Source organism: Esox lucius, chromosome 3 (assembly GCF_011004845.1).
Source record: "Esox lucius isolate fEsoLuc1 chromosome 3, fEsoLuc1.pri, whole genome shotgun sequence".
Lineage (NCBI taxonomy): Eukaryota > Metazoa > Chordata > Actinopteri > Esociformes > Esocidae > Esox > Esox lucius.
Window position 1 is genome coordinate 25,559,413 of NC_047571.1, and position 287,461 is coordinate 25,846,873.

Consider the following 287,461-nt stretch of genomic DNA (forward strand, 5'->3'; position numbering starts at 1 on the left):
ATTTTCATTTTGTTAAAGAAATAATTTAAAAAAAGTCAAATGAATACGGCTACCACTACTCTGCAGACATGAAACAAACATAAATTCATGTTTATAAACAAGCAAAACACATTAAATGGTGATGGACATGTATTCTAAAGATCAGTGAGACATAATTAATTAAAAATGTATTACTTTCGTAAAAGTTCTGAATCACAGGAACGTTAGTGTTAACATTATCCCAATGAGATTTTTACAATAGACCCATGCAGCTTTTATATTTACCATGCGTCAAGTCTTTGAGAGGTACATACAGTACCTTTTTACTTTGCGACATGCTAAATAAAAGCCTTGTCTGGGACATGCTTATCATCCATCATAATCTATAAATCAGAACAAGCACAACAAATTAAAATAGATTTTTTTATGAAAATGTCCCAAAACATACAAATGAAATAAAATAAAAAGATAAGCATTGAATGGATTTGAAGATGATAAATGTCTTTCCTTGGTTTCCAGAGAGCTTCTTAAAGATTTTTCATACTAGTCAGTGGAGCCCAAAATGTATAATTGATGTGGTTTAACGGATAGGTGTCACCATAAAGAGATTCAAACCATTAATCAGCTACAACATTTTCTGTGGAAAGTAACCCATAACCAGACACAGAATGTCAGTTACATTTCAGTTTAACCACTTGATTCCCACAAGAAGCCTGTTGGGTCCTCACATGCTACAGACTCGGGTGGGGAATAGAACTGTCCATCTGAAAGCGGCCCTGGATGCATAAAGCAGGCCCTCTCTGGGGTTTAGGATGGGAGACTTTCTTATTCACTGTTCTCATCGTCAGCCTCCTGAGGTAGGACCTTGAAGTCCAGGAGCCACGTCTCTATCCAGGCCAGGATGAAAGAGATGATGGGCAGCAGGTACCCAAATGCCCCCTGGGACAGGAGCTGAAACAAACACAACAAATATTATTACATTAAATCTAACTTACATTACTGCTAACACACAAGTCAAATATTTAGCTTCTTGCATACTGTATGCTATTATAAAAAATTCTCACACTATAAATAGATCAATTGAATAATTACTCTATCTCAGCCATTGCATTCAAATAATGAATCTAATTATAGATTGAATCTATTTTCAACACATAACTTGAATAAAGTGACTGTTGCAACCTGAAAAGCGGTTATGACAGCAGTGGTTTACTGTAATGGAAAGATGTAGTCAGTGCACAACTCAACAGACAAAAGATTAACGTTGTTTTTGTCAAAACTGCTCAAGCTCTGTCTTTCACATTTGTAATAACAGATTTTTTTTTATTCAAACCTTGTTTAAGATATACATTTTAAGTAGATTTCATTCAGGTTGGAGATTAGGCGATTCAGGAACACACATCTTGGAAATTGTGGTTATAGTTGTTGTGTCTACGACCCACAGTAGAAAAATAACTCATAAAAAAAATTATATTTTTCAAACTAAAATCTTTTATTATCATTATCAATTACAACCAGTGATGCGCTGCCATGTAATTGTTCATGTACATTCAATTCATCGTTTGACTAGACTGCACCGTGAACAAGTAACACAACATCCAGACTTGTCCTGTTGAGCAACAGCACCACCTAGTGTAGGAATGTGGGACAGCACAGTTCCATGACAGATCCATCTTGTCATGAGTTAAATATTGAAATCCCTAGGATGGTTTCTTCTTTCATTCTTCTCTTCTGACCTCTAAGTCCTAGAAAATGGACTTATGTTGTCTTTGTACTGTAATATTGTCTATTAAATACAGGGATTAAATGATTTGCACATCATTACATTCGGTTTTCCAACATTTTTGGAAACAGGATTGTATATGAAATGGCATGTACATTTATATAAACAATTCCAATAATATTACCATATTTGTATATTTTAGCAAAACTTTTGAGTACTAGCTGTAATGGGTTAAAAAGGTTTTGTTCTCAGTCATAAATGATTCCAGATGAAAGCCTGAGGCCATACATGTTTTATGAGGGGACACACATGCACAAAAGATTGTAAATCAGGACAATCCTTGAGCTGCGAATCTCAATCCAACCCCTCTGTCCTACGTACTCAGTCTGCCCTCCATGACCACATGTTGCTGATGAAACGGCCAAAGGATGACTGCCAAAGATTGGATAGTGGTTCAATAAACCCATCAACTATTTATGACACACCCTTGACTTCAATTATGCAAATCACAGGTATCATAAGGTATTTTATTTTGTAGTATTAATAGAAATGCACATGTCATAGAATTAAGCACACGTGAAAATGCATAGAAATGCAATGTGGTGGTGTCGTATGGGATTCTAATTTCATGGAGGCTGCATGGTGGGACGCTTGTTGGTCTAATTATCACCTACACCCTTGATTATTTTCACTCCCTAAACTTTGGGATAAATGTGCAAAGGGTAGAGACATGTTGAAATGGAAGGTAGAGTGGAGGGGGCAGGGTTTCATTTGGTATTCAAAGGAAACCTTTGTGCACCACAGGAAGTGACATAATTAAGGTTTTTGACAACTTACCCCAGAAAGTGTTGTCATCTTCATAATCAACTATAAGTAATATATTTCACTAAAGATGTGTAAATATAAAATATGACATACTATCTCATTTATATTAATGTTGTTGGTCAAAACGTGTTGATGAAATCAGTCCAACACAGACCTCTAACTGAGGGCTCTCTTATAGAGTCAGTTGAAGCTCCGCCTCTGTGTTTAGTTTTATATAGAATTAGTAGCTCTGATATCCTCACCTCTTAAACATATAATTCACCAAACATGGACTGTGGTATAATAATATACTCTCTTTTTCTGGGTAAGTGCTTCATCCAACCTGTATCCAAATATTTGAATGTAGTAACTCTACTGTGAGTTTTTTAGTGATCCATTTCTGTTTTCAGTGTCTGTTTCAGGACAGAATCTGTTCCAAGACCAGATATCGGAGACTAGGAGAAAAGGACAAAGGGTCGCCTTCAAATGTAAAGTTACTGGTGAATGTAGAGGCAACTATGTCCACTGGTACCAGAGGAAAGAGAGTGGACCCTTCACTTGGATTCTATTCATTCAGGATAACAATGTCATGCTTGATAACAATTTTCCTCAGAAAGCAGATTTCTCAGCTTCTTTGGAGTCTGACACATATGAGCTGAAGATCCAGTCAGTTAAAGAGTCCCATTCTGCCACCTACTACTGTGCCTGTTATGATAACTCTGGAACCCACAGTGAAAACGGATACACACAGTCTGTACTAAAACTGTGTTTGAGTCAAGTTGTGAATTCATGAGAAAAAGGTTCACCACAAGAAGTGACATCACAGGAGGAATGTCTGAGACAACATACTGTACTACAGCTGGTGTTTCACCTGTCATCTCCATAATCACTTGAACCAAACCATTTTCACTGATAATCTCTTATTCACATTCATACGGTTCATTTATATGGTTCTGTGTTACAGCTTTTACCCAATTCTTAACACATACTGTAATGTATTGTTCTATAACTTCATTTGTAACTTACTGTAACACTTGTCGTGGTGTAGTGTTGGTTAGGAACCAGGCGCAGGCAGTAATCTCGTTTGTGGGTTTAATACTCAACAAACAAACCAAACACGAACGGAAAACAATACTAATGACTGAATGAAATAAAAGTGCGCAACATGCGTCTTAGCAATAAACATTCAAACAGTACATTAAACAACACTCACCGATTAACTAACAAACAGCAACAATGACAGCGACAGCAACAATGATCCACAATGTGGGGAGCAGAGGGGAAACATATACACATACAAACGAGCTAGATTGGGACCTGGAGTGGAAGATGGGAAACATGTGACAGTCCGGGATGTGTTCGTGAGAATATGGGAACTTGTGGAAATATGGCACGGTGGCGCTGCTGCTCACCGCACCATGACAGTACCCCCCCCCCAAAGAGCCGACGGAGGGTCGGTAGCCGGAAGAGCCGACGGAGGGTCGGTAGCCGGAAGAGCCGACGGAGGGTCGGTAGCCGGAAGAGCCGACGGAGGGTCGGTAGCCGGAAGAGCCGAAGGAGGGTCGGTAGCCGGAAGAGCCGAAGGAGGGTCGGTAGCCGGAAGAGCCGAAGGAGGGTCGGTAGCCGGAAGAGCCGAAGGAGGGTCGGTAGCCGGAAGAGCCGACGGAGGGTCGGTAGCCGGAAGAGCCGACGGAGGGTCGGTAGCCGGAAGAGCCGACGGAGGGTCGGTAGCCGGAAGAGCCGAAGGAGGGTCGGTAGCCGGAAGAGCCGACGGAGGGTCGGTAGCCGGAAGAGCCGACGGAGGGTCGGTAGCCGGAAGAGCCGACGGAGGGTCGGTGGCCGGAAGAGCCGAAGGAGGGTCGGTAGCCGGAAGAGCCGAAGGAGGGTCGGTAGCCGGGAGAGCCGACGGAGGGTCGGTGGCCGGCGGAGGGTCAGAGGCCGGGAGAGCCGACGGAGGGTCAGAGGCCGGGAGAGCCGACGGAGGGTCAGAGGCCGGGAGAGCCGACGGAGGGTCGGTGGCCGGCGGAGGGTCAGAGGCCGGGAGAGCCGATGGAGGGTCGGTGGCCGGCGGAGGGTCGGTAGCCGGAAGAGCCGACGGAGGGTCGGTAGCCGGAAGAGCCGACGGAGGGTCGGTAGCCGGAAGAGCCGACGGAGGGTCGGTAGCCGGAAGAGCCGAAGGAGGGTCGGTAGCCGGAAGAGCCGAAGGAGGGTCGGTAGCCGGGAGAGCCGACGGAGGGTCGGTGGCCGACGGAGGGTCAGAGGCCGGGAGAGCCGACGGAGGGTCAGAGGCCGGGAGAGCCGACGGAGGGTCAGAGGCCGGGAGAGCCGACGGAGGGTCGGTGGCCGGCGGAGGGTCGGTAGCCGGAAGAGCCGACGGAGGGTCGGTAGCCGGAAGCGCCGACGGAGGGTCGGTAGCCGGAAGAGCCGACGGAGGGTCGGTAGCCGGAAGAGCCGACGGAGGGTCGGTAGCCGGAAGAGCCGAAGGAGGGTCGGTAGCCGGAAGAGCCGACGGAGGGTCGGTAGCCGGAAGAGCCGACGGAGGGTCGGTAGCCGGAAGAGCCGACGGAGGGTCGGTGGCCGGAAGAGCCGAAGGAGGGTCGGTAGCCGGAAGAGCCGACGGAGGGTCGGTAGCCGGGAGAGCCGACGGAGGGTCGGTGGCCGGCGGAGGGTCAGAGGCCGGGAGAGCCGACGGAGGGTCAGAGGCCGGGAGAGCCGACGGAGGGTCAGAGGCCGGGAGAGCCGACGGAGGGTCGGTGGCCGGCGGAGGGTCAGAGGCCGGGAGAGCCGATGGAGGGTCGGTGGCCGGCGGAGGGTCGGTAGCCGGAAGAGCCGACGGAGGGTCGGTAGCCGGAAGAGCCGACGGAGGGTCGGTAGCCGGAAGAGCCGACGGAGGGTCGGTAGCCGGAAGAGCCGACGGAGGGTCGGTAGCCGGAAGAGCCGACGGAGGGTCGGTGGCCGGCGGAGGGTCAGAGGCCGGGAGAGCCGACGGAGGGTCGGTGGCCGGCGGAGGGTCAGAGGCCGGGAGAGCCGACGGAGGGTCGGTGGCCGGCGGAGGGTCAGAGGCCGGGAGAGCCGACGGAGGGTCAGAGGCCGGGAGAGCCGACGGAGGGTCGGTGGCCGGCGGAGGGTCAGAGGCCGGGAGAGCCGACGGAGGGTCGGTGGCCGGCGGAGGGTCGGTAGCCGGAAGAGCCGACGGAGGGTCGGTAGCCGGAAGAGCCGACGGAGGGTCGGTAGCCGGAAGAGCCGACGGAGGGTCGGTAGCCGGAAGAGCCGACGGAGGGTCGGTAGCCGGAAGAGCCGAAGGAGGGTCGGTAGCCGGAAGAGCCGAAGGAGGGTCGGTAGCCGGAAGAGCCGAAGGAGGGTCGGTAGCCGGAAGAGCCGAAGGAGGGTCGGTAGCCGGAAGAGCCGACGGAGGGTCGGTAGCCGGAAGAGCCGACGGAGGGTCGGTAGCCGGAAGAGCCGACGGAGGGTCGGTAGCCGGGAGAGCCGACGGAGGGTCGGTGGCCGGCGGAGGGTCAGAGGCCGGGAGAGCCGACGGAGGGTCAGAGGCCGGGAGAGCCGACGGAGGGTCAGAGGCCGGGAGAGCCGACGGAGGGTCGGTGGCCGGCGGAGGGTCAGAGGCCGGGAGAGCCGACGGAGGGTCGGTGGCCGGCGGAGGGTCGGTAGCCGGAAGAGCCGACGGAGGGTCGGTAGCCGGAAGCGCCGACGGAGGGTCGGTAGCCGGAAGAGCCGACGGAGGGTCGGTAGCCGGAAGAGCCGACGGAGGGTCGGTAGCCGGAAGAGCCGACGGAGGGTCGGTAGCCGGAAGAGCCGACGGAGGGTCGGTAGCCGGAAGAGCCGACGGAGGGTCGGTAGCCGGAAGAGCCGACGGAGGGTCGGTAGCCGGAAGAGCCGAAGGAGGGTCGGTAGCCGGAAGAGCCGAAGGAGGGTCGGTAGCCGGAAGAGCCGACGGAGGGTCGGTAGCCGGAAGAGCCGACGGAGGGTCGGTAGCCGGAAGAGCCGACGGAGGGTCGGTAGCCGGAAGAGCCGACGGAGGGTCGGTGGCCGGAAGAGCCGAAGGAGGGTCGGTAGCCGGAAGAGCCGACGGAGGGTCGGTAGCCGGGAGAGCCGACGGAGGGTCGGTGGCCGGCGGAGGGTCAGAGGCCGGGAGAGCCGACGGAGGGTCAGAGGCCGGGAGAGCCGACGGAGGGTCAGAGGCCGGGAGAGCCGACGGAGGGTCGGTGGCCGGCGGAGGGTCAGAGGCCGGGAGAGCCGATGGAGGGTCGGTGGCCGGCGGAGGGTCGGTAGCCGGAAGAGCCGACGGAGGGTCGGTAGCCGGAAGAGCCGACGGAGGGTCGGTAGCCGGAAGAGCCGACGGAGGGTCGGTAGCCGGAAGAGCCGACGGAGGGTCGGTAGCCGGAAGAGCCGACAGAGGGTCGGTAGCCGGAAGAGCCGACGGAGGGTCGGTAGCCGGAAGCGCCGACGGAGGGTCGGTAGCCGGAAGAGCCGACGGAGGGTCGGTAGCCGGAAGCGCCGACGGAGGGTCGGTAGCCGGAAGAGCCGACGGAGGGTCGGTAGCCGGAAGAGCCGACGGAGGGTCGGTAGCCGGAAGAGCCGACGGAGGGTCGGTAGCCGGAAGAGCCGACGGAGGGTCGGTAGCCGGAAGAGCCGACGGAGGGTCGGTAGCCGAAAGAGTCGACGGAGGGTCGGTAGCCGGAAGAGCCGAAGGAGGGTCGGTAGCCGGAAGAGCCGAAGGAGGGTCGGTAGCCGGAAGAGCCGACGGAGGGTCGGTAGCCGGAAGAGCCGAAGGAGGGTCGGTAGCCGGAAGAGCCGAAGGAGGGTCGGTAGCCGGAAGAGCCGAAGGAGGCGCCGGGGCGGCCGGGACAGGAGAGGGCGGTGGCAGCCAAACCCCGGCAAGCTCAGGCGGTGCAGGCCACTCCTCCTCGGCCTCAGGCGGTGCAGGCCACTCCTCCTCGGCCTCAGGCGGTGCAGGCCACTCCTCCTCGGCCTCAGGCGGTGCAGGCCACTCCTCCTCGGCCTCAGGCGGTGCAGGCCACTCCTCCTCGGCCTCAGGCGGTGCAGGCCACTCCTCCTCGGCCTCAGGCGGTGCAGGCTGCTGCCACTGGCAGGAAGGAGGCGCTGGCTGCTGCTCCAATGCAGCAGGGGGCGCTGACTGCCGCTGCTGGCTGGTAGGAGGCGCTGGCTGCTGCTCCAAAGCAGCAGTGGGCAATCGGCGCCGTGGCGCAGGGACAGGGGCGGCGGAAGGCCACGGAGCAGGAAGCGGTGTGCGCCTAATTGCCAGCCTACAGCCTGGCCAGCCTGCACGGGGTCGAGGAGGCACCGGACATAGAGGGGGCGCCGTCGGGACTTCCCCCATGCACCCACTCAGGCCCCCCCCCTAAAATTTTCCTGGGGGGACCTCGGACCAAGCGTTGGGCACCTCGCCCTCTTCTTCCTCCGGCCTCGCCTGCGTCCTGTCCTTCCTGCCTCCTGCATGTCCTGCAGGAGACCCTTCACCAGCTCCCCTTGCTCTTTGGTGAGGGGCTTGACCACTCCATACTGGTCCATGCCCCACAGCGGCACCCCAAACCCGTCTTGGGGCAACCCCCAACACTGCTCCCCAAGGGGATCCTCCTCCACTCTCTCATAGACCGCTTCGTCGTCATCTGAGGAGAGGGAGTCAGACCCCCAATCGCCCCTCCAGGTATATACCCTCTCTGGAGGGACTGCCTGCTGGTTCCAGGTTTGGTGGATCATTCTGTAACACTTGTCGTGGCTTCCCCCCCTTTAACAGACTATTGTTCCCCAGCTTTTACTATATACGTACAGTATATAGTCTGTGCTTTTTGTAAAGGGCTTCTAAAATCATTATTTAGAACATTATTTAGAAGACAACTGAAAATGCCTCATTCTAGGTACAGTAGATAAAATACTCATGTTAATATAAATTACTGTTTTCCTTTTCCACAGGTTATTAGTCAGAAGGAATATATATAAATAAGATTTCTTATGTATGTTCTGTCAAAGAAAAATTATTGTGGTGCTGTGAAAATTTTTAATAAAAACAGAATGCAAAGATGTGCAAATCATTTGAACCCTATATTCATTGAAAATAGTACAAAGTCAACATATCAAATGTTGAAATTGAAAATGTTTATTGTTCCTTGAAAAATATGCCCACTTTGAATTTGATCCCAGCAACACGTTCCAAAAAAGGCTGAAAATCTCACACGGCACTGCATTAAAAACAAATTCAAAATGGGCATGTATTTTTACAAAAGCAATAACTTTTCTCAGTTTCAACATTTGATATGTTGTCTTTGTACTGTACTATTGTCTTTTAAATACAGGGATTAAATGATTTGCACATCATTACATTCTGTTTTCCAACTTTTTTGGAAACAGGGTTGTATATGAAATGGCATGTTCCTTTACATAAACAATTCCAATAATATTACCATATTTGTATATTTTAGCAAAACTTTTGAGTACTAGCTGTAATGGGTTAAAAAGGTTTTGTTCTCAGTCATAAATGATTCCAGATGAAAGCCTGAGGGCATACATTTTTTATGAGGGGACATACATGCACAAAATAATGTAATTTTGTAGTCACAGAGACACACATTATATTCATAATTTTATTTAACCAGACAAAGCAGTTAAAAACACATCTTTTCCAAATGTTCTTGCTATCAGGACAATCCTTGAGCAGTGAATCTCAATCCAACCCCTCTGTCCTACGTACTCAGTCTGCCCTCCATGATCACATGTTGCTAATGAAACTGCCAAAGGATGACTGCCAAAGATTGGATAGTGGTTTAATAAACCCATCAACTATTTATGACACACTGTTGACTTCAATTATGCAAATCACAGGTATCATTTTGAGGTATCATAAGGTATTTTATTTTGTAGTATTAATAGAAATGCACATGTCATAGAATTAAGCACACGTGAAAATGCATAGAAATGCAATGTGGTGGTGTCGTATGGGATTCTAATTTCATGGAGGCTGCATGGTGGGACGCTTGTTGGTCTAATTATCACCTACACCCTTGATTATTTTCACTCCCTAAACTTTGGGATAAATGTGTAAAGGGTAGAGACGTTGAAATGGAGGGTAGAGTGGAGGGGGCAGGGTTTCATTTGGTATTCAAAGGAAACCTTTGTGCACCACAGGAAGTGACATAATTAAGTTTTCTGACAACTTACCCCAGAAAGTGTTGTCATCTTCATAATCAACTATAAGTAATATATTTCACTAAAGATGTGTAAATATAAAATATGACATACTATCTCATTTATATTAATGTTGTTGGTCAAAACATGTTGATGAAATCAGTCCAACACAGACCTCTAACTGAAGTCTCTCATAGCGTCAGTTGAAGCTCCGCCTCTGTGTTCAGTGTTATATAGGATTAGTAGCTCTGATATCCTCACCTCTTAAACATATAATTCACCAAACATGGACTGTGGTATAATAATATACTCTCTTTTTCTGGGTAAGTGCTTCATCCAACCTGTATGCAAATATTAAAAATATATATGTAGTAACTCTACTGTGAGTTTTTTAGTGATCCATTTCTGTTTTAAGTGTCTGTTTCAGGACAGAATCTGTACCAAGACCAGATATCGGAGACTAGGAGAAAAGGACAAAGGGTCGCCTTCAAATGTAAAGTTACTGGTGAATGTGGAGGCAACTTGGTCCACTGGTACCAGAGGAAAGAGGGTGGACCCTTCACTTGGATTCTATTCATTCAGGATAACAATGTCATGCTTGATAACAATTTTCCTCAGATAGCAGATTTCTCCGCTTCTTTGGAGTCTGGCACATATGAGCTGAAGATCCAGTCAGTTAAAGAGTCCCATTCTGCCACCTACTACTGTGCCTGTTATAAAAGTGGAACCCACAGTGAAAACTGATACACACAGTCTGTACTAAAACTGTGTTTGAGTCAAGTTGTGAATTCATGAGAAAAAATCACCACAAGAAGTGACATCATAGGAGGAATGTTTGAGACAACATACTGTACTACAGCTGGTGTTTCACCTGCCATCTTTATAATCACTTGAACCAAACCATTTTCACTGATAATCTCTTATTCACATTCATATGGTTCATTTATATAGTTCTGTGTTACAGCTTTTACCCAATTCTTAACACATACTGTAATGTATTGTTCTATAACTTTATTTGTAACTTACATCGATCAGTCATAACATTATGACCACTGAAAGGTGAAGTGAATAAGACTGATCATCAAGGCCGGGTGTCTCTGTAAAGCACTTAGTGACAACTGCTGTTGTAAAAAGGGCTTTATAAATACATTTGATTGATTGATTGATTGTTATCATGGCACCTGTCAGTGGGTGGGATATATTAGGCAGCAACTGAACATTCTGTCCTCACAGTTCATGTGTTAGAAGCAGGAAAAATGGGTAAGCATAAGGATCTGAGCGACTTTGACAAGGCCCAAATTGTGAATGCTAGACGATTGGGTCAGAGCATCTCTAAAACTTGTGATGGCAATTCCATCGATCGACAGTCTTAAAGGAGTAATTCTCTTGGCACAATTTAACCATTTATTATTATTTGCAAATAAGAGAGACACGTCAAATGCTTACAAACATAATCGTCCGAGGAGTCTCTAACTCAATACAGGTCATTCAACTGTATTTATTACAGTTAAAAGGGTGTGGTAAGTTGTTGCCCATCTGTCTTGTGTCACATAGGTTTTTACCCAAAGGGAGGGCTGTCCCCCCACCTTATCCTTCTCAACTCCTGAGGAGTCACAATGTCTGGACAGTCAACAGATAGACACTAAAGGATTATACAGATTTACTGATTTACGAGTAACCCTCTAATCCGCTGGTGCCGGTCAAGGATGTCCCCTAGGCAAACATCAGATCCCTCTCGGCATCTTTAACTAGTAACCCATTTTTACATGGATAGGACGACCAAGTATACATACAATAATTTCCACAACAAACTGCAAAAGTTGTCCAAGGAAGGAAAAGCGGTGAACCGGCAACTGGGTCATGGGTGGCCAAGGCTCACTGATGCACATGAGGAGCAAACACTGGCCCATGTGGTCCGATCCAACAGACGAGCTACTGTAGCTCAAATTGCTGAGAAAGATTTACCAGTCAATCTACGTTCCTACTCTCACGTATGGTCATGAGCTTTGGGTCATGACCAAAAGGACAAGATCCCGGATACAGGCGGCCGAAATGAGCTTTCTCCGCAGGGTGGCCGGGCGATCCCTTAGAGATAGGGTGAGAAGCTCGGTCACCCGGGAGGAACTCAGAGTAGAGCCGCTGCTCCTCCACATTGAGAGGGGTCAGCTGAGGTGGCTTGGGTATCTGTTTCGGATGCCTCCGGTACGCCTTCCCGGGAAGGTGTTCCGGTCCCGTCCCACCGGGAGGAGACCCCGGGGAAGACCTAGGACACGCTGGAGGGACTATGTCTCCCGGCTGGCCTGGGAACGCCTCGGTGTCCCCCCGGAAGAGCTGGAGGAAGTGTCTGGGGAGAGGGAAGTCTGGGCATCCCTGCTTAGACTGCTGCCCCCGCGACCTGGCCCCGGATAAGCGGAAGATGATGGATGGATGGATGGATGCTTTGAATGTTTCTTCGTCCTCATTATGTAGTTTTAGTTAGGCGTTGTCCTAACCAACTTTGGGACCTCCCAGAGCCAGGTGCATTCAACAATCATATGAAACACCTTCATTGCAGACAAATGGACTCCAACTAATTATTTGACTTCAAAAGACAATTGGTTGCCCCACAACTCATTCAGGTGTGTCATAGCAAAAGGGGTGAACACTTACGCAATCAATAGTTTATTGTTTTACATTTGTAATTAACTTACAAATCTTTGCAGATATTATGTATTGTTCACTCTGACCCATGGCGTTCACTAGCTCATTGACTTCATTGATGATGTATCTGCTGTTGGAAGCAGTTGGTGGAATTCTGAAGTGCAAAGAAACATCTTGTCTGCTGAAGCTAAGCAAATGCCTCCGAACTCCGAATAGACTTTGTTAAATCATACAGCACGTTGTTCAGGGCCAAAAAAGTAATAGGTTGTAGACATGCCAAATCAATCTCCATATTTAAATACAACTGAACCTTGATTTGCTGAAGCTGTGACTTAAAGCAAAAGGACAGCAAAAACAAATGAGAACTGGTGATGGCTGCATTAGAGGCCTTGCAGAGCATCTTCAGAGAAGATACTCATCATCCAGTGGGGTCAGTGGGTCACAGACTTCAGGCAACTAAATAGTAAATCAAAGTGCTTATTTTGGACATCATAAAAATCTGTCCCAATATGTTTCAAATTAATATGTACACAAAAACTATCAAATAAAAGTAGAGAATGTATGCATTAACCCCACAGTGGGTAAAATGTTTGTGTGCAGATGTTCACAATTGCAAACGTGCATTCATGTGCCTGGGGTTCCTGCATTTTACCCACTGTGGGGTTCCAGCAAAACATCAGACTACTGCAGATTTAGTGTTCATGTGAAAAGCTATGGATATCTTGATTTTTATCAGTACCCTTTTTGAGAAATTGACATTTATTTTTCAACAATGTTTTGAAGCAATTAAAAACATTAATAACACAAATAACTATAACAAGGACGCGTGTGGAAGACCTGTGGAAGCCGGCCTTCTAGTCACGTCGCTCCTCCTCCCACTGCACTGTCCATTCCCTCATTAGGTTGCCTATATTAGTTCCTGTGTTTTTGGGTGTCTTTGTGTGGTATTGTTCTATGTTCAGTGTTGTTCTGGATTTGCCCGTGCGCGGTTGTTTATTACGTGCCATCTAAAAGAAGAACACAATACCATTACGTTGACTACCTCCCTGCATTTGACTCCTTTTTTTGAGAAGCCACATTGTTACAATAACAGAAAAGGTTGACACGTCCTTCGAATTTGGGTTATGTTCAGACCGTGTACCGAACCCTGCCTGCCCGCGTCTCAGCTCTGCGATTATTGCCATTAAACTAAACCTACACCTGCATCGATCTCCCTGAGTCTGCTTCTGGGTCTCACTCCGAGTCTTGTCATTTACTCCTGGGTTAATTGGCTCTCCCTTCACATTCAAAGCTAGACTCATTGATTCCGACTAAATTATTCTTAATTAACGTCTAGATAAATGCAATCTCATTACTTAAAATCTGCTACTCTGTAAGTAATCTGTGCTTCAGTAAGCCCTTTTAGCTATAACTCCCCTTTTAAAGTAAACTAGATGATATGTGACCACTGCACCTGTTCAATCATTCTCATCCGTGTCCCAACTGCATGATTTGTGATTTTATGTTTATTTTTGTCTATTTGTATTCGTAAAAAAAAAAAAAAAAGAGATGGTTCTCAAGTGGTTATTAAATAACGCTTCAATAAAAAATACTGTAAAATCTTTATGTTGATTATGTGAATATCACAAAAACCATGTGAAAGTACATTCAGGTGCTCTACCATTCAAATAACACAAGACCAATCAACACACAATGCAGACTCCTTTTTGACATGGGAGTTTTCACTGTGTACAATGTAAAGATATTTGGCACCGGGACAAGACTTTATGTGACAGGTAAGAGTTTTTGGCAGATAAAGCAATAGTTTTTATTAGTTATTATTTACGAATAATCTCTCTGATCTGTTTCTAAATTTATTGTAAAATCAGGATTATTTAATGATGTGCTGTTTATGATCATAAACTGTGCCACTGATGATTCACAGAAAGGTTTTAAATGTGTTTGGAGAGTTAAATGTGCGGTAACAATTTAAACTAATGTCATACATGCCAAGGTTCCAACTCAAAGAGATTAATACAAGATAAAAAGTTAATTGATAAAGGATGGTTGAAATTAAACTAAGAACCTTAGTGAAAACAAAAACAAGCTCATTTTGAGATTCTTGCCCTTGTTACTAAAACCAAGAGATGCTTCAATGGTTTGGGTTGGAATTTCATATAACATTTAAAAAGGGTTAAAACATAACTCAGGATTTGACCTGGTTTTATGACAACTGATTCAATTATCATATAGACAAGTGCTAGAACATTTTGGATTTCTGTAATTTCATATTGACAAAATATAGCTAGACAAATACAAATACTACAGGACATCACAATTCGATAATTAGTTGTAAATATTGTTACTGATGGTTGATATTGTTTTATGAAATTAATAATTTACTTTGTTAGACAGTAAAGCTGGTGATAAAACAAATGCTTATTAATTTGTATTTCTTCTAAAAACCAGACCAGGAAGTCCAAAAACCCATTGTGTCGATCTACCCACTGTCTAACCCTGAACCAAAGGGAAACACCACCCTGCTGTGTTTGGCTAAGGACATGTTTCCAGACGTAGTCAAAATCTCATGGAAGATGAGGAATGAGAATGGCACAGCAGAAGAGATGCCTCAAGAAGAGAAGGAACAGCTGGAACAGATAGAACAGATGGATGAAGGACAGACGACCAGTATGATCATCATTGATGGAGAGAAGGCCGATGTTAATAAATACATCTGTTGGGTGGAGCATGAAGTATGCAATATACCTGACACAAGAACAGAAACAGGTACACAAATATAAAGTATTTAACTGTTTGTTGGTATTTGTTTTATATAAATTTTCCCGCCTAAAGTAGTGTTACTGGGATGTTAAACAGGGACGTTAATCTCCCCCACCCAACATTTACAAAATGTTAAATATTTATGTCATTTTGATCAAGCTTGCTCTTGCAAATAAGTACTATTATAATTTTTGTTAAAACGAATATATTTTTAGCTAATTTGTTTAAGACATTGTTGAACATAATATGATGCACAATCATTATACCCCAACCAAAGCATTCAGTTCTGCCACCAACAGTCTTTTAATAATATAATGATAAATAATAATACCTTTATTAGTATTGCACTTACACAAAGTGCTTTACACACAATAAAAATGAAAATACATTAAAATTATAAATTATAAAAACAAGGTAAAGGAAATAAAAAGAATAAACAGAATATAAAATCACTGTGAGAAAATATTTGTAAAAGCCATCTCATAAAAATTAGTTTTTAGGTAAGATTTAAAAGAATGCACTGATGTAGCATCTCTGATATTCTGTGGTAGGCTGTTCCAGAATCTAGGGGTCCGTATAGCAAAGGCCCGGTTCCCATTAGTTTTCAGTCTAGACTCTGGGACAGCCAGAAGTCCTTTTTCAGCTGATCTGAGAGCCCTAACGTTGCAGCATGTCACTAATGTAATCAGGTGCCAGACCATGTAGTGCCCTAAAAGTGATAAGTAGAATTTTAAAATCTACTCTAAAATTCACCCGTAACCAATGCAGAGCAGCCAACACTGGGGTTATATGAGACCTTGATTCAGTCTTTGTAAGAAGTCTGGCAGTTGAATTCTGTACAACTTGACCTATTGTTGAGGCATGTAAACAAAGCATTACAGTAGTCTAGGTGAGATTAAATGAAAGCATGTATGATTTTCTCAGTGTCATCAAAAGATAAAACCAATCTTATTTTAGCAATGTTTCTTAGTTGGTAAAAGCATGATCGCACCAGTGGTTTTGTGTTACTGGATCAAAGAAAACTCCCAGATTGCAGGCCACAGGCACAATATTTTTTGTTAAGATCCTAAGCCCAACCAAACCTCAACTGAAATAGATGGGGGGCCAATAATTAAAAGTTTTATCAGTGTTCAATGGAAGAATCGTATTGGACATCCAGTTTGTAACTTCTTCAAGGCAATTATGCAGAACACACAACTTGCTCAAATCATTTAACTTAACCGACAAATACAACTGCGTATCATCTGCATGACAATGAAATGAACCTAATACTATTTAATGGAAGCATATAGAGAGAAAAAAGGATTGGCCCCAGGAAGGAACCCAGCGGAATACCACATATGACAAGAACAGAGGAAGACGTATAATTGTTAATGGACACTACAAATGCTCTATTTGACAAACATGAACCTATCTAGTGCAATCTAAGTCTTAAAATGTTGCAATCCAGTGGTGGAACCAGTTTCCCCATGATGCTAAGACAGCAAAGTCCTCCATTTTCTGAAAATCCTAAAAAAAAAACTCCTTCCAGTCCTGGGAGAACTGTCATTCCAGTCCTGTGAGAACTGTCATTCCAGTCCTGGGAGAACTGTCCTTCCAGTCCTGGGAGAACTGTCCTTCCAGTCCTGGGAGAACTGTCCTTCCATCGTCAGAAACAGTTTTCCATGAATAATTCTTAACCAAACTGACTGAGCAGTTAAGACAAAACAATTATACCAAAAGTGTCAAATGTGAGCAATTGCAGTAATATTGGTTAGGAATAATTTGTATGAAAATATTTGAGCTTATTTAAATGTGCCACTGCAAGGGCTGTGAAGACCTTTACAATAAAGACTTATTTTTAGGTGTCTTACTCATTTTATAATTTTTCCTTCCCAGAATCCATCGACGCCATGTGTCGTCTGAACCTGGCTTTTCTGGCTTATACGTTGATGATAGCTAAGAGCCTGGTGTACTGCTGCGGGTTTGGTCTCCTGCTTCAACTCAGGAACATGGGAAGTAGACATCTGTTTAAGTTGTCAATTTGTTACAAGTGAAATCAAGAACAATTTGTTACAAGTGAAATCAAGAACAATATTTTAGATCCATGTTAGTGTATCTAAAATAGAAGTCTCATGTTGTTTTCATGTGATTTAATGCCAACATTAAAAAAAAACTATTATCCTTGTAATGGGACGGGAACACAAATATAATACATCCCATTAAAGTAGTAGCCCACATTTCAACTGTATATCTTTAAAAACAATTCCTGCCATTAATTGTCGATATTATGCTTTCAATAAAAAAAAAATGCTAATTCCTACTAAGCAAAGAAATTGTTGAGTGTCTGCTAAATGAATAAAAGAAAATAGTCCATTAATTAATTTGTTATTGTTCTGGTTTTTTTGTGTTGTTTGTTAAATTAATATGGCTTGTAGTTCATTGATAATGAAGAGTTGTAGATTGGTTTAATAATTACTGGTACAGTACCAAAATAGGTTAGAGTAGGACAACCTATTTTGGCAGAGTATTGTAAAGATTGTATAGTATTGTAAAGATAATATGATCATAAAAAATTAAAGGCTACTAAAAAATATTTTGTCAGGTCACCTATTTTAAACTACACTGTTTGCTCAAAGCTACATTTTCCGACACAGGTGTTACACCACACTCAATAGCGGTTGGAATATGTGGTTTTTATTTGGTTTTATTATGAAAGATGAAATAGTAGTTATTGGAAACAAGGTTAAACATTTAATGAGTTGGTTATTCAAAGCTGCTGGGAGTTTGTTTCTTACACCCTATTCTCTTTCTGGTGATTTCTTGCCACCAAATTCCATAAAAAGACAGCAATGGGCAAATTATAATGTTGCCGTAGCTTATAGTTCTATTATTAGTATTCTAGGCCTATGGAAAATAAGCATTTTTTTTCCTTTAATGCACAATTCTTACATCGAAAACACTCAATTACACACAAAGTTGATGAGGAGCAAAACATTTTTTTTTACAACAATAACCATTAATGCAGTCTCCACAAAAAAGGGGGACGTTGTCTTTACACATTTAAATCTTGCAATAGCGCTGAACTTCGGCAATTAAGGTCAAGATTCTACCCGACTAGACTTTTTAGATTATAGTCATTTATAAAAATGGGTTATGTGAGACCACGTCAGAGAACGCAGACAACTTGTAATCACTTCAGCCCAGCACCTCCTCATCTAACTTCTTGACTTGTAGGATTGTTTGAGACCTGCTCTCCGGACAGGGGAAAAAACTGCACAATCAAATCATTTCAGAACAAACTGTGAACAAACCGTTTCTAGACACGTGTTGGTCATTCTCACCAGGGTCATAACCTGACCGCAGTCTGGTGTCTTAACCTTGGATGGCCACTGGCATGCTGGAAAAGTCTGCTCCTCACAGATAAGTACTGGTTTGTACAGGACATTAACTCATTGAAATTAAAATCATTGATATTGCTGCATCCTGCGTTGATATCTTTTTATTCAGTGTTCCTGTCTTCTTCAAAAACATTGTCCAGTGATTTTAATGGTTGTATGATTACATTCCCGTGATGAAAAAAGAAATGTCTGTCATAAAAATAAAAAAAATTCTTAAATGAGTTCTCTATGGAATGCCTTTGGACATACAGATTACTGATTGATCAGATCTTGTTACATATTAACAATACAAATAATAAACATGAAATATATACGACATATAGTTGTGTTGGTTATGTAGACTATTCAACATTTTCCTCCATGACAGACAGCATTCCAAAGTTGATCACGATTTAAAAAATGTTTTCCATCAACTGGATGTTATCCAGCAATTGACATTGAAGTGACATCCAAAATGGTTCAACAGCCTACAGACACATTTAAAATGTCCCATGCTGACCTCTAAGTCATTAATGCACTGGTTTTGGAGCCATGGAGTTTCAGCAAGATTTAAAAATCCTTCAAAACCAAGTTTGCAAGGACCTGCTGTGAAGTAACAGATTGTAGTTGGATGCATTCACACGCTACGAACTCGTTGAGGAACGCTCACTGGCTAATGGCCAACAATCTTTGTCAACCACAAACCGCTGTATGGTCTTGGCCACCGTGTTGCAGCTCAGTTTCAGAGTCTTGGAAATCTTCTTATAGCCTAGGCCATCTTTATGTAGAGCAATAATTATTTTTTTCAGATCTTCAGAGAGTTCTTTGCCTGAGGTGCCATGTTGAACTTCCAATGAACAGTATGAGGGAGTGTGAGAGCGATAACACCAAATTTAACACACCTGCTCCCCATTCACACCTGAGACAGTATGCACACAGTCAAGGAAAAAAGTGAACAATTGTCTTGTTTAAAACTCTGGGCTTCAGTGAGGAGATTAAGGGATATGAGGCAGTGTACAGGATGAACAGGCTGAGGAACGTGGGTTCTCTGAGCAGGAATACAGAACATGCAGTGGTTGTAAGGCAAAGTCTTCCTCCACGGTTAGAAGCGGCAGCTGTGGCGAGAGACTGGGAAACTTTGGGTGCCGTCACTCAAAGCCGTGACCTTCAAACGGGTTCCACCTTTAGAACACCCCAATGGAAATACATTAACTTTCTGTCATCAATATATAAAAAATTGTCAGAAACAAATGTACAGCTAACACTACCTTCCAGGCTGAACATTAAACTGGTACTAAAAGGAAGCAGCATTTAACACAGTCAACAAAAATATGAATATAAACCAAAGTTGACTGTGTTCTCGTTTTCACACAAATAAATTATCTTTAACAAGGTGGAACTTGACATTTAAGTCATTTAGTAAACACTCTTATGCAGAGACACAGCTAGTGCATACAGTAAGATAACTAGGTGGTCCAACCACACAACTTATTACATTACATTTGTTAACATTGTTTAACATGGCTGGAGGGATGCATAGTACACTAGACTATAAGCAGGTGTTTTTAGTACACTAACAGCTGAACAGTGTTTTCACACTTGCTAAATAGTTGTCATGAGGAAAGTGAAGAGTGGCCTTTTGCTCTGGACATTGTCCCCGACCCGATGCAACACATTTCCCAGCATCTGTGAACTCAAAAGACAGATAACTTTTTTGAGAGGTACAGATAGTACCTTTTTACTTTGAAACTGCTGAGCCTACTCCAGGTCACGTTTATCATCCAGCAGCTCATCATCAGAATCTATAAAAAAGAACAAGCACAAAAAAACAAATACCAAGCAGACACATAAAATGAAAAAAAAAGATATGCGTATACTGGATTAAAACATGTTAAATATCTTGTCTTGGTTTCCAGGGAGCTTCTCAAAATGTCAGAGCAGTCAGTAGAGTCAGAAATGCATAGTTTATGTGGTCTAACAGACACCAATACACTGTCACCATAAAGAGATTAAAACGAATAATCGGCTACAACATTTACTGCGGAAAGTAACCCATAACAAGACACAGAATGTCAGTTAGATTTCAGTTGAAACATTTGATTCCAACAAGAAGCCTTTTGGGTCCTCACATGCTACAGACTCGGGTGGGGAGTAAAATTGCCCATCTGAAAGCAGTCCTGGGTGCACAAAGGAGGCCCTCTCTGGGGCGTCCATTACAGAACAATATCCTAAAGTGATTAAAACACATAGATGACACAGTAAGCATCACTGTATGATGTAGTAAGACCAATGTAAACCCAAAGATACACTGATGAAAAGTGGTACACTTAATGTAAGTGGTAAAGAAGATCAGGAAGCACAATTGCTGGCTTGTTTGTCATCAAACACAATGGTTTGGTGTTAATGGTTAATAAACAAATTAAACTTTCACAATGAAGGGGACATTAATGGGAATGTAGGAGGGGAGGGAAGACTTTCTGACTCACTGTTCTCAATGTCAGCCTCCAGAGGCAGGACCTTGAAGTCCAGGAGCCACGTCTCTATCCAGGCCAGGATGAAAGAGATGATGGGCAGCAGGTACCCAAATGTCCCCTGGGACAGGAGCTGAAACAAACAATATTAAATTAAATCTAACTTACTTTACTGCAAACACACGGTTATTGTTTTATGTGTCCACTATCCACAATAGATCAGAAAAATAATTCATAAAAACAGATTATATACATATTTATATATATATATATATTTACTATAATCAATATTAACTCATAAAGCACAGCCATGCAAATAGTCTACATTCAATTCATCGTTTGAGTAGACAGGCACAGTGAACACAACACAAGACCTACACTTGTCCTCTTATTAAAAGGCAACAGCATCACCTAGTGGATAAATAGGATTTTGGGACATTAACCAGTTCACCTACCGCTATGGCCCAACAGTGGCGTAGTTTACACACAGCATAGGCCAAGATCAAGCCTGCAAACCGTAATACAGCCAGGAGCTACAGGGACAAGTGGTTGGGGGGAGTGGGTTTGAGAAAGAAGGAGAATCAGTCGTTCTCATTATTTCTCATTTTAGCCTGATCTAGATAACAGATGACTAATGTAGCTGGACTGAGCCAAACTCCTGAGGAAGACATCAATGGTCTTACAAAAATGTCAAAGAAGGAGGCGTGGTAGTCATAGTGTAAAACCTCCTTGTCAATCATAGAGTCAACAAACAGGTGCAGGGCAGATCAGACTGTGGTGATTCCATACTGGTGGAAAATGTGGTAAAGACATTTAGATGATTCTCAGAGGCGTTGACAGAACTTACTGGAAATGAAGCGGCTTAACCACAGATTGATTTACAGTTTTTATTTTGGGTTACATGCAGCAGGATGTTTTTCACACTTGCTAATAAACATGGTGGTGGCATAATTGCTGTTTGATCAGTGACAGATAAGTGGTTTCCAGTCATGTTGGATTATCTACTCTTCAACAAGAGTCTTTTGGTATATGTTTCCGTATTTTAATTATTGGTAAACATGCCCTTATTGCCTCAAATTTAACCCTAGATTCTACTTAACGAAGCAGTCAAGAAGCAGTTTTTTAGCAATGTTTATGTCAGTGGATATGTGACATGGTCATGGTGTGCTCTTTGCAATAAACAGCATGTCATTACTTATAGTAACTTAAGTGAATAATAAACATTTAATGGTTTGAAAATGATTTTAATTCATAACAAACTGAACATCAGTAATAGCAGATCCTACAGCCAAAACATTTTAATATCAAAAATACCTTTATTCAGCTTGATTTCTGAAAATATGATACATAATAGCACTGTTCTTCATTGCAGGCTCCCTGGTGACCTTCGGTGTAGTCCCATAATACAGTACAACGTAGTCCTTAACTACTGTAAAAAAACTACAAAAAATTAATAACTAAGAGACTATCCAGGGCTCTTTACATTACAGTAATTCATTTCACATTAGGAATCTACTTTTAAATAAATAAAAATATAGTTATGTGTACAGTTTCTGTTAATTCTTTGTTATAGTTCCCTTAAAGTATTACAGTATATTACAGTATTAATCATCTCAAGTGTTCATACTGACACCATTTCAATTGATAAGCTAGTAACGCGATCGCCAGGTATTTGTTTACTTAGCTATCTATTACTAGGGCCTATCCTGCCTTCCACAAATTAGCAACTAGCTTATCAATGTATGAGACAGGTCAATCTTACCGTAGTCGTTAGTGGTACAATCGCGCAACATGGAGTTCTATCACATAACTGCTGTTCTTTTTCTTGTAATGCAAGCAAAGTACAAAGAAAGAATAAAAACAACAGGCATAACTGCCAGAGGTTAGGGTATACTTAGAGGTCAGGGTGGATTGCTGAACTTTGTAATGAGCTGGTACAGAGTTTGACATTGTCGTTTGTCTGCTATTTCTGGATGGCAAAGTATCAGCATGTTGAAAAGGTTTTGAATCTGAATTTTGAAACAGAATTTTTGAACTGAATCGGAATTTTTTAACTAAATCTGAATGCATCTGAAAACCTTAAAGCAATAATAACCATATTCGAACTGAATATTGAATTTGTTTGAACAAATTTATTGAACATATTGAATGTGAATTCTGTAATCATTGTAAAATGAATTTTAAAACTGGATGCAATATTCAACCAATTTAATTAGAAAATAAATGTTCTGTTTTGCAAAATGCCACAGTGTTCTGTCATGACAAAAAAATAAATACTTTAATATGAGAAATGTCAAATACAGACAAAAAGTCTGTAGGGTTTTGCGGACTCTTCCCAGTCTTAATTTAGATTGGTAGGCTTATGTAGTCTTATGTAGGCTTATGTAGTCTTTTATCTGTCTCACATCATTGTTTATTACATTATTTAAAACCACAGCTAAGTGGATTTATGTCAGATGTTGCTTTTGAGTCAAAAGGTTAACTAAAAGGAATCAGCAATAATTCTACAACATAATTGTATTTAAAGCAGTCTTGCTTCTAGAAATAGACCCAGATCAGGGATGGGTAACTATTTTTACGGCCTCCAAAACAGTTTCCGAAATAATTAAGAAATTAAAGACAACTGTTAGTAGGAAATAAAATAATCTGGGAAGTTCTTTGTCAACAACAAGAAGTGACACTCAGTGTTTGAAGAGTTGTCACGCGCCCCGAGTGATTGTTTCACTTCAGATCTTCCTCTTCAAATGAACACAGTATTTAGGTTCAACGGAGAACCCTTTGCATGTCTCTAGGCTCTGTTTTCATTATTTACTCATTATATTTAAGTAAATGTCCATCAACAAAATATTTGTTTATCTACTCACCAGGGGAGTCATTAAGCAACTGAAAATGCCTGCAGGAAAATTGTGTACCAACTCACTTTTAATATATGATTGATTCCCCTTTTAATCTTAATAATCAATTCAAGCCATAATTCAGTAATGATCTGTAAAATCTACCTAATGTGTGGTGAAATATTATCTTTTTATTAACTTTATTAGTTACTTACTGATGTTGCTGGTGGAAACATGATTAAGGAATAAGTCCAATACCGACCTCTAACTGAAGGCTCTCATAGCGTCAGTTGAAGCTCCGCCTCTGTGTTCAGTTTTATATAGGATTAGTAGCTCTGATATCCTCACCTCTTAAACATATAATTCACCAAACATGGACTGTGGTATAATAATATACTCTCTTTTTCTGGGTAAGTGCTTCATCCAACCTATATGCAAAAATGTAAATGGAGTAACCCTACTGTGAGTATTTTAGTGATCCATTTCTGTTTTCAGCGTCTGTTTCAGGACAGAATCTGTACCAGGACCAGATATCAGAGACCAGGAAGGAGGGACAGAGTGTCTCATTCAAATGCAGATTTACTGGATGTAGCACAGTCCACTGGTATCAGTGTAGAGAGGGTGAACCCTTCACCTGGATTCTTTCGGTTCATGATCAAGTTACCTCAGACACCACTCATCCTCAAAGAGCGGATTTCACTGCTACGAAGCAGTCTGACTTTACTAATCTGAATATCCAGTCAGTTCATGTTTCCCATTCTGCCACCTACTACTGTACCTGTTATCAAAGTGGATCCCACAGTGAGAACAGATACACACAGCCTGTACTAAAACTCTGTGGTTTTAAGCAAGATGTGAATTATTTACAGGAAGTGACAATCAGAGAACTGTTTGAGATAACACACCCCAGCTAATATTACCTCACATCCACCTAGTCAACCATATAACCAATCAAACCTTATTATTTGCAACTAAATAGTAAATAAAAGTGCTGGGAGTCTACTCACTGGCAGTTACATTAAGCCTCTTAGCCACAACCGCTTTGCCGATCGGTGCCAACCACCTACTCTTCTCCTGCCCACTGGACAGTGTTTATGGCTATCCACGCACGATATCAAACTCAGTCTCCCCTGCAAAAACCTCATGCTATCCTTCATCGGCCCTTTTAAAATCCTACATCGTCTCAACCCAGTCACCTAAAGGCTCAAACTACCACGCCATTATCGCATTTACTCCTCCTTCCATGTGTACTTACTAAAACCGGGGGGGGGGGGGGTACTGTAAGGTCCAGTCAGAGACCACGTGCTACTCTCGCACAACCTTCAATCACACACACAAACTCCATCTCCTGAACATCACTCATGCCCTAGATCCCAATCACCAGAATACTAGTCACCTTCCCATTACGTCTCACTATTTAGTTCTCCCTCAGTTCATCACTCTTTGTGAGGTATTGTTTGCATTCTGTAACACACTGTACTAAGACTGCTGTTTGCTTAGCAACTTATATTATACTTCTCAGTCTACCCATGTTTTGACCAGTTTCATCTGAAACCAGCGAGTTTTATGATTCCTGCCCAGACCTTCTGTTCTTCTGCCAGTGTATGTTTGGATACCTGTGTAGGACCACTAAGTCTTCTAAGTCTTCATCCATTTGTCATTCTTGGTGCTGAATAAAAACTACAACTGCGCTCGACTGTGAATCAGTGTCACCTGTTTTTTGTGCTAATGAAAGTGACAACATGTATACTGGAGAGGCAAGACAACCCCCACAAAGGGAATGGTTTTGCAGGTGGTGGCCACAGACAATTGTTCTCTCATTATCCTTCCTGACAGATTCTTCTCGAGTTTTGTGTTTTCCTGGTTTCCTTGTCACTACAGGTAGCATGAGGCAGTACCTGCAGCCCATTCAGGTTTCACAGGCAGTCCAGCTCCTCCAGGATGGTGCATCCATACATGCACTTGCAAAAAGGTTACAGTTACATCAACCCAGCAGCATGACTGGTATCTGCTCCTTTGTGTGAGAACAGGAGGAGCACTGCCAGAGCCCTACAAAATGACCACCAGCAGGTGACAGTGGTTTGCATGTTTCTGACCAAACTAAGACCTTTCACCTCTGCTTAGGATATGAATGCCTGATGAAGACCTGAACATCATACTCCTATTCGATCAATGAATTTGCCACAAGTGGACTCCCAAGATCTGAGCTGACACATGACATATTTCACTACTTGGACTTGGACTTCACTTGGACTACGCCATTGGTTTTTACTAAGGGCAATGTGGTGTCAGGAATGTGTACCCTATATTGGAATGAATTAGCATTAGCCATAAGGTATCTTCGTAAATACATGTGCATTAAATTGGATAAAGGAATTTCAACATCCACCACGGTACACCATCTTCCAAACAAGAACCCAGACCACACTGGCTCCAACACTTCTTCCAAACCAGAAACCAGAACACACTGGCTCCATCACTTCTTCCAAACCAGAACCCAGACCACACTGGCTCCAACACTTCTTCCAAACCAGAAACCAGAACACACTGGCTCCATCACTTCTTCCAAACCAGAACCCAGACCACACTGGCTCCAACACTTCTTCCAAACCAGAAACCAGAACACACTGGCTCCATCACTTCTTCCAAACCAGAACCCAGACCACACTGGCTCCATCACTTCTTCCAAACCAGAACCCAGAACACACTGGCTCCATCACTTCTTCCAAACCAGAACCCAGAACACACTGGCTCCATCACTTCTTCCAAACCAGAAACCAGACCAATATGCCTTCATCACTTCTTCCAAACCAGACCCCAGACCACACAGGCTCCATCACTTCTTCTAAACCAGACCCCCGACCAATGTGGCTCCATCTCCCGATTAGGAACATCATATGCATTACCACTGCAACCATCAGCTGCTGCCATAACAACAGACTTTCACTGTGGTCCACCACTGCTGCAAACTGAACTGTTCTAACCGGATAATTTGACAATGAGCCAGATACAGTGAGGGGCGTTGTGTATTTCAATAACCCAATGTGTTTGTTTGAAAGATTTGACAGTAACATTGATATTTGGCTTGACTGCTCACTCTCATTCAATACCTACATCGCCCACCGGCAGTCTGAAGTTAAATCCAATATTGGTTTCCTGTTCCACAACAATCTTTTACAAACTTGTAAAAAAGACCATTCTCCCAATCCTCAGCTCATCCTGCCACCAAGATGTAATTTATCTCTGCCATCCACTTTGAAATCTCGGCCCCTTCAACACAGTGAACTTTACACCCCAGTTAACTGTCTCTCCCTCAACACTTGACAGCAGACGCACTGGTATCAACTTATTTACGTATAAGTAACTTTTAGACAAATGCCATCTGACTTCTTAACATTTGCTACTTTATTAGTAACTTGCGCTCCATTAAGACCCTTTAGCTCAAACTCCCCTTACTTCTTCTAAAATAAATTCAATATGTTGATATTTGACCCGCTGCACCTGCTGAATCAACTACTCGTCTGTACACGTCCCAACTGCATTTATTGTAATTTGATGTTCATTATTGTCTATGCATACAGACAGAGTGCACAATTTATTCCCAAATTACAGGGATCAGGCAAAAAGAGTGAACAGGTTAAACAAGCATGGTCGAGAACTCAGGTGTTCAGGTCGAAGGCAAAAGTACAAGACAGCAGACAAGCAGGGTAATCCAGGAAACAGGCAGAATGGCCCAAGAGGCTGGTCACAGGGACAAAAATACAGGATGAAGGAGAGAAAAACAATGAGCAAAAACACAGTACACATAGGATGATAACGATTTCAAACAACAGGCTTCACATGTATGCAAAACAATACCACACAAAGAGTGGCGAACCAAGGGAGAACCAAATAGTGAGAGGTAATGGGAAACAGGTGACTGGTATCCAGTTGATTGGGATCTGGGGTGTGAGCAACGTTCAGTAGAGGGAGGTTGTGTGTGTGTTTGTGTGTGTAGGTGCCTATATTTACTACAGACTGTAAAATCATTATGTTGATCATGTGAATAGCACAGAAACCATGTGAAAGTACATTCAGGTGCTCTACCATTCAGTAGACACAAGACCGATCAACACTCAATGTAGACTGGTTTTTGACATGAGAGTTTTCACTGTGAGCTGGGTGAGAGTATTTGGCTCTGGGACAAGACTTTATGTGACAGGTAAGAATCAATATCTCAGATTTCTGGCAGATAAAGTGATAGTTGTAATTTGTAATTATTTTAAATAATCCCTCTGTTTTCCAATGTATTGCAAAATGAGGATTGTTTTACAAAGTTGCGCTGTTTGGGATCATGGCCTGTAAAACTGATTATTCTAATAAGATGTTTTTTGTATGTGTTTGGAAAAACTTCATACATCCCAAGGTTCTAACTCAACTTTAGTTCCTCACAAAGATTATTAAATAATATAGAAAAAATATATTAAATTAAGGATTCTTAACAACTATTTTTGTGAATTCCCCTTGATAATACTGAAACTAAAAGATATTTCAATGGTTTGGGAAGGAATTACTTTTCATGTGGCCTTAACATTTAAAAACAAAACAACTCAGGATTAGACCTGGTTTTATAACTGATTCAGTTAGCAGAAAGAAAAAAAATAGACATGAGCTGGTACGTATTTCGATTCTGTAATTGTTAACTTTATATCAACAAAATAAAGTTTGGTGTAAAACAAATACAAATAGACATCACAAACACATTTTTTCTCCTAAAAACCAGACCAGGAAGTCCAAAAACCCATCGTGACGATCTACCCACTGTCTAACCCTGAGCCAAAAGGAAACACCACCCTGCTATGTTTGGCTAAGGACATGTTCCCAGACTTAGTCAAGATCTCATGGAAGATGAGGAATGAGAATGGCACAGCAGAAGAGATGCCTCAAGAAGAGAAGAAACAGCTGGAACAGATGGATGAAGGACAGACGACCAGTATGATCATCATTGATGGAGAGAAGGCCAATGTTAATAAATACATCTGTTGGGTGGAGCATGAAGTATGCAATAAGCCTGACACAAAAACAGAAACAGTAACAGGTACACAAATATAAAGTATTTAACTGTTTGTTGGTATTTTTCTTATGTAAATATACATCTTAAAGTACTATAACTGGGATGTTAAATTAAGACGTTAGTCTCCACCATCCAGTATTTAGAAAAGTTTAAAAATGTATTACATTTTGATCAAACCCAGGCCCCTTTAGACTCTGTGTTAATTCTTTTGACACTACAAATCAACTATGTGATATGAAGCTTTACAGATTGCTCTTGCAAATTAGTTATATTATAATTTTTGTTATAAGAACAATGGATTTTTAGCAAATTTGTTTAAGACATTGTTGAACATAATATTATGCACAATCATTCCACCCCAACCAAAGCATTCAGTTCTGCCGCCACCAGTCTTTCTGCCACCTCAGCTCAATGGAGGGGAGCTCCCTCTCAACCCAGTCAAAGTTCTCTGTCTCAGCATCCCAGTGGTGGAACCAGCTTCCCCATGATACTAAGACAGCAAAGTCCTCCATTTTCCTAAATCAAAACCCCTTTACAAAGAATCTTAAAGCAATAGCCCTTTAAAAATCTTGAAAGGTGATATTCTGTTAAATCATATCAACGTAGTGTGGTTGATTCATCCTATTAGGATCTATGTACAGAACATAAATATGGAGGAGGAGAAACCCACCTCAAATATCTCTAACAGACCATTTAGGTAAAACAATGTCAAAACACTGAGCCGTCACTTGAAATCAGACAGGCTGTAAAGTCATTTACAATAAAGACCTATTTTTAGGTGCCTTCATCATTTTACAATTTTTCTTCCCCAGAATCCATCAACACCATATATAATCTGAACCTGGCCTCGCTGGCTTATACAGTGATGATAGTGAAGAGCCTGGTGTTCTGCTGTGGGTTTGCTCTCCTGCTTCAACTGAGGAACATGGGAAGTAGACCTTGCGGCCTCACATTCAATTAACACCTACTGGGTCTGAGTTGTCCACTAATTCCAGGTAAAATCAAGAATAATTTGAACTATGTCAATGGAGTTGAAATGAAAGATCCATATTTTTTCTTGGGACTTACAAGTCAACACAGGATTACAAAAACTGCAGAATAATATAATTCAAACATAATCATTTGGAGTTGTAGTGGGAAGCATCGGTGTAGGTTTGTTTGTATATTGGAGGGGGGGGGGGGGTCAATAAATCCCAGGATATTCACTCTTTTCCACGGGGGGATATTGACCTGTCTGTGATATTGGGGGGGGGGGGGGGGGTCATGACCCCTCTGTCCCCTTCTCATTCTATGCCCCTGGTGTGATGGGAGTAAAAATCATCCCATTGAAGTAGCCCATATTTCAGCTGTATTGCTTTTAAATGCCAAAAACATTTTAGTCATAGATTTTCTATTTATTGTTTGTATTGTGCTTTTAATAAAAAAAAACTGATTATTGCTACTGAGTAAACAAATTATTTGTAGTGTCAGCTAAATTAATAAATGTGATTTGTCCATTAAATCATTATTGTTCAGTTTTTTTACATTAATATGGCTTGTAGTTCATTGTTTATGAAGATTAGTGATTGCTTTAATACTTACTGTAGCAGTACAAAAATAGGTTAGAGTAGGACTAAATATTTGGCAGAGTATTATAAAGCTTGTAAAGTTCCATGAGAAAAATATGACCATAAAAGAAATTAAAGGCTACTGAAAAATTATTGTTTTTATTGTCAGGTCACCTATTTTAAAGCTGCATTTTCCGACACAGGTGTTACACCACACTCAACACTGGTTGAAAGATGTGGTTTATCTGTTTGGATTTCTTGTGAAAGGTAAAATAGTGGTTACTGGAAACAAGGTTCAATATTTAATGAGTTGGTTATTCAAAGCTGCTGGGTGTTTAATAGTTTTTTCACCCTTTTCTTCACTTTCTGGTGATTTCTTGCCACCAAATCCCTTAAATGACAGTGATGGGCCAATGATAATGTTGCTATAGCTTGTAGTTCTATTATTAGAATTCCAGGCCTATGGAAAAATAAGATTTGTATTCCTTTAATGCACTGTTCCCACCTCGAAACAAAGTTCTAATTACACACAAAGTTGGTGAAATGAGGAAAGGAATATTTTTAACAATAACCATTAAAGCAGTCTCCACAAAAAAAGGGGTACATTGCCTGTAAATATTGAAAACATGCATTAGCGATGAACTAGGGACAATTAAGGTCAAAATTCCACCCAACTGGACTTTTTATATTATAGAAATGTATAAATGCATGCATTGTATGCATATTCCATGCATTGAATGCATTAAAATGCTTTGTTTGAGACCAAGTCAGAAAACATAGACAACGTGACCACCTCAGCACCTCCACATCTAACTTATTGAGGGATCGTTTGAGACCAGCTACTCAGACGGCGGAAAAAACTGCACAATCAAATCATTTCTGAACTGTAAACAAACCGTTTCTAGACGTGTGCTGGTCATTCTCACCAGGGTCATAACCTGACCGCAGTCTGGTGCCTTAACCTTGGATGGCCACTGGCATGCTGGAAAAGTCTGCTCCTCACAGATAAGTACTGGTTTGCACAGGGCATTAACTCAGTAATCATTGAAATTGCTGCATCCTGCATTGACATCTTTTTATTCAGTGTTCCTGTCTCCTTCAAAAATGGCTGCTGATCAAACAAACATTCCAACATTGTCCAGTGATTTTAATGGTTGTATGATTACATTCCTGTGATGAAAAAAGAAATGTCTGTCATAAAATTATAAACATTGCTTAATTGAGTTCTCTAAGGCATGCTTTTGGACATACAGATTACTGATTGATCTTGTTACATAACTAAATAACAATCATAAAAAGCATACGACATATAGTTGGGTTGGTTATGTAGACTATTCAACATTTTCCCCCCTGACAGATGGCATTCCAAAGGAGACCAGTCTTTAAAAAATATGTTCTATTGATTTGATGTTATCCAGCAATTGATGTTGAAGTGACATCTGTGATAGTTCAACAGCCTATAGCCAAACTTTAAATAAACACATTGCCCATGCTGACCTCTGTCATTAATGCACTGGTTGTGGAGCCATGGAGTTTCAGCAAGAGTTAACAATATAATGCTTTCACAGGCTTTGAACTCACTGAGAAACACTCACTGGCTAATGGCCAACAAGCTGTCATCCACATACAGAAAGTGCAAGAATCATGCTTATTAACAAATGGTAGTGTTTAAAACCCATATTAATAGATTGCTATGAATGTTTTGTTGTCTAAATGCTGAAAATGCCTTTATGTGGTGGCGTCATATATATATATTAGCATGTGGAAGAAGTCTGATCTCAGGCAAGACATGGAGAGGTTCCAACTAATTAGTTAGAGGGGATTTCAGGTGGATTTTGAAATACCTCTCACTTGGTTACAAATACAGATACAGCAAATCAGGATTTAGTTTATATCTGAAACAACATGTCTTAAAAAACATTAACAGTATGCACACAGTCAAGGAAAAAAGTGAACAATTGTCTTGTTTAAAACTCTGGGCTTCAGTGAGGAGATTAAGGGATATGAGGCAGTGTACAGGATGAACAGGCTGAGGAACGTGGGTTCTCTGTGCAGGAATACAGAACATGCAGTGGTTGTAAGGCAAAGTCTTCCTCCACGGTTAGAAGCGGCAGCTGTGGCGAGAGACTGGGAAACTTTGGGTGCCGTCACTCAAAGCCGTGACCTTCAAACGGGTTCCACCTTTAGAACACCCCAATGGAAATACATTAACTTTCTGTCATCAAGATTTTAAACATTGTCAAAAACAAATGTACAGCTAACACGACCTTCCAGGATGAACATTAAACTGGTACTAAAAGGAAGCAGCATTTAACACAGTCAACTAAAATATTAATATACAGTGGGGAGAACAAGTATTTGATACACTGACGATTTTGCAGGTTTTCCCACTTACAAAGCATGTAGACGTCTGTAATTTTTTATCATTGGTACTCTTCAACTGAGTGACGGAATCGAAAACAAAAATCCAGAAAATCACATTGTATGAATGAATTTACATTTTGTTGCATAAGTATTTGATCCATCAAAAAAGCAGAACTTAATATTTGGTACAGAAACCTCTGTTTGCAATTACAGAGATCATATGTCTCCTGTAGATCTTGACCAGGTTTGCACACACTGCAAGGATTTTGGCCCACTTACAGACCTTCTCCAGATCCTTCAGGTTACGGGGCTGTCGCTGGGCAATACGGACTTCCAGCTCCCTCCAAAGATTTTCTATTGGGTTCAGGTCTGGAGACTGGCTAGGCCACTCCAGGACCTTGAGATGCTTCTTATTGAGCCACTCCTTAGTTGCCTTGGATGTGGGTTGTAAAAGTGCTTTACAGAGACACCCGGCCTTAAACCCCAAGGAACAAACAACAGTAGTGTTGGATTCCTCTTCTGGATCATCCAGATGGTCATTGGCAAACTTCAGACGGGCCTGGACATGCGCTGGCTTGAGCAGGGGGACCTTGCGTGCGCTGCAAGATTTTAATCCATGACGGCGTAGTGTGTTACTAATGGTTTTCTTTAAGACTGGGGTCCCAGCTCTCTTCAGGTCATTGATCAGGTCCTGCCGTGTAGTTCTGGGCTGATCCCTCACCTTCCTCACGATCATTGATGCCCCACCAGGTGAGATCTTGCATGGAGCCCCAGACCGAGGGAGATTGACCATCATCTTGAACTTCTTTCATTTTCTAATAATTGCGCCAACAGTTGTTGCCTTCTCACCAAGCTGTTTGCCTATTGTCCTGTAGCCCTTCCCAGCTACAATTTTATCCCTGATGTCCTCACACAGCTCTCTGGTCTTGGCCATTGTGGAGAGGTTGGAGTCTGTTTGAATGACTGTGTGGACAGATGTCTTTTATACAGGTAACGAGTTCAAACAGGTTGCAGTTAATACAGGTAATGAGTGGAGAACAGGAGGCCTTCTTAAAGAAAAACAAACAGGTCTGTGAGAGCCGGAATTCTTGCTGGTTGGTAGGTGATCAAATACTTATGCCATGCAATAAAATGCTAATTAGTTATTATTCTACATGCTTTGTAAGTAGGAAAACCTGCAAAATCAGCAGTGTATCAAATACTTGTTCTCCCCACTGTAAAACAGAATTGAATGTGTTCACGTTTTCACACAAATAAATGATCTTTAAAAACATGAAACTTGACATTTTAGTCATTTAGCAGACACTCTTATGCAGAGCCACAGCTAATACATACATTAAGATAAGTTGTGTGGTTGGTCCACCTAGTTATTACATTACATTTGTTACATTCGTTAACACAGCTAGTGCATACAGTAAGATAACTAGGTGGTCCAACCACACAACTTATTACATTACATTTGTTAACATTGTTTAACATGGCTGGAGGGATGCATAGTTCACTAGACTATAAGCAGGTGTTTTAGTACACTAACAGCTGAACAGCGTTTTCACACTTGCTAAATTGTCGTCATGGGGAAAGTGGAGAGTTGTCTTTTGCTCTGCACATTGTCCCCAGCCCGATGCAACACATTTTCCAACAACTGTGAAATCAAAAGACAGAACTGTTTGGAGAGGTACAGATAGTACCTTTTTACTTTGAAGCTGCTAAATAAAAGCCTTCTCTGGGTCATGTTTATCATCCAGTAGCTCATCATCAGAATCTATAAAAAAGAACAAGCACAAAAAACTATCATATATTATCTAAGAAAATACAAATACAAAGCAGACACAAACTGTAATAAAAAGATATGCGTAGACTGGATTAGAACATGATAAATATCTTGGTGTCATTGCAGTCAGTAGAGTCAAAAATGTATAATATGTGGTCTAACATATGTACAGTTTAGCCCAAAAGTATTCATACCCGTGCCGGATTCTGACCTACAGTGAATGTTTATTTGACCAATAGATATCTTCTGGCTTGAAATTACATAAACAAGAGACAAAACACAATAAGACATTGTGCTGGATATACAAATGAATAACGTAAAATTTTTACGAAAAAAGCCATGTCCAACCTTATCCATACCTCTTGAAATTGTTGCAAATTTTTTTAGAAAAGGCATGTTTCTATAACATTTACAATGGTCTTGTAATTCCCACCATGAGAGAGCATTTTAATCCCCTATAAATTGAGACCAGCTGAACAGAAGTAGTTCTCTAATCAGTTACTAGTCAACTGCAAGTCATGACTAAAGACAAATAGTTAAGTTATTCATTTTTATTAATTGCTGAGCCTACTAGAATTACTTCTCGCACACAATCTCTTCTTCATTGGATACTTGTTTCACACCCAAATAGACTTTTAAGGTCAGGTGTGATGTCTGATTGCTTTAGTAATCATTCGATTATATTCTGTGTATGGAAAATTACCTAAATTGCCACCAAAATTAATTAATATCAGACAATATAAAAAATTGAATTTAGATTTATTCAGTCATGATCTGATTTCTATTAATTGGAATAGATATATTTAATTCCTAATGTACAAAATGCTTGGGATTTTTTTATACTGAGTTTATAAATGTTGTAGACAAGCATGCACCTTGGAAAATTGTTAGAGTTAAGGGCAATCATCTTCCTTGGATTAATTCAGAACTTAGTCTCTTTAGGCAAAGGGACAAAGCTTGGGCAACATTTCGTCAGACAAGAAGTAATGCTGATTGGGAAGTCTATAGACATTTGAGAAATTTGAGCAAGACTAAAACTCGAAATGCTAAATCTAATTATTATAAAAAATGTCTTTCTTTTCATTATAAAAATCCTAAACAATTCTGGAATAAAATTAAAGACATTATTAATACATAAAATAAACATTCAGTTAATCAAATTAGAGTTGCTAATAATACAATACTTCATGACTCTTTATCTATTGCGCAATAATTGAATCAGCATTTTTCTTCAGTTTGGTCTACTTTAGTATCTGCCTCTTACTTGAATAATGATATTTGTAATGAGACTGTATCATGTGCTAGTTCATTTTCATTTGAGAAGATTGCTCCAATTGATGTTCAGTGTGCTATTGATGAATTAAAAGTAACTAGTGGTGAAGGAGTAGATGGAATTGAAAATAGGTATCTTAAATTAACTTCACACATTCTTATGAATCCACTAGCTGATTTGTTTAATCTTTCTTTGTCTACATGTGAGTTGCCGGTGATCTGGAAATGTGCACGCATTACTCCACTTTATAAGGGAGGCGATAGACTCGATCTCAATAACTATAGACCAATATCTATTAAATGTTCTATATCTAAAGTTTTAGAAAAATTGATTTATAAAACAACTTTCAAATTATGTATGTATTAACAATATTCTATCATCATCTCAATCTGGTTTTAGGTCTAATCATTCCACAACTACGGCATTACCTAAGTCTACAAATTCTAATAATAAAATCCAGCACAATGTCTTACCATATTTTGTCACTTGTTCATGTCATTTCCAGACAGAAGAAACCTATTGGTCAAATAAAAATTCACTACAGCTAAAAATGTAGCATGGGTATGAATACTTTTGGGCTTAACTGTATACACTGACACCATAAAGAGATTAAAACCATTAATCAACTATAAAAGTTCTGCGGAAAATAACCCATAACCAGAAACAGAATGTCAGTTAGATTTCAGTTGAAACATTTGATTCCCACCAAAAGCCTGTTGGGTCCTCACCTGCTACAGACTCTGGTGGGGAGTAAAACTGCCCATCTGAAAGCGGTCCTGGGTGCACAAAGGAGGCCCTCTCTGGGGCGTCCATTATAGAACGATATCCTAAAGTGATTAAAACACATAGATGACACAGGAAGCATCACTGTATGACATAGTAAGACCAATGTATACCTTGTTTGGCGTCAAACACAATGGTTTGGTGTTAATGGTTAATAAACAAATTAAACATTCACAGTGAAGGGGACATTAATGGGAATGTAGGAGGGGAGGGAAGACTTTCTGACTCACTGTTCTCATCGTCAGCCTCCTGAGGTAGGACCTTGAAGTCCAGGAGCCATGTCTCTATCCAGGCCAGGATGAAAGAGATGATGGGCAGCAAGTACCCAAATGCCCCCTGGGACAGGAGCTGAAACAAACACAACAAATAATATGAAATTAAATCTAACTTACATTACTGCAAACACACAAGTCAAATATTTAACTTTTGGCATACTGTATGCTATTATAAAAAAGCTGACATACACTACCAACATCAGACTTCACAGTAATTTTCATATTATATTCTCAATTTAAAAATATATATCTAACATATTTACATCCTTCAAATAAGTTAGATACAATTTTGTACTCTGTCAGTCGTATTCAAATTATGAAATGTATTTAAAGATTTCATCTATTTTCAACATACTGTTATAAACACATACCTTTGATATAATGACTTTTGCAATTAGGAAAGCACTTGTGGCTGCAGTCGTTAACTGTAATGGAAACATTTAATCACTAGTGAAAATCGACACATTTTAAAACGCATTCAAATGATTTCTAAACTACCGGCACCAAATGTTCTAAGTGAATTAAAATGTATATTACTCTTCCCAAGATGAGGATGTATTGAATGTTTTCGCAGGGGCAGTACGTTCTTGGTGGAAGCACCCATGACAGCCATTACAGTGGTGTAACATTTTAAATCATATTTTACCAAGTCTGTTCTACCAACTCTACAGGCAACAAATGTACTTCGCTATCATCAAAATTGCTCAAGCTCAAGCACATTACATTTGGAATCCCTGATGAACGGTAATATTCAAACCTTGTTTCAGATATACATTTTAAGCAGATTTCAGGACGGAGACTAGACTATTCAGGAAAACACAACACATCTTGGAAACCCTCCGGTTCTTGTTTTATGTTTTCACTATCCACAGTAAATCAGGACAATATTAACCCGTAAAGCGTAGCCATGCAACCACTTTGCATTTGATTCATTGTTTGAACAGACAGGCAGTGATCACAACGCAAGACCTAGACTTGTCTTTTAATTAAAAGGCCACAGCATCACCTAGTGGATAAATAGGATTTTGGGTCATAGCCCAGTTCACCTACCGCTATGGCCCACCAGTGGCGTAGTTTACACACAGCATAGGCCAAGATCAAGCCTGCAAACCGTAGCACAGCCAGGAGCTACAGGGGCAAGAGGTTGGGGAGAGTGGGTTTGAGAAAGAAGGAGAATCAGTTGTTCTCATTATTTCTAATTTTAGCTTGATCTAGATTACAGATTAGCAATGTAGCTGGACTGAGCCAAACTCCTGAGGAAGACATCAATGGTCTTACAAAAATGTCAAAGAAGGAGGCATGGTAGTCATAGTGTAAAACCTCCTTGTCAAGCTGTTTCTCGATTCCTCCATTCACCTGCCAAGACAAAAATAATGGAATGGGTTTTACAGATTAAATCTTGCAAAATACTTAAATCTGCAGTCAATACATGAAGTTACATTGACATATTTCTTAAACTAATTCTTAAAACAACAAACTATTTGAATGTTTCCCGCTTAAAGATATACAGTAGTGTTTCAGCAGAGGCCAAACATCCCCAAAGTAAGAATACCATTTTAATGTATCAGTGTGCAGTTAAAACAGAAGTTGACAACTAGCACAATTTCCAAATAGCATTATTATAATGACAGGAAGTCTATGGTATGTGCAAGCATGCTAGCATATACCATAGCCTTCAAGTAATAGTGAAGTCAGCATTTTTTTTTGTAGTGAAACACTGTCAAGCAAAGGTGCTAATAAACACCCTGTCTAACCCTTTAACATCCTGTGACTTAAATTCTTTATGTTCATTATGTTGCTTTTAATGAGTCTATAAACTGCATTGCTATGGGCAATGTAAGTGATCAATGGGTCAAAGCGGTCAGACACCGAGAGAAACTACGACATGAAAAATAAAAGCCAGACTAAGGCTAAGACCAGACCAGTTCACTTATAGGGGAAATGTTAGCATTTGTATGTGCATGTGTGTCTCTTACAAAGGGTCACACTGAAGAAATTGGTTGTCCTGGTTAAAAACACTTCCTCCTACCGGGCCCTTTCTCACCAAAGACACCCTTATAGAATACCAAGATCCTGTTCCTCAACACACACCAAATTTAAGAAACAGGTTGAACGATTCAAAACTTTGTGATACAGGGTGGTCAATGATTATATTGGTTACTTTGCCTACTTCTAGTAAAAGGAATGACCTAGTGCCTGGCGCCCCACCAAAAAGGTTTTGTGGCAGTGATGACTGAGAAGGTCATGACAGACAGGGTTAACTAGAGGCTATTAAATAGAAAGATCCCTTAAAGTACTATTTCCCAGTAAACCACTAGCTCAGTTCCTCCACTCCCAGTCCATTGTACTAGTTAGGGGGAACACATGAATATTCTTATATTGTATCTATTCTTCCCCTGTCAAAAGTCAGACTATTATGATTGCTGAAATCTACGAGCCCTAACAATAACCCTGTAACAGAACCCCACTCAAACTGGGAAACTTAACAAGAGCAAGTGTTATCTTACCAGAGTCAAAAAGACCTCTAAAAACTTGTTTCAGGAAGTTAATGACAACTGTATCTTAACGTTATGCAGGTCTTCAATAACATATCTACAGTAGAGGATGAACTAAATGATCGGTGTGTATAAACTACTGGTCACAAGACAAATGCTTGAACAAAGGTTAAAACCAGTCCTGTGATTTGCTGATTAGATTTAGTCCTGACCTTAATCAAGCCAGGACACTCAATTGAGGAAAAGGTCACTGAGTAAACCATCCACAAAATAGATAGAGAAAACATGGTCCACTATTCCACATTATGCCAGACATTACCAGTAAGAAAAGTGCTTGACAATGATTAAAATAATGATCCAAAATCAAATGTTCATGCCACAGGAGGCAATAATTTGAGCTTTATCAAAATGTCAATAAAACAGGGCAGGGGCTGATAATGTGACAGCATAGTACAACTGTCATGTCTCAACTGGAGAATGCAATTACTAGCGGCTTCCATTTGATCATCACCGAATCGAGACCGAAAAACGCGACCTGCGCAAGTTCAATTATCAGGAGTCCGCATTCACTTTCATCGCACTTGGACAGACATCTTACATTGAGTTCAATGATCCACAGCAAGGTGATGAAGAGGAGGTCAAAGGTGACAAAGAGGCAGAAGGTCCTCCTGACGTCGGAGATGCACTTTTTCTCGCTGGCCTCGTAGGACTCGACGCGGGCCGAGAGAGGCGTGCTGTTTATGCCCCGCAGAGTTGCTCTCGAATCCACGCTGCTACCACTTATGCTCTCCATAATCGGCGGCCACACCCTTCTCTCTGGGCTGGCTCCACCACTGACCAAGTGTCAGTTAGCGGGTTGCGTCTCCAGTCACAGCCAACGACAGTAATGACTGAAAGGCCTTGGCTACGGCCTGCACCTGACGAGTGTGGCCACGTCTGCGGCTTGCAGCTAATGGCTCTGCCCACTTGTCAAGCCTATTTTACGACATACAGTTACTCTCAGGGTGGATGGATGCTGGCTGCATCCCGGGCTCTGCTGGAAGAGAGAGAAAAGGCCCAGGACATTAAGTTTATATTTCACACTGGTTTACAGTGAATGCACTGTCCTTTACATTACTGTAGTATATCAGCCCATGTATAAGGATATTTGAAATTAAAGGAATACATTTATCCCAGGCTATTATTGAAAACATCCTCATTAACTTTCCTCTCGCAAGAAGCACTTACGGTACTTTGTAAGTCACACCCATCCTAACATACTAGGCCAACCTAAGAGAGTTTTCTTGACCAATTACTGAAAGTAGGCTAATGCACAACAAAATCCTGTGGTAAAGATCAGTGAAGCCCAGTTATTTGGCAGAGGTCATCTGTACTCCCATAGTATCTTAGTAAAGGCTATTCTGGAGGACAAATACAACAGAGGTGTTCCAGTGGATTCTCATTGCTCGACCCTCCCGCCAGAACACTTGCACAGCCTCCACGGTCATTTCCATTTAACTCTTCGCTTCCTACACATTGACTAGTATGTATCAATAACAGTAATAACGTTTAAGTAGAAGTTGTCTTGTGTTGTCGCCTACCGCCAGGGGAGTTCCAAAAGTGAAACTAATCTTCAAAAGGTCAGCAAAAGTACACAGTGGGTTTTATATTAACCCCTGCAACACCAAATAAAACATTTGCTTGAGGCCAGGGGAAATGCGGTGCAAAATACTGTGTGATTATTTAGACAGTATTTTTAATATCTATTCACGCTTAATGATTAGACAGCTTTGGATGAATCCAGTGTTAATGTTTTGATTGACTAAACTACAATAGCGAAATGTCAAATTCTAGCACATTTGTAACTATTGTTGCCATTGCAAGATTCTGACTTGAATTCAATACCTTAGCAGAATTTAAAATTAGCTTCTCACACAATTGTTTTCTGGAATATTAAATGTTTGGATTTACTGAAAATTATTAGAGCTAAAACGGTGAGAACAGGTACAAGAGGTAAGCTATGCCATAGTTCCTAGTTGTTTATGGGTCATTCTAACATTGTGGTGATATCTGGGCTTTGGTACTGCATACACATTCTTAAAATGTCCCTTAGCATGACAAAAACATTGAGAAAAACATCACTTAAGTACATCTATTTGTATGCAATGAACAAACTACTACGCGCCCAGATGGCGTTTCCCTTATGTGACGCTCCACCCTCGTATGACTTAGTAACACTTTCTGACATGAGACAATGTTCGGGGTTAGCGATTGAATGCTTTAGGTATTCTGATATGTATTATTTTAATTGCGTACAGTTTAAGAAAAGTACCACAAATATTGTATAGACACAAATTAAACAAAAAAGACTGCTATTAAAACAAATGTTGTTGACAGTCCAATGTGTGTGCCTCAGCTTGATGTCATTTATAGGCTAAGTGTTAAAACCACTGACTACGGTACAAGCCAATAACGACTTGGTCACCAGTGGCAGTGGCAAATTGTTTTCGGAATAAATAGTTGCACTTCATCTATAACAAATATATCAACATATCTCATAATAATGTCTCAAATTACAATTCACATTGTGCAGATTAGTGTTACAAATATAGATTCGTATAATTCGTTAAACTGCTTTTATTCTGCAGCGAATGTAACACGAAAACAATTGCAGACCGCTACAAAAAAACAAGTAGATTACTGTACATTTGTGCCTACAGTACATCGTTCACTTTTTGGCAGCTCGGTGCGCAGATAGCGTAGACTTCATGTAACAACTGATACAAGCTAATATTTTACACTGAAAATAGTAATGATTTAGTTATCTAAATGAACAGCGATTATGAAAGTATGTAAATTACCTGTCGGCTAAGAATTTAGTAAACCAGTTAGCTATTACTGTAACGTTATCAGCAAGCGATTGACAACTAGACTACATACTCTGGCTATAATTTCGACAATCCGTGCAATGAAATGAGTTGCAGTGCAATTGTACTCTTACCTTTAATTTTATATCTAACTACTACCGCACTGTCTTAACACTCGGCTTTCTTTAGCAAATTATGCGGAAGGCATGAAGCTATTAATCGGAAACGACCTGAATACAAAATACTTGTTTCCATCGGACAGGAAATGGCAAAAATATCTGGTCAGCTGATGGGATATGTAGTCTTTTTTGTCTCTGTATACGAGCGCCCCATATTATGAGACACCAAAATTATTAACGTGATGTACAATAGTCATGGTTCAGTAGTTGGTTGCATATCATTCACATGCAATAATTGTCTAGTCTGCAATTCACAGACATAACCAGACACGGGTACATTTCCTGGTGACGCTCTGCCAAGCCTGTTCAGGCCTGCTGTTGTCAGATTTAGTTCCTGCTTTTTTCTGGGAATTTTTGCATTCCTAAACGCATGCTCAAATGGATTTGACAGTGACAATGGACAGTAATTGACACCAAAAAACCTCATTAGAAGCTATGGCAGTGTGTTTGGGGCCATTGTCCTGCTGCGTGTTGAAGTGTTATCCATCGGAATGTGGCTGTATCTAAGAGAAAACTCTTCAGAATGTATTCCTTTTCTTTTGTATTATGTAAAACTTAAAATTGAGTGCATTTTTTGCTGCATACAGACTGCCAATAAGTTAATTGATATAATAAATGTGTTATTTAATACCCAATACAACACCGGGAAAAGACGAATATGACAAATGCTCATATTTACGCTTTTATTCACCTGTCAGAAGAAAAAGGTTTATAGACTCAAGAGCTTGCATACTAAAGAGATGAACATTAATAATCATTGGCTGAAAAATGAATGCATGCACGCACACGCACACACACAAAGGAAGTGCAACATGTAATAATGGTAGTGCTTTGTTATGTTCTGAAGAACCTTACTGCTTAATTGAAAACAAATGATGTAAACCATACATCCTTCCTGGCTAATTAATAAAGCTTTGCTTTAGTGTCACACAAATCTATTATTTTCACTTATTTTTGATGAAATATATCTACCTCCAACTGACTAACATCCTACTTTGTCCAAATTATATAAACTATTTTATATCTGAAGTGAAACCATGCCTAATGTGATCAATTGCCAAAGCAGAATTTTCCCACAGGAGATTATGTTAGAATTATACTTAAACCTGGATTGACTATTTCTCTTTCAAGGCTCATTTTCCCTCATACCCACAAAACATCTATGAGCAGCAATGCTAATTTAGGATTAAGGTCCCTCACTTATTTATGAGGGGACGATCTGGCAAGACAAAAAGCAAAACGCATCCGAGATATGAATTCCTACTCTGAGACACTTTCAGAGACCTGATGTAATACATGGGGTCAAAGTTGGAGGCCTTAGCAATCATAGTCCATCCACTCTGGGCGAGCGGATTGGCAGCTACTAGGTGGGGTGAACACTTCTGGGTCACTGATCCCAAGCTGAAGGTCAAAGAAGCGTGTTGAGGTAGTTACACTGCTGTTTCTGGTGTAGGTCTCCTGTACAGGGTAGCAGTCCTTCACTGTGTAGACCCCAACCCATGCTTCATCTGGTGTAGCAGGTAGAGGCACAGACACACACACAAATTGGATGTTCACTTAACTTCATGATAACATTTACAGAATAGCATTGCAAAACTGGCAAATGCTTCTACATTTTCCCAGCAAACCTAAATATTATGGAAGTGGGGGCCCCATGCCCTATAATACTTACTTTTGCGGGCTGGTTTCCTATCTGACCATTCCTGCACTTCAATCATGTCTCCAGGACCACCAATAAAGTACTGGTCCTCATAGGTGGAGTTTATTGGGATGTCAAAGGGGTCCCAGGCTTGGGTCAAGGTGATCTTAGAACATTGCTTAGTCTTCTGTTCAATCTGGAACAGAACTTGACTCTTGAACAGGTAGATGAACTCAAAGTATCTGGAAAGCGTGAGCAAAACCATGGAAATTAACAAAGATTGTAATTATGGAAGAATATTCAAATAGTTTATGCTGGAAATAGTATGCTTTTTGACTGTAAGGTTAACATTGGATGCATTACTGATTGATCATTCACAATTATTAAGAAATTAAGATTATTGTTAAAGGTATATTTGTAAAAGGAAAAACAACATAGATCAATATTCTGCTGGCTATTGGTATGAGAGTTGAACTTCTCCCATTAGGTTTGTATTAATGCAGAATCACTTGGTCTGGACATAAAAGTCAGATCATAAGGAACACGGCATATGACTATGTTTATATACAATCTATGAAATATTTACATATGATGTTAGTAAATGTTAAATATCAGGCAAACAGTGTAGGTTTGGTTACATTTGGGTTATGTCATGGTAGAGAGACAGAAAATAAAGACTTTTCTTGAATAAAATAATTGTCAGGAAGCCTGCTTACTTCTGGCATGGTGTATGTCGTTTATTCTGTTGAAGAAGCCGTATTCTCTGGTTCTGCGCATCATACGACACCATGGCCCGTGTATTCCGCCCAGTGTTGTGATCGTATTCGACGGATCTGCCTTCCCATTGCAAGGGCGCAAGACAGGGTTTAGACGGTGGTGCAAAAGCTGGCTTCGGGTGGCTTAAAGCCGGTAACACCGCTCCCAATGCAAATACGAAAACAAGTGTTAAAAGAGGGGTCATCGTGGAGATTCGGATTTCATTCAAGTCAAAAAGTTTAGAACCCTTTATTCGCTTTATGGACGCAATCCAAAAGCACCGTTACTTCAAAATAAAAAGGCCCTTTTGCCCCCCCCCCCCCTCAATAGCAGCGCACGCAGTCGCATATGCATCCAGATCCTTCCAATGGAAATATATGCATGCAAATTCGAGGAACATTAGGCTAAATCAATAACGTGAAATTAAATACATGAATATTAGTCATATCTCAAAATAAGATGATTTAGCATTTTTAAATGTGGATGACATTTTGAATGAAAATATTCAATGGGTTGAGATATTCTTTTGTCTTGTTCTTGACACGACGTTTTTAAATCCAACCAACTAGGACGACAAAAGTTCGATCAATCTAAATGCCTACGTAGAAACAAACCACTGCACAATCTACGTGTTTACTATGAAGTCTGAAATCCACAGCAGACAATGTCGCACATTAAGTTAATTGCATACGGAGACGCGTTATTATATAACAAAACTGTGATAAATAATATTTTCCAGTGTAGGCTAAATAACTAGCATTAGGTCAAATCTGGCATATTGTTCTTGGAAGCCTAAAACAGCTACGCGCGTGTTTTTGCTTTATCATCCCTGTCACAAGGGGGCATGCTTGTAATTTATTTTATTTTTCAATCAGCAGCAGCAGATCCCCGGATGTTTGCCTGAATAATGACGTGACTATTCAAGATGGCGAAAATGCAGCATGGTAACGCGTCCTCAAAGAAAGTAAATTGTGCAAAGATAACGAAAGAGTTTCAATTACATCTCGACTCAAGCGACGATGATGGCCCAGAAGAGGTGACATTCGAAGATTCAAAGACATCCGCTCTACGGAGCATGAAAGAAGCGTTGGAGACAACCAAAAGGTAGCCTAGATGCAAGGTATTCTTGCTAAGTAATGCTAACGAGTTCCTCATGGGACTAGCCTCAAAGACATTGACAACTTAGGAACAGTCTTGTGTTCTTAATGTTTACCCTGAGGTTTTAATTTGTTCACAGAGAAAAGGAGTTGCTCAAAGAAAAGCGAAGAAAGAGACAGGAACTCTTTCAAAAACAAAAAGTGGGTCAGCTAAATGTTTTGAAGATGCTGTTGGGGTAGCACTGTCATGTTGTCTTTGCCACCATTTAGTTTGTTTGTTGTTCCCTGCTTACATTGAGTGTTTAAGATCTACTGGAAGTGTATTAAGATTTACTTACTTTTACAATACGAGCCGTTACGAGCTCAAGATTTTAGGGTTTTGGTAAACATCTCACATCTTCTTTAGAAAAGGAGACTCCTCCCTGCTGATATTCTAGAAGAGATTGAAACGGCTCCATTCAAGTAAGTTCATATAGGCCTATATCCCGATACAGATACAATTATGCTTAATATATTCACATGGATATAAAACTAGTTGTTCCTCTCTCTTTAGGAAACAGAATCTACAAGCAGCTCAAGGTAGATATGTTTTCTTTATTACATCAGTTTGTACCTAGTTGTCTAACCTACAATTTATTGAAATTATAATTTTAAGCAACATGTCTTTTGTATTTAGACTCTGTTGTAGGCAACGATGAAGAGGGAAGCTGTTCAGATGGAAGTGAAGAAGATGAGACAGAGACCAAGAAAGGCCTCAAGGGTGATGTACGCAGGTGAGAGGGAACTGTGCTTGGTCCCTTTACCTGTACTGACCCAGGCAACCTAATTCGGATATATTCCCTAATGGAGGTTTGTGGACAGTTAGCTGTGTGGGAGGATCCCTTCAGATGGTTGATTGTATTGTGGGAGGGGTCTATGATGATGTTTTAAATCTAATTACTTTAGTTTGTCGTATTTAAGGAATCCATTCATAATTTAGGCATCTTAAGTGTCACTTGGTGTTACCTAGAAGCTACACTTCAGCTATCCAGCGTTTAGCTTTGCCATCAGCTGTCAACCGTTATGGAACGCCCCCCTTTGGAATATATAACCGCATCTATACTCACGTTGAGTCACGTCCAATGGCAGCGTCCAAGCATCACAACACGCCGAGGCTCATTCTGTCTTGTGAACTGGAATGGATAGAGTTTAGGTTTTTGTATGTCCCAAGTCACCCCTTGTGTAAAGAAATTACCATGCAGGAGCAACAGAATAATTGTGAAAAACCTAACCAACGATATTTTACTTGCCCATTATAAAATAACATGCCTCACCTGCTCTTCTCCCCTTTCGAAAAAACGTGCACTGTGAAGCAGGTAAAACGTCCGGTTGACACGACGCTGATGGCAATGCAGCGTGACACAATATATCTGGCCCTTAGTCGACAGGACCGGAGAAGAATCATACCACTAGTGAATTATTCTAATTCCCAGCTACAATGAATGACCCGTCAAGAAACTTGGCTTTTCAAAGAATGTCAAACTCCATAAAAAAAAAAAGACAAACATATCTAACCCCTTTTGTTCCAGACTGAAGGGGAACTACAGTGTAATGAGGGTAGCCACCCAATCTGCGACCAAGTCTCAGCAGCAGACAGCCATGGATTTCATACAGTCCAGATTGTACGGCCCGGGAAGTCAGAGGACGACAAGTACGAACGTTGCGTCGGTTGCTTGTATTACACACGTAATAGCTTTGTTCAAATATTGGATTACAATAGGTGTCCTCAACAACACAGACAGGCCTCAGTCATGAGGCTTTGAATGTTGAATATACCAGTTTCAGCTTTTGTCTCTCTTCCCTACAGCTAATCAACTTCTCTCTCTTCAAAATAAGAGAGGCCAAAATAAAAGTGCGGCTGTGCAGTTTGTCAATGAGAAATGGGGTAAGTGTCCACAACATTTCCTGTCAAATGTCTTTGTCTCGAAAGGCTCCAGTAATGTGATCGTTTTGAAATTAGAAAGGGCTTTGAGGGAGTCACAAGTTGCATAGGGCACTTTTATATGTGCAAGTTTTGTAACAAAGGGTTTTATCTGGGTAAAAATTGCTCACCCGTGATGTCATATCTTTACAGGCACAGAGAGGAAAGCAAAAGCAGAACAAATGACGAAGCGATGGATTCACAAGCAGAAGGTTCCCTCCAACTGAGTGGGGCGCAGGCTGGAGTGGACACCTCTCAGATATGACTCCTCTTTACTCTTCCCGATCTCAAAGATCTGGATAGGTTGAAGAAGAACCAGTTTATAGATTAAATGTCTTTGATTTGGATGAGCATGGGTTCCAAGGCTTTGGTTACATCTACCCAGACTGTTCCGGAGCCATGGCATGTGCTAACTCTGTTAATAAAAGGCAGAGGGCATTGAGCAATTTATTAGATTGGAGATATTAAGAAGCGGATAAGGATCTGTTACTACTTCCTGGTGGCGGTAAAAACAATCTCTGAATCAAATGAGACCAGACTGATGTGATAAATGCAGCCCAAGTGGATATTGTCTTAATTCCAGATCTTTGTGCCATTTTGTCAGTTCCTACAACCTTATTCCATGTTTAGTGCCCTCCTTTTTACCCGGGCTCTGGTGAAAAGTAGTGAACGATATTTAAAATATGGCAGTATGTAGCCCAGCAGTCAGAACATCTGACCAGGAACTTATTTTGTTCCATTAAATCCCAGAGCTGACAAGATATGGATGCTGACTATCATATTAGACTGATCTTCTGCAACAAGATTAACTTTGTAGAAACCGAACAGATTTCTACAAAGTAGAGATATGGTGTACATTTTGGTGGCTGGTCAGAACTCGAGGCCTGATTGCCCAGACTGATTAAACCTAGACCAGTCTAAAACAAAATGTAACGGGAGAATATTTTTAGTCCAGGACTAGGTGTCTGGGAGTGCAGGCTTCGGTAGATTGTTCCATTAAAATGTAAGACTTCATTGTGTGATGCTGTGTGCTTGGGTGTTAGTGTCAGTCTCAGGACTGGAGAACATTCAGACAAGCACTGTTAGTTGGTATTTAATATAAATCATTTCACCCTCAAACAATTGCACATTTTTTTTTTTCTTCAAACTGATACAAATGTTAATCACTCAGTAGTGGACAACTTCTTGACACCTTTAACACCATGGGTCATTGGCTAAAAGACGGCTAAATTTAATTACCACCACCAAATATTACTATGGCATGCACAGGTTACCCTTACTCGCCCAAAAGGACAACACACAGACTAGCAAGATTCTAGGATATGAGGTCAAACCAAGATACAGTATAGATGGCTCAGTTCAGTCATCAGTGGAAATGTCAGCTAGAAATACCTAATGTGTTAGCGTTTACTTTAAGCCCTAGCATTCTGGTGCCCTAGTCTCACAGTAGGAGTGCTCATCTAGGATCAGGTCTCCCTGCTTACATGTTCTTATTGTGATTTGAAAGCTGATCCGTAATCAAAACTCCTACTCTGATGATTTATACGGACATGGTTCTGGATCCTCTGCGGCTGCAAGCACAAAAACACAGTCTAAAACACAGCTGCAATGTCGCCTTCCTAGATATTGGTTTCTTTATTGTAAATGTGGTAACCACAGTGCATTTGACAATACTGTTATTTTTATTTTTGCCATGGGGACTACTAAAGGCCAGAAGGGGATCCCGTAACCAGGAACAAGGAAAGAGCTAGACCAGGATTCAATCAAAGGCGTGTTCTAGGCAAAGCACATTGCACTGGTGACAATTTGCATATTAAAGGCTATTTTCCCGACCCTAGCCGAGATCAGATTCACAGGAAGTGCTGCCGACGTTGACCCAAGCGTAGTGTAATGCACCTGTCTACAAAGTGCTAGCCTTTGATTAAAGCCTGTTTCTATTGGGATGGATGTGGTTGACAAGTGTTCTACTAAACTCAAAAATAGCCTAAGGGCTTTTCATACCTGAAAAGATGCATGTTTGAGATATTGCACAGAGTATAGGTTCATTAAAGCTAAGTGATAGGTTAGACGCTGCTTTAGGTGCGCTCTCAAACACACACCATTATACCCCAAGACTTGTGTCACTGGGTGTGATTCGCTAAAAGCTATGAAAACTATAGGGGGGGCCAGAGGTTAACCTTAAGACCCCCCCAACATGACATGCTCTTGACCTAGTTAGCCTATTGCCACCACACGCTGCTATGGTTAACACTAGGCTAGCCCCAAAATAGGGCAACACATCCTGGGAGGCTAACATACATCAAGAAAGTTCAGGTGCTAGCTTGCTGCCGGTTCAACACAAAGCAAATCCGCTAACCAGGTCTGAGTTTATCAAAGTCTGAAAAGCCCTTCATTGCAGTAGAGACACATTCAATTAGAACTAAGTCAAAATCAAGGAGAAAGGTTTTTTGGCTCCTGAGTTCTTTGTGGGTAAAGGACACGCGATAACATGAAGACATTAGGAAATAAGAACAGATAACATTGCATCAAGCCTGCTGTGCAGTTGGGGAACAGGTTGGGTACTGGGGTAGCCATGGAAAGCGTTAACTTCTCAACCACAGTGTAATAACATTGACACAAGTCTCCACTAACTCCACACAAAGTGTGAAGCTTAGAAGGTCTTTTTTTTTTTTTGTTTCCTTTCTTTTGGTAGCTAAATATTTTACTCTATTGATATTTTTTTTGTTTCATAGAAATGTTAACATGTAGACAAGCTGACACTTTTCACTAGTAAGGATTAATGGGATTGGGTCCTTTATTATTCGGTGAAATTCACTCTTGCCGACGCTCAACAAATATACTGTGTATGCAAGAATAATAAGAATAATAATTTTCACCATGCCTTGTAAACCAGGGAACAGAAACAAACTGCCTAGACTCCCTTCCTCCCTAACAACCCCCCCCACCCCACCCCACCCCTCACCAAAATAAACTACTTTTTAAAAGAAAACAAGACAAGTCCGGACTGTGGATTCTCTTACTGGCTTCTTCAAGTCTCAAGTCCCCATGCGTCACCAGCCACGGATGTCCAGGGTCTTTGTCATCTTTTGCGCCGCGCGAGTCGGATCCTCGAGGTGGGACGGGCTAGCGCACTCCGCTAACCCGGTGCAGAACTAGACTAGAACGGTCAGAATACTCGCAGTGACATCGGCCCGTCTGGCGCAGGACGTCGTGTTGGCGCACATCGTTGGTCGGGGGTTTAAAGTGTACAAACTGGGTTACGAAAGGTAGACTGTCGACAGGCTGCCCACCGCGGGTCACTAACGTTGCGGTCACTGGAAAGCTGCTTGTTCTTCAGGTCAGTGTGGTGCACCTTTGCACAGTTGCCTAGTTTGGGATCGTGGATATGAAATACCCTGCAGGGTTCGCCACAGTCAGGGTGGAGGATGTATCAGTTGGCTAGTCTTTGCCCCCCCACCTCCCCCCCCATCAACTAAAATAATGTGGGCAGGCTTGCATGACTCCCATCACAGTTTGTGACGCTAGGGAGAAGTCCCGATTCTCCACTCTTTTCCAAAGGGTGCACACGTTCACTCCCGCCCATTGGATTACAAAGGAATGGACTGCTGTAAGGAATATGGTGGGAACACCAACCGGCCATTCTTGCACCAATCCAATTATTTCAAATGCATGTGGAGGAGGAGTGAACAAGTGCTAGTTTCCAGAGAAGGGTGGAGTACCTGAACACGGCCCGGGGCTCAGCCTTGGGAGTTTGTCAGGGGGGAGGGTGGGGTGGGAGGGGGGGGCGCCATGTGCCCGGCCTGTGGCTAATGCAGGTAATCATCCACAGCAGCGAAGGCGCACGAGCCGCTTCCGGAGCGTGCCATGATGGACAGGCACTGGGCGGCCTGTCCCACCGCCTGAGCCAGAGGGGGCTGCTTGGGCAGGTTGTGAGTCTCTGAGGGTAGAGAAGAGAAGCGCACTGAGTGACACCTTCATATCCAGTTCATTTCTTACAGTTCAAGCAACGAAATAGGACTCCGTCCCTGAGAGGTACGTCGTTTGGGAACATGTCTTTTGTTTACTTCAGAGCGGCTTAGAACAGAGCGGACAGAACTAGGAGGAGTCCTAACGGGGGGAGAAAGAACATCAACGACACTGTTCTGGTCTACATTGATCATAGAAAATACGTCCTTGATTAATTTCAAACATTACTTACCTTTAGATTAGAAACATTACAAGCCTAAAATGTCAGACTGCTGTAGCCACCACTAGAATGGTAGATGGCATTATTCTAATCAAAACGCTCCCAGACTTGCAGAGACGCTCCCAGACACATAATGCCAAATGATCACACATCTTTTTAAATAGAGATTAAATTTGGTTTTAGCCTTAAGTTTCCACAACTGATCTATACAGTTTCTCATGTTTCCCTCTCATCCCTTTGCAGCAGGTGAACAATATGATGAGCAATATATTTCAAACCTTTATGTCGCTAAACATATCAAAATCAGCACTTCAGTAAGGTGTTTACATTGCATAGTCCATGGCAAAACCCAGCCCTAGAATTGATGGTCTTTTCTCACCAGTGGTAATATACCTACCTAATATTGCACTGTTAAGTGTGGAACACACTGGTTCCCTCTGAATCGAGTCCAGCTGGTAGCCCACTGGGCTGGTCCATGGGTCAGAGTAGGCCAGCAGACTGAATGCATCCTGGAGAGGGGTAGAATTTGAAAAGAAGAAATGAAATAGAGTAAAGATAGGAGGAGGCTTGAAAGAAGACATGGCAGGACATTGAAGTGAAAAGAAATAAGATTAAAAAGGAGGAGTAAGAGACTATATGGTTCCTAGTTGACATTCCAGTGGTCAAACGGACACCAGCCAAGCTAGGGACACCACGTACAATTTAGTTGCACCTGAATGTTAATTGATTGAGATACAGCCAATATTAGCCAAATATGAATTCTAGCTAACGCTGAAGCACGTTATGGCATATAAAAAAAAAATGATTCACAGTAAATGCTAAATGTTTTTTTTAATTAAAAATAGGTGGAAAATTGTTCTTTTAAGACTGTGCTTCTAGCCAAACCAGGTCAAATGGTCTGACCTACTGCATATTGCCAATTTTTCTTCCTACAGCAGACTGCATCTGATATTCCTAAACCAGGTTATTCTAATGTTACCTATTCAGTGCCTCCAAAAACAAGGTAGCACAGAACAAGGGGACAGCAAGGACAGCTTGCTGTCATAACAATTCCAGCCATGTTTCAGATTTTCGGACATAGATGGGCTAGAAACTACCCGTTTTTACTGTGGTGAAGGTGCAACATTAGTCAGTACGAAAAAGCTTCATTACAACATTTCTGAGTGATTATTTTATAAGGAACCCAGTGCTCCCAAAATAATGCTCCCCAATCAGAGCTAAGCGGTGGTGGTGTTACGATGAGACAAATCCTCCTCAGTGATGTTGATAATGTAGGTGGTTCTGAGATAACCCTGGTGCTGGATTGTTAGACCAGAAGGTTGGCTCAATAACTTTACAAAGACTCACAAGTGGAAGGGCTATTCATCTAATGTGGTACCTTGAGCATCTTCTTGTTGACAGAGTTCTTCCCACACTCACGGCGTAGGTGCTCACTCATGCTCTGGAGCTCCCGACCAAAGCGGATCATTCTCTCGACAGCTGCCTGGCTTCCTCCGCACAGCTGTTTCTTGGATTGGGTAGACTCCACCTCTGTGGGACAGAGCCCGTTAACAGAGGTCGTCACGCCGGGGGGGGGGAGCGTACATTCACCCGTGGAAGAAAAATCGTTTTGAAAGAGCCAGACATATTTCAGTCAGGCTGAAAAGGTTCCTTGACATTCAAATATGTATATTTTATAAAGAAACAATGTGGGGAATCTATTAAACTGTTGATATATATCCATTGATATGTAAAAGAAAACTTAAAACACCTCATGATTAACCAGTAGCGAAAAAGAGGATGCATTCATGACTCTGTTAGTTAAAACACTGATTATAGCTTCATGTCACTCACCCATGTCCGCCTCACAGTCCTCAGGCTGGCCTGCGTGTTTAGAGGTACCATTGAGGAAGCCATTAGAAGAGGACTCGGTCAGTCCATTGGTGAAGTGATCTACCTCCATGTCCACATCAGTACTGGGAGGAAGATACAAACAGGTCGCACATTAATTAGTTGCCACTGCATTCTCCGCAAGGGGTCCCATGATAAGGTCACACAAATTGGTCACCCAATTTGTCAAAGATGAACACGGTATCAAAAGATGAACACTGTACCGTTTCCTCCATAACCCAACTGTATTTCTGAAACCACTAAACGTCTCTACCGTCGGTATACATTTGCAGGATCATGATGACTGTGCTTTTCCTGACAGGAGATGAAGGCCTGTAATGTGTTTTGGTTTATTGTACATTCATTGAAGAGCCATACAGATTTTTTTTCCTTCTTAATTGTTTTTATGGATCGGATACATTTTAGCAGCAACCTCCACCAATGGCAATAATAAACTTGGTACATAAGTTCCCTAAATATTCTCTGTCCATGACATGTCCACACTGCAAGTGGCGGACGTGAAACGGGTCACCAGACAACGGTAACATTTGCCCAGTCTCCGATATTCAGTACATAATAGCCCTTTCACGTTCAGTACCTGGTGCTGGGCTGCTGCAGGCTGTGGCCACCATTTAGGGTACTGAGCTCAGGCGCAGGGAGGGTGGGGCCCGAGGGGCAGGGCTTGTGACTGTGGGGGGAGGGGTGTACCTTACTGGAGGTCACCCCATTACAGCAGCCACCGTCGAACCCTGGGGAGCAACCAGGAGTTGTGACAATAACAACAACAACAACAACGTCAGATTAACACAAGGAGGACGGCTGGCCAAGTCAAGCGCACTTCCCGATTAGCGCGGATCATATTCATTAAGGCCTTCGACGGTTTGCAGCAACAAAAAAATACCAGACACGTGCATTAACACGAAGGTGTAGTGACTGTACATTAACATCTTGGGGTGTGTGACTGTACCTGTGAGGTAGGCCTGGGAGCCACTGGCTTTGTGACTGGGGCTGCTGAAGGTGCGGGGTGAGCCTGGATAACTGTCCTGGGACTTGGGGCTGCGTCCTCCCAGGCAGCGCACCTCACTGTCTGTCCCGTTCACCATCTCGATGAACTGTCTAACCCTGCGTGTGTGTGTGTGTGTGTGTGTGTGTGTGTGTGTGGGAGGTTTACAAAGCTTAGGACAAGCCATTACAATCAAACTCAAAGCACATGCATCAACCTTTGCAGAAATGTTAACGCCAAGTTGTAACGTCCTGAACTTCCCCGCAGGGTTTAAAGCTGCCCATCGCCGGACGCGACTCACTTCAGCATGAATAGGAGGTCAGGGTTCCTCTCCAGGAGGCTGGGGTACAGCTGTTGAGTTGTCTCAATGGCTTCCCCCATCCTGCCTGACAACACCAGCTTCTGGATCTCTGCAGGCACAGCCCATTCACAGATTATTAGGATATTTCACACATCTCCAAGGACCAGAGAGTCAATGTGAAAAAACATGAAAAAAACAAGTCACCCTAGACCCAATTCCCCCATAACATCTAGGCTAGCATTTCCTAAAAATATGGGTTGATTTTAATAGTGGGTTACTTTGTCGGTTTTTGATGGAGGCCAGCTCCTCGTGCACAGCCTGGTCAGTGGATTTGGCGAAGGCTTCGGCTGTGGCACAGTAACTATGGTGGACCAGGTAAGACGCCACCATTCTGTGGAGACCGATGGGAGAAACCAAACTCAGGGAGAATAATAAACACTCCAGGCAATGCAATGGACGGTTCTGTTTAGCAGAAACTTTTAAGATGCTTTAGGGTGAACGGTGGCTTGTGTTTGGGAAGCAGAAGCACTAGGTTTGATGCTAGAGGTACTGGCTAAGCAAGCAGCATGACAAATACTTTACATATTATTAGGAACGTTTGGAAATTGGTTACAAAATAATTTAATAACGTTTATATTAGGAGCAATTAATAAGGCAGTTACATCGGTAGACAATCCGAGGTGTAGTTTTACGTTTCCATTGGTGAAAAGCTACATGGGAGGGGACTCACTTCTGGATCATGGATTGCCACTCTCCCTCTCTGTCCCCTATGGGGAATCTATCAATCTGGGCCTGGATCTTGGTCCTCCATTCACGCATGTAGTCATCGATGTCAAACACAAAGGGGTGCTGGCCGAAGTTTGCATCAACCACCTCCCCTGGGGTCTGCAGCCCCACGGTGGGGTACAGGTTGGGCTGAGGAGAGTCAACATGGATCAGGACAACACATTCTGACTCTCAATGTGGATGGTTGAAACATACTTGATAATATTAACACATTTCTCCTCTTAAATCCACTGCGATCACATAATACCCTCAGATGACACAAAGGTCCCAATATCCTAGAACGCTAAAATTATATTTCACAAGCAAGAGATGTCAAGCAGCAGAGTTACCAGGTATCAGAGGTGTATTTACGGAAATCATTTCGCATTGCGTAATGTTTCGCGATGGGGAGCAATTAAGAATACACCCAGTACAGGGCAGTCTCTAAGCTAACGCACCTTTGTTTGCCTGACACAGTTGTGGTTAAAAGCATTTCACATTCCAGTTGGTTCAGGATATTGGAATGCTATTATATTGTTGTACTTTTATATTGGCACACACCAATCGGCATTCTGAAATGAAAAGCTTGTGTTTGCTTTTGTCCACACTAGATCTGAGACAGCCGATGCAGTTTGAGTCGCAAGGGGACTGGTGAAAACTGGTTCACTAAGCACTCGGTGGCAAAATATTTCACAACAGAAAATTTAAATCTGCATTAATTGGACGTAAATCTAGCACTCTCCCAGTGTCAGGTATTTTTTCCCCCCCTTCTTTCAGTGCCTATTAACCATGACCCTGGAGGTCCCTGGTTTCAAGGTTCAGGAGAGAGAATGGTTGCTCTGACAGAGTGGATGCAGCATAGAGCCCAGAAAAATATGAATGCTGGCTTGCAGCCAATGCTGTTTCTCTGCTTAATGGATTATAGTTCTGGCTAATGTGGCCTTATTTCATCTGCACACACGTAGCCATTCTGCTGATGGGGGACTGTGCAGTAGCCTCTGAAATGTAAATAACTGACTTGGTAACAAAAAATTGTTCTGAAACGACATTCGATATCAGGTCTTCCATGCAACAATCATCAGAACATGCTTTCTTTACAAGTCTAAGATTGAAAGCTGTTTAATGTTCATTTCAATCCTTGATATTGAACCCACTGATTCACGATTAACATAATATATGTTACATAACGTTAGCACACAATGTCTTAATCCACATCAGGGTTTACTGTTAAACTAAATGTAAACAAAAAAAAACACTACTCAAATACAGCTAAAAACACCCCCCAGATTAATAAAATCTTTGAAGTCAATCTCTAGAGTGCAGCATATAAGCAGAATTTCCCTTCACCTCGTGAAAATCCAGGCCTCCCTACACAAGACAATATGAAATGGGAATGAAACTTACCGGTAGATCTGTAAAGGCTATTCCTGGAGGATCGGAGAAAAGAAACAGACCATCAGCATACAACCGCCCTCTGAATATCCTAACCCATCTATTGAAACAATAATTCAGTTTGACATTATAGAGTCTAAAACAATGACTTCATCTGTTCAAAGGGCAAGCCTTGCAGGGCAGACAGTAGATGTTTGTGAATAGGGTTGCCTTGACTTCTGTCTCTATAAACTACCGCTTTGTAAACACATGCAGGGACACTGATCAATATGGTGAACCCCTCTGACTTCCAGTACCAGAAGACCTTTCCAGACCCAACGCCCAATACGGCTAAGTTAAAATGCACGTGTCCAGTTCGGGATATCCCCAGTAACTCTCCAGAACACTTAGCAACCGAATGCCAATGGTACTGAATGCACTACTGTCGATTTCCACTCTACAAATAACATTCCACCTTTTAAAGCAGGTGTGCTCCGTACCTAAACTGTGACCGTTCTTTGTGTAGAAGCAGGTGTTGTTGATGAGGTTGACACAGCAGCCAATCACGTCTCCCGTGGTGAATGTGGGGCCGTACGGCTGCCCCGTGCCGGAGGAGCAGAAGGAGTGGCCATCGTCTCCATGGTAACCATACGAGTGTTTGTCCCAACCTGGGTCGGTAGGGGAAATAAATAGAATAGTGACACTGGGTACTGGAATGACAGACATTCTGGGGTAATTACTTTATTACCAATATTCTTTATAAACATGGTACTTGTCCTGTGCAAATCGTCTGATTGAAATATCCGCTGAGATTTAGACTTCGGAATTTGATTTTGTTTCTGTCTGGGGGCCAACGAGGGAAAATTGCAGGTGAGTTTGCATGTTGAAATGGGCTAAATTTATAACTGGCTTAAGGCTACGAAAAGGGGAGGGGGGTTAGGCAAGAAGCCAACTTCTTTTTCAGTTTTGGGGAGTTAAATATATTTTGTATATGCTGCCTCATGTAGCCTATGAAGACCGGAGAGTGGACTCTGATAAGGGGCTGTTGGAGTTATCAAGGGGACATATCACTTGATAAGCAGCCCACAACCCTCTCTGCTTGCGTCAGCATGGCCCCATGTAAACTGACACATCGTGTAAATGAACATGTAAAGTAAGGCACCTTTTGGGTTTACTTGTTTACTCTTGTACTGTAATGTAAACAGGACGCTACACTTAGAATATATGAAGTATCTCGCGCGCCACCGGTTAGAATATTTAGATATTTATTTTTTGTTTGTGTTTTTAAGAGGTCTTCTGGAGTAGCAATGTTTGGACTGATCAATGAATAGACTGCACCCCAACTTACACTAACTAATATCACGCCCCACCAGAAGACAAAGTAAGCTTTATTCACTCCAGTGTTTGGAAACAAAGTAAATCAACACTTTGTTGTATTAAAAAAGGGTGCAAACTATATAACTGATATTATGGATGCCTAGCAGAGTTTACCTTGTTATTCTATTAACCACGGATTGTGTATTGGGCTAACTAACAATCCTACTTAGGTCTCTGGTTTAATGTCAAATTCATACAGGATTGGTTTGTTTTTACTACAGTGTGTGTTATTAGGTTTCCCCGAGGACAAATACCAACAGTTATTTTGTGGTTCACAAAGCTCCCAGACCCGAAATTGCTTTAACAACAGTTTTAATTAGCAAGACTTAGCAAATATCAGTTGATGATTACTTAGCCAAGACCTGGCACTGCTTTTGGCTATGGCTACCATGTTATCGGAGTGCTCTACATTACAGTGCTGTGGCTCCTCACTAGGCCCGTCTCATCCCCTGTCAGGAAATAAGTGACACTGTGCATAACAAATGGCACCCTGAATTGAGCACTACTTTTGACCCATGGCTGTTGGGATCTGATCAGAAGTAGTGCACTTCACTGGGAATAGGGTACCATTTGGGGCGCATAAGAAAGCGTCAGGAAGAGGCACCTTACAAGGCCTGATAACACCCCACAGAGCAGAGCATGCAAACAGGAGACCCCTTACCAGCGCTGGCATATCAGAGGAGAGGCGCAGCCCGGCTGGCTCACTGGGTCACACCCACACACAGATCACTAATACAGTCACACAATCATGCATTTCACACAGAACAGACAGTCCAGATAGAAACACTAAATGTTCCCCACACTGGCACATCTTCCAAACCAGGCCAACGCTAAACAGAATTCAGTTAACAATTCACACAGTGTGCCATTGTACGACTCTAGGCGGGGATAATTCACAAACCAAATGTTCTTACAGATCCTCCTTAGGAAAGAGGCAGTATAAACAAAGACATACAGACAAGGGCAGAGTTTTCAACTAAGGCCGGGCAATATCTGGAAAATGGCCCAACATCCGTGATAGAACCGTCATTTTTGGGGGGCGGTTCAATCTGCAGGAGTAACGCATTAAAGCAGGCTCTAGTTGAATCATTACAAAAGTCACACAGTGAAAATGAACAATTATTGCAAATGAAAATATTTCAAACAAATAATGAAAGTGTTAGTGCCAGGCCTAACTTCTATAAACAAATATTTAGCATGCCTAGCCTTACCATATATCATTTACGTGGTTTACACATCCTATTGAATTAATCTACGGTGCAATTGTTTGCTCTCCCTCTAGCCTAACAGTTCTAGAGATATATGTAGGCAATTCGTAAACCACCAAGATGGAAAACCCATCACGACTATAGAGTCATTTGATGACTGATCATGACAAAGTACCCCAGGCTATGAATAGGCAAACAAGTCACATTCAAAAGAAATGTTTAAACAATAAGCCATTACCACAGTGGCAGCTGTGAAGCCACAATTATCAAGGCTCGACATTGGAAAGGAAGGAAAAACACAGTGAAACCTGCCTAGCTTTCCTCCGCTCTTTCTATAATCCACATCCTCTTGCATGAGGTTTAAGGACTAACAACAATACGTGTTAAACATGTCAGGTATGGCATGCTGCTCTTCCGAACCCTCACAACCCTGCCAGATATATAAATATAACATCACATCTATTGTCTCATTGTCAATGGGATCGTAACAGACCTCAGCCAACTCTACTTTCAACAGTGTTGCCTTACCAGGGAGTCTGTTCATGTTGACACCTTGAGCCGAGAGACCGATCCCCATGTACCTGACGAGAGAGTGCATGGTCACTTGTAATAACTCATGAGCCAGTGTGTTATAAGGTCTTGTTATACTTGTGGGGACCAGAAGGCCACACAAAGTCAGTACAATTTAACAGATCAGTCCCCCAAGGTTTTTATCCCGGTCCCTGAGGAAAAAGGCTATTTACAGCATAGGTTTGAGGTATAACTAACAATTTGGGTGGGTGTTAGAACTGGGATTACTTTCAGGTTTACACGATATGAGTTAGGTGTTAGGTTAGAGGTTGAGATTAGGGTTAGGGGATTGGAAACATGAAATCAGTTTTCTGGTCCCCACAAGGATAGAAAAATAAGTGTGTGTGAACATGTGTACACAAGTTTCATAAACGTCTTGGTTCATATAGCAGTGGACATCTAAATTGCATCTCAAGGGAATTTCCTGAATGATCTCAAAGCTACAGACGCGATCCTCATGCAAAGGTCAATACGTAACTGTCCTGAGATGTGATCAGCCAAATGACGGACATCAGATCCATAGCCTATTCATTACTGCCCAGTGCTAACCACAGCAAAACCTTTTCAGTTGCAAAAAAATACAAGGGTCTCAAACACATGTACACATTAATGATAGGAAACAAATTACCTACAGGCCTATTAGTTTGGTTCAGTCAGGATCAACTGTAGCCAATGATTGCTGAGGTGAAATGGTTTATGGTGGGTAGCGCATAATCGGTGGGTGTCTCAATTCTGTGTTTCCACCTTACCCATCTCTGCCTTTGCTGATGATTTTCACCTCAAAGTAGTAGACCCCGCAGGCAGCCGGGATTGGATGAGTGGCTCGTACAGACGCTGCATCTTTAGGGGTCTTTCCATGACCTGTGGGTGAAACAAGACAGTCCATTATCCAATTCAAACCACAGCTTTTACCGAGCTGGCAACACCGTGAACTGAATGATTGGATAAGAATAATGTCTGAATTTAAACCTGGCCAACAATCCCAAAGGCAACCATTTTATCAGGTAACTTTATCAGGTAACTACTACTGCGGAATGGGGTTGGTTGTAGGATTGCAATTCAGCATTAGCATAGTTCCGTTTCTTGTGGAGCTAAGTAAAACCAGACAGAAAGATACAAATGGTAAGTGAACAGATATAATCATATCCCCATAAACACAGTGGTCCAACAAGGCACACACATTACCTAGGCCAGTTGTTCCCAACCAGAGGTACTAGGACCCCTTGGGGATACTTGGCCTATCCACAAGGGGCACTTGAGAAAACCCTTGACATCATAGGCTAACTGGTAAAATTAACACAAAGGGGCACCTCAGGGGTGCTCCCAGCAGAGCAAATATCTGTTTCGTGGTACAGTAACTGAAGAAGGTTGGGAACTTCTAGGCCTTTCTTAATTAAACATGTTCACATTTTCATCATTTAGCAGACAATCTCCTCCAGAGTAATAGATATGTTCAATTATATTTTCAATGAGCTGTCAATAAGTGCCACGCAAATCTTGTTTCATTAGAAACAATGTTAATCCGGGCACAGGCTCTACTTATTTACTGTGACCAAGATGATATTGCCAGTCTCAGTGTCAAGTCTCAACTGACCCGTTTTGTTTAGCTATGCGGTGTGGTGAATTGTTGAAAGTTTGCATCACCAGGCAGGCATAGAGCATGTGCATAGCAACAAGAGGATATGTAAAGCCATTATGCTGTTCTCCAGATACATCACATACTAGGAAGAGATTGTTTACAGCAGAACATGTACTGTAGGGTCTAATACTTCCATGAAGGAAGTACAATGACAATAAATTACAAATTTTTTCTAAGTAAATACCAAACTCCTAACTTGACAGCACAGAAACTGAACTCAACACTAAAAATAAAGTGGAGCAAAACTGCACAATTGCTTCCATTACCTGGTATTACACAACTATAGATATGGAAGACTACCTTCAGGTTCTAACCCAGAGACTATTTTATTGTCACACCATCCATTGACGTCGTACTCCTAACACTAACAATTTACTTGCTAAATACACAGATATGACAACTGATTGAGTAGCTAGAAGTAAAAGCATTTGACAAAAATATTAGCCATCTACAAAAAGGGTAATGCTAAGGAAGCATATGAAGTATTCTATTATGTTAGCTAGGATGGCTAATATAGCTTAGGCCTGCTATGTCAATCTGGCTTGTACATGGTAATGTATGGACGTGTTATTTTGCCTTGTCAGCTTGACATCAAAGCTAGATTGCGAATGTCGGTGCCAACTTGACAAGCAGCTAAAATAACTTTTCAATCCGGGGCTCTTATATGACAAGAAAGTTAGCAGTTACCCACCGGACAGTGGGCCCTGCAAATAAAACTAGCCTAACCAGCTGTTGTGACTTGTTTATTTCCGGAGCTTGTAGTTTCTAGTTAGCAGAAATTACTTCAAATGTACAATACAACATGCCAGTTAACGTTAGCCACATATAATGTTTAAAATATATATTTTTTTTTTAAATGTATTTAACCTTTTCTAGGTTTGACATACAGCAAGGCAGGATTAGTTATGTGATTTAAAGCAACATCTCGCCCAACTGGCAGGCTTGCTATAGCTGGCAAAGCGGTGTTTATCTTGTTATAGATGGAGACTCTGCCAGTTGATTTGTAAGGAGTCTTCTTGTTGTTGATCAATATTAGCTAGCAATCTAACTTCATTAGCTAACGGATTAGCTCGGTCGCTTTGTTTTTAGCCAACTATTGCCGAGATGAGCCGCTAACACTTTAGCAATTCACTGTCATGAACAGTAGGTAGCTTGCTATCACAATCAGCTTGCAATTTGCTGTCAGTAACTTTATTTTATGTCATTTACCTTTGTAGTGCACTCGAAGATTGTTCTGAGAAAGGCCAATGTAACTGAATTTGTCCTTCGGGCTCCAGGATCGGGGGAGCGGTGTTTCAAGTTCATTTACGGCTGGATAGAGCCGCCTTAGTCGCAGGTTGAGCTCCTTTTCCTGTTCGTTCAGAGCCGAATCTCCGTGAACAACAACCGACATTAGAAACCCACAGCCCGATGACTGTCCAGACATGGCTATCAAGTTAGAATGGCTTGTCAGTCAACGATTCAATAAACGTATAAGCAAAATGCCCCACAAACTGTCAAGTCTTTTAGAAGCTCGATAGTTTAACTAGCTAGCTAACGTTAGCTGGCTAGTATTGCTAGCCACAAACAAGCTAGCTACTACGTTAGCTAACTAGAAACCTAAAGAAGCGTATTGCCAAAATACCTCCGTAACGTTAGCTGACATTAGCTAAATACATAGCTTTTACAGCGAATTTAACAAATAACACCCATCTAGCTAAATTATTTTGGAAAGTTCAAAATGTACGACAAGATCTATTTCGCAGATATGATTAACGTTAGAGCAGCTAGACATCGACAAGTACAGCTAACCTCGATCTTTTGTTTGTTGTCGGTGCTAATCCACAAATCTGATTGGTTTAGAGAGTCCCGTCGCACTTCCTTGAGGACTGGAAAGTACTTGAATATAAACTCCTCGATATTTTATCCTTATATTTTTCACTAATAGTTTATCATATGCAGCCTAGTCTACTTTTTAGGCAGGAACCCGAGCTAATTTTCTTTCTGAAATGTGTGAAGTTTTTACATTTTAATTTATGCTCCAGACATGGTTAGGCCTATGCAATGCCAGGAATAACTGTAGGGGGAAGTAAGGCATCTGGACATCATTGAGGAAAATTAAAAAGTTGTAATCATTGTTTTTAAGTGAAGCCTTGTTTATATCAGCAGTTGTTACAGGGTGCCTGTACAGATACCCCTTCATAAAACCCAAAAGATCAATATGGTGTGTCAAGGAGAAACTATAAAAAGGCAGAAACCTAGAGACAAGTCGGGATCCAGAGAATGGCTAGTTCTGTTCTGAATGTGCTGCCTGGAGATTATGAGAGTACATGGCCTTTTAAAGCCAGAGCAATCATCAAGAAATTCGAAAATATTCAGCTGGCCAGCATGTAAAATTAGTCATTTGACCAAAGTAGAATTAGTAATTTTTATATTCAGTTTTAACAATTATCACAGGTTTTAGAGCAGACCTGGCCAAGATAAGAAACGTTACTTTATTTATTGTTGCATATTTATTTATATTTCAAATTAAAAGTCCCGTGGAACTCCCAGTAATAAGTACAGCAGTATCATACTGTCTGTTTAAAATACCTCTGAGTTGAAACAAGGTATTTGCGTTGCTATGATACGTAGGTACCAGCACCAGAATCCACGCGCGGAAGTTATCATTTGTACGTACTATACGCAATTAATGGCTAGCGATCTCTGGAAATGAGCCTAAGAAAAGTTGATAATGAAAGCAGGGTATTTAAAAAGCTATTGACAGGAATTTTTTGTTGTTGTTGCAGATGTCGCAAGTAAAGCAACTTGCTTAATATGTTAAGCTATCGTCACCGTTTTTAAAGAGTACAATTTGCAGAGGCACTTCCAGAGCCAGCATGCAGCGAAATACAAAAAATGTCACCCGATGCTACAATTCAACAAGTCCAAGCGCAGATGCAGCCTCACTGATTAACATCTTGCAGCAGTACCGCACACTGCTTCAACAGAAATTACTCCTGACTTCACCGCACTTGTCAACGCCCATACAAGGCTCTCCTGTTCATATTGAGTGAGTTGCCCTAAAAGTTGATTTCTTGGGTCTGGGCTGCTGGAATCGCTACGTAAAAGCACGTAGTATAAAAATATACTGTATTAAGTTCGATGACAGCAATTATAGCAACATTTGCTTTGACTGAAAATCTTCAGAAGTGATTTCATAGACTTATGTATGCCCTAATAACTATTATACCTATATAACTTTTATAAACTATACCTTATGTAATGTAGCTTACTCTGTTGAGTTGAAAGTTAAGTTTAAGGCAAATATGCTGCAACATTTGCTGAGTAATAACCCTAAAAAGGGATTTTTTTAGGCCTTTGCCTGCTGTAATAACAGTTGTTAACAGAAAAAAACTAAAAAACATTGTTAAAGTAAATTAAGTTATATTATGAATTTTTTTTTGCATGGAAAATAAATATGCATAAATACAATATGTCAGGTAACAGAGTTAGCTATGTTGTGTGTTTTTAGACATGTTGGTTAAAAAAGTCATCGGGCCCACGATGCTCTCTGGCATTTTCAGTGTGGCCCCCCAGTGAAAAATATTGCCCACCCCTGTTTTAGAGGGTACAAAAAGTCTGCTCCTGAGAAAATGTCAATTTCAGGGTGCTTTCAGGTTGAGAAAGATAAAACATCACAGTGGGCTGTGGACAAGGACAGCTGGGAATCATCAGGCTCTGATAGTCTTCCATCATGGTTTTAGGGCTCAGGTCCTAACTTGGTTAAACCCCCTGAGTCAATACATGTTAGTTGTAATTACAGCTGTGACTTTTTTGGGGTAGTCACTTGTAAGAGCTTTGCACACCTATATATTTCTCTCAGGACTTGACCTGTGCTTACCTTTCTTTTTTCATTAATAAAAATCAGCGACCATGACAACCGTACCCATATAATTATACAGCCACCACCATGCTTGAAAATATGTAGCGTTGTCCTATGTGACTTTTTGTTTTGGATTTACATACAAACAATGTTTTGCTTTCAGGACAAGAAGAGATTTCTTTGTCACACTTTAAATCAGTTTGCTAGTATAGCCCTTATCTAGGAAATAGGTTGCTAATAGTTGCCGTGTGTGATTGTTCATGTGACATCGAAGTAATGGGGATGAAGTGCACACCCGGGGCATCGCTTGAACTGAAGAGGCAAAATTGACAAAAAAAAGGATCTGCGTTTTAATTTAGTTGTTTGCCATTGATATCTTGGTGGGTGATTAAGACAACACTTAAGTAATGTATCATGTGAACATTACTGAGATTCACGAGCACTTTAAGATTTGAGAGAGAGGTTTAATGGCCAGAACAAAAAGCAGGGGCGAAAGTGCACAACCCTGCCCTGTCCCTCTGTGCAGGTTAAATCTGGGTGACAGTGATTGGCTGGTGAGTGTATTTTAGCCCAGCGGTTCCTGGGTTGTACAACCCCGTTTTCAAAAAAAGTTTGGGATGCCGTGTAAAATGTAAATAAAAACAGAATGCAACGATGTGCAAATCATTCGAGCCCTATATTCAATAGAAAAGAGTACAAAGACAACATATCAAATGTTGAAACTGAGAAATGTTATTGTTTCTTGAAGAATATATGGCCACTTTGAATTTGATGCCAGCAACACGTTTCAAAAAAATCTAATGGGCATGTATATTTCCAAAAACAATAAAATTAAATAAAAAGTTAACTTAAAAGTTAACACAAATAACAATTGAAGGGAAGAAGCTACTATTATACTGGAACTGTATCTAAAGCCATACTGTCTTTCCAGCAGTCTACCAAGTGAGGTGCCTCCTGTGTTCATAGAGCCGTTTTTTTTGCCATCATACACATTAAAAATGATGTATTTCCGTAGGAGTGACAATATAGAGCCATGTTTAAAGGATCCTCCTTTTGTTATACTACACTGCGCTCAGGATTACAACCCCTGGCTGTGATGACACAGCTGTAACTGCACAGCAGTGACTGTGACCCTTGACAAAGGCACCACTCTAGGGCCCCGGCCATGCAGAATTGGCAACACTTCCAGGGTTCCACACTACAAGAGGAAATGGTGGAAATAGCGTAACGATAATGTTGCCTAGTGGGTGGATTGTCGGACATCTGGGCTTGGAAGGAGCATCATGTTGAACGGTTGGCTTGGTCTTTCCGACGGGGCTTGAAAAATCCCTTTCGGACACGGGGAGGGGGCTTCGTCTTGCCAGTGGCTCGAGGAGAGTGGTGGCAAAGGCAGGCTGATTGAGAGAGGAGAGGAGGCAGCTGTTGCAGGCCCCTGTGCAGAGACCATGACAGGTATGGTAATGCAACTGAGCACAACAGATTATTCACTGAACATGAGGATTAAGCGATGAACAGTATCGGGCAGGTGTTCAGCATTGTGTAGTTAATAGGCTAATTGTATATCCTACAAACTGTGTTTCATCCATATGTCTCATAGATTTTTATTGTTATTGTTTTCTATGCATTATCGTGCAACAAACATCGTCCTTGCTCACACTAATTCAGGGCCCAGTACACTTAAATACATTTGAATTCCCTGGCCTGCATCTAGCCCCCAGCCAGAGAGAGATGCACAGGGCAACTTTTCTACTCTTCAACAGGTTAAATCACGACTAACTCAATTAAATTAAATTACTCGACTGTGGAATTAGTGGACCAAATGCATCTGATTCCCTTCCACATGTAAAGATTTTGTCATCCTCCCCTTCATTCTGAGGGAAGAAGACTGATCAAATGTAAAATGTTTCAGAAGGCATTTTTAAGTTATATTCTTCAAGAATTGATGGATAGATGTAATTCATTTTTAGTTCATGTATGTATGTATCAACTACACATTGATCCTTTAATTAAGAGATCATTTAGATCTGCTATACTATATCTTTCAAAGCGATAAATTGTGAGCAGTCATTATTGATATTTCTCAAAACGTTGCATAATATGTTTTGCTCTTGCATTGAAATTCAAAATCAACCCAGTAGGTACATGGTCCTTGGTAAGGATTATGAGTACTTGCTCATAATATCAACACATCCATTATGTCTAATCAAAATGTCCATGTTAAACTTGCCTTTCCATATGCAGTCAAATCTCATTAGGACATTGAGATGACTAAATAGGCCGGCCATGTTGATTAGGAACCACATTGGCTTTGTTCTCTGTTGCATAACGTTTTGCTCCTGATGTGCTCTAATGAATAAGACTTGCTGCTGTCTTCAGTAAGGACCAAATGGAAGAAAACACACAGAAACAGGGAGGAGGGACTGTATGAATGTGTCCAATAAGGAACACACGTGTTTCCCAATCCAAAACAGTTTTGAACTTTTTCTATTGCATGGTGTAATGAACACAATCCTCACTGTCAGGGTAAATTTGTCATTATTATTGTTTGTTTTTGTCAGATAACATTCAACCCTATTCTGAATGAGAGCCATTCATTTAATCGCTTGAAAATTTACCAACTAGATTTTGAAGATTAATATTTTAGAAATGTTCAAAGAAGGTTGTACATACACATGATGGAGGTTATGTTTTATGGAAAACATATTATTGGTGTCCTCACATTATTCACACACATTATAAAAAATTATATTTTTTACACTGACTAGCAAAGAGTTAAAATCTGTAAGACCATTGTTTTCATCTTTAAGTGCTTTCAATACAAAATGTCTAAATGTCTACTATGACAATTATTGGCAGATAAATTAGCTAAACTTAAGACAATAATTTTTTTTTCTGGTTACAAAAGCAAACAAGACACTGTGACTTCTAATTCAACTATACATATTTAGATATTTGGTGGACCATTTTGTTAACAGTAAATTATTAAAAATGAGACAGAACACTTAACACTAAACACTGATCTAAACGTGTATCTCATATACCTGGTGTCCGCACAAACAATCTCCCAAAGTCATTTGAGCGTGTTGAAAAATAACAAGAAAATACGATCTATTATCCAAGATGGCAATTTCCACTGTCAGTAGTAACAATGCCACGGAGAACATTTGAATTTCCGTGACTCGTTCTAATTCTGTGGGATGTTTCTTCTTTGGTTGCTACGGCGACATACAGTCCCAGAACTCTTGACAGAGACACTGGCAGAAGCCATAGACCATTATCATGACGAGGCTTGCCGGGACCAAGCTGACCAGAAGGACCCCCAGGGTGGTCTTCTGCATTATGAGCAGGTAGACACCCATGGGCAAAGAACTGAAGTAGAGGAGCCCCAGCACCCACACCAGAGCCCGGGCCGACGTCTGACACAGCAGGGCGGCGCAGTTCCACACTGTCCACCTCTGGGTGATGGAGGCCATGGAGTCCAGGCTGGACGAGCGGTAGTCCCGACCCTGGATGGTGACCCCTTCAGCAGAGTGGAAGAGAGGGTGGTGCGGGTGGCGGTTGTTGTCCTGGGAGGAGGAAGGTGGAGGCGGTTCCATGATGGTGATCACTACGTAGTTGGGCGAGCCGCGGATGGAGGAGTAGGTGTGGGTGGTGGCGGTGGGGGCGGAGGAGGAAGGCGAGTCACCGGGATGGTTGCCCATTAGCGAGCTCAGCTGGCTGGGGCTGAGCAGCAGCTCGGTGGGGCCCTCGTGGGGGTAGCGGAGGTTCCTCTGATTCCGGGCCTGGAGGGCCAGCGTGGCCACCACTTTGCAGTCGTCCGGCAGGCTGCTCACGTCCTCGCCCGACAGACCCGTGACGTAGCGGCAGAACGGGCACACCACGGCGTTGGGGGGTGACTCGCCCAGGTCTAAGATCTTGGCAAGGCACTTGGCACACAGGCGGTGGCAACATTCAAGGACCTTCGGCCGCCGGCTGCCCAGGCTATACGGGCAGTAGCAGATCTTGCACTCCAGCTCCTCCGTGCCGAAGACCTCCACTATCCCCCCGTCCTCCATGTCCCGTAGCTGGCCCATCATCCTCTATCTCGGGATGCTTGCCTTCTCTCTCTCTCTCTCTCTCTCTCTCTCTCTCTCTGTCTGTCAACGCCCCACGGGGTCACTGGAGGATGACGCCAGTTGAAGGCTTTCTGGGAAGCTCAGCGTTGGGGGACATGGCAGCCAGGCAGCAGCGACCGTTCCACGGCAGCGACAGTTGTAACGCTCTGCTCCGGCGAAGGTTTGAAGGTCATCCTGGTTCGTCTGTACAGCTCTTGTGGTGTTTGTGTGTGTGTCTCTGTGTGTGTGTGTGTGTGTGTGTGAGTGGGATGCCTAGCAAGTTCTAGCCTCCGGGGTGCCCGCCTCAGAGCAGTTTGGGGTGACTATGCTTTCGAGCGGCCCTTTCATGCACCATGTAGGGAGAGAGGAAGGGAGAGAGACAGAGAGAGAGACAGAGAGAGAGAGAAAGAGAGAGAGAGAGAGAGACAGAGAGAGAGAGACAGAGAGAGAGACAGTGAGAGAGACAGAGAGAGAGAGACAGAGAGAGAGACAGAGAGAGACAGAGAGAGAGACAGAGAGAGAGAGATGAAGGGGAGAGGCCAACTCTGAAAAAAGATAACTGTTAACACAGCATTAGAAGTGAACAGAGGCAGAGGACAACAAAGCAGGGCCTGTACAAACCAGGGTTGGAATTTTCTAGCCCTGGTCTTTTGTTTCCAGTGAAATTCAGTCCAATTAGTGGTAGGTCCCCCTTTCTTTTTCTGGTGCCCTGTTAATGGTGTACGTGTGTGTGACTCATAAAGAATCTCCTGTTGAGTTTTTTTTTTTTTTTAATCTAAATGGCAGGACAGGATGTACAGAAGTCGAAGGTGATTTTAATTTGGCACAAAGACGCGTGGGTCATTAAAGACTTCTGTCTTTGGGAGGCAAAGTAGAGCAGGTTGTTGTTGGGGATCTTGATTTGGCAGTGAAATGACCTTTTTATACACAGCCAATGCAGTGGAGTGCAGAGGGGAAAATGGGTCTGTTATTTTTTTTTCACATCCACCTTCTTTCACTCATCGCGACAAGGACTCTTCTCAGTCTACAATGTGTGATGGAGACAAGTAGGCCATCAGAGATAGATCCAGCAAATGTCTTCTAATGCTCTCCTGATACCCTGCTGTTCATATTTGGGAGGAAAAAAAACGGCTCTATATTTTATTTTTCCTTAAATCAACCATTATTTCTAAGAGTTATTTAGAGTACAAAAATCAGTCCTCAATTAAAAGGGTTGTGTGCAGACACCCACTAGTATCGAAAGCTAGACCCAAGCTACAGTGATGCGTTGGGAATGACAAACTCCATTTGTATTACCATTCAAGTTGTCAAGCTGCAATTAGCGATTGCTAAGCCGCCTTGTTGAAGAAGTGCACTCCTTACTAAAGAATTATCTAGAACGCACAGTGCGGAAAAATAAATATGTACTGGTAACAACCTATGGCCATTAAAGATACAGTCTAGCATTTATTTATTTCACATTTTTGCAGGTCATACCATATAATAGTAAATGGGTGATATAGGACTCAACTGGACGATGTAGTACAACATAAACAGGGAAAACACTGTCGGAAATTGTACAAAAACTCCAATGTAGGCCTGCTTTCTTACCATCTCTGGACAGAAAATGTGGCTCAAGAAATTCAAAAGATAATATAGTACTAGAAAAGTAAGCCCTTTTATCTTTTTGTATATTTGTTTTCTGTTTTAATGGAAAGAGACAGAGTAAGAAATAGTAAAACCTACAGGCCATATTTTTCCTCATGCTGCAGCAGTCAGTGAGGTCAGCAGCTTAGCTGGACCCAGTGTTGCCAGGTTAAGCAAAAGTTTCCAGCACAACGACTGCTCAAACCCAGCCCAAAACACCTGAAAACCAGCCTAACTTTTGTTGGTGCACAATATTCACTATTTTACAAGTGAACCCGCGGATCCTACCGTAACTGACGTCTGACTGAAATGGTGCGGCCGCGGTCAAGTTCAGAAGTAAACCAAAAACCTGCCACGCGTGACCAATTTATTTTCACCCGCGACATTGTTTGAAAAGTAGCCCAATTTGCGTGAATGTCGCGGATATGACAACGCTGGCTATATTTTCACTTGACAAAATAAGACCCTCCCTCATTGACTTGTGTACAAAAGCCCCTGATCGTGGGCAGAAAATAAACAACAATCTAGCCACTTGCGAAATGCCCTCAGTAAAAATAACCTGTATCTATCTTGATAGCTACTATTTAGAATTATTCCAGTAGATAAGCTAGAGATGTAAGCAGTAACTTACATCCTCCCCATGCCAAAACATTTCACAGTTGAAAGCAAACACTCTTCCAATGTTGCCTTATGACAGCATGGGCAACTGGTGGCCCCCCGGGCCGCATTCAGACCCCACCCCCTCTTTGTGCAGCCCTCAGATGAATTTAGAATAGAAGGATATATACACAAAGAAAATATAAATAACGGGAGAGATTAGCAAAGTGGGAAAACGGCATGTTGATCAGTATTTTAAGATTACAGAGGTATACGTTAACTAGCATCAAACCTAGTGTACTTTTAATGCATTTGTTAATAATAATTAATAAGTACATATAATAACGTGTGTATATGTGTTTTCCTAATAATCTGCGGCCCCCTGATGACCAGTACATATATTCTGTGGCCCCCCATGAATGAGGTCTGGAGCCTGCCTGTTTTCTGTTCTACCTCATCATTAACTGCACCCACCTGGTGTCCAGGGTTTAAGTTGCTGATCAGAAGGTTGCAGTGATTAAATGGAAGTCCAGTTTTGCAGTGGTCAATTAATCAATCAGTCAACCTAGTAACAGCCATGCACACACACATGAGCAAATTTACTGTACATCAAAATCTTGTTACAGAATACCCTTAAAACCAATGTCTCAAATAAACATTGAGATGTTTTACAAAAGTACTCACACTTTTAAATGTACAACTTTGTTGCCTTGTGTGGAGCAATGTTTAAAGTAACAGTTGGCCAGAGAGCTGAATGAACACTGATGAACTGTGTTTACAGTACTGCTTAAACTGTAGTAAGGCTTCATCGCCTTGAAAATGTCCACAATTTGTCATGTCTTTTTTTTTTTTGTATTCAGTTAAAAGAAATCTACACTTCATGTACACATCTTCTTTGTAATAGATGATGTGTACAACTTCTTTGTAATAATGTCACACCTTCTTTGTAATACCAATCCCAAAATGGCTCTGGTGAAACCAATCACTTCAAAAACGTACACACCAAGTGAATAAGCCTCTGCTAGTGTTTAATCGTAGTGATTCGCATGATTTCAAGAGCAATTCAGCAGTATGTGTAGGTTCGGTCGGGTAGTGAATAGCAAAGCAAGCAATCCACCATGAGCACCATTACATGTAATTACTCAAATGATATTACATTGTAAAGGTTTCAACCATTCCACGATTATCAAGACTTCTAGTCAAACCTTCATCCCACCAGCAGGCGTCGCTACCCGACCCAAACGCGTGTTGACTCAAGGTCCCCTGCAATCAAATGGGAAGCCAGCTACCAAGATCACCAATAATACACCACCTTGTGTGAAAGGCAATCTAAAACAACTCCCCTACACTTCAAAATACAGCACAGTAGTACTTCTTCCTATGAAAGGCTTTCAGCTCTATGAGAACTGCTGGGAGTCTGGCGGTGCAGATGTCTTAAATGGACAGAGTAATTTAATGTCATATTTTTCAAAAAGGAATAGACGGAAAGTAATCCAGTTCAACTCTGGCACCATCTTGTGGTGGGTCTATGCAATGTCCCAGGAAAGTTTACAGGAATTTCAATGGCCTTAAAAATTATTTTCACTACCATGTTATTTTTCGTCATCATTTGTTTAGTTAGAAGGAAAAGTGATTATTGGCTTTGGCTGTATCCGTGCACAATTTCATGCTAATAATGTACATAAAAGTAAAAGAAATGTAATTACAAAAATCATGGAAACCCAAAGGAAACTGGACACAACATAAAAAGCAGTAGAGTTCAGAATTATCTATGTATGCATATATCTATTACTCATATAATTTTTGAAAGCTTTTAAATAAAAGCTCTAAGAGGTTGCCCAAGCTTATTTCAACTTGCCTTCATAGAAACACATTGAACCTTATATTTGTATTCCCACCTTGCTCTGCTATTGATTAGATATTTTCTTTTTTTGTATGTAGTGTGTTATAGATATACATATCTAGTTCATATAAATATAAATATACACACACCCCCACACACCGCTCCAGAAAATTTAAGAGACCACTGCACCTTTTTCTTTCCTTTCCAAAAAAGTGGAAAAGGAAAGTTTGGAGTGAGGAAAAGAAGCGTTCAATTTACAGTGGTCTCTTAATTTTAACTCTTCTGTTCTTCACTCAAAACTCAACTTTTTTGAAAAGGAAAGAAAAAGATGCAGTGGGCTCTTAATTATTTCCGGAGCTGTATGTATACAGGTGCTGGTCATAAAATTAGAATATCATCAAAAAGTTGATTTATTTCAGTAATTCCATTCAAAAAGTGAAACTTGTATATTATATTCATTCATTACACACAGACTGATATATTTCAAATGTTTATTTCTCTTTCTCTTTGTCCCTCTCTTCCTCCAGACTCTGGGACCTTGATTTCCAAAGGAAATGCAAAATGTGTCATCAGAGAACATAACTCAGCAGCAGTCCAGTCCTTTTTGTCTTTAGCCCAGGCGAGATGCTTCTGACGATGTGTCTTGTTCAAGAGTGGCTTGACACAAGGAATGCGACAGCTGAAACCCATGTCTTGTATATGTCTGTGCGTGGTGGTTCTTGAAGTACTGACTCCAGCTGCAGTCCACTCTTTGTGAATCTCCCCCACATTTTTGAATGGGTTTTGTTTCACAATCCTCTCCAGGGTGCGGTTATCCCTATTGCTTGTACACTTTTGTCTACCACTTTTCCTATCTTTTCCTTCCCTTCGCCTATCTATTGATGTGCTTGGACACAGAGCTCTGTGAACAGCCAGCCTCTTTAGCTATGACCTTTTGCGTCTTGCCCTCCTTGTGCAAGGTGTCAATGGTCGTCTTTTGGACAGCTGTCAAGTCAGCAGTCTTGTATATATATTTCATGTGACTTTTAGTTCAAAGTTGGTACCACACACATTTCTGTAATAATACATTTTCTTTTGAATATAAAACCTTATGTAAGTTAAAAATGCCATAAGGACTACTGTAACTTCCCACTGATAGTCTGAAGCTTAGTGTGTATCAAAACAACAAGGGTTAATTCATTAATGCTCCAAACCCTGTTTCCAGCAAGACTCACTAAGAGCCGTAAGGCCACTAGGTTCATGGGGAACACATTCAGACACACTAAGAGCCATAAGGCCACTAGGTTCATGGGGAACACATTCAGACTCACTAAGAGCCATAAGGCCACTAGGTTCATGGGGAACACATTCAGACTCACTAAGAGCCATAAGGCCACTAGGTTCATGGGGAACACATTCAGACTCACTAAGAGCCATAAGGCCACTAGGTTCATGGGGAACACATTCATTTTAAGAACACAATGTACACTGCCTAGTGGAAGTTATGTTATTAGGTGTTTACAGGACATATGACATCCGGATATATACCTCCCTTTTGTGACTTGTAATTAAACCTCCTGGTGTATAATTAATTATATGTCAGACTTTAATATAATAGTTATACAATCTGTATAATTGGTATAGAAAGATTTACAGGGTAACTTTAGACTGAGATGTGAAGATCCAAGATGTCAATCTAAAGGCCTATGCTTATGTAAACAACATTACAGGCAACGTGGCTGTGGTTAGAAAGTAGTCAAGATAAACAAAACACCTTTTGGTCTTCCATGCATGTTACCATCAAACAGAAAACAGGGTTGAGTGTGACGAGGATGGTGTAAAATGGTCACTACTCCACAGGCGGTGAAAAACAACACCAAATTTTGCACATAAATCGTTTTGAAAAGAAACCGTTTTCTATCTATAATTTCATAGAGTTTTGTTGTTGATCTCAACAACCACAATAAAAAAGAATGTGATGACTTGCATGTCTTTGCACCGTGTTGTTAAGAACAACGAAATGTACCTTTTCGTGAGGACATTAGTTAGCATAAAGGATTGAAGGTGCACCAAGGCAAAAAATAAATAAATACTTGGGTGAGTTTGTGACTTAATCAATCACGATCAGTCATTTATTTGAAAATAATACATTCTCGAACAAAATGGCACAAATAGCTGTTTATATTCATTGCAAAATATATGGATTATATCATTATTCTAAGATTATGAGTGATTATGTTATGCAATATCGTATTGTGTAGGACCTGAATGTATATGATGAAAAATGTGCGCCTATAATTTGGAAAAGACATTGGAGACGCTTAAAACTTAGGCAATAACCTATGCCACGTTCATAGCAACGTAGGACTGGGAAAACTAAAGGAGATCGTTACGTCATTACGTTACGTCAGGTTGGAAAGTTGGAGCTTTAGGAAGTTGCCTTAGTTTACGATTTTCCCGGTCCAAGCTTTTTGTCAGCTTGTTACCTGCTGTTTTTGCAGAACTGACGTCATAAGTCGGATATTTCCGAGTTTCCAGTACCTATAGGCTGTGTGAACGCAGCTTATAAGGAAAAGAGGAGTGCAGCTATCCTCAGCCCTCCTTTTCTGACTTGTTCACTTCAGAGCAGTGATGTCATAGCCCCACTGACTGGCTGTAGGCGCGTCTGCTACTGCTAGGGGGCAGTGGGTGACATCAACGACAGAACAACAAAAACAAAGCGCAGTCCGTTGGGCAACTAGCGAGCAGAAAGGAGCGTTAATGTTCCATGGCGAGCCAAGTCAGAATCAACACGGAGGATGCTGCCACAGAGGCGGTGCCGGAGGCTGTAAGCGCAGCGGCGAGGCTGACCAGCGCTGGGCATTCAGGTGAGGCGATGGCGGTGGCAGGGCACGAGGAAGAGCAGGCTGCTTATCGGGACCGGGAAGTCATCGGTAATTCTCTGACAGGATTCTTTCGCTTTTCAAACGTGATCGACTGGAAGAGACCGTTCAGGACCATGACTTTATTTGCTGTCACAAATGCTGTGTTCTGGTAAGCATGACGCAGTGGAAATGATGTGTCAATAATTCTGCCCTATCGAAATTGTACCCTATATCTAAAGATCCGTATTGTGAGTGTGTTCTCAGTAACGCCTACCTGCAAAAATAAGGGTTGCATATATCCACAAAAGCTTATTTGTGGTGAAATGCTCTGTTTTGTCAGAAGCATCATGATTGACAAATTCGGACTTAGCACACAATCTGAAAAGGGTTCTAGTCAGAACCTAATATTTGTTTGCTGTTCCTGTCGGAGAAACCTTTTGGTTCCAGGTAGATTTTTATTTCCTAGTTTACAGTTTAGTCATTTAACATACGATGTTTTCCGGAGTGAGTTACACTTAATGTAAGAAGCTACGTGGAGCACTTAACTCAGTAGTTAATTAATTAGTTATTGACAAAAGTCAATGCTGGGAAGAATAAAAATAATAAGGATTAGTTCTCGCAGGCCACAGAAGTGGTGGCTGTAGTTATTTCCATGTAGAACCCTTTTCACAGAGGGGTCTAAAGGGAACCAGAATGAATTAATTTAAGTTTTCGCCAACAGGGTCAGACAAATAACTTTTGGGTAACTTTTTCAAGAGTGTATGCTATTATATTTTATTTAATATGTTGAAAGATCATCCCCTGGATGTGTATGTTATAATTTGTTTAGGTTAGAGTTTGGTGTTTATGACTTCTTTCAAAACAAGACTGACCTGGAAAAGGTTTCTGACTGACTTTTAAGAACAACTGCAAATTCATGACAAAATTTTTTTACACTGAGAATAACAGCTTTGAACAATACATTTCAAGTAGGAAACTTGGTGAACATCCCACATCTCAGAATTTCTAACATTAGGTTGGGATCATGTTCTTTTCTTAGTTTGTTTGTTTTAAAAATGGCGTTTAAGCCCAAATTTCTGTCGGTTGGTTGGCTTACTGGTCAGTTGCTCACAGACTGCAAAGTGTGATTTGCCAAACTCGTGCCAGCACTGATGAGTCAGCCCAGTACCTACTGAAAACTCAAACACAAATTGAATGTGGAACAAGATTAATGCAAAAAAACTGTATATCAACACAGGGATTGAGCTATATTTTATGCAAGAAATATGATGAAACAGTATTCTTTTATAGTAATAAAATTGCACAGAAATTGTTTTAATTATATGCATTTTCCTCAAAAAGAAAGATGTCAAAATGATGGTCTAGCCTAAGGATTCTTAAATTAAATGTTCACTAGAAAACTGTTAATGAACTCCACTGGATGGAGAACTCTACTTGGTACCTGGACATTTTAGCCAAAAACCTGGTTGCCTCAACCATGGGGCTGAAACTTGACTACAATTGGATATTCCAGTGAGACAACGACCCCAGTCCAAATCCTAAAAAAAGTCTTAATTGACCACGAAGTCAACATTTGATAATTGCCAATGTAACCGGTGTGAAATGGGTCGTCAGTTATCAGTCAATGAAACTATGTGAATCAGTTATATTTAACACAGATTGAGGCCAATTAACTTGCCGGGTGGTTTTGAAAGTAACTAGTTCTAGTCTTGTAGGGGTTTGGCGTGTGTGTGGGCAGTGCCTGTCCTCCTAACGCTGAATGGATAGTGCAATAAGGCACATCTGGTAATTCATCTGACAGTCTTGTTTAACAGTCTTATGGCCTTGGGGGTAGAAGCTTTAGGGTTACAGACTTAAAGCACTGGTACTGCACTTCATGTGTGACTGCAGTCATTAACCGTTTACTTTTTTAAATCAGTATAAGTTCACTTAATGGCATCAGGATATGGAGTCATTGATGGAAGAGATAATGACCCCTGATGTAATATTTTTTTGTTTTTTTTTCTAGGTTTGTGGCCCTCAGTTCCTATAGGGTCTACTGTTTTCTTGCCCTCTGCTCGGCCTTAAAGGTTACAGCATTGCTCGTTAAACAGGTGGCTGGCTCCAGACGAGGCACTTTCCCTAAAGGTATGTAGTGTACTGCTTAGTACTTGATTATTACGCATACCCAGCAGACGGCAGGTGACGTGTGTTTGAGTTGGAGTGTAAAACACACACAAAACATATAATAACTGAAGCAAGTGTATAATGTTGCGGAGTGTGCAAATATTTAAAGACCCATGTTTATATGTCATGACACGTGATGACCTGCTATGACTTCCAAGTGGGTCATTTCCTTTTAAAATCTTGCAACCTGAGTTCTGCCATTTAAAGACATGTGAACTCAAGCTTTTAAAACATAGGGAATTTCAGCAAAAAGCTGTGTTGAATCATATTAATTCAGTTGGTCTTTAGATTTTATATTTCAAAATAATATAGGATTCATTATCATATGATAACCAAACTGAAAATGGTACCTGAAATGGTTTGGCATTTATCCAAATATTGTTGTATAAGGAGGAGTGTCAGAAAGCTGTTAGCAAACAAGACAAACAGCCTACATGCTTTAAAGTTGTTTTGGTCTTGACCCCTTTCATGGGTTTGGCCCAGAGTCTGTGACAGATTTCTGAAGTTGTGCTTTACTTTCCGCTTGCATGCTTTTTTTGGCCTTAAGTAAAATTAATATAGTCCCCTAAAGCATATTATTTGGGGTTGTAGTACAATGGCATTGTTATCACTGAAGGGGTATGAAGTACATATAACTAACATAACTTCAGCACTTTGTATTTCCCCATGCTCTGTGGCTTGTGATAACAACAGAAGCAGCTGTTGTCCCTATTTACAGATCTTGGATCAGGTTCCTTTCTCCCAATCCTAACCTTAATTATTAGTGGGAAAAATGTACATGCAGCTAACCCAAGATCAATGTCTAGGGGCAAGTCCTCCCTGAACCTTAAACCCCTTGTCCAGACAATTGGCTTTAACCCAGTGTCAAATTCTTGGATTAATCCTTACCTATAAACCCAGCACTGCCACAGAGGAGTGAAAGGGCTTGTGTCTCACACTGAACTGCATTGCAATCTGAAATTCCACATGGACCATTTAATATCCTTTCAGCCCTCCTGTAGATCAGATAAGATAGAACACACCTCGTTCATGGCTGAACGTAGTAGCATAGAGCGGGTGGGTAATAAAAACCTGTCAGATGATGGTGCTCTACGGAATGCTATGAGAAAACTAAAACTAGATATATTTTTAGCATTTTTTTCATTCAATTGTTTTTTTGTTGTCACGTTTTTTAATCATCATGTCAAACTTTAGGCAGGTTTCAGGGATTTTAATGTTTCAGTTCATATCCTCCCTTGGTTAGGTAGTGAACACTTGCTGTGTTGGGAATGTAATTAAGGTGAATTAGGTGCTATAGGGTTGATGGATGGGGGCTTCATTTCTAATGAAACGTGAGCAGTTTCTCCCCTATTTCGTCTGCCTTTGCTCTCTACGTCAGCTGTTAGCTTTGAGGTCTGAATCAGAGTTATGCGCATTACATTTGTTTCGTGAAGCAAAATCTCTGGAGAACATTTTTAGCCTAAAAGACAGAGCGTTTTGACCAGTAAATAAGATGTCTCTTCTTTTTCACTTACAGGAGCACATTTATGGCGCAGCATGACTGCAAGGTAGGAGCTTTTTGTATCATCAACTGTGTTTGTTTTCATGTGCGTGTGTGTGTGTGTGTGTGTGCGTGTTTGAGAGACAGAAACAGACAGAAATATCTGAATGCTCAAAATAGAGATTCAATAATCCCTGCCTGTCCACTTCCCATAGTTTCTGCCCCTGTTGGTGATTATACTGTAGGTCTTTGGTACGTCCAACTTACACTGATACACTGAAGTTGGAGAAAATGCCTGCTGTTGTTTTAAGGAAAATATCAATAATATTTTGGTACTTGTTCCATCAGTCCATTGTATTTTAGTCATTTAGCGGAAACCTTTGGAAATCCAGAATTACCTCCATTAGCGATTGTACACATTTTAGTTGAGGAGACGGGATAAATGAGCCAGCTGGAAGGTGATGGTGATTAGGTGGCCAGGATAGTATTAGTGCCAGAATGAACATGTAGCCATGACAACGGGGTTAACACCCTGGTCATATGATCAGGGTTATGGGCTCTTCAGTGACCACAGACTCAGGACACTCGTTTAACATCCCATCTGTAAGATGGAACTCCGCACACAACGCCCAGTCCTCAATCACTGCCCTGGGGCGTGGTGAAATATTTTCCAGTGGAAAGAGTTCCACACCACATACAGCAGCATCCAGTCCCCAATCCAGGGAGCCAACACGAGCAACCCTGCTTGGATTCAGAGGTCCGGCGAGGTGCCGGAGGTGTGCTACTTCAAGTCAAGTTTACAAGATATAGAGCTTTCGCAATGCAGGGACTGTCACCGAATGTCACCAGTACAGGTTTCTAAAGCCGGACTCCACAGTCTTGAAATGTCACATCCCACCAGGAGAGGGGTAAGCTTAGAGATTGACGTTCGTCTCAACTTTGACACATTTCCATCTCAGAGCTGGTTTGTGGTAAACAGTTGACTCTGTATTGGGTGCCTGGCCTCCATCGTGTAAGATCACTGTGACATGGAGTTCACTGATCCCATACTAGTGGGTGATCCGCTTCCCGTCACTGGGTCTGGGACCCAATCTGATGCCTGTCCAGACTATTGGAAATTCAACAACCCCGTGAATAAAGTAGCTCTTGTACCTGTGTAGAAATGCTGACGTTGCACATAGTAGTATCTTTATAGTAGCTTGTTACCTTCCGTCAACACAGAATGACTAGGGACGATTCGTTATCCATTTTTTATAGTGACCAAAGTGGTTCCACACTATATATTTACTAAGTTGTTAAGAAATTGTTCTTTACAGGTACAAGAGCAACTAAAAGACAGTGGATTGATTGCAGTCTATTCATTTGGTTTTCAAATTAATCACCGTCACCAACAACTAATTATACCATGTTCTAACCAAAAGCAATGTCAGTATCATCCCTGGTTATTATTTATTATATGTAAAATATCTCCTTAATGTACTCTTTTATCCTACATGTGGAGCTAAGTGTCTGGAACATTCTTGGGATATCCATATCTGTACTCAATCATGACAATGCAGAATCCTCCTAGATGATGGTGCCTTGTCAATTGTCCTTTCTCTCTTGGCATCATTTATTTTGTTGGGTGAAACAAGTAAGACCGGTCAGTAGAAATAGGATCTTTGACCTTTTGAAGTACACATAGCGTTCAGTCTTTGATCGAAAGCATGCAGACTAACCTGTTGACTGAAGTCTAGATGCCTATTCATATTTAATCTAGATGGTCGGCCATGAAGTGAACAGTGAAATCAGTAACACAACTAAAATGATCATCATGAAACTCAGTGTCATTCATTGGAACATTTGGTCTTAAGTCTTACGTGCCTTAATGGAGTTCACTAGTAAGATTCAATGGCATCGTGTCGTTTGCCCGGGTGTATGTCCTCCCCGAATGGAGGAAGCCGAAGAGACTAAAGTGGAACTTGGGTGAAGACTCTTTGAGGTAAAAGCAAACATGGTGAACTGAAGTAAACAACACAAACGCGCCCACATCCTGTGAGAAATGTTTGCCAAACGCCCTTTAGAGACAGAACCCTTCAACGGCGGTGGGATGAGACGGATAATGGAGGAACACGAAGCTCCGCCCTGTTGGCGTTCTGGGAGCGCGTCTTATGGCGGCGAGCTGCCGGGCATCCGAGACTCTTGCCACTATCTCCTGTGTGACATTTGGCTGTCGGGATGATTGTGTTGGTGTCATCTGTGGCTGTCCGTCACACAGAGGTGCCTTGTAAAGCAGACACTGGGTTCTGACGGGGCCATGTTGGAGATTGACCAGGTTATAATATCCATTGACAGAACCGGAAGGAGAAGATGCATATTGTTGGCTAAGGAATTTGCGTATATTCTCCCCAGTAGCACATAAATATTGAACCCCAATTACAATGGACATCGATAGGATCACTGAGGCCTGTATTTTCTCTTTCTGTGCTGTTTCAACTTCATGTTTATGTTGCATTCAAAAAAACAATATAGTTGTTTCACCCTTTACCTCCATATTAGGTTTAAATATTGAAGCAGTCCAGAAATCCTCCTTGGAGAATTTGGGAATTCTGGCTTACTCCCTTCTGATTCGCGAAAACACTATTTCCCAAAAGCCAGAGCATTTTCTGTAGGTTACTGGAACTTCACAAATTCGTAAAAACGTAGTTATTTCGTTGCTTTTATCCCAAAACTTAATCATGCTGACGCTTTTATCCAGAGCGACTTGCCATGGACAGTATATACATTCCGGTATTTGTATTTGTCCCCCCTTGGAAGTGAACCCAGAAACCTGGACTTGCAAGCGCCATGCTTCACCGACGGAGCTGCGTGGAGGAATGCAAAAGGTTACCAGGCCTCTCCTGCTGTCGCATTCTGACACTGTACCCTGACTACAGTTGTTTTGTCATTGTTTATGTACTTATGGCATTAACAACCCTGTCCTCGTTAGAAAAATGGCTGTATTGTTTCCAGCGGGTCCCGTGCCAGTGTTTGAATCCCTTCCGACTGGGTGTTTATGTGAGCTAGGCCCCTTTTAAAACTTGATCACAGAGCTGGGCAAACGGGTCAAGAGATAGACATGCGAAAACAGACACGCGCACCAACGCACGCCATCACACTGGGTGTCGTGTTTCCACAGGCTTTCGGCCTCTGGGGTTTCAGAGGCTGATGTTGATTTTTCTTCTCTCCCACACATGTTTGGAAAACACAATTAGTGTGTAGACAAGGCCAAATTAGTCTTAGATTACTTATTTATATTAACAATTACAATTCTATTAACGTTTGCAAGTACGATGGCGTCGACCGTAACAAGGATCCCAGGAGTCGCAGTAAAACTGACCCATAACGTAAAATATCCACCACCATATTTGAATGTATGTATCTTTTTTTTTGCAAATGCATCAATTTTCTTAAGTATTCAGACCCCTTTACTCAGTACTTTTTGAAGCACCTTTGGCAGCGGTTATGGCTACTCAAGGACATTCACAGACTTGTCCCGAAGCCACTGCCAATCGGAGATCTTGACCGCTCTGGAGCAGGGTTTCATCAAGGATCTGCTTGTACTTTGCTCCCTTCATCTTTCTCTCAGTTCTAAACAGTCTCCCAGTCCCTGCCGCTGAAAAACATCCCCACAGTCTTATGTTGCCACCACCATCAATCAATGAATCAATCAAATGTATTTATAAAGCCCTTTTTACCACAGCAGTTGTCACAAAGTGCTTTACAGAGACACCCGGCCTTAAACCCCAAGGAGCAAACAACAGTAGTGTTGGATTTCAGTGGCTAGGAAAAACTCCCTAAGAAGGCCTAATTTTAGGAAGAAACCTAGAGAGGACCCAGGCTCAGAGGGGTGACCAGTCCTCTTCTGGCTGTGCCGGGTGAGATATTAAGAGTCCAATTAGAATAATAAATACATTTCTCTGGGCTAAATCCAGAGTCTATTTGATTCTAGACTAGGTCAAAAGTATGACCAGGTGGACAAGGACAGGGACAGCAACGGGCCCCCCAAACCAGGTACTCCGCAGGTGTGGACCAGGACCTCATCTCCTCCTAAAATGTTAAACTGGAGGAGACTGAGAAAAGTTAGAAAGTGCATTCCTCATATCCCCCAGCACAGTAATATTGCAGCGTAACACCTTGGAACTGAGACGGGGGGGTCCGGCGACACTGTGGCCCTACCTGGGGGAGGCCACGGACAGGGCCCAACAGGCAGGAAATCAATCCACCCACATTGCCAGGCATCAACCAAAGGGACACCCACCAACTGCAACCCCCCTGAATGAGGGCCGAGTATTGCCAGCAGCTTACAGCCCAATTTCACAAGTGCGCAACAGAGAGTCAACAACAAGCCAGTGACTCTTCCCCCGAAAGGCATTGGAGGGAGGGCATCCCAGTGGCGACGAGAGCCCACCTGGCAAGACAGCAAGGGTGGACAGTATCAAGCCTACTGGTCACCTTCACGCCCCCGGGCCAGGCTACACCTAATTATAAACTGTGCTGTAGAGATGAGTTTTTAGTAGACCCTTGAAAGTTTGCACTGAATTTGCCAAACTCACCACGCTTCACTTTAGAGCTGAAAATGGCCCATTGATGAGCGGTGCCTGTTTTCCTCCAGACGTGTCGTTTGGCATTCAGGCCAAAGAGATCAATCTTGGTTTTCAGACTCTTGTTTCACATGGTCTGAGAGTCCTTTGTGTGCCTTTTGGGAACCTCCAAATGGGCTGTCAAGTATATTTTCCTTATGAGTGGCTTCTGTCTGGCCAATCTACCATAAAGGCCTAATTGGTGGAGTGTTGCAGTGATCGTTGTTCTTCTGTAAGATTCTTCCATCCTCACACAAGAACTGTAGCTCTGTCAGAGTGACATCAGTTCCTTGTCAGCTCATTGACCCCTGTCTTTCAAACTGGCGATCAGCTTTAGGAGGAGTGGTGGTAGTTCCAAACTTCTTCCATTTCAAAATGATATTTTATCTTTTAAAGCCTTTTTTTTGCTCATCGTCATCAGGGTGTCAATCATTTTGGATGTGTTTATATGTCACTAGTGATCTATGGATCCGAATGTGCTATATTAAATGTTTGAATCATAACATCTGTTATTCTATACGTTTCAAGCGTACATTCTATTATTAGTGCATCTGACTCAAGACTGGATGTGTTGTTTGTTCCCAAGACTTCTGTGTGTGTGTGTGGGGTTGTGAAACCTGATGTGTGATAGTGTGTGAGTGAGATTGTTTGTTTGAGTGTATGTGTGTGTTACAGATGACACAGCTATTTCTCTGCTCCCGGAACTGATCCTAAGCCAGAAGACTGTGTGGCCCAACGGCAGCCAGTCAGGTCAGCAGACTAGGAAGGGGTGTGTCTTAGAAGGTGACCTGTGATTGGACCATGGCTTACAAAAACGGTTGTGAGACTGTTACTAACTAATAGCTTGCCAGAATTACTCGGGAGTGAATCGTCACAGACAAATGAACACATTAAAAATACTAAATTAGGGCAGGGACTCATGTAATCATGGGCAGGGCGTTGTTGATGTTCTGAAAGTGCTCTAACGTACACCAGTGTTTATTTATTATTTTACCATTTTGGTCTTGTGGCTTTTATTTAATAGTGAATCATAGTGTAAATTGTGCTATAAAACAAATACTAGAAAATAACTAGTAATTTCCTTGTAAGGTCCTGTATGCACAGTGTACAGTTTTTTGCTCTCCTAGTACTCAGCCCCATCAGTCCTTCCCAGTTTTCTGCTCTCCTAGTACTCAGCCCCATCAGTCCTTCCCAGTTTTTTTGCTCTCCTAGTAATCATCCCCATCAGTGCTTCCCAGTTTTTCAAAACCCATACAAGACCTGGGTTATCCCATTTGCAACATCATTTACCCTGTTAATGATACCTTAGACTATCCAGGTTTTGCTCAACGTGTATAGGAGTGCTCACAGCATGCGGTGCCAACATTTGGCCAGGGCAACACTGACGTGCTTGCTTTCTAATTCTCCAAAGGCAACGCCCCGAAGTGTCAGAAAACATAATGTGCCAACAGTTTGAGAGTACATTAGGCAAGAAACAATCCTCTTCCCTGAGAAACGTTACACAGTAGGGCAGTGACACAGACCCCCACCTCGCCTTAGCCCCTCTGTCCTCTTGATGGTTGCCTGATGGAATGCTGTGACATGTTTTATTTTTAGACGGGCCGGTTGAAATAGTCAAGCTCGAGCTTCATTGAAGATAAACACAGGCTGATCTCGCGCCGTGTGGCACTTGAGTTTTGACTTGACCTGAATGATTTGCCGAGCCTTGCTGTGACTGACAAGGAGCGACAGTATATACAGATCTTCTCCGGACTACCCCAACATCATAAGAAGCCAAACTAGAGCCATGTCCCCTGAAGACCGTGGGGCAGGAATGAGGTACATGTCTATGTTTGTTTGTTTCAAAGTATTTTGAGTATGTAGGAACACAAAATTAGAGACACCTGGGGTTGTCTGTTGTTTTTGTGTGAGTGACTTAACTGGCCTGTTAGATATGGGCTGCTCCCCTCACATAACTGCTTGTGATTATGTCGGCACAAGTTTTCCCCTCTCAGGTGTAAGCAAGAATTTGGTATCCAAGGTTAGTGGTTCTAAAGTTCACTCAACTCAACTTGGATTCGAATACATACAAACGCATACAGAGCTATGTAATGGAAAGGTGTGAACGATGCCTGAAATGTCGGCACTGGTTGATGGTGATTTCTAAAGTTCATTTGAGATGGAGTGGGAGGTGCGTGACAACTCTATGGAAATAGATGTTTAAAGTGAACTGTTCAAGGCTGTCTCAGGGTTTTGAATAGGACACAGTGTAATTCATCTGGTCGACACCAACTCCCTAGAAAGTCCCAGTGAAAGGTATTTCTGCCATCAGTTGCATCCGAAGTGCACCTTTTTGCACATATATGGGCAGGTAAACAAATAGTCCTTCTGTATATCTCTAGGAAATACACAGATGTTCTGGATGTTTCCGTCGCCATTCCTCACACTGTTTGGCATTACGGTGAAGACTATTTTTAAGGTGCCGTCACTGGAGTCGTTAGAGGCTCAGACATGTCGTTGCTCCCTATATTGTTATAGAGATCACTGATCCCTTTTGAAATGCCATGTCTGCCTAACAGCTGCTTTTGGTGCCCCGCCTCAGGTCTGGATGAGCCTGTTGTCATGGTTCGATCCTCTTGGTCCCCCTACATGAGATAGGAATAACGGAACGACGGTTACGGATAGAGTTTGGAAGCTGTTAAAGGACTATTAAATTGCACGAAATGTTTAACAGAAGGCAACGCATTTCTTATCAGGAGTATGTATGGTAAGACGCCAAGGAACTTAGAAAAAATTGCTGAGGCCAAGGTTCTTGATTAGATTTGGACAAACCCTTACATTTAACAGTTAGTCATATGCATCCAGTCATCATTCTCCAGTCATCATTCTTCTTTAGGACTGGAGACCGTAGGTAGATTTTGTTTTCAACAACATGACATGAAAGACGTTTGAATGTTGTGTTTTGTATGTGTGTTGGTTTGTATTGGTGTGTGTGTCCAGCTCAACAGAGTCAGTGTAGGGGATCAAACAGGTCAAGTGTTCAGCTGAGTCAGTGTAGGGGGTCAGACAGGTCAAGTGTTCAGCATAGTCAGTCTAGGGGGTCAGACAGGTCAAGTGTTCAGCATAGTCAGTCTAGGGGGTCAGACAGGTCAAGTGTTCAGCATAGTCAGTCTAGGGGGTCAGACAGGTCAAGTGTTCAGCAGAGTCAGTCTAGGGGGTCAGACAGGTCAAGTGTTCAGCAGAGTCAGTGTAGGGGTTCAGACAGGTCAAGTGTTAAGCAGAGTCAGTCTAGGGGATCAGACAGGTCAAGTGTTCAGCAGAGACAGTGTTCGGGGTCAGACAGGTCAAGTGTTCAGCAGTCAGTCTAGGGGGTTAGACAGGTCAAGTGTTCAGCAGTCAGTCTAGGGGGTCAGACAGGTCAAGTGTTCAGCATAGTCAGTCTAGGGGGTCAGACAGGTCAAGTGTTCAGCATAGTCAGTCTAGGGGGTCAGACAGGTCAAGTGTTCAGCAGAGTCAGTCTAGGGGGTCAGACAGGTCAAGTGTTCAGCAGAGTCAGCGTAGGGGGTCAGACAGGTCAAGTGTTCAGCAGAGTCAGCGTAGGGGGTCAGACAGGTCAAGTGTTCAGCAGAGTCAGTCTAGGGGGTCAGACAGGTCAAGTGATGGCTGGCAGAAAGAAACACTTTGAGCCTCTCGGTACGAGACCCTGTGCTTTGACACAGCCCCCACTTGACCGGCGCTTGAATGAACAGCGGCTGGATGTGGTGTGAAATGTTATCACTAATGCAGCCTTTCGCCTGGCATGGTTTCAGATGGATGTCCTGGTGATGCGGTGGCCTTTCTTCACCATCTGCTGAAGGGCCTTGCGGTTGGCCCTGATTGGAGCAGTACCTATATAGTCTTGTTCCCTTGGGATTTTTCTTAGGAACATTTTCAAAACGTAATTTGTCCACTACCACAACACTTGCCAAAAGCATTTACCAATAGACAGGGACTAAAAGGATAGTTCACTTGAGTTACACAGTGGAGTCGTTTCCCTGTAGGCATTCTAAGGTATGATAGTAATCAATGCCATGGTTTATTTCTCTGGCACTGTTTCCCATACGTGGTCCCATCCTGCCACTGATTTTAAAGTTATTTTGTACATCATGTTGTTAAAAGCTAAACAAAGGCACATGTGTATATGATTTAAACATGATGTGCCAAAAAAGTATAATGTCGGTACCATTTGTGGAACAATGTCCTTTAAGTCATGGTACCTTTTGATAACTTTTTTCATTTTTGAAATGGATTCTCATAAAAGACAAAATCTTTTGTTCTGTCCCTGTGTAAGGCAGTTAACTGTATTTTGCTTCTAAAGGTCGCCGCGCTAGGATAACAAAGGGTAACAAAAATAAGATAAGACAAAAACAAAATGGAACCAGGAAAACTCAGGCAAGCTTGAATTGCAGTCAAACCTACTTCACATGCTTCCTGGGTATGTCATGTCATTTTGTCATGTAGGTGTGCTATCTCTTTAAAGCTGTTCTAAGGAGCAGGGCAGTTAAATAGTGAAATGTGAAACTTTCATCCTGATGCATTGCCACACAAGCACACCGTCGGTCACGCTGTCACATGCACGCCTGTTGCGGTTTCCCTGGAAACCTGTCTCCCAGGAAACATGTCCCTGAAATGTGAGTGGGGAATATCCAGCTGACCTTTCATCACGAAATGGTGAGAGATGTATCTGTCATCAGACGTGGGCGTTCTTTTGGTGGTGCTGGACGGTGGGGGCTGGAATTGAGGAGATCCCCGGCCTCCTGTCCAGGCCGATGACGTACATGTGAAACAAACTTGAGGGGGAGGTCAGACACAAGGGTCCAGGAGGGGTATATGTTTGGCTGTTCAGGCGTAGAGTTTGGGTTTGGAACGAGAGAGAGCTTTCTGGAAGGCATGCTGGGTAATGTAGTTGTGTATCCAGTTTGCCCCACTCTCTGTTCTTTTGAATTGTCTTAACTGTATCAAACATTTTTATTCTATCTAGTTTTCTTGTGTCACACAGGGGATTTTGTTACTAGTGGCTCATCAAGTTGGATCTCCTTGCCTGTCGTTTGAAAAAGACATTAGAGGAGTGAAGAGTTGTAAAACGCTAGGCTGTGTTCTGAAAGGCCATTGGTGGTAATTGGCATTTATTATGAGGGTTCTTGGGTGAAAGCATTTTAGTACCTGTTGCATATTTTCTATCCTATTCCTTTAATAAGGAAACGTGAGAAATGGAGACCATTGATAGTAACATCACGTAAATGCTTGGAAACTCAAACAGTTATTATGATCATGAAACATTTATTCATGTGACATTATTGTTAGTTTATTACACTGCTTATTACACTATTATAAGCAACAATTTGTATAATTCCTCATTTAAAGTTGCATTGAAGTAATTTGTAATAAATGCTTCCCGCCACTATTGCCTCTTTGCTATTCTGGTTCTTTCTGGACTCCACACTTTTCAATTAACGCTGTATCCTGAAAGCAGTGTTAAGTGGCGAGAATCTGGCTGTTCTCTGCCGTAACCAGATCCCCCTGGTGACTCTGAGCGATTTCACACCACCAGCATCCATTACAGCTGCTTTCACAAGACATGCGGCCTAACTTTAAACTTAATTTTAGCTGTTGTTTTTTAATCCGACAAGCCTCTTTCAGACACCCCATAATATTTGCTGTCCGGCACTGACCCTGTTGAAAGGTGACCCACATATATAGTCCCTTTGTCACTATCCTGGTGTGCCATCAGAGTGTCACGGTGTGACCGCAGCAGAGTTACTAATAGAGCAGGTTCTCGGCACGGCCCAACTTGACCTACTGTAAGTACTATAGCCCACAACTTTGTGAAAGGGCGGATGTGTTTAAGAGTCATCGGCGACCCAAACTACCCTTTGCTTTGACCAGAAGACTTTATTTCCCACCATTTTGATGCTCAATCAACTACTAGGTAGTGCTCACATTACAATTCACTGCCGTATTCAGCCATCTAGGCGCTGAACTAAACTTTAACACAAGCTAGCTGGAATCCTCACGGCTTATGTGCTGTAACAACTGACAAATGGTTATGGATGACAAATGTTTGCTGCCTATCTGTGGGGAGGTTTGAGCACAAACCAAGGTAAGCGGAACAATGTGTTATTAGTCACACGCACTGTTGAAATGTTTCAGGTGGAATTAGAATGATGACATTCACTGTTTTTTGCACGAAGACAAACACGAACTCGGGTTAGTCCCAATGGTTTTATCTTGCACTAGGTAAATGCGTGGCCAACTTAGACAAGAACGTCAACTCTATAAATCGTGTTATTGGTCAACAAAAGATTTGAAGATATGAAGTGCCTGCCAGACCTGTGATAAAACTAGACTGAGTGGCAGGGGCAGAGATCTGTTCATTTGATGGTGTGAACCCTCCCTCAGTTCATCTCTCAGTACATGCCAATGCAAATGAAAGTTATGTAAATATGTTAAATTAGGGACAGTTCAGTTGTTTACTTTCTCCTAGTCAACATGTAGTTTGAGAATATCCTCCCTGAAAACCCTGCTTCCTTAAATGTGGAGTGTGGTGAGAAAACAAGCTGCACAAGGGCTGGAACACGCTGTAAAATCAGTGTCACTGGAGCCCTGCAGTAGATGCAACACAGTGTGAGGATGTCTAGTAAATTGCTAATGGAAACTGCAAAATATGTCATGGACTGTTTGGGGAACACTTTTAGGAGAACAACATGAGGCTAGTGGATTATGGACTTTGGCTGTAGTTGGAGGATGAATGACTTTATCTGGCTATTAACGCTAACTCTGTGTCTCTCTAGCTGGGAGGTCATTGATGAGGACCAGGACAGAAGATCTGGGGCTGGGCCTCTGGTCACAGACTCCTGGACAAGCTTCAAGCTTTTTCTAATGGAAACCTCCTCCTTCAAGCAGCAGAATCCAGGCAAGGTGAGGCAAATGTGGTTTGTAACACCTGATGATAGCATTTTGTGTGACTGGACTTTCAGTATTGGCCTTAAATCCAAACTCAAAAGTGTAATTCATACAGTCCACTGATTCATGCAGTCAATGCCTGGTCAAATGATTTATACAATCAATTCATACAGTCAAGAGATTCATACAGTCAACTGATTCATAATGTACATTCCTGTTCAAATGATTTATACAATCAGTTCATACAGTCAACAGATTTATAAAGTCAGTTGACCACTGATTGTTACGTTCAAATCATACTTTGAATAATCTTAAATGCAATATACTGTTTGGTTTGTAGAATTCTTAACTGTTCTAAAGATCTAAAATCTGATGCCTTTCTTTTTGAAAAGTATGGTTTTAGCCTAACCATTGTTGCTCTCTTCTTGACTTCTTCTCCATGTTAGTTTTGCTTGCTGGTCTGCAGTTTGTGCACCTTCTTTGCCGTCTTGGGGCGCTACATTCCTGGGGTTCTCATCTTGTATGTTTTAGGTAAGATGTTCGGATCATCCTGGTGTCTCTTTGTGCAACGGATCCAGTGGTAGGAACAAAAGTACCCAGAAACATTCTAACTGTTGTATCGTTACTTCTAGACATTTTATACTTTGGCGTCCTCCAATTCGGTTAGCTTTCAGAAACCTGTATGTCAGACTTAGGTGTCATCCTGGAGTATTAGAATTCACCAGGGTCGTGATGTGATTGTGGTTTCTTGGAAATCCAGCTATGATTTCATTCTCATGTCTGATCAGTTTGGCACGTTCTCACATATGACACTTTTGTCGATGGCTTCCCCATCTGTAAACTGTTTACTCCTGCCCACCTCCTTCCCGCCTCCTTCCCATGTCCCTGCTCTCCAATCCTGCCTCCCGCTCAACTGCCTTCTATCGGTCTATCTTTAGTTCTTGGCATCTTCCTATGGCCACTGATGTCAACGCAGGAGTTTGGGTTTTGGATGAAGCCAGTTCTGCAGAAGCTGGACTTTGGAGTGGAAAGATTCCTTCAGAAAATCAGAGACAATCATGGTAATTAACCATTTCAAGATTATACATGCACATTTAGTACCCCAAACACAATAAAAAGAGGTCTGGTGTTGTATGATGCTGTGTGTTCTGTTCCAGAAAAGAGACTCCTTCAGGCTCAAGCTGAGCGAGAAAGTATTGAAGCTGACCTGTCCTCCCTTTTTCCTAAGGTTGGTTCTTCCTTTCTGAAATCCAATTAGACATTTTTAAACAGTCTTGATCAAATTGAACCAACTTCAAATTCAGTTCTTATGATTCACATCAGGGTTTCACTGGGGTCAGTTAGTCTTCAATATGGTTGCCTCTACAGCACTTATCTCTAAGATGATGCGCACTGCTATTGATTATGACATGGCTGTTTAGTTCTTTCTAACCTGGGTCACACAATAAAGGAGTCATTTACGAAACGGAAAGGTACAACCGGAACATTTCAAAAGAAAACATTTGTCTTTCTTTGCAAAATATAACGTGTACCTTGCTGAACACGCCAGTTACTTGGACAGAAAGACATCCCTAACACTAGATTATGACCAGGTGACTGGAGAAGGGAGAGGGTCAATATTGGTTTCTGGCCAGGTTACCGGGTTATGTTTAGTTGTGCACAAAATGTACATAGGAAAATACAAATGTTTCTATTAAACCGGTTCAGTTACTGTAGTATCTTCCCGATGTATTTTTTTCTTCAACTGAACATGACCCATGAAAGAAATGTCCCTAATAATGTTACTGTTGCTTCCAACAGTTGGACTCCACAGTTTGTAAGGAGATGTCTGTATCGGACACAGAGGCCTCTGATGTGACATGGACTGACAATGGAACATTTAATCTGTCTGAAGGACATACGCCCCAGACTGAGAACTCAGAAGGTAAAGAGGGAATTTCAGCAAGAGAATTTCGATGTGCAATGTTGAATCGGGTGACGTGGCTAGTATTTTACATTTCATTTTTGTCCAATCCAAATATTACCCTGAATACAAAGTACCTGGTATTCACTTGGCGGATGTTTGTGTGTTTCTGTGCCTGCAGACCTGGACAGAGAAGAAGCCTTCACAGGAGGTCTTCCCGAGTTCCCCTCCGTGGACAATGGCACCAACGGGGAGGACGACGACGACCTGAGCATCGGCCTTCCCACGCCGTCTTCCCAATCCCAGCCCCGACACAGCCAAGCCGAGGGGGAGTCGCCGGCCCCTCCGCACGGGGACCCCGCCACCCAGGCCATGGAGCTTGTCCACAAGATGGCGGGTGAAGTCATAACGGCGGCGGTCACCGCAGCCATCCAGGAGAGATTTGAGGCCGCCTTCAGTGCCGCCGCGCCCACCCGGCAGAGGTCCTCGCCGCGCCCCAATCCCACGACCCTGCTGCCACTGGACCTGGCGGGAGAGTCGTCGTCGGAAAGCGACGTGGAGGACTTTGAGCTGCTCGACCAGTCGGAACTGGAGCAGCTGGAAGGGGAGCTGGGCCTCGGGGCGGGCACGGTGTCGGCCGTCAAGCCCGAAGGGAACGCGTCCCAGTCCGGCGACGGTAGTTTCCTCTCCAAACTCTTGGGCCGCCACTGATTAGAGCAGGGGAGGCGTAGCAGAGGGTAGATAGTTGATGGCACGTGGAGACTGGAAGAGGAGGCGTGGTCGGGCAGTGGGGGTGGTGGGGGCGGCGGGGGGCGGGAAGGGGGGTTTAGAAATATGCGGTTCCATTTGTCTTTTTCCAGTAGTGCTAAATTATACCTCAATACATGTTTGACATGTTTGAGGGCAGGCAGCAGGGGGCGTTCAGCAAACATGGTGCTGTGTGGAGGGGATTGGACCGGGGGTTTTATGGAGCTGCGTCAGTGCTGGTGCGGTCAGATTTGGACTTTTCTTTTATTTTTTTACCATCAACAGAACCATGTAAAAGAAAGCTAAATAATTGTGCATTTTCTGAAAATTGCTGTATTTCCAATGGTACACCCAAGTGTCACCTATCTACCTTGTCTTCAGGCCATCGACAGCCTTCAATCACTTGTGTGTCCATGGGGTCGTTTAACCTTAATTGGAGGCGTGGCTCGTATTGTTGTGCTAGGTGTACATGTATGTGGTTAAGAGTGCCCCAGCAAATTCAGTGTACGGGACAGATTGGAGGGTCTGAAACCTTGAGGGGGTTGGTTCTGCCAGATCCTTTTGGTCTGTTTTGCCCTGTAGTCACAATCAGTGTGAAAGCCTTTGTTTGGACCTCTAGAGGTGCAGTGTAATGCTGTTGTTAAACTCACGGTGACCCCTGTACAGGGACCCCTGTACAGTAACCTTTGTACAGTGTCTAGTGAAGCTATGGGCAAAGATGTCACAGCAATGGACTGTGTTGGTGTTCATTAGTAAATAGGTTTTTGGTTTAAGATTCAAACACTTGTTTATTGGCCACATTCTGCTCCATCCCAGATTAATATATGGTGTAATATTAGCAGACCTGAAACAATGATGATAATCCCCTCGACTAACAATGGAACAGTTGTTCGAACCCATCCTGTTTGTGCGTAAAGGCTTATACTTGAGCACCGGTCTGGTAACAAACCCTTTAGTTGCCTGGAATATGCAACCCTGGCATGATATGGTATGACAGATAATGGAATGCGTTATATTTTTTATCATTTTTTATTTTGTATGTTTTTCTTGAAGCCATGACGTTGGTGTGGGACTTCACAATATTATGCATGGAAACATTTTTGACTTTATTTTAAAGTACATTTCTGTCAAATCCTCATATTTTACTGGAACGTCCCTTCAAAGTGCATTGTCTGGGATGCCGCCATGACTGACATGGGAAAGACAAAATGTGGTGACAAACCTTTGATTATGAGAATAACCTTTGTTCCCTGTGGTGATGGAAGGGAAGGGAAGGGATGGCGGGGGGGGGGGGGGGGGGGGGGGGGGGGGGGGGGGCGAACCTATACAATTGTGCCTGATGAGGCCCAGCAGGTGTGAAGCAGCTGGAAGACCTACCTCCCCGCAACAGGAACCCAGCGAACACCTGTACTCACTTATTTCAGGTTTGTCCTTTACTGCAACCTGAACAACTTCGGTCCCCGTCGTTAGGTTATGTTCATAACCAAAGGTTCCCTTTCGGTTGGTCACTTCGGAGCGACCCTGGGGGACAATACACCTTGCCGCTACGCTGGGGAGGAGGAACACTCCAGAGGCAACCCTTTAAAGTGCATTGTCTGAGAGGCTGCCATTACTGACGTCGGAAAGTCAAAATACGTAAATGTGGTGACAAACCACACATTAGTTATTACTAGGGCCTTGACTTGTTTCTTTTTTGTTGTCTGTTGACGTGGCCGGGACAAATTCGGGGCCCTGTTAAATTGAACTGACCTAGCACTTGATTTATTCAACTGCTTGTGAATGTTTTGTCTCTTGTCACAAACAAAGTTATTTGTTCATGTCTTGCACCTTATTATTTAACAATGCAACTTGGCAATTACTATAATTACTTAGTAGTGTCTTGAAATCTTTAAAATCCATATGCACAGAAGGCAAAATCCCTATTTTTTTTTTTTACATGAAAAATGCCAGAAACATTTCCAGTTTTTTGGTTAATCACAAAGGGGAATAAACAAATTCAAATCCCTCTAGTTATGATGCGTTCCGTTGGAATAAAGTTATTCTTCATGAGAGAAGTTTAAGGGCTAGTTTAGCTCAAACCCACCAATAGCAAATTATTGAAAAACCCCTGTAAATAAGAATTGCAATGTGTAAAATAATAATCATTTCAACCCCTTCAATTAAAGCACTGCCATACCTAACACATTACCATCTAATACTGCTCATGTGGCTACTGCATGTTGTTTGCATAGCTAACATTAAAAAGGCAAGTGTTAGGATATAAAATCATGATTAGTAGAAATTAAGTGTTCACAATTCACCATTTTAAATTGGAATTAATAATGATTGAATGGAGGGGAACTTTCTAAAATTACACTGGGTAAAGACGTGGCTTATTTAGTACTAAATAAAGTATGTATTAAATTACTAAAGCATACAATACTAAGACAATTTGTCTCATGTGGCCAATAATGATTGGGGAACAATGCAATCAGAAAAATCCATAATTCTTCTCTGAAAGATTGTTGAGTATATTGCCTGACTTCTAAATACACTGTCAATGCAAATCTAAGTATTTCACACTCCTGAGTAAGAACATGTAGTATATTAAGGAGTCAAAACAAAAGCCATTTCTTGATAGACAATAGCCATTATTTATTATGCATTTTGTTTGCTATCTTGCCAAATCATAGCAGCATATATGTGTTTGCCTTACAGTGACAAATCCACTGAATTGTCTTTTAAATTAATGTTTTCTTCACATAAGATATTCTTACTCACTTGTATGAGTGGTAGTTGTTTGTCTGAACTGAAACATATAAGCAAAATGTAGTTTTATGTAAACTATCTGATGAATATTATTAAAGTGTCAAAATTGCAAACGCTTCTTGTTTTTGTTTGTGTCTCATGATTTTGCACTGATTTAAAAACTCTGTTCTAGTTTTGCACTCATTTAATTCAATTCTTGCCAGTAGTTCACATGAAAAAAAGGACTAAATGTTCGTTTGGGATACAGTTTAACCGTGAGAATACATACTTTCCTGCTCCCACTATTCCCCTCAGACCATCGTTGTCACATATCCCCAATTCCACCTCTCCTCTTTTGTTCAGTTGTTTATAATAAACTAGTTTCATCTGATGAGGATGTTTGCTACCTGCTGTTGTGTATGAGACAGAGATGAAATGTGTTCAAGTTATGCATGTGATTGTAAATGCATAACAGATATGGTAGATATTCCAAGCTCCTTTTCGTTTATATACATTATACATCCTGGTGGTTATTAATTATAATACGTACATAAATATGCCAAGAAAGATCCCCAGACACTTTGGTACCATTGGTGGGCCCAGAAGATGAGCAAATGTGTTAAAAGCTTACCTAGAGAGAAGGCCTTTCCAACAATACCACTGCCAGGAACTCTCTTCTGTCAACAATCAACAATATGATTGTCTCCGGCTACTGGCGCCTTACTGACCACATCAGCATTCACAACAGTTTCCCAGACACATTATCACTGTGTCCCCAGGCCTGAATGGCATCAAACCTCGAACCATAACATTCAAAACAGACAGTTAAACAGGAAATCTACAGATACAGGTTTTATTCATAGCAACTAAGCAAAATATTTTTTAAAGATGTACTGTATCCTTTAGGATCCATGTAAAGATCTCTCTTTATTTTTCTTGTATCCTGTTGAATCTTAGGAGGACATGAGTCCTTGGACTGCGCCTCAGGACTACCTGACCTGACGACTCCTAGCTGTGCCTGTCCAAAGTCCTGGTTGTGTTGCAGATGTAGTTGCTGCCCGATGATTCCTGCTGTCATTGACGACAGCTCACCTGGTCATCCCTGTCCTTGTTCACCTGGTTTTGCATCTGATCTAGATTCTGCCTGAAGACTCTGCATTTATTCACCTGCTGGTCATTTGAACATGTAAAACATTAATGTGGCCCAAAAAGGTAATGTACTCTTAGAATCTTCATCTGGCACAGCAGAAAGTGGACTGGCCACCCCTTAGAATCTTCTTCCGGCACAGCTGGAATTGGACTGGCCACCCCTTAGAATCTTCATCTGGCACAGCTGGAAGTGGACTGGCCACCCCTTAGAATCTTCATCTGGCACAGCTGGAAGTGGACTGGCCACCCCTTAGAATCTTCATCTGGCACAGCTGGAAGTGGACTGGCCACCCCTTAGAATCTTCTTCCGGCACAGCTGGAATTGGACTGGCCACCCCTTAGAATCTTCATCTGGCACAGCTGGAAGTGGACTGGCCACCCCTTAGAATCTTCATCTGGCACAGCTGGAAGTGGACTGGCCACCCCTTAGAATCTTCATCTGGCACAGCTGGAAGTGGACTGGCCACCCCTTAGAATCTTCATCTGGCACAGCTGGAAGTGGACTGGCCACCCCTTAGAATCTTCATCTGGCACAGCTGGAAGTGGACTGGCCACCCCTTAGAATCTGGCTCCATTCTACGTTTCTTCCTCGGTTTGACCCTGACATGACGTTTTATTTCCATTTTTGTTCTTGCTTGCCCTTTGGGGTTTCAGGTTGGGAATCTGTATAACCACTTTGTGACAACTGCTGATGTAAAGAGCTTTATAAAAATAAATGTGATTGCTTGATGTGCTAATAAGGTCTCATGTGTTTCAGAATATGGCCAGTCCTCTTGTATAGATTTTTTATATAGATATTTTATTTTTAGAAAAGATCCTCTGTAGCAAAGAGGAAAATAAAGTGGCTATTAAAGTCATCTGCAATTGCATTTTGATCAGTAATAGGTTCAAAGCCCAACACTATCTATTGTAGTGGCACTGTTCTTAAGGGTTTCTACTGTTTTCCAGAATTTGGAAGGACATCCATTATAGGTAGATAGCATATATACATACTGGTCTGCTTTTCCTTTTCTAATAGGTTTTACACACATGATTCTCAATGTATTAAAACTTGTTTCTCTAGCTTTATTTTATGAATAATATCAGATATTTCAGAATCAAACCAGTGACTGAAAATGCCACTATGAAAATACTGTAGTGCTAGTTCGGTCTCTGGAATAGCAGAAATGCAGTCAAGATCATTTTGGGAGATGTCTTGTAAAGAAGTTTTTCAATAAAATGTCCAAAATGTATTTTAGTGATAAAATGTGGTTTGGCCGTAGCTGGGTATTTCACACCACAGGAGGGGCCCGTGGGTGCTAAACACGATTAGGGCCTTATCAGGCCTATTAAACTACATATCAGATTTATAAAAAAAATAAACTGCGTTATACCGGGTTATACCAACAAAAACTCTTGGTGGCACTATACCTCTGGTTTTAGTAATGGAGTTTTCTGAACCTCATGACGTAGCACAGTTCAAAGTTCATGAGAAAGACGCTACGCACATGGAACGGAAAAGGTTTATAAAACGCGTAGCTACAAATTAGCTTCTTGGGTGACACTTTTGTTGCGAGGAGGGCCTTTTTTGGTAAGTTATTAATGCGATTTACTTATTTTTTGTGTGCAACGTGTACTTATATGTGATCATTTTAAAACGGACGTGTCAGACATCTACAGTACAGTAGCCAATTAGCTGTCATTATATTTGTTTAGACCAGTGCAGTGTGGACAGATGACTATTAGCTTTGGTGGAGTAGGACGAGAAAGTCATTTCGTCGTAGCATGTGATTATTATTAACATTAGTAAGCCACTGAAAAGCAGAATGTTCTTTCTCAGTCAGTTTGTTTTGTATATTCAAAATTATGTTATTATGATAACTGCTTAAGTAGCTAACTCTGCCTACTTTATTTATAGGTGTAATACAACAGTTTACTAGCTAGAAAGCTAACTAGCTAATTAGTACGGTAAAGTTAGTAATTGTACTGAGATATCTAAATGTATATAAATATTTTCTTTGTTGACTCAAAGTGTAAAGTATTGTTTTTACTCATACAGAAGTAAAAAATAAACATGTTCATCGAATTGTAGCCACGTATCGTGTTAGCTGGCATCCTTCGCATCTTGGAATTGTCTTCCACTAGTCTAATGTGTTCGGATATTTTCCAGTTATGCATCGTTACGTACCAGGACTATGAGGTTTCGTTTCAGTTCAAATAACGATGCGCAACTAAGGATGTTGACGAGGATATACGATCACTAATAAGGAGGCAAGGCCAGCAGCGAACTCAATTTAAAAGTTAACTTCCTAGTTAGCTAATTCTAGATCCCGTTGATGTGAGCGACGTAATTACATTTCTTGGGAATGTGTATACATTTTAAAGTGACACTTTTTCATTTTATTTAGGACTTAAGAATGAACGAACCTGATGATGCAACCGCTTCTGCCTCAACAAAAGTTCATGGTAAGTGGATACAGCTTCGGGTAGAACCTAAGATGACGCTTCCCTTCAGTAATACACTTCTACAATAGTTAACTGCTGTTGTTGAATGGTCATTTCCATTAATTATATAAAACCATTGTTTCTGGAGAATTTGTGATGGCAGAATCACTGTCGGACCATATCATTGTTTTTCATTCTAGCTACCACCATGTCCTCATACACCTGCATCAGCTGTCGCGTTGCCTTTGCTGATGGGGAAATTCAGCGTGCACACTACAAAACAGACTGGCACCGCTACAACCTGAAGCGCAAAGTTGCTGACATGCCCCCCGTGACCGCTGAGAACTTCCAGGAACGTGTGTTGGTGCAACGTGCTGCCGCTGAACATCAGGAAAGCGGGGCCTCGGTCAGCCAGGGCTGTTCCACGTGTAACAAAAGGTTCTCCAGTTCCAATGCCTACCAGAACCACCTTCAATCCCACAAGCACCAGCAGGCAGAGAAGCAGGCCTTGTTGGCGGCCCAGAGGAAAGTGGAGAGGATGAATGAGAAAAATCTAGAGAAGGGCCTCGGGGATGACGGCAAGGTGGACCACAATGCCAGGAATGAAGCTCTGCAGCAGGCCCTGAAGCCACAACCGCGGCCCAGCCCGGTGAAAACGGAACAGGCTCAGACTTCAGAGGTGGATGTGCCAACGGTGGAAAGGAACAGGCCAGAGAAACCGCCCAGGCTGCAGTGGTTTGAAGAGCAGGCCAAGAAGATGCTAGCAGAGGAAGGGGCCACAGTAGAAGAAGGTATTATGGAATCTTAATTTGACCTGAATTGACACGTGTAAAGGGGTGGGATGATATGTTTGATATTTTGCCAGGAACCTTGCGATCTGATATTATGACAGTACTTAGGTGCTAATCTGATAGGTTGTCGTCATTGTGATTTTGTGATTTTTATGGTCCAAACACCATTTGACAAAGGTGAGATTTTTATTTTGGTCAGTCAGTCATGGAAGTTAAAGAGCTGAAGAAAGGTCAAATGGTTAAGTGCATACCTTGGGTTATGTTGGACAATCGTTGGCCATTGTTAGTAATGATGAGTTTCTTTATTGCAGAAGAGTGGGAGGATGTGGGCGACGAGAGCGACGACGACATGGATGATGATTTTGATGAAGATGCAGATGAAACCATGGAGGTTGAGGGTGGGAGATGCACCATGTCATCCGTCTCTCATCCTTCCTCTCTCCCGGGAGCCATTCCCATCACAGACTGTTTGTTCTGCCCCCACCACTCTCACTCGCTCCTCAAGAATCTGGCTCACATGACCAAAGTTCACAGCTTCTTCCTGCCCGATCTGGAATACCTAATTGACCTCAAAGGACTCATTCGCTACCTGGGTGAGTCTGTAGAATTGTCATGCCAGTTTTTCCCCAAGGTCCTTTTCAGCAGTTGGCAATGTTTTCTAAAACATTTTCCGTTTTCAACTTTAATAGCCATTCTGCCCTTTTTATCGTTATGCCTTGTGGTTATTAGGGCCGGGTGATATGTCTGAAATGCAATATCACCAGATATTTCAGAGGTAAATGTAAACTTATGTAAATTTGGCAATTTAGGCAACTGGTTGATTGGTTGTTTGGCTCTTGGTATATCAGATTTTTTTATGTTGTATTGTGGAATTTATAAAACTATGAAGTAACCAAAAAAGTGTTAAACAAGTCAAAATAATTTCAGATACCTAAAAATAGGCACCATTTGCCTTGATTAATGCTTTGCCCACGCTTTGCATTCTCTGAACCAGTGTCATGAGGTAGTCGCCATGTTTGCTTCATTTGCACCATTGAAAGTAGTTAGGTGAACGTTCTCAACATTTTGAGCGATATTTCCACCCATATCCAGCTTGTTTCCATGAACCAACCATGAAGCTGAAACTCTTAACCATGTGGAATTTCTCTTGTGTATCTGGGAGAATAACTCTGTGCCACCTGTTAGCTTAAAGCAGACGCCTTCACTACCGGTTGCGTGTGAGCACTAAGAATGGAAAACTGCCAAACTCTTGAACGTCCCTTGGTTTAGCCATAGGCAGCGAGACTGCTTGGTCTTCCAGAGCAGAAAGTGCTTTGCTGCTTGGGTCAGTGCTGTCCACTTCAAAGCGAGTATAGAAAGTGTTGAACTCATCTGGGGCAGAAGCATAGGTTGGACTCTATGGACTCTAAATATGAAATGTTTTCTCTGATGGCTTTGTCACAAAGTCAGTAAAACAAACATCTAAACTGGAAATGTAGTGTTCGGTATCTTGTTTCGTTGCTATTTAAACCTCCCCCATACTCTAAAGCGTACTGTTGTTCTTTGTTTTGCAGGAGAGAAAGTGGGTGCTGGTAAGGTGTGTCTGTGGTGCAACGAAAAGGGCCGATCTTTCTACACCACGGAAGCAGTACAAGGCCACATGACTGACAAAAGCCATTGTAAGCTCTTTACAGACGGAGACGCTTCACTGGAGTTTGCCGACTTCTACGACTTCAGGTAGTATATTTTTAAATATCAGTCATCCTAGCTATACTTTTCCAATTGTTCTAGGATTGCTGAGCTAAGATGTACTGTACCCCGCAGCATAGTAAGATAACTTTATGATTGTTGTAAACTATTGTCAGTATTCTTGTCTGAGACTTAATGACTTGTCAAATGTTTCCAGGACTAGTTATCCTGACCAGAAAGAGGGAGAGGACGCTGAGATGGATGATGAAGAGCTGCCGGACATGAAGAACATGGACTACGATGATGACACTCTTGAGCTGACTCTTCCCTCAGGTGATATGAAGGAACATCTTTCACCTGATATAATACTTGACTGTTATTGCCCTTGGTCTTGGATTCATATTTATGATTTGCAAGCTTTTACACAAAGGGCTGGTGTAGGTGCAGACCAGTTAACCTGACAGATTTAATTAATCCTTGCCTTTAACATCATTTGTTCTTCTCCAGGTGCTAAGATTGGCCATCGCTCTCTGATGCGATACTACAAGCAGCGTTTTGGTGCCCCAAAGACAGTGGCACTGGCCCATAACAGGAATGCAGTGGGTCGGGTACTTCGGCAGTACAAGGCCCTGGGCTGGGGAGGGGACATTGGTAAGGTTCATCTCTACACCTTGGCCCAAATCCAGGCTTGGTTGTACCTAAACTTTGCAGAGATCCGTACCTGAGTGAACTTTTTGTGTTAATCCTTTTTTTAACACGGTAATGTATATAAATTAAATATTTAAAGGGATGTGCCTATAATCTTTATTTGAACCTGAGAAGGGGCGGGGGGCGGGGCAAAGTTTGTTGGTGCTTATGTTCTTTTGCAGCATCTGTACATTTAGGTCCAGATTGAATCTGCTTACAGACTTGGCATAATTTGCACATTCACTTTGGTACATATATTTGTAAACTTCTGGCTGATAGTGTAGATCTCAAAGAAATAATTTTCCTCATGGTGGGGGAAAGAATGTTCATTTCTATTTTCTTAAGTTTCGAATTGGCATTCATGAATCTTACCCTTTATCCTCTCATTTCCTTCTCTTTGTCTAGGTAAAAACTCTTTCCACCAGAGCCAGAAGGACATGAAATTTGTCCAGAAAATGAAGTCAAAGTGGATGCTAAAGATGGGCATGAACAACAATTCTTGCAAACAGACCCACTTCAGGCTCCAAGTCATGTTCTAGTCTTTAGACAGCAAATATGGGGTCTGTCTCTCAATTATTCGACTCACATATTATTGGACAGTCTCTATAGCTTTACCTTTAATCTTTTACCCCACTAAAAGATTTCTGTTGTAAACATTTAACACTCACTGTTCCATCTAGATCTAACAATGTCATAATCTAAAAAATATGGTCGGACCTCATTATTCATATTTACAGAAAGTTATGTATTCAATATATTTGAATATAGTTACTGTTCTGTATTTTGACAAATATGGATATATATTTTACATCCCCAAAAAATTCTGATGTAGAAAATGATTTTCACTGCTTATTCCATACTGTCATTACCCCAAATCCTTGTTTATAAAATTCTGTTGTATGGTAATTATGAATAATAAACTAATCCTAGTCTTTCCGCGGTAATCAATCTCTTTCAAACTTTCTAATTAACGTAACTGATTCCAGAGGTAAATATTAGTTTAGAAAGGGACACTGTTTCTGTTTCCAAGGTGGCTTATTGGTGCTGTTTTTCGTGTCATCTTCGTTTTGTATGAAAATGTTTGCATTCACTAGTGTAAGTCGCTTTGGAAAAAGCAGGGGTGGGAAAACTCATATATTTTACAAAGTCTTTTACAACCCAAAATATTGTATTTTGTTATATTCCAGCCTACTGCAGGCCGGATTGATTTAGCCCCTAGTCCTTAGTACGCCCACTCCTGGGATAACCTCTTCTGCCAATTGAATCAAGTTTAAATGTAATAGGCTATGTGAGTTATTGAGGTTATGGATATTGATTAGGAAAACCAAAGGGCAGATCCTGAAGAGGTCATTGACGTTGCTTTATTTTGCTGGCATACTGTGACGTTTTGTAACAAGTAAACCCCTGGTCCAGCAACAGTATTTGGTAAGCTACAGTATCCCCTTCTTTCTGGAGGGTCCCAGTGCCTCTGTATAAGTTACCTCACACTTAGATCCTTCTCAGATGACCACAGGCCACACTACGGTTTTGACACCAATGTAGCAAATTCATGAAGTTGTCTCAACCGGGGCTCGAACCTGTCTCAACCGGGGCTCGAACCTGTCTCAACCGGGGCTCGAACCTGTCTCAACCGGGGCTCGAACCTGTCTCAACCGGGGCTCGAACCTGTCTCAACCGGGGCTCGAACCTGTCTCAACCGGGGCTCGAACCTGTCTCAACCGGGGCTCGAACCTGTCTCAACCGGGGCTCGAACCTGTCTCAACCGGGGCTCGAACCTGTCTCAACCGGGGCTCGAACCTGTCTCAACCGGGGCTCGAACCTGTCTCAACCGGGGCTCGAACCTGTCTCAACCGGGGCTCGAACCTGTCTCAACCGGGGCTCGAACCTGTCTCAACCGGGGCTCGAACCTGTCTCAACCGGGGCTCGAACCTGTCTCAACCGGGGCTCGAACCTGTCTCAACCGGGGCTCGAACCTGATACTATGATTAAGGGAGCTTTAAGGTAGCTCCAATTGTGTTCAGGAATCAAGAGCGCTCACTCAAAGTGGAAAGTATAGGACAAGGTCTGACTGCAATCTACGCTTGTTTTGTTTTTTAAGGTAACCAAATGAATGCAACATCCTGCCTTATAATTCGTACCTGCAAAAATCTGAAAGCCTCTTAAAACCATGTCATACAATTATCCCTTTGAGGGAGTTGATTTCCTTTCCCTGTTGGTTAATATCTCCAGCCTTGTAGAGATGTCATGTGAAGCCAAGCTGCGGAGGGAGAGTGTGAGAGCGGAAGCTCTGCAGCCACACTACTCCTAATGAGCTCAGTCAGTCCATCTGCTTGTGGTCCTCACTTGTCTTTGGCAGCCAGTCCACTTCCTTTAGAGGACCCAGAGAGTGTTTGTGGCTGGATGGGCTTCGGTTTAGGGCACTCTGCCCATATGCTGTTCTATGACCAAACACATAGACGCCCAGTAGATGAAACACTCTGAAAATGAGCCTAATTGATCTCTGGGATATTAGGAGAGATGATGCTAAGGTTGGCTGAAAGGCATTTCAGCTGCGTAATTAGAACTTTGGTCATCTTTTTTCAGATGAAACCTGATTTATGTATTTGCCTTTATTTGTATGGTTGAACCTTTGCTTGTTTATTGGGAGGGTTTGGTAAATACAACGCCATGCAATGACTGGGGTTAATATTCTTCTAAATGTACACCGTTTTGATAAAAGCAAATTATTGTCTCAACATTTCGAACAGGTTATTGAATCATCTGGGTCAATTCCACCTCTCAATTTTCTGAATACAATTACACAGCTCCATAGTATCTGACATGATGCTCTTTTGATGTGAAACTAGGGAGAAATGTCCCCCTCATCCTCCATTTTACTTGCTCCCAATCTCCCACTGATCCTCTGGGGCCTGGTATTGATCCTGACCTCATAGGTAGTGATTTGACATGAGTGGTTATTTCCTTTGTTGCATTAGAGTCCATTACTGCTGCTCCTTGGAAAGTGATACACATCCTCCAAAAAATTCTTCTTCTTGGAAAAGCAGCCCCCTCAGACAGTTTTGTGAGGCTCTAACTTGTCAACAGAGAACCTAGTTATGTACATCATGTATTACTGTAAATATAAGCAAGCTAGAAAATAACAGCATTTTTGCATCACTGGTATCTACATTTAGATACAGTGAGGTAAGGAATTATTATTCAACTGGTATGCTGGACCTGTGTGGTTATCACCAGGTCTGTCACAAGTTCTCATCAGCCAGACTGATGCTGGACATCCTGCATCTTGAATTTTCCTATTTTAAAATGTGTTACCACTGTCCTTTTACAAGCATGACAGTGTTGATTATCACTGGCATTGATTTCAACACTCTGCCTACCGCAACTACTCCCCGAATCGCCAATGGAGAGTAGCTCTATTTTGTCCATTACGTCATTATACGTTACTGATGAAGTGCCCAGCCCCAAAAAAAAGAATTAGGCTGACAGTCACATGGTCAGCCCCAGAGAGTAGCATCCCTCAAGTATATTAAGGTAGATGCTTTGCTCAAGGGCATAATGCCTGTCGGTGGCAGGTTTTATGCTACTAATCAGTTGCCAGCTTTCCCCTTCTAGATTTTTTCTTTAACCGTAGTATTCAGACCATTGGCAACCAACCGGGACTGTCTCCCTTGTCCTAACTGCCTACAAACTGTTGCAATGCATCAGGTCTTGAAGAGTTTTCTCAATCAAGTGAATCTGCTGCATATGTATTTTTGGTTTAACACACACCTACCTTCATTTACACCAAATAATTTGCCATGCGGCCCATAGGCTATTGAAGAGGAGTGCCGTTTGGTTGCCTCGCAATATCTCTAACGTTTTCACTTGAGTCGACGGCTGCAGCTGCACCAATGTGATTGCAATTCTCCTCGTCACTCTATTGTTGCTTATGGCATTTGCAACCTTGCAGGACAGAATCATGTGGTTCTTTGTGGGTGAGTGTTTCTCGAAAGTTTTATCTTGCGTTTATCAAATTCTCCGTTTCCTTGGAAACACGATAGGGGTGAGGGGAAATATGAGTCAAGTGTTTAGCATCCTCGAACATTCTAGTTCCATCTCAGTAGGTTGTTTGTTTGGATATGAAACCTACCTTACGCAACGTTAACCTACACCATATAATCTAAATTACAAGTCGACAGGAACGCGAAAACGAGTCCGTTTTTCTACAACTTTTTTAAACCCGCATTAGATAGCATGACGTCATTGATGGGTAAGCACGGCTTGAGTTTCGCCTATTGCTTTCTGAATGCCTTTGGAATGTGGGCTACGTGTAACTTTACCAGAATTTACTTTTTTAATTAAATATTATTTGTATTTAACTATGAGCGTGTTAGAGGATGGAGAGGCGGGATCAGCTTGCGGTGTGAAAAAAGGCGAGCCACAGGGAGGCGCTATCATTACCCACACCTGCAAAGATAAAAAAACACATGCCTTGTCGGAAGGACAGGACTCCGAGGCGGAGACGCGGGGGCATAGAGGACACAGCAGTGGCGAGTCTTTTGATCCAGCTGCTGGAGGAGTACACAGTGAATGCAATGTGGATAATAATGGCGAAAGAAGTTGTCAGCCAAGTGAAGAAGGGAAGGCTGGGGGAAGTCGTGAGAAGACGCCAACGATGCATTCAAACTGCAGCAGCCAGAGCAGTATTCCCACTCCAAGCTGTCGAATTTGCTTCCAAGGTGCCGAGCAGGTATGACAGCCGTAGATAAAAGCATGATGAATCATTATATACGTATGTGACTGTCCATATGGCTAAATTATATAATGTAATCGGTGATCACGCGCCTTGGTCTATTCGCTTCAGCACCATGGTCAGCGACGCATGGCACGCCGCGTTGAGCTTTTGCTCATGGAAGTTTCAACCGTAGCGAAGACTGGCAAACACCAGATGTTATCTAATTATCTTACCCTATCGTTTTATTCTCACCCTCCACGGCATCGACACAGGTGATCATTTTCGTTACTTAAACTTTTGGTTATTGTTGCACTGGTAGCAGAAGACGTTGAAAAGGCGGTTTATAAATTCCACCACCGGAATGGATTTTTATTGTCACAATATTAATCCTTATTTGTAACTATTTTTTTCAGGAGCTTTCGCATACAGTTCAAGTTCCAAAGCCCAAGCTTTTGGATATGTTGGATCTTTTAGCTTAAAGATGGACTAAAGATCCTGAAACGTTGGATTTACAGCCCTTGCCTTTTTAAAACAAATTAAAACTTTTGATTTTGTTCCTTGCATGTGCTTGGAGATGGTTATTTGCATTTGGGCAAGTCAAAAGGTTTTAGACTTCAAATCGAAATTTCTCATATGAATAGCTGAATTGCCCCTATAATATAGTATTATAATACAGCATTATTTTTTATCTTTACAAAACACTACCTTTAACTGCTACTTCACTACAAAGGGCTCCAAAGCAGTCAGTGGCCTAATGGACACAGCATTAGTAAACTTCCTTCTTCCTTTCCATTTCCTGCTTCTTGGTACTAATGCATTTTTTCCTGGGTCACACTGCTGGCCTGTCTGCCTGTGGACCAGACCTTGGTTCAATTTACGGTGGATGCAGTCTCCATTCATTGTAATATCATGTGCCAAAGAGACTGGCCTTTCTTCTCTCTTTAAACAAGAACAGATTGTTTGATCCTGATTGCACTGTCAGACAGCTTTCTATTTTTGAAGATCCACAGTAAATATTCATGTTATTCCCAACCACCGGTGAGAAACTCTTCTGTAAATCTGGCTTCATATTCAACTTTGACCTTGCCCCATGCCAGTGTCAACTGAGATCTTTCCTTGTCTGTATGACACTTAAAGGCTGGCTTATGCAAACACTAAATGAACCCCGCTATATAGTATTCAAGCTCTGAAAGACACTCCAGTTAAATGTGATACTAACTGTACAGTCCCCTTCATACTGCGACAGTATGCTTCGGAGAAGAAGGTGGTTCCAGCGTACAGAAGGTCACGACACAAATAAAGTAGGTCTAAATGGCTAAGTGACTATTCTTTTCTGTTGAACTCATAGCCTATCAGGTTTACTGAGAAAAAATTCTGAGACAGTCAAAATACAAGATTTGGATATATGTTCTAATCTGTTTGATTAGTTCTGTGTTTATTATTTATGTCTACGTTTATAGAATTAATCGCCAGAACATCTGGGTTGCGTCTTTAGCAACCATAACATATGAAAGCCTGAGTTCACCCACAAAAGACGTAATATCTACTAGAAATATTTGCTTATGTTATTTATCCTTGGCAACAGTAGTTTAAGCATGATATATGCCTTTATACATTTTGACAGTCTTCCCTTACTGAATGCACTGGTTTTGTGGCCTTTTATGTCATGATTAGGTGTGCCATATATCTGTCCCGATCGGCATCCAACTGTCCAGTATATCAGGAATTAATGTGCATTCTCGAACTCACTTCTAGCCAATCAGAATCAATTATTCAACAATACTGTGGTAAAATACTGAGATATACATGTCAATCTAAGGAGATGCACTAATTTAATGTTTTACAAGATTTAAATTAATTTTAGGACCTTCATAGCATTCAGAGTTGGACAATTTACAGCATTTGTCCAATGAAAATCGTCTGTTTGACAAAACGTCCGTTGGACGCCATCATTGTGTATTGCCTAATCTCAGCCCAGCTCAGTGTGACACTTGACCTTTCACTTCTGACCCCGACCATCGTGTCATGCGTGCCCACACAGGGTGACCTGCTGAACCCATGCCGATGCGATGGCTCGGTCCGCCACACGCACCAGCACTGCCTGCTCAAGTGGATCAGTGAGAGGGGCTCCTGGACCTGTGAGCTGTGCTGCTATCGATTCCACGTCATTGCCATCAGCCTGAAGACGCCGTGGCAGGTATGTCTATTGTATTTTTTTTTTACATTAACTGGTTATGTCTGGAAAATTTTAGTTTTCGACTGTTTAAACAAAACAGTGAGGATACAAATGTTGGCAACCAACTGAGAATTTTTTTTCCGAATAGAAAAAAGAAAAATGAACAACCGAAAATACAGTGTATACACACAAAATGTATTAAGAGGTTGACAGAATCATATAACAAAAGCAAGCCTGCTGTATAGCTGTAGTACTGCAGCCTTTTTAAATGTTTGCCAAAATGCAATCCATGGTTAACCTGAATGGTTTAAATAACTTGCAGCAATAGCACAAAATAAACAAAACACTATCTTCCTTAGAAGCTATCTTCCATGGCTTCTAAAGCCATCCCCTTTGCCCTCATTAATACATATTCAAATACATATTTAGTCCTGTATCCTCAAAGAAATGGATGTGTAAAGTGTTAACATTGTTAATATGGGTTATCATAGTTTGTAAAAAATGAAATCCCCTGTTTTCTCCAGTGGCAGACTGTCACAATCACACTGATGGAGAAGGTTCAGATCATTGCCGTGTTCCTGGGCTCTCTCTTCCTGGTCTCCAGTATCTCTTGGCTCATGTGGTCAGCCCTCAGTCCCCAGGCTCTGTGGCAGCGACGGGACACCCTCTTCCAGATCTGCTACGGCATGTACAGCTTATGGACCTTGTCTGCATAGGTGAGACCCTGCCGACCGCAACGCACTGGCCTAGGGGGAGGTCTGGCAAATAACAGTGGGCCAGTTTTGAATGTGGGTTTTTATGAAGACTTTAGACATTATTTAGTTATAATAAGTGCTTTGAGGAAAGTATATTTACATTTTAGTCATTTAGCAGAAGCTCTTATCCGGAGCGACTTACAATAAGTGCATTCCTCTAAAGGTGTTTTGGAAAACCAACATGTGGCAATCATAATAAGTACACTTCCCTTAATCGAAGCCGTTAGTTGGCAAACTCAGTGCCAGAGAAATCAAAGATAAGTGCATTTTCTTTTCAGGTGGAGGGGGTGGAGTGGGGGTGCGGGCTACACAAGTTATTAAGACGAGGTAGGTTTTCAGACGTTTTCAGAAGATTGGCAGGGTCTCTGCTGTCTTGGCTTCAATGGGAAGTTTGTTCCAACACTGAGGTGTCAAGACAGAGAAGGGTTTTGCCTTGGCTGAGCCGGAGCTGCCTATCCTTAAGGGTTGGGTGGCCAAAGACATGAAGAGGCAGATTGGAGTGCACAGGAAGGGTTGTAGGGTTTAAGCGCAGCCGGCAGATAGGGAGATGCAGTTCCTTTTGCTGCTCCAAAGGCAAGCACCATGGTCCTGTAGCAGGATGCAAGCTTCTTCCAGAAGCCAGTGCAGCTTACGGAGGAGAGGGGTGACATGGGTGAATCTGGGAAGGTTGAACACAAGACGGGCCGCAGCGTTCTGGATTAGTTGCAGGGGCTTGACGTCACAAGTGGTGAGCCCAGCCAACAGTGCGTTGCAGTAGTCCAGACGGGAGATGACAAGTGACTGGATATTTACTGGGTAGGGAACTTGAGAAAATAAATTAGTGTGTCTGAAATGAAAGACCTCAGGCTCCAGTCTGTCCCACAAGTACCCCTGACTGCATTTACTGAGCTGTACTACATTGCGAGTTGTGCAGCTGATAGTAATGCCAATAAATAAAATAGTATTACTAGAATGTAAGTTCCTACTAGTCCTGTCATGTGATTGGTGGACATACAGTATATTCGTGTACCATGAGTGTTTGGCTAAATAACGGTGGGCCAGTTTTAAATGTGGGTTTATATGAAGACTTATCGTTATTTAGTGCTTTGAGGAAAATGTATTTACATTTTAGTAATTTAGCAGACACTACAGTTTATTGGTGTGCCATGATTATTTTATTTTAAATATTATTTTATTTTAAATGTTATTTTATTCATGTGACTATAACATTGGCTCTTACCAATGCCTGTTGGCACAGGCTACCAGAGTGTCCGCTTTTAATTTAACTTCAAGGAGAAAAGAACTCGGAAACATTCAGAAAACTGGCTAAAAAGTTAAGAGTTCCTAGTTGAAGGAGAGACCTGAGAACAGACCACAGATAAAAATGTCCCATTCTTGCCATAAAACAACAGCATGAGTGAGCTAATCATTTGTGTTTCAGTCCTGATTGTCCACGAGAGAGCGGCGGTGCATAGCGTTTTCATGCGCTGGCGGGCAGTCAACCTGCACTGGGACGTGAAGAACTACGACAAGGCGGCCGACATGGAGGAGGCTGGCGGCAGCAGCCAGGGACTGCAGGGCCCGAGGACACTGTTGCTCCCCCTGGACACATTAGGGCCTGCCGGTCCCTTCCAGCCCACCCAGCTGGAGCCCCAGCCGTGGACCTGCCTCAGTTTCCCTCCCCTGGCCCTCTGCTGCCCCCCTCTGGCCACCGACGACGGCCTTAGTCAGAACAGCGCCTCGGGAGAGGGTGTGATCCGTGTCACGTCCGTGTAATGGAGGTGACTGAAGGCAGTTGTCAGCCCCTATTAAACTGTAACGAGCTCACATGACTCTGTTGTGGTGGGTGGGAGGGTCTGGGGACATTGACCATGAATGAGCCGTTAAGTTGCATCTGAGCCGGGTGCCTTAGGAGGGTGAATGACGTCGCAGTTGGACGATGAGGGAGGATCTCCGTGTGATTTCTGTTTCTGTCACACGATGCAAGTATTATCCGTTGGTGGTGTCTCTGTTAAACGTGAAATGGAGTAACTGTGTCACATGACAAGTGTTGTTCATATAGGGACCGATAGTTATTTATTTGTGGAGTGTTGTTACGGATTCTTTACATTCCTCAAATGCTGGGTGCACGGTACACTGGAGAAAGGAATGGTTGTGTCTGTTCCAGTAGCCAGGCTAAGAGAAGCCTTTTGGAGTGATTGAGTGATGGTCAGAAGAAAACAATGATTTGTTACGGAAATAGTTTACACTGACAGTAATCCTCCAAATTACAGTGATTATGCAAATATTGAAACTCTATAATAGTTTTCCCTCAATTGAACATGCTTGTTAAGTTGGTCCAGAAGAGAGTCGTTTAAGTTTCAAACTCCTACTAAATTCTTGATGTAACTGCGTACGATTACAACCACAAAACATCTTAGCGTCTTATTCTATTTTCATGGCAGGAATGTTTGCTAAGTACTCAAACCAGCCCACATTATGCACCAGAGAGCTCCCCACACATCAGATGTCACAGTGCAGAGACGAGGACAGTGAATCATGGCACGTTAAGATTTTTGTCAGATTACAGTTTCAGCCCCAATTGTCGGCCCGATTCTGAATAAAATACAGAAAAAACAAAATATCAAATAACGAAAAACCCAGAAACACCTGTGTAAATAAGCAGACATTTATTGATAGAAACATCCTTTTTGATACATAACACAGCTAATACATATGAAAAAACAGGATACATCGAGACCGATATTGTATACAGCTGTTATACTTGAACGGTAAGCCATTGAAATCGACACGGGGAGAAAGATAACAAGGTATCTCTTGTGAATATTGCTTTCTGTTGTGGTCATAATTCTGTCCAAAAAAAAGGCAAAGATTTATCAAATATACAACTGTATGATTATAATATATATTTATATAACATTGCACATGATCATATAAGAAACGACATGTATGGAAAAGGAAACACGTGTACATAATATACAAGGCACTGAGCAAGGATTCTGCATATCTTTGGATGGAGCCTCCGCCCGCGGAGTTCTAGTGAAATGTTGTGCGGTGACATTTTAATATCCAAGCAACCTGACGAGAACATTATGTTGCTGGTAGAGGGTGTATTTAAGTATCTTCCAGAAGCTATAGTATTCAGACAAGCATGGCCCAAGGTGGAGATCTTTGAGTTTGTACTGCTATGTGTTTTTCATCCGGTAATATTAAAGTAGACGTGATTATTTTGGACCAAGCTGTCAATTAAAGGTTTATTTCAGGCAATGTTTTTTTCCCCCCTCACACTTAACACCACTGACATGTTTCCCTTTCCATCAATAACCATGTTTCAGAACCGTTACTTGAAAATAGTTTGAGTACTGAGTTGAATATTTACATTTCTCAATAATACCAGTGATGATTAAGAATCGAAAGGAGTGGCTGTCCAACTGAGATCCACCAGAAGTTAATAAACATGACACTGAACAGTCAGTAGAAGTTTCCCCAACTGTTTAAAGTTAGGGACTAAAGGCTTCCGTGATCTGATCCGGAATCTGTGATCAGGGATAACTTCTACTGAAGTCCTTTTACATTCTCATTGTCTATGCCCCGACTCTTCAAACGAATTGGACCATAGGAACCGCCACAGTAACCCTTAATGGATAGTCTGGTCCTGTAACAAGAGCCCTTGTACTGTAAGCATAACAGCATCTCAGCATAAGAAAGACAAAGCTTGCTGGCCACCAGAGGCATGAGAAAGTCAGCCTGGCCCGACTAGCTTGTGTGGCTTGGGGTCCAATTCCCCTGGTGTCTGCGGAGAGGTGAAAGGCCAAAGGTCACTGACAGCTTTTTACCAGGCGCTGCATTGGCTGCCGTGGCTGCTGACCGATTGAGAGTTGCTGTAGCGTTTCTTTACAATCATACTGATGTACGCCTTCATCAGCTTGGCAATGTCCATCACCTGGGGAAAGAGTACAGGCGGCTGAGTCAGGACCTTACAGCTGATGATGTGGGGACAACAGAAACCATAAGATGGGAGTACTGCTTATCGCAGCCTTGTTATGGGACTGGGGATGTGCTGACATACCAGACCGGTCTCGAAGAGCAGCTCCCGGCCTTCCACGGCGATCTTGTAGGTGTTTGGCAGCGGGGCCCCGAACGACAGGATGAGCTCGTACGGGAAGACCTCCAGGGGCCAGGGCTCACCGCGCTTATACAAGGAGATGGCCTCCCTGCTCACCCCCAGCCACAGCTCCAGCGGGAAGGCCCCGTCACGGGACTGAGGAGGAGACATGGAGGAGGAGACATGGAGGAGGAGACATGGTATGAGCAGGCAGAAGGGATCAACAATGGAGACAGATTCACGCGTAGCACAATTAATAAAGTCACAGATAGGAACTATCTGGAATTGTCCTATAAGCAACAACGGTTCGTTAAATTTAAAAAACGTTTAAATGCAATATATTAGGTGTGTGTTAGTGGTGGGATAGAACCAAAGTGCTAAGAAAAAGGATTGAGAAAGCCCTTTCTAAATGCCTTAAACCTGTAAGGTGTGGGCTACTGACCTCCACGTTGAAGAGCGTGGATCCGTAGCCTGGCCACTCTTTGACCAAAGCCATGTACTCATCATGGCCTGCTCCTGGTTCATCCCCTGGAGCTTCTTCCACTTTTCAGCAGGCTGGCTCGCACCGCTGCTATTTCCTCCCTCACCCAGGCCTCCAGAGTGTTCTCCTCCTCCAGCTTCTGTCGGCTCATCGAGCGCTCCTGAAACTCCCGCCTCAAGTTCCCTCCAGGAAGCTGGAGCGCTTCTTCTCCGAGGTTCCGCCGGAACGGTCCGCCACTGACCCATGCCCCCGTTGTGTGGCTGGGGCAAAAGTCTTGGTGGAATTTTGGATTCGGGCACGCAACCGACCCATAGGGAACACTGCTGACATTTCTGGCACGGTTACTTGGGGGTTGTAGTCCCCAAGGAGGTATTGTAGTCTCAGAGCGGCTAGGAACTGAAGGGTCTCCTCTGGGGCAGGGGTACTGAACCTCTGATTACCGCTTCATGGCTGAATAGAAATATGGAGAAGTCCTATTTTAATATTTCAAAGAACAATCATTGTGTCAGACAGCCAACAACTACAAATGATCATATTAATTCGATGGCTTGAGGCAGACAGAGCAGATGGGACTATTCCACTGGTTCCTACCTGCTCAAACATGAAGGCAAACTCCACACTGTCCTTGGGTACGTTATCTGTGTCCAAGAAGCAGTAGAGCTTGAAATAGAATTTCCAACCTGTGTTTGTCTCATCTGGACTTGCAGAGAGCCTGGAAAACATTACTTGAGTGTTACCTGTACAGTTCGAGCACCCACACACACATACATGTTTATCTTTCTATACCTGTGAAAACCTGAGACCTAACCCTGACCCAGAAATCTGTCCTCCCCATCCTAATCATGACCCTATTCTTTTCCTACCCAATCCCCATGAACGATAATCGCGTTAATTCTGTGTGGGGACCTGCCGACAGGAAACGTTCAGGTCGCCACGTGCGCACGTAGACGTGGATCACACTCACTTTTCAAACTTGGCAAGAATGTCAGCGACCACTGTGCGGCTCTCGATGGCTTTGTCAGTGGTGTCGTTGTGTTCAAACAGGGCGAACATGTTCCTGCTGTCCTCCATCGCCAAGCCTCGTATCAGCTTCTCCACCACCTGGGGCACACACGCACAAACACACGGGTTAACTGCTACTCACCGAGCAAACCGTTTGGGCTGTCAAAAAATGCTTTGCGAGCAAGCGATAGAACAATAGAGCTGTAACTGTGAAAACTGGGTAAAAAATTGTTTTCCCCCTCATCTCGAGGTGGGCAGACTGTTACCCATCACCACAACCCTAAACCCCCAACCGCCTGCCCCCCAACACCACCCACCTCTCCGGCCGTGGTGTGAGAGTTGATGGTGATCTTGCATGAGCCTCCACCATGGCAGTGCACGGTGGTGGTCATGTCCTGACGCGCCACCACGGCCCGGATCTCCTCCTGAGACGGCACATACTCCCGGCCGCGTGTCTTCCTCAGGGAGTCCAGGCTGAACGAGGCGTAGCGCTCCATCTCCGTGCCGGGGAAGAGCTCTCGGGTCCTGGGGTTGGGGGGGGGGGGGGGGGGGGATTGGGGGGGGACAGAAGACTTGTTGCGGGGGTGATTGCTTAAGTTGTCAGACTCTGACAGTTATTGACGGTTTTCCCAAATCGGAAACAACCTTTTGCGGACGTGAGCCGTTAGAACGACACGCGTGTCCTACAACAACCTGGCTCGTTTCACGGAACACAGTCCAACAGAGCTCCCTCACCTCTTGAAGTGGAACTTGAGGTAGTTCAGGACGCTCCGCGACGGCAGGAATGTGCAACACATGCAGGCCAGGATCCTCCAGCTACACAGGTTACCGGGGCTGCCGGGCTGCGGGGGCCTGGTGGTCTGTTTGACCAGCTGGCAGTAGAGCTCGTCCCTCAGGGCCCTCAGCTCCTGGCCCGTCTGCAGGGTGCCCTGGATGATGGGCACGGGGTCTGCGATGCCCTCCAGGTGCTGCAGCGAGTTGAACACTTTGAGCGCCTCGTCCTGGAGCGTCGTGTAGCCCTTACCCCTCAGGGCTGCGCGGGAACCGGAGACAAATAGGGGAACCGTCTTAGATGTTAGCTACACTGACGATCCAGGAAAACGGGTTGGAAACAGGACGTTCGACGTCTCTTGTGTGGGTGAAATGGCGATGCACTTTGCCTGTGTGTGTGTGCGTGTGTGTGTGTGGGCATAAAGAAAGCAGCACAGGGTCAGAACTTACAGCTGATGTGGATGTCTCCGTAGGGCAGGGGCAGCAGTGGGGAGTGGAGCGGGTGGTGACTGTAGCGCAGGATGGGGTTCCTCTTGTAGATCTGCTCCACCACCTCAGAGTTCAGACAGTTCTCCTGTGGGTGGAGGACGGCATTGAGAGGCAAGGAGAAGATGTTACGTCAGACACACGCTGTGAGACGAATTGAATGGTTCGTCTGAATGAATCTATGACTATTATTCAGAGGGGTAAAAAGCATAAAGTAAAGGTACTTGGCTGTGTTCACCAGTTTTGGGAAGTTCCTAAAGAAGAGCTAAATGACCAAGGAAAACAGTGTTCATAACAAACCAGTGACCTTAACTGATAATCTACACTCTACCTTTTCATTTAAATTATCACTGGTTAGGTTTTAACTCCCTTTACCTGGATCTTAACTAGATACGTCCCTGAAGTGGTGAACACAGCCAAACACAGCTGAGTACTTTCACTTTGTGCTTTTCACACCTCTGCTATTATTTAAATGCACACCACCACAGCCCTGCATAGACATGGCTGTTTTTCAATGTCCCCCATTTAGCGACACTCTCCGTGTCTAACCTTGATGTCGTGGATGAGCTGCTGGGTGGGTGTGTCGATGGGGGCCTTGGTGTCGATGACGTTCTGCACGGCGCTGGCCCATCGCGTGGCCTCGTTCAGCAGCTTGGTGTACAGACGGTACGAGTGCTTCCGACCGTACACCGTGACATTCCAGTAACCTGGGAAAGGAGAGCACAGTGATGATTTCATTTCATGCCGCAGTTCATCCCAACGTTTTCTATCCTCCAACGTGTTGCACCATAGAGCGTACGGCTCACGGTTAACCCACGGAGATGCTCTTCTGGGGAGTATTAGGTGTGTGTGTGTGTGTGGATGTTTAAACAACCAAGAACAGTACAGCCCATCTGGGCTAATTCCTTTTAACCGGGCAGATTTAATGTAATCCAGTTCTAACCGGTCTCTTTGAAGACCTTCTCGTCGGGCTGCACCACAGAGCACAGGCTGTTGAGCACCAGGGTACCCAGCTTGAGGGCGTTGCGCTCTGAGCTTTTGTAGTAGTCCAGAGAGTTGTGGGTAAGCAGGAACCAACGCTTCTTGAGCTTCAGAGAGGCTCTGGTGCTATTTTTCATCTCTTTGTGGAGCCACCCTAATGAAGGAAAGGTTTGGATGATTTTACAACATAATCACAAAACATTTGAGTAATTTAGCAGATGCTCTTACCCAGCGTGACTCAATGTAGGTGTATTTGATAAGCTAGCTAGGTGGCACAACAACAATCATAGTGACTAATGTGTTCTTTACTGTATTTAGCAGCCAGTGGTTTCAGTCAGTGCTATAGTAGCTGGATAACCAGCAGATAGCATAGCGATCAAGAGCCTTGGGGCTATAACAAAGGTCACCTGTTCAAACTGACAAAGTAAAAATGCTGCTGTTAAATTACCATAAAACACAATGATTAGTGTGCTATGATATTATGTCTGATCTGTAACGATGTCACATAATATAATGTCCAACCTCTAGCGCTAATGTAATATAATGTCCAACCTCCAGTGCAAATGTAATATAATGTCCAACCTCCAGTGCTAATGTAATATAATGTCCAACCTCCAGTGCTAATGTAATATAATGTCCAACCTCCAGTGCTAATGTAATATAATGTCCAACCTCCAGTGCTAATGTAATATAATGTCCAACCTCCAGTGCTAATGTAATATAATGTCCAACCTCCAGTGCTAATGTAATATAATGTCCAACCTCCAGTGCTAATGTAATATAATGTCCAACCTCCAGTGCTAATGTAATATAATGTCCAACCTCCTGTGCTAATGTAATATAATGTCCCACCTCCAGTGCTAATGTAATATAATGTCCAACCTCCAGTGCTAATGTAATATAATGTCCAACCTCCAGTGCTAATGTAATATAATGTCCAACCTCCTGTGCTAATGTAATATAATGTCCAACCTCCAGTGCTAATGTAATATAATGTCCAACCTCTAGCGCTAATGTAATATAATGTCCAACCTCTAGCGCTAATGTAATATAATGTCCAACCTCCAGCGCTAATGTAATATAATGTCCAACCTCTAGCGCTAATGTAATATAATGTCCAACCTCTAGCGCTAATGTAATATAATGTCCAACCTCTAGCGCTAATGTAATATAATGTCCAACCTCTAGCGCTAATGTAATATAATGTCCAACCTCTAGCGCTAATGTAATGTCTGACCTCTGATGATGAACTCCTGTCCTTCCACCCGGGTGTCTCCTTTGGAACGTTGAAGCAACGTTATCCAATGGTGCATCTCTTCAGGGGTGTCGGCATTGCAGTGTAAAACCCTGTTAGCTGTGATCATGACAAACGAATTGGGCCTGGGAGGGCAGAGGAGTGGATATACCTTAGATTAGTTGAACTATGGGAGTTCAGATATTTTATATATTTTAGTTTATACAGTGGAAAAGAATTATGGCTGTCAGCATTTGTCAGTTAACTCAAAATAACAACATTTATGTGCACACTATATTTTTCTGTGTCTCAAAGCATTACCAATACACTGAAAACATTCAAAAGGTCTCATCTTTAAATAAACACAATACAGGGTCAAATTAAATATTTTAATTACATTTCTCATTGCATGAAATCCCTCAAAAGAATAAAATTAAATATGGATTACATACCTGATAATTACTTTTAGCAAATTTAGTGATATAGGTTTAACATCAACATTAAAATGTGTTGAATTTTAGGATTTGTCTTGGATGGGCGGAAGCTTACCTTTCAGGGTTGTCTGAGGCACATACTGAATCAATCATGCCAACATCAAGGGTTCCCTGAGGAAAGTGGGAGAAACCTTGTAAGAGAGAGAATAGACATCCACAAACTCACTTCATGCAGAGAATGTTCAAGCTGACTGGTGTTCTGATGAAGAGTCTGACCTTCTACCAACTCTCTAGGTTCTCATTATTTCCCTAAGCCCAAACACACACATACCCACACACGCTTGTTTTACTTTATTAACGAGGACCAAATGTATTCCCGTAGAAAATCCTATTTTTTCGAATCCCCAAACCAAACCGAATCTTAACCCTTACCCTATCATTAACTCCCAAAATCCTAGTCAAACTGTTATCGCCCAACCTTAACCCTAACAATTAATGACAAGCCTAAACCTCATTTGAACCCTAACATTAACCCTAAGCCTACAAAGCGGTTCGTAAAGGTTTAAGACAGAAAAAATGTCCTCAAAATTCATGATTTAGTAACGACTGAGGACATCTGGTCCTCACAAGTATAGTAACACACACGCGCACACACACAGACACACACAAACCCAAACATATCCCCTTTAAACACACGTTTAATTACCTGGGCTGAATCCTGAAAACATTCCCCAACTAGACAAACCCAGTTCTCTCTTTATGGGCTGTATAACCCAAGCTGCTAGGATGACCCCTATTTCCCATCATCCTCCTCTTCTCCATCCTCTACTCACCACTGCATTCTGGGGATTGGCTTGTTCGTCATGCATCTCCCTGATCTCCTGCTCGGTGGAGGTGTGCACCTGGCTGAGCACGCTGAACCACTGACTGAAAACAGAGATAACAGACACAGCAGAGTGTCATCCAATAGGAACCAATATAACAGACATGATTGATGTGAGTGTAAACCAATCAGGGTTTCCCACAGGACATACAGTGGCTGGAGACATGCCCATTAAACCCCCTCCGCTACTCTTGGGCCAACAGGCAGCTACAGTACATATCCATATTACCAGGCTTGTTTACGGAAGACAGACAGACAACAAACGACCACCTTTGCTAATTAGCTATATGGCATGTTCCTGACACCTGGGTCTTAGTTAACTGGAGAGAATCATGTGTAATAACACACACACACACACACACACACACACACACACACACACGACTTGCCTGGCATCCTCAGCGGTCTCAGCAATGAGATGGTAGGTGCGCTCTGCCATGATGATGTCAATTCCATTCTCCTTGCCAGTGTTGTCCACAATCTCCCTGCGAGATGGAAGTACGGATGTCTGTCAGTCCCCTCCCTTCAGATCTAAAACCCGCGACTGGCCAGTTTGACCGTGGCATTTTAACACCTCCCCCCAGGTTTGGTTCACCTACCTGGCCGCGTGCATGTCCAGCACGCCCTTCATCTTGTCCTCGCCGTCGTGCTCGAAGTACATGAGCTTGCTCTGGCGCAGGACGAACCAGCGGCGCTTCCAGTTGCGACGCGAAAGCGTGGAGGAGCCGCCGCCCTTCTTATGGAGCCAGCCCTGTTTAAGGGCCTCCTGCTTGGCACGGAACCAGAGGAACGTCTCGTCCTTCAGCACGCACCAGCGCCGCTTCCACGTGTTCATCAAGCCCCCTGCGGCGGAGGAGACAGAGGGGAGGGTTGGGAGGAGGAGGTGTAGGGGTTTATATGAAATGTGTTCTCTCCAAGTGGGGACCTCTAACTATGTTAATGGACAGTACTTAATATATATATATATATATATGTGTTTTTGAATTAATAGTTCACTTCAAAGACTTGTGTACCTTTAAACGATAAGCACCAACAATTTTATGGAAATATGTGTGGGAATAGTGGGCATTTAATTTCCCAAACTGTGAGCTCAAGCAGTGAGTTGGAAAGACGCCCTGACAGTTAGCCAAAATGGAACCACACTGCCAAATTCCTCCAGTGCCACCTAGTGGCAAATAATGATTTAACTGACCATAGGTTTATCAATTAGGACCGTGCCGGCGGGATCTTCTTAAAATTACCTTTGATGTGGAGGAAGCTGTGGAAGTATGGCAGGGTGACGCAGCTGTAAACAGAGTCTCGTCGGTAGGACAACTCGTCATCTGTGTCAAACCTGTCAAAGTCGTCCTCGCTGTCCTCGAACTGACACGAAAAAGAGAGAGATATATTGCGAATATTAAAACAAATATGGAGAGAACGAGACACAAACACGAAGACAGAGAGATAGAGAGAGAGACAAACAGAAAGCAATTAGGACCAAACTTTAGTATAAATCTGAACCCACATGCATATTAACAAGAGACATTTCGATTCAAAGCAGAGCATGTGAATGGGTCATTATCACTTCTGGTGACGATGGTACCCACCGATGATTGGGCCCCATCTGAGCTGAAGCGATAGGCTCCCGAGCTGTTGTAGGTCCCAATGGAGCAGCGGTAGTCCGGTGACCACTGCCCACTGCGAGGGTTGGAGAACGCCACGCTGCCGCTGGACACTATGGCCCCCTCGTCGTAGTCGTCGCGGTCATAGTCCGAGTCCTCATCCGGAGGGATGAGCTCGACCTGGTCGTCCGAAAGGCTCTCAAAAGCCTGGGGGTGGCAGTAGACCGAGCCCCCGCTCGAGGAGGCACTGCGGCAGGCTTGGGGCACCGGAGGCGACGGCAGGGGCTGGGTGAGCAGCGCCATCGGCGCCATCGGGGGGATCCGCAGTCCGTCGTTGGCGTACGGGTCCTCCTCGGACGAGTCGTCGCTGGTGCGGATTCCGCTGGTGCGCTGGCCGTCGGAGTGGCCGTGCTCACTGGGGTTCGGGGAGTCCTTGTAGGCCTCGTCGTCGGCGCCGAACCCCTCGTCCACCTCCTCTTCGCCCTCGTCCCTCCCTCCGCCCGTCTTCTCCTCCTCTGCGCCCAGCGAGCACTCGATGTTGCGCACGCACTCGTCGATCTCGTCGAAGTTGAGCGACTCCAGGAACTGCTGGGCGGCCTTGCACGCCTCGTCCTCCAGGCGCCGCAGCTCCTGGTCACGGAGGGTCTGCAGCCGGAGGAGGGAGGCCTCGGTCAGGGACAGCTCCTGCTGCTCCTTCTGGCGCTGAAGTTCCTGGATCTCTCGCTCCAGACGCAGTATCTCCTCCACCTGTGTGGCGTCTAGGGAGGGTTCCTGGGGCCGCGTCGCAGCGGAGATCTCATCCAAGGTCCGGCACGTCTCCGACTGGCCTGGCTGCTGCTGCAGGGCCTGGGCGGTCGGCAATGGGGCTTGAGTCTGGGCCAGAGCTTGAAGGTACAGCGCCTGGGCCTGACGCAGGTCTTCAATCTTCCTGGCTTCCTCGGCCTGTGGAGATAATATCAGGAAGTTGCGGGAAGGTAGGATGAGTGAAAGGGCCCGCTGGATCACCCCAGTGCCTCCAAAGACCACATTTTGTAAGAAATCCTTCATTTATTTTTTTATGATTAAAGGACATTTGTACCTCTAGCGCAAACCGTTCGGCCTCCAGCCTCTGCTTCTCCCTATGGAAATGGAAATGGAAATATCTTGTTAGATAACTGTACACAATCATACAATGGAAAATGACTTATCTGTGATTTAAGTGAACATGTGCCTTTAACTTCATTATCATAACAAAGAGGATTAAACCAATCCTACAAGGGTACAAATATACATGCAGAAATGCACTCATGAAAGGCACCCCAACTGAAACAGACAGCCCACCTCTCCAGCTCCTCCATTCTCCTCCTCCTGTCTGCCTCCTCTCTGATCCTCCTCTCATCCAGGAGTTGGCTGTAGACCTTGCGTGCCAACTTGCCCCTTAGCCATTTCTGGAAGGTCAGAGCTGCCCAGCGCAGGAGTAAGAACTTTCTCCGCCAATAAAACGCCCTGTAGTTCTTCTGAATGACCACAATGCACTGGAGCAACTTCCTGTACTGCTTCCTGTGGAGTGACATAATTCATTTTATATACTGTAGCTCTTATCTCAGCAAGCTTTCATCTTGGAATAGCTAAACCTCACAATAGGTGTTCAGTAAATACAAGTTGCTTGAATAATAATATATAGAATGAGTATGTTACAGAATAGTAATGTCCCTGACTTGGGCTAATCAGTTTTTCGCTGAAGAGGCTGTGTATAGTACAGTATGAGCCCATCAGGGTTGGGGCCAAATCGGTGTCCATTCAGTAATTTCAGGGAGTAAATGTAAATTCATGACAAAATGTAAAAGGCAACACATTAGTTAAATTTGGTCGAATTCCCTAAACTATAGTTCAGACAGGAACCTACCGAGTTACTCTTTAATCCGTTGCTAATCAACTGCACCTGTTTGGTGCACCTGATTTTAACTCCAGGGGTGTACTCCAGGGGTTTACTCCAGGGGTGTACTTACTAAAGAGGTCATACAGTATACACAGTAGTCTTGCAATACGTAGGGTCTGTTTACCTGGCCATGTAGCCCATGACATAAGCCTGGATGATCATTGCTGCTTTAAGCACCTCCGTCTCCCTCTGTTTCTCCAACCTGTGCTCCAGCGACTCCCGCAGAAACACCTGAGGGCGCAGAGAGTAGGACCCAGGGAGAGGATGGGAGAGAGTAGGACCCGGGAGAGGATGGGAGAGAGAGTAGGACCCAGGGAGAGGATGGGGGAGAGAGTAGGACCCAGGGAGAGGATGGGGGAGAGAGTAGGACCCGGGAGAGGATGGGAGAGAGAGTAGGACCCAGGGAGAGGATGGGAGAGAGAGTAGGACCCAGGGAGAGGATGGGAGAGAGAGTAGGACCAGGGAGAGAGAGTAGGACAAGGGAGAGGATGGGAGAGAGAGTAGGACCAGGGAGAGAGAGTAGGACCAGGGAGAGGATGGGAGAGAGAGTAGAGAAGGTACAGGTCATGAATAAACTTTTGAAGGGGTAGGTTACAGAATGTTCCCTTACAAATGTCCTGCCAAACTTTGAACTTCAGTGGCTATTCACTGTGTGGTGCGCCAGCTGAGGACGCATTCGCCACAGAGGTTTAGGGCCCTGAGAGGGCGCCCCGGGGAAAGGCGAGAAAATGCCACATTAGCGGGTGAGAGCGCGCCAGGCAAGACAGACGAGGAGCAGGCAGCTAGAAGGGGCCGCCCGTCCTAATCAGGGCAGCTATAAAGCGGAGACAAAGGGAAGGCCAGAAAAAAACGCCCCTAACGGCATTTTTATGTGTGTGCCTTTTGACAGAGGAGGGCTAACCTACCCCCCCACGTCTGGACAAAAGTCCCCCCACAGCGGCTCAGTAAGCAGTCAAATACACCCCAGTAACAATTTTATGTGTTTTCTATTTGCCTTCATGCGAACCAATGACCCGTCAAGTACTTCGCCTTGCCTTTTGTTTCCTGTTCGTTGAAGTTAATGAACGCATTCGTTCTGCATTCTTCTACCTCGTCTCCGTGACCAGGGCTTTGGCCTGCTGCAATACCTATGAGTTATATTCATTTGATCAGAACCTAGTTGACAGGATATGCTTTACAAAATCGCCTTCCCCTAGCCATGCCCAATTCCATTCTCTCAATCTTCTTTGCTTTCTCACTGAATGTTTTGGTTTTTGTCTGTTTGTTTCTATTCCTGTTAATTTTGTACAGCGTCCTTGGGTCTCTGAAAAGCGCTTTATAAATATGTTTTATAATTATTTATTATAGTATATTACAAATGTATATTTTGTTTCTAGTACATAGTAACCACCTAAATGATTTAGTTATATTATTGTAAACAGTGGTATTTGATGGGAGTTCAAGTTTGCATAGTTCTATTCTCTTGCTTGGAAAATTACAATATTCTAAATCACTCGTCACAGTACACGGTCCAACACACTTAATTGTGGGTTAAATCAATCCCTTACTCCCTTGTTAAAAACGCAGGAGGAAACACTGAAGGCATTTTTTAGCTCAGTTTCTACCATTTCTAATCTACAGGCACTTAGTCTAACTGCCTTCTTAAAGACCCAAGCTGTCTACTCCTGATAGGGAAACCAGGATCCACGGTTGCCTTAAGGTTAAGCCGATTAGAGGAGTACAAAATTGGATGTGGGATGTTGTCTCAGGTGAGACACCAGAGAAATCACTGAATGCCACAGGGATATTACTGAACAGATTGCCTTGGCGTGCCTTTTTGCTGTCCAAAGAAATAGCACATTCAGTGAGATACAGAGTGGGATTTCTCTGTTGTCGACGGTTAAACAATGTAAAAAATGAAAATGGAATCTAAAATCATCCAGTGCCAGTATCTCCTTGTATTTTCATCAGGTGTTTGGGTATGTAAAATAAGAAAGCAACACGCACACACAATATGAATTTCTCTCTCTCACTAACCACTTCTTTAGTTCGAGTGAATATTAAAGTGCAAATCCCTTTGAATCATTACTATGCAAATAAGTGCAACAATGCCTTCCGTATGGAAGCCATTGTACAGGAGGTTGGAGAGGTCAACTCTTAGAGAATAGGGAACATGTGGTGACCCAGAAAACACATGACTTACAGGAAATTAAGTTTGTGGCCGTAAAACTCACAGACAATGGTCATGACATGTGCCCTGAGGAGCGACTCCAGTATAATGCTGTGTTAATCTCACTACGAGAAGCTAAAAGAAAAGAGTGGTAGAACTGATTCATTTGACGAACAGACACGCACACGCACACACACACACACACACACACATGCACACACACACACGCACACACACACACGCACACACACAAGGGCACCGGTTCTGCCTGTTGGTAATATCAACGGGGAGGATTCGGTTCTGTCTGTTGGTAATATCAACGGGGAGGATTCGGTTCTGCCTGTTGGTAATATCAACGGGGAGGATCCGGTTCTGCCTGTTGGTAATATCAACGGGGAGGATCCGGTTCTGCCTGTTGGTAATATCAACAGGGAGGATCCGGTTCTGCCTGTTGGCTGCAATCCCAGCACAGATCCATAAACATTATACATGCCTTCAAAAAGATTAAAACATGTACAGAGACAATTTCTCAGAAATACAGCCATGAAATACACACACACACACACACACCTTCACTGCTGTCATGTTCAGCTGTGGCACATGGTCATGCTGTGTTCTGTAATACGTCTTTCCATCTGTCTTTTTCCAATAAAAACACAGGCGCATGCATGCACACACACACACACACTAAACATTACATAATAAATGAGAACAGAGTGTGATAGACCATGGGGCCATAGGGGATCCGGACAGAATCCAATAACCAGAATGTTCCATTATTCATGATAACCCACATACACTGTGAATAGACATACACGCATATCAATGGATACACACATGCAGTAACACACACACACACACTGTCTCTCCCCAAGGTAACTGTTGGCCGATAACAGCTGTGGTTGGTGCTATCAATCTGTATTAAGGGATGACAAATGGATGCTTGAGGGCAATAAAGTGAACACTAACATACTTGTGTTGGCCAGAGTAAAAGACAGCCGAATGACTAGGGTTCAGTCAGTAGTGTGGGGAGATAAAACGACGGTCAATATCTTAAAGACAATAGGTAAGGATACCATTAAATTCATGAAGTGGTGATTTGGAGACCTCTTTAATACTCATCTTAGAGAAGGACATTTCTGGAAAGCACCTTGCCTTTTACACACTTAAAGACGCTGTTTGGAAATGTGGAAATAACAAACCTTATTATGAACCCCCATTTGAGCTGGATGTGTGATATGTGGTATAAGTAGCATCAGTACCTCCGTTAGCCACCCGTTACCTGTTTTGGCTGGGCAGCGCTAACCGCTCAGGGACAGAGTGACACATGTATTTTACATTTTCAGCTAGGAGATTTGATTTAGCCACATCTTGTTACTGGCCAGAGGCTCTAAGCGCTGTCAAATTCCCAGTTTGCAATGGATAGAAAACAAAATGGCAGCACTTGAACAATCCCTCACCTTGGTCTTCCCCAGCTGCCACTCTGCCCCGCTGCTGTCGTAGAGGTGGAGTAGCTGGACGCACTGCCCCCTGGGGTCTTCTGGAGCTGACACCCTCCGCATTAACACTCTGTACCTGAGAAATGGTCGGCGCCCAATCAGAAGTGCCCTTGGCTTGGAATCTCTCAATGTAAACATTCACATTTCTCTGTTGCATTAAAAAACGTGTTCATTTGCAATAAATAAAAAAAAAGAACATGGAGCAACTGCTGGCTAACAAGAGGTATGTTTTTTTTTCATAGTTAGTTCCTCATACGTTTCTTTTTGTTAACAACCAAGAGACTTTGGTTTGCATGTTTACATTGTAGCATGTCCACTTCAGCAGCATTGAATTGTTGGATACTGGTTCCTGAACTAACTGACCACATACAATGGCCGGTCTGTCCTCACCTGGAACAGAAGTCTTGGAAAACTCTCCTGACGGGGAAGCCTGTTCGGCGTATCTTCACCGTCTCCAGCATCCCTGAGTATCTGAGCTGGTTGAGCACCACTGTCTGGTCAAACTGCTCAGGCATCTGAGGGAAATAAGTAAAACTGTGTGAGCCGCTAGGAAAATGAAAAGAAGGTCTGTTCCGTCTCATTACCTGGAGACATGGTGTGGGGCATCGTGTACGAAGGGAAACCTCGCAACCAATCGCTTTTAGTTAGTATAAGTGAGTACTGACTGGTGTGAAATGATCTGGGGGTCAAGTACAGTGCGCTATTACAGTCAATACAACAGAGAAGGTAAAAAAAAAAACTCCTCAAGGGTGCATTTTATATTTGAGTGTTATGAGGCCTGAGGAAAAAATGCAATAGACTTGCTTCCCAACGACAAAGTTCGACATAACAACGACAAGGGCACCTCAGCCCTTGTAAATCCTCTAGTCACATTCAAATTTTGACTCTCATATTCATTCATTCCATCTCTCATTCGTTAACCGAAGCCCAACAGACACACACGTGCACACACACACACACACACACACACACGCACACCAACCACTGCATATCTCTCAATCACAAAAGTCAAAGCCCTTTAATACAACTGACCGTTCTGCGTTAGCCACATATATGAAAGCACCGGACAGAGGGGAGAGAGGGTTCAGGCGAAGCTGAGTGAACGTCATTATGGGGTACACGGCACCCGTCACCCCAGTGGGTGCAGGGGGTTAGCAATGAGAGGGGGCTTTCATAGTTCAAGTAATGGCTCTTTTCTTTCCATTTCATTGAAAGGGCAACTCTAGAATGTAGCCCCATCTCAGCAAAGAGAAGTAGTGATCAGATTCACCAATGGACGCAGATCACTGACTGAATGACGCCTTTTAACAGTAATAGGCCAAAGGGGCACCTGATTAGCATATATCGAATTTGCATAACCGTCCTTGTGTCACAAAGGAAGCAGCCCACTTTACTTTTTCTCCCTCTTGCTGACTGTCATTCCAGTCTGTCTGTCAATGGGCTCTCTCCTTTCTTCTATCCCTAGGTCTCCCCTAACCTCTTTTTGTATTCTCTGATTTGAAAGAGAGGTTTGTCTATCTGACAGATGTCTTCTTTATTTCTTCCTTTCTTCCTTTCTGACATTTAAAAACATTGGGAATTTGTCAGACAGCATCCTCTGTGTGTCACATCTCCTTTCCCTCTCCTTTTGTTGCAAATAACATATAGTACCATTTCATCACTCGGATTTCAACCCCCCCAGCTGTCATTTCAGGAAGCCACAGCAGGCTACTCTCTGACATTCACTATTGATATTGAAACAGATAGTGAGTGTGGGCTTCGGACTGACACGACAGCTTGGTTGTTGCTTGCTCTTTAGGGTTTCAGGCTGGGTATCAATAAGAGCATTTTGTGACAACTGCTGATGTAAAAAGGGCTTCATTAATTGAATTGACTGATTAGTGAAAGTGTTTTTACAGTACCACAGTTATTTAGATGAACGAGACCCGTTGCCATGTTTGCTTCAGGGATCCATTTTCTCGTGTAAACGTGTGAAAATGTTTGTCGCACGTGACCTTCTGAGCGACACTATTCCGATGGACACTGGCTGTGGCTGCTAACGTCTGAAGAGGTCGTCTCGCTCGATGTGTATTGGTGTAAAATTAGAGCTGACATAGGAAGTCCTTCCAGCTTGATGTATGAAACAGAAAAACATGTTTTTGTTGGGAAGCAAAACTGGCACCAAAATGTCTCACTGGCACTGAAAAAAACTCTACTATCACCATCAACAGCATTTCCTCAGGAAAATGTCAGTTATCAGGTAAACAACACAAATAGTGAGTTTATTGTCTTCCAGGACAACGGTCTGGCCAAAGCATCATGTGCCAATTTGTTTCACTTAATGCCCCAGCAAAAGTTTCTTCTAACTAATGTGAGTCAAAAACTGTAAGTAATATTTAAATTGTGTGTAGGTTGTGCTGAGAAACTACTAGGTCGATGATACATCGCAGAACAAATCTGCTTAAAGATGCACTCTAACCTTTAAAACGACATAATGCACCTTTAAAAAGCTATTATGCCCATGCAGATGTACAGAGAGAATCTTGTATTTAGAAGTTCACAAAGTTGAGTTGCAATCAATCAATCATGATGACAAACAACCAGAACACAGTTGCTCTCCCCCTCTCTCTGTAATGGGATGCATAGCAAAACCGTGTCTCTTTCCCCCAATTTTTAACTAAAGAACTAGCTGGTTATTCACCTGGACAACAGGGTGTGCTTGGTGGGCAGAATGTGTTCACCTTACGGATTTAGAAGGCTACAGCAACCACAGGCGGAATTGTATTATATCAGTGATTGTACAAAGGAGATTGAAAATGAGTCAATACACTCAGTTTTTGGGAATATCAATAGGCATTTTCTACCTCCAAAAATACATCACATTTTTCTGAAACATAATTGGGAAGTTACTTCCTCTATCTTCAGAACAACTATGCTGTGAAATCTCACAATAAAAAATCTAATCTTATATGATTACGATGGCACAACAATCAATAGGCTAAGTATAGTTAAAAATGCAACAAGAATCCACATTGTCATTTCGCCTTTTGTCGTGCCAACACTGAACCACTCATACCAAACCGCCCCACCACAAGATAATCTTTCAGGTAGAAATCCTCCTCCTGTGCAACAAGCTAGCCGAGTGCTAACACTATCCAATCACAGTGCGTTGGAACTTACCATGTGATAAAGCGTAGTCTGTCATACCCACTGGAACAGTAAGTAGAGTCTCTGTATCAAATATGATTTTGTCTCTCATTCGATCTAGAACAGTTAGTAGAGCCTTCTGTATCACAAGAGCCTGGGTCTCTATTCCGTCTACTCGCTCTCTCTCCAGTACACACTCACTCTCACACAGAAGAACACACATCAGCACAGACTGAACAAAGCCTTTTCCCGGCTCCGCTTGTCTTTATCTGTGGGGGCGGTTACCATGGAGATGCGTCCCCCATGCTGAGGGTAATTTGTGCTGGCCCCTTGTGTGTGTGTGCGCGCATGTGTGTGTTTGCATGTACTGTGTGTGTGTGTGTGTGTCTGTGTGCCAGGGGTGAAATGGGATGGACAAAGGCAGTGAACTCAGAAAACAAGAGGTGCAGGCGGCCAGGGAGCGGGGCGGTTTATTTTCAAACATGGTTGACTCTGGCGGGGCTAAGATCCAATGGCCCTCTAGCCCGTCTGAGGGAACAGGGGTGTTAGTGGTGTTAGTGGTGTTAGCGGTGTTAGGGGATTTAGGTACTTACCACGATGAGGAGTAGCTGTATATCTGAATGTTATGAAAGTGTCTTTGTGGTGTACAGGTGCTCAGTTCAATGGCTTGGGACTACTGGGACAGTTTGCATGCTGTAGTGGGCTGTTGTCAGGAGCAATTTAAATAAATTACATTATTTCAGTGGCAAAGCTCCGGGGATTGACGAGATCCATCCAGAAATGTTGAAAGCTTTGGGTGTGGAGGGGATGTCTTGGATGACACGCCTCTTCAACATTGCGTGGGAGTTGGGGAAAGTGCCTAAGGAGTGGCGGACCGGGGTGGTGGTTCCCCTGTTCAAAAAGGGGGACCAGAGGGTGTGTGCCAATTACAGGGGTATCACACTTCTCAGCCTCCCAGGGAAAGTCTACTCAAAGTTACTGGAAAGAGGGTTCGGCAGATAGTCGAACCTCAGATTGAAGAGGAACAATGCGGATTCCGTCCTGGTCGCGGAACAACCAACCAGCTCTTTACTCTAGCAAGGATCCTGGAGGGGGCCTGGGAATATGCCCATCCTGTCTACATGTGTTTTGTGGATCTGGAGAAGGCGTATGACTGGGTCCCCCGGGAGATACTGTGGGAGGTGCTGCGGGAGTATGGGGTGAGGAGGTCCCTTCTGAGGGCTATCCAATCCCTGTACGTCCAAAGTGAGAGCTGTGTTCGGGTTCTCGGTAGTAAGTCGGACTCGTTCCAGGTGGGGGTTGGCCTCCGCCAGGGCTGCACTTTGTCACCAATCCTGTTTGTAACTTTTATGGACAGGATATCGAGGCGTAGTCGGGGTGGGGAGGGGTTGCAGTTCGGTGGGCTGGGGATCTCATTGCTGCTTTTTGTGGATGATGTGGTCCTGATGGCATCATTGGTCTGTGACCTTCAGCACTCACTGGACCGGTTCGCAGCCGAGTGCAAAGCGGTTGGGATGAGGATTAGCACCTCTAAATCTGAGTCCATGGTTCTCAGCAGGAAACCAATGGAGTGCCTCCTCCGGGTAGGGAATGAGGCGTTACCCCAAGTAAAGGAGTTCAAGTATCTCTGGGTCTTGTTCGTGAGTGAAGGGACAATGGAGCGGGAGATTGGCCGGAGAATCGGAGCAGCGGGGGCGGTATTGCATTCGCTTTACCGCACCGTTGTGATGAAAAGAGAGCTGAGCCGGAAGGCAAAGCTCTCGATATGCCGGTCAATTTTTGTTCCTACCCTCACCTATGGTCATGAAGGCTGGGTCATGACCGAAATAACTAGATTGTGAGTACAAGCGGCTGAAATGGGTTTTCTCAGAAGGGTGGCTGGCTTCTCCCTTAGAGATTGGGTGAGAAGCTCAGTCATCCGTGAGGAACTCGGAGTAGAGCCGCTGCTCCTTTACATCGAAAGGAGCCAGTTGAGGTGGTTAGGGCATCTGGTAAGGATGCCCCCAGGACGTCTCCCTAGGGAGGTGTTCCAGGCACGTCCAGCTGGGAGGAGACCTCGGGGTAGGCCCAGGACAAGGTGGAGAGATTATATTTCGACACTGGCCTGGGAGCGCTTCGGGATCCCCCAGTCAGAGCTGGCAAATGTGGCTCGAGAAAGGGAAGTTTGGGGTCCCCTGCTGGAGCTGCTGCCCCCGCGACCCGATACGGATAAGGGGATGAAGATGAGATGAGACAGTTGAGCCTGGAAAATGACTGTGCATTTATTTCAGGTTTTTTAACCTTCAACAGCCAGATCTTAACATCTACAGTCTAACCAGGGTGTCACAGTGGTTTTCAATAATGTCAATTCCTAGTTATTTTGTGGTTCTGGGAATATTTCTTTTTTAAATGTTATCTAGTCAGTATAAAAGTAGGCGAGCTGGTTCTTTTAATGGTATGACGTAGTAGAAAAGTCAGTGTACTGATCTAACACTTCAATCACGTTACTGAGGACAGATCCGCTACAACATTATTTGCTATTAAGCTTGTATTCAATCTGCCCTCCCGTAGCACCAAACAAGAATCTCAGGCGGAGGTGTCAACCCTGTCACTCTCAGTCAGTTTTGCATAACATTTTCTCAGTTAAACATCATGAGACGAAAAACATGTTAGTTTACATTTACATTACATACACCGACTGTTTGTTGAATACAGCCAATCACAGCACACACACATGGACACGTCAGACGCCAAGCCAGGCTTAATGGGTTTCAGCAGAAAGACTGACAGGAGCACGGTGTGACTTGGTTTTGGGCAGGCTTAGGTACTATTGAAAGTGTGTATGTGTGTGTGTGTGTGATCCGTACTTGCATGTAAACAGGAATGTGTAATTGTCCCAGTGGTAACCCCCCCCCCACCAACCTCTCTTCATTCACTAGATCAAGCCCCATTCACAAGTCATTAACCACCACACACTTAACATGAAATCCAAGCGGCAGTCCAGACGCCAGGCGATGTTTAACTTCCCCAACACTAGTGTGTTCAGGAACAGGATGGAGAATTGGGTGGAGGATTGGGTGGGTGGGGGTGGGGGGGGGTACTGTTTTCTGGGCTAAGGCATGCCTGAGAAATGAGCCCCCCACAATAGGAAAGGGTGAAGTTGTCACCACCAGCACCGTCAATGCCAAGTAAAAAAGGACCTGCTCTGTACACACGCGTGCACACACACACACACACACACACACACACATACACATACACACACACACACACACACACACACACACACACACACTGTACACTCCATAGTCAGTGGACACAAGAAGAGAGGGAGCTCTCTGTTCCAAAGGTATGAAGTACAGTGAAGATGCAGTCAGGGACATTCTTACCATATTATACTAATTGGATGATGTTTTTAAAGAAGACATATCAAATAATACAAAATGGATGATGCTGTGCACACTTTTCCTGGACACATCCTCCCATTTCATATGTGACCACTGCAGTAAAAATGAAAATTGGACCAAACCTTAAATAAATCTGCTATGAATCATCTATTTGACCAAATGAAAAGCATCTGAGAACCCAGAAAGAAATCGATGCTGCTCTGCAGCTAAAAATAGTGTCAATGAGCTACTCATTCCTAGCCTGAGGACCTGACCTCTGACAACGTTTTTCAGGCAATCGACTGACATAGATGTTCCTCCACTACCACAACATTACGCCTCAGGTATGGCTATTTTCAAATCTGCAAAGCAACACCATTATACTGTACTGTACATCTGGGTATGATAAAATATGGCAAAACAATATCATGCAATGCTCAACTATGTTTCACTAGTGTACTGAGAATACTGAGAATCTAATGGTAATAGTGAATCAGTGAAGCCATTCAAATGAAGATCAACTGTCAATAGCACCAACTAATAGCACGGTATATTTGTCCAAAGGTACCGCCCCTGTTCTGGGTAGGTAGTTATATTGTTTTGGAGGGACGTCTTCAGTGCTTCTGTAGTCCTTAAACATTAAAATACCTGCTAAACCAATACCTCTTCGTTTCCTCTCCTCTTTTCTTTTACAATCATGGAGAACATGTCTTCTTTGTCAGGAGCCATTGTCTCAGTTTGACTCTGTCATTCCCTGCTCAATCTTAGAAAGTGCTATGTTTTCACCTTAAGTGTTAAGCTAAAAAGAGTTCTGCCTGGAATCAAAATGGGTTCTCCTACACGGGAGAGTGACAAAAAAACCTTTAGGAGCCGAGAGTGTGAGAGAGTTATTTCAATTGTGTACATTAACCCGACCCCGTGTCGCTACAGCACCCTGTTGCTTAGCAACTAGAGGTCATAGGGCAGATAAAGGCCAAACTACTCCCATGCTATTTGGTGTTTGTTCAGGAAAGAAGATTGTTTGGTCTTCAGATGCAGGATATACGTGACAGTTGGGTTCACACAAGGATTCATTGTCATTGTCCTTCAAGAAAGAATAGGAAGATTTTAAATGAGCTTACCTTGTGAGTGTTTGGCTTGATGCATCGTACAAAGAATGGGTTTGAAGTGCTGAGTGTTGCCATCAGTGAGTGCAAGGAATTCTAGGTAAAACAGAATGAATTGTAAGCCAACTGACAGTAAAGTCAATATGCTGGCTATTACACAATGTCCATGTTAAATATATAATACAGAGTAACGGGCTAAACAAATCAGGGGTCACAGGTCACAGCCTGTGGGACTAACCTTAAACTGGGAGCTGACGGTGGGTCTCCTGTGCTTGGAGCTGCATTTGAGAGTGTCCTGCTTGTTACGACTGGAAACGTGCTCGAAGAGGTCGTACACAAAGTCCAAACTAACACACACACGCACGCACACACACACACAGTGTTACAAAGTGCACATGTACATTTGTACATATATTATCTGAAAATGAGTACTGTACAAATGGAAGAGTGGGTATTTACCTGCTTTCTCTCAGAAGGTTGAGGATATCATCTCTAAAAGTGTCTCTGTTCTTCTCCAGAATTCCCCTTGCATCATACACCACCTAAAACATACCAATAGGGGGCAGCAAAGAGTGGTGATACAAGTGCTGCTTTCAATGTCACACGCATTTTTTAAATTAACTATGGATGTAAACTTGCCATGAGATGCCTTCTATTTTACAAAAGCTGCTGTATCCTGTTGTGTGTTATGAGCTAATTTGCCTTGATGGTAACACTTAAAACTTAAAAGTATAATGCTATATTGAAACAATTAGGCCCGGGGGGGGGGGGGTGGTATCTGGCCAATATACCACGGCTATGAGCTGTTCTTAGGCACGACTCATCACTTCAGCCGTGGTATATTGGCACAATACCACAAAACTCCAAGACACTTTATTGCTCTTATGAACTGATTATCTACGCAATTTGAGAAGTAAACCATTGTGATGTCATACCCATGGTGTACCATGCCTATCAGCCGATGGGAATTCAGGATTCGAAACACTCAGTTCATAATACATGCTATATGAGCCTTTATAAAGAATTAGTAAGGCTTAGGAAATGAAATTCTTTACCCACTCAAAATGGATGGAATTGTCTGACCATTATGAATATGAAACGGAATCATAATCAAGCTACACAAGCTCATGAGAAGTTCTTATAATGTATTTTAGTTTTAGGCTTTTCCTGAATAGGACAGTCCTTACCTCGCCTGCGTAGTGTCTCACACCAAAATAGTGCACAGCAACGCGTGGTTTCACATAGAAGGGGTTTTTCTGCAACATGAGAAAAGATTAGCGTTACCATCATTACCTATTCACAAGGGAAGTGTATTAGCCAGAAAATGCAGTTGTGCCTGTGTCCCTTAGATCCGGTTTTACCAAACCTTTTTGGGAACAGTGTTGCTGAAAGCAATTTATTTACATCTGGACCGCATGACCGGAAAAAACAAGTATTGGGCAGAGGCTTTAAAAGGCTCAGTGGTTGGCATTACAGAGAAATTTGTGTCTTCAAGCATTTTTTTCTTTAGTATATACTATAAGTGGGACGAAAAAGTAGTTGAATGAATGAAGCCCATTAAAGATCAAAAACTATAACGATTTAATCGATTCCCTTTTTTGTATTCTGAGTGCCTCCAAATATCCATATTACATTTGCGCTGAAGTCTTTTAGCTTACATTCTTATTTAGAGCAACTCACAGAAATGATTGCATACATGTTATATCTAATAGACCCTGTAAAACTCATAATCCAAGTAGGAAATCTCCTAAGTGCTATTAATACATTTAGCAGTGCAAATATAGGGATATTTACGAGCTCCGCTCAGAGCCAATTTATTACAAATTAAAAAGTACTGTGTTTCTTCACATCTTTACTGGTGACATCACAGCTTAAATCAAACCAAGCTGTGTTAGCACTGGCCACAGAGTGAAGGCAGCTAGCCAAAACAGGCTAACAGGGAGCTAGCTATAGCCAGGCCTTGGGTAACAACAGATGTTCGACACATTAAATACGGTATGGCTATTGTCTAGCCGCAGTAATTGGCCTATTTTTTTTATGTCCCGTGTTATAAAAAGCAGAAACCACAGGACTCCTGCAATGAAATAAATGAATACAGCTAAGCTGGAACGTAAAACCACACAGGCAGAAAGGTTAGTGTGGAGTAGCATGTTTACAACTTGGATGATACTGGGCAAATGTGCCCTATGCAGCAAAGTGTTTAACTTTACATACAGTGTGTGAATACGTAGAAAAAGACACGTTTTTAAACAACCCCAGACTATTCTTTTCATAGAAGTTTAGCTAGTGGTGGTTTAGCTGAATTGTGGGATGTTTTTTATTTAATTTTTTTAAACTAACCATGGATTATAGTTTATCTTGGCCCATCTAAAATCAAGTTATAGAAAACTCTGTCTTAAAAATCATCCCCACCCACTTCAAATATTTACTTTATGGCTATGGACTTTGTGATACAGAAGGTAGCGATGACCCATTATTAAAGGTGTCCACTGGTAATACCACAATGCAACTTGACTCACTGAGTGTTGACTGTGGAGTTTTTCCAGTAGAGTGCCATCAGTAGCTTTTGGGAAATGACTCTCCTCATTCATTAGTGCAAGAAGACCCAGTTTCTGTGGAGAATAGAGTGACCATTCTTCTGTTAAGCCATCAGCCCCAAATGTGTTGTTTTAAATAACACTAGTAATAGAAAGTAATAGAAAGTGTTATTTCTGCTAAATAAATAAAAAATCAACATTCATTTTGCCAAGTCAAAGGGATTTTAAATTATGTAGGTAGGACCTTCACTGACCTAGCCACAGGTTTAAGTTGAGGACTACAACAATTAAAGTTCTACTAATAAAAACATTCCAAGGCTCCTAGTCTCAGCCTAGTGGCAGGAATTTGCCTTGCAGTCATTTTATGAAACACTGTGTCAATAGGACAATAACAACATTCAAATAGGGACCACCAAGACATACCTTCTCAATGAGATCCAAACATTCACCGTTGTCCATCCAGTTGATGTCTTCCCATACAAGCCCTTCTCTGATGGAGCAGTAGAAATCACAATGAAATAAAAAGAATCCCATAACAACTTAGAGTAAATTATATAAGTAGGACTGTACACATGTTTAGAGATGGTTATACAACATTTTTGATAAGAATAAAGGTTATACAGTTGTGTTATTTATGAATTATTTATGAAATGTATTAAAAGTTACTGTTAATGTCACTGATCATGTCTGACTGAGATACACTTACTTATTGTATTCAAGTTGCTCCAATGAGAAGATGTGCTTGTTGAAGTATTCCTGAAGTTTCTCATTTGCATAGTTGATGTTGAACTGCTCAAAGCGGTTGACCTGTCAGAGACATAAACCCATATAAGGAGGGTCCGGTATGCCCCCAAGATATTTCTAAAGGTTTGCTCCTGATTATTCTTTCAACAGAGGATATAACATTTAATTAAACTTAACATTTTCGTATAATCATTACTCTGCATTTAAATTCCTCTATTTCGGCTTATCATGCTTTTGGCACTGATCTATGAGTCACATGGAGGTAAAAATGTTATGTCTCTGCACCCAGAATGAAGTTAGAATACATTTTCCAATCCAAAGCCAATAAGTGTTAGCACAATAAGGATCAATATGGGCAAGCTAGCTGTTCGCACAAACTTTCAGTCATAAGCTACTGAAAGTTTCTCAGAACTTGAGGACAACTAAACTGAAAGGGCTAGAATACAGAACAATCCCTTTAAGACAGCAATAACTTGGACCATCATTTTGGACCATTATTTTGAATATTAGGTTATTTCAACCAACCTCGAAATTCTCAAATCCGAATATGTCTAGGATGCCAATGGATTTGAAGTCTTCTTTTCCCCGGATGCGGTTGTTGAGTTTTCTGATGATCCAGGTGAAACACTGGGAATAAAGTGCCATTGCCATGGAGTCTCTGGAATCCACCGCCTGTAGAAACAAAATCAAGCGTTTCTTCACATTTACAAAAGATGTTTATCCGCTCTATCAATGATACTTGGAACTCATTTATTCTGGGGCCGGGATTTAAACACAAGCACAAAAATGACATATGCCTGACAATCTGCTTCGCGTTATTAAGAAAATACCTACACCTAATTTTGGGAGGTGTGGTCCATTCTGTCTAATGCGGTCATTTCTGTGATCCCTTCAGAATCAATAGCACCCCAGAGGCAAAGGTTCTGTACAGTAGCCTGCTTATGCAGCATTGTGTATGATAATCTTCATATGATCACCTCCATCAAGTTATGAAGGTCAGGGGGACTATGGTTTACTTGTTATAATCCAGTCTGGCAGGATATTTGCAGGCCATATCTGTCTACCTCCAGGCCATATCTGTCTACCTCCAGGCCATATCTGTCTAACTACAGGTCATTATCTGCTGAATCAGTGTCAAACCCGATTAGCCTCAGCTACACTCCCGGCTTCAGAGATAAACATAAAGGCCTATGGGCACATGATCAGGGTGCATTAGGCACCAAATAAAGGAGGGACTACGTGGATTTGTCCAATAAGACTTCAAGTCGGTGGCCAATACACACCCTGGCTTCAAAGGCTGATGACGACAACAGCCGTCACGCCATAACAGGAAGAGGAATGTGTTGTTTTCTCTACTAGGACCTATTTAAAGGAGGTGGCACTGCAGATAGACGCGTTTCACTTTGAAACGGAAGTATTTCTCACGTTAGCAGAAATACAACCCCACCCCCCATCCATTGAGCGGCTTTCCCTCGCCTATCTGTCTGACCTCAGTCCTGGTCTGGGGTCAATGTCGGGTGCGGACGTTGTGTCCAGGGACCACGGAATAATCCACCAGTGTTCTCTGTCGCCATGGTTACCTGTTCCACAGTGAGCGGCGTGCAGATCTCCTCGCCACGGAGGATCATGGACCTGTGGGTCAGCACCTCTGCCAGCTGTTCTGAGTTCAGGCCCAGGAGGTCCGCTGTCCTACCCAGGGCTGTGGACAGACAAATACACAGACCCACATTTAAACACAAGGAGGCACATATACATGGATTATATATGGAGAATAGCTAGGGCACGGGCTCAGTGGCTGTACGGTAGGTGCCTGATGTCTTACTAACCCAAGGTGGGTCCCCTAGAAGGGTAACATAGCGTTTACAACAGAGCGAATCCGAGAGAGAGTGCAGTTGTTATCTTAACCAACCCAGGATAAGGATAATGAGCTGTAGCATTTCAAAGAAGGAATTTCATCAAATATCTCATGGAAAAAGGTGAAACGTCAGGTACAAAAAGAGGGAGTAGAGACGAGAGACACTTACCGGTTTTGGAAGAAACTTGAGCACCTCCGGCAGTCATAAACTCAATATTTCCTGTATGGAGAATTCCCGCCAGAAGCCGAAGGATCTCCCGGATATTCTCCTCAGTGAACTGCATGGTCCGCATTGCATTCTGGGATAGAAAAACAACCCAACATTTTGTGGTAAAACAGGCTGCGAAGCTGTAAAACGTATATAAATACATGATGGAACAAGCCCTGCTTGCTCTCAACGTAAACCAGCAGTCTATGGATGTGGATGTAACTGCACTGCCATTGGACTATTTCAAAATAACATTCATTTAAATGCTTTTTATGAGACAATAGCTAATGAACTGTGTGACTGGCATGGCCCTTTACTGGTTATGTTTATTATTGAACTGAATATACCACACTACTGGAGATGAGAGCATGATCTTACCAGAACATCGTGGAAAGTGTGTTTGTCGTTGATTGTCTTGTCTGCTGTGCAGCCTGACTGTTTTAAGTAGTAATAGTTCTCTGGCGCGGACAAACTGAAGGCCTCTGTCAAAGAAAAAGGAATGACTCATTAAAAGTGGAATTGCTGAAATAACTTTAGGATGTAGGTTTTTTTCCTAACATGATAAATACAGGCCAGGCAGGCCAACACGTCCTACACAGCCTGGCTGTTGTTGATGCCAGCTGTCAAGCTAAAGAGCTTGGGTGTTTCAACTGGTGGCCTTTTCAACCCCACTTTAAAATGTATACTATGGGCTACACAGCTACAGATTCCAGGTGCGTTAAGGTCTTCCATTTGTCACTCACCCCTCTGCTCTGCGTTGGTTCCAGCCAGCAGTGCGTAGAAGATGTGATAGTTCCTCTCCCCTGGATTCTGCCTTACAACTCGATTCTGACAGGGTGGAAAGCATAACAGTCAGTGCCCCATTCCACCCGGACACAGTGATGGGAATGAACATGGTAGGGAGGGATAGGGGATGCAGGGAGGGGAGGCAGAGAGAAAGAGAGGGGATGAGGGAGAGCGGGGAGAGAAAAACAGATTGTGGGCGTCTTACCTTCTCTAATAGATCTTCGTGCAGAAAGGTGGCAATTAAGGCAAATATTACCTTTAGACAGATGCATGGTTAATATTGAAGTTTCTGTATAACAATTATCTGGCATGATGCTTAAAAAAGAGATGAGAAGTGGAAGGTAAAGAGAAAGAAACCGACCAAGACATCAAAGTAGAGAAAAGAAAAAGACAGAGAGAGAGAGAGAGAGAAAAAGAAAGAAAAAGATAACAAGAGAGAAAAAGAGAGTGAGACAGAGAGAGGGGGGTGTTCTATCACTATACCTTATTTATTATATTGTTGTCTCTGAGACATCAGAACATACAGTTCATTGTTGTGCTCTAGCACCCCCTTGTGGCGGTTTGGGTGCCTGCCAGCTTAATTGTGGTAGCTGACCCAAGAACGTGCCCCCCCTTACTAGTAAATCATCACCTAAAACCTTCACTGATGTGTGAAGGTTTTAGGAAGTTAGACCAGACATCAGTCTGCCCACACCATGGGCAATACTTGTGTAGTAAAGGATACAGTCCACAATTTTACCGCCTTGAATGTTGCCCTTTTGACAAAAGTGCAGTTGCACAAACTTCCCAAAACGGCTGGAATTGTTGTTGTAGACGGTCTTGGCGTTGCCAAAGGATTCCATGATTGGGCTAAACCAGTGGAGGAAGTCAGATAGAGAGAAACACAGAGAGAGAGCAAGATTGAGAGAGGTGGTCAACAATGGTTATTTACAAAACATGTTCACCTTTTCCTTTTCAAAAATCCACTTTTTAGAGGTTACTCTGAGGTTGAAGCTCACAAACAACAATGTCACTGTGACCAATGGAGATGGCTGAGAGGGGGGTGAAGGGCAATGCTACCTGCTCTCCAGGAGGTCCTCCTCCACGTGGGACATCCTGTCTCTGGAGGAGAGCTCCAGAGAGTGCTGACTCATAGCTGACAGGAACCCCAGGATCAGCTTGGTGCTCTCTGTCTTTCCTGCTCCACTCTCTCCGCTGAGGAACGAGTGAGAAGGATGGCTTGGTTTCATTTGGGTCTTTCATAAAGCCTTAGTTAACAAAGTGAAATTGTGCTGGTTCATGTGAAAGGTGATTTGAATTCATACACACACACACACACACACACACACACACACACACACACACACACACACACACACTGAAAGAAACACACTCAAATCCCTGCACGTGTGCACACAGGCAGACAAGCACGTGCGCACGCCAACACGTCCCTTCAATTTAAGTCACCGGTCTTCAGCTTTATCAAGGATTTCCTGTTTGATACGATGTCCTTGATTTTGTTTAGACTAAACAACGATGGTGATAATGCCTGATGATCCAAGAAAATAAGGCCTTCAGGATGTTTTCGGAATGCTTCGCCCCTTTTCAAATGACTTAAAATACAATGATTGCTTGTTGGCTTGCATGTGTGAGCAAAAAAGTGGGTCAAATTTAAATTATTAAATTACGACTGAAAAATTGGTTTGGAATGCAGGTCTGTAAGACTTTTAACATGAAACACAACCAACATACAAGACGTTTACCAAAATACCCACTTGGGGGCGCATTGTACAATACCAAACCTTGATCTACTCGATAAGTGCTCACCAACCTTTGTCCAGAGAACTACTGACGGTGCAGGCTTTTGTTCTAGCCCAGCAATGGAAAAAACAGATCAAATTACTTACTAATCTAATTTATGTTATTGTAAAGCAGGTGTTTTTTTATGACAGCCTGCACAGTCACTATTTCTGTATCACCGATAAAACGGTGCTGAGAGTAGCTGCCATTTTATTATTTTATAGAATACAACCAGAACAGTTCTGCTTACTCCCCATCTAGCTTCATAAAAGTGTGTTTACTAACAAACAGAAAATGGTTGGTCCTCTAGTATCATTTCACACTGCGCCCCCCCCCCCCATTAAAGAGGTGACTGAAGAGCCCTAAAACCTACAAGGTGGACATTAATAATGTCAGGCACTCACCACTACTACTAATAAAAAGGCTATATTACACTGTGTACATGCGTGAACCAGGACAAATACGGGACGATTATATAATGTATTGTTTTAGTTTGACACAAGTGCATTTGAACAAGATATATAATGGCATGCGTGGATGGTTGGTGCAGTGAAACGAGTCTAGTTGCAAAGTACATAACAAGATAAATGCTGCAGTTAGGAGCCATCTGCAGTAGCATTAGCATTTAAGCTAACAACATACTTGCACTTCCTCGGTCCCTGCTTTGCTCTACCACACTATGATATAATTAGGCGTGGGCAGAAGAAAACAATTGCTTTGTGGTAAAGGTTAAACAATTGGCATCTTTAGTAACACAATGTCTGCTGGGAATGTGTTCTGCTGGCTGTTGATTATCTCAAGCCCACATACAGGCCAATTCCACCGTAACACGTTAAAAATGAGGAAATGGAGAATTGCAATCGATTACACATTTGAAGATTCCCTCTGTCCTGTGAAAACAACATTCCATCTGACAATGTTTTTCACCGTCTTCATATAGGGGATCAAACTGAATTCACCCCAAATAGTGAGCACACAAACGCAATCATTACCCTTCAACAGAACAGTAACAAGACCCTGATCACAAAGGCAAATACCGGACTATCCTTAAAGGGTTAGCGTGAGCATTTGGCACCGTAGCACTTTTCAACTACTAACTTTCTTCATACTGTTCGGGGAGGCATAACCATCATATACATGAGCAGTTTGTGGCGTCTCAAATTAGTGAAATCCATGGAAACAGTCAGCCGGAGACTTCCAGAATCTTCCTGAAGCGTTACTTCAAGTGAACTGGTTTACCTCAGACATGTTTGTGTAAACACCGGCCCACACAGGAAGTGGTCTTTGTGGTGGAGTCTGCTGCAGCCTCCTCCCTGACATCTCTACGGACAAGACCGTGTTCAACCCACACGCACACACACACACACACACACACACCACAATACCAACACACACACACACACCACAATAAAACACACATCACAACACAACAACTAACATACACACACACACACACACACCACACCACAACACAACAACAACATACACCACAACACACACACATACACCCACGCACAACTCAACAACAAACGCATACCACAACACACACATACAGATAGACACCACAACAAACAGCACATACCCTAAACAGTGACACACCAGAGACCATTAACACCTCAAGAGTCTAATTGGCGAACGACTAGTTCCTGCAGAGGCCTCACTGTTATGCACACCATTGTCATGCAGTTATTGGGGTGTACCACTACATGGCTACTGAGACACATATACAGTAGGAAGCCACAGACAGAATGCCCAGACAAGGCATAACGCTGATATCAAGTGCTTCTGGTGCAGGGTGAAGTTGAGTTATTTTTGCCTTTTCCCCACTAATAGTTAAGGCTAGGAACAGGGAAGGATGACCCCAGATCTGTGCAAACCTCTAATCCCAAGTCTCTCATTAATAGGGGAGTGTTCATTTTTTAGTACCGTGACAAGGTTTTAATGTCCGGTGGGGCAAACCCAGCTCCGGAAAAAATACAGACCGCTGCACCTTTTTCTTTCCTTTCCCAAAAAGGAACAGCAGCGTTAAATTTGCGGTGGTCTCTTCATTTGAACCCTTCTGTTCCTCACTCAAAACCATACTTTTCGACAAGGTGCAGTGGTCTGTATGTCGGTGCTTTACCGTTTTTCCCGGTCGTTTATACACTGTGACCGAAACCATACCCAGTGTGATCAGATGCTTGAGTAAACATCCCAGAACCATGAACCATGGTTGAACCACATGCTATTTGCTTAAACTTAATTCACTCATGGTGCGAAACACTACACACAACTCTCACTGTGCGAGCACAATTGTCAATGAGAAATACCTGTGCCGTTTATGAGAATACATGAGTCACCAGACAAATCTCAAGTGCCAATCCATTACAACACACTCCACCTGGGCAAATTGTTCACCCAGTTCTCATCGTTCTGTCAGGTATAAAAAAGGGCCCACAAGGACTCGTGATTGTACAGGAAAAATGGAGCAACAAAGAACAGAAAGGGGAGGGGAAAGTAGGGGAAGAGGCGGTGCCAGGGGAGGAACGAAGGCTATCGAGCAAGGGTGGAGCACGGGTGGAGGTCTCTGGCCAAAGCAACGGAAACACCACCATGTGTGTTACAGTCAGTCAGCAGGGGGTTGTCCATCACCATGTCACAATTGGCCCTTACAACACAGCGCTCCTTCTGGTGTTCCTTGATGCAGTGTATGACCTTTTTCCCCACCCGCAGAAATACAATATAGGGCCACATGCTCACCAACCACCCCCAGATCAAAATGAGTCTCCTTTACCATATTCCCCCTTCCTAAATCCAACGGAGGAATTTGGAAGGTGTGTGATTGGAACCCTCATCAGCAAGTGAGTCTTCTCCAGGCAATGGAGGAGGTCTGTGGTGATATCCCTGCAGAGACATGCCAAGGACGGATCCGCCACGCCAGGCGCTTTTGCCCTGCTGCTGGTCCAGAATGAAAACGTGGCCAACTCAACATGACAGGTAAGACAATGCATGAGGTCTTCTTTTCTCTCCATTCATGTGTACTGTACAATACTGAAACTTTTTGATGCATGATTGATATAAAATGTGATATATATATATATATATATATATATATATATATATATATAAATATATTTTGGCCTGGCCAGGATCAAACTTTATATAAAATAAAGTTATTCTTTAGTGGCTGTGTTGGTGGATTATTTTTGTTTTCCTACATGAATCTCCCCATTTTGATGAGTAACATTTTTCTGTACACAGTGTTTTCTTAGTGCTCAGTGAGTACACATACACATGATGTCTGTGTGCGTGATTCTGGCACAATTATTACATTTTGAGGGCTATGTGTATAATTGTTAGGCCAGAATTGCATTTTTCCCTGTGTGTGTAAGGTTTTTATAATGGGCATTGTGTTAACTGTATCGGGGTATTGGGGTATTACTCAGAGAATAGTGTGTATTCAATCAGGAAAAACTGTAACAAAAAGTTTTAAAAAAGCGGTTGAACAAAAAACTGGTTGGTGGCCCCTTAACTTTCTTTATTTTAATGTATTTATAAATCCTAACTCAAAAGCGCAGGTCCTACTGAAGAAGTGGATCTTTAGGACGGACTAAGAGACAGTGACTCAATAGTGTTCCGGATGTGGGGAGTTCCAGAGACTAGGAACAACTCTCAAGAAATGGAATAAATATTTACTCTGAGCTGGAGAGCAGGTAGATTTTCAAATTCCCCTTGTCACACAATTTTTTATGATCCCTCATAACCTGCGTGTTAAAGAACACTTGAAGGTCATGAGGTCAAGGCACAGCCACTTGTGTTTTTAGTGACAAAAAGCAGGCCTGAGAACAGTGTGGAGTATGATATGATTTAGCAAATGCACACTATTAGTCTACACTATAAGTGTTTACAGTCGAGATATGCAACAAGGAAAGGTTGAACCTGTGAACTGTAGGCTTTTTAAAGTCAGCTGAGAAGCTCACATTTGATTGTGCCAGACGTGATCGGGCACAGAGACGGTCTTTTCGTTGCACAGCACATTCCCAGGATCTTGTTTTAAAGGGACTCGTAAAGGTACCCCATTGGAATGGCTGTGGCATTGTGCCACACAGGGCCGAACGGCTCCAGGCCTCAGTGTAAACCAGGCCCTCCCCCTGGCACTATCATCCCAGTCTATTACACACCCTGGTGGGCACGGCGGTGTCTTTATATCAGGATCAGTGGGCATGCTGGCAGGCCATCCCACCACCACTGGCACTGCCCCAACTAAAGACCACCACCAAGTCTGACAAAGACTGAAGGACTCAAAAGAACACAGGGAGAAGGAAAGAGTTGTATGAGATCGAATGCTCCGCTTCCCTGGAGAGAATGCTGCTTTACAGTGGCGTATGGTTATTGGCAGTCAAGCTTCCTTGCTACTTTTATGCCAGTGGCCGTCACGGTCACACCTACATGGCTGCTAACAAGTCCATCTGGAAGTTATCACTGCATCTCCACATGAACTTCCTCATGTTCACGTAGCTGTCTGAATAATACATTTGATCGATCTGCACGTTACTTCCATTTCCCTTCTAGGCTAGGATTTTGATTTGTACTTCATGGAAGTTCGGAGACTAAAACTAACAGAACATTGTATTATTGTACTGTGTTACCATGACACTATACAACAATAAGCAAACTGTAATACGACCTAACTGTTACTGTGAATAAAAAGTGGGGCAGTTAATATGCATTACAACTGAAACAGTTACTACTCATGTAAGTTATTCAAACTGAAACTATTATTATATATTTCAGTTATTTAAACTGGTACAGTTACTATTCTATTTATTCAACTGAAAAAACACCAGCACATACTTTTTATTTGGCTCTGTTTACAAAGTGTCTTGTATCCAGAGTAGTCTACTATGTACACAGTTTACCTGCTATTCCATGACAGAATAACACAAAGCAGACCAACTACCTCCTATCATCTCAAGTCTAAACAGGAATGACCACAAAACCCCAAAATCCAGAATGTACAAGAGTCAGTCATACACACAGAGTTACTGTGTTCCTGCTTTTAAACTCAATACATGTTATTTTATTTTTTTTTACCTTTTGCTAAACCTTAACACTACATCTTCTGTGGAATTCAGTGTGTTTATTGTTTCCAAAGTACCTGTATGCGCAGACAGGCAGAACCTAAACAAATTCAAAAACCTCACAGGTATGTTTTGTGCTGGAGTACCCTTCTGCCCTTCGTGACCTTAAACGCTGAGGTAATTAACGTTGTTAGGGGGCCTTGAGTTTGATCCAATAACAACCCTGTGGTCAAAAGGTCAGGGACACAATGCTGTGTCTGGGACAGTTTATAAAATAAGACCCACTAAAGGCTGAATTCCTCGGTAATATCCTCAAAATGGCATTCATGTTTGTCATGTCTCACAACTGGGCTCGACTAAAGAAAAAAAAGAGTAAGCAGTATGTGAAAAACGTTGTATCTTTAACCTGGGATAGATGTCTGGTGGCACTGACGTAAAAGAAGGATCAGAGGCGGCCATTAATGACCAGGTGTCTTTTATTAGTGGTGTTACGGCAGGTTCTGGGGCCTTCTTCCTCCTCCATCTTCCTCCATATTCCTACACCCTTTTCCTCCTCCCCCTCGTCTGCCTACCTCCTTCCTCTTCAAGCTCCCATTCTTGGCTTCCCTTCATCAGGCCAGTGTGGATCTGATTGCCTTTAATTCTTAAATCCGAGGAGAAAGCTTCTTGCCTTTAAGTGCCCCTCTTGAAACAAACTCTGCTCAGCTTGGGAGTTTGATAGGAGTGGCATATTAGACATTTTACCATACCACCCAGGCCAAGACACTTTTTGGACGGTCTTTGCTCGCATAGTGTTTTCTTGGGGGAGGGGGTATTCAGGAAGGAGGCTATGAGGTTTTTCTGTTCTGTGAAACATATAAGAGTGCGGGCAGCTGGATGGGGCCCTGACACTTTATAGGCTTGGATGAAGGTGGGGGTTCATAATGGACAGCCTGGACTTTGGCACCACTACAACCTACAGGTCTCTTCCATTAGTGCCATTACGAAGAAACAGTGGAGCCATTAAAACCGTCAGAGCACACTAAAAACCTCAATTGAAAACACCACTGAGCTGTAGAGCGAAAGCATAGACAAAGGGAAAAGCTTCTGTGCGTTGCATTGGGCTTGCAGTTGGAAATAATTAACTTCCTGCTTTTCCAAAACTGAAACATGTCATTTGGTGTACTGGCAACATCTAAATGGCAGTAAACAGAGGACACATGATTGATCACAGGCTATACACGTTGGTTGATTTTATTGGCCACATTACTTTCCAACTGTATAAGAAGGGTCAACAAGGCCTAGAAAAGCTGGGGAGCCATGGACCTAGGGCATGTTTAAGTAAATCCAAAATCCAAAGATTTAAGCTTGAGTGAACAAAAGCTCAGAGGTGATTAATGGCTGACCTGACAAGACAAATGCTTGGTACGCAGCAGGTGCCTGAGGGGATGCCTGGAGGGATTCCTTGTCAATCACTAAAACACAGTTGGCTTGGCTGTCATCCGCTATTAATCTGACATGAGACAAACGCCGACCCCGGATAAAGACATCACATAAACATCCCAACTTGTCAAGCATCAATTACTAGCCATACCTTTATCCAGGGGTTGCACATGTCATCACCACATCGTTCTGAATGTTTTTTAGATTTTAAGTGAGCGTCCTCTGTTGGAGCTGATGAAGATTTGCAATAAAGTGCATTACTTTGGCTTGGAAACATAATAACATCTCTAACCAAAGTTAATAACTAATAGGAAAGCCATTTGTCATATTTTGGTGTCTCCAAATAGAGTTCAGATTCAATCTAGTGATATCTAACTGGCCTAGGTGAATGGAGTCCACCAACCTAAGGTTAGCATTGCTAGCTAGTTTTGACTCACTTTTACATACCATGGTATTATCTGTCTGTTCAGATGGATTTAATACAGCTTCTTAATGGATTCAATACATGTTAAAAACAATGGATTGCCTTGTAAATAAATAAAGAATGGATAAATGGACAAGATCTCCCATTAGCTGAGTGGCTAATACACGTCTCCCTTCCCTTTGTTCTGGTTCCTTATCTTCACTGACTGAAATTAAACAATATGGCACAATACACACAAAAGTAAGTCAGTGCTACTAGTTCTTCAAATGAGCGAGGAAAAGGGCAATTCAGGAAAGAAAGAGATTTTAAGCTATTGATATTCATCACTCTGACTAACGGAATATCACTAACGGCTGACCTACAGAACAGTAGGTCAAACCTTCTGAGGGACTCTGAGCCTAATCAAGCCGAATACACACACCACTTGGACAGCCAGTTAGCAGTGAGCAATCTAGGTGCCCTTAGGACAAACACTTAAGCCTAATTACCACTACATTCTAGTGCTGGAGTTTTCAATTATTCATAGCTTCACACCTCCAGGGTGACTTGTCCCCTTGGAACCGATACAATCAGTAAAACATGGCCATGGGGACATGTTCCACCAGGTGTGGCAGATAAACTTAGATTTTTGTATTCATTGTTTGGGTGGCATGTATTGGACCCCCCATATTTTCTTTTAAATATAATTAATGTGTGAAGTTGCTGCTGTAAAACAAGTCCAGTTTTTATTTGTAATGTATTATTTTTTAGGATTTCAGTCAATCGTCTGTTCAAATGAAATCGCCTGAAATCATGTTTAGAAACTGTTATTAAGCTCTTTTGTAAAATGTGCAAACTTAACCCTGTGTTTCACAGTTCCTTTCAGGTTTGGGCAGCTGTCAGAGAACATGTGTAACATATACCATCCTAACTCAGTTGTCAGAGGACATGCGTAACATACGCCATCCTAACTCTGCTGTCAGAGGACATGTGTAACATACACCATCCTAACTCAGCTGTCAGAGGACATGTGTAACATACGCCATCCTAACTCAGCTGTCAGAGGACATGTGTAACATACGCCATCCTAACTCAGCTGTCAGAGGACATGTGTAACATACGCCATCCTAACTCAGCATTCAGTTGGTCGCAATCCTTTCAAACATTCTGTAGAAATACTGGATATTAATGAATATCAAAAACTGAATTGCCTTGATATATAAATCTAAAAGAAACAATAAATATATTTGACCGTGTCAAAACGTTAGATAATTTTATTATCCACATAAACGTGTGATAAACTGATAGGGAAGTGAAGCAGAAGATAATCACCCATTTTTTAAACATAACCTAAGTAACAAACATAAATTAGCCAGGTCCTTTGGAGCTAAGAGCCATTTAAAAGGGTACATGTGTCTCTGGTTACCTGGGCATCTCGATTGCTTCCTGAAGTGGCGGTCAAACAGGGCAGTAAACTAATGTTGGCTAATTGCAGAGTAACTGTAACGCATCTAAAACAGCATGTCTCAAACTTGCTTAGGGGCACAAGAATCCCCAAGACCCAGAACCACTACCACAGGGCTGTCATCTAAACGTGGACTCGCGCAACCCAGCCATACTAAGTGAGTATAGACACAGAGTATGTTCATAACACTACTCAGAGACCCAATACACCCAACAGTACCAGATATCCCCACGTGTCTCATAACCTGTAGGCGTGAAACGACGTTCTGAAACGAAAAACCATAATGATTGTTCTTATTGGACTAACTCGTGCAACTGCTCCCTCCGTGGTGCTCAGTCGAACGTGACCTCAGACTTGTACTTGTGCACTAACACACGCACGTCGACACCTCCGCTCTGCTGCGTTCCCATTCACTCCTGTTCTACTCTAACTCAGCTCTGACAGAGTTGGCCGAGTTGCTCACTCCACAAGCCAAGGTGGCGGCACATCCAACCGAGAGAAAGGTCCTTTGGCATCCGCTTCCTCTGCTAAATGTGGACTGAATATTATAATTCCAAAGTGGTAAAAAAAATAACTGCGTTTGATGTGGGCAATGAGAACACTGCTCCTCTGTTTTGTGTGTCCGAAGACAATAGCACAGGGCCGGACGAGAAAGTTTGCCAACTACAATCGCAGAGGAAGGATGTTAGGAAGGAACCAGGGGAACCAAATGAACATGCAGATAGAAACAGTGGAGGGGGTGCTAAGCCCCTCTGAGAGGAAGCCAACAGCTCCCTGAAGCGGACTGTAGCGGTTGCCAATGGGCATACGCTCAAAGCTGTAAAAGTCCACAAAAGGTTTGTCCAAGTGGGCCTAATTGGCAAACTCCACTGGCACACCTGATGAACCACCCGCTAATCATCCTGACACATACTGGTTTGGGATACTTCCACACAGCACACAGTACAACTGGTCAGTCAGATTTCTAAAATAGGCCACTCGATCAAACGACGCCCTGAAACCGGCCGGTGGAAGCAGCGGCGTGTTCATTTTTCTCCCGATTCAAACCCGCAACGTCTCTTGGCTGATCTGTCGGTACATGCATGCAAACTGAAACGTCCTGTGAAGTATCTAAAACAAGGCACCTCTCACCTGCCGTTTAACCTCTGTGTCGAAGGAGTAAAAGGGGCGCTGAGGCAGGCAGAACACATACACATCGAAATGACCACTCACCTGATCAGCACACACTGGTTCTGCAGCCTCTTCCATAGGGAGCGGTAACACTCGTTGGCCACGGCGTAGATGTGTGGGGCAATCTCCCCCAGGTGGTGCCGGCTGTACCTATCTACCGCCGCCCGGTCGTACAGGTCAGGCATGGGCTGGTATGGGTTCACCGCCGCCAGGATGGAGCCAATGTAAGTCTGTTGCAGGGAAAGACATGAAACGGGACATGAAACACGTGTAGAAGTAGGGTTGGTCACTATTCTGAGTCTGAGTCTGGCTGTACATCCATCCACACTGGCCTGGCTGTGCATCCATCCACACTGGCCTTTCTATACATCCATCCACACTGGCCTTTCTATACATCCATCCACACTGGCCTTTCTATACATCCATCCACACTGGCCTTTCTATACATCCATCCACACTGGCCTTTCTATACATCCATCCACACTGGCCTGGCTGTGCATCCATCCAAACTGGCCTGGCTGTGCATCCATCCAAACTGGCCTGGCTGTACATCCATCCACACTGGCCTTTCTATACATCCATCCACACTGGCCTTTCTATACATCCATCCTCCAGTCATGCTTTGTATATTATTTCCTGAACAATTTACTTTTTCATTAACAGATAATATCATTCGCACGAAATTATGCTTTTGTCAACAACAAACAACAACAGTGACAGTGAACTCTTGGAAGAACAGAATGTTGTCTATGTTCCAAAGTGAGAAAAACAGTGCTTTCAGACAGCCCAAAGGCCATTCATAACTTAATTAAAGACAAAAATGCCCAGCCATAACAGCTTTATTAAGCTTTTGCTCCAGGTCCTCATGCAATAACAATCGGCCATAGCCTTCCGCAAGGCGAAACAGCAGGCTAGGTAACATCACTGTAAGTCCAGCTAAACAACAACATTGTTGTGAACAGTTGAGGAGGCTTGGCAGGACAGCTACACAGTACAACACTATGTTTATTTGACCTTTCCCGCTTCATTTTCTTAGGCCTACTCCGGGTTTTCACAAAGACCTGCTTCATATTTCAAAGTTCAAAGCCAAACCAAACAAAGTGCTGAAATAGATTTTTTCATCCAGAGAAGATGTCTTGGCAGTTCCCTCAGTGCTGTGGTAGTGAAAAAATGCTTAAAGAAGCACAGATACATCTGAGGGTAGAACGATTATACACACATTAATTCAATTTCATGCTTACAGTTCAAAGTGCTGATGACCCTGAGAACAAACTCATTAGCGTCGCAAACACAAAGGACAGTCAGGCAGTTGAGGTGAGGCAGCATGTTTATGGCGCAAGAGAACAACATAAACTAATACGTTTCTGTCTGAGGATAGTCTTGACCAGAAAATGGGATGGGATGTGAAATACAGTGGGCTTCATTTTGGGTTGGGACTCCCAATACTGGCTCTTCTCAAATGTCTTATTTTGTTTTGCTTGTACAGTCACATACACTCAGTCCACATAACATTGTCCAGGAATAAAAAAGCACTTTTAATACAGGTTCTCCATTGAGAATGCTTGTTAGCCCAAGAGTCTCAATCTACTCTAAATCGGTTTAATCAAAACCGGCCCTCAAGGTTGTTCTTCCTGGACCCAAATTAAAACTACACCTGAATTCAACAACATCTATCCTGAAATCTCTATTGAAAATGCTATTTAGTCCAGGAGTAGACTTCTTCTATGTCGGAGAAACTGGCTCTAAGACTCACATTGAGGGGTAAAGAGAAATTATTTAGCCTTTTCACAACCGCTTTCATAAGGCAGCAATGTTTCCACTAACCATGAAACCCAAAGTGGCTTTGCCTTGAGGACAACATTAATTAGAAGGGAAAGAGTGAAACATCTCCAAGTCAAAAACATTGCTGTTTTCCCCCCTGAGGCCACTAGACTGAGGCCCATTTTATCTTTAAGTGCTCCATTCTGTCGAGGGAAAAAACAAACAACTCCAAACACCTTCCTTTAACAGCACTGTCTTTGGTGGTGTAAGACAACGTGTAACGTTGACTGTACAAGGAAAACACGGCCAGTCTAAATACCCCAGTGTATAATGGGAAAGCAACCAGGTCCAGAAGGAATTTCCTGTCCTGCAGGAGCCTAGTGGAGCTTTCAATTATTAGATTTTGGATAAAACAAAAACAAATTGCGGGTTTCCTTCGTCCTCGTTATGAAGGGGTCAATAGTGGCCGGCTTCTCAAGGGAACTCGAACCCGGTCCACACAGATCCACATAGATTCTGGCTAGAAGTGCACTAATGGGGGAAACGGGTGCCGTTTGGGATTCGTCCCAGATCCACATCCAAACGGTCCAAACAATTGATTGAAAAGTAAGCAATAAATGAATGTTGTCCAGTGCCCATTCACAACATAACACCATTTAATTTTGCGAAAATTATTATTGCTTTCATTTGACCCTTATTGCACCAGAGTCGTTAGTAAAGAAGGTATTATAATTGTCTTTTGAATGAAAATTGACTGAATTCTGTTTGAAATGAGATACGATTCGCTACTATGCAACTACAGTGTGTACTGTAATTACACAGGCCTGCTCACATTATTAACAGCGAGGCGATGACAGAAGCAGTCCTCCGTATTCAGGTTTTTGGCCTCAGGCATGATGGGAGGAGACGGTATAAACACTTAACCATCTGGAGCTCAACAAACTAGGAAGGGATGTCCACTCTGAACGAACAAATGTCCAACTGACTAATGAGCTGGTGAATTGCAAATGACTACACTATGTCTTACTGACAATGGGCCATTGAACAGCAAAGTCAGTTCCTCAAACACAAACAGAGAATTAACTTACCGACATTTAGGTGCACACACAATTTGATTGGTTCTAAGCCTTCGTTCCTCAGTCCTGTTCACAGGGGAACACGTAGGAACATTCCCTTTGCAGAAAAGGAGGTGGCTTTCAACTTTAGGTGAGCTCCAATTAAACAGACAGAGACATACAAAGAGGAAGACAGAGACAGCTGCAGATGGACAGAGACAGATGGACAGATGGTCAGAGACAGAGGCAGACAGAGAGCGACAGAGGCAGGCAGACAGAGGCAGGCAGACAGAGGCAGGCAGACAGAGGCAGGCAGAGGCAGGCAGGCAGACAGAGACAGACGGACAGACGGTCAGAGACAGAGGCAGACAGAGAGCGACAGAGGCAGACAGAGAGCGACAGAGGCAGACAGAGAGCGACAGAGGCAGACAGAGAGCGACAGAGGCAGGCAGACAGAGGCAGACACAGGCAGACAGACAGACAGAGACACCTCCTCATCCCCCATCACCTAGCTACCATCCATTTTCCTAATTCGTCTAATAGCCAATTTCTCAGTGAATCCAAGTGTGGTGCGACACCCTTCATATAAACGTGCGCGCACACACACACACACACACACACACAGTTTCATGCAGACCCACACACTGACAGAGGATGGCAGGGCTCTCCATCAGGGTACATCGCTCAGCACCCTGACTAGTATCCCACTCCCACACAGGTAGATCCCTAGTGGATAGGGTACCATTTGGGACGCAGACAACCCAGTTGACAGGGAGCAGATGTGAGACTCCTCCCACACACACAGCCACGTCGGAGATGCTGTGTGTTTGTGTGTGTGTGTTTTAGTAAGAGGGGAGCTGAATGAAACTGATGACTGATTAGGAGGCCAAGCATTCAGAAGCAATTCACCCACCTCTCAAACAGCCCTCAGAGTGATATGGAGAGGCAGATACGGAGGGGACTGACAAAAAAAAAATACAAAGAAAGATAAAGCGAGAACGTGACTAAAATACTGATCATATTTCCTGGTATCTACTGCTATGTCTCAGTCGCTGTGATACGAGAGTGCTTGAAGAACAAAAGTATCATCAATCTCGTTGTGTCCACCGCTATCTCCGTATCACAAATTAGGATTAGGAATGGGCCATACTTTCTATCTGCTGCTGTTGTGTTGTGCTAGATATATAATATAATACAATATTAGATATTTAACTGTGGCATATCTTTCACTATGTAAGGCTGACGTGTCAGTGTCACATGTAATCTCTCTTCTACCTACCTCCTAACCTTGGTGTCCGGATGACATCATAACTGTATAAAAAAAAAAACATTTTAACTGTATCTAAAGCAACAATGAATTATGTGTTGCCTCAAACCACACTGAAACCCAAGGGGCTTACATTTTACAGTGAAGTGTACAATGACGCTACCTCTATATGCTTGGGTCAGTTTGCATTGTCCCCCTTTTAGGGTTAATATTAATATTTGAGAGAGTATAGCTGATCATAGATCTTCACGTCTGTCTGAATGACTGTCTATGCAAATGTATTTGGATGGCAGTTGAGATTACAAAATATTTACATAACAAATATTGGTTTTAAAAATTCAGCCTGGTTGTGCGAAGTCATTTAGACCACAAAAAAGTTGTTAGTATAAAGAGTAAATGATCCCAATAAAATGGGTGATACGGTTGAGAGTAAAACGGTAAGGCAGGGCAATTCAACTGATGTGCCAAAACACTTAAGTGTTCTCACATTTACCTAAACAAGTGAGAAATTCACACCTGGAAAACCGGGTTAGTGCAATTCATTATCAGGTAGACACAAAGAGCTTTGGCCGTCCATGTCTGGAGATGAATTGCCCTCATGTGAGGTGTGGTAATTAAAACATTGAAACACTACATGGCCTCATTTTTCAGCAAGCGATCTGGTCAAATATCATATGTGGTGGTTCAAATCAAGACTGAGGAAGACTAATGGTTTGGACATAAAAGCAAAAATGCATACCGTCTGGCATTAGTGTAGACAGTTTACACTAGCTGCAATCTACTAGTTCACTTTGTGACATGTACTTTTCATGACACTTATCTAATTCTGTCAACATTTACAGTAGAAGCTTTTCTTAAACTAACATTGGGAAAGAAATGCTACAGTCTAATCTTATCTATGCTCACAGGTCTTTACCTGATTTCCATTGGTTCTATTCCTCTTTGTTTCTATAGTAAAATAACTTGGCAATGCCCCTATTGCATTAAGTAGGTACATGTCAATTCCTTTACAAACCCGCACTTTCCAACAACTTAAGGACATTAAACAATGTGTCTCTCAAATCCCTCTCTCTGTCCTACGAACTAGCTCTGAGGAACCATTGTGTTGCCACCAGGGGATCAATAAACCTAAAAACGCTGTCATGTGAATGTGAAAGGTAATGGTTATGTTCCACAGGTGAATGATAGAGAAAGCATTTGATTCAAATAAGCAAATCCCTCGTTTGTTTCACAAAACCTAAGAAAAAGTACGAAGGTATATCATCTGTGACTTTTTCACGTTTTACATAATTTACAGCCCTACCTAAGCTCAATATTGTTCTGGACTTCTGTAAATGTGTGGAGTGAGTCCAGGCAAATGTAACTGCCAAAACTTTACTTGAATGCCTAGTAACCATTCCCAATACTACCAAAGACGACATAAGACATTTGTCAGTGCTCAGGGAGCTTACGCTGAGACACATGCAGTCATAAGTGGTGGAGTAATTATAACCGATGTATATAGAGCCAATCTACCAGAAAGTGGGCAAAAACAGGCCGTCGGCCTGCTTCCTGCGTCCTAGCACATCATGTCAGTGAACGACAGGAAGAGCTAAACAGCGGGAGGTAACCAAATCTTTTTTTACAGATTGTTTTAAAGTGCGCAACACTTCAGCTGCACTGTCTATGAACTTTTGGCTTGGCTGTTATTTCCACTGTAAAAGATGTCAGTGAGTGGTTTAGGTGGGCTTAAGGGTACTCCTACCCAGACTGGTTGTATTTAGTGGCAGCGCTATCAGTCCAACAGCATAAGAGGAAGTGATGTAATCTCAGATTGCCTGCTACACCACATAGGTACTGAAAAAGCCTTGACCGGGGCCACATGAAATAGTTTAATTTAGGACGCATCCCTCCACATCTGACAGTGATCAGGGCCTGGATAGAGGCCATGGGTACGGCCCCCTGTCCAAAATAGATCAGTTGACTCACAGCCGGCTGGGAAAGACAGGGATTCAAAAACATGACACACACATGGATGCTCTGCAGTCTACAAGAGAGTATGTAGGGTGTGTATGAATGTACAAGAGAAAGTTTGTGCGTGTGTGGGTGTATACTTTTATAATCTATTTCACACTGGGGATTTTGTCGTGGTGAAGAATGTCTGATTAAAACAGGGGACAGAGACAGAGGTTTTGCAGGTGTCAAATTGGAAATTTGCCCTAGAGCTCCGTAAAAAATGCAGAGACCACTGCACCTTTTTCTTTCCTTTCCAAAAAAGTTGAAAAGGAACATTTTGAGTGAGGAACAATAGGGTTAAAATTAAGAGACCACTGCAAATTGAACGCTTCTGTTCCTCACTCGAAACCTTTTTCAACTTTTTTTTGGAAAGGAAAGAAAAAGGTCTCTTAATTCTTTCAGAGGGTGTGTGCAAGTGCACATACATCTTTGTGTGTGCGTACATGCGTGCGTGAGTGAGCGTAGATGCTGAAATGTCAGTTGCGGTTTTTTGTTTTAAATTCAAAAACACTTCCTGAATTCAAATGGAACTCAGCCCTGTGCTATACTGCTTAATAATCCTGGCAATGAGCTCGGATAGAGAGGTTCTGTGGATGTCACGTGTGTTAGCTCTCTTTAGAAGATGGATGGGGCTGTGTTGGATGGGTTAACGGTAGCGGGGATTGGAGGACAAAATCAGACACATCATTAAATGTCTGTCAGATAGGGTTCTGGAATATGCTAATCTGCAGGCCGGTCTGGGATTGAAAAAGCTATTGTCTGCTGTTCCACATACCAAAAAGAAGAGAAGTGAAAGCATACATGTATGACGTCTGCGCATGCATGCACACAAACAAACACACATGCTTGCATGCACACCTCCCTCTCTCCCACACGTACACTTACACACACACACACCACGAAAGGAAAAAAATACAGAAACCCCAGCAAAAAAAACACAGACACACAATGAAACACTCAGGGGAAGAGTCTGGGAGAAAGGTAGGTGAGGGGTTAAAATTGGAATTTCCATAGGGGAAGAGTGAGGTTGCCAATCAACAGCACAGCTGGTTACAAGCATGAGAACTACATCTGCTGCATTCTAAGGAATCCAATTCCTTTAAGTAAGCACAACAGAGACTAAACACTCCATAGAAATCACTGCCTTGGATGCTAAAGCTAATTTGCATTGAGGCTTTTCTCAGTGTAGCAACAAGTATATTATTTTGAAGCTAATGTAAATGTTCACGTTCATCTACAAGAGGAAGAGTATGGAATACAGGGCAACATTTTCAAGGACACCACATCGCTACATGCTGCTTTTAAGGGAACTGAGTATAGTTCTCAGTTTAACCAGTGACTTAGCACTACGCTGGATCTGCCTTACTCAGTTTAACCAGTGACTTAGCACTACGCTGGGTCTGCTTTACTCAGTTTAACCAGTGACTTAGCACTACGTTGGGTCTGCCTTACTCAGTTTAACCAGTGACTTAGCACTACGTTGGGTCTGCCTTACTCAGTTTAACCAGTGACTTAGCACTACGCTGGGTCTGCCTTACTCAGTTTAGCTCAATCACAGAAATAACTTTGGCAGCAGTTGGCGATGAACAACACCATTTAGCCCACGTCGACAATAAACATTGTCAGGTTGAGAGCAACTGGAAGCTTCTGCTACTGGATATTCGCATGTTCAGACTTCAATCTCCATACTCAGTTACCACTGGAGGAAAACAAATCGCAAATAGATCCATAATAACATCTGATCAACCGCAGGCCCTGGTCTGTGAGAACTCTTCTTGGAAGTGACAATAATTGAGGTTCAACGCTGGGACAGATAACCGGCTGAACGGTGGGGATCTGAGTTTTCGCTGACAGAGCAGCTCCGCCACGGTTGTGTAAGAATGTGCAGTAGTCTACTTGGAACACAAATGATAATTTCTCAAGCTTCTGGCTCCACGTGTTTCACAAAATCCTCCCTTAGGGGGTATCTACCCTCAGGGGGTGCGTGGAGTTAGTTTACTTTTCAGATGCTCATAATGACGGCAGACATGTCAAATCAGGTTAAGTGTGCCACATTCACATTCTTTGTATGTCTACAAGAAATCCATTCTTGTGTATGTCCCTGTCTAATACATTTTTCATATAGATTCCTTCAAGATTCTACATTGCCCAGGACTTTAGGTTTAATAAGTAATGTCTTTGTGGTGAATTGTATGTAGACATGGGTTCTGAGAACTTGACACAAAGAACACTGGCGCTAATTCACAGGACATTGCCATACACTCTATTACCCCTAAAACAACAACCAAAAGAAGGAAAGTTTAGGCATTGATCAGTAGAATTCTGAGAAAAGTAATGTAACACAGTCATCCCCATCTGGGTATCTGTCTGCGCTAAGGAATTTATCTGACATATCTTTTTCTCCATGCAAAAAAAGCAGGAGACAAAGAGAGCCTTGTGCAGCTGTCGCCATCCCCACACAGCCTTGGTAACCTTTGACAAATGCCATCTCGTTACGATAATCATGTTTGAATGCAACCGTATGTTCAAAATTATCCAATCAATGTATCATGCCTGCCTTTTTTTTTAAGTGGCACAAGGAAAACAAGATGTAGGACTAGGAGATATGGGGTGGCTGTAGATAAAATAAATTTTAAAAAAGTGGGCAACTAAATAATGATGCCAAGAAACCTCTTCTGTTTTGAAAATCCAATCACAACGAAAGTTGTTTTTGGTTTTGGATACCTTGTCCTGTCTATGGCTTCACGAGACCTTTCAAATGGAACTGAAATGCTCATGCCCTCTATGAGCCTTAGAAAAGCTAATTTTATAACCTAATTTCTAATGTTTCACATACATAGTAGAAACCTTTGACACATGTTCATTTCAAATAATTTGTCAGAGCTGCTTATGATAGTAGGCACTCCTTTGTAGAACCAACAGATGCAAATTGGCCAGCATGGAAGTGCAGTGAGGTATTATCAACAGGGATTTTCTGATCTCATCGTGTTCAGGAAACTACCTTAGTCCTCACAGGCACCTGCAAAGATATGTGAGGGCGTCAAATGTGTGGGCGTGGCCTCACACGTTGGCCCACATTACTTCCGGGTTGAAAGAACAGTGTGCCCATACAGACTTGGAGGACAGTGCATTCTCTGTCCCATTACCATGATCAAACCTGTAGGCTCCCAATCCACAACAAGAAGTCGCTAGAGTGCAAAGAGACACACCAAAATGCACCACCCCCAGCAAGACCGACGGACAGTGTTTGTGACCAGCGTTTTATCTCTTGTCCAGAATAAGTCAACAAAGCAGTACTGCAAGGCAATAAATATGACCTTATCTTTGCCGACGCATTCCTCAAATTACTCTGGGTCTTGACATACAACTGCATCAACAGTATCTACTCAACTATGAGGCAAGTTGTTCTTTATATGTGGTTCCACTTTAGACATTTCACATTCTCAATCTCATTACGCTCATGATTCAAATGAGAAAACATTTTACAATGCATCTTAGCAATGTAGCATTTCGGGTTGGTTCTCTAGTCCAAATTATGTTTTAAAAGCTCACTCTTGTGGTTTTACTCCAAGGCTAGTACATTAGCTAGGGTGTGTCAGGGGATGGAAACTTTATTTTGTCTTCTTAGCTTGAATAGCCATGGCCACTGAAACACAGGCCAAACTTCCACTGAGAATACCACCTGAATACCAGGCTCTAAAACGAGCGTCAAAGCAAACAAACTAAAGCCCTCGTCACTCTTGCTCCCACTCTGTAATCTATTGCTCTTGGCTGCTAAACAAGGACTCTATTCAGAATAGACCTGGCTAGGTCTGATTTTATTTAAGAGGGGAATTTGTGTGAAAATTGGTATTTCAGATGAGAGATGGAGACAGAGGTTAGACATGTATTATGTATTTGTTGCCTTTGAATCTTCTCTTTTATGCAGTGGCTAATGTTTTGTTTGGACGCCAGAAAGAGAAGGTGCTGCTTTTGGCAATTTTACCTAATGGAGTTCTTAATCAAATCTTAAAATCCTAACACCTCCTCAGCCGAGAACATCAGTGGCTGCGCCTTCGCAGTGTTTTGTCACCTGGTCAACCCCGTTATTTGTGGAAACATGGAGGGGTGTACAGTTTCCAGTTAAGTACATACATTTAAACTCCACATCAAGTTGAGGATAAACAATTTAGGAGGGCCTTTAACAACACACATACAAATCAGATTGGGGGGATACTAACTTTCACCATTAGAGATGCAGTAAAAAATGTTTTGACTAAGAGCAGCTTTTACTTACTCCAAAGAGAGGAGATAGTGTTCACTCTATAGACAGTTAAGGACCTGGATTATCAACACAACTACACAGGTCAACGTGGGTTAAACTGTCACTTTCCGGGCAGCTGAAATATCATGGTTGAATGTCTATGGTAATTTCTTTAGAGAACATAGTTGCTATATAGTTGATCCTACCATGGGATCCATTGTACAATATTAAACAATCTAAATTAACACATATCCACAAAATGCAGCCAAAAATTTCTAAATTTATGTACTTTTTATGTATATTTTTGGAGATTGGACACTTAAATGGTAATGTCTGGTTTAAGTTTGAGAGTTTGAGAATGTCTAATAGAAATGATACATTCTGATTTTACTATACTACGATGGTTCATATTATATTACCACATTAGGTAGATTAAAATGTTGGTTGATTGTGTTGCCCTCAACACAGCGTAAAGTTGAGACATTCTTATATATTATAAAAAGCTCAATGTTTCTTTTGGTAGAGGTGTGTGTTCTTTACTGTGGCTGGTACCCTCAAAAAGATTTTGGAGCAGGCATTTATAAATGTCTAAATGTAAATAATATTTGTGTTTAAGTTTAGGTAAACAAACTTCCCAAAGATTTATTGTGTTGTTTTGTTTAGCCATGTTGATTTATGTGTTGTGTGTTGTTTAACTGTCCTCCAAAAAGTATGATATCTAGGTGTATTTGAACACTGGGAATCCATTTCAGAGGTTATTTTCCCAGGAAGAGATTTAGCCCATTCCTGGACTTTTTTCTTATTTAAACAACTGCATGCAAGTCCAAAACTTGCATTCCAAACCAAAATCAAAACCACTTGAAATCAAAATGAACATAAAGCACAGACAGCTTGAATGAATAGTTTAAACTGACAGTGATTGGTATTCAAACCTGCATCATGCAATACTACATTAACACACCAATGTCTTTTCCCCATAACTCAACCTTTATGAGAAGCTAAAGGAAATGTAATGTCAAAAACCCAAATGTTTCAGAAAAATAAGAAATAGCTTCATTCACCACAACTTCTGATTCAAACAAGATGGAAAGCTGCGTGAAACACATTATTGACAGTACAAATATGTGACCTCAGGGAGGAAAGCAGATGTGTTTTGATCTCCTACTATCCTATCCAATAAACATGGAATATATTAATGTTTTTTTTTTTTTTAAGTACCAAAAAAAGTACCCGTTTTCCCAATCTAGCCTTGAAGGCATCCTGTCTAGTCAGGCGTATCCATCTGAGAACACATCTTATCGGTCTTCCTGCTCCCAGACAGACATCTACAGCTCATTATATAACAACTGAGGTACCTACTTCAATGCTGGAGGATGCATTACAGCAATGGAAGCGTATTAGAAAACCTCAAGGATGGTTTGACAATATGAAAATGAATACAGCTGTGGGTCCCAGAGACGTTTTTGTGCAAGTGATGGATGTGAGTGTGTTGCAAAAGGCCCTCGCATGGATGGAGGGGTCTCAAAAGTCATGTTAAGAAGCAGTCTTAAGGAGGGCCTGCTCAAAGCTGAAGACAAGTTACGGAGAAAAAGTTTGATGTCACAGCACTGGAAAGAATCACTGTACTAAGACTTGACAGTAAAGCGTGGCCTAATGACCAAATGAATAACAAGACCCATTTCTAAGCCTGAGAAAATGGGTACTGTATGTGTGACATTTCTACTGTTTTCCTTAAAACATGCCCCTTCGTTCCTTACTAGTCAGAGAGGAAGGCGGCAACAAAAACACAAATTTCAGACAGTGTCTCAGCACTCTTAATTTCTCAACAGATAAAGTGAAAGACAAAGTAGGCCGTTAAATCTTGACATGCCTGTTTTCGAATGGTAAAAACAAAAAGAGTTAAGAGTTCAATGGAAAACTAAAATGTCCTATTGCGTTTTACACCCAATTGTTATTGCCATGCCAGTGAGAAAAAAAAAATCCATTCATTCTGATAAACAAACTCTTGATTTTCATATATATCCTGTATTTCTTTAGTAGCTTGGTATACTGTATGTAGTTATGTCAGAACATTAAATAACTCCTTGAGTCTGACTGACTTATATACGACTGACAGATTATGTTATTTACAATAAAAGCAACAACAGTAATTGTGTTAATCAATGACAAATCAATTTGCAGCGAACTAAACAGTCAAGCCTTTTCTCTTCTCACCATAAACAGAGACAGCGTGGATATGTTTACTCTACAACCCACACATTCACATCACATAGTCTGAAGAAGTCACATCCACGTTTATAATGCCTATGTTTTGTGGTTGTCACTGCCTTTGTGGAGGTTCCCGAGATAAAGTCACCAGATGCACTTTGTGTTTTTTTTTAAATACGAACAACTCACATAGATGTTCCTCTGCTGGTAGCGAAGGTACAGGTTGTGCATGATGGCCCCATCGTGAAGGTCTTCCAGGCTGGCCATGTCCTCCACTCCCTTAACACTGCTGGGGTGCATAGGCTGCACCTTCTGCCAGGTGAGGGCATTCTGCTTGTAGGTGTACACCTAAAACACAGGGGCGGGGGGGGGGGGGGGGGTTAGTCCACTGAACATTTTAAATTAAGGCAACGGTGCTCTGACAGAAAAATGAATAAAACATGTTTAGCGGGTGTTACTGAGAACACTGTCTTTTGCAATGTGAACCTGAATAATTGTTCATGAAGGACTACATGATTAGATTAAAATCATCTGAGTGGACATATTTTTTTAGGTAAGTAGATGAACACACAGGTAAGTATATGAACACACTGTAAACTTTAATACCTGTGTATGTGGAAAGGAAGAAATGATACGACTGCTTATACCCTCCAGTAGCTGACCAACAGATATGTGGTTAGTACACGTCAGATAGAGTAGTGAACATTAGACCAGACAGCCAATATCTCTTGTAACTACCAAAAGGACATGATGACATCCGACCCATGTCCATTAGGGCACATTAGAGGATGTTTGAAGACAGATTCTGCAAAAGAAAATGTGATACAGCAGACCAGACAGTCCTTGTATCAGTCTTGGCGCGTAATGAACAGGATCATAGTATACTTGTTTGGATAAGACCCCGTACTGGCAAGGGATACTGATAAGCTGTACACGTTGGCTGTGAATGGTGTGGAAGCATACTTCTCATCAGTGTCTGAGAGACAGATTTACGATAATGCATTCTTCACTGTTTGGCACTGCACTACAGCCCTAGTCCAACAGGATATATAGCCAATTCACCACGATCATTGTTTAGGCCAAGGCAATGATGAACAGTTTGGAAAGGTCTCCTTCATTGGTGCATCAAGTATTTATTCACCTACACCTCGAATGCACAAAAAAAGCCCAGCCTTCTTTAAGCATAATGATTCAAACTCCATCCTGTCTATCTAGGCTAAATTAATCCCATTTAGGCATAATAGGGAAGAACAGATCTGGTTTGGGTAAGACATACCAGTGGTGTGGGCCGACATAGTATATAGGACTCCAGAGCCAAAGAAGGAGAAAGTTTGAGAAAAGAGAGAGAAATCAAAATGGAGATCAGGGGAGGAAGAGAGAGAAAAAAACTACATGAGAAAGAGAAAGACGAGTCAGCAGGTTGAATAACTCAAGAAATACAGGGCCAGAAAAAGGAAGGACGTGTTGTGTTGAACAAGAAGGACTTTTGAAAGCCAAGGAAAAGGGAGAGCCAGAAAAAGAGAGGGAGACAAAAAAACATTACAAATACAGAGAAAGGGAGAAAAAGAGAGAAACAAAAGTAAGTAAAATAAGGATACAATATCCAGAGAGACGTCCATTCAGTCCACAAACCAGTGCTGTTATGCAGAGTGAGATGAAAGGGCAATTAACAACAGCCCTCACATTATCACCGGCCTACAGGGGGTCTAGAAAACAAAGACAGGCATGAGGCCACTGAGGGAGGTCTAGACTTGGCTGGTAACCAGCCTCTCTGGAGGGTCTAGAGCAACAAGCAGAGAATGGAATAATCACCTTCGTCCGACTTGTATTGTGAGCTGGATCAAACACACATATACACACACAAACATACACACACACACACGGACACCCTTTTACACCACTTGTGTCACTTTCCAAACTTTTTATTTTCCTATGCTCCATTTCCCATACCATGTTAGACCCTAGAAGCCTTAGAACCCCCCCCCCCCCCCATACCGTGAAGTCATGAAACTTTCCCCTCATGCCTTTCCCAGCCAGCGTCGAGCATCGTCTGTCATTAACAACTCCTGGCAGTGGCCTGTTTCCGTATATAGAAGCTCTACTTTTTGTCTGTGTAGTCCAGAGTGAAGCTTCTCCGAACAGACTTAACAGTGTAAATACCAAGTTTTGGAACCGAGGTCCATTTCACATTTATTTGAATGCCTTATATTTTTGTGAGCTTTACAATAAAAGGGGTACTTTTGTGGAGTGCTAACTCTGATAAAAACCCATCTAACCACGGCTCTGCCCGGGCAGAGCCACATGAAAACCCTTAATTTGGAACTACAGTATTTGGAACTAACTTTCTGCTTCCTGTTATTCCAAAGATAAAATTGTTTTGGTACAAACTGATTGTGCAAAGAATGTACAGTACTGTAAATCATCTCTGGTCCTCCCATACTAGATTGGCACATCCCAGTTCCAGACCAGCACGTGCACACCAGATTGAACCAATCAAGAGATTGATGGTTGGTTGAGAAGCATCAAGTCGACTTGTGCAGGGTTAAAATGAATTATTACATGATCCTTGTATGTACTATTAAAATATATACAGTATATACTATTACTAGATATACAGCACAGTTATTCCTCATAACAAGTATCCCATGACAAGTTCTGCCACAGCCAGATCCTATACTGTCTCAGCCTTTTCCACAAAGCTCAAATAATGAAAATATATATAAAATATATATAAAATATAATTGTCTGTGATTAACCTTGTGTGATTTTTAGCTGAGCAGCTCTCAGCTTTAATAGCTTTTAGAGCAATGTTACTACAAAAAAAACAAATGTTCAAAACATATTAGCCTTTGTCTTTGTTAAGGAATATAGCATCAATATAAATATACAGTATTTGATACAATTCTATTTGCTGCATAAAAGGGTGGATGATGCATTTCAAATTGAAACTGTAAACACGGCCGTGAGCTCTCCAAGTCAACACAATGCATTGTGGAGTGTTTCTGACTGAAAGACTGGGGATTACCTAAGGCAAAGAAAGAGCACAAAGGACATATATACGATACACATGAAAAGCACACCTACATAAAGCTAATGTCAACTAGCGCGCTGCGCGCAGTGGCTGAGATCAAGGACTTGTTGTTCATGGCCCTTGTGATGTTTTCATGCATGGCCTGGTGATGATGACGAACTGTGTGTTAGCGTGCGTGTGTGTCTACACACAATACAGTGGCGTTGTTCAGCTTCATTGGTCATGTCTGTATGTCTGATGTCACAGCAATGTACTCTGAAGAAGAGTTGAGTTAAAAAGCATATAAATGTACGCATGCATTACTGTACGTCACTCTGGATATTGGCGTCTGCTAAATGTTTCATATCAGGATGTCAGCTCAGATTTCCGGGTCTTTTAGTTGGAAGAAAATGCATTTGTTTGGATCAGAGATATAGAAAAGGTTTATAGCATACAGAAAACAATGGACATTTCATGCAATTTCTATACAAATAACAAATAATATGTGACTTCTGAAAACGTACTGAATGAATGGATTAATTTCATTGGGTGGGTGGCTGAATACAAATACAATGAAAAAAACTATTGTAAATGTATGCTATTATATAGTCTATATCTCATATATCTATATCTCATATATATATATATATATATATATATATATATATATACACACACACACAACTATGAATATTTCATATAAATAAATACAACTGAAATATACAGTATACACATACATATGCAGCCAACATAGGACCTTTCAACCAGCTAACTAGCACTAGCATTTAGCTTCAGTTTGCAACTAATTTCCATTACGCATTAGTAAAATGATCTTGTGAAAGTTCATCAGTCCACGGAAATCTACCCACGGGAGATTAGTTAGCACAACAGCCTAACTCAGCACTTTTTGCCTTAGCACTTTTACTTTGCTCAGTATCTACCAGAGGAATTATGATAAGCCTTCAATGGCATGTAATCTAGCTAGCGCTTAACCTTGACCACTGTTTATCTTTACACCCGGACCAGACTAGCCTTTAGCCTTCGACCATTGCTGACCAAGCCCAGCAGGGCTTAGTGGAGGATTTGACCTAATTAGGCTGCTAATTAGGACGGTCATCTGCTAGATCCACTGCCTCATTGAGAGTCATAACAATGCCACAAGGCCCGTGGTTAAGCCAAACGACAGATGCTAAAGTAAGTAAATCTTCCTCAGACAAAGCATTTAGATACTGCTACTGTAGGGGGCAAACAGCTTTGACTACCAACTCAACAAAAGTAGTTTTTTTTAGCGGGATATGTGATTAAAATGACGAAATGGTACATGTTTGACTAAAACTGTCAAAAAGTGTTGTGCTCTGTTAAAATGCAGTGGGAAACAAATCAAACAAATTCAAGTATGAATAACGAGGGGAATCTAAACACGGTTTCAGGCCCACTTCTGTCAAAGCTTTTAATGAGTTAGACATCAGCACAGGTAAATCCCCAACACTTCAATGATCTTCAAAAGCACCAGGTGGTTCGAATCACCACTGATCTTCCCTCGGCATTGTCCTCAACTCAACTCATAAAGAGGTTGTCTGCGCTGTCAAAAGGGCTGAAACCCGATCAACAGTGAAGGCTGCATGACCTGGCGCCCACTCAAAACCCCTTCCTGAGACCGAAACCATCTCAACGTGACACACTTTGACAGTGACCATGACAACGGCAAACTTTCAACCCCCCCCCCCCCCCCCCCGGCAAACACACGTGCCCTGTTAAACCAAAAAGAGCGCGGCTGTATGCGGATGGGTGGGCTTTGTTCCAGGGGGTGTTTGGGGTAAGAGGGTGAATGATGGGCCTGGGAGCTGCGGGGATAACAGTGTAGAAGTAGCCCTGCTCCAGCAGCGGCACAAAGGGCAACATCTGCTCCCTGAGCAAGGCTACGTTCACAGAGGATCGACGAACAACAGGTGTCACCACTCTCATGTTACCCGTGTACCACAAACAGGCGGCCAGCACAGACCCCCCCCCACCCCACCCCACCCCACAGAAAAACCCACCAGCTGAAGATCCTCTTAGATTATACCTGCACCCTATAGCTGCTTACCATCCCCCTCTGCTGTTATCACCGCCCCCTGGCCTCAATCATCTCGTTACTCTGTGGAAAGGAGCAACGAGATCCCATGTCTAACAACAGCGGAAGTCTTGGTCAACGGCGCATTCGTATGATTTATGTGATTGAAGGTCAGAAAACTCGGGGTAGGTGGTTTGTGACGGCGGCCTGTGCTGCCTTTCATCTTGGCCGTGGGCTCATGTTTCATTTTGTTTCAGGGATAAAACCGCACAAACGCACACTTTTATTGCGCACGCCTCCCACAACCAAAGCAAACAATGCAATGTAGGTTCTACACCGGCAGTGTGTCCATTTGTTACACTGTTTCATGATGACAAGCAGCGTTTATAAAAGTTACAAAGCATTTATCTTCATCACTAACAAACAATACCCACGGAATTAACCTTATGTATGTACTGTAATTGGATGGAATATCTTACAAGGATTAACTGATTTTTATTTTAGGATTTTAAAACTGTGTTAGGGACTTTTCTCTAAATAGCCACTTCACACTTTGCTCACGTTATCCACTACTTGCTGAAACTGAGTGAGAGTATAGGACAATTTGGGCAACTTGCCATTCATTTAGTTCATACATGCCCTAATTAAGTCCATTGATTTTGGCTAGTTGCGGCTAATATTCCGAGATGTTTTTGGTGGCCATTGAAGCAATTGGAAATATTAGGAATTTTAGGAAATAAGAAATATTTCAAATAGCATCTAATGACCATATGTTATATTCAATAGAAATATTCAAATTCCACAGTCCAGACATACCGTGCCCTAGTCAAAGTGTTTGACCTCAGTTGACCCCAACATAGCAGGTCAAGCAGCAGTGCTTCGTATTCCACATCTTTCCAACAAAGCTTTGAATGAGGTTGTTCGTGGTTGACTCTTCCTTCCCAACCCTACGTGCTCCCTTTAAGTCCCCAGTATCACACGTCTAATGGAAGCACAATTATACACTAGAGCTGATTTTAGAAATCACTGAAGACACTTATTGAGTGTGCAGCATATGGCTTTGTTAGCAACACACCCCAGAGGAGTAAAATGCAACAGCCATTAAGACCTGATCACATATCTCACAGGGTTTCAAATCATGAGTAACTATACGCCAAACTACACACTGGGGTGCTGGAAGTCACCCGACAGTGTTTGAGAAGCAGTAAAATTAGCAGCATTCCACAGGAGACTCAATTTGCCCACACTGTCAGCATGCTCCTCACTGTGTGTGTGTGTTGCCACACCTTTATATTGGGTGTCCCTCTGTAGGGCGTGTGTGTTGCCACACCTTTATGCTGGGTGTCTATGGGTATGTTGTCACACCTTTATACTGGCTGTCTCTCTGTAGTGCTCATCAAACCATTGTTTGATGTTGAAAACTGGCTTAAAAAGCAAACAACTCCAGCATTTGGAAAAAAAAAAAGGTTTTATAGACATTAGACGTACTTAGAATCCAGTCTTTATTCACGCTCTTAGTGATCATCTGCTTTAGTGATCCATTCTGATTTGTATTACTTTATTCCTTGACTATGGGATAGGTAATTGAAATTATTAACAAAGCAATTCACCCACCTGTGTTTGGTAAAAAAAAATCTTACTTGTCCAAAGTCTAGGTCAGGGCTGCCCAACCCTGTTCCTGGAGATCTACTATCCTGTAGGTTTCCTCTTCAACCCCATTTGTGACTAACCAGAGCTTGTAGGTTTTCATTCACCTAATTATAAGAATCAGGTGTGCAAAATTTTGAGTTGGAGTGAACCTAGATGACAAAAGATCTCCAGTACATATAGTTTTGTTAAGGTTTTAACTGTCCATAGTCTAGGTGAATGGGGAGTTGGGGTCGACCGATTATCAGCCTGGACAATAATTGGATCCGATACTCATACATTTTACAATAATTGGAATCGTTCATCTGATGCAACTACCGATAAAATACTTCTCTGGCAGCCGCATCGCTCTGAAAGGTTTCTGATTGTACTGCTCAGTGTCCCGCCCGCAGAATAATCAGATTGGTTATACATCACAAGAAATAGCTAATCAACACTGTATGTCATATCTGCGAGAGAGAAGTGGGAAAGAACGCAGAGAGATATGGCTGAGACGAGAGCTAAGAATGCCGATGTTGCTATAAATATCACAATAATTTAAACTGACGTTACAACAAACATTACCCTCATTATGACCCTTTTCTATGACGACAATACCCAGTTGAATTTTTTTGTGGATTAACGTTATTCCACCAAAAATGCCTGAACTAATGTTTTGGTCTAGCCTACAAGCAGAAAAACAGATTTTGGAATTTTTCCAGACACCCGTTTAATAAGACAAACATGATCAGTCAGCCACATCTGATATGCTATGTCACTGCTCTTTGTGGCAGTGAAAGGTAGCTAACTCAAACGTTTGAGTTTGTTTATGCAGTGATATTTTTGTGTAAAATGCAACTAGATAGCGAACGCTAGTATGGTAACAGTTAATATATAACAGAATACTCGCACATATTTGTTTGTATTGTTTTAAATACATGACGGTAGCTAGGTTTAGCAAAAGTAACGTCAACTTTGCTAACGTTAAAGATTTCACCTCCGAAATTCTGTTGCCTATCATTTGCACTTTACTGCAGTAATATTGGCTACCTACTGTAGAAAACTACATGAACGTGTTACACCAGTAGCTAACGTTGAGTCTTGAATTAATTAGCAAAAGTTATTTGAATGCAATAGATAGTGTAACTTCAACAAGTTTATCTGTTTACCATTAATTTGGTCAGCTAACTAGCAAAAAACTTGACATAACGTTAATTCTTGCACATTACTTATACCATGGCTGGTCTTATTCTAAGTATGACGTAATAGCAGAAGTACTCCACTAGTATTTACGCTGTTTGGTTCCCTGCTATCATGTTAATACATTACGTTCATAGAATTGAAACCAACTTACACACAAAGGCTTTCCAAGGATTTTGTGCTGTAATAAGTGAATAATTTCTGTGCTCTAATAATTTAAGCATATTTTTGTTCTTTGACCAAGTTTACAAGAAATGCTGCTATAGGAGCTCCCTGCACTTTATTCTTCAAAATATAATGTTTCAACTGTTCGGTTTTCTAGTACTTTTGACAGTAAATAAATATTTTTTACTGGAAATATACACCTGAATATCGGTCATTGGTCTCCTTGATCACTAATAATCTGTAATGGAATCGCCGCTGAAAAAAACGTATTGGTCGACCCCTAATGGGGGGTATACAGTAGTGCCATAGTCTAGGAAAATGGGGAGTATATAGTGTTATGGTCTTATCTGTCCATAGTCTAGGTGAATGGGGAGTATATAGTAGTGTTATGGTCTTACCTGTCCATAGACTAGGCGAATGGGGAGTATATAGTAGTGTTATGGTCTTATCTGTCCATAGTCTAGGTGAATGGGGAGTATATAGTAGTGTTATGGTCTTACCTGTCCATAGACTAGGTGAATGTGGAGTATATAGTAGTGTTATGGTCTTACCTGTCCATAGACTAGGCGAATGGGGAGTATATAGTAGTGTTATGGTCTTACCTGTCCATAGACTAGGTGAATGGGGAGTATATAGTAGTGTTATGGTCTTACCTGTCCATATACTAGGTGAATGGGGAGTATATAGTAGTGTTATGGTCTTACCTGTCCATATACTAGGTGAATGGGGAGTATATAGTAGTGTTATGGTCTTACCTGTCCATAGTCTGTGGCAAAAGCCACCACCCCTCCGGAGCAGGAAGACACCGTGCTGGGCAGGTGCTGTTCCTCCTCCCTTAACCACACACGGGTGCCCTGGGAAAAGAAGCAACATACGAGTTCACTCAAAGTTCTGGACATATTAATGCACTGCAGCTTTGAACTCCCTTACATAGCATGCTCATTATCAACAACTCCCTTCCACGTAATAGTGACTAATCGTTTTTGACAGGCATCTGTGTTGACCACTCTGCACAGCACTGACTTGTCCGGAACTGGGAAACATACTGCAGCATCTGGTTACAGGAGGTTTACACCTGGGGCACACATCAGCCCTCTCAGGAGAGCAGTAAACATTTGTTTATTGATGCCTTTACTGACTGGGGATGAACTAAGCTTAAGAAGAAGCTTCTGCCGCTGTGACCGAGAAGGTGACTGTTTTCAAGTTTTGTTTGGAGTCATTTTGTAGTCAGGAATTCAAGGAAATTAAAATGTATGCATCTAGATTTTGTTGAAAGCTTTTGGTTCATGCATTTCCCCCCTGGAGAGAAGATTCTGATTTCCCTCCCAAAATGCGTTCCTTTATGAAATGTTACCAAGACAAATCACGAGGGGTGAGGCTTTGGTGAAGCCCCTTTACAAAGCCACATGTGTGCCGTATTCATTAGCGTGACAGGCTAATGCTAATGGAAAAAACATACAGCGCTGTTTGAAGAATGGATTGGCGAGGGCCAGGGGGGCCCCCTACTGAACCTAGAAGCCCCTGACCTCTGTGCCCTACATCTGGCTGACGAGGAAGACTAGCAAAGTTCTGACTGAAGCAACAAGACTGAGAACACACACAGGTTGCATTTTTTCCTTGTCAGCAGTACATCAATGGAGAGCAGTATGTGCCTTATCTAAGCCTAAAACAAACTGTTGTTAAAGAAAGAAAAAATACACGGTAATGAACAAGGTATCATCTATGGAGTGATAAATCTCCACATTTTTTTTTTTGCCTGCCTTCAGCATTGTGGATCATAGTTCACCACAGCTTTTAGGTCAACATATATCCATTATTGGCAATTCTCAATTTTTAAGACAGTAATACATTTAAGATCCTCTCTCTGTATTATTTTCTTTATCACTGTCCGAGAATTAACAGGACTGCTAAGTATTAGTAAGTGTGTGGTCACTGAATCAAAATAAGCATCGAAATCATTAATGTTCTTGTAATGCTAAAGTTGCCATGTGACTTCACAATGTAGGTCAGGTGTAATATTTTGCCAAAGGGAACTGAATGACAAATCACAAAGGTTTTGTTTCGGTGTCACAAAGGAGCCGGCGTGTGCCGTTGACCTACCAGCAACATAAGGACATTCCTGGTGTTCAGAGGCCTGTCAGAATCAGTTGACGCCTGTCTTCGGGACTCCCACTCCTGCCACCTCCCCAGACACAAGGGCAGGGGGGGCCTAAGCCACACTTTCAGAGGCGTTCCGTTCTGAACGGCAGCCTGCTCGCCCTACCATTAAAGCGCATTAGCCCCTTCCTTCACTCTGTTCTTTGTGGCGAGCGTGTGCCGACCGCCCTCTTTCTTACACCCCGATGAGAGAGTAAGAGATGTCATAGTGGCACACTATCTCATTGTCTCCTCTTCCTCTCCACTAATCCACCCCCCCACCCACCCCTGGAGCTGCCATCCCGTCTCAGAACCAATGGCCATGTGCCAATAATCATGAATGGCCTTCTTTCCTTGGCCTCTGTCTACTTCCATTTGTGAACACTGATCAGAGAGGACTTGGTATGCGGCAGCCAACAAATCTCTCTCCCATTAATTGGTTGTTTTCAGATGGAAAGACAAAGCAACTAATGAAAACTAAGGTTTCTGAGGACACATATCAATAACGTAAAGGGGCTTCATTTGCTTGTGTACTAAATCTTCTACGATCACTGATCCGGCATTGCCTTACAGGGTAAAATAGAGACACTGAAAGCCTATCTGTTGCCTATTTGTTGTGACACAAACAAGAAGCTGTGAAATATAATTGAGACACCCTCTTCAGAATGTGACAAGAAAGGAACACTAATTGGGACCCAGCCCAGTGCTGAGGAGCCTGTTCTCAGACCAGCAGGTTACGGGCCAGCTGTTGCAGACACCCACAGCGCTACGGCCCAAGAAGAGTCTCTGGAGACGGAGAGAATGTGGTGTTATAAAGGGAAGACCCTACAATTGCAAACAAAGGACCACCACCACAAGTGCCCTTTACGTTAATACTTTCATTCTAGTTCGACACTTGAATTTATTATTATGTGTATATTATAATATCCATTCATGTCAGATGGAAAAAATTATTTGAGCTTTGTTTCTTCTTAAAGCCAAAAGCAACACCAACCACACATGCAAGCTAGCAAGGGCCTTGTTATTTACCACACGTGAGCATCGCGTTAGGAAAGGCTCGGCCACAGCCCCTCTTGACCTGATCTCAGCCTTTTATCATCTCCCAGTCTCAACCAAAACACACAAACACCCACACCGGTCACACCTTTCACCCCGACACACTCTTCAAGTCAGCAGGAGGGAAATAAAGCAGACATCCCACTGACCCTTCCCCTAGATGTTTTCCTTCTAAACCTAAAGCCCTTTTTTCCCGTATGGCTCGCCGTCCCCTTCAAGGGAATGAGATTGGAATCCGTCGAGCTGGGAGTGTGGTTACGACGTCAGGGTTCAGAATGAGCAGCTGTGCTGCAGGGAGTTTGCACATCCTCCCTCAACAACAAATGGAGCGTTGTCTTGCAAATGGGACTCGATCCCTCCGTTTAACTGAATGACCGTCAATGGGAGACTGTGTGCTGTGAAAGACAGTGCCTACATCCCAAATGGAGCAAACTACTTTTGACCAGCGCCCAACAGGCCGACGACTCAACACGACACGCTTAGAGCTATCCAACTACTTTTTCCATGTCTGTCCCCTTTGAGGAACCCTGTGACAAAACTGTTAGGGTTCAGGTTAGAACTCTGATTGGTTCCATGTCGAAACAAACAAAGTAGAACCCTTTCCACAGAGGGTTCAGCGTGGAACCTAAAAATATATAAAAATTAACTGTTGCAAAGTTTTTTTTCTAACAGTGAGCGACAGCGTTGTCTGCTGGTATAGTCATCCACGGACTATTAAGTCGGTGCAGTTTCTTGCTCTGCAACTCGAAGTGATTTTCTGCTGTTCTGACTGTCCGTTGGTGTCCTGTTGTCTACAGCATAGGCCACTGTGTTCTCATGCATTCCCACACCTCAACAACTGTCAATGTCGGGCCAGCAACTGTATAACCATGTTTCTTGTTGCATGCAACAGCGTGACACTCACTTCTAAGCATGGGAGACCGAGTTGCTCATCTGAATGATAACATGTTTTGAGAAATTCAGTAGCCTATAACTTATTTCCCAACCGTATTGTGTTTCACTGTTAAATACGACTGTTTATTAGGCAATACTGTTTAGAATGGATCGCCCAGTCCTAAGGATTGGTGTTTTCCTTCCGGTCAAGTTTCTTCTTTAGCTGTGGGTTCAGACAGCATTCAATGGCTTGTTTTATCCTAAATATTTCCATTAACTGTTTTAACCTTAAAATAAGGTTTCCTGGAGATCTGTCCGTTTAGGCACAGCTATGCTTAATGTACTGTTTCCTCCTCATGTATATTTCAGGGTCTAAAGGTTCCTCTCCCAGACAAATAACACGTTCCTTGTGGCCAACCGTGTGGAACAGATTAGGTCCTGCTTGTTTTTACAAGCCAAATATCCTAATCATGTATTTTTACACAAACATTTAGCCAGGGGAGTTAAGGGTAACCACTGAACAGCAATCTACAGAACAAACTGCTACTTTACAGAAGATTCATTTTTGTCCCAGAACTCCACTTTGATATACATTTTTCTGTGACCCTCACATTGTAAAAAAGTTATGAAATTAAATCAATGGCCAATGTTTATAATGTGAGTTTTATCAAGTCAATACCAACATTTCTTTGACAGTATAGTTGATGGTATGTCAGTCTGAAAGTGATTGAAATGCATTAGAAAGTTATTCAGATCAAAATTAGGCAAAATTGTTGCATGATCTTCTGTGAAGAAAATTATTATGACTGTCAGTTTGCTTTCCCCACAGGTTAATAGTGTTTGGTCTATTCTAGGATTTGAGTCCTGCATGTCTTGTGGGCATTTTAAAGTGTAAAATATTTTTTATCCAAAGGGAATAGGGTAATTTTATTTACTAGCATAAACTGTTAATACAATGTTTTAGAAAGAAAACAGAAATATCTCAGTTCATTTCAAATGTATCTAGAGGCGTGTGTGTGGTTTAATGACCATAGCACATTTATTTTCAAAACACCATTTATCCAATCAGGTGACTCCACAACGGGTCACAACACAAAGTCTGTTAAACCAAACCAACACAGTGAAGACAGTTCCTCTGACACACTTTCTGAGGGGAAATAGGAATGGCAACCTGGACCAAGAAGGGGAATGAAAATGTGGAGAATAACATATTTCAAATTGTGTTATTTTCTCATGTCTAATCAGTTTCATGCCTATTCATAGAGTGGAGACTGGCTTTTGTTCTGTACTTTGAGCTAACGCACACTTGGCCAGATGAGCTCAAACCTACTCTGACATATCATGTTAAATAAGTGTACAGGAACAACATACAGCCAGACATTTAGTCGAGCAATAGAAAAAAACACTGAGATTAGAGGATGAAATTGATTAATAATTAACATTAGAGCAGAACTGCTTTTTGTCAACGGCTCTGAGGACAAAACAAACAGTAGAAAGGTGCACTTGGCTTTTAGTAGACACTGTTAAGCCTGCATTCGAATTTGATTGGATCCCACTGGCCAATGGTAAGAAAGAATTAAAAAACAACAAAGTTCAAGGGGATTCTTCTCCGAAACATTGAGGGGATGGTCCGCTATAATGCTTACAATGCTCAAATGATAGTAATTTTCAGTAACTCCAAGCCTTTACTTTAGGGGTTTCCTTTCAAATGTGTGTTTTTGCGAGACTACTAATTTGTCTGAGGTCTGTTCTCTTGACGGAGATAGGGACGGTCTGTGCAATTTTGGTACAACATAAATCTGCACAAGAGGTGGAAGTTACACAAGCTAACAGCCACCAAATGCAGGATTTACACACGTTGCTACCCAGCCTACAACTGTGGTAGAGCATTTCGGTCTATGCTGGTGTACAATGTGGGAGTTTTAACACAAGGTGTTCAGAATGTGTACCTTGAGGCCACGGGAGCAACGGAACATCACAACGTCCTACACGCAGTAAAAAATAATATATCCCCAGTCAGTGGATATGTGAAAGAGACAGCTTGTCGAAGTATTTAGTGAGAATGATGGAGAACGGTTGGGAAAGCTAGGGGAAGCCTGAATACGGCAAGTTGTCCTTGAACCTTTGCCAGCATGTGACAAGAACCAATCCACCATTCGCTAGCGACAAAGCGTGTTTGGATTTGAATGACTAGACTATAGGTCGAGACAGAACTATTGAAACATTACTTCCGTGTATTGGCTTTTTGGGGGTGTAGAAAATACTGCACAGGCTAGAAAGACACGTGCATAAATTACCCAGTAACTCCACAAACGTGTACATGCGCGTACACACACACACGCGCCCAATTACTAATTATGTGGTGCGTGGAGATGGAGGTATACCATGGGCCGTACACAACATAAAAATAGCTAATGACATGTTTCTAAGATTTTGTCCCCCCCACACCACGATCCAAGACCGCCTTACAGTTACCAGAGGGATTTTCTTCAGTTCCAGTAAAGGGAGACCAAAATCATACTAACACATCTCAAATGAAGAGAAAAGCACTTCGTTTAGAACAGTTTGACAAATGTGGGCTAACGTAACTACCGATAGTTGATTTAATAAATGTTTTGTCAACATCATCAGGAGGGGATATGCATTTGAAATGAATTGTGCAGTGTGTTCACATAACATCAACGCATTGTTTACATCAGAAGATGAATTGCTGATGTGTTGGTTCTCTAGTTTTTGCTGATCCACAAACTGTGTGAAGGTCTTTCAGTCAATCAGGTATGATTGTATGGAAATATCCAGGCAACTACCCACATTTTTCCTTTTTGCTTTTCTTTTAAAACATTGTGAACATTCAGAGAATTAAGTTAGTTTAATTAAGTTTGTATTTTTTGTTTACTTTTAAGTCAAGAACACTATGACCATTACAAAGCTTGGGTTCGGTGTGGGCAGAGACCAATACACTCATATAAGCTTCTCCATGGTTTTCAAATATACTTTCTTTTGGGGATTGTGCTTCTGCTTGCCTATTCAAAGTCTACAAACCCACGATCAGGCAGGTATTGAACACATGGAATGACATTGTGAGGATACTGCATAGTTATTACTTCCCTTTCTGCTTTATCATAATTGACTTGCTGTGTAGGAAATGTTTTGATGAAAAATATATTAATAAGATTAGATTTAACTTTGTCATTGAACAGTACAACTACAGTATAATTAAATGCAGTTTGCGTCTGACCAGAAGTGCAAATAGAGGAGCGCAGAATAATTTACATGTATTAAGTATATGTATATACAAGTGGAATGTATAGATGTGCAATTAATGCAAATGCATTACATATGGCAATTCTAAATATGCAGTGCAAGATTTACACATTTACAGAAAATGTACAGGAATTAAGTATAATGTGAGATAGATAGAAATAGTTGTGGCAATTCCCAATGGCATTCTGAATCTGCAATCGAGGCAAAGTGAAGGAGTAGGGTAGCCTGTGCAACTGAAATGCAGGGACAGCAGCAAAGGGTTCCCGAAGTAGACGTGTATGTAACATTTGAAAATGCAAGTACAGTGGCAGTTCTAAATGTGCAAGGAGGGCAAGTTTAAGGTGCAAGTCGGCACGTGCAAATGAAATACAAATATAGCAGCAATGACACGCAAACTGAAAAATCTTAGCAGACTTATAAGGCAGTGACAGAGTCCAGTAGTACAAAGTGTTGGTGTGGTTAGTGATGGGTCAGAGTTCAGCAGGGTTTCAGTAGATGTAAAGAAACTGTTCCTGAGCCTGCTGGTGCGGGAAAGAAGAGACCTTTACTGCCTGCCTGATGGTAGGAGGGCAAACATTTTGTGGCATGGATGTGAAGGGTCCCTGGTGATGCTGCGTGCAGACACCACTTGCGCTGGAGTTCTACAATGGCTGGGAGCTGGGTACCCGTGATATGCTGGGCGGATTTCACCACCCGTTGCAGGGCCTTCCGAGCAACCACCAAACCACATGAGACACATTTTTTATAATGTTTTATATAGTATGTCCCATTTAGATCAAAATTATTTAGTGACTGTAAAGAAAATGTATTGATTTCTGTGTCTTGAGAACACTGCTTACAAAATCAAAATAATTTTCCATCCATCCATCCATCTTCTTCCGCTTATCCGGGGCCGGGTCGCGGGGGCAGCAGTCTAAGCAGAGATGCCCAGACTTCCCTCTCCCCAGACACTTCCTCTAGCTCTTCCGGGGGGAGACCGAGGCGTTCCCAGGCCAGCCGGGAGACATAGTCCCTCCAGCGTGTCCTAGGTCTTCCCCGGGGTCTCTTCCCGGTGGGACGGGACCGGAACACCTTCCCAGGAAGGCGTTCCGGAGGCATCCGAAAAAGATGCCCAAGCCACCTCAGCTGACCCCTCTCGATGTGGAGGAGCAGCGGCTCTATTTTGTATAAGTTTAATGGAATGCTTTTATGTAATTGAGAAACACTACAATGGCTGTTCTATCTGGAACGTTCTACAACGTTTCACTGAACATAGCCCTGTTGTCTTGTGATGAAGCACTAAACATTTTCATTATCCGTTTTATCAGACTTTCAATCCAATCACATGGTAAAGAACTAGATGTGTAATTTTGGCCTCAGAAATAACCACCAGGCCACATGGAGCTCACACGGCAGTCTGCTGCTTTAAAGAGGCTTGCTTTTTATATTGAAATAATCACTGATTTGTAAGGAAGTGGATAGGTGAAGACATGGTTTCCAGTATAATGCCGTCCAGTAACAAATTTTGGCATTTTGCCAATGACTAGAATATCTTATCGAAGCCCATTGTCATCATCCAAGCAACAAGAATGCTTATGTATAGTAAATTATACATTTGATTGAAACTGATTTTTTTTTAAGGGTTTCCGTACCAGGCAAGGAATATAATTTCAGATATTCTCACTTTATTCTAAAGTTGGGATTGGTTCTACATGATTTAGTTGGGATTTTACCAAGCTACAAACATTTAAAGGAAACCTGCTGACTACATTTTTCCAGAAAGTGTATGAACATGCAAAGCTTTTGTATCTTTTCTTCCTCTTCTACCGTGCACAAGGCAAGCGCACAAGAGAAGCAAACTCTGCTCTCTTGCCTGTTCCAGCCATTCTCTCTCCTGGCTCTCCAGTGGTGGAACCAGCTTCCCCTTGAGACTATAGCAAAATCCCTTCCCATTATGAAGAATATTAAAAATGTGTGTAAACAAATAGTTGTGTTGTAAGGGGTTTACAGCAACCCTGTGTGCAGTGAAATTTCAGGCCAGACTAAAAACTCCCTGCTGAATCTGTAGACAATCAACAGAAAATCACACACTGAATCAGGCAGTGCATTGAGCAGGCAGGAAATCAGTAAGTACAGTTGACTGTGGATCAATGTACTTCTGAGAGAATAGGGATTTTTCAGAGGCGGACGAGCTGCTGGGCTAATGAGAAGGCAGAATGGAGTCCAGTTGTGGGAATGAGACTCCACAAAGACACGGTTACAGACACACACACACACAGTTTGAACACATGCAAACACACACCCACAATAGCTGTCTGAATATGTCATCCAGTTATTACAGGATAATATAAACATTGTGAGAGGAACTTGTCCAGCTGAACTGGTAAAGCGTGGCAATAGGATAACATGCAACATGAAGGCTGTAGCTTTGACTACTCTCACTACTGTAAACCTAGATTATAGTGTCTGCCAAATGACGGAAATATGACACGAAGGTACGTCACCAATGGTTTAGATACTAAACAATGTGTTTGTGTGAGCATGCTTGTTCAACTCAGTTGAATTAAAGTGAGCAGTGTAAACTGGACGAGGGGGAGGGAGACATGGGAAAACCAAGGCAGGTGAGGCAGAGGTTAGAAAAGATCCAAATCTCACTGGGCAGAAAATCACTGGCGCGTGAACCAACTGCTCTGACAACCTGGTGTTCAGTTTCCACAAGTCTCAGCGCTGTATGAGAAACGTTGACTACAAATTATGAGATTCACTAATAATGAGATTCTGTTGGACTACATGTGAATTTATATCTTAATATAAAATATTGGCGGCAACGTATTTGAGGCTACCATAAGGACTCCATAAAACATTGATATTACTAACATTTTATTTAAAAAAAGAAAACTAAAAATTAAATGCTCACACACTGCTCAAACACTTCATCCTCCTTGAATCATGCACCACTTCGTGATTCAAAATGAGTACTTTTGAGAAAAGCCAGATCTCTATGACAAAACATATTTGATCCAAGATTCTAAACAATTGCAGTTGGTGCCTGGAGATTAGTGTGTTTTTATCCCAAAATATTGGGAAAATCCATGATGGCAAACCAAATGGTACGTAAATATTTTGAGGCACATTTTTGAGGGACCTATCTACTGATTTTTGTAACTTAACACCATAACTCAAAGAACATTAGCGATGTGATGTGGCTTCCGCAAAATCCTAACAAAACAAATGTGTGTCGTAGCCACTGACGAGACACCCGGCATTCTTCAATTATTAACACAGTAAGGGGTGAGTGGGTCAAGGGTTACCATGTCACGCACTCTGCTCTGGCTTCAGGCAAGGCGGGGGCCGGCTACACACCCCTCAACAACCTGGCCACACCAGATACAGCTGTGGATCCAGCTCAACAAGCGTTTATTTTTCTCACGTCATCAGAAAATGCTCTGGAAATGCTTGGCCTGCTTTCATAGGCATGAACCTGGTTAGGCATAACGTTTCTGACAGAAGACTAGAGGATCTTAGATGTAGCAAAGACATGGCGCAATATTCTGATGGCAGTGATCGTGTCTCATGTCAAATAAAGCCTTCCTCAACTTTCCATTAATGTCTGGCGCTTATGAAGAAGCTATGAATGCTGCATGAAGAACGCTGCAGCAGGTTTAGTGTGTTGTTGCGTATCAGTAGTGGGCCTGGGAGGCAGCTGCAGGGTGTGTCTGTGTGAGTTTACTGTTGACTTGGGAGAAAGCCGGAATATCTGATATTGGGCCAGGGTACGTGACAGGGAATGAATTATTTAATAGACCGTGAGAGAACAACTGAAAAAATGAAATGAGGTCTACCATTAGAGACCGCAAAAGCTTTACTTACATATAATTTCTGTTAGTATTTAAAGAAGAGGTTTTACACTCGCAAATGCTAAATAACACACTCCAAACCATGACAACAGCACAGTCACTTAAATGATATTAATGCACTTTCAAGGTATCATGTTAAGCAATCTATTTTATATAATGATGTATGAATAGAACTAATGATTTTTATTATTATTTATTCTACTACTTTTAACAATAAAACAGGGTTGTCCAAAACCTTAGGCATAACTCCCAAAAAGTTAAGAAGGCTTAGTCTGAATAACAGTTTCTGTTATACCATCACTGTCACCCAAGCTACTGCCATGTAAATGTTGTTCAACGACCAAATACATTATGCAAACAAAATCAAACGTCTGAACTCCCAAAGAAATTCCAGCCAAAAAGGAACAAAATGTAGTCAATCCACACATAAATAGTGACCATGCACACACTTTCAAGTGGAAGAATAAACCAAGCTTAGCAGTCTGATAGTGCCCATCCAGTGGAAGTTTTTACATGTAAAAAAATGGTGGGGCACAAACCATTTCAAAATATAGGATACGTACCAGGATACATATTTAACACATCAACAAACAACGTGGCTCCACATAACACTTTTAACGACAGACCGGCTTGCTTCTACCAGGTGTTGTAGTACTGGAGAAAGAGAGAAAGACCTTCTTGTGTAATTGCTCTCCTTCTCGCTCACACACATGCAAAATTATCACTGTCACATTTACAAACCTAAATTAGGAATGCAACCAAGCTCAGAACCAATGTGCCTACAGGGCCATACGTGAACAGCAATGAGCTCAACACCACTGAAGGCCACAACGAAGTGGAAAGACAACTTTTTAGGGATACAGATCCATTCTATGACAATAGAATAGTGCCTCTGAAGTCTCGAATCACCCTCACACAGTCTCGAAAATGCATCTGAATATTCCAGGAGTCAGGGAGTCCACCGACTCGTCGTGCCCCCGCAGTAGGGTTTCACATTTTCTAAACAGTTTAATACATGTTATGATCCGACTGAGAACGTACCTGGTTTCCTCCACCTATTTGTTATGCTGTTCAATGGAGCGCCTGTATGCACTGTCAACTTGGGCTGTGACATTTACCCTTCCAAGTAAGCCCAATTTCACAGCATTGTCCAGATGACTCCCGCTGCTCTCATGTTTTGCAATCCTCTCAGAAAGATGTTACAAATCTTTGTAACCCATCCTCGACCAAGTAGCATCTCCACCAAATAGCAGACATGGAAAACAGAAGAGTGCCTTCTTTTGTATGCTAACCATTAGCCACTTTTTCTTCAAAAACCACTACACTTTAAACCTGCGGTCACTTTTACCAGCAGTTTGAGTGATGACAATATCCTGTGGCTGATGGGCACCAAGTTGCTTTACTTCAAGTTTCTCCTCCAAATTAAGGGTTAAAATCGGTGCTCGAGTATGAAATCCACTTTATTCATTTTCTCAAGTTATCTGACGTTTGTGAAGCTAACAAGCTAACTAAGACAATCTACCCTCCTCGCTCTTCTTTCCGACTAATGTTGGCGCCAGACAGACAGCCAATCAGGTCTGAAATACTAAATTATGCTGTAGTGGGGCCACCGGCTGTCAGCCCCACTTCAGGCATCAAATTAATGTGATCTACATTGATCACACTAACATTCTGAAGATGCGTATTAATATTTTCATGTACAATGTACATTCCTTTGTGAGAGAGGGGCTAGCCCCACATTCATGCTTAGCCTATGGCCTACTACTGTGAACTCGAATCGGCAGAACAGTCTGAAGCAGCAAGGCAGGGACCAATGAACATTAAATAAAATCCTAACACAAATTATATGCAATTTAGGAAGATGCTATATTCATAGATAATAAATTATAGGAAGTAATCTTCGAGAAATAAAAATAACATAATTTTGTTGCAGTTCTTTTTGTTTACAACAGGTGGGGCTGTGCCCCACCTGCCCCTAATGACCAGTCGCCCCATGCCCGTCACTCCTGTGTCAAAGCACACTCAGCGGAATGCCAGTTAGGGCTGTCACAGACAGACATCTACAGTCTTCTCAGCTTGTCTTGACGTCACTCTCATTCTTTGCCATTGTAGAGCAGTTTGCATAACTACAGCAGCCTGGCTGACTCACATGGGCGTGTGTCCGCCAGTGACCGGCTTGTATTATAAAAGTTGCCGTGAAATGTTGTGATGCGTTTTGACACATCATTGCATCACAATAACTCCTGCACAGTCCTTATTTTAAGTTTCTAGGTTATGAGCTAATCCAAATATGTTTTTTTTAAATAATTGATTTGTCAGTTAATGATGGGAATGGGAATATTCTGGTGCCTAAGAAGTTTCCCAAGAACAGTGACATTTATGACTCAGACTTATTTCATGTCCTGGGAGCAATTACAGATAACTGCTTTGCTATGGGAGAGGACGACAGATCTCTCACCTTGCCGGTTTGGAGTTTCAGTCTAGTTATGGGACTGATACTCATAACCACTTGGCTACCCTGCCTCCCCAATGACATGATTTCTTCAACAACAAAAAATGTGTTTAACTTTCAGAGCCAGTTTCCTTAGCACAGATCAAGCCTAGACCTGGAATTGTAACCATGTAAGATAATCTCCATTGAAAGTACATCTCCACATGTACAGTGGATATAATATAAAAGTCTAAACACCCCTGTTAAAATGCCAGGTTCTTGTGATGTAAAAGAATATGACAAAGACAAATCATGTCAGAACCTTTTCCAACTTTAATGTGGCCAAAAATGTGAACAATTCAATTGGAAAACAAACTGAAAGCTTTGAGGCGGAAAAATAAAAAACTCACAATACCCTGGTTGCATAAATGTGCACACCCTTAAACTAATACTTTGTTGAAACACCTCTTGATTTTATTAGAGAACTCAGTCTTTTTGGGTAGGAGTCTATTAGCATGGCACATCTTGACGTGGCAATATTTGCCCACACTTCTTTGCAAAAGCGCTCCAAATCTGTCAGATTGCGGGGACATCTCCTGTGCACAGCCCTCTTCAGATCACCCCACATATGTTCAATTGGATTCAGGTCTGGGCTCTGGCTGGGCAATTCCAAAGCATACATTTTCTTCTGGTGAAGCCAAGCTTTTGTGGATTTGGATGAACTTCCTCATCATCTTCAGCTTTCTAACGGATACCTGAAGGATTTATGCCAAAATTGCGTGGTATTTGGAACAGTTCATAATGCCCTCCACCCTGACTAAGGCCCCGGTTCCAGCTGAAGAAAAACAGCCCCAAAGCATTATGCTGCCACCACCGTGCTTCACTGTGGGTATGGTGATGTGCAGTGTTGTTTTTGCGCAAAACATATCTTTTGGAATTATGGCCAAAAAGTTCAACCTTGGTTTCATCAATCCATAACACATTTTCCCAAGTGCTTTTGGGAGACTTGATATAGCCCATTCATATGAAGAATACGGGAAATGTTCACCTGTAGCACATAGCCAGTACTTGCCAGAAATCCCTGCAGTTCCTTTAATGTTGCTATAGGCCTCTTGGAAGCCTCCCTGACCAGTTTTCTTCTCGTCTTTTCATCAATTTTGGAGGGACATCCAGTTCTTGGTAATCTCTCTGTTGAGCCATATTTTTTCCACTTGATGATGACTGTGTTCCATGATATATCTAATGCTTTGGAAATTATTTTGTACCCTTCTCCTGACTGATACCTTTCAACAATGAGATCCTTCTGATGTTTTGGAAGCTCTCTGCGGACCATGGCTTTTTCTCTGAGATGCTACTAAGAAAATGTAAAAACAACTGAACTTAATTTGTGATTAATCAGAGTCACTTTAAATGATGGCAGGTGTGTAATGACTTCTATTTATCATGAGTTTGAATGTGATTGGTTAATTCTGAACACAGCCACATCCCCAGTTATAAGAGGGTGTGCACACTTATGCAACCTGGTTATTGTAAGGTTTTTATTTTTCATTTTTCCCCCTCGAAGATTTCAGTTTGTTTTTCATTATAGGTCACATTAAAAGTGGAAAAAGTTCTGACATGATTTATCTTGGTTTAATTCTTTTACATCACAAAAACCTGGCATTTTACCAGGTGTGTGTAGACTTTTTATATCCACTGTATGTCTCCAAATCTCATGCAACTGTGCAATGTCGTTGTTTAAAAAGACATGAGGCTACCTCTAAGCGGTGGAAACAGTGAAGTCGTACAGTAAGCTTTGCACAAGCCGTAGCTTGTATGCGCCAGAACTGCTTTTTTTTCTGGCTGCAACTGCTTGCCACAACTATCATTTGAGTACTTACTGAATTATCTTCAATGAGGCTCTTGTGATTCTTAAAGGAGAATGGTACTACATAGCACCCTAGTCTGTATTGTCGGTGAAAACGGTATGTGATGCAATTTCACTTTGTTTTGAGAAACTAACATGCAGAATCATTTAAAATGTGGGTCAACATTAAATTAGCATTTTATTGCTCAATTTCCACCAATTGCTTGACAGAAAGTTTTTTTTCAGAATCTTTCTTTGGTAAGGAATCCAGAAAAAAAGCATACAAACCATTTAAGTGCCCCAAGCCAATAATACAGCTGGCACCTAAAACAATCAGGAGTACTTCCACCTCCCCAGAATGTGGGTCAGAAATGAAGAGGGACAATATAAAAACCTAGTGTCTCTACACTATAGCTTTGACCTTTGTTAGTGCAGGCTACTTATAGTATACCCACGAAGTAGACAAATGTTTAGACACGATATGTTTAACTTTCACGGTTGCTATGAAGCGAAGAGATGACAATGAACAAGCTGTTACACAATATTAAACACTAGGTCACTACATTTAAAGCCTTATTCACTACATTCTCACCACGTTTACAGAACATGGCAATACTCCAAGATTTAAGGGGTTCACATCAATCTTTAAAACACAAACTTAGTTCACATTCTGGCATTTTTTTAGGTGCCTTTATCCAATTCAAAGTAGAGTGAGAGCATCCATTTTTGGTAAGTGGTCCATTCCAACCCACAATCCTGGTTACACAATTCACTTACCAACAGAGCCATGGCAGTAACTCCTTCAAAAAGCACAATGAAGACTGAAGGAGGTGAGGAACATTTTCTCATTTCATCTCATTTTTAGACATGAAATAACACAGAACAAACAACAAAGTTCTGAGCCCTGATAGCACTTCCGCAAACTGAAACATAAACACACTCATCCTGTGCATAAGAAAGATGAACTTTCAAACACATTTTCAAAAGCCCTTTGAAACCCCAACGGCTTTGAAGTGAAGACATAATCCTGCTCTGTTTTTCTGTTTGGACTTGAGAATGGTGCTACTGCCTTCATTCTCTTTGGGAGACATTATTCCTCAACAGGCTGCCCTTTTGGTTTTCTCTCATTCCAATTAGTCATTTTGAATGAGGAGGCGATTTCAAGCTGTTTTCGGTTTGGGAGAACAAAAGTCTAAATGCCACAAGCCTGGGCTGTAATCTCAGACATGCTTACTGGGCAAGTTCCCCTGTTTTCCCACTGAGTCACATATGCAGTGTATATATATATATATATATATAGATATAGATATAGATATAGATATATAGATATAGATAGAGAGATAAAAAAAAAGTGAGTAGGTTTAGTTTTATATTTTTGGTCAACCATTTTGGGTCCCGCAATATGCAGCATCCACAGAAACTGAAGAAAGGCTTGTTTATCTACAGTATGCATTTCAAACAGCGTGTTGAATAAGACACCGCCTGGTGTGTCCATGCCTGTATGCGGGGCAAGAACAGGTATAGAGGAATAGAGTATGAAATGGGTGTGCATGTGTGTTCATGGACCGGATCCAAATACTGTGTGTATTGGACAAGGGTGTGTGACTTTCATCCTGTTCCGACTCATCTCCAAAATAATGTGTCTCAGCCGAAGTATACTTGAACAAGAGTTATACCTCATTGATTGAAATGTTTCGATAAATCCCCCAGTTAACCAGCATATGAGCTGGCCATACATAATCATAATCTCCGTCAGCAACAACGCTTCAGTCTCAGCCTACAACGTCATTGCACGGAATTGCATGCATGCGTCATCAACATTCCCCCTGCCATTTCCCACAGTGTGCTGGATAGAAGCGCGTGTCGTGCAATCACTGCCGCCGCAACCCAATGCTGCCAGGCGATCGCCAGTGTTCCACTGGAAATGAATGGTGCCGAAAAACACAGTGACACTGTAGGTGTGACTTAGGCATACCTAACAGTCCACCACTCTGGAGTCATCTTTAAAAACATTCGGTAAGATTCTTGTTAAGTGTAGAAGTTGCAAAAAGCAGTGATAAGAGTTGGGAAAACTTGAGTGAAACAGTTGTTCGTCCAGGACGCTCTGTGATTGTCCTGTGCTGCTCAGGTGTTACAAATTAGGGAACGCAACGTCAGGTTCACAGGTTTGATTCCTGCTGGGGCAATCAATACAAAAAACTGTGTTTCACACGTCATAAACGTTTTCAATGAAATACATGTACACTCAAAATCTCAACCAGATCGCCCTCGTGTTGGACTGAGAACTATTGTATGGCAAAGAGTATTGCCTTAGTTCACAAGCGAAGATTATTCAAGCTTGTTAAAGGGATGACAGAACGAACCCTTCGCTAAGCAACTCAGTGGCCCCACACTCAAAGACTACCTGACCTACTTTCAGTGTGTGTGTGTGCGCGTGTGTGTGGGTATACTGCAAGCTGGTAGCTGAGGCCATGTTGCCATGTGTTGGCCAGCTGTGATTCCCTAATACAAACGCCAAGAGTTTTGCGAAGTTGTAGCGAAGGAAGCCTGATGCATGAGGAGGGGGGTGATGGCTTGATGGTAAAGACCGGCAGCACTTTCTGGCTTTCTTCTACTAATGCGAGAGGCACCTTGGTAAAAATGAGTGCTGAATACATGGTTGTAACAGGCACAGATATAAATTAATCACTATCTGAAATAGATGATAAGATGAATTTGTTAAAGCCAACAAAATAACTAGGGCTAAACAATGATGAAACTGGAAAGAATGAAGTGAGACAGGGTTGATGAAGGGACTGCAAGAGTGCTACATTTAGGCACTTTGGCATACCTGACTGTGTAATTTGTGTGCTGTGTATTAACAGGGACAGAATTCAAACACTCCTGTGTTGAATCCTGTGTTGGGACTTATCATCCAAGGTAAGCTGTGATTTTATTGCATTTTTCTGAGCAAACAACACTTTGATTAACAAATTTGATGAGTTCGAAATCTCCCTGCTATTCAGTAATGCAACATAATAGAGCAGTTGTCAGTCAAACAGTGTTTTCAGATGCTCACCTCATGAGTGTGCTACTCACACTCAGCGTTGACGGCTTCAATGTGTTCTCAACCGTCAGAAACACAAAGCAAAGCAGTGATGTAGAAATCTACGTAAAATACTCAATCAACTGTAGACTGCTCATGAATACACATAGCGCCAAATAATCTTTTTAGGTTCCCTATAAGACCAGATCAGCGTCTCCAACCATTGCTGTGTGTAGAATCGAATCCATTCTCAGTTCCCCATGAACTGTTCATTGACCACCTCCAAACTCTCAAATGACCTACGCCCTCAGACGCCTGCACCATTCTTCTTGGTGACCGCTTGAAGTTACCAAGCAGAGCGATGCCAATGTAGAAGTCTGTAATTTGTATCATAGGTACTCTGCAACTGTGAGTGACGGAATCCAGAAAATCACATTGTATGATTTTTAAGTAATGAATTTGCATTTTATTGCATGACAAAAGTATTTGATACATCACAAAGCAGAAATTAATATTTGGTACAGAAAAGTTTGTTTGTAATTACAGATATCTTATGTTTCCTGTAGTTCTTGACCAGGTTTGCACACACTTTTTGGCCCACTCCTCCATACAGACTTTCTAAAGATCCTTCAGGTTTCGGGGCTGTCGCTGGGCAATACGGACTTTCAGTTGCCTCCAAAGATTTTCTATTGGGTTCAGGTCTGGAGACTGGCTAGGCCACTCCAGGACCTTGATATGCTTCTTACGGAGCCACTCTTGCCCTGGCTTTGTGTTTCGGGTCGTTGTCATGCTGGAAGACCCAGCCACGACCCATCTTCCATGCTCTTACTGAGGGAAGGTTATTGGCCAAGATCTCACAATACATGGCCCCATCCATCCTCCCCTCAATACGGTACAGTCGTCCTGTCCCCTTTGCAGAAAAGCATCCCCAAAGAATGATGTTTCCACCTCCATGCTTCACGGTTGGTATGGTATTCTTGGGGTTTTACTCATCCTTCTTCTTCCTCCAAACACGGCAAGTGGAGTTTAAACCAAAAAGCTCTATTTTTGTCTCATCAGACCACATGACCTTCTCCCGTTCCTCCTCTGGATCATCTAGATGGTCATTGGCAAACTTCAGACGGGCCTGGACATGCGCTGGCTTGAGCAGGGGGAACTTGCGTGCGCTGCAGGATTTTAATCCATGACAGCGTAGTGTGTTACTAATGGTTTTCTTTGAGACTGTGGTCCCAGCTCTCTTCAGGTCATTGACCAGGTCCTGCCGTGTAGTTCTGGGCTGATCCCTCACCTTCCTCATGATCATTGATGCCCCACGAGGTGAGATCTTGCATGGAACCCCAGACCGAGGGAGATTGACCGTCATCTTGAACTTCTTCCATTTTCTAATAATTGCGCCAACAGTTGTTGCCTTCTCACCAAGCAGCTTGCCTATTGTCCTGTAGCCCATCCCAGCCTTGTGCAGGTCTACAATTTTATCCCTGATGTCCTTACACAGCTCTCTGGTCTTGGCCATTTTGGAGAGGTTGGAGTCTGTTTGATTGAGTGTGTGGACAGGTGTCTTTTATACAGGTAACGAGTTCAAACAGGTGCAGTTAATACAGGTAATGAGTGGAGAACAGGAGGGCTTCTTAAAGAAAAACTAACAGGTCTGGGAGAGCCGGAATTCTTATTGGTTGGTAGATGATAAAATACTTATGTCATGCAATAAAATACAAATTAATTATTTAAAAAATCACACCATGTGATTTTCTGGATTTTTGTTTTAGATTCCATCTCTCACAGGTGTACCTATGATAAAAATTACAGACCTCTACACGCTTTGTAAGTAGGAAAACCTGCAAAATCGGCAGTGTATCAAATACTTGTTCTCCCCACTGTAAACCCCCTTGTGAATGTAACATGTTTAACTTCGGTAAGTACCACGCACTCATCAATCACTTGCAGACTTCTTCCAATATCACACCATCAGTTATTAAATGTAAAGTAATTAGAGGGTGGTATTAGTGTACACTGCAATACCTGCAAGCATCATCAAACGCTTGGCAGTGACTTCCTCTATCTGGCCTCCTCTTGATGTGACACAGCTCCAAGCATTCCCTTCGCCGCCTGCCTGCTTTCCACTCCCTACACACACCTCAGTCCGGCTCCCAACACACTTCACCTGATAGGAGCACTCACACGATAATACCTGTTGGACCAGTATTTCTCCTATGTCATGTTCCCGACTCTTCCTTCAAGCATTGCCTGGTTCCTAATCCATGAAAGCAAGCCGTTTTCAGGCCCATCTCTAAATCCGGTTCTGCGTATGTTGCCCAGCCATTCTTCAAGTAGGCCCTATATTATTTGTTCTCTGTAACAGCTGGTTTAGGATTTTACTGTTTGTTAATTATTTATCATTGATTTAATAACTGTAAATCCATGTATAATTTTGCCTGACAGCAGACACCATTCAATCGTGCTATTACTACAACTACTATGGCTTCTATGACGACTACTACACTATTAAATAGTTTTTTGTAAATGTAATATTGGTGCATAATACGTACAGTACTTCAAATATCAAAGCGCCACAAAAGGCACTCTTTTCACAGAACTGCCAGGTAAACTAAATCTGTAATTTATCTACAAGATATGATGCAAAAATAATCATAAACTAGAAACTATTAGAGTAACTTGCTGAAGATTTTGATTACGCACGTACAATCGTTGGTTAAACTCTGATCACAGGCCACAAAATTTTAAAAAAAACTCACTGTACTCTCAATGAAATTTTCCACAAAAGGTGGGTAAGCTCAAACTGTAATGCCAAATAAATAAAAAATATGGGAAAACTGTGTTCACTTGCTTTTCTCTCCAATACACCACTGACTACCTATATTATATTAAGCCTTTTAACGGTTTACCTAAAACCATTTCCTAAAAGCCCCTTGCTCTGACCAGCATCGTTGAATCATTAAGCATTTCAGAAGGCACTTAGTCAACTTCCATTGGCTCTTCTACAGTAACTGGACGCCAAGGTAAGGAGATAATTTGTGTAAATGGATGTTTGTTTTTTATTTCCGCCCGGCTATTGTTTATGTTGTGGTATGTGTGTGTATGGGTGTGTGAGTGTGTGTGTGTATAGTGTCGGCCTACATATAAGCAAGCTATGAAGTGTCAGAAAATGTATTACAGTAGATAAAACCAGACCACTTCCAAAAGTCTGATGAATAGATATGTGATTTTCTGTTATTGTTCCCAAAAGACCAGATAATAGTAATATGTAACTAAGGCTTTAAACTGGCGGCAGTAAACACTTAGATAGCCCAACATTGACTCAACAGTGACCCAATAATGACCTCTTTATTCCTGGATGTTTCTCCAGTCCTTTAGAGGGCTTTTATACTACAATACTTTTACAGAACATAATTTTAATTTAAACAACAGTAAGATAACATTAAAACACATTTTTTGATTTACACGCAAGCAAAGAGCTACTCTCGCTGCCTTCGCAAGATAAACATTTTTACCCATTTACACTATCCAAAAATGTTCTGACACAAATCTGGCATCAAGTCTTGGTCATCTAAATAAAACTATTGCAGTGTAAAAACAGCCTTATTTTATTTTCTCTATGGGCGCCGCTCAGAGAGAACATATTTTCCTCCAGGTGTTTCCACCAAGACATTAGTGCTTGATTAAGTGTAAACATGGCAGTTAGGTTATGAAGGTTAAGGTTAGGTTTTAGGTTTTTGGGGTGTCAGTTACCCACAAGGACTCACAAGCCAAATGCATGTGTGTTTGTTCTTGTAGTGCATTATTAGTAAGGACCAGAGAATATTTTACACATCCTCAATAGTGGTACACCAAAAAAAATTTTTGTACAATTTTATCTTTAAACAAAATATTTATTTTAGTTTCATGTAAAAATTGTAACCACTTTGAAATAAACTGACAAGTGAGGACCTCACTTGTAGTAGGGTTATTTTTGGCGTGGGGTTAGATTTAGAGTTAGGGTGTATATGTGTGTTTATGTTTGTGATCGGGTGTGTGTGCCCACTTACAACACATAAGGTGCACACTTGTGTCCATACAAACTGGTATGGTATGTGTATTCATTAATAATAAAATAAAATTTATGATCAATCAAAACTTCTGTCTTTTGTCTGTCATTTGAACCGATCGGACTCTCACAAGGCCTCACAAGTTCTGCATAGAAAGGATAGTTAGTAGATAGAAACTAGAAACCAATTTGAGATTACTGTTCAACAAGTACTTTAATCACACCTCATATTTACTTAGAAACATCAAAGACTGGGCAAAACCAACCCTTGTAAAGGCCAGGTTAAAACACACCAGGTCGCTCTTTGTTTGGTGGCCATTACCACACATAGGGGACACCTTGTCAATGCACATAAATCTAACACGGCTAGATTGCACTTTCATTCTTGCTTTTTAATTGACCAGCTAGACTGTCTGGAATACCTTCCCACCAGGAGCCATGGGGATTAGTGTCAGAAGACCATTTTATATATAACCTAACATTTCAGATATGCTCAGATGCTTATTTTTTAAATTGGAAAATTATCTAAGAAAAGCTTAGTGGATTACTTTTCTCAGCATACTGTGGTGGAGACAACTGCAATTGTTTATACAAGGAGCGAAACTAATATCAGGAATCTAAAAAGTTGTGATGTTGACATTTTTAAGTGATTCTGCAGCTCTGTCTCTAAGTGCATTGCAGCAAAAAAGGGTTCACAGGATAAGTGTGTTCAGAAGGAGCACAGCCTCTGCCAATGTTAAGATATTGAGGATCTATGGATCGTTACCGGTGATCTTGAAGTATTCTGGGTCTCTTCGAAAATCTCAGATGCAGAAATAAGACAACTGTGTTGGATTTACGAGGCATCAAATAATATAAAAAGTGCTGTGACAGGAAGGGACTAGCTGTCTTGTCCATTAAATTGCAATGTTTGTCAACGTTTTGATTTTCTGCCCTAATGAACACAGCCCTGACTGCTTCTGTCAAGAACTATTGTCGATGTTCTTGAGGTCGTGCTTGTGGTGAGGACTACTGGCTGTGGTTTATATTCGACACTAAGTTACACTGTGAAAAGTAAAGAAACCCAGTGGATCAGTGGGTATCTATACAGACGGCAGTGAGGTGAGGACATGCTCCCTCCAGATGCAATATAGAGCCACGTACTGTGTTGTATCATGGTGTTGGAAGCAGGGATTAACCTAGAACTTTAATAGACAAAGGAACATGGTGGACAAAGGTTTATGTATTAGTATTAGGGATGTTTTGTGGGGCGGTTTCAAGAAAGGAGAAGACTGTGACTTAACATGTATATAGCCCATGGGCATGTCAATGGTCATGGTTCAGTCAGTATGAAGGAAATGCAGTCACAGTGGCTCTGTGACCTCACTCTGTCAGGTCACGATGGAGAAATTACTCAAGAGATTTCAATCCAAAATGTCTGCCACCTAGAGTAGGTGTTGTTCATAAGTGGTGAGAAGAAACACTTTAAAGGGTCCCGAACCCTTTTCTTTATCGGAGAATCTATTTCTTAAGTTTTTCTCTTAAGTAAAAGGTGACGTGCATTAAACTGAACAACAAACTTTGGTAGCAGCCTCCTAAAATGTATACTCGGACAAGCTCCCTGACTTACACCAAAGGGTCATTTTATGTCCCAAACTAAGGTCCCCCACCTCCCATTGTGAGTCCAGACGATGAAAATGTGACCTGAAAGGAGCCTACATAACTTCATAATTATAATTAACTGTAAGAGTGTTTGATACATGACTCAAATCAGATAATAATAATAATATAAATAATGTAAATGTTAAACTAACCCATGAAACACATTCATTACATGCTAAATACATGCTTGTGGCGATGTTATGCAGACTCCCAATGTTGTGCCATAGTTGTCGCTGCAGATGACATGGATGAATGTAACGTGCATGCGTTTGACAGCGTTATGAAGTGGATGAAGTTAGCTATTTTTATGCTTTTGGTTTATTATCCAGATGATTCACTTGCAACAACTGTCCAAATAAGGGTTCTTTAATCAATGCAAATGTAAAAAAAAACAAGAATACTTGTTAACAGCCCGGGTAAGAAGACAAAAGCGTCAACTGAGCACAAAGTGCAAAATCTGCAAGCTCTTTAAATTCCATCTACATGTTTCACTGGTGTCATGTTTCAAAGCTTAGACAAGCCAGAAAGAGGGAGACAGAGAGAGGAACGTAACCATCACAGCATTTCTGCTTTGGATTCCTAATTAAAGTGTTTCAATTTAGAGTGGGTATAGACTGTCTAAATGGACAATGCTATGCCTGTAACAAGACATCCTGTTCCCGAGATATAGGCGTAGCAGGCAGAGTGACAGTCTCCCAAATACATTTCAGAGGCAGTATTTATAGAGGTTCGATATGTTTTGTCTATGAGTCCTCAATAAGCTGTAAAAGGGGAAATGATCGCTGGATGACCTTTTTTTCTTTCTTAGCTGTACAAGAAGTGTTATGGCAAAACACCACTAAAATGATCATGGCATCACAATGAAACCCTCTTTAGTGAAGTTTTGACACTTTCTCATAGTTTTTCATAGTTCTCTTCAATGACACATTTCTATCAACATGCTTCCATGACTCAGGTATTTATTGACCATGTCTCCATCACTTGGTTGGTCCCATTGACCTGTCTTAAGTTTCTAATAAATGTATCCTCCTAATTCAACTTGAGACGGGGGCAGGGAAAACAAGCCTTGTTGATCGCAGATATGCACTAGGGGGTAACTTTTACCTCAGGCCCCAGAGATGCCAGTAATGTGCTAATGTTATTAGTGACACATCAGGCAACCTTGCTGGAGGAGGAAGTCTAGCTGAGCTACCTTGAAACAAGACGGCGCACAACGTTGCAGTTCAAATAAACACAAGCCCATTCAACTGACAGTGCTGATAGTCATTGAACCGTCTGGCTTTGCTGTGTCAACATAGACCAACTGGCCACCGTGGATATGGCTGTAGACTACTAAAAGGGGACCATGGAAGTCAAAAGGAAAACCTACATTTGGAAAATGGGAATGTTATCTTTCAGTTGATAAAGTCTTCGAATTCAATGGCCAGTGCTGAGTGCTGCCTATCGCCACTAAAATTAATGAGCACTCAAACTTCCAGTCAGTCAGTGTTTTTACTTTTGCGATTAATTGTATATATGCTGATTGACAAGAATAGATTTAGCAAAGGGGACAAATAATAAAATAGTAATTCTCTGCTCTAACTTAAAGGCAGAAACAGTTGTTGGTTGGAAGTGAGTTTGCTTCCTTGTCAAATGCCCTTTTCCTTTAAGACTGAGTGCTTTGTTTCAGAAAGAGATTAACTGAGAGATACAGGCAGGCAGGCAGGCTGATATTTGAGACTACTGTGCCGGAGCCTGCCTGCTTCTGGAAACGACAAACATTCAGTTTTTCAGCGTTTCTAGAGCTTTGGCATTGTCATGTTGTCATGCAACCAGGATGTTAACTATCTCTTGCTTCTGCTTGTTTGCCTACTTTGGTTGGTTATGGTAATGATTATTCCTCCACTACCCAGAGGAAATGAGTTTTGAAATCATATTGTATTCAGTCACGCCTACGCCAATAAAGAAGTATTGTTTAATGACAGGGACATTGTATACATTTCCAACTGTCAGAGGTGGTGCAATTACAGCTAGGGGCAAAGTCATAATCAGGTGTGAGTCAAACATCCGTTCGCTCTCAGGTAGAGCGTATGCCTGCATCATCAAGAGGGAGTGGCGTTATTATCTGGTTTCACAGATCAGCCATAGCTGTACACTGTGGTTTCAGGTACATTGCATTTTGTCTCATCCCATGTTTTATATCATTTAATATCTCACGTTTTTATAAAGACATCTAGATAGCAACTGGGTGATAACAATATACTGAATATACACTGTAATAATAGGCAAAAGGTTTTAAACACTCAATTTAAACTGTAGTAATGTATTTTATAGTAGTAGGTTTGTTAATGATAATCATAGTGTTTGTTTATTCTAAGCTATACATAAGCATGTCGTTTGTCAAAATAAATGGCAATGGTGGGCATATTAAAGTTTTCCCATCCTCAAGTAATGTAGGTTGAAGCCATAGAGACTAGTTTAGCTTCTATAAATAGCTTTAGGGGTTCCATATTGGAGAAAAATTAAGGTACGGAAATGCCAGTGTTCTACTGGGAAACGGTCCAAACCCTGTTTTAACCAGCGGCATTTGACATGGAATAAATCCTATAGCCTACACCTATAAACTTGAGTTACCGACCCATGAACTCTTTTTTTGCATTGTAAGGATCGATGTTGCAGACATAATGCTAATTCATATGCATATTGATTCATTTAATTGCATAATATTTGTAATTTAAACGACGTTTTATAAATCAACTTACCTCGGTAAAAAAATTGTCCATTGTCCTAAAATTAATCCACAAGGATCTCTGTATGCAAATCGACAAACCAAACCATGTGTTTTGATGTATAGAGTAAAATCATCCACTCAGTCTTAGTCCATGATCAGAAGTACATCTCTCCAGGGAACAAGGAGAGGGAATACATTCTACTGGAACTTTTGCCTTTGTTTCATAGAAAGTACCCGCAAAACCATATGTCCCTTAAAATCCTTTTTTTACGGTTGTTCCACTAAAATTGGACTATTGTTGCGCGACAACACTAAGTATGGAGATCAAATCCTGCGCGCCGGGGCACTTTGTCTGCCGGCAGTCATAGGCCTACACTAATTGGTAAATACTGTAGTCAAACGTGCTCAACTAAAGTATTTGTGTCGACTGGCTAGCCAAGTTTGGAGAGACTCCATCAGTAAGTGTTGTAACTCCACCCAGCGCCGTTTGAATGGTAAAGTAATCCCTATCGCAGGATAGCCTCTCTTACCCCGCCTGCCGTTCAAAGTAGCCTGACGTCTGGAACCTTTTGATCAGCAATTTCGAAGTGTGGAGGAGCAGCATATAAAAGTGTGAAACTATAGACTAACGTCCATTAAAATATATTTATCAGTAGACTGGCCTAAGAACATTAAGTATTCCTTTGTGCGTAATCAAATTATGTTGTGAGCGCAACCAATAATGATATGATTTGACTGAAATGGACTTTGCTGAAACATTACATCTCTTCTCAAAATGTTGAATTAAAAGTGTATAAGCTAATTAATCTATTATTTGGTTTTAGGAATTAAACATTCTCCAGAAATAAAGTAATTATAACTCCAATTATGCTATAACAGATTCCTTAACAACCATAACATATACTTATAAACATCATTGCTAGTTATGTGTTCGTTACGTTATTTTACTCATAATTGGAACAAATGGTGTGTGGCTACACAACGAGTTTTACTATAAGTAATGTTTTGTTATTACACGTTTGCAAAATTGTATTGATGCTGTAATCAACTACATTTGGTTTGACCTCACTTTAAGGTGATTTGTCCATAATAAATTATCACAGGCCCCTCAATTCTATTAACATCCTTTTAACATGAAGCTGTAAAAAGTTACATTATCATTTTATTTCACTTTCATGCTTAACGGGAATTGCAGCCTAGTTCATGCGATCAGAAAGCAATTCAGTGGCATAGCAGTCGGCGGTGCAGGCGGTGCGACACGTGGGTCGTTATGGTTCCTTGGAAGTTTGGCAACAGGGTTGCCAGATTTTATTGACAATACATCGCTAAAAAACCCCGGGGACTCAAAAAGAAACCTGCGCAAACGTGATTTATTTCACTATACACTCACCTAAAGGATTATTAGGAACACTATACTAATACTGTGTTTGACCCCCCTTCGCCTTCAGAACTGCCTTAATTCTATGTGGCATTGATTCAACAAGGTGCTGAAAGCATTCTTTAGAAATGTTGGCCCATATTGATAGGATAGCATCTTGCAGTTGATGGAGATTTGTGGGATGCACATCCAGGGCACGAAGCTCCCGTTCCACCATATCCCAAAGATGCTCTATTAGGTTGAGATCTGGTGACTGTGGGGGCCATTTCAGTACAGTGAACTCATTGTCATGGTCAAGAAACCAATTTGAAATGCTTCGAGCTTTGTGACATGGTGCATCATCCTGCTGGAAGTAGCCATCAGAGGATGGGTACATGGTGGTCATAAAGGGATGGACATGGTCAGAAACAATGCTCAGGTTGGCCGTGGCATTTACACAATGCCCAATTGGCACTAAGGGGCCTAAAGTGTGCCAAGAAAACATCCCCCACACCATTACACCACCACCACCAGCCTGCACAGTGGTAACAAGGCATGATGGATCCATGTTCTCATTTTGTTTACGCCAAATTCTGACTCTACCATCTGAATGTCTCAACAGAAATCGAGACTCATCAGACCAGGCAACATTCTTCCAGTCTTCAACTGTCCAATTTTGGTGAGCTCGTGCAAATTGTAGCCTCTTTTTCCTATTTGTAGTGGAGATGAGTGGTACCCAGTGGGGTCTTCTGCTGTTGTAGCCCATCCGCCTCAAGGTTGTGAGTGTTGTGGCTTCACAAATGCTTTGCCGCATACCTCGGTTGTAACGAGTGGTTATTTCAGTCAAAGTTGCTCTTCTATCATCTTGAATCAGTCGGCCCATTCTCCTATGACCTCTAGCATCAACAAGGCATTTTTGCCCACAGGACTGCCGCATACTGGATGTTTTTCCCTTTTCACACCATTCTTGGTAAACCCTAGAAATGGTTGTGTGTGAAAATCCCAGTTACTGAGCAGATGGTGAAATACTCAGACCGGCCCGTCTGGCACCAACAACCATGCCACGCTCAAAATTGCTTAAATCACCTTTCTTTCCCTTTCTGACATTCAGTTTGGAGTTCAGGAGATTGTCTTGACCAGGACCACAGCCCTAAATGCATTGAAGCAATTGCCATGTGTTTGGTTGATTAGATAATTGCATTAATGAGAAATTGAACAGGTGTTCCTAATAATCATTTAGGTGAGTGTACAACCCTATCTGTAAGTTGACCAACCTAAGCCCATTTTTGCCACAGTCATTTAAAAAAAACAATTGTACAGGAAACCGCCCACATCTGGCAACACTGTTTGGCAATTGCTTTTTCACTTAGGCATTTTATACATATTTTGATATATCCTCTTATCGCAGAGAAAATGTATCTAATTAGTGAATGATCTAGTTTTTAGTGCTTTCTAATGCAAATATATGGTGGTAAAACACTGTGGTTTGGAACAAACAAAGACCTCATTGTAAAAATACAATGACATACAAACTGAAAAACAACTGATCTTTAGACTGTTGTAACACTAACCTTTAACATCCCAATTTACAGCTAACCTTTAATATCACAACATACAAGGATTGAGAACCCCCCCTTCCTGAATCTCTTTGATTTGATGGATTTAATCTCAGAAGTACACATGATTTGAAGTGATTGCTTTAGAAGAATGACCAGAAAAAACAAATTGGATTAAAACCTCTTGATCTGTAATGTCCGCCATATGGGTGTGTTTTCAGGGCTGAATGAAATGCACTCGTAAGCGCAGGGGAGCCCTAACCCAAACACCGGTGGCTACGCACCGCCATAAAGTAAGTCTGAATAGAGTCTGAATTCACCCAAAGGGATTGGGGACAAGCCCGGTAATGGATGTGCCCCGATCTGGATGTGCCCTGTTCTGGATGTGCCCCGATCTGGATGTGCCCTGTTCTGGATGTACCCGGTACTGGATGTGCCCGGTTCTGGATGTTCCCGGTACTGGATGTGCCTGGTTCTGGATGTGCCCGGTTCTGGATGTACCCGGTACTGTATGTGCCCTGTTCTGGATGTACCCGGTACTGTATGTGCCCTGTTCTGGATGTACCCGGTACTGGATGTGCCCGGTTCTGGATGTTCCCGGTACTGGATGTGCACAGTTCTGGATGTGCCTGGTTCTGGATGTGCCTGGTTCTGGATGTGCCTGTTGGAGATTTAGGAGTAAATGGGGCCATTAAGTGCACACTTTTATTTAAGATGTTCAAATATTATTACCAGCAAGGTTAAATAATAGCCATGGTAGCAATGAAAGTTTCAACAGTCTGACACTTCAGTAAATCAATGTCAGTTGACTTTTCATAGCCAGGAGATTTAAAATTCATACATGAATACAGTAAGTTCAGGAACACCTAATAACCAACGAGTCCCTTTCTCAAATCTCTGATGTGTCACCCCTCACCTAAACTTCAAGTCTCCCTAAACAGGAAGAGGAAGACAAACATTTCCTGTAGCACCAATTTAGACTTGTCCTAAAGATGAGAGATAAGGGCTGTGCTTTTCCGTTGCCTGTATTCCCAAAAGAGACTTTTCTCCTCCGACAAACACACAGGCGTGCTTGTATACACTGACACATTTACACACACACAAACACACACACACACGAGTATGAGTATAGAGATGCTTATGAGGGCAAGACAGACAAAGAGACAGACAGACAATTATGTAATATGGTGAACAAGTAATAAGTTGTTACCAGGACCCCCCCCCCCCCCCCAACTCCCTTTGGCTTCAGTCATTTTCAGTCAGCTACTTGCTGTATCTCTAAGCAGTGACACATCAACCTCCTCAAGTTGAGATATGTGTTGTTAACCCTCTCATAACCATAGGTTTAAGGGCTGGGAGAGGGTGAATCCCCAAATGAATATACAGGAGCCATATTATTTAACCACATCATAATTTATCCATAATAACCTTAAAATAATTTCCTGTTTCATTTGTTGGCTTTGATTTCCATAACTTTGGGCTTTTGGCACGGACCTGGTGGCTTTTCTCGACCTTTTTTCAATCCCCGCAATATAAATCTACAAACAAGACCATCGTCTGGAACCCCCTAGAGATTAAACGTATTCTTGAACGGTTTAAAATACATTTACACTTTGCCTCAAGCAGTCAGAGACGCTAGCCACCCAGCAGCAGCACAACATAAAAGGTGTGCCTGTCTGTATGCTGCTGCAAGTTGTACCTTATAATTATAGTTGAAATGATGTACGGTGTAAAGGAGAAGCTGTGTGAAAACTGTAATTTTTTTGGCAAGACTTCAACAGCCGCTGTGTATTGGCATGGCTTCACACCACCTGTTGGATCCGTTTCTTGTTCAGCTTGACAGGGAAGGGAAGAGAGAGAGAAACACACCGTTTACCTGAAACCATGCAAGCGGCGTCTGCGATTAAGCATTGGTTAGCATATCCTTAAGCAAATGTATCAAACTTCATTTGACGTAAATGCGCGCCACTGTTTCCTCGATGGGAATAATACAGCGTATGTTGTTACAAAATGAATATCCTTGACTGATTTATCTAAATTATGTGCACATATGACGTGTATTTGTCAAGTGTCCATTTTATGTACTAATCAGAATCACCATCTGGCCAATACATGTAATTGGGTAAATACTGACTTTCCATGGCTCGACATTCATCCATGTTGTGTCAGTATTAGTGCAGTTCTCACTGGGACATGGCACATGGCGTGTGCACTCCCTAATGTACGTTGCTCTGGATCAAAGCGTCAGAAAAAATGACTTGATATTTGTAAATGTGAATATGGGTGAATTTCACTATATGTGAACTATTTTTGCGAGTGATTATTGCAATATGTCACATGTTAAAATTTGTCACATCTCAAATATTGCATATACAGCTCCGGAAAAAAAATGAAGAAACCACTGCACCTTTTTCTTTTGTTTTCAACTTTTTTGGAAAGGTAAGAAAAAGGTGCAGTGGTCTCTTAATATATTCCGGAGCTGTATATTGTTAGTAGAGTTTTTTTACATTTAAAAAAAAACTCCTTAGAATCGTAATTCTCTCTGAACGTCCCTCTATTTGGAATTTGAAGTCATGATTTATGTTCAGAAACAGATCTTCTCCCCCTTACACCATCCAGGAACAACTGTTCAACACCGTGGCGTCGTTAGGCCTGGGCTTCATTTTTGAATAGCCCCTGATCTCAAATTGACCACAGAAAAAAAACCTGAAAGTATCGTGGTCCTAGCAGCGCCTCTGGTTCAGCACACGTACCGCTGTACATATCCATAACAGTTTCTTCCCCACTCAACCTCGCATTAACCTTAGACAGACCTTGTCTACAGAGCCGTTGAACCCAGTAACTGACTCTGTCTTGTCAGGGTGTGGATGTCTGTCTATCTTGATAGGGTGTCATTGCGAGTTGACAGGAATTTTAAAGAAAAGCAGAGACTAAAAAAGGGGGGTTAACAGAGATGAAAGTCATATTTCGCATTACGCCCTTTCCGAATATGCTACTATAAGACTTCAAATTTTGTCTCTAACATGTCATTATGCATTACAACTGCTATAAACAGCAACCAGTAATCTGCAGCTGTTTTTAACTGATCTGACAAAAGCCTTTGACTCCCTGAATCACCTCATCTTAATCAAAATATCCAGTCTTTGTAGTGGTATTATCTGTTTATGGTTCTGTTTTTCTATTTCCATTTTAAACAATGGCAGAGGTAACAAACCTCAGATACTTCCCGCTGATTGAGAGGGAACTGACTTTATCAGTTGTGTCTGACTAATTGTCTTTGCATCATGTCAGGATCTAGAAAATACAAACCAGAAATAAAAGCTCAGGGAGGAACATACAGACTGGCATCTCAAAAGGTCCTGTTACTCCTACATTACTTTGGAAATTTACCTCCACAAAGAACAAAGAGGACAAACAACTGGTAAAGTAATGTATAATACAACTGTATTCAACATTATGGCTTGTAGGAACAATTATGTATTTTCTGATGTTTCAGACTGATTATTCATGGTAACCGAGTTGGTGAGGCCAGGACTGTATCTACCCTGTCTTTTGTTACACAGTAGCTAGAAGAGCAGAGAGCAAATCGAAACAACACAAGAAATATGATTCCCTATCTTTGACCATCTATTATTACTTCTGAATGTATATACAATATATCATTTATGGTTTGGGGAGTGTCAATAAAAAGACGCTTAGTTGTTTCTGGCAAAACAATACAACTTTCTTTGGTTTTGACCACGGTAGGCAGTTGAACAGCGATGGATCTCAATGTAGACACTCAAACACGTAGGAAAGGAATGGTGAATTTCACTTTGCTGATTGTTGTCATGATTATCCATGTGTTTGTGTTAAATTGTGACTTTCATGTGTCTAAAATTAGTTGTAGTGAAAATTGTAGTGAAAATCGTTGTCGATTCTCCTGAATGGAAGTCTTGTACTTCATCCCTCAGCTCAGATTAAGCTATTTGTTAAGAATTGTCAAACCTTTTCCAGTCAACTTGAAGAAAGTCAAGGTAGAATAACTTGTTTTGCAGAGAAGTCCAGTGAAATTTAAGAAACGGCGTCTCTGGTTGCACCAGGTCAGCACCAGTGTGCTCCAGGGGTGTTTGACCTCTCTAATACTAAGCTACTTCCTGTTGAAAAGGCCCTGGAATGCTTGGTATTCTGGCATGTGTTTCTGCTCTTCATTCTGGCAGGGGACACTGAGTTCTAAGGTAGCTGTAAAATTGAAGTTTAACGCGTCTCTGTTTTGAACTAGTCGCATTGAACTTCTCCATAGCACCTAACAATTGACTTTTACAATTATAATGTATGTATTGTACACTGAATACAATACGTGTAATTCGTTTAAATGCCTACATATGTAAATACTTCTAATTTCAATAGTTATTTTCAGTATACTGTAATATATTTTAAGCTGTTTTCAAATACTTATTTTGAGGCAACCATAAGATACCTTTGCTCAAACTAATATAATATTTACATATCGGCACTTGAAAATATTATTTTATGTTTGTTGTTTATTTCTGCTGGTTTGTTTTTCACTTGAAGCCAAAATGAGATCAAGAAAAAACGATTGTTCAGTGAAGAAATACCTACACACATAAATACATACACACATATATACATACATAAATAAGACTGTATAGTATATTCCTATGTAAATAATGTATAATCCATTACGTTATTCATGTGCATTCGTCCTCATCAAATGTCTTCAGTGTGGCTCTGTGTGCTACAGGAACTGTGGGACAGTGACACATGCTTTGTTGTCTTGGCACTGCACTCTTGCACTGTGAATGTGAAATGACATAAAGGCTTTGCTGTTAAAGTGCCAAGCTTTATGGCCAGGCACCACCTTCTAGTAGCCCCCCCCCCCCCCCCCAATACTCATATCAGACAGAATCTTTACCCGTTGAAAGTATTCAAAAATACAACATATTTTTGGATTACAAGTTTAATTTAATTAAGCATACAAATATTCAAATGAGGCTGAACGTAGTTAAATATCCACTAATTTGTATATTATGAGAATACATTTTTCAACACATTAAGAAGAAACCTGTGTGTGGAATGTTGTGAATGCACCTATTTTTCAAGACAGAGAAAAATTGACTGGCACATTGAACACATGTCATTTTGAGAAAATGGCTGATATTAGAATGTACTTTCCAGAAATAAGAATGACTCATCTTTCAGCACAAAACACCACGTCTACAGAGGATATAGATGTGGCCTAGCTAACGATATGCTCCGGAAAACACGCTTTTGAATGATGCATGATTCAGTATGGAAAGTCTTAAAAATAATGTTTGAATGTCTACATGAAACATACTAATAATAACAACATTTATGCTAGTTGTAGTTGAGGAAGTTGGGATAAAATGATATGAATCAAGTATTTATATAAATTATTATCAAATTATCTGTGCATTTTATGAAAGTTTGGAAGTTATAGTTGCAAAATACCACAAAATCGGAAAATTAACAGATGGATGCAAAATCACTATTTTTAACTGTGGTGCCTGGCTGTAATGTAGGGAATTGTCATCTGATTAACCATTTAGACATGATAGTGTTTTGTACAAGTCCCCCTATTTTAGGGAGCCAAAAATATTTGGACAGTTGCCATCCAAGCTGTTTCGTCCTATTTGCAGAGAGAGCTTTCAAAATGTATTCTTGATTCAAAACTTTGAATATGCATTTGATGTCTATTGTCATTGTCATACTGGCAGATAAATCAGGAAGAACAATCAGAGGCATTGCCAAAACATTAGGCCAAAATGAATTGCTTGGTATATTTGGAAGAGAGAAAGAACTTGGTGAGCTCAGCAATGTCAAATAACCTGGTAGACATTGGAAAAACATTGACAGTGGATGACTGTATATAACGCTCACCATAATTAAGGAAATAAAAAATAAACAGCCAGACAAAGCAGGACCACCGGGAGGTAAGCCTGTATGTATCAGCTGCTACCATCCACAACAGACAAATTACAGGTTGAAATCAAGGTGCTAAAACGCTAGTTAGCCTCCACTACAGGCATGGCTGCGGGAACATGGCTGAGGCAACGGCTGGGGGGCTACAACACACCTACTTCCCGCGGCTATGACTACAGGATAGCCTACAATGTACCTGAAATAGCCTGCAGAGTGCTTGAGAAAGGTTTGTTGGATGCCCAAAGATTAACATGTACCAGAGATATGACAAGAGGGGAGTGTTGAGAAAAAATTACCGGCATACTGCCTCAGCTGAGAGTTGTGTGTTAGCCATGTATGGCTGCCACTGGAATTGGCTCACTTGTCTTTATTGATGATGTAACGGCTGACAGAGACCACAGGATGAATTCTGAAGTGTACAGAAATATCTTGCCTGCTCAAATACAACCAAATATTTCTAGACTCATTGATGGGAGTTCCTCATGCTGCTGGACAATGACCCCAAAACACACTGCTATAGCTACCAAAGTCATTATCTACTGTCACCCCTGCTTAAGACCTACTGATAAAGCCATTTCCACCAAAATTCTGGAAACAGAGAAGACGTCTGAAAATTATTCTCTTATGAAAACAATGTGGTGATTTTCTGTAAAAAATATTATGGTTAGTCTTGAGTTTATAGGTGAACATTGTTTGGGCTCAAAAACAAGAAAATGAGCATATATTATGAAAATGTATTGACCATTCTTGTTCTGATACGCATATACAATGTACTGCATAACAGTCGTTCCAAAGTAAATGACACAAAAATTAAACAAAAAAGAATATTTCACTTTGTTTCAGAGCTTGGTCTAAGCCACCATCTAGTGGCCAATCCAAATACTAACAATAACACAGCCATTGTATACTGTAAATCAGGGTTATTTAACTCAATTAATATTTTCACCTTCATTTTCTGCTAGTTATCTGTGACAATTTTTGGTCTGGGACACCAACATCAGGTGAGTGCAATAAACTACTTCAGAAATGGGGTTGAATAGAGCTGTTGGTAAATTATGAATGTTCCTGTAGAACATGTTGCCTACATCTTTAAATTAGAATAATCAGAATTATATTTAGACCTACTTATACCTTAACTTGACCCAGTGAGAACATCCTGAATGCAAAAGATAAAATATACAGACAGGATATATACAGAGGAATGCACGCATCTACACTAAATACTGTGGAGGATTACAATATTCATGTTTGATACTGCTTTTTTAATTTTTTTAAGGGATTATATGTAGAATGTTATAGACTATTAAATTAATAAAATAACGAGTTCATGTTTTCTTACTTCAGTTAGTAATTGGTGGAACCACTTTTAGCAGCCATTATATTTGTGTATCCTTCTAAATATTATTCGGAAAACTTTACACAACTCGGAAAGCCAATAGTTATTTTCTTCAAAAGAAGTGCAAACATCTTAGAAAGTCATACTGGTATGTATTTAGCATAAAATTGGGTGTCATTTTCTTTCTGAAAAATAAAGCTATACCCCAGGGTTAAGTATTTGAAAAACAGCGTTTCTTCTTTTTATTTCTCTATTATTTTGTCCTGGCATAGATCCTTTGAAATTTATTTTTGATACTGAAAGGCTCCCCAGTTTCTGCTAGCGACCAGTATACCCATAATGATACTGCAAACTAATATTAAAGGAGATAAAAAAAATAGGAAAACATGCCTAACCCTAAAATGCATGTGATACAATTTTTGTTCCTAAAAGGAAAATTGCACACATGGTCTAGCCACACAAGAATAGCTTTCAAAGAGGTTTTGAGTTTTATTAAATAGTCAGTTTGTGGCCATAGTTAAATCCAATTTAAAATTGAAAACAAGATTTTAATACATAAGTGCCCTCGCCAGTTAATGGCACTTTTGGTGAAGATGGGAAACAAAGGATATAAAAAATATATTTGTTGTTCATCTGCTAAATCATTCAATAGATTTTGTTTTAGAAATCCTAGAATGTTTTGGTTACACTTTATTTTGGGACGTCAAATACCACAGCTTTTATCATTCTGGATTCAAACCAGGTGGATTGAATCTTGAAGGCTTTGATATATCAGGTATGCAAATTTTTTTTTTAACTTTACTAAAGCTTTTAATAGAAACACACAATGCTAAATTTGATTTAGAACACAAAGGTAACATAATACATACTGAGAAACAAATATGGGTGTGTGAAACAACTTTTTCCCCACTGGCAGCATTTTTTAGCAGATGGGTTAGTGATCTACTCCAATTAAGGTTTTAACATAAAAATTATGTATTGTGCTTGCAGACTTCTAAAAATCTGTAGTTGAATTTGTATTTGCTGAATTGAGGTTGTATACTGTAGTCAACATCAAGCAGCATCCGTTACCCATAGAGCCATTTATAACCACTGGTAGGTGACCAAAGAGAACATATCTATGAAACGCATATTCAAGGATTGCTGCAAATTAGTCAGAAACAGAAGAGATTATACCTACTACTCTTCAAACAGCCTAAAATACAGCTGACTCCTCGAATAATAACGTGCAAATGTGGACATTTTGCATTGCCTATTTGAGAGATGAAACTCGCGATGAATAAAATATGATGATCGTAGGCCTACGTGATGTGAAGCTACCCTTCAGATCTCAGTAGCCTATCAAGCGCCCACCGCGTCTCATCAGCATTGCGCGCCCAGTTGAGCGCCAGAATGGAGTGAACCGTGTCTGTGCGTATGTGTGTACGGGTGTTTGTGTGCGCGTGTGTGCATACGCGCGTCAGTGTGTGTACGTGCGCGCGGCGCCAGAGAAATGCAGAGCGAGCCACGCAGAACACTACCGTAATAGGCACAAGCTAGGCTACCACGCGCACAGGCAAAGCTACAAAAAATACACCAGCCACTTACAGCAAGGAAAGCTTTGTAACTTGACCGCTAACGGTAAGAATAACTCCATTGAATATACATATATATATATATAATATACTACAAATAATTTACAATTGTTAAACTGCTCTTTTTCAAGCAGTTAGATTTTCTGGGTTTGGGCTTTTCTCACTTATCCATTTGGATAGCAAGAGCGCACGTTGGATAATGGGGTGTAGGCTATTTTACAAAAAGCAGCACTTCGCGCAAAATGATTTGTCATGAACTGGTATGCAATGTACATTTTTTATTTAGTAAATGTTCCCTTGCATGCAATTTTAACCGACAAAAATTACATGATAAAGGGGTGTGTTCTATTTCATGCACAGTGTTCCTTCTAGTCAATAATATGTTCGTGTCCTATGATAGGTTGTATTATTAAGCTATAGTCTATGAGCTCTTTGTGAAAATAAATGCCTTGTTTCAAACAGTGTTAGTGATGCACAAGGATTACAGTTGGGCACACCAAATAGGGCTAGCTCCTAAACATTTTCTGGAGATTGTGGGACAACTCTCCTAATGTAAATTATAGTTATTCCAGGAATAAGATTCTTCGCCCCACCTCTTTGTGTATGGAGGTGTGACATATTTCCTTGCGCTACATGTAACACACACTGTCTCTTCCTTATCCTTTCCCACTCTCTCCGTTTCTCTCTCTAACACACGCACGCACGCACACACACACGCACACACATACACCTACACAAATTCTCTAATAAAAATCAGATCTGATTTTGTGCAATACTAAGTAAAGAAGTTTGATCATATAAGTGTCGATTTTGGTACTATATCTCGTATTCTACTGGGTTTCATTGAAACTTCGATTGGTGATGCGAAGTCCTTTGTTTGGCTGGGGACGCATGCGCATTATATTTAGGGTGTGGGCTGGATGCGAGATATTCTAGCGTCTTATCATTTCGATACCCTGTTGGATGTCCAGTAGTTTTCAAAAAGCGGCAAACCGTAGTCTCACCGTGAGCCTAAAAGACAACACTCTAAAATGATAGTGCGTAATCGTTGGGCAAAATATATATATAGGCCTACAGCATTATGGTAATCGGGATGTAGTCTAAATACCCCCCCCCCCACCCCCCATTATGATGAGTGTGGGAATGAACCGTTGCGTGTCGACGTAGTAACCAAAAAATTATAATCCTGAACATATCAAGACAATGAAAAGACACAAGGGTGCAGGTTTCTTTTATGTATGCATGCTTGTTATACATATTTTATCACCTGTACCTTGTACCTGTTTAGAAGCAGGATAAAACATTAAAATTACTGATTTTTAAATGGATGCGCATGTATTTCCAAACCTGCGATATCAATACTTTGCATGAGTAAATCAATGCATCGCAAGAGCGTGATCGTTACTACGTGGACACTGGCTACAATCAGCCTGTCAGCGTTTCCCATATCTTGATAATGTCTGGACTGTTGCTACGGAATGACGGCTGAATGACTCATCTGATAGATGTGTCTTCGCTGTTTCTTGTGGCATCATTTGTGAAACCTTTGCAAAGGGAATATCAGTTATGGTGTTGATGTTAGGTATTACATGTTGTAATACCTTGGTTTGGCACATGCCTTCTTTAGGGTATCCAACTCTCAACTCTAAGGGGGGAAAATATGTGTATTATTTAAAATAAATGTCTTCTTTGTTGAACTGCCAATGAATGTGGATTATGTGTATCGCTATCTCAAAGGCTAAGGAATTTTAGAGTTGCTTGAAATAAGCTATTTGTTTCAACGTACCCTCGCTTGGCGTTTTAGTCTTATTCTGGTGTGTCAATCGTGTCAGGACCAGATGACACTGGTCAACATTTTCCTCAATTAACTCTATCAATACTAAATATAAGCTAAGAAATTTTTTGTAAAGGTCAGCTTGAAACCGTTTTCAAAACTGAAAGATGTAAGCCTAAACGAAACCCATCTTATATGAAGTGGATCTAAAAATCCCCTGTGGAAGAAATGATTGGAGTAAGAACCCAATAAGTTGTCCAGTTTTGCTGCAAGGCATTATGGGTTTTATGACTTCATATACTTTCAACACTATTTCAGTCTTTAGAGACACAATATCTGATATTTTCTTATGCACAATATTCCAACTAAAAAGAGTATAAACTATATATATATATATACACATTTTCTAGTTTGTCCAACATAATCTTTTTTTTGTTTGTTAGTGTTCACCTATACATTTATGTTGTTGATATTTGACTCAATTATCTGAATATAATTAATAGTCAACATGAATCGTTGACATGGGGATCCCTTTATTCTATGCATTTAATAATCAAATAACCAATATCCAGATAGATAACATTGCCCCTCACCCTCTAACCACACCCATCAGAACTCTGATTCTCATTTTTAGAACATATTCAGGGAGATATATCTTTTGCCTAAATTAAACTACACTGTCTTCGAAATATATTGATAATGCTGACAAAAGAAAATGTTTAGCACAGAACAACTTTGCCACAATAATAATGTATTGTAGAAAAATGGCAATGTTGTCACCTACTGGAAATATCTGTTACAAAATGGCCCTGAAAACATAATACTATGTAATGTGTGTGCAGATACAGCTCCGGAAAAAATGAAGAGACCACTGCACCTTTTTTTTCCTTTCCAAAAAAGTTGAAAAGGAAGGTTTTAAGTGAGGAACATAACCGTTCAATTTGCAGTGGTCTCTTATTTTTTACCCTTCTGTTCCTCACTCAAAACCTTCCTTTTCAACTTTTTGGGAATTAAAAGCACACACTTTAAAACTTCAAATGTCATGGTATGATAGTGATTCCACTTATAAATGATTCATTATATAAACATCATATCACATGTGAGGTTTAAGGAATAGATTGTTATTGGGAAAGTCAAAGATTTCATCTTTAATCAAGACATCCAAGAAAAGGCTTTTCTGCTATAATATGCCCTCTTTAGAAATGGCGTTGTGTTTTTGGGCACCTGTACTGCACTTCAAACCATATCGTCATCTGCACCCATTGACAATGAATTGAGTTGAACACTTAAGACAACCTTCCTCAATTTTTTTTTTAAATAAATAAAGAGACAAAATGTGATGAAGAACAGTAATGCAACATTTTCTCAGATCTCTATGCTGTGAGCCCATCTGTCACACTGCACCCATCTAACAAGGCAAGACACCACTAGTTACTGACATCGCTATAACATGCAAAGAGTTTTAGCAGGCAATGTATACCATCAAACTAATTCACAATGCCCTGATGGGGCAATACTCAAGACGGAAGCCAATTTGCCTTTGGCTGCCTTAGCTCTGCATTTGGTCAAAAATATATCTAGACATTGCTTTATATCAGATCATATTAGCCATTTAACAAATGCTTTCATCTAATGCCAAGACTGCTTAAGGTTTAATCAAGGTAACATATAACTAGGTCATTTAATGGTTTAAAATAAAACTGTTATTCTCTTCTGAAAATAAAACATAAAAAATGCTAAGTAAATGCTTGGTAAACTTGGTCCTAGTTGTAGAAGTGGAGAGAAATGATGGGTTTAAATCATGTGAGATATGATGGGATAACATTGTTGCAGATGTTCTGTTTTTTAGAACGCCCTGTGATGGGCTTTGGATGAGTCCCAGTTATGTCAGCTTTCATCTAGTTTGCAAGTGTGAGAGAGTTGGTTCTGCAGAGAATATTACAATAATTTTATCAATGTCGTTTTTTTTTTATAGTGCAGGAGTGGAATCAAAGGCTTGTCATTCACTTTCAACTGTGTGTTTTGCTGTGCATTTGAGTTTGTTTGTGGGTGTGTAAGAGGGGGATTTATATAGACATGTACATTGGGGTGAGTGAGCATTGTATGGGTTGTTCTTTAGAGAGAGAATGTACTGTATCTGTATAATTCAGATACGGTACAGTACAACAAAGCCAGTCTCTGTGTGTAGTGGGCAACGCCAGGGCAGATGTGGGCAAAGCAAATCTTCGGTGGCCTCAGCCACAACATGGAACAAAGGGAGGGAGCCCCATGCGGTTAGGATACGGAGGGGGGGGGTGAATGGTTCCGTTTTCCAAACCTCCTGCAAGAGATAGGTCCGTCCATATACACACACATATATATATATACACAGATACACACCCGTACATTTTTATAGTCGGACATCTCCTTCACAAGGAGGTCCGGAAGACAGAACCATGACAGCACCTCCCCTCTCCTGACCTCATGGGTCTCCCTCCCTCCGTTCCGTGTTGTGTCTGGGGACAGCGGATGGCCGCCACGTCGGATTTGCTTTGCCCACATCTGCCCTGGCGCTGCCCACTCAAGCACACAGCAAAAGAAAGGGTCAGTGAGACACTGCCTCAATAGTACCAGCCAGCTGCCTAGCCAGTCAGACAGCCCAGCCAGCAGACACAGGATAGGCAATGGAAGGAGGGGGAGGCTCTGACTGTCTGTGTCTGGGTAGAAAAGACAGCATGCCCAAGGGACTGACATTAAAACAAGAGGGACAGGCAGGATGTGTTTGCTTAGGAATTCATTTATTACCAGGGTAAAGACAGTGGGACAGTTCCCGAAATTGAAAATATGAATGGAAACATTTGGTTGTTTGAGGGTTCAGGGAATGCCGATTATGAAGCTGAATATGTAGGATGATTTCTTACTGTGGTCAGGAAAACAGCCTAAACGCTGCGAGGGGTTAAGATGTCTGTCAAGAATGTTGTTGGGGAAGGGATGTATTATTCAGTAATTTTATGGGTATCCAGATAAAGATTTATAAGTAAAACATTTAACTAATTCGAGTTTCATCAAAGTTGGCAAGTAACGTGTCCAGACCCTTCATGTTGAACTGCCATTCTGCAGAGCAAGTTTTCCTTGCGTCACACATGAGGTAGCTTAAGGTATAAAATATGTGTTTGTATTAAAGGACACCGAGTCATGGACATTGTAATGGTGGTTTGTGAAACACTGGGATGTAGGACTGTGTGAGAGTGGCTCAGCGGTGCTAGCGGTGGCGTTCAGCCTGCAGTAGAATTGATTGAAAGTGGAGATGCAGCCTTCTGCCACCGAATGCCTAGACACAACACAGGATTCCAGTCTAAATCATCTGGAACTTTCTTTACTGTGATTGCGGGTAGTCAAGCGTTATCCCCAATTTTTTTTTGTTGGGGCTAATATATGTGTTGTGGCTGTGGTTAGGTAGGCAATGCAGCGCGTTTGGGATTTGGACTGTGTATGGGGATGCAACTCAGTTCTGTCATTATATTGTTCAGCATGCTCTGTCTTTATACCGTGGCATTGTGAATACTTGTTTCTGATTGGTTGGAAGGTGGATTCGAGAGGGTGCGTTATTTCCCAGTAAATGTATAATAACATGGAGGGAAAAGAGTCACATTTTCCCCAGAAGAAAGCCCACAATATCAAATCATGCCTACAGAACAGTGTTCCTCACAACCGCATCCAACGGACTTGTCATTTAATATGACGTGTAATTTTCAAACTCTGCATATTAACGTGCTACACACTGTTCATTACAACACGCAGTACGCACCTCTGAAGAGACTTTCTAAGTTAACAAGATTTGCATGGTGACGTCTTTTCAGGCTGTTCTCTCTCTGTGTTTTGTTGGTGACACAGGTCATCTGTTGCTTTGCAAGAATTTTTTTCTCTGAGTGACGTGTGTAATAGAAGCAAGGATTGCTCTACGTTAGAACACGAGAGGATGATTCTAAAGTAAATCGAGAGGATGATTGAATGACTGGAGGGCGGTAATGTACATATACTGTAGATTTAACCGGGTCTCTCAGATTTAACCCTGAGAGACGAATGTATTGGTTATAACATTCATTTAATGGTTGGGGTTTGTCTGATAGGAAAAACTGGAGAGTTTGGTAGAGAAGAAGAGACTGATTGTAACTATTTTTATTTTAAAATGGTAGGGCCACAATCTTAACAAAGTGCTCAGCAACCAATATCCAAAGATTGTTCATTAATGTTGAGTTTGGACAACGTTTAGGCATTCATTCGGACTGGTTAATGTTATGGGTATGGTTTGGGATTAAGTTAAAACAGAAACAAATAAACAGTTGAAGCATATTTAAGGCACATCCCAGGGTCTTTGGGAACTTGATGAATGCAGAATATTTGCCATGGATCTGTTGTTAGCTCAATACAATATTGTCTCGAAACAATTATTTGTTCATTTGATGGTTTGTTACATCTCATATTTACGTATGATATCACTCAAAATGGCTGCCGAACACCCACTCAGGTGGATGCTGCACTTAGTTTGTGGGTTGTGGATGTTAAGAAACAACAACATACATAGGCCTAAATGAAGGGCTCCCACACATATATCCTACTCAACCTAATCCCACATCTTAACGCAATCAATTGAAGGCTTTCCAACCAGACTGAGTCATCATCGCTTTTCTGTCATTCTGTGCAGGCCTTGCCCCCCACCCCCCCACCCCCCCTTTGTATAGCTGTAGCTCTCATTTGGTAAAACGACTGCCCATAAACTATCGGTTAATTGCCTCTGAGCTGGCTCTACGCGGTGACACCTCTGATGGTGGTACAAAATCAAGGGATTTTTTCCTCTATATTGGCATTCCTCGTCGCCTGAAAAGGAGGCGTTAGCCGGCCGAAATGACTTTTTCCACACATTTGATCTGCAATGGCCATACAGGCGCCATTCTGTTGGATTTCCGTTCAAATCAGCCAATCAGCATCTGGCTGGATCCTCATTGATTCTTGTTAATAGTGTGGGATAGCACGGTAGAATACCTGCAGACAGGATAAGACATGCGGCGTGTTAGTTAATGTGTAAATTCATTGCAGGTTACGCTTAAGAGAGGCACCGATGTGCGTTGTCGAGCTGGAAACAGTATTAATGAAAACAGACTCAGAGTGACATCAGTTACTGGTAAAGCAACAACAATCCACTTTTGAAGAAACAGTACCCTCTTCACAATCACGATCCTATTTGAGTGGGTGGAGAAATCACTAGCATCAATGCAGTATGGGCACTCTGCACCAGGTGACAGTAAATGCCCTCACCTGTGTTGTCTCAGTGGAACGGCAACATTATAATGAATGATTGTGAGGGATTCAAGAAATGGGAATGTTTGTTACACACAGCTGCATCTTGTCTGATCACTCATTTGCATAAGGAATACACTGGCTGCAAATAACTTATACTCTCATTATATTACCATGTAATTTGCATATGCTCCTTTGTTGTTGCAATGCTACTACAATGCAAATACGTAATACATTACCTTGAGAATGAATAACCTCAAGTCAAGGACTTTTAAAGTTCCACGGGTGAGGAATATCTATTCAAATTAGTATGAAGCTTAGGCTGCCAGTTTCAATGGATTCTAAAGCCCATTGGTAAGTCTCTGGAGCTCACCTAACTTAAGGATTCCGTTTGACAGATTGAGCAGACTGCAGCGCATCGCCTGATTTAGTGTACTGATTTAGTGTACTCCCAGGCATGTTGCCTGAGCCATTGGGTTTTCAGGGTTGCCAGTTCCAATGGGTAAATGCTCTGTGAAATGCAGCATCATGCCTCAAAAACAAGCTCAGGCATTTTGTAGTTGGTTGAGTGTGTTTAAAATGTTTATAGTTATTGGGTGTTCATCCTCCTCAGGGTGTTACCAGGCCATGGATCATGCAATGCCTGTGGAAAGTTATACCAGCATTTAGAAGTTATAACAGTACCTGTATTTTATAAGCCTTGAATAGTCCATATAGAACTGCTGGATCTAGTTTATGTTATTTTATCTGTATTGCCAGGACAGTCGAGCTGTATTGGCGTTGATTTTTGACTGAGTTTGATTGGAGTGAGTTCACCCTCTTCAAAAACCAACAGACTCATTCTGCCTGATCATCCTTTGAAATCAACTGCTTTTACTGTCCATCAAAAATGTAAGGTACACTATCGCAATAAATGAATGTCCTTTTACACGTCTGATACAAAAGCCCACAGTCTGTTCAAACCCTTCACCCTGTGACAGCACTTTCTTTTTGATAGGTGCTTAGCTGAAGGTGTAAAATCTGTATGTGTGTGTGTGTGTGTGTGTGTGTAATTTGTGTGTGTGAGAGAGAGAGCGAGAGATGGTGGTGGACCTGGGAGACTGGGGATTAGGAGAAGGATGTTTACTTTTACTTCATTGACATTGACAAACTACAGCATAAGTTTATCATATTTTTGGTTGAATTATAAAAATTGAGCATCACATCTGTCCTTGCTGCTCCTCCCTCAGCAAAAAGAAACCCAATGAACTCTTGTACATTCTCTTCTGATGTATTCGTGCTTTTTCTCTTCTGCATACCCACGAGACCTATCCCAGAGACTGTATTCATACACCATCTTAGCTCTGATCTGCGATCAGTTTAACCTTTTAGATCACAATGAATAACACCAATTGGACAGATCCTAGATCAGCACTTCTACGTCTGAGGGGCTTTGCAGATACGGGCCGGGTCCATCTTGTCAAAGCAATCTTATTAATTAATGCAAAACTGATCCTAGATCAGTACTTCTATTATGAGACACTAGGAATACAAGCCCGGATTTCACCTATTTACACGCCTGGAAACCACCATGGTTGGACAAAGATTGTTAGACAACTAAACCTTTTATGACTCACGGTTTATTCAAAAACATACTGTACAGTAAATGCCCCAGAAGTGTCAGTGGTAATTTACACTAGCAGTCAAAAGTATTCACCCACTTGCACTTTTCAACATTTCATTGTGTTCCAAGATGAAATCAAAATGGGTTTAACGCACAAAAAAGTGAAAAAGAAAAACCACCAACAATCCTATACCAACTCTAGAGGAGGTACCATCCAGGCTCAACTGTCATCCACAGCTGAGCTGGGAGACACTGTGCATACTACTTTGCAAAAGTTGCCTTTTTGGGACAGTAACAAAAATACATAGCAAACCTTAGCTAAATTTTCCCAGAAGGCATGTGGGAGACAAAGAAAAAGATTGCATGTCTATTAAGACAAAAATATATTTAGTATATATAGTTTTTGGCCTCAAGGTAAAAAGCTGTGTTTGGCAAGTCTAACACAGCACATCATCCTGAGAACACCATCCCTACTATGAAGCATGTTGGTGGCAGCATCATGCAATGGGGATGCTTCTATGTCCCAGGGCATAGCAAGCTTGGAAAGGTTGATGCAGCTAAGGGTAGATATATCAGAGAAGGAAACCTGCTGATGTCTGCAAGAGATCTGGGACTTAAGAACATTAATCTTCCAGCAGGACAATGACCCGAGTCCCCCAGTCAAAGTCTGGGAATTCAACTGGGAATGTGTGGAAAGAATTGAACATTTTTGTTCACCAAAGGTCCCTATGCTAAGCTTAAGAAATGTTGGCAAAAGCTGCTGTGTTCACATGCGCTAAGTTGTCATAGACTTATCCAAATAGATGCATGGCTGTAAAACTGATACACCCCCATTAAATCTATTTTGATTTCATGTTGTAACTCAATCAAATCTGTAGAAGTCCGAGGGGGGTGAATGGCTTCTGAGAGCCACTGTAACCATGGGAGGGCCTGGTATGGCAGCCAGACAATGCAAATAAACCTATACACTCACCTAAAGGATTATTAGGAACACCATACTAATACTGTGTTTGACCCCCTTTCTCCTTCAGAACTGCCTTAATTCTACATGGCATTGATTCAACAAGGTGCTGAAAGCATTCTTTAGAAATGTTGGCCCATATTGATAGGATAGCATCTTGCAGTTGATGGAGATTTGTGGGATGCCCATCCAGGGCACGAAGCTCCCGTTCCACCACATCCCTAAGATACTCTATTGGGTTGAGATCTGGTGACTGTGGGGGCCATTTCAGTACAGTGAACTCATTGTCATGTTCAAGAAACCAATTTGAAATGATTCAAGCTTTGTGACATGGTGCATTATCCTGGTGGAAGTAGCCATCAGAGGATGGGTACATGGTGGTCATAAAGGGATGGACATGGTCAGAAACAATGCTCAGGTAGGCTGTGGCATTTAAACGATGCCCAATTGGCACTAAGGGGCCTAAAGTGTGCCAAGAAAACATCCCCCACACCATTACACCACCACCACCAGCCTGCACAGTGGTAACAAGGCATGATGGATCCTTGTTCTCATTCTGTTTACGCCAAATTCTGACTCAACAGTAATCGAGACTCATCAGACCAGGCAACATTCTTCCAGTCTTCAACTGTCCAATTTTGGTGAGCTCATGCAAATTGTAGCCTCTTTTTCTTATTTGTAGTGGAGATGAGTGGTACCCGGTGGGGTCTTCTGCTGTTGTAGCCCATCCACCTCAAGGTTGTGCGTGTTGTGGCTTCACAAATGCTTTGCTCCATACCTCGGTTGTAATGAGTGGTTATTTCAGTCAAAGTTGCTCTTCTATCAGCTTGAATCAGTCGGCCCATTCTCCTCTGACCTCTAGCATCAACAAGGCATTTTCGCCCACAGGACTGCCGCATACTGGATGTTTTTCCCTTTTCACACCATTCTTTGTAAACCCTAGAAATGGTTGTGTGTGAAATTCCCAGTAACTGAGCAGATGGTGAAATATTCAGACCGGCCTGTCTGGCACCAACAACCATGCCACGCTCAAAATTGCTTAAATCACCTTTCTTTCCCATTCTGACATTCAGTTTGGAGTTCAGGAGATTGTCTTGACCAGGACCACACCCTTAAATGCATTGAAGCAACTGCCATGTGATTGGTTGATTAGATAATTGCATTAATGAGAAATTAAACAGGTGTTCCTAATAATCCTTTAGGTGAGTGTATATACCAGACTGGCACATTTTAATAGCTTGTTGACATACTGGGCTATTGCTTCATAAATGCATCACATTCAAGATAGCCTGAACAGATAATGAATCCTACATCAGGGACATTTATATCGGCTGAGCCAATTTCAAGCCAACCTGATGACAAAATAACCCCAGTTTACCCAGCACGAAATTGACATGTAAATAAGAGCAGCCTGGGGTGGAGCTTAGTGTTCACTCTTATGGCTATGTGGCAAGGCCAGGGCCCCCCTACAACTACATAAAATCATACCATCCTAACCTGATTTCCCACATATTAAGCTACAGGCCTTGCTGCCAGCTGCTGTTGGATTTAGATCACCACTGTCCCTTTCTCACTCACTTGACATGCGGTTGATATCACTAACGTTACACCTATCAATCGCCTCATGCTGCTGATGTCACTGTCACTAATGTTACACCTATCAATCTCCTCATGCTGCTGATGTCACTGTCACTAACATTACACCTATCAATCTCCTCATGCTGCTGATGTCACTGTCACTAATGTTACACCTATCAATCTCCTCATGCTGCTGATGTCACTCACTAATGTTACACCTATCAATCTCCTCATGCTGCTGATGTCACTGTCACTAACGTTACACCTATCAATCTCCTCATGCTGCTGATGTCACTGTCACTAACGTTAGGCCTATCAATCTGCAGACACGGTGGACTGAGAAGAGACATAAAAGGTGTAGTTTTCGGTCAGGCTTAGGTGTTTTGCAGGCTGACATTAGGATACCCGATCAATGGAACCAGCTCAATCACAGCTGATGGCAGCATTGTTTCAATAATGTTTGCTCGGTTTTGACTGTGCAGGGTAGCATGAAAAGGCAGCAGAGAACCCCCTGCTTATCACTGCTTCATCTATAGTCCAATCGTGCCCTTCTTTTTGGCCCTGGTACTCGTGGTGTGACAAATTAAAAACAATGGGACCGATCTAGGCTGAAGTAATTTTACGATGTAAAGGATTTAAAATCAAAGTATAGCAACTGTTTTCCTAGGCCCTTCTATTGGCTAAGCCAAAATGGCTCAACCCCTAGGTAAATGCTGGGATTTTATAATATTCCATGTAAATCAGAATGCAGCTATGAATAACCAGGCAAGTGGATCTCATCAGTCAGTGGCCAATGGAGCCTGTACTGTAACTTCTCAAAACAATTTGGCATTTCATTAAGACATACCTGCTGTGTTGCAGTCTACCACTGAAAACCATTACAGAATATACAGGGAAAAATAGTGCTGATTTGTATTTAAGCTATCTATCTATTATTCAAGCATCACGACATACCCGAGAGTGACTGGTTACAGTTTCTCTGGCAGGAGGCTACAGATGTCAGTGTGTTCAAGTAGCACTCACAAGCTGTCCTAAGCAAAAAGAAGCAACCATAAATTCACTCACTGAGAGTGAACAACGTAAACAATATATTAGCAGTATGCTTGCTAGTGAGGTTAACTATAGCATTCACTAACAAAGATTACAACATCCAGGCCAGTCGCATTCATTGCAGCCAGCTGGTTAAATGAACAAAGCACTCAAAAAGTGAATCTTGACTCCAGGCTAAGTAAAACTAGTCCTTCAGAAAGAGTGAGTCGTTCACAAACAACACATCATTACTGCCAAGTTACCAGACCATCTGGCCATCCAGTCGTCCAACAACGTACATTTATGTTGTAGTGCTGGGCAATTATACTCACATTGCTAATGGAAGCACAAACTAACTTTATGTAGTCAGAAGGCTGTCTGATATTCCACCTAGTTGGTTGGTGTCGGTTGATCACTCCTTAAGACCCATCTTGGTCATAATAGCAAATAAAAATATACCACAAATTGTCCTTCAGCATTGAGATGGCCTCAAAGGCCCAACTCACACTGAAACAGACACTATAATAGCACAGATCAGACACATATGAGATCCTTTCCATCTCTATGAGAAGGATCATTCCTGTTGGAAGAAAACAACAGAAGACCACCACTCAACAAGGAACATTCTACTCAGGCAAAGTTATAGACACTCATGGTTGATCCTGGCATTGTATTTGCTACTGAGCATTAGCATCAATAATACTGTCAAAAAAATAAGTTGGTTGATTTATTGCGTAGCTTCTCGGCTCTGACTTTATCTTGAGTCCTGTCCGAGGACACCGTTATGCCGTTCTGTGTGTGTTCTTAGCAACTGAACTACAGAATTTCAGTTCTTCAAATGCTTTACAGATATAGCAGTATGTGTATAATACACAATATTTGACATTTCCTGACAAACAGTTATCAGATTCAGTTCCTCACCAACTGTATACAGATCATATCACTCTAATGCGTCTGTACAGTGTCTCCTATTTACGCCTCAGTGTAATTTGGAAAATACATCTGCTTCACATTTGCCGACATCCCTCTCTCCCTAAATCCTAAAATATTTTTTAATAACGGCGATACAATCTGTGTGGGACAAGAATGGATGATATATACAAAGCTGATTCATCCATAATTCAGACTATTTAAGTTTGTCTGTGTGAGTGAGTCGCAGTGGAAGTGGAGTGGATCTATTGTAATAGAGGAGAGAGTACAGATCTGGCTCCAGGATGAATGTAATTCCTCAGAGTTTATCTATGATGATTGCTATTAGCCTTTTAGCGCTAGCAGAGTAGAGCTATTTGAGTGAGTCTATTTTGCTCCCGCTCACACAAACAAACCTGCTGGGCCCTGGGGTGGTCTAGCGGTCGAAAATGTTCCCATCCGAATCACATAAACTGCTATAACTAGCGTTTCACACCTACAACTAGAGTTTCACTGCGACTTCCAGAACGCTCTCATTAACCTCCCCTTTCTATCTCTGTCCTATCCACTCCAATAAAAAAAAAAAAAAAAGATGCCTTGACTTCAGGTCTCTTCAGAATTTTACAGTGTCTTTTACAGTGTCTCTCGTCTCATACATAACATGTTGGCACACTTTTTTGTGAGAACAAATTAGAATGTTGAATAAACTTAATTTGAACGCACTTTTCCATGTTCCCAATGTCAAATGTAACCGGATATTGTATATACCGGGACACCTTCAGATGATAAGTCAGCATTCTGTACGCTGGTCAATATTCTGTTCCACGCTGTATAGGGTCCTGCGATAATTTCTGGTTTGTGTTTTTAAAACAAGCTAAACTGAAGCCATGACCAAACCACAGACAGTTGAAGTCCCAGCCAATTGGTAGGGAACGTCCAATGTTCTGTAAAATGTGTCTACTATGAATCACGTGCGATGTGTCAGGAGTGAAAATACAAACCAGAAATACAAGCTGTCAGAACAATATACAGTCCGGTGCCCCAAAAATATGGGTAACATTCAACATTTAATCTCCACTTCCTAGGACAGAACTCACAGACAACTGGTAACATATGTTTAAATGTCATTATATAAAACTGTCGGGATGTAGAGACATTCATGTTTTTGTTCAGTTGACTTCTTTCAGATGATTATAGTAAACATGTTAGCATGGCAGAGCCATGTTCAACACTCGCCCACAAAATGAATACATCTGATGCAGTATCCTATGAAAGTAATGCCTTGTTAAATAATTCTTCTGGATCTATTCCCACTTCATCTTCATTAGACAAAAACCGATGTCCCCATGTCTTTTGGCATTAAAATAAAAAAAGTGACATCACTTCTGTGGTAAATTTTCTAAATGTTCTGTAGCATATTTATTAAATCATACAATTCTACATGCAGCTTCCAAATGCAGCTGCTTTTTCCAGCGCACTGCTGAGCATGGTTGCTTTGTGTGTTTTGGAAAATTGGATTTTATAGCTCCATCTTGTAAATGTTGTGAACTGCTGCACAGGGGCAACATCTTGTTAAAAACTCCTTTTCAGACAATGTTTACAGCTCAAGTCATGGCTATTTACTTTATCTACTGACCACATTTAGATGAACTGACAGAAATGTAGCTAAAACACATGTGGTCAGATAAGAAATGTGGGAGTAGCTTTCTGTTTGAAATGTGTGATTACTGTTCTGACTAGTGATACACAGACTGAAGAGATGCATGTCACTCACCAGGATATGCTGCAACAAAGACATCTCTCTTGAATGTTAGTTACGGTGGGGAGAACAAGTATTTAATACACTGCCGATTTTGCAGGTTTTCCTACTTACAAAGCATGTAGAGGTCTGTAATTTTTATCATAGGTACACTTAAAAAATCCAGAAAATCACATTGTATGATTTTTCAATAATTAATTTGCATTATATTGCATGACATAAGTATTTGATCACCTACAAACCAGTAAGAATTCCGGCTCTCACAGACCTGTTAGTTATTCTTGTAACAAGCCCTCCTGTTCTCCACTCATTACCTGTATTAACTGCACCTGTTTGAACTCGTTACCTGTATAAAAGACACCTGTCCACACACTCAATCAAACAGACTCCAACCTCTCCAAAATGGCCAAGACCAGAGAGCTGTGAAAGGATATCAGGGATAAAATTGCAGACCTGCACAAGGCTGGGATGGGCTACAGGACAATAGACAAGCTGCTTGGTGAGAAGGCAACAACTGTTGTCGCAATTATTAGAAAATGGATGAAGTTCAAGATGACGGTCAATCTCCCTTGGTCTGGGGCTCCATGCAAGATCTCACCTTGTGGGGCATCAATGATCATGAGGAAGGTGAGGGATCAGCCCAGAACTACACGGCAGGACCTGGTCAATGACCTGAAGAGAGCTGGGACCACAGTCTAATAGAAAACCATTAATAACACACTACGCTCAAGCCAGCGCATGTCCAGGCCCGTCTGACGTTTGCCAATGACCTTCTGGATGATCCAGAGGAGGAATGGGAGAAGGTCATGTGGTCTGATGAGACAAAAATAGAGCTTTTTGGTCTAAACTCCACTCGCCGTGTTTGGAGGAAGAAGAAGGATGAGTAAAATCCCAAGAACATCATCCCAACCGTGAAGCATGGATGTGGAAACATCATTCTTTGGGGATGTTTTTCTGCAAAGGGGACAGGACGACTGCACCGTATTTAGGGGAGGATGGATGGGGCCATGTATCGTGAGAGCTTGGCCAATAACCTTCCCTCAGTAAGAGCATTGAAGATGGGTCATGGCTTGGTCTTCCAGCATGACAACGACCCGAAACACACAGCCAGGGCAACTAAGGAGTGGCTCCATAAGAAGCATCTCAAGGTCCTGGAGTGGCCTAGCCAGTCTCCAGACCTGAACCCAATAGAAAATCCGGTGACTAGTTTATGCAAATTGGAAAGATTACTGCCTTACTAGACTGTTTTGTATCATTCCAGCTGCAAGTCTGACATAACTCTGTTTTGACTAACTAGCAAATTACGTGACTAGCTAGAAACAGCCAACAGAGAAGAACAGCCAATGCTGTGAAATTGCAGAAAATTGTCCTATAGCTGCCTTGCCAGGTGGATTTGCAGCGGTTTACACAATACAAATAAAGAAGACTGGAGGCAATATTAGAGTTCTGTCAAGATCAGTATAATGGGAACTACTTACGAGAGAATACATATTGAATGTTAATGCAGAGAAGTCAGGTCTTAGACTCTGTTGCACCCCAACCATACTGTGTCTGTGTAAAACTGCTACCTCTTGTACTGTCTCAACACAACTTCTGGAGGTGCTCAGAAGTACTGCGCTATATATAGAAGAGGGCCCTCATTGGGATGCTACCATTGCAGAGCCCTTTCACCCAGAGTCAATTTGAAGGAAGATTTTCTGAGCCTGTATCTCTTTAAATGAGAATGTTGGTCTGTGTTTACATTTTGCTTACCAGGGCCTCATCTTGTTTTCTTTATGGGAACCTTGAGCCTGACTGATTGCTGTGTTTGCTGGGAGCCCGACTCCATCCTGTCAGAGGTCACATATTTCTCAGACAGACCTTTCCAGATTACTCATTAATGAACTCTAAGTGCGTGTCTGTGTGTGTCTGTGTGTGTGTGTGTGTGTGCACGAATATTTTCCTTTGCTGCTGTTGCTGTGGCCTTTTGTGGGAAAAAAGGAATAGGGAGCTTTCATGAGGGCTAAGAATTTAGTGATTAGGCTGCAACCTTTTTTCACCAGGACAAAGGCAAAAGAGACATGCACACATAACAAAGAAACAACACATACACTGATGAGCAAAAACATTATGACCACCTGCCTAATGTGCTAAAACAGCGCTGACCTGCCGAGGCATGGACTCTACAAGACCCCTGAAGGTGTGCTGTGGTATCTGGCACCGAGACATTAGCAGCAGATCCTTCAAGTCCTGTAAGGTGGAGCCGCCGTGGATGGCATATCCCGTCGATGCCAAATCGGATTGAGATCTGGGTGAATTTGATGGCCAGGGCAACACCTTGAACCCTTCATCATGTTCCTCAATCTGTTCATGAACAATGTGTGCAGTGTGGCAGGGTGCATTATCCTGCTGAATAGGTCACTGCCATCAGGGAATACCATTGCCATGAAGGGGTGCTCCTGGTCTGCATTGATGTATAGGTAGGTGGCCCCATAAGCAGCAGGATACGATGCATTGTGTTTTGTGACATGTTCCTCCCATAACCACCTCCCGTAACCTCCCTTGTGCCACGGCAGACCTTCTGTTGGTTCGCACCAGACGGGAGAGCCTTCTTAGCGCGCGCGCGTCGATGAGCCTTGGGGGCCCAACACTCTGTCACTGGTTTGTCCGTCCTCGGACCACTGTCTGTAGGTACTCACCACTGCTGACAGGGAGCACACCACAAGGCTTGCCGTTTCAGAGATGCACTGACCCAGTCACCTGGCTTTAAACAGTTAGCCTCTTGACAAAGTTACTCTTGCCCATTTCTCCTGCATCCAACACATTGGCTACGAGAACTGATTATTGGCTTACCATCTAATCCACCCAGACCATGACATGTGCCCTTGGTAGGAGATGATCAACATTATTTGCTTCGCCTGTGAATGGTTATAATGTTTTGCCTCATCAGTGTACATACATTACATTCATACATGCATACAAATATTTCATAAAAACATACATAACATACAGGCATTACATGCACTACATTCATACATTATATACATGCTCCCAAATAAGGCCATGTTGTTAAGATGGCTGACTACAGTTGAACTGATCCAGAATCAGCCACTAAAATGTTTGGGTCTTCTGTAAGCCTTCCCAGTGCCGCGATCAAAACATATGGGGCCCGTAGGACTCAGGTCAGAAGTAGTGGGCTGTGAATTGCAGTTTAATTGTAATTTAATCAGGTGTGCAGAATACAGCATGGGTTAACAGTACATTGCAATGCCTGCAAGCTCTTCTTCAACAATGCAATTCTACTTGTCATATAAAAAGGGAATAGATGGTTCTGTTTTAGCACTTCGACCCCCGTTCAGATTCCTGGCATTCTGTCAGTGATGTTGTCAGGACGGCTCTTTGTCTTCCCGTTAAAGCTCTAGCTAGCACACAGGCTGCACGTCTCACCAGAAAGCATCCATTTAGAATCTGTCTCCTCGTCAGTGTGCTAGCTCACTCTCTGTGGCCCAGCCTAGATCCTAAACTGGGCCACTGGGGGTTTCTGTTTGACAGTGATGTCCTTTCATCCTGCTGTGTATGTACCGTACGAATGGGGCTAGATATGTGCAAACCTGCACACCCACACGCCTACGGTCCGATTTGCTGTACAGACGGGTGTATAAATGTACCCATACACTTCCAACACATATTTTTAAGCATATGGAACTGTAAAAACACGAAACGTGTTTTACTAGAGGTATTCACAGGCAGGGACATTCATTTAAAAGGTTGAGATAAGTGGTCAGTGTTGTAAGAATGCACTATGCAACCTTTCTCTCTGAAATGTACTTTGCTTTCATTTATTTGTGCACCAATGCAGGTCTGGAAAAAGTGCACATGGGATGTCTTCTAGTGGCATAGAATAATTACATGAATGGTCTTTCAAAGCTGCGGAGCTTCTGAACATGTTTCGTCGACTCACACGCAGAAAGTCAGTGTTTGATACTATCCATTTCGATTGCGAGTAATTTCTTTGCAATTCACTTACAAGCGTCTTGACGCCTTGTAACGTAAAAGTATCTGATATCCTATCTCTACTTAAATCTTTTTACTGATAGCCTCTTTTCTGCCTCTTGTATGGTTTGAGCTCAACATAGTAAACTTGTCACATTGTTTCAATTGGCTATTTTCCATGGCAAAGACCTGGACAGGTATTTGAGCAAGGGAAAATTGTTCAGGTAGCCTATATTATAACAATTTCACTGGAGATAAGCAATCAGAAGCTTTTTAATTACTAGATGTAGTTAAGCTTATAAGACTGTTAGAAAGGAATTAATATGCATAGTTCGGGATTGCAATGGATATAAAATGTGTCAGATTTTCTGTGTTGATGAAGAAAAAATATTTTCAGATGCTCAGATGCTCTGAATAGACAGTTTATATAATTATTATATTACTATCAGACATTCCACATGAGCTTTTATAGACCTACATTTGTGCACAGGCCAGATAATTTGTGCACAAGCAATAGCCTTTTTAACAGAGAGATATGTGTAGCGAACTCATAGTCTCACATTAACACCTACACTGTTCTTGTCTCACATTTTAAATTGGGGATGTCTTTACGTAAGAACTAAGCTGTCATTCGTAACCCATCCATTAGACTAGCCAAGCTGTAACTTAGAATGCACGTTTACTGACAGTTAAAACAGGCGTCTTATGTCTTCAGGATACGTTTGGGTCTGGTATGTATCTGAAACTATTTAGATCAGATTAACCATTATCTCTGGGATATTTTGGATCAGATATGACCGACATGGGATCCCAGTCGGATTCAGTAAATTTGATAAGTCTAGATTAAGAATTTTACACATACAGTTCGGCTTGTATATACATTGCGGCATCTGATAAAGAACTCTTGTTCATGGGTATAAAAGTCACGTAGTCAGGAACTCATTTTGAAAGTCCAACAAAGAGAGATCCAATGGTATTATTTCTAATTGCATGTGGACATTTGTGCAGCCTGGATGTCGTCAATGTTTAAATTCTGGAGAAATAAATGTGGTTCCTGCAAAAAGGTTTGAATAAGTCTGTGTTAGACAAAAGCTGGGGTAGATGAGGTGGCCATGATGATATGAAGCTGGGAATGATTAGGTGGCCATGATAATATAAAATGGGGAAGATTAGGTCTCCATAATGGCATGAGAACTAGCCGGACCATGCACAGACCATTCGTGGGCCAAAATGACAAAAAAGTGCTCCCGGATAAATGCCGACAGGAACAGACGTCAGCTTTCACCATGTGAATCCCACAGACGGACAGCGCATGCCCGTCAAAGTGAATTACACGTGTCAGGCAGAATGCGGACACCGACTGACAAAAAGGGCACTTGTTGAGTACCTCCTGCACCGCCGATAGTTACACCAGTGACTGGTACTACTGGTACTACTGGTGCTACTTGTACTACTGGTAGGACTGGTACTACTGGTGCTACTTGAAATACTGGTTCTACTGGTACTACTGGTGCTACCTATACTCTTGGTACTACTGGTAGTACTGGTACTACTGGTGCTACTTATACTACTGGTAATAGTGGCACTACTGGTGCTACTTGTACTACTGGTACTACTGGTACAACTGGTACTACTAGGACTACTGGTGCAATTGGTGCTAATGGTTCTATAGATACTACTGGTGCAACTGGTACTACTGGTACTACTGGTGCTACTTGTACTACTGGTACTACTGGTGCAACTGGAACTAGATGTACTACTGGTAGCTGGTGACTGACCTGTTGGAGACTGCCACATTATACAATATGAACATTTCTGAACTTCACAAAAGCATCAGATTTCACAGCTTTGTGTGATTGGTTAATGTTTGAGGGGTCTAAAGAACACAATACAAAGTTCCTGAAATATTCAACTCATAAATGTATAATTTTAAAAATGTATAAGAATGTGGCATAAAAACAAATCACAGAAATGTAGGCCCTGCTACTGATTCTTGAATACCTTTAATCCTTTTTTCTTTTTTTAAATGTCAAACTGTCATATGTGTCCCTTGAATTCTACTGATTATATAATAATATATTCTGTGTTGTGACAAAGGCACGAAAAGGCAAGAAACCTGCTGTGGACACATCTCAGACGCCTTTGTAACAAGATAATTCAACCTTTAAATCGAAATGACTGACTGTTATCATGTTATACTAAATAATTATTTCTGCTTGGTTAGAAATGACTTATAGAAAGCTGATAATGAGAGTTTATGTAATGATAGCTTCAAATGTTTAAGAGGGTCTGGGAAACACCAAAAGGCCTAGTTACGACAGGTATGCATTCTTTTAAAATGTCTGCAGAAATATGTTGAAAGTGCCAAATTACAGATTCCTAAATATTCAGCATTCATTTAAAGTATTTTAGTAGCAGTGTCACGCTATAGGTATGCTTGTCACTGGCTGGGAGTTTTTTTAGGATCAAGTAAATTGATGAATTGAACAAAGAAAGATGCATGAAAACCTGCCTCAGTTTTTAGACAACTAACCCTGGGAGACAATTCCATCTGTTTTGGGACAATTACGTACAGAATGGCTTTCCAAGAGGTGTTGAATTTTCCTGTATAATCTAGTCTCAGCCCTAATGTAAATCTGCTCAAAGTAGCAGAGACATGGTTTAAATATTATTATCCATCATTAAATCTATCCAAATGTACTAACCTTTTATAAAATAATATTACTGTAAGAGTGCAGCTGTAATTGCTGTCAAAGGTTCTTGCACCAAGTAAAATCTCTGGGGGATGAAGACAACTAAAATCAATCTTCATTTATTATTTGTTCAAGATTTGGAAACATCTCGATACATTTGTGGGAAAAGTGGAGCATGATGTGTACAAATATGCACTGGAATCCCTTTTTAGATGTAATTTTAATCCAGAAAAATGTACAGAAAATAGCTATTCATGCAGAATGTATTAATATGACCAGCTATATTAAGAAACTATCACGCAGTCAAATAGGAAGCCATTTGGATCGCTACAACATAATAAAGGAGCAAGTCATATTTGCTCAGTTAATTAGTCAAGCATGGCCTAAGCAAACATTCATGAATCCCAAGGCAACTTTTAACTGCCGCTTTATTGGCCCTTGTCAGAAGCTGTGCACTACCTAAACAATAGGCCTCCATTTGGGAGGCGGCCAATGCATTTCAGCCTTCCATTAGATAAGGAGGGATGGGGAGGCATGAGAAAGCTGCTCCTGCGGTATGATTTACAGTGTATGTGTTTAAGATAATGGATAGCTGCTTTGCACTCCATCTATAATCTCAAGTGTTAGTCTTTTCCATTGACTCTGGTATAGCATAGTTACATATTAGCTCCATAAAAGCTCATGTTTGAAGTTGGTGTTTCTCTTGGTTGTGATCTCTTGATTGTGTTCTGGAGGTCAGTGACGTTGTCAGAGCGGGACGACAAACATGTTGACGTTTCATTGTGTTCATAAAATCTATTCCATTCACTAGTAGCCAGGTGCGGCTATTTTCTTGTGCATTTCTGAAATATTTCAGTTGAAATGCATAAAGGTTTGTTCAAAGTTCAAACGTGTCATTTTCACTGCCAATATGAAATGATCCATAAGCAGGGATATTCAACTCTTACCCTACCAGGTCCAGAGCCTGATGGTTTTCTGTTCCATCACATCATTAGTTGAACCCAACTGGTGTCCGGGGTTTTAATCAATCCCTGATCAGAGGGTTGTAATGAAAACATTTAGTGGAACTTGCTTTGAGGTCCAGAGTTGAGTTTGAGGGGTCTAGTGTATATAATATGTATTATTTATAAAGCAGAAAGTGCATATGAAAGGGCTCAGACTGGTGTCTAAGATGTGAAAATGTATCATATACATTTGTGTGTACAATCAAACCAATGCAAACTTTTCAAATATATTTTTATAGACATTGCAATTATAAAATAACAGTGTCATATTATAAGCCACGGTTGAAATTATTAGTTGTGTGTGATCCACTGTGCGCCTTCACCTGTGACAACTTGCAGAATAAGATGTGACGCCACATTTGAAAACACATCAATATGTAGTATTGTTCTCAATGCACGCTGTATTGATTCAAATAAATATGATTTGGATGCAGCAATGGCCCACTTCAGCTCCTAAACCCTGTTCAAAATGGATGCCTGATCATTGATCTCTGTCAACAGCTCTGTGTGGATCATTCAGCCCACTTATGCTCTTTGCAGAAGCTTTCAAGATGGATCAAACAGCCCATTGAGTTGACATAAACAGAGGTCTAGCCAGCAGCTTTAGGTTGGCTTTTGGATAGACATCAGCGTTTTGTTGTTTTGGCCAGCTCTGCAGAGAGTCGGTCCTACAGGAGCTCTTTAATTTCTAGTCGGTGAACATGATCTTCAAAATGGCTGACTCATCTGGAATCAATTGGTGGGGTGTTTGACACAGTGTGTTTCGGTTCAGTTTTGTTTGAGTGATCGATTCCATCTCCCATTTATTTAGATACAATTGATTTCCTGAAAGCACATACATTTAACAATAACACAATGCCTAAATATATCATTTGAACAGGTGATGGCTACTTAGGGGCAGCCTTATGGCTTTGTATAGTTGAAACATCGGTGTTACAAGATGTTAACAGTCTCATATCACAGTGTGTTAATTAATTAGCAATCTGGTTCTTATCACGCTGATCACTCAACCAGGCAGTCTAGACTAGAATTAATATGCGCCGAAAGGACTTCTCCCTGGCCTTCTACCTTGATTGTGCTCACAGGCGCCCAAGCTGTAACAAGGAGTCACTACCGCGCTATTCCGCGAGCTGTATTTGAATGAACCAGATAACTGGCAGTCACTGACCTCTGCACCATTCAGGGGCCCCTGTGAATCATGTGAAATACTGTTTATCTGGATACGGTGCTGTTGTAACACAAGCTAGTTTAAAATATGACAAATATTGGTTTTATTGGACAGTATTGGCATAGTGACTCTATAGTCTCTGTAACTACCCACTAAGAATGAGAAAACCTTTCAGACTACAGTTTCAAAGAAATGTCAGTTAATTCCCAGAAATCCTGCACTTTTCCAGAAATCCAGGTCAGAGGAAAACTATAGTCATGAGTGTTCATTGGCCATTGCCGGAATCAAATCAGCGTTTCAAGTGAAATTTTCTGCCAAAGCCTGCCAGAAATGCAAAGCAAAATAGTGTATAGCCATATTAAATAATCCATGAACTATATTTACTTCCAAAAATACAACATTGTAAGCCACAGGAAGTTGACCAAAAGTGACGCAACCGTTTCCAATTTGGTTCTCAAAGACTCTCCGTCATGGTCAGACAGCTGTCTATTTCAGGTTGGAAGGATAGTGAATGGTGGTTAGGCATAGGCTGTTGAAAATACCAAATGGCCGTTGGGTGTGTTTGCAGAGTGCCACAAGCACTCCAGGACTCGTTTTTCACAGGCTCTTATCGGCTTTGGGAGCAGGAAAGAGGTGCTGAAGGGTCACTGCAGTAAAGGCTAATGGAGACGTCATGGATGACAGATCAATTACGGCCCTCTCTGGGAACTTTGATACCAAGTACAATGCTAAAGATTTGGATAACTGAATTGAGATAGCTAACAAGCTGTCGTTTCCAAAGAGAGGCGAGTGGGTAAAACCAGGGAAAGGAGGTGGGCAGAGTCAAGCACGAGTTAAGCGCCCACTGCCAGGCCACTGGTCCTCCTCTCAAAATGATCACCTGACACTTTGGATATAACCCTGTCTATCTTTCAAAATACGTCACAAATACTACCTTCTCTGTGACTATGGGGACCTCTATGCTTTGGGTTTTGGGTCAATGTTGTTGTATGGCTGCAGTGCATTGGAATTTGTTAAGTTTTTAACACTTTGTTTTTAGATTGTTATGCCTCTACGTTGTGTGTATTTGGGCAGACATGATGCTACTCTATTTCATGGCTAACTCGGCTTAACCCTATCAATAAACAACTTAACGTCAATCAGATGTTCTTCTGAACGTCTGCCCTATTTAGCCATTCAAGGTGCAGGAAATGGCTATGCCCCCGTCCACATATTTATCCAGTACAACTAGTTTTTGAGGCATTAACACTTCAACATTTACCTGAACTGTTGTGGATTTGGCCCCTGACAGGGTCTTCTGGTTGATCTATTTTATATGCTGATGTCCTGCCGCCAGGGTTTGATTACACCTGTTTTAAGTTAACGTGCCCTGAAAGCCTGACCTGGATGTGTCAGCCATTGTAACGAGATGCTGAACTTTTTCCCTCTCTATAACAGGCAACAAGGTCAGGATTTCTCGCTTGGATTCACAATAATCCAAGTTGGACATCAAAAAAATATAAGTGCTTGGTTTGTAAGAGGGTTCATACATATTTCTGTGTGTTCTGAATGTTGAGTTGGGTTGGTATAGCCGTACATTTCAATGTGAAATACTCCCCTGTCAACCTAGACTAGAACAGCATTTCCAATAAGACAATGCCCTCGAGAAATGTGAATAATTGTTATACCAAACTAAATGTTTATTTCCTGGACTGCAGAGGTTTTCTTCTGAATTAATATTAACAAAAATTTTAAATTACAACAGCCGACAAATTTTCCTGTGGGCGATCAACTGATGCCACCAGCATTTTTGTAATAGTAATAAGCATAACATAGCATTGGATGGGATGGTATGACCACTCTTTTTCTATGGTGGTCTTATAAGTTACGCCAGCTTGATGATGGCAGACATTAGGACACTGAATAGTCTAGAGGAAAAGCATTTTATAACTGAAATGTCACAATATCTTGCGGGACCAAGTTTGAGTCCATGTAGTTCATTTCTCTTCTGTTGTTTGCTTTCCCGTTTATTGTCTGCAATTTATCTGTTCTCGTCAACAAGGCATTTTGGATAAATTTGCATTTAAACAGAAGCTCTCAAACCGCTTTGAGCAAAATGTCAAAGCTTGCTCACTCACTCCCATCTTTGCTGAGTGCATCCTTTGACTCCTAAACAACCACTGAACACACAGTCAATTCTTTCTTGGCGGCCATTTTGATCAATAGCCATTTCCAACTAAGGAGTTTGCCCCAGCTTGGTCAATTTGAGAATTGATCCACTAAACACCAATGAATTGGGTGTAAGTCTGTGTGTGTGTGTGTGTGTGTGTGTGCATGTGCACAGCTTTAGGAAAAAACAAGCAGTACACAATCCTAAACGCATACTATGGGTATTTACTCCCCTTCCTTAAACGTCTTAGCAATAATAAGTCATAGACTTGAACAAAATGTGTTGACTTCAATTCATTGAAGTTCATGTGAAACCAGTGTAGGTCAAAGAAGAGCCGTGTTGAGGTATTTATTTGTTTACAGTATTGGAGGTTACATTTACATGCTTTGATTAAGTTTGGTCAAGGGTACAAGGACAGATGTTTCACTTTTTCAGTTCTGTGATTTACACCAATGACCTTTCCGAAGCCCTAACCACTATGCTTTTTGAGATCCTCTGAAGGTCTCCTTGGCTCTCTATTTCCATATGCTTGACTGTTGAAATCCTTTAGATGACAATGTGAAACTATACTTTAGCATTGGCTTTAGTTACAGTGCTTTGGCCCACAAAAAAAGAATAACATGAGGTACAGTATCTTGCAATGTTGTTTTACTTATTGCTTGAAAAGTAATTAAGATTATATTTGGTTGTCATCTAAAGATTTTGGATGTAGGAATAGTTAGCTAGAAACCTAACATTTACTGACAATACTACATGCTATAACAGAAGATGTAACCAAAGAGTGCTTTAACTTGTTGAAGTTGTTTTGATGAGTAATGCTTTTAGACTTTGCAGGCCAATTATAATCCAAAATTTCTGTGAAATGCAATCATAAGCAACATTTAAATAGAGGCCACTACAAAATCTCCCTGAATCCCACCATCTTTTCAGCCATCTGTATGCCTTGTAAAGGTGTGCCATTATTTTCTTAAATTACTTCTAGTAGAGTTGGGTAGAACCCCAACACTGCTTACTATAAAAACCACATTCAAATTTCGCTGTCGAAGTTAGAGAAGTATTGTCACAAGCGAGCTACTTAGTCCAGTTGAGTTATTATTTAGTTATTTACATTGGCAACATGTATAGTAAAAAATGCATGGCCGTACTTCCATTGGATCAGAGAGCATTGCTACAAGGATTATGCGCAGACAGATGTATGATTAGCAAGGCCCCTACTATGGAGGACATGCAAATATGAAGCGCTAAGCTAGCTATAAGCCAATTTTGTTTTCTAATTAGTTTATTCTAATTGAATAGCCTGACTTCTACAAACTCTAAACAAGCTCTGACCTTGTCTGCTGAGTGAGGCTGTGAGACAAGTGAGCTCCTGAACATTTTGTAAATATTTAGTATTTCTATTCATTTTTAGTTAGGAAATCTTTTTTTTCTTTTTGGTTTTGAAGCGCAAAATGAGTATGGATTAAGCTTGAATCATTATTTGTTTTCTACTTGTCAATGTAATAGAACATCAGCTTTTCTAACATAGCTAACAATGTCACCAACCTTAAGCTATCTCTTAGGCAAACTGTTAAGTTAGCTGTTATATAGTAACCTTCTTCCTAGAATTCAGTCATGCTGCTCTTTGGGAAGCAATTTGAAGTTGTTTTTAGGAAACTATATTCTAAACAAGGACTTTGTTTTGAGAGAAATGCAAGGAGGAAGACAGCATGTCTGGTATGGCTCAGAAGGTTCAAAGTAAAGGGATTACTTTCCCAAAACCCGGGGAAAACCATATTTACACCAATGAAGTAAACTCTGCTGGCTGTGTCTACAACCTGTTGGCAAAAGCTTGACGCAAAACCCAAGAAAAATGGACCGCAGTTTCACTCCACACCGGACGCTTTCTTCAACAGTTGGCCGGCTAAAGGAGCTACCAGCTGCAGACCACAAACATCACCAACTCTACGACTGAAAAATAGATTTGATTCAATGTTAAATTTGTATGAATCAGAAATCGAGTCTACATCTGACTACCTGCAAATTAATGAACAAGTCGGTTCCAAAGTGAACATCAGCAGAGGAAGAATGTCCACAGAAGCTTGCATGGTCAACAAAAGGAATGAAACATGGGCCCTCTTTTATAGAACCAGACCATCGCGCTGATCCAGGAGGAGAACTTGTGGCCAAATCACAGCAAATGGTCAAACCAAACACTAGTTCTAGGAGACTCTGCTAACAAAAACGTAAGTGGTAAGGTAATTAAAACATTCTGTTTCTCAGTTGCATTGGTCTGTGATATCTATGAAAGAAAATCTTCAAATACCATGCTAATAGGAAACAAATCATTTTGCATGTAGGGACCAATAACATTCGTAGAGAGCAATCAGTTATAAAATGAACTTTTTTATCAAGCTTGGCAAACTAGAGATTTGGCTGACATTACCATCTGTTGTCAGAATCAATTACTTTAGCGGACTTGGACTGAATACATGGCTTTCCAAAACATGCACTTTAAAAGGACTGATCTTTATCGACAACTTTAATCTGTTCTGGGGGAGCATACCCCTTTTCATAGCCAATGGCCTCCATTCCAACAGGGATGGACAGAGACTATTTTTTAACTATTTTCTGTATTCAATCCGTCACCCGTCGGCACTCAGCCTCAGGTTAAACACTCTCAGACACTTTGTTGCTTGGATGACCCTTCACCTACAGAACAGCCTCAATATCAGTTCCAGTCTCTCCACCACTCAAGGTCACCATCACTCTGGTCTCTCTCCCCCTCCTCGCCACATTTGATGTTCTCAGACAAAAAGGAACAGCTGATTAATGCTGGCATAAGACTTACTCCAAAGGTTTTTTGTGTGCCAAGGGCAGCCTATCCCGCTACCAGTATCAACGCTAGTGGCAGCCCTTTGATTCAACCACAAAGATGAAAATATCATCCAGCAACTGACCCCCCTTCCCCATCTCACTAGCCTGTGTGTCAAGAACATTGTGTATTGCTAACACTGCTGAAGAAGATAAAAACGGATGTCCTTGGGCTTCCTGGTCTACAAAAGCCACTCATGACTACAAAATTATCAGGCCGGAACCCACTATCATATCTTTCCCCATACCTGTTATAACTAGCAAAAGAACAAACAGAACTCAATATAGCATGCACACTAATCTTGACAATTTGATACCAGTTTTACATCAAGAACAAACTACTATAAAGTCTGCCATTAAGCACATTGAAATTGCCCTCCTAACGTTAATGTTTTTCTTTTTAAATTAATGATCAAATGAATACCTTTAAACTTGAGTTCATATTCTTAACTGAAACATGGCTAGACAAAAACAGCGACCCTGCAGTTCTTTTGCAGACAGCCCCCCATAATTATAAGGTAATATTTGCTATTAGAGTTGACAGGAAAGGAGGTGGAGTAGTAGTAAGGCATTATCTAGTGACATCTATCAATGCATGCAGATATCATTTGGAAATTTTTCATCTTTTGAATATCTATCAGCTGTTTTCCTGTTCTGTTATTAACCATTTACATGCCACCAAACAAACTCTGCCAAAACAAATTTCTTTCATGAATTTAGTGAACTACTGTCTATTATTTGCACTAACTTTGATGGTCTAATTATAACTGGTGATTTCAATATTCATGTGTATAATGTCACTGACAGCAGTGCTAAAGAACTCTGTGGCATATAAGATACTTTTGGACTGTCTCAGCATGTAAAGGGCCCTCGCATAATCAGAGAAAATACCTTGGATCTAATTATTAATTACTAAAGGTCTTAATATCTCAAATGTTGCAAACCTTAACCCTAACCTTAACCCCGGGGTTGTGAAATCTAACCTTAACCCTAACCCCAGTGCTGTGATGCCTAATGTCAACTTAACGTTGACGATAAAATGCTTTTATAACATATACTAGTGACCTTGCTATTGCTGTAACTCATCCCAAACTCCCATGTCTAGTGTGGGTCAGTGGGTAAGGCGACTGCCTTGTAATCCAAACGTCGCCAGGTTGAAACGCAGGTTTAACATTTTGTCAAAAAATCATCTTTCATAGCTTTTGTAAAATATCATACGTTTGTCTGGCGTTCGTATTCTATTTTATGTTTCAATAGCGGTCGTAACATTTGATACGTTGTAATAGCGTTCGTCAGATATGTAACATTTGAATAATTGCGTAATTTATCATACGTTTTGGTGGAGCATTGTAATGTAACCTAACGTAACGTCACATATAATACGAAATCGGGTGCCATGGATTTTCGTAAAATTGTCTACGTAGGTTCCTGAGACCAGGTTGCCTTATCTGATAATTTCTGTGTTTACTTTGAAATGTCTATTATTCCTGACATTCATATTAGATCAGATACTGTTCAAAAATGTAAACGCTGAGCTCCGAAATACTGAGCGCAATGGCGAAAAACAGAACTCGAAGATGACAATGACATCTATAGATAGAAACTTAATTCCTACAAAAGACAAATGAGACGCAAGACAATAATTTTTTTCTAACATCATTAAGAAAAACATTAACAATTCACATCCTTTATTTGCTACTGATGGTAGTTTAACAAACCCCTCAGCACCAGCCGCCTCAGAGCTAATTTCCACCCAAAAATCCTATGAATTTGCCTCCTTTCTCAAGGATTAAATTCATGGCATTAGACAAGTGATTAAAAACTCCACCACTGAAATATTAACAACAATTCCGGGCAATTTTCCAAAGGCCCTGAAACCGGCAGTCATTGAACCTCTGTTTGAAAAGCGTAGCCTAGACCCTTGTGTGGTCATCAACTATAGACCTACTGTATATCAAATGAATAGTTTTTAAACAAGTATGCAATTTCGTAAACCCAAATGGTTACTTTGACCCTTACCAGTCAGGATTTTGGAACCACCACAGCCTGGAAACTGACCTTATTAAAGTTTTAAATGCCGTTTGTCTTAACACTGATTCTGGTAAAATGTGAATCCTAGTGTTGTTGGACCTTTGTGCGGCGTATGACACAGTTGACCTCACAATGCTGCTAGACAGACTGGAGAACTGGGTTGATCTTAGTGACACAGTCCTTTACAAGATAGGGAATACATTGTCTCCACAGGCAACTATGTTTCAGAGAGAACACGCATGACATGTGGAGTTCTGCAATACTCTATCCTTGGGCCTCTTTTATTCAACATTTATATGCTACCGTTATCCCAAATCATGCAAAGCAACCAAATTGCTTATCATAATTATGCAAATGACGCCTAAATGTATATAGCACCCCCATCTAGTGACTATGGTCCCATGGACTCACTCCACCAATGCCTTGGACAAATCAATGATTGGCTGTGCCAGGACTTTCTGCAACTAAATAAAGATAAAACTGAAATAATTGTCTTTGGTGTCAAAGATAAGAGACTGACAGTCAGTAATTACCTTGACACACTATCCCTTAAGACTAAAAGCCAAGTAAAATATTTTGGGGTAATTATGGATTCTGATCTGTATTTTAATAGCCGGATAATATTAATTACAAAATCACCTTAAATACATAGCTAGAATTAGAGGATTTATGTTCTAGAAAAACGTATCCACGATTTTAGGTTAGACTACAGTAATCACCTGGTCTCTTTCAAAAAGCCTTATGAAAATTGCAGCTCATCCTGAATGCTGCTACTTGAGTTCTAACAACAACTTAGAAGACTGAACACACTGCACCAATTCTTAGGTCTCTGCACTGGCTCCCAATATCTCATATGGAATTGATTAGATTTTAAGATACTACTACTCGTCAATAAATCAAGATACATCTCAGACATTCTCTCTCGGTATAAACCATCTAGACTCCTCGGGTCATCAGGGTCTGGTCTGCTAACCTTTCCCAGAGTAAGGACAAAGGCTGGCGAGGCAGAATTTTGTCATTATACTGTGCACAGTTGGAACAAACTGCCAGAAAATCTTAGACTTGGTCCATAATCTACTTTTAAATGTAAGGTAAAAACATTTGTTTTTTCTTCTGCCTTGTTCTTTTGGTCATCTTAATCCCCATCATCTTTTCTAATGTAAAGCACATTGAATTGCCCTGTGTATGAAATGTGCTATACAAAGAAACTTGCCTTGCCAACATTATTGGCAAGTTCTACTGCACGTTTGTAGCAGCCGGGGGTGTCTGAGTGTGCAGAGGGGTTATAGAAGGTTATCTGACTATGTCACAAAACTGATGTGAATGGGGGCTTTTGTCACTGCAGCACTCAAAATACCCCCAAAATATATACATATTTTTACACCTGAATGCATAAAGGGGTGGGGCGAAGGACATCAGTAGTTACACATTAAAAAGACAGTTCACTGAAAAGTATTGAATATTTTATAGACATTTGTTGAACGGTCTACTGTACTTTCTCTTTACTTAATGGGCTATCTCTTCATAAGTTGACTATTGACATGCAAAAAAAAAAATGTAATGGTGGTGCTGAGGCTACAACAAGGCTGCAGGAATATTTTACTTTATGAACTCTGATTGCTATTAGTATAAATGTTTACAAAGCAAAGTGCACGCAGTGATGGAAATAGACAAATAAGGCACGACAGGATCCATGGAAAATATGTGCCGGAAGAAACTGAGCAAAGTCTGTGAGGTGCTGTTTCCTGTTCCGGCAGGATCTGACTCATATTAACCACTTTTGATGAATGAAGAAGGTATTCGAATGAAATAACTAAAGAGAAAACATGAAGATAATTGCTTTGCTAGAATTGGCCCAAAATAGGTTGTTTGCAACTATGTGTGTCGGCTCTTTATTGATTTGTAACACTGAGCTCTTACATTGATTCTTTTTCATCCTTTTTTCAAGCCATTTGAACTCACAAATCAATATTTTTTAAATGCCATATGACTGGCCATTTTTATTCCAGTATTTAGACTTTTTTATTCTTTATTCTTTTTCCAGGCACTACAAGTAACATAAAATTAGCAATGGAGGCAAACGTTAAAATCAGTGTCCCAGCTATCACTACTGCTGACAGTGACTTCCCAGCATTCTTTGCCCAAGCCGTCCAATTGAGATCAAGTTAAAACACGGGGGGGGGGGGGGGGGGTGGGTTCTTGGCAATTGGGCTAAATTTTCTGCTCCAGTTTTTCGGGCCTCCACTCAATGCTCTGGTCCCTGCACATCCCCTGATTTAGTGAGTCAAATAGAACCTTCTATATCCGCCCAGCTGGAGGGAGCTAAGCAAAGCTCTTACATAATCTATGGTGCCATTACAGTACATTCACAGTTACGTGATGTAGGTGTCATTGAGTTCACCTGTGATTGAGAGTGCTCTCCACATGTCCGTGATGTTCGGTCTGCACCCCAAATGGTCACCGCATCATAGGGACAATAGAGACCTGGTGGAAACGAGCTGCGCCGTCCAGGGTATTTGGATCCTCTTGGGATTCAGCCTACAAGGAAAGCCTTTGATGACATGCCCAGGTACACAGACCTAGGCACTTTGATGAGTTTCCAATAGTTTTGTTTTCTATTTATTTAGCTTAAGTATGCTGTCGACTTAGTCGGCTGACAGGAATTTGTTGCTGTGAAGGCCTAGACAATTGTGTAAGGACCACAAGTAGGTTTAGTCCTTGTGTCCTTTTAACAACCAGGAAGTACTTGCTAACACCTAACACCTACACCTACAACACTGACCGATTGACAACCATGAGCCTAACCTAAACCAAAATCTGACCCTAAACCTGTATTTTTCTACCACACCTACTGTGACTCACGAAAAAAAATGTTTTATAGAAATGGGCACAAGAAACATGTTCTCCTGTAACCACAAATAAAATATTAGTACCCTTCATAACCAATAGTCTGGCTTTTGGGGTACAGACACCAAGGTGCTCTGTGAGATGAGTTTACAACAGCATGCTTGATGAAGGTGTCCAATGGCTGTGAAAACATGTGAATTCTAGATCACCTTTATAATCAAAATGGGCCATGACATTGTCAGTGTAAATGAACTTGTAATGTGCAGAAGACTCAAGGGCTGGTGATTCAGCATTCGGGTTGGATAGCGTGGTGCTTTAGTCAGGCCACTCCTTCCTTCTCTAGTCAGGCCACTCCTTCCTTCTTAAGTCAGGCCACTCCTTCTTTCTTTAGTCAGGCCACTCCTTCTTTCTTTAGTCAGGCCACTCCTTCTTTCTTTAGTCAGGCCACTCTTTCCTTCTCTAGTCAGGCCATTCCTTCCTTCTTTAGTCAGGCTACTCCTTCCTTATCATGTCAGGCCACTCTCCTGCTCTCCCTTGCAATCATATCAACCACTTCCTCTCTCATGCCTCTTTGTCTCTTACTTGTCTACTTCATTCACTTCATTATGCCATTCTCTCACCCATGTTTCTCTTTCATTCTTGTCGAATATTGTTCATTGTTCCTTTCCTCCCATTGTCCTCCCTCCACCTCCCTCTGTCTGTCCGCCCTCCATCTCCCTCTGTCTGTCCCTCCTCCATCTCCCTCTGTCTGTCCCTCCTCCATCTCCCTCTGTCTGTCCCTCCTCCATCTCCCTCCACCTCCCTCTGTCTGTCCCTCCTCCATCTCCCTCTGTCTGTCCGCCCTCCATCTCCCTCTGTCTGTCCCTCCTCCATCTCCCTCCACCTCCCTCTGTCTGTCCCTCCTCCATCTCCCTCTGTCTGTCCTCTCTCCACCTCCCTCTGTCTGTCCCTCCTCCATCTCCCTCCACCTCCCTCTGTCCCTCCTCCATCTCCCTCTGTCTGTTCCTCCTCCATCTCCCTCTGTCTGTCCCTCCTCCATCTCCCTCCACCTCCCTCTGTCTGTCCCTCCTCCATCTCCCTCTGTCCCTCCTCCATTTCCCTCCACCTCCCTCTGTCTGTCCCTCCGCCACCTCCCTCTGTCTGTTCCTCCTCCATCTCCCTCTGTCTGTCCCTCCTCCATCTCCCTCCACCTCCCTCTGTCTGTCCCTCCTCCATCTCCCTCTGTCTGTTCCTCCTCCATCTCCCTCTGTCTGTCCCTCCTCCATCTCCCTCCACCTCCCTCTGTCTGTCCCTCCTCCATCTCCCTCTGTCCCTCCTCCATCTCCCTCCACCTCCCTCTGTCTGTCCCTCCTCCACCTCCCTCTGTCTGTTCCTCCTCCATCTCCCTCTGTCTGTCCCTCCTCCATCTCCCTCTGTCCCTCCTCCGTCTCCCTCCATCTCCCTCTTCCTCTCTCTGTCCACCCTCACTGTTTCCCTCTCTCCCTCTTCCTTACTGTCTCCCTCTGTCCTTCTGTCTCTCTCTTTCTGTCTAGTGTGGGGCAGATGGACATCTCCCCAGGAGCCCCTGGGGTCTTAGAGATCTGGTGGTCATGGCTGGCTGTGGCGGTGGTCTGGATGACACGCTGAAGGTCGAGACTCTCATACTGAAACCCCTCCCCTGTCTGGCTTCTATACAGTCATGATCTGCAAATACACAGTCATTCAGAGGCACTAAGCTTCTATGGTAACACGTTTTTATAATGCCTTTTAAGATCTCAATAAGCAAGGCATTCATGTGTTACAGAAATGACTTTGCCTTAATATCAATAAACCAAAGCATTACATTATTTTTGCATCAATTATGACACTTTTCCCTATGAAGCTCAGTAAAATATGCTATTCTTGAGGGAAGTCATCTTGAACATAAATTATAAGTACACAGAGGGTCGGTTAATGCCGGTTCCTAACATGTGTCCTTTGTACTTAAAAGAGGCATTGTGACCTGATTGATTGTTATCTTCCTGGCCTAGTATGGGGGTAGTCATTGTGTCGGAATATCATGAAAGTGTTGATGAGAAGAAACATACAAAGAAAGACGATTAAATACCGTCTGCCAAAAGACACAAATATAATTGTAAATAACAGGTGACGCCATTATGACATCAATGAGTTTCAAAATAAAAAATGTACTATTATTTTTTACAGAAAATCTGTCCCAAACCAATTATACAGGGACGGACCAAGATATCTGGCCACAATGAAGCATCTTTTAGTGAGAAATGCTTCCCAATGTTCACAATCAGAATGTGGATATGATCAGGATGAAGAACATACATTAGCACTATTCATGAACATATCTTTAATATTCAGTCTGGGACTTTTGTGATTAACAGAATAATTGGTAAAATCTCACAGTGGGTGTGTAATTTGTTGTTTATATGTGCATAAAAGTCCCAGAATCACCATCATACCTATCAGCCATTAAATTTGAAACCAAGTTGTTTTGATGACTTTAGGCGCAAACTGGCACAAACATCACATAGTACACACATTTCCACTTTTGTGTCGGTAGCACCATTTTCACTGCCTCTGGCAAGAAATTGAGGACTGCATCTGTAAGTATGCCTCAGGAAAAAGCCAGCTATTACTGAAAAAAAATAAACTCACTTCCAAACTGTCCCAGCACTGCATTCATGCACATTTGGAATATAACAGTTGAGTGCATCAAATCCGCATTTGGGGAAACTGCTCCTCTGTTTGCGCCCAGGGCTTTTGTTGATTTGTGTTTTTTTGATGAAACAGGTCTTTGCGAATGGACTTTGAAACATAAAAAAAGTTTTGATGTCATTATTTAAAAAACAAAACAACAACACTAAAGCTATTGGTGTGTAGTATGGAGTCATTTGGGGTCCGTTTCAAAAATGGGTGCTGTCAAAATGGCACCTTGAGTATGAGACATCCAACCCTTTCAACCCCATACTTGTTATTTGTTTGTCCTCCAGTTGGGGGAAGAGAGGACGGCATAAATTGGTCGACTCCAGATGGCCTGTGATCTCAGTGGTCATTTTGAGATTCTAAACGAATGTGGTGACTTGATTATGCACTCAAGCACTCAACCACTTGGAAGTTGAAACAGGCACTGACCTTCAGTGCTTTTTGATCTTGCAGTGATGTCAGACAAAAGAATAGCTGTCGTTCATATAGGCATTTAGGTAGTGCGGTGCGTGTATTTGTATGTACACAGTATTTTTTGTCCTTAATTAGTGTAATTAGTGTAACTCTTTCTTGAAAGTGTTGACAGACTTTCAAGAAAGAAAAACCCTGAAACACGTTTAAATGCAAAGGTAATTGAATGGGCCACTGACATTGAATAGGATGCTTGCAATTGGCTCCATCCTGAATTTCTGTCATATATTAGGAGCCTGTACCCTGACCAGTGGCTTCATACCAGATCGAGTTTCATCTCTTTAATACTGAATTTCTGTCATATATTAGGAGCCTGTACCCTGACCAGTGGCTTCATACCAGATCGAGTTTCATCTCTTTAATCCTGAATTTCTGTCATATATTAGGAGCCTGTACCCTGACCAGTAGCTTCATACCAGATCGAGTTTCATCTCTTTAATCCTGAATTTCTGTCATATTTTAGGAGCCTGTACCCTGACCAGTAGCTTCATACCAGATCGAGTTTCATCTCTTTAATCCTGAATGTCTGTCATATTTTAGGAGCCTGTACCCTGACCAGTAGCTTCATACCAGATCGAGTTTCATCTCTTTAATCCTGAATTTCTGTCATATTTTAGGAGCCTGTACCCTGACCAGTAGCTTCATACCAGATCGAGTTTCATCTTTTTTGGGTCTGTATAAGACCGCTGCTGTGTGCAGGATAAATCAACAGTTTTGTGTCCGATTTTAACGTTTCCTTCCGGTTCCACTGGCCCTGCTTCGGGCCACTGTGAACAGAAAAGCACATGCACTGCAGAGAGGTCCGCTGTGTCTTTGTGAAGGGAACTCATTGTGTGTGGAAATGTTTGACCGGCATTGTCGCCACCGGCTTCCAGTCAACCACTATTGGGGTGGAAATGAATCCCCTTTGTCATCCGTATTGAGCTGTGATAGGAACGGTGTGGTGTTTGGAGGATATTCAGAACGATTCACAAGACAGTGGAATAGCCTGGATTTTGGGCGGACAGACGTATGGATTTACATGAAGTTGTATCACAAATCTAGCATCTATATTGACAGGGTCACAAATGATTCTTCAACATCAGACAACACCTTTTAACATATTCACTAAAGCAAAATACATTGTTTGGGAGACTATGTGGAGTATATATATATATATATATATATATATATATATATATATATATATATATATATTAGTATATGTACATACTACTAGCCTTACAGTGAACACCTACAGGCTCTATCCGTCTGTTACGTCTCAGCTGAACCTGAACAGCCATCTGCCTTTGCTATGGGGGAGAGGATGTTCAAAACTAAAACTGAGCCTAAATAGAGCACACTCATAAGCACATCCGTATGTGTGGTACGGAGTCATCTGCACTAGTAAGGTACATTTGATGTGCATACGTTGGTATACTATTTGGGCCAGGTGGGAGCATTCTTTCCCCACAGCCGAGGCAGATGGCCGCCCAGGTTCAGTAGAGTCGTGACAGGCGGAAGGAGTTGAGACCCTGTAGAGTAAGTGGGCCGGGTCAGACACCCTGATGACGTCCTCCTGTCCACGCAACTGATCCTAAATGGCACTGACATGTCCGAGGTATTGACAGACCCTTGTTAGGACCATCCATCATGAAGCAGTCTCCACGTCGTTGTGAGCACGATCATGCTACGTATCATGGAAATTCCGGCTAGCGGCTGTCAATGATGTGACATACGCAGCATGTCAACGCTGATTCGTACCCGGTTGTTGGTTGTTAGCAGGCCGAACTCGCCGCGGACGTTGCTCGTGGGATCGACGTTGTCCGTACTGCGGTGTAATTGCAATTTCCTGACAGGGTTGAGTTCGCTCCGGAGCGGCGTAAGGTTTTGCGCATCCCGTTCACATATTAAAATTATTAATCGTAGTATTATTCAAGTATTCTAATTTCTCACTTGCATCTGAACCTTGTGGTTCTCGGATGTTAATGAAAGGTTAGATTATGTGAGTGTCAATATACTGCTATGCATCCACCATTTGTTGTCGCTGACAATTCAGTTAGCTGGCTGCAATAATCCCCAGGGGGCCTTTTAGGGGCTATTTGATAGGAATGCGTGTTGCCACAGTAACAGATATTTTCATTTCCACTCGTGTCTGAGCTGTGAGAGTGCTTTCTGAATGCTCAACGAGGGGACAGCTATTTGAGAGAGAGGTAACAAGCATGTGAAGAGGCTGAAGTCTAGACATGGAAGCGGGCGAGATATTTGTACGAAAATAAAACATCTGGCTGCATACTTGTCTTCTGAAAGTCCTAGGTAATGTGTGGTATGGTGAAAGTTCTGATTAAGGAAAGGTTTTGCCTTGGAACTCCATAAATAATATCACATGAACAAAGTGGAACTGATCCAAGACCAGTAGTATTACTCTGAGAAGATTTATAAGTAGTACACACACACACACACACACACACACACAATCTCACTCTCAGATATCCATCCTTCGATTGGGTCAAAATGAACAGTAGAAAGCAGTACAATTGTTCTACCTGTGTCTAATGTGGCAAACGACAAGTACATCGTACTTACGGTACCTCAACATCGCAGGTATTCTCTGAGGATGCCCGTACTGTTCACGCATTAACACTAGACTTCCCCAACACTCAAGTTCTTTCTCTTTTTTCTCATCTCTCAGAGACCAGAGGCTAAGATGGGAGGCAAGCTCAGCAAAAAGAAGAAGGGATACAATGTAAATGACGAGAAGGCTAAAGACCAGGACGCAAAAGCAGAGGGTGCGTCAGCCGGGGAAGGCCAAGCCCAGAATGACAAAAAGGACGAGGCCCCAGCTGGTGCCGAGGTAGCCAATGACACAGCCTCGAAGGAGGCGCCTGCCGCCGAAGCCGCCACGACCAAGGAGGAAGAGAAGACCGCCTCCTCGGCTGCCAAGGAGCCGGAAAAACCTGCCGCTAATGCCGAGCCCAAAGCGGAGGCGCCCAAGGCCGCGGAAGCTGAGGAGAAACCAGCTGCCCTCGCGAAAGAGCCGGCCCCTGCAGCCGCGGAAGCCACCCCAGCCCCGGACGTCAAGGCTCAGGCGCCCGCGCCACCCGCGGCCCAGGCCGACAGCAAAGGGGAGGTCGACGCCAAAAAGACTGAGGCCCCCGCGACCTCAGCAGCTAAAACCGAGGCGACACCCGCCGCTGGGACCAAGCCCACGGAAGCCCCAGGACCAGGCCCGGATGCGAAGGACGCCGCGGCCCCGTGTTCGACGGCTGCACCGGTGGCAGCCAACCAGCCGGCCGCCCCGGCCAAGGAGGCCAACGCCACAGTTCTGAGCCAGGATCAAACCGTAGCAGTTCAAGATTAATGGACAGCTTCTTTTAAGAAAATACCTAAAACAACAACAATGAAGTAAAAATGAAATAGCCCACCCGTATGAATATAATAATAATAATTGTAATGATGATGACGATGATGATGATGATGATGATGATGATGATGTGTTAGAGGAGAATTGTGACAACCACCTTGTGAAGGATGATGCTGCTGCCAATGTTTATTATTATTACCACTATTGTTATTATTCTGGTTATTCTATTTTTTTCTGCTGTAGTATTTGAACTTTGATACAAGTCTGTGTCAACCATATGCCCCTCCATTCCACGCCATCCTCCATCATACCATCCGTTACTGGGATTCAGCATTCCCCGCCCCCATCTCGCCCACAGTACTCTCAGAGACCACAGTGGTTCGGGGACCATACATTCCCCTGGACAGTCTGTGCTGCGAATGTCAGAAAACCCAGTGGAAAAACGGGGGGGTTGAATCTATTTACCGGCTGGACATTCCCCCCTCCCCCCCCCCACATCCAAACCTGCTCCTCTCCAGAATTGTCATGTTCTGCTACTCCACCTGGCACCTATGCTGTAGCGCCAAGTGAGTTCGCTTTGCTTTCCCCTAGTCTGCGGCTTGTTTGGTATTTCTGGGTTGTTCACGTTTATTGTAGTTGCTCACGTTGCCACCAGTTTCCCCAAAGGTTCACGGCAACACATTCAGACTCCACCAGAGTTGAAAGGAGGTACTTTGAACTCCTGAGCAGTAGAATGTTCAGTGACTTTCCTACAGTTATGACATCTGAGAATGATGCATTCTTTAGCATGAAGATGTCCTAAGAAATGTTTTGCAACACTCAGAGACAGTTAGATTTTCTAAGACAAACATTAGATGTAGATGATCTGGACAATTTTTAAGCATTTCTAAAATAGTAAGTCTGCAAAGCTTTGTAGATTGCCGGCATTCCGGCTATGAACATGGTTGGAAGTTCTGAATTTGCCGAAATAGGGAATTCTCAGTTCCTCTAGACCGCTCTGCCTGCAGCATAGTTTGTCTCTAATCGTTATCGGGGGATATATATCAAATTATATCTTATTTGATTAGAAAAAGAAGACATATCTACTGTTTTAATCAGTATACCTCAACAGCTCTCGTCCACGGCACAATGGAGCACCGAGGGAAAATACAACCCCCCCCCCCAAAAAGCTATTTTCCCAGCTGACAACAGTAACGGTGTTGTCTGGGGGTGAGGGCACTACAGCAAGAGGCATCTTCAAGGCTTGGCTGTCATGGTCCTCGTTACCATGGCTACCATGTGGCATGTTCAAGTAGTGAGACGGTAGAAACCCGAAAAAGGAAGGGAGCCTCTGATCTTGTCATCTCCACCCACCGTGAACTCTTCTCTACTTTCTGCTCATATATGTCACATATATGTAAATATATGTAGGTATATATGTATATTTATTCACCCATTCATTCATTCATTCTTTGAGTAACTTTTGGCCTGTTTCTCCCAGTTGACACACAATGTTTATTTTTACCCAAAAATGTAGAAATGTAGCAGAGACATTGTGGGAATGTTGTGTGTCAACTCTGGGATTGTCTCTTCCTCTCTTAACAAAGTAATTGCATGTCTGTGGTCAGGTGAACCTGTAGTCCTGTCTTTCGGTTAAGTGGAAAATACTTTTTTTAAAGTCTGCATTCATGGCAATTCCAGTTGATATTTCATTCTGGGTCTTACTGCTATCTCCACACCACTTCTCATTCAAACAAGAAAAAAAATAAAGAAAAATGGTATGCATTAAAATTCTATGTACTTGTATAAATGGTGCAACAGTAATAAAATGTAAGAAATTGATTGAAATTGCAGGCCTCTAGCAAGACCATATTTATTCATTCTAAATATGGAATAACCAATAAAAGAAATATAATATGTATGGGTGAAAACACACAGTACATTATTTAGCTAAGTGCATACATAACATAACTTCAAATGTATCAATTAGCCTTACAAATTAAATTCCGATTTACAACGCATAACATTTTTTAATATGTCATGGTGGAGGCCACACAGCTCCAGACTTGGGATAGCACTTACTAACAAATGGAATGAAGTCATTGTACAAAATATAAAACAATATGTTAGAACGCATATGAAAATGTAAGTTGCTTTGGATTAAAGTGTGCTTAATGGCAGATATCACTGTTATATTACTGTGGCATTTCTACAAGTCAATTCTGTTCTTGAAAAGTGATTTGGGTTAAACATTTCTTAATCTGAGTGTCTGGCATAACATTTACTTAGGGCAGAGAGTGTGGTGTGGGCTGGGGTAATCCTTTCACAATACATTATTCAACTTATATAAGCCCCCGGCACATTTTCAATACTACTCACATCAACTCTACAGCCTTTTGTCCCTGCGGTGCCACCACACATTTGTACACACTAAGGACAACTCGAGCAAGTGTGAAATCTGGATTAGATCAGTCAATTCTGCCTGTTGGTTGTCATTTCTTGTGAAGGATTTGTGATAAGAAACATTGAACATGTTATAGTATTTGTGATCACCAAGTTTCCGTTTGAATTCAGTCAGTGGAGGAAATGAATGAACTGACTGAACATTATTTGATGTTTGGGCTCCAATAAAGATGTCAGATTAGGCGTTTGTCAAGCCTTCGTTTGAGACTTGCATTCAAGCTGAAGATCTGATCTCAAACAACTTTTTGGCAGCAGATCAACTGTATGTTTACATATAAGCCCTGGGATGCACCAGGGTTATAGTTTTATGGTTTTTCCTTTTGTTTTTCCTTTGTTATTCTTAAAAGTAGATAAATCAGTTTAGTTTCAGTAAGTTTCCAAACTGATCGTGGTAGTTTTAGTTAGTTTCTATTTTTCAGAGACTGTATATATCTACAGTGGGGAGAACAAGTATTTGATACACTGCCGATTTTGCAGGTTTTCCCACTTACAAAGCATGTAGAAGTCTAATTGTTATAATAGGTACTCTTCAACTTTGAGTGACAGAATCTAAAACAAAAATCCAGAAAATTACATTGTATGATTTTTAAGTAATTAATTTGCATTTTATTGCATGACATAAGTATTTGATATATCAGAAAAGCAGAACTTAATATTTGGTACAGAAAAGTTTGTTTGCAATTACAGAGATCATACGTTTCCTTGAGTTCTTGACCAGGTTTGCACACACTGCAGCAGGGATTTTGGCCCACTCCTCCATACAGACCTTCTCCAGATCCTTCAGGTTTCGGGGCTGTCGCTGGGCAATACGGACTTTCAGCTCCCTCCAAAGATTTTCTATTGGGTTCAGGTCTGGAGACTGGCTAGGCCACTCCAGGACCTTGATATGCTTCTTATTGAGCCACTCCTTAGTTGCCCTGGCTGTGTGTTTCGGGTTGTTGTCATGCTGGAAGACCCAGCCACGACCCATCTTCAATGCTCTTACTGAGGGAAGGAGGTTGTTGGCCAAGATCTCGCGATACATGGCCCCATCCATCCTCCCCTCAATACGGTGCTGTTGTCCTGTCCCCTTTGCAGAAAAGCATCCCCAAAGAATGATGTTTCCACCTCCATGCTTCACGGTTGGGATAGTGTTCTTGGGTTTGTACTCATCCTTCTTCTTCCTCCAAACACGGCGACTGGAGTTTATACCAAAAAGCTCTGTTTTTGTCTCATCAGACCACATGACCTTCTCCCATTCCTCCTCTGGATCATCCAGATGGTCATTGGAAAACTTCAGACGGGCCTGGACATGCACTGGCTTGAGCACGGGGACCTTGCATGCACTACAGGATTTTAATCCATGATGGCATAGTGTGTTACTAATGGTTTTCTTTGAGACTGTGGTCCCAGCTCTCTTCAGGTCATTGACCAGGTCCTGCCGTGTAGATCTGGGCTGATCCCTCACCTTCCTCACGATCATTGATGCCCCATGAGGTGAGATCTTGAATGGAGCCCAGATTTTTGTTTTAGATTCCATCTCTCACAGTTGAAGTGTACCTATGATAAACATTACAGACCTTTACATGCTTTGTAAGTGGGAAAACCTGCAAGATCAGCAGTGTATCAAATACTTGTTCTCCCCACTGTATTATGTTTTGATTTAGTTAAGTTAACATTTTAGTAGTGTCAGTTTTTGGTAAGAGGTAGTACATTGAGAGCACATCTATAAATAACTACATTGGGGACTCAACAGGTTATCTTTCTGAGTAGTTTGCCTGAGTAAAACACACACACACACACCTTGACACAGTCTTATTGGTTTAATTCAACGTATTGTACAAATGTACTTGGCCCAAGTACCTTTTATCTGACGTGAGATGAGGAGAAAACAGGTTTGTCTATGGTCAAACTGTTATGTATTGCTGAACAAATAATAGCATGTCAAGGATATCAGTAGACAATACAAGGGTTTTATGTGTGCTTGTTTTCAGGACAGTTCAGCCACCAAAAAAGCCTCATTCAGTCACTGTGATACTGCCAATCCTTGGGTAGGTTACTTATATAATATAATCTGTCAGAGTTACCTGTCCAACATTGGAATTGATAATTTAACATTTGGGTTATCCAAACTCAGTCAAAGTAATGTGTTACATTTAGTAACTTCTAGATTTCTTTTCTAATTCCTATTAGGATGTAATAGATGAAAACTAACAGGGCGGTCCAGGATGCTCCAGTCATCAGTGCTGCTGGCTCCTGATCAGATTTATAGCTAAAGCATGGGTTCGAATCCAGCCAACAAAAACCTTTTCCCCACTATCTCTATCCAGTAAAGCAACATAACAAATACATGAAAATGAAGAACATCTATTGCAGAATCAATCAATGTTAGAACTTACATTGCTGGCCATTAATTAACATTACACTTTATTTAGGTTAGGTGTGTTTCTAACACTTGTACTGTCAATGACCCTAAACCTTATCATGATGTGTCAAGAATATATCTTCCAAAAAAATGTGATAGAGCAGTAGTAAAAAAAATGCAATGTGTAGTTCTAGTATATTATAGCCTTGGTGCTCTGAATCATTGGCAGCTTTCTTCCTTTCTCTATCTAGATAGGGTCACTGGCATTAAAAATGTCCTAACCAGGGAACAAACTATGTCCAACACACACACATCCCTTGAATTCCTTGATCGCTTAAATGAACCACATATCCTGTTATAAATTCTGTGGCAGGCTTGACTTGACCAGAGAGTTTCAGAACTTTTATTATAATGATGTGTTCTCCAAAGTAAATGAACAAAGCATTGTATCAATTTTCTGATTATATATGTCCTTATAGGTATAGTAAGCATGCCAAGGAACCAAAACTTAACTAATCAAACAGCTCATCACGGTTAAAAGTGCACAGTACAAATATACCTCATATATCTATTGATGATTTCCTGATGTGAGAAAAACCTTGTAACTTGCTGTTTTGATGTCAAAATGATGAGATACCACAAGTAGTTGAAGAGATGCATCAACATAATTTCATTGAAGACATAAGTTTTACTTTTTGTGTCTTTTTGCACAAAATATGAAGTCTCAGACAGAGGTAGATTTGTTAACCTCTCTCTTTATCTCTCTCTGTCTCACAGGATGACAGTAAATCAAGCTCCTAATCACTGAGCAGTGATCGGTTTAGACACAGAATCACAACCATAATATCTTTCTTATATCTTTCCCATTACAGTACAGCACCAGATAACATAGGAAGCAAAACATTGATTGGGTGTGATTCATGACATAATTAACAAAACATTGTGTACCCAAATGTCACCCTAATTCCTATCTACTGCATAACTTTTGACAAAAGGCATATGGGCCCACGTGATGTCTGATTCAAAAAGAGGATGCATACAGGTCTTTCTATTGTTGTTTTGGAAAGATAAATGATGATATCGGAAGTTAAAATTTAACCCAGAGATGTTAGTTTCAAAGACTTGTCTTGTTGAACTTGTAACATTTTAAGAGGATTCATTGATAGGGAGTATATTTACATCTCAGTGTCTATTGTCTATTACTCAGGCTTCTTCCTATAGTTCCTAATCGCATACAAGGAAGCACAAAAACATGCAAGGAAGCACAAAAAAGTGGTCATTGAGTTGTTTATTGGTTAGTAGGGTATAGTGCAGACCTAGGCAAGATAAGGCCCCCGGGCAGGATCCGGCCCGTTGAGTCATTCTATCCGGCCCGTGTTACATCCTAAACTTTTTAAATAATAGTATTATTAATACAAAATACAAAATACCTGACGAGGTCCGCAGATTACGTTACTTTATTTACTGTTGTATATTTATTTATTTTTCAAATTAAAAGTCCTGTGGAACTCCCAGTAATAAGTACAGCAGTATCATACTGTCTGTTTAAAATACCTTTAAGTTGAAACAAGGTATTTGCGTTGCTATGATACGTAGGTACCAGCACCACAATCCACGAGCGGAAGTTATTATTTGTACGTACTATACGCAATTAATGGCTAGCGATCTCTGGAAATTAGCCTAAGAAAAGTTGATAATGAAAGCAGGGTATTTAAAAAGCTATTGACAGGAAAATATTTATTTTCTTATGTCGCAGATAAAGCAACTTGCTTAGTATGTTGAACTAACGTCACCGTTTTAAAGAGTACAATATGCAAAGGCACTTCCAGAGCAAGCATGCAGCGAAATACAAAAACTGTCCAAGCACCGATTCAGCCTCACTGATGAACATCTTGCAGCAGTACCGCACACTGCTTCAACAGAACCGCACACTGCTTCATCAGAACCGCACACTGCTTCAACAGTACCGCACACTGATTCAACAGAACCGCACACTGCTTCAACAGTACCGCACACTGCTTCAAATAACTCCTGACTTCACCTCACTTGTCATGAATACAATATGCAAGTTAACAGAGTTAGCTATGCTGTGTGTTTTTAGACATGTTGGTTAAAAAAGTAATCTGGCCCACGATGCTCTCTGGCATTTTCAGTGTGCCCCCCCAGTGAAAAATATTGCCCACCCCTGGTATAGTGTAAAACTGTCCTTGCTTTCAGTTGCACTTAAAAGTATTCATCCCTTGGACTTCTGTTGTCGCATGTATTCATCCCTTGGACTAATCCGTTTTTTGACACTGATCAAAATGTTAAAATATCCACACTGTCAAAGTGAAAAATAAACTCTGCAAATTGTTCTAAATTATTTTTGATTTTAAAACAGAAAATAATTGATTGCATAAGCATTCACCCCCCCTATTGTTGTGATATGTGTGGAGCAACCTTTCCCAATATGTGGAGCAACCAATTGTCTTTAGAAATCACGTAATTAGTTTCATATAGTCCATGTAATGTATGTGAGATTATTGTTTTTCACATGATTTTAGGTTAAATACAACTGTTTCTGTGAGGTCCCACAGTAGGTTAGTACAATTCCTTACAAAAACTACTTTATGAAAATGAGGGAAAATTCAAAGCAAATCCGGAATAAGATTCTTCAAATACAGCAGTCAGGGTTAGGATATAAGAAGAATTCGGAGGCTTTGAATGAGTGTCAGTGTGATTTTGGTGAATGCTGGATCTGGAAGGCAAGATGCATCATATATCCAATTTTTGTGAGAGCCGTACAAATATTAAGGGAAGTTAAAACTGAAGGGAAGAAATGATCCTGTCTTGATTTGTCTTTTAAATCTCTGGGTAGACATATGCCACCCTCTTGAGGAGTCCATAAAACTGAAATATCCAGTTTTCAAGGATACAGTCATATTCTACTCATCTTGTCAAACAAATGTGTCTCATCATAAGTTGTTTTTGGAATATATTACAGACCGCATTCATACCAGCCTTCATTTTCCCTATAGGATTGGCTAAACAAACTGCATGTAGAAAAATGTAATTTAACTTCAATAATGCAATGTTTTAGTCCTGGGTGTCTGATATTATTTGGGTGCAAATGGATATTTATTCCTGTTTGATAATTCTGTTGTTTAAAATAACTCCATCTTAACCTGATGGTAACCAGCTATGAGGCAGCAGTTTTTGACCTTTGCTCAGACTACAAGACTCAAACTCCCATGGCAGTAGCTGCTGTAGTCTCTGCAAATGCAATCAAAGACCTTGAAGGTACATCAAATATACAGATTTCTAAACCAGCTGGAGAAACAGGCTATTTTCTTTTCTCTCTCTCCTTTCTCCTTCTGGGGACCACTGCTTCAGTTTTCTCTTTTTACTTGTACACAGAGGATTGGGTTTCTTTCTCTTCCCTGATGTGTATGTCCTTTGAAGGCAGCATGAGCAATGGTGAATCGCAGTTTCAAAGCGCCTGTGTCATTTAGCTGACTTACTGTCTGTTACCAAGGTTCTTTCTCTCAGCTTCAAAGCCATGGCATAGACGAAAGGATCAGAGAGGAAGACCCAGACACTAGGCAACAGCTCTGCATCTGATCACTATACTATAGGTTCTTCATGTTGAGGGATTGTCCAGTCCATAGGTCCACACTTTTGTCCTACATCTAGGGTCATAAGAGTCAAGCTTCCCGGAGTGGTGCTAATTTAGGATCAGTTTGGCCTTCCAGATCACTGGATGACATGGACCTGATCCTAGATCCACATTCGTACTCTAACGCACAGTTTCAGCGCTGAATTTATGATGTGTCTGACTGAGGAGAATTATAAGTGGGCTAGCACAGTTTAGTGCTTTGTACCTATTGTTTTTAAACAACAGTTCTCAAAACACTGCAAACTTAATACAATTATTAGGTAGGTATTATATTCCATTCTAAGCAGTTCACAGACCTGGGCAGAGCAGAGCTTGGTGTTTGAAATCGAAACCATGAGAAACAATGAGTATGATAGTTAAACGTGTTTCAGTTGAAGGAGAGGAAATTGGCAGAAACGATTCCCATTGTTGAAGCCTATCCTGGCTGTTGTATAACTAAAACAAAGCCGACAATTATTTTTGTATATAATGATGCAGGACAGACAGAGTTTCCTTTGTTAGACCTTGGGAAGCTAACTAGATAACACCTAGTTAGCTTGGCATTCTAGCTTATGTTGTACAAAGTTCGGTTCAGTTTACAAATTTTTAAAGCCTATCTTGATGAACTTGGTCCTTGTTAGCTGTGCCAGACAATACATCAGAGATTTATGGGTAGCTTACTAATAGTTATATTGCTTGTTAGATAGAGAGCTTAACTGTCAAGCAGAAATATGGCCAACAACACATTGTTCATGTCAAAACCAGCCTGTATATTCTTCTATCTCTTGAAAGCAATGCCTATATTTAATTATCTCCGGAGTTTTTTTACGCAATGACTGGATGGAAATAAACAAGCAAAAATTATTGGAAAAATGACAAATCTATGAGCGTGAGTACACTGACAATAACAAACTATTTGTGAAGTGCTCCATTTGAAATACTATCTTTACACAAAATAATTTATAATATTATTAGCATTTTATGCATTCGTATGGTAGAAATCATACAAACGGTTCCTTTAATCAGTTGTGAACTACCCATTATGGTGTTATATATATTTGTTCTTATATTATAGAGCTGCATGAAAGAGTCATATTTCACATACACAATGCCAAAAGAACTGCAGAACTTGTCCAACCATCACCAGGCCACACGTGATTGGTTTAGATGGCATTCTATCAGAGGAAGTGATTTACACAAGAAACCAGGTGTGCAATTAAATAAATGTCCAGCATTTCTTTGAAAAATTACAGACGTTAACATAAAACAAGAGAAAAACTGTTTTCCTTTCTAAAAGTGATATTTAAGTTTGTGAAAAAGACGCTGTTTGTTGGAATGGTGAGGGGGAACCTCAACAGCAGAATGGTGTGGCATGTATTGGTCATATGATGAGCCAAACGGCCTGGCTCAAATTAAGTTTTCAAATTATTTGTTTGAAATCATGGAACATTTCAAGCCTATGACTCCCTGAAAGTGGAACCTTTGGCCAACCGTTGTTTCAGGACATTGGAAAGGAAGTGAGGCATGCTTTAGAACCAAGTAAAATACCAGGTAAAATGAGAATGAAGACTGTGTTCGGGTCTCTCATAGCTATATATCATAAGTGAACAACCTGTCAAGAGACAGATATGTGTTGAGATGTTTCTAATAATAACATGTTAAAACAACGGTAAGGCTGTTAAAAATACATCCGATTATTATTTTGTCTGATGACGTGATGACAAGATTTGGCATCTGAGCTTGTGTGCTACCGGGGGCTTTTTATACTGTACATGTCTCTGAAACAATAACCGCAGGGCAATTCACTGATATTTGCTCAAAGCCTCATCACAACACTAACAGCTGCCTCCTTTCAGCTGTGTGTGTTTATGTGTGTGTGTGTGCGTTGTGTAGAACCTACTTGTGTGTGTAGAACACAAGCACATGCACTTTAAATACTTTATTTGATTACACATATCAGATTAGAGTTAAAAGGATTCAATCAATTTAAAGGTTACGGATGTTTTGACACTTGTGGGTATGGTATGCATCTACTTACTACTGGTAGGCTGCCCATGACTGCTGACAGTATTTGACAGGCCTGCAGTCTGAAGGCCACACAGTGTCAGCTTCTGAGCATTGACAGACTAACCAATACCAGAACCACAAGTCTGCACAAACTTCCAAGGCCTTTCGAACACAGATAGACACCGAGCCTGATAGCCCAGTGGATGACTCAAACGCATAACCATGGATTGAGACGAAAATGAAAAAGGATTCTGCTTATGGTTGATTAAATGTCTGATCTCTATACTGTGTTTTCTTTTTAGATTAAAGCATGATAGCTGGAGGGCTATGTTGATATATATTTATTTCAAACTTTTAGTTTGTGTGTAACTCCATGGGGAGGTATTTATGGACTTTATCAGCAAAGGCCTGCTTTAAAAAGGAAGTAGCACAATTTCAAGTGGAGCTCTTCCCCCTGGCCTTCACCACAACCACAAGGTCTGGGATGTCTGGTACACTGGAAAACTCACTGTCACCAGGGTCAAACCAGTTTCCTCTGACAGCAGAATATTTGTAGACATGTGCTACCAGTTCGACAAGACTGTTATGTCTTGCAATATAATCATATAAATCTTATTGGAAGCCTGCTGCTCTGCCCCTGTGATGCGGAAAACCAAAGAAAGTGAAAGACACCTGGAAGACGGAGGGTGAAGAGGCTGCAAGAGTACCAAGTGTTCATACCCGTTACCCAGAAACCACCACTGTGAAGCCGACTCAGAGATGAGGCCATCAACTGAGTGGTTTGCCTTGTCTCTCACTGTTACAATATTTTCACACACCAGGATGACTCTGTTTTTGTTTGACCTTTTACCTTTACGCTCAACGTTACTGTCTCATTTTTGTGAAACCTATTGGAGATGTGTTCAAAGAAGCGGCTCATATGAATTTCTTCCGCTTTGTTCTACATGTTTCAAACAGTGTTTTTAGCTGGGATGATGTAAAATTAGTATTGTGCATAGAAATATTAATAATAATACTGCCTGAAATATGTTGAGGATTTTAAAAGGGGATTCTTATTTTGCAGTCCCATTACTTGGAAATAATAATTTGAAGATTTAAAGTGTCTGTTAAGCAACAGCCACAAATTAATTTTGCGGTTTTAATTAATGAGATCTGTATCCTTAATAAGCTACGGGGATAACTGAAACAATACATATTTAATACAGGACGTGGCAACATGCTGTATTGTGAGGAACATTTTCATTCAGCATATCCATATTGCTACCTTGGCGGATTATTGTAAGATGTAGAATACTAGGCCAGATAAGGGTGTAAGTCTCCATTATCAGGGAATGTGATGAAAGAAGGTGGTAGTTGCCGAACCTGTGTGTGTGATACCGGAGGACAACGTAATATTTTTGTCGTTACAAATCACATCACAACCTAGGGTACAATTTCTATACAATCCAAAATAGATCCCGTTACTGGCACAGTCACAGTGACTGAAAATAACTCTTGGATGGATACCTGCTTTGATGTCAAACACATAACAACCCCACTGAGAAATCAGACGAAATTACATGAAGAGCTGAGCATCAGCCCACCGTCTCGCACCGCCAACTCATTGGTTCAAAAGCTTCCTGGATCGGCACGATTGGCTGTATAGGTGGCTACGGTGCCTATTCTCCCCTAGCAACAGGCACCAGTGTAGCCACTGCAGAATTCCACCCACTGACTGGGAGAGCTGCTGATAGATGAGGCGGAAGGGAGGGCATGCGCGTGGAGAGGGAACAAACAGCACATACCGTCACACTTATGCATGGAGAGAGACACACGTATGGAGCAGTACACACAGATAATATAGTACACACTCACTATAAGCCTAAATGCTCTTGCAGCGGAACATAGCTAGACATTTGCAGCATATCATGCCTTTGGAGCAAGCATTAAATACAAAAAATAACAAACAAACAACTAGCGTTTCAAATTAACATCAGAATTCATAGAAAGGCATTAAAATATGCAGGGGAAGCGTTCGATATATACAGTATCTCACAAAAGTGAGTACACCCCTCACATTTTTATTATATCTTTTCATGTGACAACACTGAAGAAATGACACTTTGCTACAATGTAAAGTAGTGAGTGTACAGCTTGTATAACAGTGTACATTTTCTGTCCCCTCAAAATAACTCAACACACAGCCATTAATGTCTTAACCGCTGGCAACAAAAGTGAGTACACCTCTAAGTGAAAATGTCCAAATTGGGCCCAAAGTGTCAATATTTTGTGTGGCCACCATTATTTTCCAGCACTGCCTTAACCCTCTTGGGCATGGAGTTTCACAGGTTGCCTCTCTAGTCCTCTTTCACTCCTCCATGATGACATCACAGAGCTGGTGGATGTTAGAGAGCTTGCGCTCCTCCACCTTCCATTTGAGGATGCCCCACAAATGCTCAATAGGGTTTAGGTCTGGAGACATGCTTGGCCAGTCCATCACCTTTACCCTCAGCTTCTTTAGCAAGGCAGTGGTCGTCTTTGAGGTGTGTTTGGGGTCGTTATCATGTTGGAATACTGCCCTGCGCCCAGTCTCTGAAGGGAAGGGATCACGCTCTGCTTCAGTTTGTCACAGTACATGTTGGCATTCATGGTTCCCTCAATGAACTGTAGCTCCCCAGTGCCGGCAGCACTCATGCAGCCCCAGACCATGACACTCCCACCACCATGCTTGACTGTAGGCAAGACACACTTGTCTTTGTACTCCTCACCTGGTTGCCGCCACACACGCTTGACACCATCTGAACCAAATAGGTTCATCTTGGTCTTATCAGACTACAGGACATGGTTCCAGTAATCCGCTTGTAGTCTGCTTGTCTTCAGCAAACTGTTTGCAGGCTTTCTTGCGCATCATCTTTAGAAGATGCCTTCATTCTGGGACGACAGCCATGCAGACCAATTTGATGCAGTGTGCGGCGTATGGTCTGAGCACTGATAGGCAATTTTCTTATAGCCTAGGCCATCTTTATGTAGAGCAACAATTATTTTTTTCAGATCCTCAGAGAGTTCTTTGCCATGAGGTGCCATGTTGAACTTCCAGTGACCAGTATGAGGGAGTGTGAGAGCGATAACCCCAAATTTAACACATCTGCTCCCCATTCACACCTGAGACCTTGTAACACTAATGAGTCACATGACACCAGGGAGGGAAAATGGCTAATTGGCCCGAATTTGGACATTTTCACTTAGGGGTTTACTCACTTTTGTTGAGTTATTTTGAGGGGACAGCAAATTTACACTGTTATACAAGCTGTACACTCACTACTTTTCATTGTAGCAAAGTGTTATTTCCTCAGTGTTGTCACATGAAAAGATAAAATAAAATCTTTGCAAAAATTTGTGGGGTGTACTCATTTTTGTGAGATACTGTATGTTCTGCATTATATACAGTTCTGCTTCGGTCACTTAACACCAGTAACATGTTTGTGTAATTTATCGTTACACATTGGACTAAACTCAACATACTTCATTCTATGGACATTCTATGGGCATTCTATGGACAGGTTTACACAAACTGGTGCAACACTGTACAGACAAGCAAAAATATGCCCATGAAAATGTTTTTCATGTCTTTTCATACCTTGTTGATTCCTGGTTTGCCACTATATGGGAATTCGAGAGGAACCTGTACAGTATGTAGATAAAACAACATTTATCAAGGTGTAGCTCTATTGTGCTATTTTTACTACATTTATATATTTTAGGATTTGTGTATTGTATATTTGACGTCTGTCTCATCTGTAATATGGAAAAATAAAAATGCAAAGATGTGCATGCATCGGTTTCTGATGCGCATAAAGTCCAATTAGTTTTCCACGGATCTAGGTAGCTCGGCTTTCAGTTATCCTTCCTGATTCCCTGCTGCCGCTAGGGTAGTTTAAGACTCTGAAGTCATGTGGAGTGACAGTCACAAAAGCCAACAAAATCCCTTTGTAGTGATGTAGGATCTGTATTTGATCCAGTTTTCTAAATCAGTAAAACATCCTGCAGCAACAGGAAATGCTAATTATTACATGGATTATAACTCATTCACATTTTGGAAGAGAATAATATATTTTTTATTAAGGGACATTGATGTCTGAAATGTCAAAGTTACACTGGATATTCAAGCAGTGGCGCAAGTAGATTTATACCCTTATACATTTTTTTGTGAATGAACCATAGTAACTGGAACAGTTCTGGAAAGTGAAAGATAAGTATGTTTCACTTTCAGCATGTTTTGTCAGTATGTTTTGTCATGATACCATAAAAAGGCCTCTATCAGTGGTCCTCCTGGTCTCACAGATCTGACATTACTTAGCACAGACATTTTCCAACAATATTCTACTGACCTGAACCCAACTATTCTAGTACAGATACTTTTTTTCCACATCATCTATCCATGGTTTCAACAACTAAGATGGAACCAGGTCAGTATTATCTGTAAAATGTGTACTTGTCTAAGTAATATACTGTACTGTAGGTTACACTCCTCATATTCATCGTCCAAAGAAATCACAGATTCTAAGGACAAGGTTTGGTGGAAATTGAACTGTCCATCATAGGTAGGGTGGCATATTCTGAGCAATCAAACAAAGAGGTTGATGGTTGTATGGCAACTGTTATTTTGTTTACGTAAATTATAATCTTTTTGATGACTGTTAGCTGGACAAAATTAAGTCTATGATCCATTACAATTTGTATAGTTTTGGTTTTAGTCATGACTCTTACATTTTCAACATGTGACCTTGTTTGAATGTCTTTGAATTTTCATTTTAATCCACTTTGTAGGCATACAGCATTCAAACATTTTGTGGAGGATTTGTTGTCCCAAGTGTGGACTTTCTTGTTTCCAACTGTCCTCTCTTTGACTCTATGCTCCACTAACAGAGTTAGTGTGAAATACGAAACGCAAAGAGGCTTATCAGTCAGAGACACAGCAAACACGAAAAAGAAGTAGACTTTAAAGTATCTTCAAACTGTAATTTCCCTACTCTCGTGTTCTAAATTTAGAACAATCATGTTGGAGCTTCAGATGAAACCGAACAAACCACACATTATCTGCACCTCTGCAATAAAAGTCAATAAAGACAGGAGAGTCAATGCAACCCAATATGTTGTGCACTCCTGGCACTGAACATACTGTAATCACAGATTTAATTACAATTTTGCCTTCAGCTATGAATCTCACTGGTTGATTCTCTGCATATTCAGTGTGTACATGTCATTATAAAATGTTTACTTTTGAAACTTGGAATACATTCAAGCAGCCTGGAACACATCCATGAAAATGTAAAAATATTTAGATAGATTTGAGACCTGATATCAATATATCAATATATAATATAACTAAAAAGTGGGATTTGTGGTACTGCACACGTATATTGCGGTTAAGTCTGTATCCATGTCTATGTTTGTTATTCCTGCTACTGTCTGAAATACTGTCATGTTTGATATTGTCTGAAATGCTCTCTCCTTCCTTCCCTTGCCTGCAGCGATCTTGGTCAGAACAGGTCTCTCTTGAAAAAGACATTTATCCCATAGAGACAACCTGTATAAACAAAGGTTAAATAAACTGTGACACAAGTTTTGTGGTTCGGGCTTTGTACTCCAGCATTTGTTATTTGAAATAATACAATGATTATGGGGTTACAGTACATCATCGGCTTTGATCTGATTGTATTTCCATCTGTATCGGACCAACGTTCATGAATAACTGCATGTTCCATACATTGCCCGCCGTTTAATGGTACCAAAAGTATTTAGACAGTTCTCATTGCCGCTGTCACTTACTTGGCTGGTGGGTGTGGTTGCATCATTAGTGCATGCATGAGAGGGCTTTCAATGTCTTCATTCTATGCTCTGCATTTTCTGTTTGGAGTCTGTTGGAAGTGTCAGCGCAAATCAAGCAGGCCATCGTGATGCAGATATATCCTCAAAAACAGGATGGCCTGAGTAATACCAACAAGAGCCTGGAGAGCTCTGGAGAACAGGTATTGTGGACAGACAAATACTAACATGTACCAAAGTGATGACGAGAGGAAGGTGTCAATGACAAAAAAGCAACTGGCATACCAACTAATCTGTGAAATCAGGTGGAGAGGGCCTGCCACCCTGCTCATTGGGTGACACTTCATTAGGACAGGACAATTGCACACGAGCATGTTTTTAACTGGCCATTCAATCACCTGACCTGAATCCAATTGAGCATGTGTTTCACTTGGAGAGAGCGAGAGAGAGATGCAGAAAGAACGAGGGGATTGGAGAGAGGATATGGGGCTGGAGAGAGAGAGAGAGAGAGAGAGAGGGAAAATAGAGATGTATATTCAACTAAAAGGGCCACACACATTTGCAGGTGCTGTCTGTTACCCGTCTTCCACTGATGACACACTTTTAAGAAAGACAAAAGAACAATGCTACTGATTTAAGGGCAATATGTAATCCCCTTTTATGTTTGCAACACAGTTTAAACCACACCCTATGATCTTCCTGCTAGACTTGAGAAGATCCCAAAATAGACCTACTCATTGCAGCTGTCATTTTTTGCTACTGATGCACTTTCTTAGAAGCTCTAAATAAACCAGTGTGTATCCCCAATGGTCCTCTTCTCTATATGGTGCACTACTTTTGACGAGGGCCCCATATGGCTGATTCAAAGTAGTGAACAGGGTGCCAGTTTGCCCCAAACAATGTTAATTACATACATCTAAAATGACTGCAAGTAGCTGAGTAGCACGCTTCTCCCTTCAGAAATCCCTGAAGAACAATATCCAGGCCAGCCAAAATTATTCCAGTTTGTGTGGGAGTCAGGTCATGAGAAAGAGTTGACTCGAGGATTTGATTCATGCAGCCCATTACAAAGAAACCGATTGCAATCAATTGGAGTTTAATAACTCCTTCTAGAATAGAATAGGATAATGGATGACAACACACAAAACAGAGGACAGGAAAAGGGATCAGAATAAAGGACGAGAGATTGCAGTTATTTACCTCTGGGATGAACGTGGGGCTCGGCGCGTGACATCCTTCAGATTTTCAGATCTGTTTTTCTACAACCATTGCCAGTGAGGCATCAAGGCCTGTGTCTGACTTGTCTCTCTGTGGAGAGTACCAATGAGGAAAAACATCTTCAACATGTCAGTTGACTAGAATTTCCCGAAGGGTCCAGTGGAATGGATAGTGTTGGAGGTGGGTCCAGGATAGAGTTTACAAAGCATGGTATCATACTGAACGGTTGCAGCTCAGTCTAGTGCTTTCCCAACCCTCAGTGATTTATCTAGTGCACATTATGCATTCAATTCAAAATATTCAATGCTAGCAAGGAACTCAGATATTGCCAAGTTGCCAGTGCTAGTTCCGCATGAAGTATTGTCGATATTGAAATGAGTGAGAAAGTCTTTGCATTTATAGATACAAATTACATCTGTGCGTGTCCACACATTTACTTCAGAAGTTTAGCATCACAAATAAACACTCTTAGTCAGAAATTGACCCTTTAATAATAGAATATGCTTTACTGTCCATTTAATTTGCTTTTGAACTGCTTTGTCACAGGAAAAAAATTATATACTTTACTCCATTCTCTCGGGGCTGGGTGTTTCAGGTTTAACGTACTCTTGGATTGTGTCTCAATTGGCAGGCTGCTTCTACCAGGTGATGAGAAGAGGATATGTGACTGCCCTGTGGGCTCTCACTACAGCTTCCTCCAGGGCTTGATTAACAGCCCTCTACACTTTTCTCTAAACCCCAAATAACTTGACTCCATCTTATCTTCACATGGTAAATCCTGCTATGCGGAAGACACTCAAGTATTTTTCTTAGCTTTCTAACACCCAGATGGTGAAACTTATTTCTCTTTGCCTGGCAAACATAACTGCTTAGATTCCGGCCGACCACCTCAAGCTAAACCTCGATAAGGTGGAGCAGCAGCTCTTCCTCTGAGGGAAGGCTTATTAAGGCCTTCTAATTGCAGTGAAAAGCTCAACTGTGTCCTCCTCCCAGGGTGCAGAAAGTCTTGGCATTACTCCGGTTCACAACCTTTGGCACTCCTCAAAGATCAAGGCCACCTGCAGGATGATGCTCTAGAGTATAGAGTAGCACCTTAACAAGGAACGTTGCAGACTGCCTGACGATCAACCATCCTAAGTTCTGTTATGTCACCCCACCCCTGCACTCCCTCTGCTGGCTCCTAGCTGAAGTGTGCATCCACTTCAATACCATGGTGCTTGCCAAATTCTGTGATGAGCACCTCCCTCTGGCCTCCCCCACAGAACAATGTCTGCCGTGTTGGGTGCACCACTAAAGACATTATCATTAGTGGACTTCTCATACATTAGAATGTTTGTAGTTGCCAGGACAAAAAGGTGGTCATGTCTGGCAATTAAATATTAAATATCAATATACTCAAATATGGTTGAAGATTCAGGCTTTCTGGATGACTTCAGGGTTGATTACTATAAATATATAGAGCTGACCATTATCACAGTTAACCACTGCATATCAGTGCCATCTGGTACTTTGCAAATCCAAGGCATGATAAACATGTCTGGTGTTAACGCATTTGTAACCAGTCCTGCAAGAAATTGAAAGTATTTTGCTCCCCTCTGTCAGCTGTCCTTTAATGCCAGCTCATTCAATGCAGATTACAATTAATCAGGTCCCATCTGCTGTATAAAGATTCTCAAAGGTTCAGCCTTTAAAACTCTGTTTTAGAAGTAAAACGTAATAATATTTTGTGTACTGCATATTTCACGTTATGCACATTTTCTACTACAATTCAAAATGTGTCGTTTTTATTTGTCTACTGCAACAAATTGGTCTCCCCCTTTTGCCAGTTGTCACAACGTGAACACGGGAGAGAAAGAGTAGTGTTGTTGCTAAGCAACCATTACATCTTAAAATGTGTGAACCAAAATTAAGAGACATTCTACGGTCACTGTAAGCAGGTAATAATATGCTCCGATTTGACAGTAACTGTGCATCTCAACTTGATGATGCTTCTTGCCATGGCCAGGGTCAATGACATTCTGGAAAAAGTGTGATGTGTCTGCTTCAAGTACGCGCACACAAACACAGACTCAGGCCCATGAGGAAGGACATACTCCTAGGCAGTGTCAACCGAAAAACATTGCATTGCCTTACTGATCTCGGATCAGTCTCAGTCCCTCTCTATTTCCCAACGGACTGAATGTGATAACTGTGCCGTCATTGTATCACAGACAAAATATTTTGCTAAAGTCAGATTTCAATCGAAAAGCGCAACCCCTGAAAATAAACCAGAAGCAGTTATGGTTCAAAAGTGGGAAAATATTGGGTTGTCTGATACGACATATATTTCCTTGATATGTTGTACATTTTCTCAAACTAAAAACACACTTCTCGAAACTCGCACCATATGAAAGTCTGGATAATTGATACAACAGTAAAACGGCTATACTTTGTCTCTACTGTAAGGACCTCATAAGGCTATATCCTGATATTATGATCCTGGCATGCAATTGACAAAACTGTAAACAGGCTATTGGATCTCATAAGATTGTACTTCCATTCTTTCTCTGTCAACCAAATAAGAACTAATAACGCTGTAAGTGTATACCAGATACGATCTGATAATGCTGTCTCCTCAAAGCTGGTAGGACCTCATAATGCTGTATGAATAAATCAGATGGGACCTCATAAAGCTATATGTATAAATCAGATAGGACCTCATAATGCGATATGTGTAAATCAGATAGGACCTCATAAAGCTATATGTATAAATCAGATAGGACCTCATAATGCGATATGTGTAAATCAGATAGGACCTCATAATGCAATATGTGTATATCCAATATGATTTCTTAATGCTGTCTCTTCAAAGCTGGTAGAACATTTATACACAGTAGATTTGAATATATTTTTTCAAATTGTAAATTGTGTATTTTGTTTAATTTATGTATTATTATTATCAAAACAATAGTACGCACAAAATGCGTTTGAAGTTGAAGATAATGTTTTCACTACTTTTCGACAAATGGACAATGTCTATTCATTTCTATTTTCTGTTCTCTGGGTGGGTTGTCTGTAGTTGGAAAGAGCCTTGGTTGGAAGCTTACGCGTGACTTATTGGATCTCCATTTTCTAACTCGCGCTTCATAGGGTCTGTTTTCCCTGGCTATGGCAGAGTGTCGATTAGCTAAGTGGGAGACAAATTGAAGCTTGTTGACGTGAACGAGCCAGCAAAAATGAACAATACACTATCCTTCTTTATGAAATGGTTTTGATGGCCGTGCTTGTAGTGTGGAGACCATTAAAGCAACAAAGGAAGTGAGAGAAGAGCAGATAATGTCTCCAAACATTTTCCTTTGTAAACCTTGGCAATGCCGGTTTCAAGTTATTGTTAATGAAAACAGTGTGAAAGAACAGAGCAGACAAGTAAACAAGAAATATTGATTTGCCATGTTTTTTTTTCTCATGTGAAGATACAAAATGAAATGAATACATTAATGAAACATTAATGAAACACTAATGAAACTCTAATGAAACACTAATGAAAACATTCAGTCTGCAGGGAATACTGTTGTTTCTCCCATAATCAAACAGAAGGCCGATAATGCTACAGTTCAGATGACAGGTCGTGGTTCTCCTGACTGGCATGGAAGTGGTGAGAGTCCAGGATAATCAAAGGCTGGAATTCAATTTGAATGCGGCTTATAGCATTTGCCGCTCTTACAGATAATGTTTACGAAGATCCCATTCACAGCCAATTCCGCTTGCTCCAGCTCAACCCTGAGTTTCCTTTAAAAGCCACGTTGACCATAACTTGCTTTATAGGCCCAGGGGTGTGAAACTAAAATATTCAATTTCAGTGGAAGAATGCATTTTAAACGTGCAAAATTATCCCACTATGACAGGACTAGACCTATGACACAAAGTTATGACAGGACTAGACCTATGACACAAAGTTATGACAGGACTAGACCTATGACAGAAAGTTATGACAGGACTGAAGTTATGACAGGACTAGACCTATGACAGAAAGTTATGACAGGACTAGACCTATGACACAAAGTTATGACAGGACTGAAGTTATGACAGGACTAGACCTATGACAGGAAGTTATGACAGGACTAGACCTATGACAGGAAGTTATGACAGGACTAGACCTATGACAGAAAGTTATGACAGGACTAGACCTATGACAGAAAGTTATGACAGGACTGAAGTTATGACAGGACTAGACCTATGACAGGAAGTTATGACAGGACTAGACCTATGACAGGAAGTTATGACAGGACTAGACCTATGACAGGAAGTTATGACAGGACTAGACCTATGACAGGAAGTTATGACAGGACTAGACCTATGACAGGAAGTTATGACAGGACTAGGCCTATGATAAGAAGTGTGACAAATGTAGCACCGTTTGAAAAACATTTTTACACTAATTACTCACCCCTCGACCCCTGCCACATTCATGGTAGTCGGAAGAACTAAAGTGTTTCATTTCTGTAATGGGCGCATGTGTTACCACCACTCATTACACTCTAATGGTCCTGAGGGAAAATGTCCAGCCTGAGACACTTACTGTTAAAGACAATGATGTGGGTGTAATATCCCTCAATTTTAAACTGTGCAATACACACCCATTTGTAAATAAATAGCTCTGAATTGTATATGTAGAGAGAGAGAGACAGAGACAGGGAGAGAGAGGGAGAGAGAAAGGGAGTGATAGGAGAGAGAGAGAGGGGGGAGAGTGAACGGGTGAGAGAGAGTGATAGGGAGAGAGAGAGTGAGATTACCCTGGGCTCGTCATCAGTCTGAATAAAAATAGAGTTCTCTCTCTGAACTCCTTGCCTTCCTGCGAGCAGAGATCCACAAAAGACAAAGAGCCTGAGATCTGTCAGACCTTAAGGCCCTGTCAGACCTTCCCAACAGGAGGCCTGGTGGTTCATGCGCATTATTATCTATCTGTCATCACATTCACACAACACGACTGCCACTAACTTTATCCCGGGGTTTACACGGCAGGTCTGTGTACATCCCACCTTACCAATCTGCATTAACTCCGTAAAGCTGCGGACTGCGGATCTGTGGACTGCGGATTGGTGGATCAGTGCATCTCCACTGAGTAGCAAACCGGCACAGCAGCGGTAGTAGCACAAATTCTGTTGCCATGGTGATCCGGCGGGCCAATGAAACTCCCCGGGGAGATGAGCTGAAGAGGAGCGGCGTCAGCCAGAGCAGGTGGCTGAGCTACGTTTGGGGAGAGAGACAGCTCTGAAGTGGAAATTATACCAATCCAGGCTACAATCCCGCTATTTCTGTCTCTCCAAAACACATCGTCTCCCATTATTTCCTTTAACAGTGCAGCGCTGGAAGGGAAGAGGATGGCGAATAAAAGTATCTCAAATAAGAGTTGAAGTAAGAAAGAGTTGGGTGCCATTAATGTGAATTCCAATGTTCCTAAAAAATGTGCAACTGATATAATCAGGCTATTATTCCCTACACCCCTAACCACTGTCCCTAGTCTACTATTAGCCCCTACAATACTTTGCACTCGTTAAAATATGGTGGTAGCAACAATTCTTACATAGATATCAAAGAGACCGGAGGGCAGCGAAAAGGAGACAGTTTTCCAACAGTCCTCCTTCTACTGTGGCCTTTGGACAAGCAACAGGGCTGTAAAATCTGTTCCGACTACCCAACACTCCACGTGTTTCAAGGAACGATGCCAATGGGCAGAATGCTCACAGCACATGCAAATGTCCTGTGTTGTCACGGCATTCTTTGTTTGCTGCAATCAATGCCTTTTATGTTCATTTTTTAGTTTTATTTTTTAATTGGTTGATTGCAGAAGCCAGACTTTTACACTTTCTCTGGACAGGCTGGCTGGCTTAGTTCACATTTGCATTTTGGTTATTTATCAGAACCTCATATTAGATTAGATTCAACTTTATTGCCATTGAACAGTACAAGTACAGTACAACGAAATGCAGTGCCACTTACAATTAGTACATTCATTTTAAAATAGCTAGATGGGACAACAGCACAAATCAGTAATATTAAGTACATCTTTTTCGATGAAGTAGCTATCAGAGGGTCAGCTGAGGAGTTGTTTTAACTCCTCAACTATGTGTAGTACATAGTTCGATAGTACATAGTAAGATAGTACATAGTTAGCACATAGATAGTACATAGCACATAGTTAGATAGTTGTCCTTATAGGAGTTGCCATGTTCAACTCATTGCACCTTGAAGTTTTTTGCTCAAAGCACCGTGTCTCAAGAAAATGTCCTGGCAAAAGAAACACCTGGTACTGAAATCATCAACCAGATTTTCTATGTTGGATGTCTGCTGCTAATAACACTGCTTTCCTAACCTTTACTGGCTATCAAGAAGTTGGTCAGGTTCTTGCATTAACATTCAAGTAATTTAGCAGATGCTCTGATGCAGAGCAAGTTACAGTAGTGGAGCACATATTTTCATACTTTTTTATATTTGCCTGCTATGGGAATTGAAACCACAACCCTGGCTGAGCCAGGACTTAAACTTAACCTGACCTGTTGTGTGAATAGAAACAATTAACAACATGGGAACTGCCTTCTGACTTTCTTTCAGACAATGTTTCAAACTGCCAACTTGATTCATAGCACTTTAAAAGTCAGTGAGTCATTTGACCTAATTCCTATATTTACTCTAGTCATGTATGCATTAAAATCCCCAAATTATTAGTCATGTTGCTCATCAGTAGTCATAAACACACATGCATAGTCTGTGTTAAGTCTTATTGTAATATTTTTTTGCAATGGAAACAAGAATTTCTTGTTGGACTAATACAACTCCCTCCCTGTTTTGTGTTTGCTTCCGTTTGGTTCCATTTTAACGAACCAAGAATCTGTGGTCGCTTTTTGACTCCTCACCATCGGATCCCTAGATGCCGCCTGCATTATAAATAAGATAATCATGCATGTTTGATTCAGTGTTTCACCATTCACTTAACATGCCCTGTAACTGCACATGATAGACCAGTTGAAATATACAGTATATTACATGGTTGCCCAACAAATGCCAGCACGGCCAACCGATCACATTGTCTTTCCAATATATGTATCCATGTGTTTTTTCCCAAAACCTATAGGAGTGGAGACTGGGATTAAATATAACACAGGTCATATAGAAACCACTTATTAAGCTATTATTCATTGTGCTAACACTGTTAATGTCTTCAGATAACAGCGGAGTAATGGATTGATGATCTATGCGTCTTTAAATAATGCACGATGAAAACAGTGTTAATGAGTAGTTATGTTGTGGTCAGAAAGAATAGTAGGCTAGCTGACTCCAGTTTTGCCATCAATGAAAGCTGATCCCTCGCTATGACCTCACTTTCTGAGGTTGTCTCAGGGGGAGCTGGGATATGAAAAAAACATGTGCTAGTGGAATAGGAAAAATATTTTACCATTTAGACCACACACACACACTCAGACACTCACACCCGGAACTGTATGTAACACATTACTTTGTCATTTGACGCCCTCAGTCCATTCTGGGATTTTCAGGTATGCCTTTGGCCCAATGGGATTTGCCGATGCTCCAGGGCTTGTTGCCTAGCAACAGGAGGCAAGCCGGCCTGTTTGGGGGGGCAGCTTATGTAATGACACCTCATGGTAGAATGTAGGACGCTGGTCCCTAGAGAACAGAGGGACAAATCAAGAGTGAATGTCAGCAACCATGAATCCCCCATGGAATAAGCGGTCTTCAGATATGGTTGTTATTGGCCATAAATAACCACACTTAAGTTGTGTCTATATTGTAGTGATGGGGCCTAGTTTGCGTACATTCGTATGTGAAGTATGCAATTACACATCACACCTGACCAGTACACAATCTTAAATCAAGAGGAAAAATGTGTAAACTTTATCATAAATGCTTTTATTCAGCACACTGAAGAAAAATCCCCTTGTAGATGGAGTTAAATTGATCTCCTATCAGGGGCGATTTGTTTCTTTTCTACTTTAACTGGCTGAATGATTCACAGACATGTACTCTTAGCCTTGTGGTCACTCGTACAGTTCTGGCAAAAATAAATCTCCTAATCCTGGTGGCTACCTAATCATTACCGGCTTCCAACTGACTCATGTATCTCCTCTTCTGTAACAAAAAATAAATACATCACCATGGGTCCTGAATGTATGCTATTAAATGTCCAGGAGTGTCTCTGAACAGGAGCGTCACTTGGTGGTTTGTAAAGTGTAGTATTATTATTGAATGTTCCACAAGAGCACTATTGGAGAAATACGCTGGCTCACAAGGAAATCCTCGTAAGTTACATTTTACAAGCTGCAACACATCTTTGTTTTTTCCAGCGTTGACTTACGTTGGTGAGAGCAACACACTAAAATGCCCACTGACTATGAATGTTATATCCACATCTATGGAAACAGTCAGACTCCAGTCAGACTCTTTGGTTTTTGGATGGAATTGGACTTGTTTGGATTACACTTGAGACATGGTGCAGAGGACACTGAGTTCAATTCAGATTATTCTTTAACCCAATTTCAAAGTTCAGATAGTAAGATAACACTTCCAACAAGCGTGCACCTACACACACCCAACTACACCTACCCTGACAACAAGCTTGCACACCACTGTCCCAGTTGTCGACACCCTGATCATCGACACGCTGACAACCAACTCCCGGAGGGACAAGAGGAGGGGGGCCAGTGTGATGCCGGGTTATAATGTATAGAAAGACAGGGAGGTGTGCTGCTCTACCGTAGGTGAGACGGCAGGACATGCCTCAGCGGTCACAATCTTTCCCTGGTGTGTTTTTTGTGGTCAGACCATGGAAACTGTTCTGGGTAAGCAGGCAGTTTCCATGGAGACATGGTCGATGCTTCGAAGTTGAGGTCGTTTGGGCAAAGATGGCACAAAATGGGGGAAAAGGGAGGGGAACTGTAATGATGGGAATCAAAGTACCAGGTGAACAGCCACTTTCATGACCTGTGCATGATTGCCTTCATGTTCTTGCATCTGCTGTGATTTAACTCAACTGTACTGGCAATAGGGTCTCCGAAACAGGGTCTTCACAACACTCTGGCAATAATATGTGCTCAGCTGTGTTGCTCCTGGCTCTGTGTGTGTGTATGTGAGTGTGTGTGTGTGTGTGTGTGTATCTGTATGCATGCGTGAATGTGAGTGTGTCTGCATGCATGCATTAATGTGTGCGTGTTTGATAGAGGGAAAAGAGAAATAAGGGAAAAAGAAACAGAAAGTAGTGTGGGCTAATGAACATGTTGGGTTGTGTGGGTCACCATCTGTGTGTGTGAATCCCCCCCCCCCACCTCTGCCATTTTGTTGTCCAAAGATCTCAGCAGACACATATTTCCTTCTACTCAATGAGGATTTCTGTTGGTAGTCTCTAATTAGCTAATTATATGATAATTCATGCTGACTGAGGTCAACAGTCGACATGGCGTCTCCTCTGACTTGTCAGCAACTTTTCATACTGTCCAATGATTACTCTGTCCTGATCTGTCTGCAGTTTAGACTATTATTTCTTACTGGACATAATGTAGTTGGTTTCAGTCCAATACAAGGTCAAGGAGGACTGGGTGAAGATGCTTCTTTTTATATCTCTATGCTGATGCTATGGGTGATTGATCCTATGGGAGTTTTATCCTATGGGTGTTTGATCCTATGGGTATATGATCCTATGGGTGTTTAATCCTATGGGTGTTTGATCCTATGGGTATATGATCCTATGGCTGTTTAATCCTAATGATCCTATGGTTATATGATCTTGTGTTGTCTGTACTGTCCTAGAGAGAAGGGTAGGATAATATTGTCTAGTGTGAAAAAATATCAAAACGCACATGAGGCAGATTTTGCAGACGCAGATTATTCCTAGTCCTGGACTAAAAAAATACCAACTGCATGGAGAAACTAACTGAGCTGTATTCTTTAGACTGCACAAAATATGTCTTCTCAAATATATTTATTTTGTTTTCAGGTTAAAAATCGAACCATCTTTAAAATAAGGTCAATTATCTTAACAAGCTAAAGTTGTGTTAGATAATACATGTTGGTTTTGGAAAATATCTATGGAATACCAAAAATGTGTCTTGTTCCATTGGCATCTTATTTCACTTATTTCAAGCAAATATATCCTCAATCATATCGTTCTCAATGAACAGGGGAAATGTGCACCCACTGTAAGGTACAATGATATGAAAATAATGGATTGTATTTCACCTCCTAAACTCAGTATTTGGTAGAGGCACTTTTAGCAGCCAAGAGAGGATTAGTTTCTGCCAGCTTTGCATATCTGGACACAGCATCTTGCCCATTCTGCTCATGCACCATGAAGTTGGATGGGGCCACTCAAGGACATTCCCAGATTTGTCCCAAAGCCACTCCAGTGTTGTCTTGCCTGTGTGCTTTGGGTCGTTGTTGGGCTGAAAGCTGAATCTTTTCAGTCTGATCGGTCCTGTGCATCCTAGATCAGGCTTTCTTGAAAAACTTATTTTGCTCCGTTCATCCTTTCCTCAAGCCTTAGCAGTGTTGCAGTCCCTGTCGCTGAGAAGCATTCCCATAGTACGATGCTTCCACCACCATGCTTTATGGTAAGGATGGTGTTCTCAGGATGACGTGCAGTTTTAGTTTTGTGCCAAATATTGCTGTGAGGTCAAAAACCTGTACATTTGGTACAGTATCAGACCACAGAATCGTCTACTTTAGCCAAGTTTTTAACAGTTTTTTTATCCAGGGGATATTCAATGCAATGGAAAATCTTGTTATATCCTAGCCATGATTGGTGCTTTTGAAGGACAATTTTTTCCAAATTCATGAACGTTAACGTGTGGTCATTGTGGTTATTGTCTAGAGTTTTATTTTATTGATAAAATTTTTCCAGGAACTTATTTGGTAAAAGGCAAATTTGAAAGTAAATAAAATAAAAAAAACATGTTTTGGTCACAAACAAAAGAACCATTCACTTGAATCCAAGTACTACTGGGAAGGATCACTGAAAGATTGGCAGTGGGCAGCTTAGTTCACTGGGTGCTTGGTTTCAATTAGTCATGTTTATCCATCAAAGAGTGGAAGCTAAAGCAGAGAGAGGAAAATGTGCCTTTCTCAAATCATGAAAGGAACTGAAGTACAACTGTATGAACACCTGCTGTAGAAAATTAAATCAATGTTAAGGAATTTTTTCCCTCCAAGAAAAATCGTGTTGGCTTCAATGGGAAGAGATTTGAGTTCATGCATTGAGTTGTGGAAAATATTAAAAAGTATCCAGCAGACTTTGGTGGCAAAACTCTTACATGCAATACTTGGAACCAATCCTGGATTTTAAACTGGTTCACCTTCCACAACACTGCTGCATGCAATATAGTAAGTTTACACCAGGTCCCCCACTTCAGACCTTAATGAATGGACTGTAAAGTACACAAGCCCAGCACTGACACTGAAAGAAGCCACATCATAGAAATTCTCACTGAAAATCAGTTCAGCTGTGTTCATGTTCGACTCTATGAAATAGGTAAGGAAAAAAATGAATAAATCACTTCAAATCAGTGCAACTCTGAGCAGACAGCAGTGACAAACAGAAACGCTACATTTCCTGAATATTGATTCTGTTTGCCTCACTCATATAGATTTTCTGTGAAATATCACAGGGGCTAGCACTGGGTTTCAGCAGGCAGCCTGGCTGGGGCAGTAAGGAGAGAGAGAGAGTCGGAGAGAGAGAGAGGGGGAAGCAGAATGTGGCAGAGTTGCCATGGAAACCGTTTGCACTTTGGAAGAAGAAGAAGAAATTAGGGAGGAGATGGAACAACCAGGAATGAGGGAATGAAGGAAGCGTGGGCTTTTTCTGTGAGAGAAAGAACCAAGGAAAGAGAGAGAGCGAGAAAGGTTAATTCTCTGTAATTTCACACCATATAATTTTGACCTTTTGGGAGAAATGCATCCTCAACAGTCCCTAGACAGGCCAAACAAATATATTTGTCCACTGATTAACTCATGTTTGGGTAACAGCCACTGACTGACTGCTCAACCACTGAAAGATCGACCAACGGTTAGATCTTTCCCATGAATTCTGTCCTGACATGCACAGACACCTTTCATAATTCCACATCATTGGGATTCAGCTTCTGATTCCATGCGCTCCATGAACCAGCAAAAAAAAACATCACCAGGTGTCACTGAAATTCTAATTGTAAGATAAAAACATATTTATTTTTTTGCACAGAAGTAATTGAACGATACAGTGCATTTGATCATCAGTGCCCAAGCGTATGACAATGGTATACCAACCCAACTCTCAATGTCACTGTCAAGGTGCCTTTGGTGGCTATGATGTGTGTGGACAAAAATAATGGCTATGCGTAGTGTCTCATTAATATCTGCTTTTGGGTCAAAGGTTACATGCCCTGTTTGGTTCCCTTAGGGGGGGGGTCCCTGACCCCACCTTCTGCAAAGCCTGGAATACTTTTTATGACTTCATTTGGACTTGGGTCATTTATTATTGATGAATCACCAAAGGCCCAGTGATCGGAGTAGGTGTCTTATGTGAATTACCACACCAGAAGACGCAGCAGTGTTTTTTTTTCAGTTTCTTGCCTGGTGATGACACAGCCGGTGCTTAAATGCAAAGCGTCAAAGCACACATACAAGAACATATTTATGCATTTGCTTCTTCATCTTACTCCCCTTTTTCAAAGTTATTTGGTATTCAATTTAAACGTACAACCTTCTGTCATCTCAGCAACTCCAGTTGTACTTGAGAGACTCAACAATTGGGTTATGTGTCCTCTGATTCATGCTCCTACAAGACTGTCTGCTTCTAATCCCTCTGCTTTTCAACCACGGACGGAGCCTAGGGAAAGGCTATGTGGACGTGCCTGCCCCATAAAACAATTACATACATCCCATCTCTGAGAGGGTCAAGCAACCTTTTTTAGAGACACTCAAATATTTTTGATCCACCCTAGGTTTTCTCTCATTAGAGCCATCTGTTACTGTTTTAAAATCACCAATGTTGTCATGATTTGATTTGATTGATTGATTCAGATAGTTGGAAGAGAAAAGTACATTAATCTGTCAACGCAGTATGTACCTGCTTTGCATTTCTTGTAGATTCAGGTAATGTGAAGCAAATATATAGTATTTGTTGTGAATGTGTTCTATCTAGGTGTAGACACAGCATCTACCAGCTGATTGTGGAGTTTTGAGTGCAAGTAGTTTTGTTATGAATGATAGTGTGCTATCTCCAATAACCTAGATGTTTAGCTATGACAGGATACTACATGATGTAATTGAATTTAATAAAACATAGGCTTTCACCAAATGTATGTTTCCTTCTGGGAACTAGGAACCTCCAGTAACCTCCGATAGCATGTGAATGTGGTTATAAGCAAATGCACATGTAATTATAGTCTATTACCACATCTTGAAATCATTAGGCACAACTCTCCATTCTCTTGCATTAAATTGCACAAACTCCAAACATATCCCAGAGTGTGTAGGGATAGTAATTTGCTCAAAAACCTGCATCCATGCAGACTTTTTAGTGACTACCAGGGGGTCTAATTAGCCTCTGCACCCTCAGTAATTTTCACCCTCTCAGCTTTGGGACGCTTGTGCAAATGGCAGAGAGACGCCTTAATGCGCAAATGGAGTGCCTGAGGGGTGAGAGAGGGATTTGGGATTCAGCCAAGGACTCCCCTATCGGTCCACCTTCCCCAAATCATGGGTGATGCAAGGCCAATGATGCACCGCCCACTGGCACCTCCTGGTCCCAACCAGCTGTGACCCACCTCAGAATTCAAGGCTTAAAGCAGTTATAATTGTTGGGATACCAATTTTGTGAGCCATGCACACAACCCTGAGACGATATCTACCTATCTTTTTCAGCACAAAAGAAACTGCTGCGCTGATTCGACCATAAATGGATGATTAAGCATCGTAGGCGAACGAAGGGTCAACATGCAAGCCTGCTAAAGTTAATAGCCGCCAGAAGATCAATATCCACCATCAATATCGCCATCTTTGGAGCCTGAATGGGAAGTTAACTAAAGACAGTGAGATTTAAACCAACAAACTAAGCTTGTGTAACTCTCTGGGGTTTCCAATGCAGGTTTTAGAGGGCTAACCTCCTGTGGGCTTGCGTCACTGAATTCGGAAAAAAAACATAACCGCTTGTCACGCTTTATCATGCTGGCTCTTTGGTTTGGCTACCAGTTGGAGGAGGCATATTTTCTGATCTTCTACCTTGTTTGAGCTTACAGGTACCAAAACCGCCACAAGGAGGCACTGGAGGGCAAAAGGCAAGTCAGCCATATTATAATGCTAACCACCTAAAGCCAGAACTGATCAATTACATTGCCCTCCATGGTTTGCCTTGGCTAATATTCAAGCTGGATAATGCAATAATGCAACTTTAGCAATTCACCCCAAATGTATTGGTCCTGTAAGTTGCACTGGACAAGAGCGTCTGCTAAATGACTTAAATGTAAATTTGCTATACTTTAAATACAATTGGTTCAATGAATCCATAATTTGCTGTGAAGTATTTAGTTCCCAGAAAATCTACATAAAGAGGATGCAAATGTATTCCCTGTTTGTGGCAATGAGAGTCGGCTGCTGCATAACATTCTGAACTGCTTGAAGATCTTGGCAACTGTGTAATATATTTTTACAATACTGCGGGCATGCAGAGAATGGAATTGGTTATCTTGTACTTTTGCTGTAAGTTTTACTGTATGTAACTTTGACTATGTATTTTCTTTTTGATCAGGTACTTGGTTATGAATATTTATTTTTGTTAAAATATGTATGAATTTGGCATAGGTATTTTACATTTTTGCACCTACATTTTGAACAGCATTTATGTTTTGCAGAATACCTTGTACAGTAAGTGTTGTAAGCCCACTGTTTTGATTTCTACGTTCCTAGAAATGCAGGAATGCTATTGTAATGGAAATGTTCTTCATATATCAATGAATATAATAAACTAGTCTCCAGCTTGCATCTAACCCACAGGCCTTTTCTTTGTTGGCTGTGGGTTTAGGAAGCCAAGCTGGACTGCCAGAGGAGGAGTGATTCTCTACTGCCATCTTGTGGAATATTTAGGGTGACTTCTCAAAATGCATCAGCGGTAGAATAAAGAAACCGGTTAGCACTTCATTCTTAATACATCAGTGGGTGTATTAACATACAGTATAACACTTGGAGTTGTAAACATCTAACAACCAAAAACTGTGAAAATAGATCACGTCTTAATTGACTGCCATCTGTGCCAGTTTTCAGTTAAAGATGCAGTCTGGGACTTCGCAATTAACAAAATCATTTTGGAAACCTCCCATTTTGGCCTGGATGTTGTTCATACGTGCATAATCTGTACGTAGAATAACTATCATACCTCACTCAGCCACGACGTTTCAGGTGTGTAAACTGGTGGTTTTGATGTCATGGGGCACAAACAAGCACACACATGAAGTAGTACACTATTTTCAGGGACCCTTTTTGGCTCGATGGTGCCACTATACAACCAGCTGCCAGATAATGCAGGCTGCGTCTTTAAGACAGAAGGACAAACTGTGTTTTAATTCATCCTTCTTAGGTGACGTGTCCACCCATAAACAACACATTTGTTCATTTATTTAATTTCTCATCAGTGACTCATTTAAATCTGTGGGACCAGATTTGTTTAGGCAGGACATTTAAAAGTACAAATTTACCAACATGATTCCCTTATGTACAGAAAAAAGATCTTGATCTCATTTATTACTTTTATGCATGCATTTAAGATGAACTGTGGTGAGTACTTCACAGAACGTTATGGCCATATCAATGCAATTCTTTGTGCATATTATAGTTATTTTGTAGATTAATGTCATTTTACATTTTACAGTAATCCTGCTCTGATATGAGGGCTATGTTTTCGGAGGTCAGTTCACCATCCAGAAGTGGGGAAAACCAGCCCAACACTGACATTTAATTGAGCCCATATGTGGTTCTCAGTAGTCCAGTGGTTTGTTCTATCCTAGTCTCGTATTCGTGTATAATTTTTGATCTTGTGACCTCTTATAGAATACGATATCTAATATTCTTGTTATTTTATATGATTTGTACGCACAATCCTGCGCCAACAGCTTTAACAAAGTTACCAGATCTCTGCAACTTCTGGAGAAATGGCCGTCATTCCGTTGTATGATCCAGTCAGGCTGTAACTCTGTTCGGCCAACGTTCGCTGCGGTAGAGCAAGGCTGGGTCACAAGGCTTGTGCGGTCTCTCTCAAGAAACCCCTCACAGAAACCGGTCAGGCTTTACGGCGACTCAAATGAGACCGCTTTCC

At 41.8% G+C, this 287,461-nt stretch overlaps 12 protein-coding genes across 19 annotated transcripts; 6 read left to right on the forward strand and 6 right to left on the reverse strand.

The window, feature by feature from the left end:
• The first annotated feature begins 9,944 nt into the window (after nt 1–9,944).
• On the forward strand, nt 9,945–29,952 carry LOC105023505 (immunoglobulin lambda-1 light chain-like). The gene is made up of 6 exons (XM_034291339.1): nt 9,945–9,987; nt 10,080–10,157; nt 10,287–10,397; nt 14,023–14,079; nt 28,491–28,805; nt 29,594–29,952. The coding sequence occupies exons 1-6, from the start codon at nt 9,951–9,953 to the stop codon at nt 29,740–29,742; spliced, it is 747 nt and encodes a 248-aa protein (XP_034147230.1). The 5' UTR covers nt 9,945–9,950; the 3' UTR covers nt 29,743–29,952.
• On the reverse strand, nt 20,327–24,165 carry LOC117594262 (STARD3 N-terminal-like protein). Its single transcript, XM_034291532.1, has 3 exons — nt 23,944–24,165; nt 20,910–21,027; nt 20,327–20,651 (listed from the first exon to the last, which is right to left on the reverse strand). Exons 1-3 carry the CDS (start codon nt 23,962–23,964, stop codon nt 20,500–20,502), a joined length of 291 nt encoding a protein of 96 aa, XP_034147423.1. The 5' UTR covers nt 23,965–24,165; the 3' UTR covers nt 20,327–20,499.
• Nucleotides 29,953–31,388: 1,436 nt separating the features above from the next.
• On the reverse strand, nt 31,389–42,401 carry LOC105023513 (STARD3 N-terminal-like protein). Of its 3 annotated transcripts, none has more exons than XM_010892775.3 (9): nt 42,270–42,401; nt 39,888–40,325; nt 38,073–38,150; nt 37,845–37,922; nt 37,166–37,219; nt 36,750–36,867; nt 36,465–36,563; nt 34,381–34,454; nt 31,389–32,509 (listed from the first exon to the last, which is right to left on the reverse strand). In XM_010892775.3, exons 2-8 carry the CDS (start codon nt 40,080–40,082, stop codon nt 34,399–34,401), a joined length of 678 nt encoding a protein of 225 aa, XP_010891077.1. In that variant the 5' UTR covers nt 40,083–40,325; nt 42,270–42,401; the 3' UTR covers nt 31,389–32,509; nt 34,381–34,398. The 3 variants fall into 3 exon arrangements, with proteins under 3 accessions (XP_010891077.1, XP_010891102.1, XP_010891093.1); XM_010892800.3 differs by having other exon boundaries at nt 39,888–40,322; nt 42,270–42,397; XM_010892791.3 differs by lacking the exon at nt 42,270–42,401 and adding an exon at nt 42,130–42,243 and having other exon boundaries at nt 39,888–40,322.
• A 582-nt stretch (nt 42,402–42,983) lies between these two features.
• On the reverse strand, nt 42,984–45,507 carry epdr1 (ependymin related 1). Its single transcript, XM_010892815.4, has 3 exons — nt 44,670–45,507; nt 43,987–44,195; nt 42,984–43,822 (listed from the first exon to the last, which is right to left on the reverse strand). Exons 1-3 carry the CDS (start codon nt 44,912–44,914, stop codon nt 43,632–43,634), a joined length of 645 nt encoding a protein of 214 aa, XP_010891117.1. The 5' UTR covers nt 44,915–45,507; the 3' UTR covers nt 42,984–43,631.
• A 75-nt stretch (nt 45,508–45,582) lies between these two features.
• Nucleotides 45,583–48,780, forward strand: nol7 (nucleolar protein 7). The gene is made up of 8 exons (XM_010892828.4): nt 45,583–45,813; nt 45,947–46,007; nt 46,213–46,268; nt 46,360–46,385; nt 46,483–46,579; nt 47,375–47,496; nt 47,653–47,730; nt 47,920–48,780. The coding sequence occupies exons 1-8, from the start codon at nt 45,635–45,637 to the stop codon at nt 47,991–47,993; spliced, it is 693 nt and encodes a 230-aa protein (XP_010891130.1). The 5' UTR covers nt 45,583–45,634; the 3' UTR covers nt 47,994–48,780.
• Nucleotides 48,781–49,372: 592 nt separating this feature from the next.
• ranbp9 (RAN binding protein 9) lies at nt 49,373–63,951 on the reverse strand. The gene is made up of 15 exons (XM_010892841.5): nt 63,847–63,951; nt 63,265–63,483; nt 61,166–61,277; nt 60,375–60,427; nt 57,762–57,929; nt 57,295–57,317; nt 55,856–56,040; nt 55,404–55,516; nt 55,126–55,234; nt 54,789–54,943; nt 54,420–54,570; nt 53,786–53,907; nt 53,331–53,482; nt 52,350–52,461; nt 49,373–51,703 (listed from the first exon to the last, which is right to left on the reverse strand). The coding sequence occupies exons 2-15, from the start codon at nt 63,479–63,481 to the stop codon at nt 51,573–51,575; spliced, it is 1,803 nt and encodes a 600-aa protein (XP_010891143.3). The 5' UTR covers nt 63,482–63,483; nt 63,847–63,951; the 3' UTR covers nt 49,373–51,572.
• Nucleotides 63,952–68,575: 4,624 nt separating this feature from the next.
• rnf182 (ring finger protein 182) lies at nt 68,576–70,304 on the reverse strand. Its single transcript, XM_010892853.3, has one exon. It carries the CDS (start codon nt 69,973–69,975, stop codon nt 69,115–69,117), a length of 861 nt encoding a protein of 286 aa, XP_010891155.1. The 5' UTR covers nt 69,976–70,304; the 3' UTR covers nt 68,576–69,114.
• Nucleotides 70,305–76,628: 6,324 nt separating this feature from the next.
• Nucleotides 76,629–94,777, forward strand: retreg1 (reticulophagy regulator 1). Of its 2 annotated transcripts, XM_010892866.5 has the most exons (9): nt 76,629–77,071; nt 78,911–79,029; nt 80,585–80,615; nt 91,959–92,085; nt 92,517–92,601; nt 93,009–93,131; nt 93,228–93,298; nt 93,871–93,994; nt 94,155–94,777. In XM_010892866.5, the coding sequence occupies exons 1-9, from the start codon at nt 76,806–76,808 to the stop codon at nt 94,682–94,684; spliced, it is 1,476 nt and encodes a 491-aa protein (XP_010891168.2). In that variant the 5' UTR covers nt 76,629–76,805; the 3' UTR covers nt 94,685–94,777. The 2 variants fall into 2 exon arrangements, with proteins under 2 accessions (XP_010891168.2, XP_010891176.1); XM_010892874.5 differs by lacking the exons at nt 76,629–77,071; nt 78,911–79,029; nt 80,585–80,615 and adding an exon at nt 86,458–86,967.
• A 5,272-nt stretch (nt 94,778–100,049) lies between these two features.
• Nucleotides 100,050–105,110, forward strand: znf622 (zinc finger protein 622). Of its 4 annotated transcripts, none has more exons than XM_010892887.4 (8): nt 100,050–100,166; nt 100,984–101,041; nt 101,221–101,811; nt 102,123–102,404; nt 103,365–103,527; nt 103,697–103,812; nt 103,987–104,130; nt 104,572–105,110. In XM_010892887.4, the coding sequence occupies exons 2-8, from the start codon at nt 100,993–100,995 to the stop codon at nt 104,703–104,705; spliced, it is 1,479 nt and encodes a 492-aa protein (XP_010891189.1). In that variant the 5' UTR covers nt 100,050–100,166; nt 100,984–100,992; the 3' UTR covers nt 104,706–105,110. The 4 variants fall into 4 exon arrangements, with proteins under 4 accessions (XP_010891189.1, XP_019896797.1, XP_010891205.1 ...); XM_020041238.2 differs by lacking the exon at nt 100,050–100,166 and adding an exon at nt 100,357–100,381; XM_010892903.3 differs by lacking the exon at nt 100,050–100,166 and adding an exon at nt 100,390–100,414.
• A 3,041-nt stretch (nt 105,111–108,151) lies between these two features.
• On the forward strand, nt 108,152–115,017 carry march11 (membrane-associated ring finger (C3HC4) 11). Its single transcript, XM_010892916.3, is given in 5 exon segments — nt 108,152–108,895; nt 110,922–111,077; nt 111,581–111,746; nt 111,749–111,772; nt 113,232–115,017. Coding segments are annotated over 5 exon segments (1,125 nt in total). The 5' UTR covers nt 108,152–108,451; the 3' UTR covers nt 113,567–115,017.
• On the reverse strand, nt 114,445–202,276 carry myo10 (myosin X). The gene is given in 44 exon segments (XM_034291378.1): nt 114,445–115,733; nt 115,860–116,051; nt 116,338–116,399; nt 116,402–116,446; nt 116,449–116,553; nt 116,556–116,808; nt 116,950–117,088; nt 117,341–117,477; nt 117,696–117,903; nt 118,114–118,411; nt 118,600–118,723; nt 119,185–119,342; nt 119,579–119,770; nt 120,854–120,996; nt 121,400–121,455; nt 122,118–122,211; nt 122,557–122,652; nt 122,767–123,010; nt 123,409–123,529; nt 123,754–124,710; nt 124,847–124,886; nt 125,089–125,307; nt 125,811–125,917; nt 129,296–129,410; nt 129,725–129,849; nt 136,947–137,027; nt 137,170–137,278; nt 137,391–137,473; nt 138,119–138,187; nt 139,451–139,543; nt 139,892–139,958; nt 140,175–140,275; nt 140,738–140,884; nt 141,793–141,911; nt 142,237–142,366; nt 142,654–142,757; nt 143,019–143,103; nt 143,267–143,280; nt 143,786–143,910; nt 144,121–144,255; nt 154,403–154,590; nt 167,079–167,237; nt 175,699–175,797; nt 201,835–202,276. Coding segments are annotated over 44 exon segments (6,270 nt in total). The 5' UTR covers nt 201,856–202,276; the 3' UTR covers nt 114,445–115,622.
• Nucleotides 202,277–213,371: 11,095 nt separating this feature from the next.
• Nucleotides 213,372–256,306, forward strand: basp1 (brain abundant, membrane attached signal protein 1). 2 transcript variants are annotated; one of them, XM_010892958.3, is made up of 2 exons: nt 213,372–213,615; nt 253,010–256,306. In XM_010892958.3, exon 2 carries the CDS (start codon nt 253,025–253,027, stop codon nt 253,676–253,678), a length of 654 nt encoding a protein of 217 aa, XP_010891260.1. In that variant the 5' UTR covers nt 213,372–213,615; nt 253,010–253,024; the 3' UTR covers nt 253,679–256,306. The 2 variants fall into 2 exon arrangements, with proteins under 2 accessions (XP_010891260.1, XP_010891252.1); XM_010892950.3 differs by lacking the exon at nt 213,372–213,615 and adding an exon at nt 248,779–248,801.
• The last annotated feature ends 31,155 nt before the right edge of the window (nt 256,307–287,461 follow it).

Bases quoted from the DNA above. Each gene is read 5' to 3' on its own strand.
- LOC105023505 (XM_034291339.1), top strand. From the start codon at position 9,951: ATGGACTGTGGTATAATAATATACTCTCTTTTTCTGG. The intron at 10,398-14,022 runs GTGAAAACTGAT...TTGACATGGGAG, and splicing joins TTATAAAAGTGGAACCCACA to TTTTCACTGTGTACAATGTA. The intron at 28,806-29,593 runs GTACACAAATAT...TTTCTTCCCCAG, and splicing joins AAAAACAGAAACAGTAACAG to AATCCATCAACACCATATAT.
- LOC117594262 (XM_034291532.1), bottom strand. From the start codon at position 23,964: ATGTTTCCACCAGCAACATCA. The intron at 21,028-23,943 runs GTAAGTAACTAA...TGTTTGTTTCAG, and splicing joins TGTTTCCACCAGCAACATCA to CTCCTGTCCCAGGGGACATT. The intron at 20,652-20,909 runs GTGAGTCAGAAA...TAATCACTTTAG, and splicing joins GGAGGCTGACATTGAGAACA to GATATTGTTCTGTAATGGAC.
- LOC105023513 (XM_010892775.3), bottom strand. From the start codon at position 40,082: ATGGAGAGCATAAGTGGTAGCAGCGTGGATTCGAGAGCAACTCTGCGG. The intron at 36,868-37,165 runs GTATGTGTTTAT...TGTTTGTTTCAG, and splicing joins CAAAAGTCATTATATCAAAG to CTCCTGTCCCAGGGGGCATT. The intron at 36,564-36,749 runs GTGAGTCAGAAA...TAATCACTTTAG, and splicing joins GGAGGCTGACGATGAGAACA to GATATCGTTCTATAATGGAC.
- epdr1 (XM_010892815.4), bottom strand. From the start codon at position 44,914: ATGACCCCTCTTTTAACACTTGTTTTCGTATTTGCATTGGGAGCGGTG. The intron at 44,196-44,669 runs GTAAGCAGGCTT...CACGCTTTCCAG, and splicing joins CGACATACACCATGCCAGAA to ATACTTTGAGTTCATCTACC. The intron at 43,823-43,986 runs GTAAGTATTATA...CTGCTACACCAG, and splicing joins TAGGAAACCAGCCCGCAAAA to ATGAAGCATGGGTTGGGGTC.
- nol7 (XM_010892828.4), top strand. From the start codon at position 45,635: ATGGCGAAAATGCAGCATGGTAACGCGTCCTCAAAGAAAGTAAATTGT. The intron at 46,386-46,482 runs GTAGATATGTTT...TTTTGTATTTAG, and splicing joins GAATCTACAAGCAGCTCAAG to ACTCTGTTGTAGGCAACGAT. The intron at 47,497-47,652 runs GTACGAACGTTG...TCTTCCCTACAG, and splicing joins GGGAAGTCAGAGGACGACAA to CTAATCAACTTCTCTCTCTT.
- ranbp9 (XM_010892841.5), bottom strand. From the start codon at position 63,481: ATGTCTGGACAGTCATCGGGCTGTGGGTTTCTAATGTCGGTTGTTGTT. The intron at 55,235-55,403 runs GTAACCCACTAT...CTGTGCCTGCAG, and splicing joins CTCCATCAAAAACCGACAAA to AGATCCAGAAGCTGGTGTTG. The intron at 52,462-53,330 runs GTACCACATTAG...ACCCCTCTCCAG, and splicing joins TCAACAAGAAGATGCTCAAG to GATGCATTCAGTCTGCTGGC.
- rnf182 (XM_010892853.3), bottom strand. From the start codon at position 69,975: ATGATGGGCCAGCTACGGGACATGGAGGACGGGGGGATAGTGGAGGTC.
- retreg1 (XM_010892866.5), top strand. From the start codon at position 76,806: ATGGCGAGCCAAGTCAGAATCAACACGGAGGATGCTGCCACAGAGGCG. The intron at 93,132-93,227 runs GTAATTAACCAT...GTTCTGTTCCAG, and splicing joins GAAAATCAGAGACAATCATG to AAAAGAGACTCCTTCAGGCT. The intron at 93,995-94,154 runs GTAAAGAGGGAA...CTGTGCCTGCAG, and splicing joins CCAGACTGAGAACTCAGAAG to ACCTGGACAGAGAAGAAGCC.
- znf622 (XM_010892887.4), top strand. From the start codon at position 100,993: ATGAACGAACCTGATGATGCAACCGCTTCTGCCTCAACAAAAGTTCAT. The intron at 101,812-102,122 runs GTATTATGGAAT...TCTTTATTGCAG, and splicing joins AGGGGCCACAGTAGAAGAAG to AAGAGTGGGAGGATGTGGGC. The intron at 102,405-103,364 runs GTGAGTCTGTAG...TTTGTTTTGCAG, and splicing joins AGGACTCATTCGCTACCTGG to GAGAGAAAGTGGGTGCTGGT.
- basp1 (XM_010892958.3), top strand. From the start codon at position 253,025: ATGGGAGGCAAGCTCAGCAAAAAGAAGAAGGGATACAATGTAAATGAC.